This window comes from Epargyreus clarus, unplaced genomic scaffold (genome assembly GCF_041222505.1).
Source record: "Epargyreus clarus isolate Ecla_fem2 unplaced genomic scaffold, WU_Ecla_fem_2.2 ptg000032l, whole genome shotgun sequence".
NCBI lineage: Eukaryota > Metazoa > Arthropoda > Insecta > Lepidoptera > Hesperiidae > Epargyreus > Epargyreus clarus.
The window spans coordinates 5,965,694-6,254,051 of record NW_027332237.1 but is presented as its reverse complement, the minus strand read 5'-3'; the positions used below and the strand labels follow the sequence as shown (position 1 = coordinate 6,254,051).

The following is a 288,358-nucleotide window of genomic DNA, read 5'->3' as shown; positions in this document are numbered from 1 at the left end:
GCCGCCGCTACTACTTCTGTCTAATAATGCCTAATATAATCATATCTGGAATGGATTATGGACGCAACTTACCATCATTATCTACTTCAATATTAGAAAAAATCCATATATAGTAGGTACCTGAAGCTAATTACAGATTCGTTGTCTCTTTTGACGACCGAGATGGTTGCCTCAAGTAAGTTACCCGGCATCCACACCCACCGAAAAGCAAGAATTACTTCACGCTAGAAAGAGCTTAGGCGGTGGTACCTTCCCTTTGAACTGTACTGGTTCTACTTCCCTTGATACTACTCTTTACATATTTATATTTAATTGTGGTATCTATTAGATTTTTTTTATATAATATAAGAGGAGCAGACGAGCATGCAGGTGAGACAGTAATGGGTTGATGATGATGATGATGAGTCCAGCTGATGGTAAGTGGCTACTACCGCCCTGGAACTTAGAATGACACTGGTCTTAAACCCTAGTCCACCACTGGCCAAGTGTGTCTTCTTGGATTTTCTAATAAGTAAAGAACCTCGGACACCCATTTGAAGACGCTGAACATCATTCCAAAAGGCTATTTATCATTGTTCTTTCAATAATAATTATTATGGATTCGAATTTAATGAATAGAAATTGTATCTATGAGATATCAAAAGGAAAAGAAAATAATATATTTACAGGAAAGTCGTATTGAAGCTTCTGGTATATCCGGTTACTCAAACATGAGATATTTATTTACTGGTTCTGAGAATAAGGCTTTTCTTATCTTGATTTAGTTAAGAATATCAGTTTTCTTGTAATTTCCTATTTCTGTATCATAACAGCAACGTTAAGCGCTGCTGTGCTCTGGTTTGAAGGGTATGGTAAGTGAGACATACTTTTCCGAGGCGTTCCAGCTTAGTCCTCGGTAGCGGCGCATCTGTGGTTGACCTCAGGTAGGAATATCAAATCCTATCTGGGGTTGATTACAGATGTCCATTGGCGGCAGTAGTTACTTACCATCTGGTGGACTGACTGCTCGTCTGCTAACTTTATATCATAAATATACTAATGGTAGCATACAGGGTGAATCTCCATAAAGTGCACATATTGAAACAGGTAAAATTAAACCGCATTTTGTCGACAAAAAAAATATAAAAAAAACAAAAAAAAAAATTTTTTGGGTTTTACGACCTTTTGAATTTTTTTTTGGGAATTGTGCACCTGAAGTAAATAAATCGCTATAACTTTTAAACTAAGAGGGTTATCAGGTTCAAACAAAAATAACAATGATTGCCAATGATAGGCCGTACTGATCCTTGAAAAAAAAAAAACAAAAAAAAATCATCTTCCCAGGAAAAAAATGTCAGATTAGTGCAAAAAAGCACTTTTTTTAGGTAAAATTTTCAGTAATCATCAATTTCCTCAAAATAATCTAGGCATTTTATTTTTTTATTATTGTTTAATGCAATTCTACGTCGTATTAGCTTTCAAACACTAAAAAAACCACGCCTCTAACTCAAGTATAAAGTTTGCTACGAACGTTTCAAAAAAGATACTCATGACGCGACGCACGTGCGCCCTAATAAAACTGGTATAGTCCGACCCATAATTAGATGTCCAAAATATAAACAAAGAAAACTATCAAAAATATGTTTCAATGGTAAATTCATGGTAGTTTCTTATTTTTGACGATATTAAAGTGATAAAACTGTAATAAAATAAATCTTTAATAATTAAAAAAAAACACTAGTTTGTATTAAAAATGTTATTTATTACCAACACCCTTAAAAACTGCCTTTGTTTAAGCGCTCGTAGGAAACTTTATACTTAAGTTAGAGGCATGCTTTTTTTAGTGTTTGAAAGCTAATACGACGTAGAATTGCATTAAACAATAATAAAAAAATAAAATGCCTAGATTATTTTGAGGAAATTGATGATTACTGAAAATTTTACCTAAAAAAAGTGCTTTTTTGCACCTATCTGACATTTTTTTCCTGGGAAGATGATTTTTTTTTGTTTTTTTTTTCAAGGATCAGTACGGCCTATAATTGGCATTCATTGTAATTTTTGTTTCAACATGATAACTCTTTTAGTTCAAAAGTTATAGCGATTTATTTACTTTAGGTGCACAATTCCAAAAAAAAAACTTCAAAAGGTCGTAAAACCCAAAAAAAAATTTTTTTATTAAGTTTTTATTTTTTTTGTCGACAAAATGCGGTTTAATTTTACCTGTTTCAATATGTGCACTTTATGGAGATTCACCCTGTATATTTGGTCCAATATATTAAAATCCGTCACAAGCTAGTAAAAGTTCTAGACTTCTATATATTCATAGCAGTATTACGGATGTATCTGAATTTACTGTCCCGTAGGCTGTTAACCGGATGTACGTTATCCGGAATAAATTATCCCTTATTTTTATCCCTGATACTGTGTTCCGTATCGGTTTACGGTTTGGTGGCTCTCGATATCACCTTGCAAGAAAATGTTTATATTTATATCAAGTTTCCTTCCTTTTAGGTTTTTTTCCTCTTTAATTTTGCGGTATTCTTATGGAGTTGATTAACATTTTTTATAATATAGGAATAGCAGACGAGCACACAAAGGCACCGGTACCTGAGGACTAAGCTGGAATGCCTAACTCCCTCCGTCCCTTCACAATTGATCTTTCTAACCAGAAAACACCAAAGAACTTATTGTTAAGAAGAAGAAGAAAATAAGCGAAATTTTCAGAATAGATAACATAAATTATAAGATAGGTACATAACAATTTCAATTCACATCTATCAATTGGAATATCAATTGACATTTTATGAAGCTAATAAACAATAATTTAATATCAGTTCATATATTTAAATACTCGGAAATTGTAAAAACCTCGTCCCATTTTTCCGCGAATTCCATGCGATGTTTGCATCTGTCGGGGGAATAAAGTCGTCAAGAATAGAAACGGAATGGAAATTAAAAAAAAATCTGTACTTGCGATGTAAAATTTGCGGATTTTCTTATGGAATTTAATTACTTAGGACAGTTCATCTTAGGTGGTTCTTTCAAATGCCTCTGGTATGAGAATATTTGGATATTGTAGCAATAATGTCAGTATTTACGTCGTTGGATTATAAACATTTTATTAATACTTGACTTTTCATTTTTAATTTATTGTACAATATTACGTAAATATAGTTATTGATTCTTCGTGAACCCATAGCCCAGTGCCTGGGTGCAGCAATCATCTCACAGCGAAAGTTTTGACCAGAGTTCACTGCGATAGCCTAGTGCCAATTGATAGATTTCACACACCTTTGATATTTTTGTAAAATACTCTCATAAGCTTAGTGGTTAAAACCTTATCTCTTAATCCCGAGGTCTGTGGTTCGAATCCCAAATTACCAAATTTCAAAGTAAACGGTGAAGAAAAACATATCTGAAACTTTAAAAATCTCGGTGGAATAAACCCCTCTTACTCTGAAAATCCAGTAGTAATGTCATGTCCAGAAGTGAGACAATAATGAGTTGACCAAAAATAATCCAATTACTGTCGCATAATACATACTGATTAGTTGCAATTAGTTGCGGTCATTAAATTTATAAACACCTGCTAAATTCGTTATTCTTAGTAAAAGCTACTACGAAATATAAGCCAAAACAACAGACTCCAGAAAGATTAACCAAAAATAAACTTTACATTAAATTTTACTGCCTTACCAAGTGGTATACTTGCTAAAAGATGTATGAATAAAACATGAACAGTTTATCATTCCTAGGTTGGCTTATTATGTAGATTGAGTGCAAGTGAGGATTTCCATACTTTTCCTCTCCCTTGGTGAAATAAAACATAAGCTAACGCCCTTCCGGGAATTTTTTGAGGGAACGCACGAAATTATGTCGGGGAATAGTTTACAATCGCCATGGACGCTGGGTAAGGATTAGAAAAGACCTAAGTATCAAAACTTATAAAGTTTAACATCCATTGCGATTTACGAATGAACATTACCTGACATTGATGATGTTAAAGAAGTAATGTATGATGAACAAGAAGAATTCGCGCCTCGTAATTACAAAGAAGACACAGTGATAGCGGTTAAAAAAATGCCGAGATTCCGGCAGTTTGAGCTACATTTGGTTTATTTACGACGCTTCTGATTCAACAATTTGTATGAGAATTTTGAATAAATCTCGAGGTAGGAAATGATGATAATTTTCCTTAGCAAGACGTGCGAGAAATGGAATAGGTACTTTAAGGAAAATATGGAAAAAAGTAAGTTAAAGGAGGCATTAATAGTTAGGAGATCTCTATCTTGTCGAATATTTAAGGTGGTTGCTTGCACCCCTTGTGGTTCAGCTCCGGCGTAAGTATTAAATTTAATAGAAATAGGTGTGGCAGTGGTGCCACACCTATTTCTACCTCATGACAGCAGTGTTAAGTGCGGCTGTGTTCTAGTTTGAAGGGTGTGGTAAGGGAGACATTTTCCGAGATGTCTCAGCTTAGTCCTGACAGCGCTGCATCTGTGGTCGACCTCAGGTAGGAATATCTAATCCTATCTGGGGTTGATTACAGATGTCCATGGACATGGATAGTAATCGCTTACCACCAGGTAGACTGCATGCACCGTTCAAACTAGAAACACCCAGGTAAATCGAAAAATATCATATAACCTTTTCTTTATTCTAACGTCTAATCTACACAATCATATAGGTCCCACTGACGCTCGAGTTTCTACACATTTAGCATCATGGGCTCCCCTACCATAATAGACAATGCAAATCCATCCTTTCAATATTTAGTTAGCTGATATTTGATTCAAAGCACCTGTGAACATCATTCAATTGTTTCAAATGAGAGAACCTAAAATAACAACGAATACAAACATGACTTAATATATACATTTTAGTATCTATCTGTGTCGCCAATGTTTATCAAATTTGTAATCCTTTTCTCTTGATACCAAAATTATTATTTTATTACACTTTATTTTTTCTTTCTTTTATGATTACGTCGGTGTTTCTTCTTATCTAATCTTTCTTTTTGTAAGTCTTTTAAAGTAGGTAATATGAGCTACTTTAAACTGAGCATATTAAGTTATTCAAGCCTTTACATCAACAATGTGCTAAAGTTCTTTGCACGGTTTTGAATAGAGTAGAGTTGAATATAATAAATATATAATAAATAAAAACATACATCAGTAACACAAACTGGAATTTTCACAGATAAACCGTAGAGTATCTAAAACAAATAATAAAATTAATTTACTTATTTCTTTAAATAAACTTTTTCAAAATTTTAAATATACAAAAACAAAATGTTGTATAAAAAACAGAACAAATAAAAACATAATCCTAAAATAATGCTACAATTTCGAAACTAAATTATGTGGTTCGACTCCGGCGTCACAACCGCCACCTCTATTTTAGCCTAATAACAGCAGCGGAGACATACTTTTCCAAGGTATTCCAGCTTAGACCTCAGGATTGACGGCATCTGTGGCTGATTTCAGGCAGGAAGCTAATCTCTGGAGTTGATTACAGATGTCCATGGTTGGCAGTAGCCACTTACCATCAGGTGGACTGCATGCTCGTCTGCTACTCTCAGTGTATCCTGGACGAAGTCGGAAGCCATTGTGTTGTAGAAGAATTCCAAGTAACTTTTCCACATAAACTATATGTTTCTCAACGGCCGGCTAATTAAATCTTGGGATCGGGAGCCTGCGCTCATCCTGGACATCATAAAGTTTATAATTACGAACCCGCATTAGCACGTTCTTTGTAATTAGTTGGAATTCCCCTTTTGTGAAGAAGAAAGTCTATGTAGACATTTTAGTTCATGAAGAACAGCCGACGCTATCATCTCTGTTACAATGTATGTATATCTTCAGGAATCGAAAAATCTGTTTTGTCTATTATTTCAAGACAAAAATAAAGTAGACAAAATTTAAATAAAAAGCTTTCTACACTCACAGCTCCACACTAGGATTCCCTGTATCGTGGGTGATATGTACACACACAGAGACAAATACACAAATACCCAGATCCAGAAACAGAAACCGAAATTGATAATTCAGATATCTGTCTGGCCGGGGATCGAACCCGGGATTCTCAGCGCTAATCGTCATGAATGAATGATTTGCTCTTGTGCTTTATTTAAAGTCCATAGAATGTTTAAATATATTTTTGCTCCTTAAAGTCTAGACCTTAATCACTGGAAGTAAGTGTAGTCCACAAGGACTTTGTTATACCGTTCAGGTCATGTTCATGACAGTGATAGCCTAGTGGTTAAGAAACTCGGCCTCTCGGTCGAGGGGTCTGAGGTTAAAATTCCAGCCTCTGGCTTATGAAATTATGTGCGTATTAGAGTTAATTATTAGTTGCTTAAATGGTGAAGGAAAACATCGCGAGGGATTTATAAAAAAAATCTCAAAGGTATGTGAAGTCTACCAATACGCACTTGACCAGCGCGGTGGACGATTGTCTTATCCTTCTCATTCTGAGAGGAGACCCAGGCCCAGCAGTGGGACGATAATGAGTTGATGATGTTTATGATGATATTGATGATAAATAATACACGACTAACGTTGCAATAACGTGCCTTAGAGTATTGACAAATTGGAAAGTCTGGAGTGACAGAAATGTCAGTCCTAAATTTAAAGCCTTATTTGCCTTTGTGTATACATTCTTCAAACTTAAGCTTTGCATCTTATTTCGTATTGTCAATGTTACGTTATAAATATGTGAATTCATTATTAAGACAATGATTGTTATTTTTAGTGATACTCTTATTAATAGCACAAAATACAAAGCGTTTTACATTGACCTTCAAATTTGAACCTGTTGAATTATATCCGATAAATTTGCGTTTGAACTAAATAGCTTTCGATTAATGTTCATAAAATATGATTCATTATCAACATCACTAAATTCTTGATAGTTGTCATTGGACGTATTTCGATTTGTATCTAAGGCACTTGTTCTATTGTTTATTAAAGTAATGGCGAGGCACATCGGCCTCTAATTTAGTTTTGCTATCAAATATTAATATAGACAATAATTGTAAGGGCAAATATCGTTCATTATTTATTGGTTTAAAAGGGATTGAAAATCTCAATGTACATCTGTAATTTTTCGAAGTTAGAAGTGATAGAAAGTTGAGCTTAAAATATAAATAAAGGCTTTATAAAGGTTGTTACGTTCGATTCATTTTCAAGGTATCTCTGAGGTTTACAAAATACCTTTAACCTCTGTAGCCTATTTTCTCGACTTTCTCCAAGGCAAGGTTATATGGTTATTGTTCACAACAATACATTATTTCAAGGGTTGTGAAAGATCCATAGGTGAAGTATAAAACTTTTTAAAACTGTGCTTGCACTGATTTTTAAAAGGCAAATATCCCGTTTGTAACTTCGTTAATTTTTTCACACTAGATTTACCTGTATGGTGTCTTAAATAGAAAATTTTAAAAACATCCAAAATTTGAACATAAATCTGAATTAAAAATTTAGATGCCTAACTGAACAAAAATTAAATCCGAAACTTCGTAATAGCCGATCTACTATTGTAGGGACCGCTGCGCTATGTAAGATAACTATGCGATTTTTTATATGAAGTAGGTAAAACACGTAAAGCACTAGCGACTATTCATATCAGCGAATGTCAGCAGGCGGCGCCGGCTATCGTCAGCGTCAGTGAAATGTCGCTAGTGTATTAGCTACCTTAGCGAGAACTTGTATCGCCTATCGCTCACTCGCCAACACTACAACAGTGACGTAACACGTTAAAATTGTTAGTTATCCCGTGCCATTTGTCATGGCAATCCGCGCGTCCATTTGCAATTTGCAATCGGTTAGCCATCTCATTAGTGCTGTTAGATTTGTTGATGCTTTGATTTTCGATTTATCTAACATTTACATCCTGTTTAGTAGTTGATCTTTTGTTAGGATTTGACACCTGTATTTTACGTAATGTGAATTTAAATTAGATTGTACAAATCAATACCACGGTCTTTAATGGTTTATAACAGTGAAGTTCAGCTGCTATTTTCTGGTTTGAAGGTGTTAGGAGGGAAACCAATCTACGGTTGTTTTCGCTTTAAAAAGATTAAATTATTGCTACTTTTTTTCGATTTGGTGGTTTTCTAATTTACATTTTTAAGGTATGACGTCAGTCACTTTTCAACTAAAACACAAAATTGCTTCACGTTAGAAATAGAAAGGCAGTGATGCCTCCCCAGATGAATTATCGGTTTTAGCTTTCAAACAGTTTTCAGTACAAACAATACTATCGTAAGACAGAAATAGTTGAAGCTTTGAGCCTATCTTTCAACCACAAATATCTCTTATATGTATCACATCAATTACCTGACTATGGAGAGAATTGTTTTCAAGCGTATGTAGCCTAAATGCTTGACGGATTTAAACCTATGAGGTCTCGTCGAATTCGTCTAAATTATAGAATTAACATAGGCTATATCGTTTAGCAGTCGGAAGTTTTGTTTTTATAATAAATCTCTGTTAAAGTGTTATAAATAATTTTATCAACACTTTCATTTGTATGTTAAACAAATATACTTCTGAAATTTCATTTAATGTAATGTAGACATTTAAAGCAATAGATAGGTACATATACACAAATCTATCCGCACTGATGAGATAATCAACGAACGGTAATGGACGACACGGATTGTAATTACAAATGATGAACGCATGCTACGTAATAATGGATCAACGCAATATAGTCACATAATCCTTGTACCTGATTCTCTATAACAAATACTAAACACAGAAGTACGACAGGAGACTTCTTCATCACCGTCATCATCCCATTACTGTCCCACTGCTGGGCAGGGTCCTCTCAGAAAGAGAAGTATTAGGCCATAGGCCACCGCGCTGACCAAGTTCCTATTGGTAGGCTTCACATACTAGTAGTAGTAGCTATGTTTTGTTTTTGATTTCTCAGATACCAATCTAGGTTTCCTCACAATGTTTTTCTTCGCCTTTAAGCATGCGATAATTAATTTATTATACGTACAATACGTACATAATTTTGAAATTTCAGAGGCCTGGGATTTGAACCTCGGATTCCTCGATCAAGAGGCCGAGATTTTTAACTACTAGGCCATCACTGCTGCTAGAGATACGAGTGCCTTAGTACATTGAAAGACGGGTTCTCAATGGGGCATCACTTTAAATCCTAGACATACAACTCTGATTTTTCTAAGTATGTATGTATTAGAAATTAATTGGTAAGGAAAGGTAGTAGAACTTGTGGTGGTTCGACTCCGGTACCACCACCGCCACACCTCTTTCTACCTAATAACAGCAGTGTTAAGCGCTGCTGTGTTATGGGTTGACAGGTGTGGTAAGGGAGACATACTTTCCGAGGTCTTCTAGCTTAGTCCTCGGGGTAGCGGCGCTTTTGTGGCCGACCTCAGGCAGGAATCTAATTCTATCTGTATTGATTGCAGATGTACATGGAGAGCAGTAGCCGCTTACCATCAGATGGGCTGCTCGTCTGCTACTCCTATAATAAGTGTTAAAAAATTTATGCTTCTCCTAAAACATAAGTCGAAATACCTCACGTTGATATCTTAACAATTCCTTCAAACCTTAATACAGCAGCTCTTAACACTACTAATAAACTCTACTTATTTCTTAATTCCAAAAAATCCCGCTTCAAGAAAGTTTAATACAATATTAGCTTCATAACTTATCACTATACTGACCTTTGACAATTTTAAGTTTACCCTTGAAGCCTGAACTCAGTATATTTATAATACATGTCATCGTGTCTATGTATCTAACGATTCCACAAGGACTTAGTAAAAGTAAATATACTTAGTGCCTATTCACACGTAACCACAACTATACCATTTTTTTGTTAGCGACGGGAAAACCTTCAAAAGGTACCTGATGCCGTGGGAGCGACACGGGGTTATGTGGGATTCTTACCGCACTAAAACCCCCCCGGTGGCCGCCCTCGACACTGCATTGAGGACTCCGGGATCTCCAAAGGAACGCAACCGCAGTCCTCTAATCATCTTGCCCCGCCGGGCTCTACCCTGATGAGTATAAAACTCGCCAAACCATCTAATGTGTACGACGGTATGCGGCCACACATACCGCCGTCCTTCCCAGGGTCGCTAGCCGGGCGGTTCGAGCCCCCACTCTTGCTGTCCGCAACCCCGGAAGCCCCCTTTTAGTCGCCTCTTACGACAGGCAGAGGATACCGGACACAACTATAACTATACATAACTACATAACAACTACAACTACATAACAACCACACTATTACTGAACGGTGTGGGTGAGCGTAATTTGTGTGAAATTACATTGTTTTATTAACACGAACCACATTTTACCGTGCATATCAACATTGGCTTGTACTGACCATATCGCTAACACAACGCAACCTCAACGCAATTACATATTATGTAGTTAAGGTTAATATAACACCGCGGATAAGAGGCTAGCTACTCTACAGGAAAGATACTTATCACTTACTCATGGTAATAATTAGCAACCACAACGCAACCGTTGCTAGTGTCAACACCAAATTGTCAATTTTGTATTTTTTTACTTTTTCGTTTAATATCGCTACTATGTCGCCCATGGATATCTATACTAATATTATAAAGAGGAAAACTTTGTTTGTTTGTTTGATTGTAATGAATAGGCTCAAAAACTACTGCGCCGATTTTAAAAATTCTTTCACCATTCGGAAACTACATTATCCACGAGTAACATAGACTATATTTTATATGAAATATATTTGATAAATAGATTTTGAGGCGGTACAAAGTTGGCCGGGTCAGCTAGTCTATAATAAACCCACGATAAGATTAGACTCCTTAAGTTTGACAACATATATATCGCTACTCTTGAGTACTAAGAAACTTGTGTACCTTATTCCAGCAAATAAAGAAATATGAATAAGAATAAAGTTGAAAAGCCTCGGATAAGTATGTCCCCCTTACCACACCCTTCAAACCAGAACACAGCGGCGCTTAACGCGATCAACGCGCCTGTTATTAGGCAGAAATAGGTGTGGCTGTGGTAGAAGCAGTGATAACCTAGTGGTTAAGAAACTCGGCCTCTCGATCGAGGGGTCCGAGGTTCAAATCCCGGGCACGCACCGCTGATTTTTCAAAATTATGTGCGTATTATAAATTTATCATCACTTGCTTAAACGGTGACGGAAAACATCATGAGGAAACCAGCATACCTGAGAGATTTATAAAAAAAATCTCAAAGGTATGTGAAGTTCACTACTACGCACTTGGGCAGCGCGGTGGACTATGGCCTAATCCTTCATTCTGAGAGGAGACCCGTGCCCAGCAGTGGGACAATAATGGCTTATTGATGAGTAGGTGTGGCGGTGGTGCAATTGGAATCGAACTACAGAGGTTTCAAACCTGTGTTTGTTACATGTGAAAAGACGCTTAGTTCATCCAAACTAGGTCTTGCGTGATGTCATAATTATACATATGCTTCAACTTTGAGGCCTTGACTAACTTTCCACACTTCCCTAAGGAGCCATGTTTCAGAATAGGCTTTTAGGGCGAGTCTTTCTGGGATTAATCCCTTTAATATTATCTTAGGTAATAAAGTCTACTTACATTATTCGAGGTCTTACGACTTTGAACTTGTTTAATTTGAATGTGGATTTAATTTTGAAGAGGTTTTTAGACTCATATTTTTCATAATATCTGCCATATTTGGAATAGTAACAAAGATTTTATTAAATGACGAGCTTTTACCCGCGGCTTCGCTCGCGTTACGAAGTAATATTTTCATCCCCTATTTTCTCCCCTTGGGGGTAGAATTGATCAAAATCCTTTCTTAGCGCATGCCTACGTCATAACATCTACCTGCATGCCAAGTTTCAGCTCGATAGCACCTAGGTGTACTAGTTAATTATTACTTACTTTAAAGATGAAAGAAAACATCGCGATGAAATCTACCCGTCTACTACTACTACTGTTCTAATTCAGAAATGTATTTACATAGAACTTATATCGTTACATCAGCAGGTTCCACAAGATTAAAGGCTATTTCCGATGATTAATCGAGGTTTCGACAATCTCATTGAACACCTGACTCGTGGGAATTCAGATTTGATTGCTGTAATTAACTTGCAAGTATGTGCGTTAATGATAACCACTTAGTCAACGGTCTAATTTAGTGGGCGGCTGTAATATATGACCGTAATGATCAGTAACATATTGGTGTGCAGTTCTTAGTATAGAACAACTAAGTTTTTTAACAGACTTCCCAAAGGAAGAGAGGTTATCTATACGACACGTATATATATATATATATAAATGTATGTCCAGCGATGTTTTAGCGATGCCGCGACCAATCGACATGATTCAATGTATGTGACTAATTTCACATGTGGTCCCAGTTCGTGGAAATTTAAAAATGTTCGCTAGTTTTCACGGAAAATAGGAAAACCCTGATTTCTTATAAACTTGAATAACTCGGCGCTCCTAGTGGACACGCTGTTTACGCCGTTATTCAACGAAATGTATTGAGCGACTTCAGAAATGTACTAAACCAAGATTTATTTGAATTATTTTTTACTTTGTAGTGACATAGAAGTCGGATTTATTTTTTTGTTATTTTTTTTTTTAAATATAGGAGTAGCAAACGAACATGCAGTCGGACTGATCGTAAGTGGCTACTGCCGCTTATATAATTAGATTTCTACCTGAGGTTGCCGAGATGCGTTTCTGTCCCTGAGGACTTAGAATGCCTCGGATAAATATGTCTCCCTTACCACATCATTCAAAGCGGAACACAGCAGCGCTTCACATTGTTATTATTAGACAGAAATGGTATGGCGAAGAGGAGGCGATCCGGCTCAGGGATGACATGACGGCCATCTGCGATTCCGCGATGCCGCGGGTCAGACCTGGCTGGAGACGCCCTGTGTACTGGTGGACGGAGCGCATCGCACGGTTGCGCGCAGCCTGCCTGCAAGCTCGACGCCAGTACACTCGGGCTCGACGACGCCGAACGGCTAGCGCCGCGGAACGGCAGGAGAAGTACGTAGAGTACCGGGCCGCAACAACACTGCTTCAGGGCGCTATCGCCGACAGTAAGGCCCGGAACTGGAGCGCACTCGTGGAGGGGCTGGACCGAGACCCATGGGGGCGCCCTTATAAGATGGTGCTCGGTAGGCTACGTCCATGGGTGCCTCCACTGACGGAAACCCTCGACCCGATTTTCGTCGACACAGTGGTGGACAGCCTGTTCCCAGGAACCACTGACGAGTCGGGTTTCTCCGCGGCGCTGCCGGATCTCCCCGCCTGGTCTGAGGAGCTGGCGGTGACGGAGAGCGAGCTCGACGGTGCCGTTAAGCGCATGTCGAAGCGAAATACTGCGCCGGGGCCGGACGGAATCCCATGGCAGGCTTGGGTCTTAGCGCTGACAGTGCTGGAGGGGAGGCTGCGAAGACTGTTCACCGCCTGCTTCCAGTACGGAAGTTTTCCGTCAGAGTGGAGGCGGGCGAGGTTAGTACTATTGCACAAACGGGACAAGCCTCGAGACTCTCCATCAGCGTACAGACCCATTTGCCTGTTGGACGAGGCGGGCAAGCTATTCGAGCGGATCATCTCCGCCCGGATTAGCCAGCATCTTGTATGCCACGGCCCGGACCTGTCCGAAAACCAGTTCGGCTTCCGGCAGCAGCGCTCGACTGTCGACGCGATCCTCCGAGTCCGCACGCTCTCAGAGCAGGCCATCTCCCAGGGTAGAGTAGTCTTGGCGGTTAGCCTTGATATAGTCAACGCTTTTAACTCTCTACCCTGGAGTGCGATTATGGACGGGCTGTCTGTCCATCAGGTGCCTTCCTATTTGCGGAATGTCCTGAAGGCGTATCTGTCGGACAGACGCGTCAGCTTCCCAGGCCGCTATGGGAGCGTTCGCGGGAGGAGCGTCGTGCGCGGGGTACCGCAGGGTTCGGTACTGGGGCCATTGCTGTGGAATATCGCTTACGACGCGGTGCTGAGAACGGTGCTCCCGGATGGAGTGAGCATCGTCTGCTATGCCGACGACACCCTCGTCCTCACCGAAGGGGAGTGTTTCAGCAGGACGGCTCGGCTAGCAGAGCTCGGGGTGGCACGCGTCGTAGAGAACATCCACAGGTTGGGCCTCCAGATAGCGTCCCATAAAACCGAGGCGATGTGGTTCCACGGCCGCAGGCCGAGTATCGTACCAGCTGAGACCTCAGTGCGTGTCGGTGATACGGACGTCCGGATAGGCAGGTACATGAAGTACCTTGGCCTAACACTGGACGGCCGCTGGCGCTTCAACGAGCACTTTGACCGTCTCGTCCCCCGGATTCATAAGGTAGCGGGTGCTATGCACAGACTGCTGCCAAATCTCGGGGGACCAAGGGAAGAAGTCCGCCGCCTCTACGCGGGTGTGATACGCTCGATCGCCCTCTACGGGGCGCCGGTATGGTCGGACAGGTTGTCTGGCTGCCGGCGTCTTGCGCGGATACTTAACTCCGCGCAACGTACGATCGCGATCAGAGTCGCCCGGGGATATCGTACCATATCGTACGAGGCGGCGACAGTCCTGGGGCGGTTTCCGCCCCTAGACATTCTGGCGGATATGGATGCTCGGGTCTTTAATAAGATCCGCTTCCTCCGTCAGAGGACTGAACCCTTCACGGAAGAAACGGTCGAAGTGCTTCGGAGGAGAGCCAGGTGGCGCGCTCTGAGGTGCTGGCGAGATCGGCTATTGGAACCGCGTAACATACGCCAACGGGTGGTCGATGCTATCGTACCGAACTTTCGGGCTTGGCTCATTGCCAAAGGTCGTGTCACCTTCAGGTTGACCCAGATACTCACCGGACATGGCTGTTTCGGTGAGTATCTGAACAGGATACAGAGGGAGGAGACTGCCCAGTGCCATCATTGCGGGCACCACGAGGATTCCGCACAGCACACGCTGCAGTACTGCCCAGCGTGGGAGTCTCAGCGGCGGATCCTCGTGTCAAAAGTGGGACCGGACCTGTCTCCAGCCGCCATTGTTGGAGCGATGGTTCAGCGCAGCGAAGCCTGGGAAGGCATGATCACCTTCTGCGACATAGTCATGTCCGCGAAGGAAGACGCCGAGCGAGCTAGGGAGCGCGCTGAACCCGCTCGGAGGAGGAGTCGCCGCGGGCGTAGATAACGTCCACCGGCGTGGTGTCCCTGTAGTTCCGGGACCAGAATAGGGCTACGGTATCCCCTGCCTGTCGTAAGAGGCGACTAAAAGGGGCTTCCGGGGTTGCGGGCGGCAAGAGTGGGAGCTCGAACTGCCCGGCTAGTGACCCCGGGAAGGACGGCGGTATGTGTGGCCGCATACCGTCGTGCCCACCAGACGGTGTGGCGAGCGTCAAGCTCACCTGAGCAGAGCCCGATGGGGCAACGCGCTAAGAGGACTCCGGTTGCGTTCCTTTGGAGATCCCGGAGTTCTCTACGCAGCGCCGAGGACGGCCACCGGGGGGGTTTTAGTGCGGTAAGAATCCCACATAACCCCGTGCCGCTCCCACGGCATAGGGTACCTTTTGAAGGTTTCCCCCTCGTAACCAAAAAAAAAAAAAAAAAAAAAAAAAAGAAATGGTATGGCGGTTGTGTCGTTCAACCACAGAGGATCTACTACATCCAAGTTTCCGGCTGTCACTGTGTGTGTGTATGCTGTACCCTTACCATGAGTTTTTATGTTTCGACAAATATAACTGTTTTGGTATTTGTTTACGTATTTGCCCATACAATTTCCAAGTTCTGACATAATCCGCTAGGGGCGCTGGTTGGAAATCGTATGGGCAAATACGTAATCAAATACCAAAATAGTCATATTTGTCAAAACGTAAGAACTGGTGGTAAGGGTACTGTGATCAAACACTGTTTTATATGTAGATACAGATGTCCATAGGCGGCACTGACACCTATCAGTGCCCAGCTGCATGCTTTGCTACGTCGTTTGTAAAACATAATAATATAAATATAAAAGCGGCGCATTTTGTCTGATTACAGAGAAATACGCACAAAAATAGACCGAATGTAATTTGTGTTGTTACATAAATTAAGTCCAAATTTAATTAACATTTTGATGTTTAACCGTATTTTCATTTGTTCTCGCCACGTCGAATGCCAATTAACTATTTAATTTACCTATTAACTGACAAATATTATGAGCTTGACATTTTGTACTCGTTTGTTTTAATTGGATTGTCTGACATTTATGAAAGCAATTGTAAAAATATAGATGACATAACATTATTTTGTATTATTTGCGCAATAACTTGACATACTAAACTTTGTTTGATTAAATGTAAAACGCAATAAATTCGTATTTTCACGTATCACATGTAAAGATAAAGATAAATTAGTAGATTTGACTTTTTACTTTTTTTATTTTACCGGAAAAATGACCAGAAAAGTTTTAAAATTAGTCAGATTATTTATACAGAGCACGGTAAACATTCTGAAATAAATAAATGAAAAAATAAATTAAATAAAATTAAATTGAAAATTCTGTCAATAAAATACGCATAGGTTGTGTGAATTATCGGTCAAGATTCTTGAATGAAGTATGTTTTTATAAATCGATCCATATTCATTTCAATTTGATTCAAAGTAATTTACTTTAAAATTAATTTGAAATCAAATGAAATTTCTAAGAATGTTGTTTCAGAATTGAGATTTAAACACAAACAAACAACAGGCAATTCTACACGCCAATATAAATATTAAATACTCAACTCATATAATTTCAACAAACAAGGTAATAATATTTTACGGTAACACATCGTATTAAAACTTAATTGAACTACACTACTATTAGAATATTTACTTCAGAGACATCATAAAAGTATTAAATTATTGTACCTGAATCATATAATGTCAATAAAACGTATTTTTATGGATGGTAAACAAGTTCTACGGGTAGTTAGTAAGCAATACGCAAAATATTTAAATGGATATACAGGTTGTTCCAAAAAATAAAATGCTCTCTTAATTTTAATTAATATATTTTTTGTTTTTACAACATTTGCATTATCATATAATAGTATTTTACACGATTATAAGACGATAAGGATTTTATAAGGTTTTAGAGGAAACCAGTTGTCTTCAATGTTTAACACATTAACACGTTAGCTGCGGAACGCGGCTTAAAACACCTCGTCCATGTCTGGTCGTTATAGCGGTAAGAAAAAACTTTAACTTCTCTGTGGTGCGAGAGGCATAACTTCCGTCTGGTTCAGTGTAGGAGAGTGATAACTATATGGTTGTGATGTGCTACTGATTCCTAGTTCTATGGTACACCAACCTAATGTCGGGTTTGTTAGACCTCGTACCGCACTGAACAAATAATAATGCTAACACAGTGCGGAACGAGGTTGGGAACGCCACGTTTCCCCACGCACCTCGTACCGCACCCCACGCTAGCTTCACGTGGTTAGTGTTGTGCAACGCAGTCGAGGCTGCGTAGCGACGAAGTAGGACCGCTGTCTTTATGTTGAAAATTATCATGTCGAAACGTTTCCGAAAAAAGTTGATCATGGAGGAAGATGAAGAAAAACCGGTTGAAAAATCTGAGCCAGAATCAGAATACAGGAAGATATTTCAAAAACAGGTAAGTCACAAATATACTCGTAAGTAATTACATTATAGATAATTATGTTTCCTGTTATGGTTCAAACAAAAGTTAAGTAGCTACATTATTGATATAGGAAACGTAGGCAAAATCGTTACCGAGTATTCCGATTACTCTTTACCCTAATCTACTCGCTCCTACTTTTCAGAATCCACTGCAAAGAAAGCACATCATCTCGATAAGGGTCCAAAGAAGAAGAGATGTGTCGGATGCTACGAAAAACTCCGCACATTCTTGACATGTCGTGAGGCAGACAAAAAAACCAAAAAAAAAATCTCACGGAATGCACTGTTTGCAAAAAACCTTATTGTCTGAAATGTTTCAATGAAAAACATCCATAACTTTTCCCCTTTTTGTATTCATTCTGTCCATAACGTTGATAAATAAAAACAATAAAATAAAATCGATATTTATTTTCCCATCACTAAATTATATGGAAACCTGCCATTTTTCAGTGCGGTCCGAGGTGCATTAGACCCACATTTTATTTTACCCATAGAATCTAAAGTAACGAATTTAACCAAGGGCGGCGGCAGTTTTAGGTTAATCAACTCATTGTTAATAATAATCAAGACAAAAGCCGTCGATTTTGTCTTATTTGGCGCCAAAAAAAGGATTTTAGTCTCCTTCGGGCGGTGGGATTTAACACGCCTCGTGCCGCCACAATGTCGGATATAGGACGAGGTTTAAAACAACTCGTAACGCAGTAATGGAAAGTACAGAAAAAACTGTGCCGCAGGGAACGTGTTAACCTAATTTTTCCTAAGGTTACAAAATAATTTCGAAAATATAAAATAAAATCAAGTATTCTGTTTTTATTTATAACATTATTATATTTTAAACATTTTCATTTTGTAAAATAAAAGTCAACCTAAGTGATATCAAAAATCGTTTGATTTACAAAATAAATGAAAGTTTAAGTTACAGACATTAACCACTTTATAAGATAAACACACGTACATTTTAATTTTATCATACAAAGTGATTCCTGCTAAAACATTATTTGCCGCTTTATAATCCAGAATATTAAACAAATTTCCGAGAATTTCAATCAAGCGACATTATATTGAAAGAAAATTGACTTAACTAGACGAGATGATACCCAAATTTCATAGTAAAGTTATATACGGAGACGAACATACTTTGCTCATGCATAATCAATCAAAATCAAGTTTTAATAAAGAACACCCTGTACTTGAGCAACAAAGTTTATTTTCTGGTCTCATAATAAAATTGCTAACTTATTTTTTCGCTGTTCCTGGAAAAATATTGTACATTCTACTAAGCCGGTAAAAACTTTAGTATGCATAGAATAAGTAATATTTTCTAAATTGAAATAATATAACAAAATAAATAATGATACATGTTTTCTGGGGCTACTAAGCCTTTACATTACACCAAGTAACATTTTTAAATTTGTACACCTGTAATAGTATTTTTCAATTTTATAAAATTCAAAATATAAGAAAAAACAAAGCTATAGTGATGTTTTCTTTCAGCAATAATACTACAGTATTACGTTTTAATAAAATCATAACATTGGCGGAGGTTTCACATCTTCGTAACAACAGAAGTTATACTTCTCAAAGTTGAAGGTCAAGGAAGGTTGAACGTCTTAAGGTTGAAATGTGTTCCACATGTGTGTAAGGTGCACAGAGAAGTTACTGTTATTATTAAAGTGTCATAATATTAACCAGCATTTTACATAAGTTATTATAAAAGAAGTTGCACTTCTGAAACTTGAATAGAACTTAAATGGAACTAGTATTGGAGGTGGGGTCTACCCTTTGTGGTTCAATTCCGGCGCCACGTCCTTCTGCCTCATAGCAGTAGTGTTAAGCGCAGCTTTGTTCTGGTTCGAAGGGTATGATAAGGGAGACATACTTTTCCGAGGCGTTCCAGCTTAGTACATCCGTAGGGGTAACGGCACATCTATGGCTGACCTCAGGTAGGTATAACTAATCCTATCTGGGGTTGATTACAGATGTCCATGGGCGACAGTTGCCATTTACTATCAGGTGGATTGCATGCTCGTCTGCTACTCGCATATTATAAAAAAGTGTTCCATCTATTCGGGTACGTAACATCAATTCCTATTAACATTGTAGCTTCACGTAACTCCACACGTATAGTAGGTACATCATCCGTTGTCAGATAAACGTGACCGGCCTACCTACATCTAGTATAACAGCCGGAGAGATGAACACATCCGGGTCATAACACTCGGGTATATAACTATCGGGAATCGAGGTTTGAAATTTCTTGGTGTCAAATTGCAAGATAAATCAATTACTTAAACCATGCTTTCCAAGCAGTGATAGCCTAGTGGTTAAGAAACTTCGCCTCTCGATCGAGGGGTCCGAGGTTCAAATCCCAGGCACGCACCTCTGATTTTTCAAAGTTATGTGCGTATTAGAAACTAATTATCACTTGCTAAACGGTGAAGGAAAACATCGTGAGGAAACCTACATACCTGAGAGATTTATAAAAAAAAAATCTCAAAGGTATGTGAAGTCTACCAATACGCACTTGGCCAGCGCGGTGGACTATGGCCTAATCCTTCTCATTCTGAGAGGAGACCCGTGCCCAGCAGTGGGACAGTAATGGGTTGTTGATGATGCTTTCCTTTACCAAAGCAAGTGATAATTAATGTCTAACACGCACATAACTTTGATAAATCAAAGGTTCGTCCCTAGGATTCGAACCTCGGATCACTTGATCGGGCGGCTACAACCAGCTGGATGTCGCTATTCACATTATAGTTTAATACATATTTTATTTAAAAAAAAAATCATATGTCATTGCAGGACAAATATAATTTTGGGTATAAGTCCGGAACAGTTTTCTCGTATCTCATTTAAACCTGAACCGTATAACGAAATAACTTATCTATTTTAGTCACAACACGTAGCTTTATGTTATCCATTGTTATGTAGGCGTGAGAAGCATGCTTGTTAAATCTACAGAGAGGGATAACGACCCCTATCTATCCTTCATTTATTTTATTATTAAAGTTATACTTCTTACATGATAATAATTTTAAAGGTTACTTAACCCATTGGGGTGCGACTATGTCATTAACACGATAATGTCTATACTTTTTGTATAATATAGGAGTAGCAGATAAACATGCAGTTAGATGGTAAGTGGCTACTGTCATCCATGGACAAATTTAATCAACCCCAGATAGGATTGCTACTCTTTTTTTTATATAATGTAGGAATAGCAGATGAGCATGCAATCCACCTGATGGTAAGTGGCTACTGCCGCCCATGGACATCTGTAATCAACATCAAATACATTAGATAGAACAAATTAGATATTCCTACCTGAGGTCGGCCACAGATGCGCCGCTACCCCTGAGGACTAAGCTGTGCCGCCTCGGAGAAGTCTGTCTCCTTTACCACACCCTTCAAACCGGAACACTGCTGTTATTAGGTAGAAATAGGTGTGGCGGTGGTGCCGCCGGAGTCGAACCACAAAGAGTGCTTTTTTTTTTGTTGACGAGGGGGAAACCTTCAAAAGGTACCCGACGCCGTGGGAGCAACGACGGGTTATGTGGGACTTTTACCGCACTAAAACCCCCCCGGTGACCATCCTCAGCGCTGCGTAGAGGACTTCGGGATCTCCAAAGGAACGCAACCGGAGTCCTCTTGGCGCGTGGCCCCGTCTGGCTCCGTTCAGATGCTTATGAAGCTCGCCACTCCGTGTGGAGCGTACGACGGTATGAGGTCACACATACGATCGTTCTTCCCGGGGTCGCTAGCCAGGTGGTTAGAGCTCCCACTCTTGCCGTCCGCAACCCCGAGAGCCCCCTTTTAGTCGCCTCTTACGACAGGCAGAGGATACCGTAGCCCTATTCTGATCCCGGAACTACAGGGACAAAAGAGTGCTACCACCTTCAAACCTCTTACCTGAGGTCGGCCACAGATTCGCCGCTACCGCTGAACTAAGCTGTTGTTAGGCAGAAATAGGTGTTGCCGCGGTGTTGCCAGAATCTAACCACAAAGGGTTCTACCACCTTATATGTCATGTCTATATTAGCTTTATTACAGCGGTGTTATACGCCGTGTTTTAGTTTAAACGGTGTAGTTAGACAGGAAAACTTACACGAATAATATCAATTTAGTTTTAGTGTAGGGGGACATCTAGACTGACTTCAGGTAAGATTTTACAATCCTATTTGGAGCTCGATAATGTATGTGGAAGGCAGGCGGCACTAATCATTAATTAACTGCACTTATCATTAATTACTACTTCATTTTAATAAAAAATATGTTTGATACTATGCTTATCACATCAACCCTTGTCAAATAAACATGGCTACGTCACGAGTATTTTCTCAATTAAGGCTCATGTACAGTAAGTAGTTTGTAACTCAAATTATGATTCGAGCCATCATCCACATCCTTAGCTATGTGCTACGCCGTAGCAAGCAATCGATGACGTAGCCGATCTACCAAGCCCCATAACTAAATTTATGTATTTTCACACAGACGTACATACGGCCAGTGATATTTTTAACACGCTTTTATTAGCTTGGGTTGTATCTATGTATGTATGTATCTATGTAACGGACTAAAAATTTAAAATAAATAATAGTTAAAAAATACTAAACAAACACGTTTATTGCCAATCGAACTAAGAACTACAACATATTTTTAATGACAAAGAGTTTAATATTAAAGAAGGAGAAGATCGAACAATTAATCATAATGAATCGCCTCAAAGTAATATTATAATAAAATTTAAGTTGTTAAAATAATAATTCAGCTCATATAGCGTGGGGTGCATTCTACTGTGGTTCATAACTTCTTCTTTCATAGATAAATAATTGCTAATAGAATTATTGTAATATTTAAAATATTAAGCACCCACGCTTTTTACTCTTAATTGAATTATTATTGAATTTGAGCAAATTATTAACTTGAGTAACCTACGTTCGTAGCTATATGCCGTAGCACATATTTGATGACGTAACCGGCCTACAGCGGTTCAAACGAAGCTATTAAGATATTTTGATGACTATTACTAATGGACTTTTATGTGAAACTTGAAAACCAAATAGCGAAATAGTAACATTTTAGTATTTTAGCAGTATCGGTATTACTAGTAGTACTATTTCAAATTGTCTGCCACCTTCGTCTGACCCATAGACATAAACGACCGTTCTCAAACTATGACAAGAGAACTTCAGACTAACTTTAAGACACAGATACATTATGAAACCCTTTACTATCCTAATACTGGGCACAGACTTTCTCAGTATAAGGGTATAGATTAGTCCCACTTTGTGTCAGCTGGAAACTTAGTCCTTTGTACATTATGTGGGTTAGTAAACTATTTTTTATACATAATTGTAAATGATCACTGCAGTCTATGGGCAGTGATAGCCTAGTGGTTAAGAAACTCGGCCTCTCGAGCGAGGGGTCCGAGGCTCAAATCCCAGGCACCTATGATTTTTCAAAATTATGTGCGTATTAGAAATTAATTATCACTTGCTTAAACGGTGAAGGAAAACATCGTGAGAAAACCTGCATACCTAAGAGATCTATAGACAAAAAAAATACAAAGGTATGTGAAGTCTACCAATTCACACTTGGCCAGCGCGGGCTATGGCCTAATCCTTCTCATTCTGGGAGGAGACCCGTGCCCAGCAGTGGGACAGTAATGGGTTGATGATGATGACTGCAGTCCATGGGCACATAATCAATCTCAAACAGAATTAGCAGAAATCCATTTAGGTGAGATCTATCTGAATTTCACTATAGACGTGTTGGTAACCCTGAGGACTAAATCGAATTGCCTCCTGTCTTCCTCATTTCCACGTCTATTTCAAACAAGAACACAATAGCAGTTGCACTGCTGTTATTAAGCAGGTACAGCCGCAATTAAGTTGTAAAAGGTTTCTTAAAACTGTAATCTTTGGCGCTTATTGTCACCGACCCATTACTGTATCACTATTGGGCACCGGTCTCCTTTCAAAATGAAAAAAGATTAGGCCATAGTCTACCGCGCTGTCCAAATGCGTATTGGTAGACTTCACATACCTTTGAAAACTTTTTCTATAGATCTCTCAGGTTTGCATGATTCCTCATGAGGTTTTCCTTCACCGTTACTCTCTTGAATCGTTTCTTAATTTTATCGTTAAATATTTTCGGAGTAGCGCATTATCAAAATAAGTGCCTTAACGCGATAATCCGGTCAAAACCGGTTAAGCGGTTTCCAAGATAAAAATGCACAGACGGATAAAATGATTTATAAAGGATTTTATTTTCTTTTTGCAGAAAGTTATCAGCTTAAGTGTGGAAAATTTAAAAATATTTTTCTATTAAGATAGCGAAAGAAAGCCTTTTTTAATACAAAACAATTTTTTACGTATTCCCCATATATTTCCAATCAGTTCTGATAAAATCCGCTAGGGGCGCTGATTGGAAATGTATGGGGCAAATACGTAAAAAATATAAAATGTCATGTTAAAAACTTATACTAAGGGTACTGAATGATGAATTTGGATATATTTCTGGGTCTGGGTGTTAATGTGCTCTTCTTTGTGTGTGTCCATATCACCTCGGGCCTTACTCTGGGGAATTGCGTTACAATAATAATAATTTATTGTAGTCGATTTATAGATATGATACGATACGATAAATACAAAAAAAAATATAACATTTTTTGTTTGTAATAGTTTTATTACAATACTAACATAATATAAGTATAATTGTTACACACTAACGACATACGGATGTACCAACGTCTGAAATAAACGTGTTATTATTATTATTACCCGTAAATTGATATTAGAGCTATTTTTTATCAAACGAAACATTTCAATTAGCTAAAATTATTTTACCTTCCATACATTTTGTGAAACTGTAATAAAATAGCAAATAGCAGATAGCAGATAGGAGATAAGTTGTCCCGTTTTTTGTCCCGGAACCCTATTGTCCCGGCTTATCAGCCGTACGGGTCACTCAAACAGATTAACGTAACATAATTCATATTTCCTGGATTTTTCCGAATCGCTTATTTTCGGTGTTCAAACATTGACCGGCTTATTTCTGTTTAATCTCAGATTATAAAATACGGTACCTACTTGTTAATATGTTGATATTTATTTTTTAGTTTTATACCAACTTAAATGTGTTTATATGACCTATTCATATGCCTTGTGTTGAAGAAATCGCCTATACTTAACTTATAAGGTCTTGTTGGTATTATTTGTTGCTTAGATTGATTTTTTGCACTTATTTCATTTAAAGTCATGACAATTACTTTTTAAAAGTTTAAGTGGTAAGTTTTGACTAGCACTACATATTTAATGAACATACTGTCATATAAATTATCTTCTAAATAGTGGTACTAAGAATTCCATTTTTTTTATATATATAATATAGGAGTAGCAGACGAGCATACAGTCCACCTGATGGTAAGTGGCTACTGGCGCCCATCGACATATGTAATCAACCCCAGATAGGATTCCTACCTGAGGTCGGCCACAGATGTGCCGCTACCCCTGAGGACTAAGCTGGAACGCCTCTGAAAAATCTGTCTCCCTTACCACACCCTTCAAACCGGAACACATCAGCGCCTAACACTGCTGTTATTAGGTAGAAATAGGTGTGGCGGTGGTGCCGCCGAAGTCTAACCACAAAGGGTTCTACCACCTTCAACATTTCAACTATAAAAGAGCGCAGTAAAATTAATAATAAACAAGCGAGCATCACTTCCACTATACTGAACTGAAATATTTAGCCTTGGTACATAATTAAATTAAACAAGACCGTTCCTTGGAAAACTTAACGATGTTTACGAAAAAAGCCTGACAACTGACACAGCTATTAAGGTGGCTCGCAAAATTAAAAATATTAAAGTCGTGAGCTTATTATTCTTTGGGGACTGTAAGTGTTCGGAATTGTATAGAGCTGCGATACAAGCGTAATAAAAATGGGACTCCGATAATTTTGTCGTGTATTCAGCAATATTACGTAATCAAATACGAAATAAATAATAATAAGGTTAAAACGAAAAATACTGAAAAAGAAAAAAAGTAAAAGTAGCCGATTTATAAATAAAATTAGAAATAATAGTTTCTAAAATAAAAAAAAATAAGTATTTCACTACCCAGAACTCAAAAGACTCGATATCGAAAAAAACAGAACCTGTATTATTGCGCAAAAGTTTTCAAATCCACACCTGCCCACCGAAAAACAGAAAGGCTTCACGCTAGAAATGGGATTGATACCTTCCCTATCATACAATATTTACTCTGCCACCTTTCAAAAACACATCACATGTTAACTCTTATACCTACACCTGTAGAAATAGGTGTTTCAATTTTATCACGTAATTTATTTTAAATATTGCCCACAAATACAAGTTAGACCGACTTTATAGTAAATCCGTTACTACAAAGCCGATTTGAACTAATTCGATCAGATTACGAACATTGTCATCCCAAATTGCATTACACCATATTTAATTACTCGCTCACGTCAATCACAATGTTACGGCTATATTACGGGGTTCCGGGTATTAATTTGAGCCTGATAATATCGTATCTATCTATATAACAGACAGTATAATGACACTGTCTGTGCGGAGATGTATAGTTTGAACCATAACTTTATTATATCTGAGTATGTTATTATAACGATAATTGTACTATTACAGTTGTAGAAAATCAGATACTTTATCGAAATTTCATACTTTAATGGAGAATCTATAAAATTGACAGTTTTTACATTACTTACAGATATTTTTTTAAAAAAAGCAATTCTTTAGCGTATTGAAGTACCCGTGTCTTGGTGAGACGAAATGGTTTTCTTCATTAATAGTAAATATGAGAATATCTCGTGTCATACAATAATTAGTTTTTCCGAATAATGTATAACAACTCTTTATAGGACCATATAATTCAAAATTTGGACAAAATCGCTTAAAATAGCGGCATTAAATTTCAAAATCTTCTGATTCATCAGATCCTAATTAAAATAGAGAGCATAGGTTTTTTCCAAATAAAATACAAGTAACAAAAATACAAGTGACTAAACAAAAAATATTTTATTATATAAACAAATTAAAACACAAGTTTATAACAAAAAAAAATAGAAACAATTAACATTGCCAAATGGTATGTAATAACAGCTCTATATAATTACCAGTTCCGGCAGCATTCCTTCAAACAACGACGTTAGAGAATTCCCGAACGTCTCCCAAGCACCCACGTCTTAATTAGAGAATACTAAAGGTCTTTCTCAAATAAATTAGTAAGAGTTAAGCATAAGTACTTGATCTAAGACAAACGTTTTAACATGTACCTAAAATGGTTAAGTGTACGACAATAAATATGTTTATATGACAAAACATAGGTTAAAGTTATATAACTCCCCAAAACAAGAATTTTAAGCAGATAGATAGTGATTATGTACACAAAAACCTGTAGTCAAACTGAAAATATTTGGATTCGTAATACGATGTTGCTCGATTGGCAAATGAACGGGAAATCCTTTACAAAATCAATATATAGATAGATAGATCCTACTAAAATTGAATTTGACGCTACAAATTGACATATTACCAACTTTATTGAAAAAAAATTGGAAAGATTGATTATTAATAACGGGCATTAATCGATCAATCCTATTCTAAGAGGTTATCTAAGTCCAAAAGTAGGACAGTAATATAAACATGAAAAAATTAAGAGAAAATCACATCTAGTCCTAAATAAAATTGTAACATCGCTAGAATCCGATTTGCATAAAGCGCATTCTTATTTGCTTAACCATCAGACTAATTATAAAGAAAAAATAGCTCATGAAAATGCAGCGAATCCTTTTAAAACGGAACGTAAAGAGATTAAAAATGCATTAATGTGCCCTAATGTTTAGTTCCTTTTATTAATGTAGACAAACGCATCAACTTTTCAAAAAATTACGTAGCCAACTTAACTCGGAATAAGTAAATGTTGTTACATTTCAAATTACGCTTTGAAGTAGACAGAAATGAAATGTGAGGTAACTAGATTAGCGGGCTTACTTTTTCATGTTAATGTTACTTATTAAGCTCTTTTAGCAGATATTTAGTATTTTTATTTACTCCACGAAAAGTCGCTAGAGACTGCTATATGTAGTTAGGGAGCTGTTTCAATTTAATTTGTACAGGAAATATTACTTTTCTTGGCTAATATATTTATTCTAATGTTTGCTTATTTCATTTTAAAAATGTTTTTTTTTTTTGTATAAATATTAACGGTCTTATTCATAAAAAATGCTTATAGAAGGTTTTAAGCACTCATTAGTTAAAGTGTTCAATAAGCTTATAAAACGTTCTATAAAATTGCTTATTCATAAACGTTCCATAAACCTTCTATAACTAATGTGTCGCTAAAGTCAACTATAAATGAAAATGTTGCCATTATAGTGAAGTTCGGCGAACAAATTGACGAATATCCATAGATAAACATCATTAAATGACATTATTTCGTACTAAAAAATATTCTGTCTTGACATTCTTGTCAATGGGTTGTCGATAAAACCAAATCACATGTCAGTGTCATTGTATTTGTAAATACCGCGAATTTAAAAATATTTTATTTGTTAAAATGGGACGTGAAGCAAAAGTTATTAAAAGATAAAGGAGTGAAAAATGGTTGGATATTAATGTTTTATGTAATATTGATATAATTATATAAAGTTAAATTCAATTAAGTTTCGTTTTGTAAACATTCGCAATATCTTATGGCAGTAAACCCTGTATTTCAGAAGGTGTACCAGGACCTCTGCGATCTAATTTACGATCATTACGTACGAGATCAATTATAAAATTTGCTGTCGATTTATTAAAGCGATAACGCTTCCTATAGTCTAATGAAAACAGATCACTCTTTGGTGCAATGTTCTTCGAAGTGGACGGTTTTCTAGATTTTTAATAATCTAAGCTTTTTAAAATTTGCATTGTAATTTAAAATAGTGATATAATAATGTTATTTATCGGATATTAAAATAAATTATTTCAAGTTTGTATACAAAATGGACATTGACATAATTTATTAAAAACGTATTGTCAAATTAGGTTAGTAATCACGAATCAGCTGTTGAGAGTCGGCCATCTTTGCCTTATAGCACTGTTATAGTAGGGTTCTGGCCTCTATAAGTTATAGAAGGTTTATAGAACGGTTTAGTGCCTAAAATGCGTTTATGAATAACACTTTTTGACAATCGTACTATAGCAACGTTATAAGTGTGCTATAACTTTTTATGAATAAGACCGTAAATGTTTATTTCAATGTTATTGCAATTTGTTCTGTAAATACGAGTAATCTCGTATATTATATTACATTATAAGATATGACTGTTATTATTTTTGTCAGTCTTCTAATTAGATGTAATAAATGTTAAAATAACGTTAAAATAACAGAAAAAACGGTCTGTTATATTCCCACAGTTTTTGCTAAACGGTTACATCAAAAAGATAAAAAAATCAGCGCCATTAATCCAATCTACAGCCACAAAGACGACGCGACGTTCAAATCTTTAATAACCGAAATACAACAAAGAGGGGCTTTTAATTCAAGGGTCGTCCGAACAGCACGGGATGAGTGAAGAGCGAAAAAAATTTTAATATTGACAAAACATCTTTTTTGGCTCCACAATTTGTGGGAGTAATTTCGCCATCCAAAAACCCCATTGTGAGGTGAGCGTACCTGTCTATTGTGAGATTGGTCCTCGGAATTATTTCCACGGCATTGAATTGGATTCAAGTGGAAGTCAAATATTCGTCAGCGGAATTTTATTTGTTATACGGAATGAAGGCTGTAAGAGTAATATTAATTCTCGTTGAGTACGCATCGTTTCATGAAGTACTAATGATTTAAAAGATCAATAAGTTACTAAGCTAATGTTACTTTAAAATCTGAATGCATTGCAATGCAAAGTTTGCATAGACAAGGGACTAGGGAAATCTCCACACCTATTTGGATTACAGTAGCTAAGCTCGCGTGACTGTGTTCTATGAATTATGCATATTTTTCAAAATGATCTAAAGTTCTAATTTCGTTTGCAATCTCCCTTCTTAATTCAAATATGTATGAATTCTATTCAGGTAGCTTTGGAAAACCTAATATTATTTAAGTACTGCTGAATCTTGTAAAATAAATCACAATTTCCATATACTTTTAACCTTAAAATATTATCGTCCTACATCTACTTATACGTATACAAAAGGTAATTTAATCGAAACTGCCCAAACGACTCTCATCTAGGACGATAACAATTTACTTACAAAACACAACGAAACCACCAATTCTGATAAGCACGCTAGCCAACCTTCGAAGTCTATAACTGGACTAATTAAATACACAAAAATAGGTACACGATGTTGGCGACATGCCATTATTGTTGTTACTTATTATTTTGTCCGAGAATATGCAAATAACCGGAACAGGCCGAAGTTAATTTGGTCCTATTTTCAACGATACCAAAATTCGCTATTAAATCTAGATTTCCACTTCAATTAATATTTATGGTCACGCGAATGGGTAATCAGGGCTTATTATGGTATGTAATCTAAATAAAACTAAAGTCTTTGGGTTTATGTTACTATAACTTTTTGGTTATAAATATCATCATCATCAAGTATCATCAGGTACTACTCAGATATAAATCCATTTTCTTTTTCGCATTTTTTTCCGAATTTAATAACAAAATTCCTTTTAAATCTTTTTAAAAGTAATTTTATGAAGTCTATTTTTCAAGCTTTATTTAACTTACTATGTTACTTGGTATGTATATGAGGCTCAAACCTTGCTACCAAATTTTAAACCAATTAACCTTAAACCGATTAATTTGAAAACTTTTTTTATGACTATGCATGATTAGTTTAATGTCGATAATTTAAATCCAATATGGCGATCGCCTCAAGATGGTGAATCGATTATTTTACATTCATCACCATGGTATGAATATCAAATTACAGGACTTTCTGTTAATAAGAAAAGCAAAATGACGTTACTAAAGAAATATTAATAATTTGATTATTAAAAATGGTTCAGTCTATTAATAATAATTTTACCAAAGTAGTAAGTAAACATCAGGTGAATGTTATGTTAGTTTATTACTTCAATTTTATACAAAATCTTTTTATTGCCTAAAAGAGAAAACCAAAAATTCATAATATAATAGGTAACTAAATTACGTTGACAATCTCATGTACAGATTTCCAATTTCAGTTATGGCCGCTTTCCATGCATGTTATATTAGGTCAAACAGTTATGTTTTCGTTATTCCGCATAAAAACCGTTAAAAATAAATTTCGAATTCTTTCAAAAGCTTTGGAAACCCTATGGTATTTTATTTCTCGTTTTCGCTCCGTTATTGTTCATTTTGCAATGTTTTGAAATAAAACCGATTTTGTGTGAAGGATTTTGTATATTCAATTTTGTATTTTTGGAAAGGTTAGGTAATTGCTTTAATTGAAACGAATATTGTTACGATATTTGAGGTTATTTTTTAGCGCGGAAAAGCAATATTTTTACTCAATATCCCCAATTTGATTTTTTCTTCGCACTTGGCTAGCGCGGTAGACTATGGCCTTAACCCCATTCACTGTGAGAGGAGACACATGCCCAGCAGTGGGACGGATTGAAGACGAGTTCTTTCGTCCTTAATCTATAGATCATAGTGGGAATACGACTTTCTTTAGAAAAGGAAAACATAATATCAGTGCTGCCAAAATCATGGCCCGCTTGCCTCTTGCGGTACGAGACATAATATGCGTAATTTATTTTGAAAAATAATAAGTCTTTTACAATGATCACATGGCCCTAAAATCTTCCATCAAAATTATTAAATTCGGTGTCTGTAGGCAATTTGGATAATACGCTAATTAGTTCTATTACATTTATTTATACCCTTCAAGGTTAGTAAGTTTTAACAACCCGTCCATTCATGTAGAAATTTTTATGGACCTATGCACATCTGTCTTAGACAACCCTAATTTAGAACGTAACCTAAATCTAAACCTAATTATAAAACCTTTTGGCTTAATCCCTAAATTCTTAGCATATATAAATTCTTCATGTAAATTACCTTTCACATAAGATCGTTCATACGTTACGTATGTTACATATGTTGGCAACCGAAGTTAATTATGCATAGTCGTTGGCGTGTCTTGATCTAATGTAATGATCAAATTTGTGACAGCTAATATCATCTTGATGATAGACACAGATTCGAAGGTGGTAGAACCCTTAGTGGTTCGACTCCGTACCACTGCCACACCTATTTCTACCTCATAACAGCAGTGTTAAGCATTCTTGTGTTCTGGTTTGAAGGGTGTGGTAAGGAAAACATACTTACCCGAGGCGTTCCAGTTTTGTCCTCAGGAGTAGCGGCGCATCTGTGGCCGACCTCAAGTTATAATATCTAATCATATCTGGGGTTGATTACAGATATCCATGGGCGGCAGTAGTCACTTACCATCAGGTGGACTGCATGCTCATCTGCTTCTCCTATATTATAAAAACACGTTTTTATGAGCCTGACTTAGTAAACGAGCTTATAGATCTGATGATAAGACAATACTAGAAATCTTTTTCCAACTCTACCTAAAATACGGTACAGGCCACCTGATGGTAAGTGAATACTGCCCCCTGTAGACCAAATCCATGCACGCACCTCTGATTATTCTAAGTTAGGTGCGTATTAGAAATTCGTTAAAACATCTTAATCTTTAGAAAAGTCTACCTATTCGTACTTGGGCAGCGCGGTAGACTATCTCCTAATACTTCTCATTTTGAGAGGAACACTGTGCCCCGCAGTGGGACAATAATGGGTTGATGATGATGATGATAGTGATGACATATTTATTTTCAGTGAAGCGAAAGACAATCTATCATAATACTCATAATAATGCATAAGTCAAGTATCTGATACTAGTGATGTGCCAAAGTTAAAGTATAGATAAATTCGCGGTGTAAGAGTCAGATGAACGTATCTATATTTTGTCAATTTTACAGGAGAGCACAAATAGTGTAAAAATCGTAAGGTAAGAGCTTTTACCTTGAAATGGTTCATAATTATGATATTGTGAACAAACAATATTCTAGGATTAAAAACGTATTTTTTGCAAAAAAATCTTATAAGCCTAACAGGTAACATGATAATTAAAAGTAATTTAACTGTACTCATAATACGTTTTTCTGGTTCAATCGAAAGTGATTCTTAGGATTTTTTAGTTTTTTTGGAACCTGTGAAATGTTGAATATAGCGTTACGTAGTTTTGCAATTTCTTAAATGACTACATTGTGAACCGTTTTGTGAAAAAAAACTATTTTTGATTTTTTTGTAGATACGTTCATCTAACTCTTACACCGCGAATTAAATAAACATACATTACAAGTTACATAAATTATTCAGAGCCTGAAAAATTAAATTAGTTGTAGGTGACCTAAAATTCACAAGTAAACTAAAAAACGTAGACTTTTTCTTTAAACCTACGAGTTGAATACAAACTAATTTTGTTAGAAGTACTGTGGAATATTTAAGTTTACTTTTGTAGTAATATTTTGTCATTTAACAAGGTTGTTAAAATATCGTGAAATACTTTTAAATAATAAATCTTATTTTCTTAGCTCAGACACATCTTTATTTCTTTAAATATTTGACAAGAAATATAAATCAGGAAACATTACCAAAGAGTTTAGTAACCTATGACAATACTTTTTCGATAATCTAGATTACTACTTTTTTTTACTTAAATGAAGATTATAATATTTACTTATTTTCAACAAAGATAATAAAGCAAATATGTTTATTCATTTCAGAAACATACATACGATAATATAGACACTTTAAGGTAAAATTAAATTGCTTTAACGAGAGACAAAACGAGTTAAGGATTTATTATTCTGAAAGATGGTACCTCAATGGTTTCGAACGAAGTCATACTACTGTCAATATATTTCTAGTGTGAAACTCATTTTATTTATGGAGTTGATTACAGATGTCCATGGCCGGTATTAATCATTTACCATCAGGTGAACTATTTTTTTTTTTATAATATAGGAGTAGCTGACGAGCATGCAGTCCACCTTATGGTAAGTGGCTACTTCCGCCCATGGACATCTGTAATCAACCCCAGATGGGATTAGATATTCCTACCTCATGTCAGCCACAGATGCGCCGCTACCCCTAAGGACTAAGCTGGAACGCCTCTCAAAAAGGCTGTCTCCCTTACCACACCCTTCAAACCGGAACACAACAGCGCCTAACACTGCTGTTGTTAGGTAGAAATGGGTGTGGCGGTGGTGCCGCCGCAGTCGAATCACAAAGGGTTCTACCACCTTTAAATCTTACAAAACTAAGTATTTTGTTGTCATATCACGTCGCGACGTTTTATAGATCGAAACTAATATAATGATTATGATAACGTTTGTATTAGTGATGCGCAATGTAACACATATTAGTATTACATGCAACACGACACAAAACGTCAGACACAAACGTCAAATATATAAGTTCTTCTCCATAAGGCTTCACGGCGAAGTTAAATTGCTTTCAACGTGAAACGAAAAGCGTTAAGGTAGATTTATATTTCTCTGACGTGTCGTGTTGAGATACTTCTAAATGGTATTGGTACGTAACATATTAATAAGTATTATATTAAATATAGTGACGTTTATATAAGTAGTGTCCACTATTATGCATTGTAGTGCATATCAATACTTTAAACCATATCGATACGATATAATATGAGATCAAAACGATATTGTAATATATATTTTTATTGCTAATAAAATCATCACTAACTACCGACTGTTATTAATAATATATCTACCCAATGTTTTACCTATCAGATATTGACCATTTGCACTAGAAATGTCAAATTACGAAAAAAATAAATAAAATATATAAATTTATTTTTAACAAGCAGTCTAAATATATGAAATGCATACCATTCTGACGCATCCCGACACAATACGTCCGACACATAATAAATCCATCTTTAATATAATCAAAGCGTACATCACTGTTATGTGATGTTAGTTTTAATTTAGAAATTTCACATGAGCTCGGGCTTTTTAGATTAAAACGTGCCGTAAATTTGTGTAAGTTACGAAGAGGAATGAAAACATTTTCGCTCCCGTAATTCCAAGGCTATGAGGCCCGGATCCCGTTATTTGAAGCTTGGGAGATAAAGAAAGCGTTGAATCACAATACGTGAGGTATGAGGCTTCTTTAACTTATATAGACTTCTGAGGTATTCCCGGAGCGCTATGACATGGGGCTCTTCAAAAAGGTGTAAAAAGAGCTCTCCTCCAAAGCTGGCGATGCATTGGCGACTCGTCTGGTGTTGCAAATGTTCATAGGCGACGGTGACTGCTTTCCATCAGGTAGCCCGTCTGCCTCATCGTTTAGGTATAATTATAAAAAAATATATATAATATAGTTCACCTAATGATACGTGGCTGTTACACTCCGTGGACATTTGTAATCAATCCCAAATAAGAATTCTAGCTGAGATCGCCAACCGATGCGATCCTACCCCTTAGGACTAAGTCGGAACGCCTCAAATTACTTTGTCTCCCTTACCACATCCTCATCCCCAAATACAGTAACACTTAAAACTAATATTAGGAAGAAATAGGTGTGGCGGTGGTGCCGTTGGAGAAAAATCACAGTGTTACCTACCTTTGAAATAATAATTATTATAAAATAACTAAAGTTTCATACTTTACCATGTAGCAGACGGGACCATACATCATACCCAGAAACTTTTGGAATCAACCAATCGTTGATCAGATGTCTAAAAAGCTAAGGGTCTGGGTATTTGTGTATCCATGACACCCACACCACAAAGAATCCTAACATTTGATCTGAAATAATAAAAGGCTTGTTAAAAGAAAGCATCTATATTAATCTGTCCTTATTCGTTGTTTAAACATTTATTATACTGTTGTCAAACAAAATGTTATACAAATACAGACATAATAAGTAAATATCATAACATTGGATAAACGACTCTTAGTAATGTAAATAAAAAGAAAATAATATTTCCAATTTGTAACTTGTTACGAATCAATTTTTATAGATAAATACAGTACACATTCAAAGTACAGTGATGAACAGAATCTCAATTAGTTTTCTGTATAAATTTATTTTTAACACCAGTTATTATTCGCGAAAATATTAAAAATATAACGTTAATTGAAACAGATCAATGCATTAAAATGTATTTTTTATTATCGGACATAAAAAATCTAACATTTGTAATTTTTTTTAGTAAATAAAATAATAGATTTTGTATTATGTGACGACACGCGTAGCGAAGCGGTTACTATTCTAACATGACAAGCGAAGGGTTTTAGGTTCAGTCCCCGGTACGACAGATATCTAAATGATTAGTAGATTTCTATTCTGATTCTGAATGTCCTTGTAGTCGTTTTTTGTGTCTATGGCGCCCAAGACACAGAAAACCTTACTGTGGATTGGAGTGTGATTATAGAAAGTGTTATTATTGATAGTATATCTTATTTAATCTTGTTTTTATTTAAATTTTGGCCTACAGATTTTTAAAATTACCAAATGGTACTTAACTAAACATTACATTTAAAAATATTCGATCAAAACCAGACTACATTATAAAATAATTAAAACAAAAATATTTCGTAAAAACATTTCTGCACGACGATCCTTTAAACATTAAGGGCTCTCACTCGATGGAATCACATACGTGACTTCTTATCGAAAATCCGTAGTAAGCGCTCGTTTGCACGGACAAATTGTCGAAGTGATAAATCAGTACTCCCCTTATTATTTTGTCGATAGCTCCGTTGGAATCATGCGACCCTGGTACCGTCATAAGTAATAAAATACGATGTAAGGGTTGTTTTTTTGGTAATGGAAGAAAAAAATACCCTTTGATAAGATATTTTGTCACGTTACACTGATATTCCTTTTAGTTTGAAATATTTTTCGAAAAATATTTTGTTACAATCGGTATACAAAATCTACTATTTGCATTAATGTTGCAGTTATGTATATGTCAAAAGATTTTATTCATATTATAGGCGTAACAAACAAACATTCAGTCTAACTGATGTAACTGCTATACTCGTACATAAACATGTGTAACCAGTTTTGTTTTCATATAGAAGAAGCAAATGACTTTAAGGAGGAACATAGCAGCGCTTAACTCTGCTGTTTGAAGGCAGAAATAGGTGCGGAGGTGATACCTCTGGGGTTGAACCACAAGGGATTCTAGTTCCTTCAAAACTGTATAGGCGTTCTACCAGAGTTCGGTCACAAATAGGTTGTCATTCTTGGTCACGTGATAGTATACGAAGATTGCATTATTACTACGAGTACAGCTTTTTATTTTTTCACCTTATAAAAAACAGAGATTTCTTTACTGTAAAAGCTCAACCCCTTTCCTTGAGGCGTTCCTTAATTACATAATTATATTACGCTACAACTATGTTTCTTAAGAAAAGACTTAATATTTTTGTAAGTACTAAATAAATATACGTTTTACTTATGCTGTATTCAGTAGGTATTTATCATTTGCTTTATTTCTGTGTAGCGGTGTTCATACGAATTTACATATTTTCAATTTAAAACTGCAAGAACATTACAATTTTAATTGACCCCATTGACATGATCTCGGGAAAATGACAAAAATATTGTTGAAATATATACTACACTACTTTAGTGTACTTTGTAGACCCTCACAAACACATTTCATACACAGTACTTACATTCAAAGCAGCTGTTTGAAACTTTTGAACGTGGTAGATTTTGTGGTTCGACTCCGGCGGCACCACCGCCACACCTATTTCTGCCTCATAACACACACACACTCGGAACTCAGCCGTGTTAAGCACTGCTGTGTTCCGGTTTAAAGGATGTGATAAGGGAGATATACTTTTCCGAGGCGTATCACCTTAGTCCTCAAGAGTAGCAGCGCATCTGTGGCTGACTTCAGGAATATCCAATCCTATCTGAGGTTGATTACAGATATCCATGGGCGGCAGTAGCCACTTACCATCAGGTGGACTGCATGCTCGTTATAAAAAATATGATATAAAAAAGTAGGACAGTAACGGTAGCGACTTACATTTTCTGAGAAAGCTATATTAAACAAAAAATCGGAAGCGTACGGGCATTTTTTCACGTCACTCGATTCAATATAAACTTGTTTACGTCAGGTGGTCTGCCATAGACATTCCTATTACGTTTCTCGTCCAAAAAGGTCCGATGGCGTCATTTGGTCGAGAACCCTTCGAGAAAGTATAGGATCACAAGAGCGTAAACGACCCTAATATTGGGTCTGACAGTTTTGACAGATATTCCGGCAACCTTTAAACTCTTTGTTCGTTTTTTCGCTCCAAATGTTTGGACGAATGTTTGTGATGTAACCGGTTATCATTTAGCGATTAAGTGAAGGACGGATTTACAATCGTCTTTATAAGTATTAAATTTATGAGAAAGAAATGTAGGTACGGAGTTCTCCACCAAGCGCTGGATACGGCCACCGGGGGTTTTAATGCGGTAAAAATCCCACATAACCCGGTGTCGCTCTTACGGCGTCGGGTACCTTTTGAAAGTTTCCCGCTCGTGAGGTATGAGGTATAAAAAATGGGATGAGGTAGGTACCGAATGAGTAATAAGGTACTTTATAAATTTCAATCTACCTTAATACAAGACTAATGAGTAACTACGCACACTTAAACTGCTAAATAATCATGCATTGAAGATAAACGTCCTCTGACATTGCACTTTGTTCCAACAAATAAAGGAAAAAAACACGAATTTTTGTGGATATACAAGACATAAAAATGTAAAAGTTAAAGAAAATATTTAAGTATTACGAGTATTAACATTCTGCGTTATATATTATCGATATATTTTTGCTTGTGACAGTTCGAAATTTTGCAACCAATTTTATTTACTAAAGGGCACATTGAACCAAACATCTGCTTGTGTCCATTTAAATGTACCATTATAAATAATAGTAATAGACGCCCATATGTTGTGCAAAGTGCTCTCAAAATCATGTTAAGTACATTTTCAAATTCGTGTCCTTCAGTATAAGAATTTGTTCAACGTAAATTATGCCCTAAACCCTTTTCATTCTGAGGAGACCCCTGCCCAGCAATGGAATAGTAATAGGTTACGATGATTTGATGATTTGACTGCGGAGCGGTCTCCATACCGGTCTGGCGAGCAAAGGGTCCGGGGTTCGATCACGGACCAGACAGAATTCTAATGATAAAAATATATTTCTGTTCTGAGTTTAAGTGTTTATGTATTCATCTTTATGTGTGTCTATGGCACCCACGACATAGGGAAAATCCTACTATAGGGCTTTGGATAAATCTAGAAAGCATTAGCATTAGAAAGCATCCGCGTGGCTGAGTGGTCACTGTACCGGTCTGAAACGCAAAGGGTTCCGCGTTCAATCCCCGGCCAGGCATACATCTGAATCATGAATTTGGATATCTCTTCTGGGTCTGGGTGTCTTTGTAAATGTCTATAGGACGCATGACAGAAGAAAAATCCTAGTGTGCATCTATAATGATAGAAATATTTATTATTATTATTTTCATTTTCAACTAATCGTAGATTTTAAAAAGTTGAATGATCTGTTCACCTTGTCATACATTAAAAACATCATATATAAGCTTCAACATGCTCATGCCTGCAGCTCCATTAGTTTGTATCAACATAAGTCTAATCTGAAAAACGTTCAAGATTTAAACGTGATTAAATTCTTCAAACTTAGTCCAAGTTATAAATTGTGACGAAAAATATCTGAATTACGTATATTTGTATCTTTTTAGGGTACCGTACCTAAACGTTAAAAACGGGACTCTTTTAATAAGCCTTCGCTGAATGTCCGTCTGTCACAAGGTACTATTTATTGTACACTTGAATCATATGTAGAAAGTTGGTATTGTTACAGAATGTGTATTACGGTGACTCCTATAACAAAAATACAAAAAATAAAAGAGTTAAAAATAATGATAGGTACTTTTCACAAGAAATCAGTATTTTGGAAGTTTTTACGTTTATCTATAAAAGATTCCGTTACATACATACATACATACATTCCGTTACATACATACTTCGGAATAGTTAAACACTTTATTTTTTATATTTTTTGGACTTTTCTACCTATCATAACAAAACTAAATAATAAAAAGAAGTGGTATGGAACCCTGGAACTTTCAAAATGTTTAAATTAAATATTCAAATAATGTATCATTTGTCAAAAGCCTATACTATTTCTAGCGAAAGCAAATTCAATAGCAAACTTGAGCAATTACCCAAGTAACCTTCCTATCCCAAGTTCATGATATCACAATGATAGCGTTGTTTGTGACATTCCATTACGTAACCGAATCCTGTTTCCTCTACCCTGACATGCGTGATTATAATCAAATAGTTTGAACGATAGTTTGAATTGAATTGATATTGATATAGTTTCGCTCATTAGATTGATTATTAGATTGATCGCCCAATGATTGCTATCGCAAGAGCGATTGTTGTGTAAGCGTTGAGTAATCTTGTCGCTTAACATCCGTTAGTAATAATCCATCTGTCCATCTGTCCATTTTTTAACACGCTTTTATTAGCTTGGGTTGAATCTATGTATGTATGTATGTAACGGAATCTTTGAGTAGAATTTTTACCAACTTCCACAACTCTGATTAATTTGAAACTTTGCACACGTATCAAGGACCGATGACAATGCAATAATTTGATAAAAGTTTCCCATTATCCTTATTATATTCATTAATTATCCACTTTTTGTGCTTATCACAACCTTAAAACAAAAAAATAAATACTTAATAGTTCAAAAAACTAAACAGACACGCTTTTATTGCTAATCGAACTAAAAACTAGAAAATATTATTTAATGAAAAAGAGTTTAAGAGTTAAAGAGTTCAATTCAGAGTAAAAATCGCTATCTCTTATAAATTGCACAATTCTAAAATCTCCCAATCTTAGTAAAATTAAACTGTCTATATCGAGTGCCTTCAATCAGTACTGCGTACATATCGTTAATCCAAGATCAACATTTTCGTTGATTTTCAGAGCGAAAAATGTTTGGACAGACGATGTATTCAAAGTTACGTTCGTAATTTTTTTAAGATTTAGTAGTTCATTAAAAATACGATGCGAGTTCTGAGGACTAATACATACGCCTCATATGTATACACTTATCTCGAAAAATATCACGTCATCTGTTTAGGATAATAGTCTTTCATAGGTGCCTAAATCTCTGCCTACGTGGTACCCAAAGAGGATTTAGTATATAAAACTCTCACATTACTTGATAAAGGAGTTTCCAGAAAACAGGCAAGGTAACATTAGTACTTATTTATTAAAATACTAGGTAACCCGGCAGGTTCCCCCTCGTAAACAAAAAAAAAAAAAGGTAACCCGGCAAACGATAAATAAAAAAAATGTCAAGGGCGAACAAGCCTTATCACTTAGGAATAGGATTAGGGAAAAATAGATAGTAGCCGATTCTCAGACCTACTGAATATGCATATAAAATTTGGTGATAATCGGTAAAGCCGTTTCGGAGGAGTACGGTAACTAACATTGTGACATCAGAATGTTATATATAAGATAGAAAGCTTTATGTATAAAGTATCCAATCCAAAGTACTTATATATTGGTCACTATCTTTTGAGAAAGGCTCTGTATGTCCATTATCATTGCTTATATAAAATGTGCATTTCCATGTTACGCAATTATTTTCATGTTATTCGAAAACTATGAAACAAGATCCTTAACCGGGCAAATAGTTATTGAATTCCACAACAGATATTCTGTTCTGGTCCGGGGTGTATCGAGAATGTGGCAACATTTCTTCGTATACGTCATAAAAGGGAACAGAGGACGGAGGTTTCGAATTTCAATGAAATTCCCGAATGGAGGAAATAAGTCGGATCGTTGTCAATTGTGTCCAAATTATAATTTTCCTTGATACATTCTAATATTCTATCTAACATAATGTGCTTTTGACTTATTTTTCCGACAAAATTAGTCTCATTTTTACAAAGGATTTTTTTTATAATGCTAAAGTTACTTCAGCTAAAAAAGCTTGCAGACCACCTGATGGTATCTAAGAGTATGTGGCCCCTGGACATCTGTTACCAGCTCCATGTATAACAAATTCACGCAAACACGAAGAGTTGCCACTCCTGAAAATGGTATAAGATCCTTATATTAATGTGTCAATCGACTGTATCCACACTCTCCCAGAACGCAGAACTACTTCACGCTAAAAATGGGTGCGAAGGTAATACCTCTCTGGCTACTTACTGGATCCGCCTTCCAAAATATATTGTTGCGAGTATGTTGCAACAACATTTTTTAAAATATAGGAGTAGCAGACGAGCATGCAGTCCACCTGATGGTTATTGGCTACTGCCGCCCATGGACATTTGTAATGAACCACAGATAGGATTATATATGTATACCTATCTGACACACTGATACGCCGCTACCCCTGAGGACTAAGCTAAGACCGCACCCTTCAAACCAGAACATAGGCGGTCGTGCCGCGAGAGTAGAACCACAAAGGGTTCTACCACCTTCAAACTGTATAGCCACTACCAAGGTATTGTGATGGAATTCACATATCTTATATACAGGCATGATCGCAATAATTCCGGCTGACATTAATAAAAAATATATGAATTTCACTCGTATAGACCGTAGTCTGTCGACATGAAATAGTTTCCATTAGATATAAGTACGTATATTATACACTGATTCAGCAATTTTATCGAATGCACGAAATTTTCCGGATGAGATTGAAGCATAAATAAGTGTGGCAAAAAATACAACATCTGCCGTTTGCCGCAAGCTCGCACGAGGCTTGAGCATAATTGATGTTATAACGCCCGACGTGACTCGTTGCTCACGGCGTCTGGTTTAACATGATCATTCAATGTATGTCTGTTAATTTAATGGATAATAAATATTACATTTATATTTTACATGTGTGTGTAAGTGGTGAAGCGGACGAAATGGTCGTGTGCGTAGCAAAAAAGCATTTTACTGACGCGTTATGCCGTTGATCATAATATTCTGTTTTGTACAAAATAATGAACATAATTATATTGTTAAGGTTGTAATGGTAATCTAAAGAATGTTACTATTTGAAGTAGAAATTCAAGTTAAGTTAGTAGCTTTTGCGGCAAAATGTGGCAAAAATACAACATCTGCCGTTTGCCACAAGCTCTCACGAGGCTTGAGCATAATTGACGTTATAACGCCCGACGTGACTCGTTGCTCACGGCGTCTGGTTTAACCTGATTAAATGTTTATCTGTTAATTTAAGGGACAATAAATGTTACATTTATATTTTTGAATATGTGTGTGTAAGTGCGTTGATTTGATATGCTTGTGTGCATAGTAGGAACACATGCTGACGCGTTTTGCTGTATGCCCATAAAATTATATTTTATAAAAACTATTTAACATATTTTACAGTTTATATAGGTAATCTAAATAATTTAAAGTAGAAACTGACATTATATTGGAATATATATATATATATACAGTTTATATATATATATAAACTGTAAAATATGTAAAAACTATTTAACATATTTTACAGTTTATATAGGTAATCTAAATAATTTAAAGTAGAAACTGACATTATATTGGAATTTTTTTTAGGGCAAGATTGAAACACAAATAACTGCGGCAAAAAATACAACATCTGCCGTTTTCCGCAAGCTCTCACAAGCTTGAGCATAGTTGATGTCATAACGCCCTGCTTTAACATTATCATTCAATGTTTGTCTGTTAATTTAATGGATAATAAATATCATATTTATATTTTACATGTGTGTAAGTGGTGTAGCGGACGAAGTGATCGTGTGCGTAGGAGAAAATCATTTTACTAACGCGTTTTGCTGTTGACCATAATATTCTATTTTGTACAAAATAATGAACATAAAATATTGTTGGTTGTCATGGTAATCTAAAGAATGTTCTATTTGAAGTAGAAATTTAAGTTAAGTTAGCAGCTTTTGCGGCAAAATGTGGCAAAAATACAACATCTGCCGTTTGCCACAAACTCGCACGAGGTTTAAGCATAATTGATGTTATAACGCCCGACGTGACTCGTTGCTCACGGCGTCTGGTTTAACATGATCATTCAATGTATGTCTGTTAATTTAATGGACAATAAACGTTACATTTATATTTGTCTTTATAAATGTATCGGTTTGATGTGCTCACGTACGAATCAGAAATGCATTTTGCGTTTTTATTTAATATAAGAGTAGCAAACATGCATGCAGACCATCTAATGATGACTACTGCCGCCCGTGTACATCTGTTACCAACTCCTGATAAGATTAGATTCTTACTTGAGATCGGCTACAGATACCGCTACCACAGAGGACTAAGCTGGAATACCTCGGTAAAGTATGTCGCCCTCACCACAAATTTTAAAATGTCTACATTATTCGAATAATAACTAAAATTTATAGAGAGCACAATTTCTCCCACGATCTTATTAATTTACCTGACAATAACTTATAAGAACCATTAATTCCGATTCTCTTGTTATAAGGAGGGTCCATTTGTATTCATTAAAGGGCGCTGAATACATTTGTTTGTGTTTGTGCGACCTGCGGTAACAAAGAGAATCGCATTTAAAAATGACTTGGACGTTAATTTATGAAGCGAAATCGCGGCAATGGATGCGCATTGCAACATTTTTTATGTTTTCTTACAAGTTGAATTTACTTAAAAAAAATACAATACATAGTTACATAATAATTTAGTAGAGCCCTCTGTGGTTCAACTCCGGCGGCACTACCACCAAACCTATTTCTGCCTAATAACAGCAGTGGTCAGCGATACTGTGTTCCGATTTGAAGGGTGTGGTAGACATTATCCGAGACATTCCAACTTAGTCCTTAGGAGTAGCAATCATCAGTGGCCGACCTAACTCTGATCTACACACAAATATAGAGTAGTTTAGTGTTGCTCATTACAGCAGTGGCCATATACCATCGGATTGACTACGTGCTCGTATGCTACTTCTATCTTATATATCAAATTCGCGTGTCACAATGTTAGTTACCGTACTCCTCTGAAACGGCTTCACCGATTTTCACCAAATTTTATATGCATATTCAGTAGGTCTGAGAATCTTCTATCTATTTTTCATACCCCTAAGTGATAAAAGTTGACCTTAACATTTTTTATTCATAAAACACAACGTTTGCCAGGTCAGCTAGTAATTTATTAAAATAATATTAACTTTACCATATCCAATCTTCTCACATCTTTAGTGCTTGCTGGCAAGTGACATTCATCGTAATATTACTTATCATTACCACGAATTTCGAAACAAAGAAACCTCATCAATCACTGTCGACGTATGCGATGCTGCTTTTACAAGATTTTGCTGTTATTTTAAATGAATTCCAAAATATATTTCGCGTTAAACGCGTTATTTGTAAATCGCGCGAAAGAAAAAGATTCGCAGAAAAAAGTATTAGGTATCTTGTTACAAAAGATATGGAAATAATAGCATTTTAAGATTATATTTGGTGCTTTGAATAGATTTAGTAAATAGATTTTTGACGTTTATATTTTTATGTTGATGGTTTTACACGGCTTTGCTCAATTTTCTGTAATTGTATACTTAATGTACCTACTTTAGTTATTACCTGCCTTTCCTATGAAATAAACTGTAAAATGAAATACATCTTTTTGTAACTGATGAGGCGGAATTAGGAGCAATAATACGATTTTTTGGGTATTTTCGAGAATTTTCCTTATTGGAAAAAAGTCAATTTCGATGTGGCTATTAGGATCTCGAATAAATCAGTTCGCCTTCAAAACGGATTGAAATCAGGATACGAAGTGAAATAAAATTGAGTGTTTAGCTATCGGCTGAGGAATATCTTAGAAAATGTAGTTTTATCAGGATGTAGTGATTAATCAGATTGATAGAGTACTACATCACTTCGTCTTTACTCCAATTCATTCCATTTTATTTGAAAGATGAAGGTGGTAGAACCCTTTGTGGGTCGACTCCGGCGACACCAATGCGACACGGTAAGGAAGACATACTTTTTGGAGGCGTTTCAGCTTAGCCGTCTGCGGTAACGGCCCATCTGTGGCCGACCTCAGGTAGGAATCTAGTCCTATCTAGGGTTGACTACAGATGTTCATGGGCGGCAGTAGCCACTTACCATCAAATGGACTGCATGCTCGTCTGCTACTCCTATATTATAAAATGAAAGTGAGGACTAGTATGTTTCATCTGGGGAAGTACCACCGCTATACCTATACCAGGTACCTAGCGTAAAGCAGTAAATTACCACGACTTTTCAAAACATCCCACAATTTTACATTACGTTTACTGAATCCATTATTCTGTTCCGTTTACTTCAGTAGACTTAGTAAACTTAACAATAAATAAGTGCTCAAGTGACGATAAACTTTTTGTCTCCCTCACATGTTCGCAAAATAGAAAGACAAAACATAAAATGCCATTTTGTCAATTTAGACACTTAATGTTACGTTACTATAGTTCTGATACAATCCGCTAGGGGCGCTAATTGTAAATTGTATCGGTAAATACGTAAACAAATACCAAAACGGACATATTTGTCAAAACGTAAAAACTCGTTACGGTTCTTCGTTTCGGTAGATGGGTGCGCAACCTGGTTGACTGACATATGAAACTATCATCTTAGTCCACAGGAGTGGCAATGCATCTACGATAAGCTTCAGATAGAAGTCTCGTATGTATGTACGTAGTTGGTTACACATGTACAAAAGCCTATCCACTAAGCTTGCAAGCTCGCTCACTAAGTAGCAAGCGAATTTCTGTACTGTCTAAAGTAACTAAAATATTGTTAACTGTAAACATTGCTAAAAACATTACAATAAATGGTCCACGAACAAACTGGCGTTTCAAATCTAATATACTCGTATATAAATTTCATATAACCAATGATAGTTCACGCTCCCAGCGGTATACGAAACACGAGTCAAACCATCGCTCGTGCGTGTAATTCTGTAGAGAACATGTTACAGGCATGTTAAGAAATTGGGTAGAATTCATAACACATAACGACTATAATAACTAAAGGCCAAATAAAGCGACTATATGTTTAGGTAGACCGGTAGGTAGACAGGTAGGTAAGCGACATAAAAAAGTCTTAGCATTTTGCCCACAAATATCTAACTCAAGTAATGTTTTGTGGGCAGAAAACTAATATAAGTCTATGTTTTGTGATTTCAAAATTACTGTCTAATCCTAAGCCAAGAAATATACGTATTTCAATGATAGATTGAGTTCCCTGAGGTATCCAAACACTAGTTCAGCCATCACTCGTGCATGTAATTCGAACTCGTGAACATGTTACAGGCAAATTTAGAAATTAGACGCACATAGTAGATTACTTCCGATTATCTTACTTACTTTACGAGTATGGACAAATGATAGCAATAGCCAAGGCAGTGATAGCCTAGTGGTTAAGAAACTCGGCCTCTCGATCGAGGGGTCCGAGGTTAAAATCCCAGGCATGCACCTCTGATTTTTTCAAAGCTATGTGCGTATTAGAAATTAATTATCACTTGGGAAACGGTGAAGGAAAACAGGGTGGGGTTCCTGCATACCTGAGAGATTTATATAAAAAAAATCTCAAAAGTATGTGAAGTCTACCAATGCGCACTTGGTCAGCGCGGTGGACTATGGCCTAATCCTTCTCATTATGAGAGGAGACCCGTGCGCAGCAGTGGGACAGTAATGGGTTGATGATGATGGACAAATGTCAATTTATGGAAAAATATTTCACAATTGTGCTGATAAAAATTATATTTAGAGTTAAGTTATTTTTGTTCTTGAAAAGTACTACTTGTCTTTGATTTTTATATTTTAGGAAAACCAATCATCTAAGATCGTATTTGAATCCTTGTAGTTATGTCAACTTCGGAATGTTTTATAGGATTTTGTCAATATTTTTTATAATGAATTAACGTAAACATTTTAATGGCATTACTTTACCTTTAGGATTGCTAATTTAATGGTTACCTTTAGGCAATACGCCAATCTATTGGCAAGGTTTTGGGATCTTAAATATTGCCATCGATAGCCTAGACCAAAAGTAATTATCCATTTTAAACTGCTAATGCTCATAGATGAAACACCAATGATTGTCCAATGTCTGTATTACTGAGTACCGTAAAATCTTTAACCCAAACAGCATATACAAGTGACGTTACATTGCGGTTATTCACAAAAAATCCACAACGGCTGACTCATCGAATTTTATTGGCAAGCCGTTCAGAACACATTTTATTTGCTTTACACTACGTGAAATTTTATTGGCACCGACTATTTACAGATTGCCAGTTTTTACGATATCACTGTAACATGCACGGTTGGATTGTCTGTTGTTTATTTATGCCATTTACACATTTTGTATTGTTTACAGCTAAGCTGATATGTCTATTCAAAAAGTGAATATAAATGAAAGTAAATGGTATATATGCGTTAAAAAAAATGCAACAACTTTTATCATTTCTAACGTTCTGTATCCAAAGGGTTGAAACTAAACCCGATTACTAAGACTTCGCTGTCTGTTCGTCTGTCCGTCCGTCAGGGCTCTACCTCTTAAACCATAATAGATAGTCATAGTTGTATACCACAGACAAACTATAATGATATATTTTATACACATTCATGAAATAACGTCAACCTCGTATTATTAATTAATTCATGTTTAAATTTCTTGTAGCAAATAAATTTCAATTTTATCTTAACTTTGGTTTTCAACGTCGTACCCTAAAACAAGAAAAAATTATAAAAAACATCACATAGTACATTAATACTTACCCATATATCCATCTACCCGTGCATCGATCCTACATGGTTATACATCATATATCACTGGTGCTTTTAGTATAAAATTCGTATTGTGCTTTTTGTATTCAATAGCTCCTTAGATCTAGTTTAGCATTTGATTTTTAAAAGTTACATAATAAGAGAAATAGTAGTTAATAGATAAACAGTTCATCTCTTAACCTTACAGAAAAAGGCAGAAATCTTTTCCGCACCTGAAGTAATTTTTCCTCTATTTTTCAAAAGAGCTCAAAGAGCCATGAGAGTTGAGATAAATCCTTAGCGGTAACGTCTCGAGCAGTGTTTCAACCCTTAAGGGCAAGGGTTAGGTAAGAAGTAATTGAGACAAAGGGTGGACATCAGGTAAAATAAACAAGGTATGTAGTACCGCGTAAATCTCTAGATATATTATGTACTTCTTATGAACTATAGGAAAATTTGACGTAAATATACATTTTTTTAGGTTTCTTCGTTTGTACTTCGTTTCTTATTTCAATGCGGCAATAGTATTATTTTATACATCGGGTTGATTTGAACCATGATCGATGATGATCGATGGTCATTAAACGGTAGTAGTAGTGTGGTAATTGGTAGTGTGGTAAGGGTGACATACTTTTCCGAGGCGTTCCAGCTTAGTCCTCAGAGGTAGCAGCGCATCTGTGGCCAACCTCAGGTAGGAATATCTCTATCTGGGGTTGATTACAAATTTCCATGGGCGGCAGTAGCCACTTACCATCAGGTGGACTACTCTTATATTATAAAAGAAAAAAAAACTGTCCGTGATACAGTTGCGGTGGTAAAACACTAGTACCAAGCACCCCAACTTGGTACCTAGAAGCAAGATTCTTTTAAATTTCATTATTTTATGCCACATACGAAAATATTATGCATAGTACGTAAAATCTCTATCCGAGTAGACATGCAGTTGATTATTTTTTAAGCACCGAGCACAGAATACGAGATCTTGCTCTACTTTAATTAGCATAATTGAATCTTGCTTAAATAAACTTAACACGAACACAGACCAACTAAAATAGAATAAAAATACACAGCATTCACTTCATTGTAGTTCATTGTAAGACATTAACTTCAAGCCATAACTTAGTGTTTTTACAATAATGTTGTTTTCGTGTAATCATTAACATAAAATAATGATGGTCTTTTCAATATATTTTATGTTTATTTCATTAACAATTGCAATTAAATTATTCCAGACGCTGAAACTCTCGTTTTCGATACCGATATCAAATGCATTAACGCAATCACCAGAATTTATTTATTTAGGAATTTATTTATTTATTTTACTTAATTTTAACACAAAGGACTCCATTTTGGATTTAATTTTTTATTGAAATAAGTTATACCTCCCAAAATATTCATGAATACTTTACATATCTACTTTTAAACAATAATTTATGGATGGTGAAAATAAAAATAATGTATATTATATTCTTAAGTTTTCTCCCTTTGAAAATAATTTTATGTCTTAAAATGAAACAAATGTAAAGTTAACAATTGAGATGGATTACATTTTCATCTATAAATTGGTCGTAATAAAAAATCCCTGCACACGGTTTCCCATATACGAATCTATCTTGGTAATCTAAAAATACCGTAAATTTAAAAACCTGAATGGATCCAAATAAATAAAATAGGGAAACATAACTTTCCATTCAATTGAACGTTTTTCTAAAACCTATTCCAATATACACTGACAGAAGCCTTTTAAACGAATGATAGAATGAAAACATCAGTAAACATACCATACATCGTTATCGAACTATCCAATCACATAGGTCGTGTGAAGCATGAAATGTTTGAAACCTATCAATTGGATGAATCACCGCCACTCACGAATTCAATCTTCGTTTTGAAGCATGTGGGAACTGGTAACGTTTAGTGAACACGGCAATTTGACATTCGCTACGGTTATTTTATTTGTTTTTTTTTTTGGATATTGAAGTTGGAAACGACCAGTACTCTTACCATGAGTTTTTACGTTTTGACAAATATGACTATTTTGGTATTTGTTTACGTATTTGCCCATACTATTTCCAATAAGCGCCCCTAGCGGATTATATCAGAACTTGGAAATTGTATGGGCTAATACGTAAACAAATACCAAAACAGTCATATTTGTCGAAACGTAAAAACTCATGGTAAGGGTACGATCGTAAGTGGTCACGGGTATCTGTCATCGTCAATACCGTCTGACTGTTGAGCATGGTACTCCTTTTAACAGGGTTTTGGGGCATGTTCCACCGCGCTGGTCAAGTGCGGATTAGTGGACTGCACATAACCGTTACTATTTTTGGTTCTTAAAATAAGTAGCGGATATCAGCAGTCCACATAGTTTATTTCTTATACGCACATTACTGACTATGAAAAATATATCCCCTCGATTATAGGACAAATTTTAAACTATTATGCTCGTGCCGTAGAAGATCCTAAAATTTAACTATTTAAATGTCCCATTTAGGGATTTTTCTACATTTGACGCATTATCTATTTAATATCTTCGATTTAATCTATAGTCTATACTAATATTATAAAGAGAAAAACATTATTTGTTTGTTTGGTTGTAATGAATAGGCTCAAAAACTACTGGACCGATTTTAAAAACTCTTTCACCATTTGAAAGCTACATTATCTACGAGTAACATAGACTATATTTTATATGGTAAACATCTAATAAATAGATTTTGAGGCGGTACAAAGTTTGCCGGGACAGTTAGTATTTAATAATATTAAATTATTATAGAGTTGAAAACTAAATATATTACTGCATTTTAAAGTACAAAAATTTATCGCTTCCATGGTATAACATGGAATTGTAATGCTTATTATATAAGGTAAACAAAATCGAAGCAGTAAGAATTTATGATTAGTTACATCTACTAAAGTTGGATAACTTTACATAAATTCATATAATTCAAACTTTAGCATCTAATCCAAGCGCAAGTTGTCTCGCGGGAACGTCAACGAACGTCGGAACATGATAAGTGGTGTATCCGCATCCGTCGCGGATATCTGGTGTATCCGCCGAGACTTATCTCACTCGTAGAACTCGACTCTGATCTGTAATTGTGGCTAGAAATTTAGTAATTGTGTACATTTGTGTAAGGCCTGAAACATGTAGATGAGTAATAAATAATGTGACGTTTTGATTTTTTTTAAGAAAATAGTAAACAATCATGACGTCCAAGTGGCCCTTTATGATCGTTACCGCTATCATCAAGTTGACTTAGAGTTGGAAATCTATTTGAGATCGCCTAAAATGCGTTGATTTCCTGAGTAAAAAGTTAGAATGTCACCTACGAGTGAATCTCCCTAACCATATCCTTCAAAATCTTAATGCTGGTACAACTGAAATCAATTATAAGGTGGACATAGAAACGAGGACGTCAGCATTTATGCTTAGTTATAACCACTTAAATTAACTTTACATAAATTTATATTATTCAAACGCTAGCATCCAATCCAAAGCGCAAGTTGTCTCGCGGGAACGTCAACGAACGTCGGAACATGATAAGTGGTGTATCCGCATCCGTCGCGGATATCTGGTGTATCCGCCGAGACTTATCTCACTCGTAGAACTCGACTCTGATCTGTAATTGAGGTTAGTAGATTAATTTGTATATCTTGTAAGGTATATGCATAACTTCTCTCTAAGAATTATATTTGGATACTAGGTGACCCGGCAAACGTTGTGTTGCCATATAAATAAAAGAATGTTAAGGGTGAACAACAAGGAGTATGAAAAATAGATAGTAGCCGATTCTCAGACCTACTAACTACACATGTAAAATTTGGTGAAAATCGGTAAAGCCGTTTCTGAGGAGAACGGTAAGTAACATTGTGACACGAGAATTTTATATAAAAGATTTTATTGTAGTTTTTGTAAAAGAAGCATCATTTTAGTGTGCCACTTTGTTGTAAATGATAACAATCCTTGGGTTTTCAACCTAAAATAGAATGAAGTTCTGTATGAGATCGGCTATAAATATGTTGCTATCCCTGAAAACTAAAATGGCATACCCATCAAGCCAGAACAAAGCGGTACTTGACATTGTTGTTCATCATCATCATCATCAACCCATTACTGTCCCACTGCTGGGCACGGGTCTCCTCTCAGAATGAGAAGGATTAGGCCATAGTCCACCGCGCTGGCCAAGTGCGTATTGGTAGACTTCACATACCTTTAAGATTTTTTTTTATAAATCTCTCAGGTACGCAGGTTTCCTCACGATGTTTTCCTTCACCGTTTAAGCAAGTGATAATTAATTTCTAATACGCACATAAATTTGAAAATCAGTGGTGCTTGCCTGGGATTTGAACCTCGGACCCCTCGATAGAGACCGCGTTTCTTAACCACTAGGCTATCACTGCTTTTACATGTTGACATTGTTGTTATATAGAAGAAAAAGGTGTGTATAAATATAGGTGTGGAGGTCATGAACGACCTTTAAAGTATCAGAAGTGTGATCTGTGATCAAAGCCCTTTAAAAAACTTTGTTTTATTTTGAAATCATTCGGATAGAAAATTAAAAGTGCAATTAAAATAAAATGCAATTATTGTTGTAATGACGTTTTTCCCATCAGGATTTGAATATACAGCTATCTAGTAATTACGTTGTAAGATTATCTTATTTATCGGATAAACATACCTAATTTGTGCATTGAATACTGTTAATGTGGTAAGTTCAAGAACCTGAAGTTAATCTATATGAAATTACTTATATTTTTTAATGTTTACTTAACTTATTTATTCAACTTATCATCAGGGGTCCCCTTCATATTATTAGGTTCGCCAGTTCGACAGTTTTACCGTTCGCTGACCGAACTTGCTGTTCACATTTTAATGACAATCAAAGTGTTGGTCTGATTAATATAAATAAAATTAACTCGTCACATAGTGAGAACAATAAGATCTGTCAGTTGACCGGTAAAAATTTTGGGTTGCTAAGATGAACGGACCGAGAAGGTTGCTTGACCACCGGTTAAGAAGGTTTTCCCTCAAAAATAAAAAAATGGCTATTATCTCCCGGCCAATAATTGGTAGGCTTCATATGCCTTTGCAATCGGTATAAAATTTCTTCGTCATATTCATTTTTATTTGTATGTTTCATTTGCATACACAAACGGAACATCAATTTCAAACATTTCCAAAAAAAATCAGAGAATCTTTTTCCCACCCATCCGATTTCCCAACACATGCATAAAACGACAGAACACATGTAAAAAGGGTAGCTGCTAAACAATTTAAAGCGACTCGATCGTAAAACTGTTTATGTTAAGACATACACGATCAATTGTAGCCGGACAGTCGATACCGAGAATTATTTAGTGAGAAAAACCGTAAATGGAAGGATCTAGGAAGACCGATGAGGCAATTCTAATGCTTTAGTGTCCAATAGAATAACCTTTGAAATAAAGCGCTTCTTTCCCAGTCGGTGTTATACAATTGGAGTGGAACGAATGGAAACAATTTTTCTTTTTTTGTTTGACTGTCAGTGCCTTGTGTTGGTTTTGGGCTGGGCTAGATGCGAATTAATACTCAAAAGTAACAACGCATCTGGGATTGATGACAGATATCACACGTTCTTTTTTATATACAGTTCACTTGATGATAAGAGGCTACTGCAGCCCAAAGACACTTGTAATTAACTCCAAATGAGATAAGATTCCTACCTGAGGTCAACTACAGATGCGCCGCTACCATTGAGGACTAAACTAAAACGCATTAGTATGTACATTTGTTAAAATATCTCAAGGCTGGACTACAGCTCGTGCCAAATAAACACACACATACGCTCGATAAACATTTCCCTCCGCATCGGGTAAAGATAATATTAAAATCTGAAGCAAATTTAATATTTTCCTAGCGGCTTTCTTATGCCTCAGATACATATACTAAATATAATCCCTAATCTTGTTTCCTTCTCCTGCCTTTATAATGCCCTTATCAAACATCTGCAACGAATTAATTATTAAACAATGTTATTGATTTATTTTAGCAAAATGACATAAAGCTCCTATAAATTTTCTGCTTCATCATCAATGAGAAGGATTAGGCCATAGTCCACTGCACTGGCCAAGTGCGTATTGATAGATTTCACACACGTTTGAGATTTTTTTTATTAAATATCTCTTTTATGAAAGTTTCCTCGCGATGTTTTCTTTCACCGTTTAGCAAGTGATAATTAATTTCTAATACGCACATAAGTTAGAAAAACCAGAGAAACGTGCCTGGGATTTGAACCTCAGACCCCGCGATCAAGAGGCCGAGTTTCTTAACCACTAGGCTATCACTGCTATCAATTTTCTGCTTATGTTCAACAAATTCGCAGAATCAGAGCTTGATAGTAAATCTTGGAATAACATTTAAAAGACTTAAAGAGCGATTTGAGACCGCTCCAGCTTTAATTGCTTGAAACTCTATTTGAAAGACTTTAAAATATGCTTCTTCGGTCTCAAGCGTTTTCTTTTCGAATAACTTTTAGAGGTTTATTCTTAATTTAAATTGGTGTTTTTAAATTCCCAATTTGTCGTCTCAATACAGTCTGCAAGGTGGCAAGTGGCGCGCTTGTCCATATTGATATTTTATATATTTTATAATTCCATACATTTCTTGAAATATTTTATGACTGTTGTTTTTGTAACAACATTTTAAATTCATCTCAATTAAACCATGGAAGACAGGTTTCCTCTTGAACTCAGATAGGTCTAATGTGATTTAGTATGTTTTAGATACCTTTCAGAGCTTGGTAGAGAATTTATTAGGCATGAAATTTCTCACAGTATTTTCATTCACCAATAACTTTACATGAGATGTAATGAGATTAAATGAAATGAAATGTAATGAGATGTTGTAACTAGATACGTAAAATAAATTATTTATACTAATAATGTGCCTGACATTACACAAATTTATAGACGTTTCTTCAGTGTTATAAATATTATATGAGGATTGGCAGCCAACGCAGATTACCTCAAACGTTAATGTCTATTCAGTGGAATAAATTTCGCCTAGATAAAGACCCGGGCTGGCTTACAAAGGGTTTTTGCTCCAATCGAGCGAGACAAGCACTGAATCTCAGCGCAATAATTATCGGAAAAGAATCGGAACGGAGAAAATTTATGGCAGCAGAGGGTTACTAGGAGGTACATATGTCTTGATTACTTAGCGGGGTGTAAGTTGGGTTGGATTGGAACAAATCGATGCTGTTTTTAATTTCAAATTGGTTTATACGATACAATACGATCAATGTGGGGTTGGGGTGTACGTTTGGATGGGTAAACGTAATCGTTTTCGTTCTTATAGCTTTATTTTTGTAAATTTACCAGACGTTTTTGTATATAGGCATATTCAGATAGTAACAGATAAATTATTTTATATTTTAAATACGAGTAAGTGAATGGAATACAATGTTTTTGGGTATATTGCGGTTGAGTAAAATAATCACATTGTTTCCATGTTTCATGAGATTTAATCTTTAAAAAATATTTTATTATAATATTACTCGTATTATTTTTGTTTCGGATTGGAAAGTTTTTGTATTTTTAATTTTAAATCAGATCAGATTTCAAAACAATGATAAGAAGGAATACTACTTATTTAAATATAAATTACGAGGTATAGTTTAATAATACGAAATCAATATCAATATTATAGCAATTTATTATATTCAATCGTATATTGAAAAGTAATTTTAGACTATTATGAACGAATCTGATCAGTTTTAAATTAGCAATATAATTTTATTGTGTATTTCAAAGTATATTTAATACTATTGAATTTTAGAGAACAAAGAGTTAATTTTGAATAAGTTTATAAATATATCGCAAGAATAAATTATATTAGCATAGACTGTAACACAAAAATCGTTTAAATTTCTTTTTAATATTTTTATTTTATCGAAATGATACTCACATTTATAAAAATAAAATAATAAACACATCACATTTATAAAGATAAAATAATTATTTATTGCTGATTATAAAATCTGATAAATGATATAGAAGACGAAACAATGTTTACATATTGTGCTGTATAATTTATATTGGATTATAGGAAACAATTTAAGAGCAATTTATATTATGATTGTGTTGTATTGGTTACATACTAACAAGATTGTTGACAGTGTTGCATGCTGAGGAATATACAAACAGCGTCGATTAACCCTTCAACTGCCAAGATATCAGAAGCAGTCTCAATAGATCATAAGGGTCTCTTAACACTAATTTGTATTGCGCTTATATGAGTGTTTGTATAACAGTTCATATTTTATTATAAAGCATTAAAATTAATAATTCTTTAATTTGATCTGCAACAGGAGAAGGTACGTGAAGTGAATGACATCATGGCGGCGCACGAGTTTCCGAGACTCTGGCATTCTGGTTGGAGATTTAAGCAAGAGCAGTCTAATAACGGAGATAACGGATTTGAAGGTAGAACCAGCAGTTGCAGTTCGACTCCGGCAGCACTATCGCCACATTTATTTCTGCCTTATAACAGCATTGTTAAGCGCTGCTGTGTTCTGGTTTGAAGGGTATGGTAAGGGCGACATACTTTTCCAAAGCGTTCCAGCTTAGTCCTCAGGGGTAACGGCGCATATTTGGCCGAAATCAGGTAAGAATATCTAATCATATCTGGGGTTTACAGATGTCCATGGGCGGCAGTAGCCACTTACCATCAGGTGGACTGCATGCTCGTCCGCTACTCCCATATTATAACACATACTCCCATATTATATAATACCTTTAATCACTAGTATGTATTTACCTTTAATCGTAATATCGTCACTCTGCACCGTTTGTGTGACTATATTTGTGTGACATGACTACCTTCAGATGACTTTCATTTTACATTTTCTGGACTTTTCCAGAATTAATAAATTAAATAGAAACTGGTTAATGGAAAGCCTTAGTTAGATAACTTACTTAGTTATTTCCTTATTTTATAAAAGCAGTATTATTTTCCGTGTTCTAGTTTGTAGGATATATTTCAGCAGAAACCACTTACTTATATGAGATGTTGCAACTTAGTCCTCAGGGGAGGCTATGCAGATGTGATCAACAAGGTTACAGTGTTCAGGTAAGACTATTTCTAGAGATGATAATAGATATTATCGAGTTTGTTATAAGATTGGTGTAGCAAACTAACTTGCAGTCTACCTGCTGTAGCACTACCATGAGTTGGCATAGAAACGCCACTATAGAAATTGTAAATAGAAAACTATTGTCATTTTGCTAGTGAATAACATAACTACTATCGTTACGCTATTTCTTGACAACGTCTGTCAAATTAATGACTCATGGGACCGAATTTGTATGGCAATAGATCATAACGACATTCGCTAGCGATTTGATTTCGATAGGTATTTTACGTTACGAGTGGCTCACACTACGGAATTTAGTTCTACGAGTAACCACCAGAGGCGCTGTACAATTTTTCATACATTTATTTTACGCAGTCGCTAGCGAGTAATACTTTTGTAAACTCATGGTAGTGCTACTGATTAGTGGTTACTACCGTCCGTGATCATTTATGATCAACTTTATAGAGAACAAGAGTTCCTTCCTGAACCCGAAATAGTGGCTGTACTTGAAGCTGATCACAAATGCCTTGCCACTAAGCACTAAAACAGTTGCCTTAAATCAGCTGAAGTTACCATGGGTAGTCTATTCATAAGTGCGTATAATCATTAGAGTGCCTTATTTCGTGGGGAAAACCATCATGGGTTCTTCTTAGCCGCGGAGGTTCTACAGTGTTCCTCTGGACGCTTTTTATCGGGACCACGGGTACGCTCGTAGCACTCTTCCACGGTCGGATAGATAAATATCATATCATTAGAATACCTCCGTGTAAACAGTTTAAAAATATTTTATAATTATGAAGGTCAACGTTCCATATTTCTTACAATATCTTCTTGAAGTTTCTAGAAACATAATAAACAGCTAAAAGCGCATACACGATACTTCTTAGCAATGTACAAACAGAGATCGATTAACCCGTTACCGCCAAGTGCGCGGTGACCATTAGCGTTGGCAAACATTTGCGCTGCGCTGATCTGAGGATACTTAGACAACGCTTTGTATACAGAATATTCTTATAGATCAATTTTACACATTTTTGTGATCTTAGATCTCCTATTTCGCGTCTCATTTTGAAGTTCAAGTCTTAAGGATTACAGATTTTTTGAAGTCATGAGCATATCACAAAAGATTAACAGTTATTTTAACGGCGTAACCTTAACTGAGAGCTTAGAAAAATATGTATATTAAAGGTGTGTGAAGTCTACCATTTCTCGTTAGCTAGCGGGTTCATAGTACATCCTAAATCCTTTCCTCTCCGAGAGGAGTCCCAATTTACATTTACATTTTCTTCACAAAATACATTTTATATTCACAATAAAAATAAGCGAATGGATTATAACGAAATTATGACATCGGAAACGATCCCTTTTATACAATACAAAGTTACCTAAATATTACCTAAAATTCCCGTGAAATAATTGTCAAAGTGAGTATCCAAGCTGATTATAATAGATCTTGTTAGAAACGGAACCTGTCAAAGCAGAGACTTAAAGCGGTTGCTTCACGAATATTAACCCAATTAATTCCGAAATTTGCATTGTTTTAGCCACCAGCTCGCGACTTCGCTTAGCCATTCGAGCTACTGCCTACTAAAAACGATAAGTAGCGAGAAATTATAATTCAAAAAAGATGCTTAAAAAATATCAATATAAAAGAATAATCAATATGACAATATCTGCAAAATAACAATATAAGTAGCAGAATGTTAATACTTACTTGAAATGATTTTACAACAATATCTTACAAACAAAAACAGTAACTGAACAATTCTGTAATAATTTTCCCAAATAATATATATTTTTGTAAAAATATTTATTGCATTTTAATTCTCTTACATTTTATTAAATTATAGTTATTAATTGAACAAAAATACTGTATAGTATTTTAAAAATAAAACATATTTTTTTAAACCCGATTTTCCTTTTTTCTTCGTTTTATTTAATTTTATTGTTATGATTCTAAATTGAAATATAAATCACAATTTAATTATTCATTTTCAATTATTCAATTTCTTCTTTCTTTTATTTAAATTCATTATTCCATTCTCAATTTAAATATATTTTATTCACGTATACTTTCTAGCCGACTAGAAACACATACCTTATTGTATTCTGACTCCCAAATAATCACTTAAGTGTTATCCTTTTAGTGTTCTGAATATTTTATACGCTTCAACTTAGAATTATCATACTAATGCGATTAGATTACCCACTTTACCTCACGGAAACGAATTTAGTATAAACATCTTCTCAGTAATTAAATTCGGGAATAGAGAATAATGCAAAATTCTGATATTTGGAGCTGTTTTGGTAATGAGTATGCTATTTGCTAGCTTATTTAATATTCTGTGGCAGCACAGTTCTAATATTAATGTTCTAATATCGTTCTAGTTGTTTGGTATTAGTGTGGTATGTGAAATAGTAGCTTCAACTTCAAGCATGTTTACATTTTGAGGATAATTTTATATTACAATGCATTGAATTAATCAAACAATTTTTTACAATAGGAGATCTTTACCCATGTGACATGTACATGGGTCACGAAGAGACAGCAGCGGATTATTTCACGCGTGTGAGTGGGATACGTGTGCGGGCGGGTTACGTTTGCAAGTTGGATATTCCTGCAAGATATACGATATGGCAATACAGTCCACGGGGGCGCATAAGGCGGGGGCGCATAAGGCGGGGAAAATACTAATGGGATACGCGGGTGGATGGGATACGCGTGCGAATGGGATACGCGTGCAGGTGGGATACGCGTGTTGGTAGGATGCGTGTCTAGGTGGGAGACGCGAGTCGATGGGATACACGTGCGGGTGGGATACAAATGCAGGTGGGATACGCGTGTTGGTAGGATGCGTGTCTAGGTGGGAGATGCGAGTCGATGGGATACACGTGCGGGTGGGATACAAATGCAGGTGGGATACGCGTGTTAGTGGGATGCGCGTGCAGGTGGGATACACGAATGATTGGGACACGAGTGCGGTCGACTGCCTGCATCGAGGACAAGATAATAATATACATGTAAGTGTTTACGATTTACGCAAGCACGCAAGTATACACATACATTCATTATTTAAAAAAAAAAACAAATTAACACACTAAAACGTTAAAATTATATAAGTCAAACACCATCAGTATAGTTCAAACGTTCAACCGTAATACGCTGAGCATCCATTGAGATACCGGAGGTTCTATTAAGAGCTTAATCTTAATCTGAAGGATGTTTAACGCGAGTCCTTCACCCCACGCCTGTCTAGACTGTATTTTTAAAGACAGGAAAATGGCTGACATCATTTATCGATGTTCAATTGACAGCTGAATAAGGCAGCTTGCATACTGTACGTTTTTGTAGGCCTAGTGTTGTGTCTTACTTTTTATATGGTTTTGTTGATTGTATTATGTACGTGTGTGTACTTTTTGCTTGTTTGTTTGTTTGTGTGAATGTAGGTGGGCTCATATAAATTTCACAAATTCATCCATGAATATTTAATTTTTACGAGTGAACTCTACGATTTTTTGCATAAATGATAGCTTAAGTCACGGCTTTTAAATTCGTCTTTATTTTAAAAAATCTACCAAAATTTTGTAGCCCTTTTCCATTTAATAAATTTTATAAAATATGCGGTACTTTTCGGTAAAAATCGAAATCAAAAATATTTTATTCAAGGAGATTCTTAAAAAAAACTTTTTGAACTGACTTATTCCACCATAACTTTGCAAGGTTATGAAGAAGACAAAAGGACTCCAAAACCCATTTAAAAAAACTTTAACCCATAATGACAAACTTTACTTGACTATATGGCGAATATTTCAAACCCCGGATAATAACAAATTAAATTAATTTGTGTAATTGCTGAATTAATAATATTACAATTGGTAACCAAAATATTATAACGATGTTAATTATTTTATTTCAATAAAGCTACGCTTTACAATGCTTCAGTAAATACTAGGTCAAAATTTCTGGGTGATTGAGTCGATGTGTGTAACGTTAAATGTGGGTCATGTGTGACCTCCTACGGAACTAATGAGTGTATTCATTTGTCATTTATATCTTTTGACAAGATGCTCAAAATATTTTACGAATATATAAATTAATGGTGTAAAAAATAGAATCCAGTAACACGTTCAAATTACCCAAAATCGCAGCTACATATAGCGGGATTGTTGTTTTTAATGTTTTTTTTTTCGATTTTTTGATCCGCAGAATTTATAATTACACAAATTTACTTAAAACCACTCAATTACCGCTTATCTCTTATCAAACTCAGATAGGTTTGGTGGAGTTCTATCTAAATATGACCATAAGTGCGTTGGCCCAAGTGATGTAGATCTCGTACCGTAGTAGATATTTTCCCTGCCGTGACCTTCAAACCAAAACACAGCAGCTCTTAACACTGCTATTAGGCATAAATATGTGTGGAGGTGTGGTACCTCCAGTATGTCTAAATCGGGTAGGTACCACTATACCCGTTTATAAGAAGCATTAGCAGTAGCAGTAGCAGTAGCAGTAGCAGAGGTTTAGAAACATAGAACTATGTTTCGGTGGAAAGGTGTGGATTACGGCGACTAATAACGCATGTGTGATAAGCTTCAGGTAAAACACCTGTCCTGTATGGAGTTGAACACAGATGTCCAGTTACTATCGGAGTAGCAAACTCTTTTGTTACTCTGATCTTAAAAAAAAGAAAAAAATAACTTCGAGTGTCACTTCAGAAAATTTAGCTTCCGTACATGTTAGAAGGTCCAAGGTTTTCTACAAAACAATATAACTTTGCAGATTCTTCACGAATGATTAAACAAGGATTTATAGGTATTAAAGGGCAAAGCAATATATTTGACTGTCAAACACAATGTTGCCAAGGTTCCGAAAGCAAAACATGTGTAACTCAGCCATGAGAAGAAATTACTTGTTTCCTAAAGTTTTACATTATCTACGATAGTTTTGTAAACTTCATCTTTGGGTTCTAGGTAAAAAGTTAGTTTAAGGTGAAATATTACAATAATAACATTATTATCTGGAATTCTGGATTCGGACGAGAGCATCACTTAGCGATTAGCCGTCGTCGTATCGAACCAAATGAATAAACTTAAGCATATGAGAGAGAGCTTATATGAGAGGGAGGGTGGTGCATACTTCATGATTTAAAATATTTACCATAAACTTATAAATATATACTTGGTTTTAAATAAATATTATTATACTTGTTGATAGCGGATTGTAGTATTTATGTATGTTGTAGTATTTATCCTAACGTTTTATCATAAGATTTCGGCAAAGTAACTATGTAAAATATAACACGTTGACAGCTTAGTCATGGACGTCTTAGAGTTCAAAAAACTATTTGTCCTGGTACCTTGGTTACCCTTCTTCCATCATACCACTCACTTAAGCATGAAGTTCCATCCACACCAACAGTACTCGTCGCGGTCCTCCACGGTCCGATTTACACAATTGTTTTTGTCCCTAATATAAAAGATATGTAATTTAATCTAAGATTACAAAGCATTACATTACATTCATTACGTTCCGTTAAACTATTTTCGTTACAATCTATAAAATATATTTTAGCTGTAAAATTTATTTGGTAAGGGTACAATATATTTAGATTCAAAAGGGTAGCGATCTACACATATCACCGGCGACTATAAATCTTCCACTCAATATACCAACATGTTATGACATAGGATCAGGCGGGAATTTCGAACTTGCAAGTTCTTTACAAGAATATGATTTTTTTGTATTTTATTCCTTCAGTTTTCTTAATAAAATAATACGGGAACATTTTTTAAATATTTTTTTATTTTTAAGCAGTGCTTCCGAACTTTTTATATCACAGAAGTAGATTCATTACATTATTTAATGCAATGTAACGTTTTTATTATATTTTATACAATATTTATCTAATTATATTTTATACAATGTTTCAATTCTCTTCTTGTAAATTACAATTAAAAATCGATACTTTTTACAATAGACAAGTATAAAATAATAAGCTAACATAACGGAAAGTAATGTTACGTAATATACATTACATCACATCACATAAACTCTATTAAAACTGCATTACATTACACTAAATAAACTATAAGAAACCGCACTATTACTAAAATGTTTAAAATATTCCGAATGCTTCAATTTTGGCCAGCGTGTATATCTACACTTGTCAGCGATCATAAATCTCCCACTCGATACACCAACATGTTATGACATGGGATCAAGCGGGAATCACGAGAGTGGGAGGATATTGCAAGAATGGGTTTTAGAAATGTACTTCTTCTGCTTTTTTAGTATAGTACAGTAGCAGTATTTAGAAATTTTGTTATTGGTAAAGCGTGTAAATCTACACTTGTCGGTGATCATAAATCTCCCACTCGATACACCGACATGTTATGACATGGGCTCAAGTAGAATCACGACACTGGGAGGATATTGTGGGAATGAGTTTTTACAAATGTAATATTCTTCTTGTAGTTTCCTAGTATAATACAGTCGTGATGTTCAGCAATTTCGTTATTGGTAAGTCGTATTTTCATATTTTTTATGTCACTATATTACAATACCATTACATGGCGTACGCAACGTGACGTAATGTAACGTAATATGTATTACATTTTAATTTTTTTCAGAATCACGATACTGTGAAGGAATATTGCGGGGATGGGTTTTTAGAAAATAAATGTACTAAACTTCTTTAAGTAATCTTTAATGATTTCGTTAGTGTTGTCGTACTTTGTATGTCACTCAACTACAATATACTTTATGACGTACCCAACGTTACGTAATGTAACGTGATAAGTATTACATTGTATTATATTGCTTCAATACTATTGTTTAAGCTAAGTTAAAGTAAATACAACTGAACTGATGTTAGTGGAATGCCGACAAAATATTCCGATTGCTTCAATTTCGGCGAGCGTGTAAATCTACACTTGTCGGCGATCATAAATCTCCCACTCGATACACCGACATGTTATGACATGGGATCAGGCGGGAATCACGAGGATGCGAGATCGTTATAGGAATACGAATTTTTGGGATATACTTGTACTTTGCTTCTTCACATTTGTATAATAGAGTCAGAAATGTTTCTAAGACTTTCAGATGCAAAAATATTTTATATCTCATATCATTATGATGACTTCATGATCATTTATGGATGCAAATAATACACCGTTCCAATAACGTTATGTTGATTAGTCCACCTAAAGTTTGCAAGGTGATAGGGTCAGTGTGGTTTAACCAGGAAGGTACCATCGTCACATCGATTTCTAACAAAGTATTTCTTAAGCGTATTTCGGCGGAAGGATGGTGGTTTCGATTGTCAACCATCTTAGTTCACAAAAAAGATACGTTTCAGACGGAACCCGCATTCCACATAGTGTTATAATCACTGACCTTTTACCATTAAGTAGACTACATGGTCGTTATCTATTTAAATCTTATAAAAAAGTCATAATTTATTTATATCACAGATTTATATCACATATATGGACAGTCGCAGTGATAGCCTAGTGGTTAAGAAACGCGGCCTCTCGATCGAGGGGTCCGAGGTTCAAATCCCAGGCCCGCACTTCTGATTTTCAAATATATGTGCATATTAGAAATTAATTATCACTTGCTTAAACGGTGAAGGAAAACATCGTGAGGAAACCTGCATAACTGAGAGATTTATAAAAAAAAATCTCAAAGGTAGTATGTGAAGTCTACCAAAACGCACTTGGCCAGCGCGGTGGACTATGGCCTAATCCTTCTTATTCTGAGAGGAGACCCGTGCCCAGCAGAGGGTCAATAATGGGTTGATGATGACGATGATATGGACAGATGCCATCTTAATATAGTAAAACATTTAGGCTACAGTACATCAAGCTCGCAAAAATCTAAAAAGCTTTAAAAAACAGCGGTGCCTACTAGAGACTAAACCCACGCTAAAACTATCCTCCAAACCACTTCAATATCACAAATTATATTGCATGTCTGTACATAGACTAAGCACCAGTGGCTAGATTAAGTATTAAACCTATTTCACACTATGATCTCTATAAATCCTTCAAATAATTACGCTCATTCACCTCTGGGATTCATTCAGAAACGAGGCACGCAATTTATCAAAATGAAACACACTCCCACACAATCTAGGCATTAATCTTATCTGGAAATACCTATGCTCTAAACGCCTTATTTTTGTATAATCATCGCTAAATACAACGAAACTATACAATGTGTTCGTGACTAGTTGAGCCAGTGGTTCTCAACTTATTTCTCTTTTTGATTTATTTTTGTTTTTACACGCAATAGAAACAAAAAATAACATACCTAACCAATAAACTAATACTAATAATACTAAAATAATACTAAAATAACACAACATTAGACGTAAATAGGTCAAAGAAACTGCTTATTTGCAAGAACTTTCTACCAGATCTGTGAGTGGAAAGAGTATGTATGTATAAATGTATGTGTCATTATTACAATATCAGGAATAACATCCGAGGAGGTACCACAGCAACACCTATTCCTAATGTGAAGCAGTTTGGTGATATGAGAAATGCCAGTTAAGACACTTACGAGGCGATCGTCTTAATCCTAAGAAGTAACAACGCATCTACTATCGGCTTCTGACAGAACTCTTGTTCGGCCTGGAGTTGGTATCAGATGTCCATGGGTGACAATAGTGTCATCAGAAGTTATATGCTCCTTTGCTACTTCAATGTAATAAAAAAGAATATTACAGAAATATTATAAAGACAAAAACACGGCTGCTTAGAAAAATATGTTACGTTCACAATTTAGACGTATTTACACCGCGACACTTCATAAATGTTAAAATAACGGCATTATTTTGGACTGGTTTGCGCTTCTTGAAGAATGAGACATACATTCATACACAATGCATGCAAAAACAGACATACACACACAAACATACATATATACGCTCAATACACATTATCTCTCGCATGTAAAAACAAATCTTTACACACATGACTAGCGGGCCATTCATTGACAATAAGGGCTTTAAGCTATGTCCATAATGCCCTTAATTTAGCGTGAATGACGTTGCAATATTCTAGATTCTGCCTAATGCCTAAACTTGCTAAGGGTACGTAATTATGGCATATTGGTTAATGACTTGTACATGTTAAGCTTTAATGAAAGTCGGTTATTAACACATTACTTTGTGCTAACATGTTGAAGCGAAAAGTTACACATTATGGAGTTTATTTTTAAACCTACCCTAAATTTATACTTTTACGGAGACATACTTTACGGAGGCGTTCCAGCTTTGTTCTCAGAGGTAGCGGCGCATCTGTGGCCGATCTCAGGTAGGAATATTTAATCCAATCTGGGGTTGATTACAGAAGTCCATGGGAAGCAGTAGTCACTCACCAACAGGTGGATTGCATGCTTGTCTGCTACTGCAATATTATAAAAAACGTAGGTTATCCTCTGAATATCACTACGTATAAATATGTATTGAATTAAAATGTAATTTGTCTAATGTCGTGTCCTATTAAATATAAACAATTAATAATTTGCAGATAATCATGTCAACCAAGAATATTTTTGTTCCATACTTTTTAGAGCACTATTTTCACGTAGTCATGTTTTCGATTATACCTAACTCTAGGTGGTAGAACCCTTTGTGGTTTGACTCCGGCGGCACCACCGCCACAGCTATTTCTGCCTCATAACAGCAGCGTTAAACGCTGCTATGTTCTTGTTTGAAGAGTGTTGTAAGGGAGACATACTTTTCCGAGGCGTTCCAGCTTAGTCCTCAGGGGTATCGCATCTGTGGGATTGATGACAGATGACCATTACTAATGTCCATGGGCGGCAGTAGCCACTTCCCATTAGGTGCACTGCATGCTCGTCTGCTATTCCTATATTATAAAAAAAAACATGATAATTAATTTATCCCAAACACTCTAAAAATCTAGATCCAGTTTAAATTCATAAGTTTGCTAGATTCTTGACATCCCACTTCCAGTCAGACTATAACACTTTAACAAGATGTCGCATTTGAAGCGATGCCAAAATACAGACATTTTTCTTCTAGACTTTTATAATACTACTAGGTCATTTTGCTTGTCTTATGGGAGTAAAAACATACAAATTGTACTTTCAAAATCTAACAAGTACAGTCAGCTCCAAAAGTAGATGAACAGATTGAGGTTTTAACAATACCTATACTCCGAATCGTTCATAAGTTAAAGCTGAATACAACTAGCGCCATATTTTTTTTTATTATATAGGAGTAGCAGACGAGCATACAGTCCACGTGATGGGAAGTGGTTACTGCCGCCCATGGACATCTGTAATCAACCCCAGATAGGATAAGACATTCCCATCTATTCCCACCTGAGGTCGGCCACAGATGCGCCGCTACCCCTGATGACTAAGCTGGAACGCCTCGGAAGAGTCTGTCTCCCTTACCACACCCTTCAAACCGGATCACTGCATCGCCTGACACTGCTGTTATTAGGCAGAAATAGGTGTGGCGGTGGTGCCGCCGGAGTCGAACCACAAAGGGTTCTACCACCTTCAAATTAGTGACGTTAGCCATATAACATAGTTAAGGTGGTAGAACCCTTTGTAGTTCGACTCCGGCGGCACCACCGCCACACCTATTCCTACCTAATAACAGCAGTGTTAGGCGCTGCGGTGTTCCGGTTTGAAGGGTGTGGTAAGGGAGACAGACTTTTCCGAGGCGTTTCAGCTCAGTCCTCAGGGGTAGTATCCATCTAATTTTGACGATTTACGATGTTCATCCAATTATCCTAATTAGCTAGGGGTTTAGCTACTCCGGTTGCATTCCTTTGGAGATCCCAGAGTCCTCTACGCAGCGCTGAGGACGGTCACCGGGGGGTTTCAGGGCGGTAAAAGTCCCACAAAACCCGTCGTCGCTCCCACGATATTGCGTACCTTTTAAAGGTTTCCCCCTCGTCAAAACAGGAATTTAATCTGATCATCTTCTAATGAAGCAGACTGTATCCAAAGCTGACCACCAAGTATATTGCTTGGGCAACTGGTAACTGTAAGGATTTATGCCCTTTATCAATAATCTATCTATGCTATTTTTGTCTTCTACTAATTTGGTTCTACGGACGGTTCTGTATAAACAAATTTTCTTTGATTTTTTGTATCTGTTATAGAAGTGAATGCGTTATAAAAAAAATAAACTATCTACTACCTAAAAATCTACTACTAAAATATTAAATCTACCTATTAAAGGTAGATTGATTATTTTTTGTAGTTTAAGAGATAAAGCCCTGTGACAGATCAATGGACGGACTGACACTTGAGGCCATAGATTAGTAAAGATTACTCACTCCTAACAAGAAAACGTAACCAGTTTTGACAATTGTAATAGTTGCGTAAAAAAGTTTTGCCACGTCTCCGTGCTAAAATGTCCCTAAAATATTTGAAATATTTATTTATTTATTATATAAATTACGCAGTATTAGTTATTTATTCGTAAATTTACTCTAAAAATGTTTTTATTTGTCAAGAATTCAAAAAAGGACTTACAAATAAGCCGTTTGTGGCTTTATTCAATTTCAAGGCGGCGAAGTATCTTTACTAATCTATGGTTGAGGCGTAGTAATTGATTTTACCTTTTGGATACGGAAACAAATTTTAAAACGCAATTTCTATTACGTACACACACAAGAAGCTTCATAATACAGTCCACAGTAATATACCTTATTACAAGTACTAAGTCTCAGTTGCAGAGCGTCTGTAATCAACCTCACACAGAATTGTTGAGCAGTTGAACTACAGAGGTTCGTGTTTAGTGCAGTTTCTTGAAGCGGGCTTTAGCATTTCTGTTTGTGTGAGCTTGACTTTACCTTAAAATATAACTACAAACAACAGGCGAGGTATAGTCCGTAAAACTGCTTGTCCGCTCTGAATATAGGATGAATCGCGTCGTCATAAGCAAATTGTATGACTACACCTGCTCGCAACAACTTTATAGCGGACTAGCAGTTTGGCGCGGACTACACCACAGTCACATCTATTTCTAGCGTGAAGCTGTTCTATTTCTGCCTTATAATAGCAGTGTTAAACGCTGCTGTACTCTAGTTTGAAGGGTGTGGTGAGGTAAGCATACTTTCTCGAGGCATTCCAGCTTAGTCGTCAATGGTAACGGCGAATTTGTGACCGACCTCAGATAGGAATCTAATCATATCTGATGTTGATTACAGATCCATGGACGACAGTAGCCACTTACCATCCGGTGGCCTGCATCGTTAAAAAAAAGAAGTACTGCGTTTCATTGGGCTGAGTTCCTAGCTGATTTATGAGATACCATCTTAGTTCTTAATGATCACCTTCAGGCAGAACCTTTGGTCTTTATGGTGCTGTTCATAGATTAGTAAAGATTACTCACTCCTAACAAGAAAATGTACCCAGTTTTGAGAATTGAAATAGTTGCGTAAAAAAGGTTTGAAACGTCTCCGTGCTAAAATGTCCCTAAAGTATTTGAAATAATTATTTATTTATTATGTAAATTACGCAGTATTAGTTATTTATTCGTAAATTTTCTTAAAAATATTTTTATTTGTCAAGAATTCAAAAAAAGAACTTACTATAATAAGCCGTTTGTGGCTTCATTCAATTTCAAGGCGGCGAAGTATCTTTACTAATCTATGGTGCTGTTTAAAAATATCCATGTAACCATTTACCATCAGCTGGATTGTATGTTCGTTTGCTAATTCACTCTTTTATATAAAAAAAAAACAAGACATAATGTCAGTTACTTGGGTATTGGATAATTTTAAAGTTCATGAAGTGGTTCGACTTCGGTGGTTTTCCGCCAGAGAGATTTATTTCTATCTTATATTAATTGTGCAAGAAATGTTCTGTTCTCGTTTGAACGGCTGTTAGGGACAGAATAAAATGATGCGAAAATACGAGGAATTCCAACTTAGTCAAACCAATTGGCTGTTGTGGAATAAGGAATAAAATACAAAATTACTGACCATCAATAAATAACATGGAAGTTTTGGTCGTTTCTATGAAATCACAACGTTCAATCATTGGTTAAAATGAGTAAAATCTCATTTAGTTCAGTAGCCAGATACCACGAAGATTTAAAAATAAACGCATAAATGAATGTAAAAGGTCCCACAAGTGTAAACATTATGTGGAAAATAAAACAGATAAAATACTACGAAAACCTCATATTTTATTAGTAAGCGATTTAATTTTGTTGATGGCCAACACAGTAAATAGCCGCGCAAAATGTAAAAATTTCTTTAACATATTCACCATTTTGAAATTTTTACAGTTTCAAAAATGGAATAAGCTTGGAAAACGTAATAAAAAGCGCGCATTCCCCCACGGTTAATGCACCGCCGGCCAACGGAAAGTATACTAAAATTCTTTTTCGTATTTCCATTTCGCTCAGCATATGGAGATTTTAAAATTGGAATTTATACCCCTTTAGGAACAGTTAAATGTGACCAGCGGTAACATTTCCGTAATATAGCACACAAATTAATTTTGTTTTGCACGATTTATTCGACCTATTTATTTCTGTGAATTTACGCTCGCTTATTTCATAATGCAATTTATTAATTATGCGTTTGTGAATTTTACCGAATTGTGAATTCTTTCAATTAATAAATTATGACAAAATTGTACATGAATTATGCATTAAACGAATAATGTTTTATATCACGGCGTGCGTAAATTGACGTTTTACGCACGCTTCGCGTGCGCAAAACCCCCATTTCCGACCCCGTAATATAAAATTTTATACAACACGCGGACGAAAAATGTTTTTCTGACTCGTGTGATTGCAGTCCTCGCCTGCGGCTCGGCCTGCAAACTCACACTTGTCAGAAAAAAATTTTTCGTCCTCGTATCGTAATGTACTATTTGCGCATTTGTTTATTAAGCTTTGTATTTATACCGATTGTGAATTTGTAATTTTTTTAACCCACTTTCAATAGCTGTTGTGTTCAGGCCTGCTTCTCAAAGTGGGAGAGATTAAGGCCACGATCCACCGGTCAAGTACGAATTGGTAGACTTCGCATACTTTTGAGAACTTTTTTGATAACTCTCAGGTGCTTATTATGTTCCCTTGACCATTGAAGCAAGTGGTAATTATTTTCTAATAGGCACAGTACTCAAAAAATTGGTGCCTGTACCTTCTTCTTCAGTCTTCTATACCATTAGACTATAATTGAAAATCGTTTATATTATCATTGATATGCTCAAAAACTTTGCAAACTTATCTGGAGGCACGGCAGTGCCTCCGCCAAGTCGAGCCAAAAGAAGCGGCACGGCCGTACCATACTTTTCCCGAAGCAATTCGGCCCATTTTTGACCCCCTGTAACTTCGTTGCATATGAAGCTAGAAGCCTGAATTTTCAGGAGCCAAGCAAGCATTGTATAGACACGGTGTATTACCAATTTCGTTTAATTTGAACCAGTAGTTTAAGAATTACAAGTAGTCAAAGTTCGTAATTTTGTCACTCACTGACTGACCGATCATCAAAATGTTAAGGCACTTCTAGCAGACATAGAAGGTTAAGATTGAGAATACAATTAGTGTTTAGTATATAACTCACGGAAAAACTATAATATTTTGCAATTTCTTTCCGGTTATCTAGATACACCAACTACATAAAATAACTTTGTATTCTATATAAGTATATAGGATTACAAAGTTACATTTGCAGTTAATGAATCTGTGTTCCTGTCCGCGAAATGTACGAGTAGTAGGGGAGCCCATGATGCTTAATGGGAAGAAACTCGAGCGTCGTTTGGACCTATACGATTGTATAGATTACACTTTAGTGAGTGAAGAAAAGTTTGTATGATATTTTTCGATTCACGGTGGGAATAGCTTCTAGAGGATTCGAAAGATGTAAAAAAAATGAGTCAGACGGACATACTCAAGGCGCAGCAGAAATATGTTTATCTGCTGGTTTGCAGCCATACGAGAGGTAAAAATGGAGAAAAATAATTACACCAGTGCATTCGATTTTCAAAAGGGGATATTAAGTTACCCCAGATGAGTCGCCCATTCGAAAGACTGACGATTCGATTCGAAAGACTGTCAGTGTCACTCTTTGAAAATGCAAAAAAAAAATCGTTATCTTGACACACTCGAGGGCGTAAGATTATTATACAGGAAATTCCAGCTGATGTTTTACTTCTCATAACCCTTCATCTGACGATTTAGTGGAGGGGTCTTTTTATACCGACGATTTGAAAAAAAAATGTATTTTCCATAAAATTTGCCTTTTCCTTTAGCTTGTTATACACCATTACTTTCCAGGGATTCATGCTAATAAGTGACTCTATCAGATAGTGTATGTACATATTCTCTTTTTAAATGACTGTTTTTTCACTACATCAACGTGTGGTATAATTATGATGTTATCCGTTTTCTAGCATTATTTCCTTTATATTAAAAAAAATAATACCGCGCTCAAGTATGTCCAGGTAACGATTTTTTTGCAACCTTATTACTCCCTAACGCCACCCTCAAATCGTCAGATTGTTATAAATTTATTGTTTTCAGCATGTAATTAAGCTACTATAGATTTCACGATATTTTCCCCGTGCGAACCCCCCAAATAGATTGTTTAAGATACTCTATAGGATGTAAGGTATCTCCCATATCTTAATCTGCCGCGTTCGAGTCACTCTCGAAATCCCCTCTTGGGCTCCCCTACTATTATTGGCGACGTCAATTGTTTTTATTCTCAAGACAAAAGAAGTTTTCAATTCCAACTTCAATTTAACTTCAATACAAATAATGGGTGAAGTGCGAATCGAACTCGTACACTGAGGGTTCCGTACCAAAAAAACATGTGTTTTTTATATTAGGTTTTGAAGGTATAAGAAGGTATAAGGTTTTGAAGGTGGTAGAACCCTTTGTGGTTCGACTCCGGCGGCACCACCGCCACACCTATTTCTACCTAATAACAGCAGTGTTAGGCGCTGCTGTGTTCCGGTTTGAAGGGTGTGGTAAGGGAGACAGACTTTTCCGAGGCGTTCCAGCTTAGTCCTCAGGGATAGCAGCGCATCTGTGGGCGACCTCAGGTAGGAATACCTAATCCTATCTGGGGTTGATTAAAGATGTCCATGGGCGGCAGTAGCCACTTACCATCAGGTGGACTGCATGCTCGTCTGCTACTCTTATATTATAAAAAAAAAAAAAAAAAAAAAAAAAAAAATTAGTAATTGATATTATAGCAGCCATAGAATGCATTGTGAAAATGTCAACTGTAACATCTATTACGGTTCAATAGATAAAGTGAAAAACGCCAAAAAAAATAGCAGGTCCTTATATGTTTGTCCCTGTAGTTCCTGGACTAAAATAGGGCTACGATATCCCCTGCCTGTCGTAAGAGGCGACTAAAAGGGGCTTCCGGAGTTGGGAGTGGCACGAGTGGGAGCTCGAACCGTCCTATAAGTGTCCCCGGGAAGGACGGCGGTATGTGTGGTCGCATACCGTCGTGAACACCGGATAGTTTGGGAGGAGCGAAAACTGCTCCCCCAGGGCAGAGCTCGATCGAGGCATCGCGCTTGGAGGACTTCGGTTGCGTTTCGTCGGAGTTCCCGGAGCTCTCCAACAAACATTGAGGACGGCCACCGGGGGGTTTTAGTGCGGTAAAAGTCCCACATAACCCCGCGTCACTTCCACGTCATCGGGTACCTTTTGAAGATTTCCTCCTTATAAAGAAAAAAAAAACTCTCTTTATTTGAAAGTTTTTATTTTTATTTTTAGTACTTGTTGTTAAAGTGGCCATCATTATACATATTCCGTAAAAAAATTAAATTTCTATCTATTAAGGTTCCAGAAATAGAGCTCTATGTCAGACAGACAAACGGACAGCTTAGTAATAGGTTCCGTTTTTACCCTTTAGGTACGGAACCCTAAAAAGTAATATAATATCAAAAACATTCCGAATTTCTGACAAATGTCATGAGAATAAAACTATATGTTGCGGCTAATGTGCCTAATCAGTTAAAACGCAGATTAGATTGCCCATTACATTTGGATTAAAGTACAAAACGAAGATTGTATCAATTTTCACCCCTTGACGTCGTTTCGTGCATGCCATGATGCGTCGTCGTGTCATGAATTTACGACAAACATTGCATATTTTCAAGAAACAATATCGCTTTGCGGCATGGTGTCGTTATGTATCACGATACGTCGTTATGTCGTAAAAAGGCATATGTTTTAGCCCTAAGAACAAGTCTGAAAAGATGTTTCGAATTTTACTACATAGTTAATCTGCATATTATTATCTTCTAGCTAATCTTGAGACTAACTAGTTAATGTGTATGCTAACGTATTCTGCAATCTAACGGTAACATACACAAAATACAATAACTGTCGTGAGGTAAAGCAACTGTCACCGTATTATAAAATAATAATAAGTTTGTTTCCAAGGAAACAAATGTTTAGGCAAATTTCGCCCTTGTTGCGCTTAAATAAATGTCTGTATGAAAATAAGCATACATAATTAAAAAATTTTACAAAGTTCACAATGTAAAATCCTTAATAACTTTTAAACGGATTACCCTAATTACACAATTCCTTTTGCCCTATCCGTTTTAGACCTAAACCTACCAAATAGCATTAAAGACAAACCAATATCTACACAAACAAAAAATCATGTTTTCAACTTACGTAAATTATATTTTGTATTTCTATTAGGTTAATATTGTAAATAATTTACTACGAAAATAAATTATATTTTTATAAATAATTGTAATTCTAATATCATGATTATATTTTGTATTTCTATTAGGTTAATATTGTAAATAATTTACTACGAAAATAAATTATATTTTTATAAATAATTGTAATTCTAATATCATGATTAATAAATACTTACGTAATATTTGAAAAAAAAAATACACTCTCTATATTATTCCACTACCTCATAGTGTTGCTTATAAGGATAAAATTCTTGAAAGTAATGATAAATGACAAAGTAAAGGAAAAGCCTCATTTTTAAGAAAATTTAAATTTTTTCATAATAATTTGGCAGTTAAGTTACCGCCATTCATTAATTTAAACATTTCGCATATTAACAATTTTTTGGCCTTATGTTTCAAATCATTCGAAAGCGGACGTTTTGTTCTCCAAGAATTTATATTTTTATGTTCGACTTAGTTAAGGTTATTTTTAGGACCATTATATTAGATTTGTAAATTGCTAATGCGTTTGTAACTTGCTATGCGTATGCGGAGTTTACATACAGATGTAAAGTTGACAATTTGCGAGAATGACTTTTTCGAGTCAAATCCGAGTGATTACTTAACAAAGAGATATTGAAAATCATATTCAACGTTATTACGAAGTTGTAAACAACGAAAAATAAGAATTTTCCAATTAATCAGTTATCTATTTTTATTAAAAAATAAATCCTCGGCGGGAACTTAGTTGCCAACCTATTACTTTCTCATACTAAGCCGTAAGTCATGGCCATAACATCGAAGAATTAGTTGATTAACCAACAAATTCTTCAATTTTATGACTTATGTATAGTCCTAAAGAATTATACATAAGTCATATGATATGTATAATCCTTAAGGATTAGTATGCCAAGGTATGAAAATACTCGTATATGTATTTTCTTCAAAATTTTCCTTTTACTTTAATTTGTCACATAACATTACTTTCCAGAATTTTATCCTTATACGCGACACTATCATATAGTGGAATAATATAGAGGGTGTATTTTTTTAAAACTGAACTCGTTCGATTCCCGGCTAAGGAAAAAGATATTTTAAAAACTAATGATGCAGTTATAGTTTTTATCCAAATCGGCCTCGTAACCCCTTTCAGCACTTTTCGCTAATGCACTTTTCGATATTGTTCGGTGAAAAATATGGTCTAGCTGAAAATATGTATTATTAATATACTTTGCAAGTAATAATTTTAAAAATAACTACAGGTTGAATGCAGAAGACAAATACAGACTAATAATTTAAGTATGATTTCGTTATTGGTGAGTAAACTTACTGAAAAAGGATTTACTGTTAATTTCCGGAAAAACGGTTGCACTATTAGTAACTCTATAGATAATATCATCGCAACTGGCCACAACGTACATGGTATACATAAATTTAAACAATTTGTCAAATCACCGATATGTAATTTGACAATGTCAAATAAATATTGGCATAGAAGACTAGCCCGTACTAATCCGGAATATATGCGAATTTTAAAGAATATTGTGACTCGTCTTGATGATGTGAACATTACGACGGATATGTCGACTAGTAAGAAACCATTTCCAAAACTCTGAACGTGAGCGAACGATATACTGGAGATCGTACATACAGGTTTATGTGGTTCCATGGAAGCTACTTCATTAGGTACATGTTATTATTTATCGACGAATATACTCGAATGACACATGTTAATTTTCTCAAACATAAGAGTGAGACTTTACGAAATTTAAAAAATATAAAGTTCGCGTTGAAAAGGCAACTAGCAAGTCGAACAAGTGTATGAGATCAGATGGTGGAACGAAGTTTTGTAATAGAGCTTACGATATTTTTTGTCAACAAATGAAATTCTACATCAGAAGGCGATATATAGTATATACCACCAAACAGAATGGTATGGTTGAGAGAGCTAACAGAACTATTATCGAAAAATCGAGAAGTCTATTATAAATTGAAGCGAATTTGAGCAAGAGCGTTAAATACTGTGATTTATATCAAAAACCGGAGTCCGACGAAGGCAGTGAAAGACCGCGTGCCAATACAAAAATGGTCTGGGAAACGAGTAGATGTTACCCATTTATGCTTATTTGGATGTGCGGCGTATACTCTTATACCAAACAGAAAAGACGAAAATTGGATGCAAAGTCAAAACCAATGATTTTTGTCGGATATTCATAAGAAGATATCGATTATTTAATACGAAGACACGTGAAATCACAATCAGTCGAGTTGTTAAGTTTTTAGACGATGATTTTCCTGAGGATAACGGGAGTAATTCCAGTTGTCAAAATATTAACTTTTTCGAGTTAATTTATTGTCATGTTCGAATGAAAGTGATGATGAATGAAGAGAGTGCATGACTGATGCGGGTGTTACAGGTGATATAGGTGTACGTTTGTCTGCGGTTACAGATACAAGTGAAGTAAGTAATGTGACTAATGCTATGACGGATGTAAGCGAGTCTGAAGTAATGGAACGTGAATCTGTTGATATAAGTAATGATAGTAATAGGCGTTATCCAGTTAGAGAGAGGAAATAAACTGAATTTTACAACTTTTTAACATGTGATTTAATTTCAGAGAGTGGTCCTGTAATGGCCTGAGTGTAGGCCTGATCGTAATTTGTGCTAAAATAAAATCAAACTTGAATTCTTGTTGGACCTCCGCGTGATAGCATGCTTATAGATGACTGAGTGATTATTTGAGACCAAAAACAATGTATTTTAAAATTATTGCAAGCGTTTGGTATGTCCGTTTGTAAGTCCGTGTCAACTTCAATGGAGGTTGATTTGAAATAAACAAAAGGTAACTCAGATAGTAACAGTAGTCTACCGTGTCAGAGTTTAGAGATTCAACTATTTAGCCAGTTCCGCGAAACAGTTATGTTTGGTAGTATTTTTGTAGAGTTTTGTTATAGGTGGGTAATATAGATAAAGGGGGCGTATTGTAAGAACCTTTTTAAAATAAATTGTAATCTATATTACTGGTTGTGTATAAAATGATATTGTTCGGTGACTCAAGATTAAAATAGAACTTAATAAAAACGTGGTCTAGCGGAAAATATGTTTTATTAATATACTCTTCAAATAATAATTCTTACAATAACTACAAATATTGCCTACAAAAAAGAACGCTCATTCTCGTAAGACAGTGAGGGGGCTTTAAAAAAATCTGTTGTTGACATTCAAGTAATAGAAGATTCCGGAAAGGAAAAAAAGTAGGCATACCTACAAAAAGGAATGAGATGCCATCAAAAACACTGCTTGTAAAAAAATCCAAGCCTCGCCATTCAGCTCTTCCACCGTAAAAAGTCGTAAGATCCATGGAATCCAAGTCGGCTGATTCATACAGACAACAGAGAGTAACATTACTACGATTGCCAAATCCAATCTATTTATTTGAAACATAAAATATTTTTAATATTGATATGGTCCCATGAGATGTTGTTAGGTTAGATAGTGAGATAATACCTTAAGACGGAAGGTCTCTTAAGTAGAGTCTGTATGAATCAGCCGACTTGGATTCCATGGATCTTACGACTTTTTACGGTGGAAGAGCTGAATGGCGAGGCTTGGATTTTTTTACAAGCAGTGTTTTTGATGGCATTAAATTTTCAAAAAAGCATTACTACAATATTTAACCATTAACTTATCAATTTGAAAGCTGCAGAGTAATAAGCCAAATTAAGAAACTTTGAGATGTATTGTTTAAAAAATATTCGTATATTTCTTACAGACTCCGTACAAATTATATATTTACTTTTAAACTAAAATTCAGTAACATTCGACTACTCAGTTCTAGTAATTAATCAAAAAGTTTTCGAAATTAGTATTCTAGGTCTTAAATAGAGGTTATATTATTGCATTAAGGCTTCAATGTCTATGCTGTTCTTAATAATTATCCTATTTAAAAAACTAGTTCTGCCAATCCCAATACAACGTACAATGAAGAAATGTAATTGGTTCACAACTGGAGAAAATTAAAATATCGACGAATGAGACAAAATACCAAGCGCTGCTGTCCTTGAGATATGGAGGGTCAGTCACTTCTACAAGATCTTCTAAATTTCCTGCAGTCTTACGGTTGTATTATTGAGGTTGATATAGTCCGCGTAAAACTGCTAGTCCGCTCTGAATATAGAAATGAATCGCCATAGCAAATTGTATGACTAGGTGTAGTCATGTAGCTCGCAACAACTTCAGAGCGAGCTAGCAGTTCGGCGCAGACTGTAACAGGCTGGCTACTTACCATTAGATCCTATATTAAAAAGGTCAGTCACATTCTCGTAGCACTCAACTTCCATACAGTTTTATATGAAACTGGTAATATTGGGACTCCACCAACGACTTAACATTAGAAAATCTACATACATTTTACTTCCTTGGCAAATAAAACAGAATCAACATTCAGCTCTACGCACGCCTGTTCTGCATCATCTTTTATGCATGGACTACAGAAATACGTGGAGTATAAGGAAAAACAGCACAAAACTAGTGTTGACTCAGCGCGCATTAGAATCTCATTACGTCATCAGTTTTTGGGAGCATTCATCATGAATACTCGGAAGATCTCGGGTTCGGTTTCCATCTGCAATAAAACGATGCAAATTTAGTATTTCAACCCTGTTATTAATAAATTCATTGAAACGCGTCGCGATTTTTCCTATTCGTCCAGAGATGGCACCACTAGAATTCCTGAATCACGCTATTGAAGTTTTCTCAATATTTCGTATGTATACAAGCCCCGAACAGTAGCTGTCGGAGCATGACCGCTCCCTAAGCAGGATTTTCTGAGCTGACAAGATTATTTTCCCCAAAAAATGAAAAATAACGTATGGTAAAAATATTAAACGTGTTTGTGTCCATTATCTACTTGTGAGAAAACTATGAACACTTAGTTTAATTCGTTGGGTTGTTATCTTACTAGCTTCACTTCATTACTTATTCAGATTAATATCGCTCCAAGATATAAAATCTGGCAATAGAGTTACAATTTACAGACCTATCTCCTAGATTTGGTCTATATATGCCATAGTCTTTTAGTCTTCTACAATGTTTTAGACTAATAACACTGAAATGATATGTGCAGCGGACAAAAAAGTATAACCGGCCTACAAGGTGACTCGTATATTCAGCCTCAGCACACATTAGAATGCCATTAGACGCAATCGCGACCCGGTCACGCGTCTGTGTGCTGTTGGGTTTTTTACAATTGCATCACTAATGTTGGGGCCATGAAACAAGTGGGAATTCAAGCGACTTATTTTTTTTAAATAATATATGAGTAGCAGACGAGCAGTCCACCTGATGATAAGTGGCTACTGCCGCCCATGGAAATCTGTGACCAACCTAAAATATGATTAGATACTAAGTTGGAACGCCTCGGAAAAGTATGTCTCCCTTACCATACCCTTAAAACCAAAACACAGCAGCGCTTAGCACTGCTGTTATGAGATGTTGCGGTGGTGCCGCCTGAGTTAAACCACAATAGGTTCTACCACCTTCAAAGTTAGCTATTTACCTGACTCCAGAGGGCAATGTTTTTCGAGCGCTTGTATGACTCATTCTTTAGCATGCGCAAGAGCCTAAACAACTTAACGGATTGGTTACATACGTGTTGAAGTCAACTGTGGTTGGATTTCTAAATTGTGGGGGGGAAATAAGGCTGTTTTGTTATGTTTTAAGAACTCTGAATTTTTGATTTCATAATAATTGTCTAGTTTCATTGAAATGTTACTTTTAAAACCAAGTTGTTTTTTTTTTTATATTACATTGGTTTTTTTTTCAATTATTGCGTAAAAATAATAACAATAAAAACCTACACTCCTGAGCTTTTAAGCAAGTTCTCAAGGATGTATAAGGTCTATCAATCCGCAATTTACCAGTGCGATGGTATGTGACCAAGCCCCCTTCACTCTCATAGGAGACATTCCCATGGACAGCAGTTTGTAATGGGTTGACAACGAACCAAAAAGCATTTGAATTATACGTAATTTCTAAAACAAGTCCCTAATAATAATAAAGCAAATAAAAAAAAAAACATAAAATGAGCAAAATAATAAGGAAAATAAATATTTTCTTATTTCCTAGCCCCACCTGGACATCGGTATAGCGTGCGAGGGTTGAATGAAAAACACGCTCATTACCGCCGCTGTTATACTGAAATCTAACCGTTGTTTTGCCAACTAATACCGGCCCGACTTTCTGTTAAGGGGATATAAATTACCCCAATAACTATAGCTTGGGTTTATTTTGTACCAACACTTTTAATCTTTGGATTGGTTTGGAGCTAAAGTTTTATTGGTATATATTTAGTCTTCTATTTATAATATAGGAGAGCATGGGTGTAACAGATATCCAAGGGCGGCAATGACCACTTACCATCAGATGGACTATACGCTACTTTCCTACTTTTATAACATAAAACAATTTGAATTGAACAATTGAAGGTGGGAGAACCCTCTGTGGTTCGACTCCGGTGGCACCACCCCCACAACTATTTCTGCCTCGTTACAGCAGTGTTAAGCGCCGCTGTGTTTTGGTTTGAAGGGTGTGGTGTGGAGGTACAACAACATCACAACAACACAACAACAACAACAACAACAAACAACAACAACGTATGTTATATGTATGACAACAAAATATGTTGTCGGAAAAGTATTCCGGGGCGTTCCAGCTTAGTCCTCAAGGGTAGCGGCGCATCTATGGCCGACCTCAGGTATATTTAATCCTATCTAGGGTTGATTACAGATGTCCAAAGGCGGCAGTAGCCACTTACCATTATGTGGACTGCATGCTCGTGTGCTACTCCTATATTATAAAAAATCAGTTCCGGGTCTGGAAGCTTGTGTACTTCTATATCTTAGTGAAACACACACACACACACACACACATGCACGCACACACGCACACACACGCACGTATGCATGCACGCAAGCACACACACACATACACACAGCGAAACCTAGTATGAGCATCATGATAAAAGTACCAGGTCGACATAAGCTTAAACAGTTACTTAGCACTATCTAACAGTGCATATAAGTTGTAAACAACTTGGCTACTGAAGACTCCTGATAGACTAAGTTTGTTACTGAAATTACTTCGGCCACACGAGGTGTGACTGAGGGGAACTATGTTTAATTAGAGTTTGTGTACTATACTACTAGTACTACTACTAGAAGTTCGTAGATTCAAATCTTCGTAGTTCTGACGAAGAGACAAAAGAGATGATAATGAAATATATGACAAACCAGCTGAGTTATTTGCCGTATCTTTTAAGTTTGAAGTGAGTGTAATCCTTGTGAAGTACCGGTAGATGTATTGATATTCAAGAAGTTCTAAGTATAAAGAATCTATTTGATTTGTTTTCATTTGAGTTGAGGTCGTATTCCAATCTGTAACTACCAATTTCAAACTCAAGAACTTTCAAGAAAATCTTTTTTATAATTGTGGAGACACGGCCTATACACAGAAAATACATTAGACAATAATATATATATATATTTTTTTTTTATCACGCCTATCAGTATTGGATACAGGATTCCTCTTAGACTGAATAGTTAAACCATAGCCCACCACGCTGGCAAAGTGCAGATCGGTAGACTTCACCCGCCTTTCAGAATTTTTTCTTCATTTTCAAGACCATTCAGGCGTGTAGGTTCACTCACGAAAAGGGTTAGCTTCCTCATTTTATTTTCCATCACTGTTAAAGCAAGAAATTATTAAGTTTTGAGCGACATAAAAATAAATTTGTTACGTTAGCTTTAAAGTAAAGCTACACTTGTAACTTCTCACAAGCACAAATTTGTCAAATTTCAACTCATTTATTCCGGTAGTTTCGAAGCAAAGTACTTGTGACAGACAGACAGACAGACGCACGAGTGATCCTTAATGTACAGGTTTTTGATTTTTCGTACAGAACCCTAAAAAATAAAAGGGTACCATAGACACATAAATACGGTAAATTTATAATCCCACTCTTTTAGCGTCAGCAGTTAAAAATACAGAAAAGCTATCCAGAAAAAATCCCTGAACTGAAAGGAACTTGCTACCTATAATGCCTACCTGCCCACTTAAATCTGCACAGAGCATCAGTATGCACGATCGTATGCATTTCAAAGGGTCACAGTGCATAGGCAAATATGCGCTGCATACTAAATTTTTGAGCCTGTCTCGTTTGCCTGTGATCTTGATTCAACTTAGCATAGAAATCATATTGTCCTTACGAAGGTTTTTTGAACGTAGTCTGAAAGACAAACTGACTTACGTATGAGGAGAGCGTCATCAGTGGCAAGGAATTTGTGATCGGCTTCAGGTAAAACCCCTGTTCCATGTGGTTATTAAGAACTATAAGAATAAGAATAACTTTATTCATAACAAATTTCACTTACAAAACTTTGTAATACAAAAACTTAATTAAAACTAAGTACAAGTAAATAAAGTGTTTCAACTAGTGCCTACGCTAGGTTAGACCTGTGTTGTAGTCACCAGTACGCCACCCTTCGAATTAATAACATACAAATTAGTATAAGCATACATTATACTATCGATAACTTTTAAGTTATTAAGATTTATAGTATTGTTAGTACTTGAAATACGTGTGTGTGTGTATGTATGTGTGTGTGTGTGTGTTTGTGGTTTATAATATTATATATAAGGAGCTGATATATTTTTTTCTTTTTTTTCTATGTTATGGAGTTGGTTATAGAACCACAGGTTGTTTTAAAGGTGGTAGAGCCACCTGTGGTTCGACTCCACCACCACTGCACCTATTTTACCTAATAACAGCAGTGTTAAGCGCTGCTATGTTCTGGTTTGAAGAGTGTGGTAAGGGAGACATACTTATTCATGGCGTTCCAACGTAGCCCTTAGACATAGCAACGTACCTGTTGCCAACCTCAAGTAGGAATCTAATATTATCTGTAGTTGATTACAGATGCCCATGGGTGGCAGTAGCCAATTACCATTAGATAGACTGTACGCTCGTACACTACTTCAATATTATAAAAAAATGGGGTTAACTGCTATAAAATTCTGTTGCAAAATAAGACCTATTGGGTAAAAAAGTAAATTAAATAAAAACTTGTAAAATGATTAAAGATAAAACCAATCTCCAGAATAGTTAAAAGATATCTTTTTATAATAGAAAGTTATTATATCTTCGTGCAGTTCTTTGAAAGACAAAGAGTCATTGTTAACTTTTAAGCTAGTAGGTGCCCTTTGAGCTTTGTTTCAAATACCTTTGTTACAAAAATAGTTTCTGTAACCTTAAGATAAGTGGTAAGATATAATAGAAGTGTTTTAATACATACAAGCGGCAAATGACCATGCAGTATTTTATTATGGCTGCTTTCTTATCACGGTTCAATTTTATTTTAATTTATTTATTTATTTACTCTTTATTAACCATGTTAAAACAGTGTGGTGCAAAAGGCGGACTTAATGCTATATAGCATTTTCTCCCAGTCAACCTTAGGGATGTACAATAGTTAGATTCAATAGATAGTTTGAAGGTTGGTGGTTCGTTTCCAGCGGCACCACCGCCACACCTATTTCAGCCGCATAATAGTAGTGTTAAGCTGCTGTGTTCTGGTTAGAAGGGTGGGACAAGTGAGACATACTTTTCCGAGGCGTTCCACCTTGGTTCAGGGGTAGCGGCGCATGTGGCCGACCTCAGGTAGGAATATTTAATCCTATCTGGGGTTGATTACAGATGTCCATGGGCGGCAGTAGCCACTTACCATCAGGTGGACTGCATGCTTGTCTGCTACTCCTATATTATAAAAAAATAGTAATAAAATTGCAGAAAAAAGCCAGTGTTATGTAATGTACCTTCTTTTATTTTTAACTTTAGTATTTTTAGTATCGGTTCTTACAGTAGCCGTAGCGATACATTACCTGTGAAAACTTCAAGTGTCTATCTATTACTGTTCAACAGATGGAACCCAGTGACAGACGAACAGACAAACAAACAGATAGTGGACACTTAGAAATAAGGTCGATTTTACCCTCTTAGTACGGAACCTTAAAAATAAGTCTAGTAAATAAATAAGTATTTTCGGAGCTACAAAGATTAAATGTGATCCAAGTACAATATATTAAGACCTTACATAGTTGCTGATTCAATACCCAAGTTATTGGCAATTATGTTATCTACTTATGAGAAGTTTCGCTTGGGAAGTTCTTTTATTCCCATTAGAACGGTCGTGATTTCTCGGTAGGCGATAAAAACATCCTAGGAAAATAAAAGAGTAAGTAAATTATTATACAAATCGAATGCCTACTATCATTTGCTTAATAATATTGGACATCGGAAATTCAGTCAAAATCAGTAATCAGTTTAATTATATGTAGGGGAAAGGAGGTAACCCCGGCCATTTTTTTATTTTTGACCTTATGACCAATTTTATTGGAAGACTAGCTGACCTGGAAAACTTTCTACCGCCTCAAAATATATTTATGAAATATACATTATATAAAATATAGCTTATGATACTCGTGGATAATGTAGGTTTCGAATAGTGAAAGAATTTTTAAAGACGGTCCAGTAGTTTTTGAGCCTATTCATTACAACCAAACAAACAAACAAAGTTTTCTTCTTTATAATATTAGAGATAGATCAATTTTTAAATTAAGGAATTGTAATAGATAAAGTTCTCAAGGGCATGTCAAGTTCGTAGAAAACTTCTCAAGGGTATATGAAGTCTGTCAAACCGCACCAAACGTAGTCAGGGCGGATGGACTAAACTAATGGTGACGACAAAGACACTCCGACAAAGTAGTTAACTGCTATAAATTTCTCTAATATTAGACTCTTCATTCCGTGCGTGTAAGAAAATTTCTCTAACCTCTTATCCCCCGTTATAGCTGTATATTATCTATGACATGAGAGGTCGTTTACTTTTTGCAAAGTATGAATTGAGAGTCATGAGGCGCTGCTGAACTATTTGCTAACATCGTGTACTAATGCTGGGTTCCACGCCATTGTAAAGGACACATTGCTATGAAGAACGGTTAACAGAACTTATCTTTCAAACGAGATTGCTATTATAAACTAGATATATGTGTAGCTGTGATGCCTGCATAGCCAAATCGTAGGGAATTTTACCAATGCGCATGATTATCATTATAAATTGTGTTGAGAACGTTTGTTCTTGTCAAGAGTTTCTATTGTCTACATACATCTCTCCCTTTGGCGATTGTTAATTTTGACCTTTTGTGGTGCAACTCCGGAGGCATGAAGAAAGTGATGAGATAGTGGTAGTGTTTAAAACTCGGTCTTTCAATCGGCGGGTCTGACATTCAAATCCCAGGGGAGCACAGTAGTAGAAATCAGAAGATTTCATATAGTTATGAGTATATTAGAAATTATTACTTGCTATAACGGTAACGGAAAACATCGTGAGGTCACCTACGCACCTGAGAGTTATTACAAGACATTCTTAAAGGTACATGAAGTGTTACAATTCACATTTGGCCAGAAGGGTGAACAATGGATGGTGGGAATACCACTATAAAAGACCTTTGCCCAGATACAATAATAGCTTGTTACCTTTTTTTTTTCGAGGAGGAAACCTTCAAAAGGTACCCGACGTTATGGGAGTGACGCCGGGTTATGTGGGACTTTTACCGCACTAAAACCCCCCCGGTGGCCGTCTTCGGCGCTGCGTAGAGGACTCCGGGATCTCTTAAGGAACGCAACCGGAGTCCTCTTAGCGAATAGCCCCGTCGGGCTCCGCTCAGGTGAGCTTGTCGCTCGCCACACCGTCTGGTGTTCACAACGGAATGCGACCACACGTACCGCCGTCGTTCCCGGGGTCGCTGTCCGGGCGGTTCGAGCTCCCACTCTCATCACCCAAAACCCCGGAAGCCCCTTTTAGTCGCCTCTTACGACAGGCAGGGGACGTAGCCCTATTCTGGTCCCGGAACTACAGGGACAAATAGCTTGTTACCTATACTTAGCGCGTTCAGTTGGACTGTCAATATGCCTGTAAGTATCTCGTGTATTCACGCGGAATTCGTCGTTGACAATACTGCCATCTGGAACCTGCGCGTAGAATTGAATTAATTTATAAGTGAGAGAAGTTGAAATGCTTTTTGTATGCTAATTCTTTCACGAACTATAAAGTTTTAGTCTGCCGCGTTAGTTAAATGACTATACTTGCACACACGTTCCAATTTTGTATTTTGCTTGGTCTATGCGCTTCTTTGAATACATTATAAGAGAGAATAAACTTTCTTACGTGCCTCTCTACTTTGTTTTGTTAATATTGAAGTAGAAACGAGCATGCAATTCACCTGGTGGTTTGTGGCTACTGCTGCTTATAGATGCATCAAATCAATCCAATATAAGATACCTGAGATCGGCCACAGATGCGATGCTACCCGTAAGGACAAAGTTTGGAAGCCTCGGATGAGTAGGTATCTCTCAGCTAGGATTCTAATCTTATCGAAGGTCTATAACATATGTCCATGGGTGGCAATGACCACTTTTCATAAGGTGGACAGCATGCTTGTTTGCCTTCGTACGATAGAAAATAATAATAAAACAAATAGCAAATAATTTCCTTAATGTAACTTTGCCGACATTAGTCACAACAGGAGATCACCAATGGCTAAAGAATTCTAACAATAATATTTAACTTGTTTGTAACTTATTAACAAAGTAGTGACAAATAGATGGTGGCTAGACAAAATTATTATCTCCAAATAATATTTATATCTCATACGACTATTTATGGTAAAAATATGTGACCAATTTATTTTAAGCTCCAATTATAAGTACGTACGTGACGTCAACACCGGCAACCACTTCTACATACATATTGATGTCCTTAGAGAACCAATGGTTGGCATATTATTCTGAATTGCTAATATTGATCGTCTTTAAACCACGTATGTCGTGGGCTTTCTAGCTTTCTCTCTCTCTCTCTCCATCTCTTTCGCTCGCCCTTTCTCATGGCCCCTCTGTCTATATCTCTATCTCTCTCATTCTCTCTCACGACCTTCTTTCGGCCATTTCCCTCCTTGAAGCTCTCTTTTTCTGTCAGCCTATCTATGTCTATTTCTATTTCTCTCTGTTATCCTTTTTCCATCCCTCTCTGTCGCTCTCCCTCTCTCTCTCTCTCTCTTACAGCCCTTTTTCATCCATATCTTTATGAGAATCTATCTATAATAACTTTCTTTCTTAACCCTTCCATCGTTCTTTTTTTACCTTTTCCCTTTCTCTATCCTTCGTCTCCTTTCCTTTATTTTTCCCTATCTCTTGAACTATTCCCGTCTGTTAATATTACTGTCATTGTAAATTACCTCACCTCATATCGGAAACCAGTGATGTGCCCTATCGATAGTAAAATATCGATTCTATTAAACTTCGCTTAGAATCCAACTTTATCAATTTCGCTCCCACGTGCAAGCCCGTAAAATAAATTCACCCTAAGTGAAACTTATATCCGCTAAGTGCAAATTCGCTGTTCATTGATCGCTCGTGTCAGAATTAATTCTGATTTTGTGCTGATAAATACGTATTATGTTAAATTTATAACTCAATTCGAATAGCATTATAATTTTTGGATTATCGAATGCATTAAAATGCGAATAGTTCACGGTCAATGAATCAAGAATAATGTTATTATAATGAATACTACAGCATATTTTGATTGAAACTGAATACATTTTACAGTACTGTAATTATACGAATAAATTAATAAGCAAATAGATAGAATATTGTTCATTGTAGATAATTACACTATTGATTCAATTATAATAGCAACAATGAAAGAAGCTAATAATTATGTATATATTAATTTATTCAATGTTTATTCATTATAATAGTCTAAGTCTATACAGATATTCTTAGTAAGACTTTTTTTATAATATAGGAGTAGATATTCCTACCCGAGGTCGGCCAAACCTACGCTGCTACCCCTGAAGACTAAGTCAGAACGCCTCGGAAAAGTATGTCTCCCTTACCACACCCTTCAAACCAGAACACAGCAGCGTTTAATGCTGCTGTTATTAGGTAGAAATAGGTGTGGCGGTGGTGCCGCCGGAATCGAACCGCAAAGGGTTCTACCATCTTCAAATAAGATAAGAATATTGGAAAAAAAAAAAATACTGGACACGTTATGTACAAATACATTAGAAGTAAATAAAGTGAAATGGAATTAATTAAAGCATTTCACATTTATGTCTATTTTACGGAGAATGCGATTCGTATGCGCTTCGAAAACAATTAATTTCAGAGTCCTAATTCACAATAAAGTTTGTAATAAAAACCTCTATCCGAATTTAAACTTTATTAATACGCCGGGTGCAAGGCAGTGTGAAATAAATTCCGTCTAAGTGAAACTTATACCCGTTAAGTGCAAATTCGTGCGCAAATCCGCTCGTAAGTTGCCTGCTTATTGATCGGTCGTATCAGAATTTATTTCGTTCGAACTTTAGAAGAGTGAAATACATAGATTGATCAATCCTGACATGAAAATGTAAAGTTTTGAGAATTGAAATTTGCGCAAATAAATTATTGGCATGTCTCCGTTCTAAAATGTTCCTAAATGTTTGAATACTTATTTATTACGTTAATTACATAGGATTAGTTATTTATCCGTAAATTTTCTCTAAAAATGTTTCGTATTTGTCAAGAACTCATCAAATCATTCTTTTGTAGTTTCATTCAATTTCAAGGTGGTGAAGTATCTTTCTATTTTACTTATCAAAGGTTCGAACGATCAAACGGTGCACGTTTGAACGTACCTTTAAAGTAAAATCCGAGCTAAAAAATAACGGATATTAAAAAAATACGAGTTTCTAGATTTAATATTTCGTCCGATCCAGCTTCGAATGAATTTGAGGACGTTAACGTATTGTTTGGAATAGTAAACCGGTATAATTCGATTGGAGAAGTATAACTGCTGCACCTATTTTAGCGTGATACAGTTTTTGCGATAGAGTTAGTCCTCAGGAATGGCAACGCATATGAGATCGGTTTCAAAGAGAACCTTGTGTAGTAAGACTTTGATTACAGATGTTTTTTTTTTATAACATAGGTGTAACAAATTAACATGCTGTCCTGGGAAGTTTGAAGTCCTGAAGTGGATACAGCCGCCCATGAACATCAGTAATCAACCCCGGATAAGATTAAATTTCTGACAGAGGTCGCCCACGAAAGCGTCGCTACCCCTGAGGACTAAGTTGGAATGCCTCGCATGATTAAGTATTTCTTACCACACTAGTCAAATCAGAAAACAGCAGCGTATAACACTGCTGCTAGGCAGAAATGGGTGTGGCGGTGGTGCCGCTGGAGTCGAACCACAGAGGGTTCTACCACCTTCAAAACGCCACGCCACGCCACGCCAAAGTTTACCGTGGCCTACTACGAATTGGTAGCCTCAAATCTCCTCTTAATATTACAGGGTGGTGGAGAAATCTTTCCACACAAGGAGAACTTACCATCAATAACTTAAATTGGTCTTTCCAAACGTCTTCCTCAAAGCATAGTCACAGATTGAATGATATCAGGATGTTCCTCTAAAACATCCTTATTCGTCCTGTATGTAACAAATCTGTATTTTCCTCCCAGCGACCTCGTTATGGGAGATACGCGCCCTCATTGTTGAATTTTGTACCAATTTGTTCCCTATTTTTGCTGGAAAACATACTTATTTTCGAATGAAATCTTCCGACTCAAGCGAAAATTGAAATATTGTTCTATTAGCTCATTTACACGAATAAAAATGTATCTGATTACAAAATAATAAAACCAGGAGTTGTTAAAACTAGAGAATTGTAAAGAAATTTAAAAAAAAGCTGCTTAGAAATAAAGCCTATGTCATTCCCACAAATAAGACGCATGCAATGATACCTTATGACATGAAAATCCATCAATCAGTTTTGGCTGCATGGCGGTGTAGCCAAAACGGCTTACGGATTTTAACATAATTGGCTCGCGCGGTGGACGATTTAAAACTAGCAAATTGTAATGAAAATTAAAAAAAAAAACTGCTTAGAAATAAAGCCTATGTCATTCCCACAAATAAGACGCATGCAATGACACCTTATGACATGAAAATCCATCAAGCAGTTTTAGCTGCAGGGCGGTGTAGCCAAAACGGCTTACGGATTTTAACATAATTGTCCGGCGCGGGGGACTATGGCCTAATCCTTCTCATACTGAGAGGAGACCCGTGCCCAGCAGTGGGACAGTAATGGGTTGAGGTAAATGAGTAATGGGTTGCGTTAGCGCTCCCAACCGCGCGTCATTGCGTTGTTAGCGATTTAATTTGCTGACAGATGGTCTATTATTACGTTGTCAGCATGTCGTTTATTCGGATACGTATTAATATGTAAAATTACGATACAAACATTGTTTAAGTCGGTTTTCCTTTGAAGGGAATGATTTGATCGAAATAAATGCTGTCGTATTTTACATTAAACTTTGTCGTTTTATTGCAATTTAGTTGATCCTTATAATTCACTTGGTTTTAAAGAGTTCAATCTTTTCTTATATTTTTTTCTGAGAAGATAAATCCCATCTGACTTCGATTACAGACGCCCATGGGAGGCAAAGGCCACTTACAATCATGACTTGATATGACTTGATTCTCAGAAGAGTTGTCCAGTAAGGTCCTTACGGAAATTATTGGATAAGTTCCCCTGTTCTATATCAACCACAACAACAATAACCAACAGCATCACAGCATTGACGATCCGCGTGGCGGAGCGGTCACCATACCCGTCTGACGCGCAGAGGGTCCCGGGTTCGATTCCCGGCCAGACAGAAATGTAAATGATGAATTTAGGTTTCTGTTTCTGGGTCTGGTTGTTTGTATATTTGTCTCTGTGTGTCCATGGCACCCACGATAGAGGGAATCCAAGTGTGGGGCTGTGAGTGTAGAAAGCGTTTTTATATAAGAATTGAACCTTTTACGAGTATATAAGAATTGAATCACTATTCGAAATAAAGTTATAGGTATACCTCAAAATATGCATTTGAAGTCAAAAACCTAAAAATCACAAACTTGCATTTTTATTGTCTATAATATTAATTTTCCGTGCCCGTGAGAATATTACTTGGATATTTGACACCTGATGGAAAACGTGTCTGGCACCAAATGGCACTCCTGAGAAAAATGCAGCTGCGGTCGCCATCATATCGATATTAGACACAGAATCTCTCTCAGAGAATAAAGTTCTCGGAGATAAATTTATTTTTCAACGAAATTGTTCTTGGAAATAGTTTCTGAGGTTTTTGTAGCTAAGGTTACGGATTTTACGTTGTATAATTCTTTTTAAAAGCTATTTCATATCCAAAATCCTACATCATTAGGGTACTCATGGTTTGATTTTGGAAAAGTAACCACAGCAACCCGCCAACTCCGTTTTATTTCCTGAAAAAAGAACCCACACATTTTTATATTTTTTTAATTGGGTCTATGTGTCAAAGTTTGAGAAAATAGTCGAAGCAGTTCTTGTGTTTGGATTATTGGACAAGGGCGGATATTGACTCACTTACGTATATTATAAAATGGCCATCTTCCATCCAGTCCTCAGGAGAGGCAGCGAGTGTGTGATCAGCTTCAGGTACAACCTCTGATTATGGAGTTCGTTACAGCTGTCTATTAGTAGCCAGGTACCACTCCCTGGTCTTGTGGACTGGTTGTAACGAGCACATACACAGACAGACACAAAAACGCCCAAAATAAAATGGCAAATTAATATAATCTATCAATGATCAATCCCAGAAATTTAGGTATAAAAATACTTTCCGCTAGAAATGTACTATTTATATTGAACGAAAATCAATATTTTATTTATAAAATTATAAAAAGGTATTTTCTAAAAATAAAACTCATAGTTCTAATTTCTTGTCTCCTTGAAATAAAAATAGACGGACACTTCCTAGTATTATCCCCTGGAATCTTACGCTAGTGGGAGTAACGGGGCCGATAGCCTGTGACAACACAGCTGCAACTCCCGCTGGTGCCCACTCAGCCATGTTGGAATAAGGGCAGTAACATACTAGGAAAGCCTGCAAGTTTGCGCCAAAAAATATGGCAATTCTATTTTTTATCCTAACATTGAAGTAGAATACAAGCATGTGGTCCACCTGATAGGATGTAGTTACTGCCATGTATGGATGTAGTCAACGACATAAAGAACATGGGTGCTACTTGAAGACGATCACAGATTTTGCCATTCCTAAGAACTCAGATGGTCGCCACGAATGCAAGTCGATCAGCAACAAGCCTCAAGCCACGCTTCAAGTATTCCTCGTTGGGCCGCAAGGCTCAAGCCTCAGGCCTGAAGTAGTCCTCGTTTAAACTATGCTGATTCTACCACGTTTAACACCGTAGTACACTTCCTCGTATTATCTCCTGGAATCTTACGCTAGTGGGAGTAACGGGACCGAAAGCCTGTGACAACACAGCTGCAACTCCCGCTGGTGCCCACTAAGCCATGTTGGAATAAGGGCAATGATACAAGAGGTAAATCTGAAAACTTGCGGCAAAACGTTAAAGCAGTTTTTTTTGTCCTAAGATTTAGCAAACGTCCACCTAACGGGATGTAGTGTGACGGGTAGAACCCTTTGGGGATCGACTCCGGTGACACCACCGCCACACCTATTTCGGTCTAATAACAACAGTGTTAAACATTGCTGTGTTAGGGTTTAAGGTGTGGTAAGGATAACATACTTTTCCGAGGCGTTCCAGCTTAGTCCTCAGAGGTGGCGGCGCATCTGTGGCCTACCTCAGGTAGGAATATCTTATCCTATCTGGGGTTGATTACAGATGTCCATGAGCAGCGGTAGCCACTTACCATGAGGTGGACCATGCAGTCCACACTCGTCTGTTATTTCTATATTATTGTAAAAAAAATATATACATGATACTAAGTGGTAATCAACGTCGATGAATTCGAATTTAGAATTCGAATTGCATACCTTTCTTGTTTAATCTATCACAAACACAAGCTATCTCTATATCACACACTCCTAGCTACTATATATCTAAATCGCTTACCTTGCCCTTCCTATTTTTAATCCTACTTCACCCAGTGTACCACTATCCTAAGGAAGCGATAACCGATCTACCAACGGTAGCGGTCCATCCATCGGTGAAATAACTTGTAATACCTAATTTACTCCTGACTACATTTGCTAGAGATTCTAGGATTCAGTTTGCGCCTTATTGTAATTACGATGTTGATGTTCAATTTGGATTTGTTCAGGTAAATACGATTGAATTTTGTTTAGTGAAACATGACTATTATTACCTATGTAAAATTGTTGCTACAAAATGAAACATTCCAGTCATAATCGTAAGTTCTAACTTTATTTAAGATTGAAGTAATGAAGTAACGTAGGTTACAGTCCATCATGAGGTAAGTGACCACCGCCGGTAATAAAACTATTTGTGACTAACTCCATATAGAACTTCTACCTAAAGCCCATCGCAATTGACACTTCTAAGGACTGAGATGCTTGCCTCATATGTAAGTCAGTCAGCATCAGTACCATTTCACCGAAACGCAGGAAAACATGCTACAAATAAATATGACCTCTCAAAAGTTTAACTTAAACTCAAAAGTTTTCCTAAAAAAACGCTTTCTACTTTCATAGCCTCACACTAGCATTCTCTGCATCGTGGATGCTATGACACACACAGTGGCAAATACACGAACACCCAGACCCAGAATCAGAAACCTAAATTCATCATTTAGATATTTCTGGCCAGGGATCGAACCCGGGACCCTGTTCGCGACCGGTATGGTGACAGCTCCGCCACTCGGGTCGTCAAAGATAAAGTAAATTTATATAACTACAAAGCACAACAAAACACATAAAAATTCAACAAAAGCCAACATCACAAATCAAAGCTGCATTTGAGGAACGAAAACAAATTAAAGCGAACAATTATCAGAACAGATCTCCCTCACAATTACACTCGACACGTGTCTCGCCTCTCAAGCACTTCGCAGCCAACTCGAATGAGAATGGCTTCCGAACCCATTATGGATTTAATCAGAAGAAAACAGGCGGGAAGTTACAAGAACAATATCAACGTCACCATTCAGAAGCGTTGATTAAATACAGAGGTGAAGTATTTAAATGAAATTTGGCATTTAATTCTCAAAGGCTTCATAAAATTTGCAATATCAATTTAAATGTGGCGTAACACATATTAACAATATGAGAAATAACAATATGAACAATATTAATATGGATATTGTTATATGTATATTGCTAAAGATATTAAATAAGCAGTAGGAGGTGACATTTCATTTAAGTAGTGTGTCGCCTATCAAGCACTTCAGAGGCAACTCGAATGAGAATGGCTTCCGAACCCATTATAGATTTAATCAGAAGAAAACAGGCGGGAAGTTACAAGAACAATATCAACGTCACCGTTCAGAAGCGTTGATTATATAAAGAGGTGAGGTATTTAAATGAAATTTGGCATTAAATTTTCAATGGTTACAAACAATTTGCAATATATTTTTTTTATATGCGACGTAACACATAATAACAATATGAATAAAAATGACGCCTTGTACTTATATATTGTACTCAATATGCATATTGCTAAAGATATTAAATAAGCAGTAGGAGATGGCATTTCATTTAAGTAGTGTGTCGCCTATCAAGCACTTCAGGGGCAACTCGAATGAGAATGGTTTCCGAACCCATTGTGGATTTAATCAGAAAAAACAGGCGGGAAGTTACAAGAACAATATCAACGTCACCATTTAGAAGCTTTGATTAAATAAAGGTGTGAAAGTGTTTTAAGTGAAATTTGGCATTTATTTCGCAACCCTTACAAACGAAAGACTGCATAGCAATATAATAACAATATGAATAAAAATGACACCTTTTTATTGGATATTGCTATATGTATATTGCTAAAGATATTAAATAAGCAGTAGGAGGTGACATTTCATTTAAGCAGTGTGTCAATCAGTGTGTCCTATCAAGCACTTCAGAGGCAACTCGAATACGAATTGCTTCAGAACCCATTATGAATTTAATCAGAAGAAAACAGGCGGGAAGTTACAAGAACAATATCAACGTCACCATTCAGAAGCGTTTATTAAATACAGAGGTGAAGTATTTAAATGAAATTTGGCATTTAATTCTCAAAGGCTACATACAATTTGAAATATGAATTCAGATGCGACGTAACACATAATAACAATAACAATATGTATAAAAATCACACCTTGTAATTAGATATTGTAATATGCAATATGCATATTGCTAAAGTTATTAAATAACAAGTAGAAGGTGCCATTTTTCTTAAGTGTTATTTATACATTTTAACGTAAGACAATATTAATACTAATTTTGTAATACAGCATCGTTTTACGATAACATTTTTGTAATTTTTTTTAATTGGATAAACACAAATAATAAAATACAAGATAAAGAAAAGTATTTATTTATTATTAATACTCATTTATTTAAGTTAGTAAACATTATCTTTAAGCAAATATTAAACGTATTTAAGTCCATAATTTTCTTCTACTATAAAAACCTATTTGAATACGTTTCATACGAATCAAATAACAGTTATTTTTAACAACTACATAAACCAATATTTGTTCTCTAATGTTAAATTCTTCATTTTCTTCAACAAAAATATCTCATAATTATTAAGATTTTTCAACATTTTATCACTTGATCGCGGTGTCGTTCAAGAATTTCGTAATCAAGCCTTAAGTGCCCCAAAGTTCCAGTTTAGGCACTTTAAATTTATCGCTACACTTGGGCCCTTGACGTTGGCATTGACCTTAAAGAAATCTGACCTGTTCAAAGGACTCGAAAGATAAGCGTCTTGATTCCGAAGAATGGGATGAAAATCAATCCCTTAAGAACGTGAAGCGGCCCGTATCGGAGATTCCCGTTCGAAAACGGCACGTTTCAGCACATTCAGCGCTCTCAAGACCTTCCTCTTTGATATTCATCAACTGACAAATCGTTTCAATCAACGGCTCTTGAATTATCTTATTGTTATACAAGTGTTCAGTGTTTATGTTATAAAATATTAAATCTTTCTTTTAATATAGGAGTAGCAGGCGAACATGCAGTCCTCCTTGGGATAAGTGGCTACTGCCGTACAATAATAACTGTAATCAACCCCAGGTAAGATTAGATTTCTACCTGAGGTCGGCCACAAATTAGACGTTACCCCTGAGGACTAAGCTGGAATGCCTTGGAAAAGTGTGCCGGAATACATAACTATTTTACAATGAAAACGGAAGGAGCGATGGTATCACCATGGTCGAACCACATTATATGTATTTGAAATATTATAATGCGCTTAAAACTTGTAAATGAAAGGTATTATTATGCAAATTAAATGCAAAACAAAAGCTTTTCTATCTTTAACGTTGCATTACATGCAACTCTATTATAAAACAATGATATTCGAGGAATCAAGAACTTCTTCCTTTGTTTGAAGGCGTTAGTACAGAATATTTCAAATATTCTCTGTCATTTCTGCTCCATTGTGGTCCAGTGGACGAGTTAGTGCGACCACACAAGTTAGTCTGGATGAACGTGTGAGAAACGTTTAATAGAACCAACATTTTCATTTTTGTTCTCTTAGTTGTAGAACATTTTCATCATCAACCCATTACACTCCTACTGCTGGACACGGGTCTCCTCCCAGAATGAGAAAGATTAGGCCAATTGTGTATTGTTAGACTTCACATAACTTTGAAATCTTTCTCAGCTATGCAGGTTACTTCACAATATTTTCCTTCACCGTTTAAGCAAGTGATAATTAATGTCTAATAAGCAAATTTAAAAAAAAAACAATGGTGCGTATCTGATTTGAACCTCGGATCCTTCGATGAAGAGGCCGAGCATCTTAACCACTACGCTATAACTGCTTTTAAAAAAAGTACATCAAATTAGAAGTTCATCAATTAAAACGAAAGTTCACTTTAATTATGTGGAGTGAATAACGCTATAAACCTGAAAATCTTTTGTACGGGATTAAAATTAGGCACAAAATCAATCGAAATCAAGAGTTCTACATCTTCAACCTTTTCGTCGGAAAAGGTTCTTTTTAGCAAATTCAGATATCTGACGCTCCCTTGATTGCTGTAGGAATGCTGAGCTTTTAAAAGCTCATCGTTTTTGATACCTATCTTTTCATGCCTTTCTCTTACGTACAGAAATTTAACCTCAATTTTTGTTAACGTGTAATGTAGTAAAAATATGCAACTTATTGTCATCAACCCATTCCCAGTGTGTGTGTGTGTCTCTCTCTCTCTCTCTCTCTCTGTGTGTGTGTGTGTGTGTGTGTGTGTGTGTGTGTGTGGGTGTGTGTGTGCGAATGAAATTATGAATTTGTATCCATAGATCCATTGTACGAAGAATGCTCTTGATATGGTTGTAATGTAATGTATTGGTTACCTAAAAACTTGGTTTAATAGTCACAAAAAAATAGTACCAATATTCACATGACTTGTTTCAATAAAGGTTGTGTTCTAAATGGCGACGTTTATCTCTCATTCATTTACTACTTACCTCTTCTTTATAAAGTCTGAGTTTTTTTATATTCAACATGCAACTTATCTTATGGTAACTGGCCACTTTACATCATGAACATCTGTAATCAACCCCAGAAACAAATAGGAAATAGAACCATTTACATAGTTATTTACATACATTAAACAGCACATTTTCCTTAAAATCAAAAGATAGCACACAAAAAACATAAAAGAATGTGCTTCCTTTATTTATTTTATCTTTTATCATTATTTAAAGCTCTCGCTAGCAATTTGTTTAACGAGCTTGATTTGGACACAAAGAGAGCAGATAGCCCACTAAATGTTATTAGTACTCTACATGTAGGGTATATATCTTAACACTATGGCACCTAAATTTAATCAAGTTAAAAGTTGTGTTGTCCTGAGCTAAATTAATATTGTCTAGGATTTTTAATTGGAGCAATAATCCTTACTAATTAACCATTTTAGCAAGTCAACTTTGCAATTTGAAAAATCAGAAATATCTGGAACTAGTTTTTGCCCGCGGCTTCGCCCGCGTTTAAAAGAAAATAATATAACATACTAACGTACATAAAACTGAAAATTCGTACCTTCAACTTTGCTAAAGATCATCACTTGATCAAATGCATAGTTTACGATTCAATCCTTACTAATATTGATTAAAATAATCGATGCTTTGGGTCCAAAAGATCGATTCTCCGATTAATCGATCTTAGATCGCCATTCCTAGTTCCCGTGGGATTTTCGAGATAAAAACTATCCTATGTCCTTTCTCGGGTCTCAGACTATCTATGTGCAAGATTTCATTAAAATCGGTTCAGTGGTTTAGGCGTGAAGAAGAGACAACCAGACAGACAGACAGAGTTACTTTCAGATTTATAATATTAAAGTAAGGATTGGACCTCAGACTTCCCGATTGAGAGGCCGCGTTTGATCAAATAGACTAAGAACAAAGAGCCTTAAAAGTATATCCATTGCGAAAATTTTAATTATCTGCCTATTACGGTCCAACAACCGATAAAGGCTGAAAAATGTCATTTGTTATAGCGACCATAATAATGCACACTGTAAAAAAAAATAAGTATCCCTTTCCAAGATATAGAGCCTTGAGACAGACAGCGGAGGCTGTGTATATCGGTCTAGTTTTACCCTTTGAGTACAGAACCCTCAACAGTGCAACTACCCTTAATAATACTAAAACTCTTCATAATAGTACAAAGTTTCAAAGCAGCTTTTCTTTCATAGTTCGAAAATTTCCAAACGAAACCCATACAATGCTTTTAAATTCATTTTGAATAGACAACTATTATCTAATGAAATATTTTGTCCGCTGTTGAAAAGGTTGCTATCACTTCTATGTCTTTCAAAACTACTTAATACATTAAACTATGTTAATTAAATTAAGGATTTTCTTATAATAGAAATCCCATACTACTGATTCGCTGTTGCTACTCACTACTAGTAGTGTTTTGAAATTTAAAGGTGGTAGAACCCTTTATGGTTCAACTCCGGCGGAACCACCGCTACACTAACTTCTGTCTCATAACAGCAGCGTTAAGCGCTGCGTTGTTCTGATTTGAAGGGTGTGGTAAGAGAGACAAACTTATTACGAGGCGTTCCAGGTTAGTCCTCAGGGGTAACGGCGCATCTGTGGCTGGCCCCAGGAATATCTAATCCTATCTGGGGTTGATAACACATGTCCATGGACGGCAATACCTTACCATCAGGTGTACTACATGCTCGTCTGCTACTCCTACATTATAAAAAAATCGGAAGGTCCGATGTTTGAATCCCAAACACCTTCGGTTTTTTAAGCCCTTAAATCGGTACACAGCAGCAAAACTTTTTAACTGATTGCGGAAGGTAATGTTTTACGAACATATTTATGTATTATCAATTCTTTGACACGCCCTTCACCCTAAACGGTTTTTGGATTGCTATAAATTGTAAACGTAAGTTTTTAGTTTTTTTTTTTTTCATAATATAGGAGTAGCAGACGAGCATGCAGTCCACCTGATGGTAAGTGGCTACTGCCGCCCATGGACATCTGTAATCAACCCCAGATAGGATTAGATATTCCTACCTGAGGTCGGCCACAGATGCGCCGCTACCCCTGAGGACTAAGCTGGAACGCCTCGGAAAAGTATGTCTCCCTTACCACACCCTTCAAACCGGAACACAGCAACGCCTAACACTGCTGTTATTAGGTAGAAATAGGTGTGGCGGTGGTGCCGCCGGAGTCGAACCACAAACGGTTCTACCACCTTCGAAACCTTCGTTTTTATAACAAATCTACTTTTATAACACGAAAATAACGGTGTAACGACCTATAAGTAATTCTGCTCATAAAATATTTCGTACCTCACTTGCTACACTATTGTTATAAATTAAATGTACATTAATAAAATTAATTTACCACATCGCAGCCTTTAATAAAAGCCTCAATAATGCGTAGGTCCTTGAATAGAGAGGTGCTGAAATTGAATTTGCAACTTCAACAATTAATATTGTTCTCAAAACAGTCTTCGCTGAGACAGCGTAATTAAATTTACTGTGAATATATTTAAATTTGCAATATTATATTTTGGAGTATAAACATTAGTAGGCGCGTTACACACGGTTCTTTGGTTATGAATAAGGCGACTCGCGCAGTCGGCAGTAAAACGCTTAATATCCTCGTCATTTTAGTTTTGTTAGTAATTTTTAGGATTCATCAAATTTATTCAATATAATAAAAAAGTGTACGCGCGGGCTACCGATACCAAAAACATAAATTTCATAATTTTCATTCTTTTCTAAATTTTCTTTATACTACATTACAAAAAGCCCCATAAATAGTAAAATGATTGCAGTTCTTTAAAACAATCCAATCACATTATATAACTTTTATTTGCCGGCCACAGCTACGGGCAGTGCGGCGAGCGGCGCGGCGAGCGGCGCGGCAAGCGGCGCAGTGAGCGACGCGGCGAGCGGAGCGGCGAGCAGCGCGATTTGCAATGGCATGCCACAGCTTGCCGCGGCGGCGACGATGGTGGACGTATTTAGGACTATTTAAATAAAAAAAAATGTAACGTTAAGATAGAAAAAATGGATGAAAGACCGTCTTTTTTTCGGCGGGTATATGTTATTTTACAAAGATACCTTTCAGATATTTTTAAATTTTAAACATGCGTCACCGTTTTTCAAATATTCCTTTATGGACATAACGTCTCCATAAGACACATGTTTCCCAAGATATTTTAAAATGCCGACAAATAATTCCTTCTATCACCGTATACACATAACCACGAAACATTACTGATTAATTTCACCAAGTCGACATATTCAGACAAAACTCAGTACCTAAAATAAATTAATAATGCGTCCCAAATGAAGCACTCCGACTAATAAATCCTACTTAATTACCCATCGAAAGGAGAGACGTACTGAGAATTTGAAGCAGATTTCAATGTGTATAGAATTCAAGAGCTATAAATTTTAACGCGTGACGCTAATTAATTCAATTAATTGAGTCAATGACGTAAGTTTTCAGATAGTATTGAAGGTGGTAGATCTGTTCATGGTTGAGAAAGCACTACCGCCACACCTCTTTCTGCCTAATGACAGCAGTGTTAAGCGCTGCTGTTCTAGTTTGAAGGAAAGGGAAGGTAAGGAAGAGACCTGCAAGGCGGTCCGATTTAGTACTAAATGATTTTATAACCGACCTCCAAACTACCTATTCAGAACTGATTACAATTGTTCATAGAGGTCAGTTACCAATTACGATTTAGAAAGCCTAATTCTCCTATACGACTTAAATTTTACAAAGTATTTGTTTTCTATCAAACCATAAAATTAATACGATGAAGCAAAGTTATTTTAAACTCAGACGTTGCGAAAGAGGTCTTTAGCCATTAGTTAGTCATAACATTAGACGTAAACAAGTAGATATCGGCTGTAGAATCAATACTGCAATACGATACCGACGATATGATACGGTGTCAATACACTGTATCATTGTCAGGTCATTACTATTGTCTGGCGAAGAAACACAGTAAAGTTAAAAGAGAATAAATTTCCACGAACAATAAACAGACGAGTCTGGTATTCGCGAAAAATCACTTGTAATTAACAACACTAAAATATCGCCCTATTTCAGTCCCCTGTCTTCGGTCATTTCGCATTCAAAGCGTAACAAATTACCGGTTGTCATTCCCCTGCTTTGTTTACTAGCAGGTAGTGTTCGGTGATAAATGACAGCAGTATGTCATTTTCACTATTCCCGAATGTGCTTAAATTTTCTATGCGGAGCAAGGGAATGACGTACGAATGTGTATGTATTATGTAAATATGTGGACTTGTTTGCAAACAGTTGGACGGCAAATATTATGATAGTACGAGTCAAAGCAGGCAATGTTAACATAATGAGTAGTTAGTATTGACGGTGGTAGAACCCATTGTGGTTCAACTCCGGCGGCACCACCGCCACACTTATTTCTACCTAATAACAGCAGTGTTAGGCGCTGCTGTGTTCCGCTTTGAACGGTGTGGTAAGGGAGACAGACTTTTCAGAGGCGTTCCAGCTTAGTCCTCAGGGGTAGCGGCGCATCTGTGGCCAACCTGAGGTAGGAATATCTAATCCTATTTGGGGTTTATTACAGATATCCATGGGCGGCAGTAGCCACTTACCATCAGGTGGACTGCATGCTCGTCTGCTACTCTTATATTTAATCTATTTCATTATAACGCAGCAGCTACAGTACAGCCAAGTACAGACGAATAAGTGCGAGACCAAGTATGTAAATAGCTCTGTGTATATTCGGCAAACGTCACGATCATGGTCTGTTCTCCGTGGGCTGGGTCTGTCCTTATCTGTGTCTGTACTTGACTGCAGCATTACATTCTTGTCATATTTCGGCTAGTTATTGGGCAAATTCTTTGCGAGTTTTGATGCATTATAATACCAATTTCAAACTATTAAACTCCTGCTCAACGATTTTGCTTTTTTAAAATTCACTGCTTTTTTAAAATTGTTAAAAGCTGCTGTTAAAAATCAGTTAAACGCAAATTATTTGTAAACTTTTATTGTAATAATATTAAATTGCAAAAACCTATTTGCGTTTACCCACTGTTTACACATATTTGGAAAATTCGAAACATTAATTTTAATAGTATCTCAAATATTATAAATGTGGCAAATATGACAACCACAATTTATTTTATGAAATGTCTGTCTGTCACATCATGTCAATGTAATTGATCGTTTTAGTCCGTCGTAAAAACGACGTAAACAGAATCACAAATCATGAAAATTGTATAAAATGTAAAATTAGTGGACAAAGCGGATTTCAGAAATTTGGCGTTTTTAAAACTCTCGCTTACCGACGGATTATAAATATGCATACATGCGAGAGCTGCATACGTTTATATTATTTAGAATTAACGAAATAAGGAGAAATAATCTAAAATTTCACATAAAAGAAATAGTCTAGCCTAGTTATTGTAACGCTCTTCAATCAGGGAGTTTAAAGTTTTTAATTAAAAATTATTAAATATTAATAATTAATTACAAGCTTATTAGAGATTAATAATCACGTGAAAGTAAACATCGTGATGTATATTTATACACGCCCGAGAGGTTTTAAAAAAGATCTCAAATGTGTGTGATGACTATGGCCTTAGTGGGACAATAATGGGTCGACGACGAATATATCGATGTTAAATATTAAAGCGTATTTTAAAATATTATTACCCTTCTTGTCTTTGCCGTAGTCAATTAATAATTGGTTAGTGTAATGTTGACAAGCATTGTGTATCATTAGAGACTATCTCCGTGATTAAAAAAAATGTTTTATAATACATAAGATCTTGTAGAAATTTCCAAAAAGATTCTGTTATAAATATCGTAGAATGAGCATTAAAACTAGGTTTTATATACCAACTTACATTGAGAGTAAAATGGAGAGCATATGGCATTGAATCCTCCAATTTAGCTAGCGAGTGCTAGCGACAATTCTTCAGTATCAGTAGAATTGTGGCTCCGGGCGCTTTGGGAGCTTTCAAAAGGTGAACCATATTCTACTGATAGATTTAATGATATTGTAGCCTTTCTTGCAAATAGTTTTTATTTTATAATATGGATGTAGCAAACGGGCATGCAGTTCACCTGATGGTAAGGGGCTACGGCCGCCCATGGACATCTATAATCAATCCCAGATGAAATTAGATTCTTACCTAAGTTCACAGAGATGTGCTCCGCCCAGCTTAGTCCTTAGGCGCTACCCCTAAGGACTAAGCTGCAGTGTCTCGGAAAATATGTCTCCCTTACCACACTCTTCAAACCAGAACACAGCAGCGCTTAGCAATACTATTATTAATCTAAAATAAATGTGGCGGCCGGAGTCGAACTAAAGAACAGTAAAGTGTCTCATTATCAAAACTAAATTAAATCACTAAGAAATCGCTCAAAGCTACGACTTTAAACATCATCTTGATAGCCAAAGTCCTTTGGGACTTAATATTGGGACTTAGTATTGGGCCCAAAATATCGCTAGGTCGCAGCTCCCAGCGCGGCTCGCTTCATTAGTGTCAATTAATCACCTCGTCCGTCCTTTCAGTGGCCCTGAACCCGGTACAATTAAGATATGCTTCACACTGAGAGTGGTAGACACGCCACTTGTAATAAGGACCTCACAATAAACATAAATAAGACAAGTAGTAATATAAAGATGTGGTTGTCTATTACAAATCTGAATTAAAATCTAAACGGGAGCCAAATTCTGTAGATAATTTTGAAATTTATTATAAAACTTTTACAAAAAGTTTCATTTCTGTCGCTATTTAAAAGAACTTCTTAAATATTCATAGTAAATTATATACACGAAGCATATAATTTACTATGAATATTTTAAACTTACTATATAAACTGAAACCCGTGTTTTAACTCGGCCACTTTTTTAACAATCAACCATATTTTTTAAGTACCTTATAAGCGCAAGGCTTATAGAAATTAATTTGATTAACCATACATAATTTGATATATGCCGCCTATTGCATACAATTAAGTAATATAATTGTGTACTATTGTTATGTTCTATTGAAGTGTGCAATAAAGAATATCTATCTATCTATCTATCTATCTATCTATATGACAATATAATTATATTATGTAAAATACACATTACATATTACATAACAATTACATTTCGTATTGAATAAGACAGTTACACCCCTCAGGCTACGATTAATGCCCACCAGACACACAAAACCAAGAAATCCTCGCAAAAGCCTTAGACGCTTCTCGTCTGGCAAGGCCTTAACTCGAGCAAGCGTAAATTAGACGAATGTTGGAATGCTCAGTTAAGTACTTTCGTGGTGGCTTTGCTGCCGGTTTTAAAACGGTTAGTTAAGTTTGGTTAGTGTTCCTGATGAGGCACTTGAGGCTTAGTGGCGTGCATGTATGTAATGGGATGTGTCGGTAGTTACCGGGAATATCATGAACTCGTTTCTATATATAGAAGTAGCTAACGCATCCAGTCCTGATGGTAAGATTCTGCTGCCCATGGACTTTTGTAATTAAGCCCATATAAGATTAGACCTGAGTTCTGCCACGGATTCACCACTACAGACTAAGTTGGAACGACTAAATTGGTAGATTTGACATATTATTAGTAGTAGACGATTAGTAGTAGTATAAAGAAGATAATTTGATTAACCAAACACAGTTTTATATAGGACAAAATAAATATACAACATAAATACACAGTACATATTACATCACAATTATATTGTGTATTGAATAATAATAATAATAATAATAATAATTATTATTATTATATCTCATTATGAGAGGAATCTTTCTCATTATGAGAGGAGACCCGTGCCCAGCATTGGTACAGTAACGGGTTGATGATGAGAAGGAGCTAACGCATGCAGTCCTGATGGGAAGCTTCTGCCGCCCAAGGGCTTCTGTAATCAACTCCATATAAGATTAGACCTGAGTTCTGCCACGGATTCACCACTACGAACTAAGTTGGAACGACTAAATTCGTAGATTTAACATATTATGACATAAAGCAGATAAGTTGATTAACCAAACACAGTTTTATATAGGACTGGTCAATTTTTTACTGGTATACTTCTCAAGCATTTGAAAACTTTTTCTAATAACTCTTAGACGTACAGTTTCGCTCGTATGTTTTACTTTACTGTTAAATCAAGGTTATTAATACACATTACACATATCTTAAATAAATCAGATTACGCCTGGGATTTTAACACAGGAATCCCAGCCGAATTTCATATCACGAATAATTGCCATTTAATACAATGCGATAATTTATGAACTACAATATTTTTATATTGTAAGCAAATTGTTTAATTTAATTATTTGTAATTATATTAAATAAATTGCTTACATTTAATTAATTAAACTAAGCCAACAATTAGCTCTATATTTACACATCCCAAAATTATCGCAAATACATTAATTTGGTTTAACCAAAACCTTTTGAAAACCAATCGAAATAAACCGATTTGCGTGGAAAACGAAACCACTTGTGAATTTGGCAGTTTTCAGGTATATGGATTAATCATCAAATGATTTAAATGCTTTTCGGTGTAAATGCTTGGGTTACCGCGATTTTGCGGTTCGACTGGTTCACCAGTTATAAAAATATCATCATTTAACTGTTAACGCTTTATTAAACGTTTTTACGCGTTAAGGCTATATCTCTGTATCGGATGGATTTGGGACGAGTGTCATTTTATTATTATGCTATCAAAATGTTTAATTCTTTTTTAACTGTGTTTCTTTTTGTGTTATCGTTTGGCACGCACCGTAGCTCAAATGACTTAACGGCTTTTCTTTACATCTTAGGTTTGTGGTTTGTTACATTACAATCGTTTTATTTTACAATGATTCTATAGTTATTTATGTTGTTAATATTAAAGATGCGACGAGAAACATCTTGAATTCGCTACTCAACACTAGATAGACTTCTCACCATAACCCATTTACACTTGCCACAACAACAACAGTCGAAAATTTTTGGGGTGTATGAAACAACAAATTCACTCAACCATAAATCGTATTCATGCATCCTGGGTACGTCATAGGTCACTGAATGGAAAAAACAAACCAGATGCATTTTCCAGCTGTCATCTCCCAATCAGAACTGCAATGAAACAAGCTCGCACGACTCTCCGACATTGATTGACGGACAACAACGAAATTCTTTTATGTTTGGACTTTTGAATTTTTGTCACAATATATTTTTGTTTTTATAAGTTATCATAACCTATTTAGTCATATTATGTGACAAACATTGTTTTCTTATAAACTAATTTATGATAAGTAACACTATACATATACGTTCTTGTAATATGAAGCCTTCGAAAGTAGTCCTCAGGCATTGCAAGATTTACAATGCGACACTAACTCTAAAACATTTATAAATATTGTAAAAAATATTATAGTCTAATAATAAATACATATTTATAGTAAAATAAAACACCCAATTTGCTACTTCGATCGATTTTATTATGTTTAAAAATCTCTTCAAAACCATTCTACTATTCACCGTACCCGCTCATGGTGGCACAATCAAATGGGTCAGTAGCCGACAACCAAACCTAACACATTACCCAGCTGTCATCATCCAATCAGAGCTGCAATGAAACAAAGATGCACGACCACCTGGTGTTAATTGATAGACGACATCGATATAGGAACTTTGGTGCTAATATCAATATATCTAGGAATGCTAAAATATTTCCAATTATTTTTAGGGGAAAAAATATATGACAAATAAATAACTCCAATCAGGTATTCGTTGTGGATGACGAGTTGATGCAGTGACTACTTCAATCAGACGAAACAGCCCTTTTTCTACTACAACCAATCTATCATAAAAACGGAATGATTTTACAGAGTACAAAAATCTCCACAAAACCGTTCTATGCTTCACTGTATCCACAGATTTGGGCGCATTCAAATAGGTCACTCAGCGGCCGTAAAACAAACCGAACGCATTTTCCAGCTGTCATCGCCCAATCAGAACAACTGCAATCAAACAAGATTACACGACTTCGTGACTTTGATTGACGGACAACAACGGACAACGGACTTTTATATTTTGTGTTCGTAAAATGCTATTGTGGCTTATAACATTTTTATTTAATCTTTTCATTTAATGTTTGACGTTATTAGCCCTTTTTGATATGTCTTTATTGCAAAACTTTGTATTTAATACGAGTAATTATATCATCAAAATTGGTTAAACAGCAAAGAGAGTAAATACATAATTAACTACTAATTATGATACATTTAGACAATAGAATGTATTTGCTTAAAAGTAAACAGTCGTGTTTACAACGCAAGATTAACTTTAAAATATAACGTTACATTCCACGACATAATTAAACTAGTAATTTGTCGCCATCCACGCAAATGTACCACAAGATATACGAATATTATGTTCTCGTACAATTATGTGAAGGTATGTATGACTTTGGCTTTAAGGGCTCTAATATACGAGCGACCGCCTGAGCCGACGACTGCTACCTGCGACGACAGTCCACGGCTGTCGTCAGCGACCGACGACAAAATATCATCGCCGGCTACGACGACATTGGCAATCGCTAACGGCGACTTGCGAATGTCTGTTACCGATTGCGACTGTCGTCGGCTGTCACCAATGATCATACTGTTAGTCTGTCAATAGTAAATAATTTAAGAATATCTCCTTTTACTTCATTTACATATAAAAATTGACAGTATATTTTAGCTATCATTAATGATTGCACAATATTTATCTGGCATATTAAAAAATTGCACTGTTCAAAACACGCGCATACTTTTTGAATAAACCAACATGAATTTATCAATCTAGATAAATAGATAGACAGATAGGCAGATAAACACAAACCAAAAAGGAAGAGAAACAAACACATCTATATTAGTATTGTGGCGCTATAAAACACAGTTACAAAATAGACATAGAGTTCAGGTGCATTTCTCATCAGTGCAACACGGGCCATGAAAACTGTACGTCACGAACGACTGTAGTAAGTTACGTGCGACGTATATGGAACTGTGAATCGGGACATGTTTACAGTTGCGATGAATCATTGCGACACGGTCCGTTCTTCTCTTATAAGAGATATTGATTTAAAAGTGTGATAAAGCTTTTCAGATAAAAAGATAGATGGCCAGAAAGAGAGATAAAATATAGATTGGTACATAGATGTAGGGATATATAGGCAGATAAACACACAAATAGAAAGAAAGACAATCAAAACACATCTATACGAAGACCGGTTTTCTATTGCTGCCCTATAAAGTACACAGTTACAAAATAGACATAAAACTCAGGTGTATTTCTCATCAGTGCAACACGGGCCATGAAAACTGTACGTCACTAACGACTGTAGTAAGTTACGTGCGACGTATATGGAACTGTGAATCGGGAAATGTTTACAGTTGCGAGATATTGATTTTAAAGTGTGATAAATTTTCAATAATAATTGGTTGAAATTCTTGTATATTACACAATTTATCAAGACGAAATAGTTGCTATTACAATTCCCTGTAATATTGTTTAATTTTTTTTTTATAATTTCATAGGTGTCATTATTTTTTCCTACTAAATATTAAAATACTTTTACAACAGTATATTTATGATAAAAACACTTCTTTAACGTCTAGTTTTTTATTTCTTAATTATACGATTCTACTGATAAAACAAAAGAAAATGTATGTACTCATAATTTCTGTTGTGAAGTCTCCTCTAACAGAGTTATTTTCAGTCAACAAAAACAGCTTAGGGCTCCTGCACACTGGCAATTCTCCGACAATAAACGTAGGTTCAGCTCAATTTATAGTGTGTATACAAGACTAACGCAGGGTCAAATATAATTGTGCATACAGAAATGGCTTAAAAAAATTAAAAAATAATTATTGTTATTCTTTTATAATACCACAAAGTAACCACTTCCACCTGTCATTAGGTGTGCGCTGCGCTTACGTCCAACGAAGGACTACGCCAAAAATACGCTAGTGTGTAAGTACCCTTAATGTCAGCATCATTAATTTGATCCGCGGTGTAAATGAGTTCTGGAATAAATAATGCGTAATACTCATTTAGTTAACTCAAGCATTTCAATTATTCTCGTAAATTTCAAGACGCAATTTCTTTATGCTACGATCTATAACAAGTATGTAATAACATTTGTTTACAAATAGATTTCGTTTATTTAACAAGAGAATTATTATAAAATCAAACAACATGACTGCTTAAAAGTATTTTCTATGTCACTCCCTCAAACATACATACATACATACACACACATTACACACATACATACATACATACGCGCATAAACATTACCCTCCGCTGTCGGGTAAAAATATAGCAGATACATTTGTCACCGATTGCGTTGCCACTACTGAGGAATAATATGGTCGCATATATATACAGAACCCTGCCAACAAAAGGCAAGAACTGTTTTAGGCACACCTATTTCTACCTCATAACAGCAGTGTTAAGTGCTGCTGTGTTCTGGTTTGAAGGGTGTGGTAAGAGAGATATACCTATCCCAGGCGTTCCAGCTTAGTCCTCAGGCGTGACGGCGCATCTGTGGCCGACCTCAGGTAGGAATGTCTGGTCCTATCTGGGGTTGATTACGGATCCATGGGCGGCAGCCACTTACCATCAGGTGGACTGCATGCTCGTCTGCTACTCCTATATTCTAAAAAAAAGAACTGTTCACGCTAGAAATAGATGTAACGGTTGCACCTCTGATCGAATAGTTCCAGTTCTATCATCTTCCTATTTACGTATGCCTATGATTTATAAGAGCTGGTAGAAAAAATAATAACGAAAAACATAAGAGATGCTCATTTTGGAACATCGACGCATATCCAAATTTATTATTTTCGCCGTGCGTGCAAAGCAAATACATATTTCAGGTTTGAAATAAAATTCCCATCAACATATCTCTGTTTGGAAAGCTTTAACAAAAAGCTGAATGTCAGCCCGATCTCGAAATATTTGCTTGCGGAGTTTAATTGACGCCATTTTGAAGACTAGCGTTTTTACGCGGATTTACTTTTTTATAATATAGGAGTAGCAGACGAGCATGCAGTCCATCTGATGGTAAGTGGCTACTGCCGCCCATGGACATCTGTAATCAACCCCAGATAGGATTAGATATTCCTACCTGAGGTCGGCCACAGAAGCGCTGCTACACCCCTGAAGCTGGAACGCCTCGGAAAAGTATGTCTCCCTTACCACACCCTTCAAAACGGAACACAGCAGCGCCTACCACTGCTGTTATTAGCCAGAAATAGGTGTGACGGTGGTGCCACCGGAGTCGAACCACAAAGGGTTCTACCACCTTCAAACTTCATAATTTACTTGAGTATATTACTTTTGTGAAGTTTTAAGGTTTAGGATCTTTATTTCTCTTATGAATCGCAAACTTACAAGTAAAATAATATAAGGCGTACAGAAAAAACAGTCTTAAACTACATATATATTATTACTGATTAAATAAAGATTTTCATTCCATTTCATTCTCTAAAGAATAGGATTTCTTAAATATCTAGCCACAATTCGATATGGTCCTCAACAGATTTCAAAAAAGGAGAAAGAATAGTTTAAAAATCGATAAAATTATATATTCAATAACATAATCATTATTTTACTATCATTTTTTTTACTATTTCTTGCAGATGTATGTCATATGTATCATTCTCATTCTCATTCTCATTCTATGGCATGCCTACAGCTTAAATGACTTGACAAATTTTAAAATATGAGATATGGTTCCATTTATCTAAATTGTGTACATAGACATTTTTAAGCATTCAGGTTTTGTTGTTTTTTAATACTTCTGTATTTGGTCAGTGAAAATAAACAAAGAAAGCATACAACATCGTATATATGCCTATAAATCCCTAGTCTCTAAATGCGGAGTTGTAACCGAAATCGTAGATTCGCTTTGAAGATTTTTTGTATGTTTTTTGAGGAGCCGTGTCATATTGCTTCGGGCCTCAAAGAGCCTATTCCACATTTCCTAATTTCATGCTTGCATGTGTTGGTTTTGATGAGTTTTTTTATTAATAAACGTGTCTGTTCTGGTTCTTGATGTGTGTATATATGTATGTGTGCTATTTTTGTATTTGTTCGTGACACGTGGAATACCTTTAAGTACAGCCTATAAGTACAGATCACCTTTACTTTGCTTTATCATAACTATCATTTGAAAGGTGGTTAGCCAATGTTTTAACCAGGAAGGTACCATTGCCACGACTCTTTCTAACATTAAGCTATTTTAGCGTTTCCATGGTAGGGTATGGATGTCTGCTGACGTACGTGTGAGGCAACCATCTTACTCAGTGAGGATAGCAACGTATCTGTGATCGGCTTCAAATAGAACCTCCGTTCTATATCCAACTATATCAAGGATAGCAACGATTTTAATCTTATGGTGACGCGGGCAAACGCCATCAGGATCGCGGATGAGTGCATTAGCATACCTATTAAAAGCCATCCATCCATCAGCCTTTAAAAGTCCACTGCTGGACATAGGCCTTCCCTAATCTGCGCCACATCGACCTTTTTTGAACCGTCTGAATCTAGGTAACCGCCGTCCGCTATTAATGACAATCTAATATTATATTGGGTTAACACAGACATCCATGGGCAGCAGAAGCCATTTTCATTCAAAAGGACTATATACTCATTCGCTACCTTAATTCCATAAAAAGTCCTCATCCTTCTGCCCTAAATCCAAAGCCTGAATCTGTCAAGCCAGAAAGCAAAACTTCAGCAAAACTTGCCCGCATTACATTTTTATATAAAAACGCTTCTGCTTTCAAACAAAAGAGAAAAGTAATTACTTTCTAATTAAAAATGTCTTCAAGTTGTGCTTCTTCTAGTTGTAACGTTTTTTACAACTTCTTACTTCTAACCTGTAACTGCGCCTTTAATTTATCTAAGTGTTCTTAAAAGGTTAATTTCATAGTGGAAAACCTTTGAATTTATGTAAAATATTTTAAGTTGGACGTCTTGTTCTGGAATTTTATTTTAAGAAAATTTTAATGCCGTTTTCAGTAAAGTTGATACGAAATTCGCTAAAATAATAAAGTATTGTGTCATGCTCGTATTATATTAACAATTAAAAAATGCAGGGCTAAAATGTTTAAAAAAAAATGCAATAAAATTGGAACAAAACTACAAAAAAAAAAACAAAAAAGTTAAGTTAAGTTAATCTTTATATAAAATATTTCAATAGTTTCATATTTGGGCGACAATTTACTTTTCAAATTTAAAAACTTTTGCCGGACATAAATAAGTTAACTATATTTTAAAAAGTCATTCCAATAAACACACACACACTAGAGTATATATACAATAATACATCAAATGAATGTACCTTACAATTTTTCCATTTTCGAAATAATAAAATTCACAATACGCGTCCGCGTCGCCCGTCATTTCCATATTCAATAGCAACAATTTGAGCCAAAAATATTTTGAATTTTCAAGCTATCGGAGTATATCTTTAAAACTATCACGTAGTGCTTCATATTTTCATGTTTTCACAACTGGATAACCTAGAAGTAATATCCGGAAGGCACACGAAGTGTCAAATGCTTTTGTACTATAAAAGGTTTTGTACTTCTGCATAGCCGTTATAACATGACCCGCTCACCCTCTCTCGGTCTAAGCAAATCCGAAGACAGAGGGACAAATATATACTAAGCCTCGGATCTATTGAATCTGGTCGTTGTACACGCTTGTTTTATCCAACGCTACACCGTAGTTGGGTTAAGAAAAATGGTCTTTAAAGCTAAGTGAGAAAGTGCAAATGGGTTGCATAAGGAAGAGGTTTTCGGTACACGATGTCGACCGCATTCCGTCGGAACGGAGCTCAATTTTACGGAAGACATGCGCTCAAAGTGCTTAGATATATGTTCTACTAGAAGTGACTTTATATGACAGAAGCAGCAAACGAGCATGCAATCCATCTGATGGTAAGTGTCAATTGCCACTCCTAGACTTTGTCAGAGTGTCTAGAAATTAAACAGAGCTAAGATTAGGATCTTACTGGAGGTCGGGCGTCGTAACTCTGGGAACTAAGCTGGAATACCTTGGTTAAGTACGTCTCCCGTACCACATTCTTCAAACTAGAATTCAAAAGCTCTTAACACTATTGTTATTAGGCAGTAATACAAAACATAAAAAATGGTTGTGTTTTTCTATGGCAACAAAAATAACAGTTATTATAACTACTATACTAAATAGATAACACGAACAGAACAGTATTTTCATAGAGAAATGTATGACAAATAACATTTTACCGCCGTCATATCCATTATCTCTTATTCCGTTGCAATACTTTTTAGTATTTCAACAAATATTCCGAACGATAAAATTTTAAAGTATGATAGATACCAAAAATGTGCTTCTATCAAAAATGACTCCTGAAATAATAATTTTAGAGGAAATTGGAGGCGAATTTTGTAGGAAATCGATCATTCCTTTAAATTATTTTAATAGTCTACCCTATGGTGTGGACCCCATTGGTGGTAGTGTAGTAGGTTAGGTTAGGTTAGGTTAGACCACTAACCAATCTGTAGTTCCGGAACTAAAATAGGGCTACGGTAACTCCTGCCTGTTGTAAGAAGCGACTAAAAGGGGGCTTCCGGGGTTGCGGGCGGCAAGATTGGGAGCTAGAGCCGTCCAGTAAGCGATCCCGGGAAGGACGTTGGTATGTGTGGTCGCATATGGTCGTGAACACCAGATGATGCGGGAGGAGCGAAGACTCCAGGTAAGAGCCCGATCGGGGCATCGCGCTTGGAGGACTCCGGTTGCGTTCCGTCGGAGATCCCGGAGTTCTCCAACAAGCGTTGAGGATGGCCACCGGGGGGGTTTTAGTGCGGTAAGAATCCCACATAACCCGGGGTCGCTCCCACGTCGTCGGGTACCTTATGAAAGTTTCCCTCTCGTTAAGACAAAAAAAAAAGTTACAACCCAGGAATAACTGTGATCAATTCCATATTGAGCAGGTTCTACCTGAAGCCGTTGAAAGATGCATTGCCGTTCCTAAGGACTCAGATAGTTGCCTCAAATGTAAGTCATATAAGTAATGTAAGTATGCTGAAATGTTTATATACTTACACTGGAACAAAATTGCATTACTTTGGAAATAGAAGTGATGATGGGCAAGTACTATCTAGTATTTACCACCTATACAACTCACATACATACATATATATCATTCTATACAAAAATAAGAGGTATCTCCGCGGCATGTGGTGAAGCGATCCGATTATAGGACGGTTATCATAAAGCTTATGTGCTCTAATAATGTCACAGACGCGTGACTATCCCTGAAAACTATAATAAAACGCTTCGTGTGAGTACGTTCATCACTTCATCCTTCATGCCTTTGATACTATTAAGCAAAAACGGGGTAACAATGGTGTCAAAACAAAACACTAGCTTCAAAAGTTCTACACCCTTCTACCACAAAGTAACACTGTCTACAAAAGAACCATCAAATTTTCATTAACAAGGCAGTGATGACCAGTACTCATAAATTATGTATCATTAAGGAGCAGTACACACGTGGCGTTTTTCTTGCGCTAACATTAACAAAAATCCTATCCAGCCGTCAAATCTCCGGTTAAGCAATTCATGGGTGACACCATTTTAATAACGGTTAACATTACAACATAAGTGACACTTAACGTTAACTGGTCAATTTCGGTCAGTTAAAGTTATTGGTTTTGACAAATTCCGTATCTGTCAACGTCGACAGGTGACAGTGATATAAATAATATTAATGACTAATACCTCAGTGCAACACAGAATTTTTACATTCCAATGTTATTGTGAAAATTATTGTCATAGCTAACTGTCACGTAAAAACGCGTTCTCGTGAGTTTTGAAATAGAACGGCTATTCCACGCCTGCGGAGCCGGTAGAATAACGCTCGTGCATTCTCACCCTAAGAGTCTCGACGGACCGAAAATCTAAAAACTTGGACCAATTTACGCAGACTGTTATAAGTAAAAATATTTTAGTAATTACCAGTAAATTGGGCCTTTGGTACTTGACCCCAAACTTTATGCTCGTATTGTTACAATAGGAGCCTCATAGAAGTTTTATTATATAAGTTTTTTGAGTTATGAGGTCAAGAGACAATTAAGATTTTAAAAAATCGTACAAAATGTTCTGTTAATATGTATACTCATACCGATTATACTTCTTCGATCAACAATGTGGTATTGTTGATCGAAGTTATTCTTTCTATAAAGTTCAGTACATTGGATGTTATTGATATGCTTATGCTATTTAACAAGGGAAACACTATAATAATGTACTTTATACTTCCACTATCATATATTTTACGTAATAAATTCATAGTCCTGGAATAAAATTCGTACTTAAAAAGTTTGTGTATTTATTTACTAACAGGTTATGTTTCATAATAAGTAAATTATAGCCTAAAGATAAATAAAAAGTAGAAAGACATCACAACTTTAAATTAACTACAAGTAGGTGTTATAAAAATAATATCTAATAATAAACTGAAAACGGTGCCCACGCCACGTTTTAACTAACTAATTAAGAGAAAATTATTTTATGGATCCTTCAAACCATAACTTTGTGTTATATTTGGAACGCTATAAATAGTTGATTTTCACCATAGAGTTAAAATTTAATACAAATAATTATTTTTGAATTCCCTTACGAAATCGCAAATAACAGAGTTATTTGTCGCTAAATATAATTCATATCAACCTGTATTTTCGCTTCAATAACCCGTTCGGTTCGAATAATCAGATCGCTTCATGAGGGCAGCATCGAAGCGTATCTATATATTAGAATAGGTGTAGGTAGCTAGTATTTTAAATACTAGGTGATACTTAATCCAATTTGGTTACTCGTTATAAATACTAATTTCCTGGTATTTATACCTATTATGTGGACGGCGATTAAGTATCTATTACTTAGTATTTATTAATCGAATACTACGGATTAGAACGTATTGCGTAGATTGAACAGTGATTATATAGAAATTAATTATTTTTGACGATTTATAAATTATGTACTAGAATACATGTAGTATCGCCTGACAACTTGAAATCGTTAAATTACATTTAATTGCTTTAGCTTCTTATAAATGAATTGTTACCGTAATATATACTTAACAAAATATACTGACAGTAAATGATTATTACATAGGTGTAAAGACAATAAAATATTCGAAGGTCCTCGAAAAAGTATTTCATGTTTTCATTTATCTAATTAATTTTTCATTCGATATTATATGAGTACGTTAGGAACAGGTATTCGTACCAAGTATCCAACTACTAGTAACAGGAGTACCTAGTACCGAATACCGACCTCTATAGAAGGTCGTATTGGATTGGGGCCAAAACCTACGTTCGGTTGGCTGTTATCACTCGTCAGTCGTGCTGCTGATCTTACATTTACAGAATCAGCGTACCGACAAAACGTTTCGCGAATAGTTTAATGCGAATGTATAGATATTCTATGAAGATAACTTTTGGAGAACTTCCTTCATTGACCGATTTTAATGGTATAGTACATAAGCGATGCCGCGAAGTAAACTATTGTATAGACTTGAATAAATATTGTAGATAGTATTTTTACATGGATGAAGTAGCCAACGAGTACGTAGTCAATCTGATAGTAAGCAGTCTCTACGAGTACATCGCATATGAATATCTGTAATCACCTCCAAATAGAATAAATTATCTTCTTGAATATTTACTTTAGTGCCTGCACTTAAGGTCTTCCAAATTTCACGCATACTTTCCTGAGAATTCTAAAAAGATGTTCTCGTAGGTGAGTGAAGTCTGTCAATACCCACTAGACCAGCGTGAGAGACTAGGGCTTAAACTCCTCTTACTAATAATAATACTTGTAATACTGTAAAATTTCAAAACTACGTACCACGCTTGAAAAGACCCGTCTTATACCTATACAATACGAGGGAAAATAATAGGATTCTTAGTAACAGTTTTCTTTCTTTACGGAACCCAAAAAATATCTTTCTATCACTTGAATTCACACTAATGTTGTATTTTCCGAAAAACATCAACTTGAACTTATCATTCGCTTCAGAAAGCCGCGCGGTTCAATATAATCTGATCGCTTCAGGATAGACGGAGTTGGATGACAGCCAAAACCTATGTTTGGTTGCCTGTTATCGCCCGTCAGAATTGTGGTGCTGATCTTACGTTTATAAAATCTGTGCGTTTGCGGAACATTTCTATAAATGCTCGAGTGCAAATGCCTTCTTTGTTTATATGCTTCATAGCCGTCAAAATGTTTTTCGTAGACTTTATTCGTATTTAGAATTGTTATGCTGATCATAAGTATATCAAATCTGTGCGTTTGCGGATTATTTTTATAAATGCTCGAGTACAAATGCGTTCTTTGTTCATATGCTTCATAACCATAAAAATGTTTTTCGTAGACTTTATTCGCATTTAGAATTGTTATGCTGATCATAACTATATCAAATCTGTGCATTTGTGGAACATTTCTATAAATGCTCGAGTGCAAATGACTTCTTTGTTCATATGCTTCATAACCATCAAAATGTTATTCGCATATTGCTTTGATTGTTATCGTGCGTCAATATTGTGGTGCGGGTCTTAAATATATAAAATTGATGCGTTTGCTCGAGTGCAAGTGCTTCTTAACACGTTAGCTGCGGAACGCGGCATAAAACACCTCGTCCATGTCTGGTCGTTATAGCGGTAAGAAAAAACTTTAACTTCTCTGTGGTGCGAGAGGCATAACTTCCGTCTGGTTCAGTGTAGGAGAGTGATAACTATATGTTTGTGATGTGCTACTGATTCCTAGTTCTATGGTACACCAACCTAATGTCGGGTTTGTTAGACCTCGTACCGCACTGAACAAATAATAATGCTAACACAGTGCGGAACGAGGTTGGGAACGCCTCGTTTCCCCACGCACCTCGTACCGCACCCCACGCTAGCTTCACGTGGTTAGTGTTGTGCAACGCAGTCGAGGCTGCGTAGCGACGAAGTAGGACCGCTGTCTTTATGTTGAAAATTATCATGTCGAAACGTTGCCGAAAAAAGTTGATCATGGAGGAAGATGAAGAAAAACCGGTTGAAAAATCTGAGCCAGAATCAGAATACAGGAAGATATTTCAAAAACAGGTAAGTCACAAATATACTCTGTCTAAGTGAAAGTCCAGTAGTGAGACTTGGCAGGCTAGGCGTATATCCGTATAGTAAGAAATTACATTATAGATAATTACGTTTCCTGTTATGGTTCAAACAAAAGTTAAGCAGCTACATTATTGATATAGGAAACGTAGGCAAAATCGTTACCGAGTATTCCGATTACTCTTTACCCTAATCTACTCGCTCCTACTTTTCAGAATCCACTGCAAAGAAAGCACATCATCTCGATAAGGGTCCAAAGAAGAAGAGATGTGTCGGATGCTACGAAAAACTCCGCACATTCTTGACATGTCGTGAGGCAGACAAAAAAACCAAAAATAAATATCTCACGGAATGCACTGTTTGCAAAAAACCTTATTGTCTGAAATGTTTCAATGAAAAATATCCATAACTTTTCCCCTTTTTGTATTCATTCTGTCCATAACGTTGATAAATAAAAACAATAAAATAAAATCGATATTTATTTTCCCATCACTAAATTATATGGAAACCTGCCATTTTTCAGTGCGGTCCGAGGTGCATTAGACCCACATTTTATTTTACCCATAGAATCTAAAGTAACGAATTTAACCAAGGGCGGCGGCAGTTTTAGGTTAATCAACTCATTGTTAATAATAATCAAGGCAAAAGCCGTCGATTTTGTCTTATTTGGCGCCAAAAAAAGGATTTTAGTCTCCTTCGGGCGGTGGGATTTAACACGCCTCGTGCCGCCACAATGTCGGATATAGGACGAGGTTTAAAACAACTCGTAACGCAGTAATGGAAAGTACAGAAAAATCTGTGCCGCAGGGAACGTGTTAACGATGAAAACGTTAACATATTTGGTTGACTATTACTGCTTCTCAGTATTGTGGTACTGAGCTTATGTTTATAAAATCTGTGCGTTTGCGGAATATTTCTATAAAAGCTCGAGTGCGTTTCCTTTTTGGTGCAATGCTTTGTAGCCATTAAAATGTTATTCGAAAATAGTATTTGCATTTATCTGCTCGTCATAATTATGATGCTGATCTTACTCTTATAAATTCAATGCGTTTGCAGAAAATTTATACGAATGCTTAAGTGAGTGAAAATGCTTTTTACCTGACTGGAGAGTAATGTTCTTTTAGCGTTTGTACGTCTCCTTCTTTGCGCGGCTTGCAGCCCGAACCATTATATTCAGATGTCGTTGGATTCTTCTAAATTGTGGGGTTAAGCAGACGGGATTTTGTTCTTGTAAAAGAAAAATTTAAATAAAAGTAAATTTAAATAAAAACATGTTAAATACATTTTTTCCTTGTCCTAATCCTAATCCTAATCCTATCCTACATTCTAATGCTTCTTGAGAACTAAATATGAGTACACTCATATTCTGAGAAAAGACCAGTGCCCAGTAGTAAGACAATAAGATGTCAAGCATAAAAAATTAACCTGACGCACCTAATTATTATCATACAATCTATTATCATCGCATTCCACACTTTCTACATCACGCCTCTCTGATAACATAGTATTCCGCAGAAATTTCTACTGCACTAAAATTACTTGAAATGATAACAAATTCCCATTTTCTGTGCAAAATAAATCAACCGGAATACGACTCTCCCACTTATAAAATGATTTAATGCAAACTAATTCTAACTTACATTTCCGTATGGAGCTTAATTAATAGAGCTTTGACCTTCGAGAGCAGATTCGTTAAAGCTTTGCGTCTCTATATAAAAATGTATATCATAACTAGCTCACCCGGCAAACGTTGTGTTGCCATATAAATAAAAAAATGTTAAGGGTGAACAGCCCTTATCACTTAGGGGTATGAAAAATAGATAGTAGCTGATTCCCAGACCTACTGAATATGCATATAAAATTTGGTGAAAATCGGTAAAGCCGTTTCGGAGGAGTACGGTAACTAACATTGTGACACGAGAATTTTATATATAAGATTTTACATGAACGAACTAACAAAATCCCATCGACATTTTTTAACCCTTTATAGTTTCTGGAGGTACCGCCGGCACACAGTATCTAACAGTAGTGTTAAATTCTGCTATGTTCCGGCCCGAATAATGGTAAGGGAGACACACTTAACGAAGGCATTCCAACTTAGTCATCTGAAGGTGCAATACATCTGGTTCTCTTATTACCTCGCAGCATTCAGTAAAATTTTGAAAAAGAAAATTTAAATTTAAATCATTTGAATATTAAAAAGAAACCTAGTCATTTATTGGATTTGCATTGTATTTCAGGCATTTGTTAATTTTATTACATTATCTATATGTGTGCATGTGCATGGTATAAAATAAATCCGAAAAAAAAAATTATGCCATTTCGATTTACGAAAGTCAGAATATAAATCCAATTTTTGGCTCTAAGAGCTGCCTATTACGATCTTTACGAGTTCGTCGTCACCAACTATTTCGTGTCCGAAAAGGCTCTCAATTAATATAAAAGTAAAAAATATTCTCAGCTAAAAATATCGTCTCATGTTGCTCACGCAAGATTTAAATTAAAATCAAATTTCGTCGCAAAGCATGTCATACATATAACATTGCCTTTAATACGCTCTTTGAAAAGGCTACTAAAAGGTTATTTCTATAAAAAATGAGCGCTATGTGTTTGAAAATACTCATAAAATTTGGATCTACAAAAATATTTTGAAGCGTTATTAGTCCAAATGCTTCTAAATTTCCAAATAAAAAATCTGCGTGATTGTCGTTCACGCAAGATAGAAAATTAAAATCCAATTTCGCCATACAGCTGCGCAATAAACATGCAACTCATAAGCTCATAAGCTCTTTCTACTAGACAGCTAGCTAGCTCTTTCTACTAGAAATTGTTAGTAAACAATCTGAATTTGTATCAAAAATTCTGTCTCATTATGTCTTTTATACTGTCTATAGAACATTAAAATCCAATTTCGCCTATTACATATCTAACGCATTGCCTTGATTGAGCTCTTTGTAAGAGCTAATAATAGGCAATATTTTACAATCTATTTCATTAGAGTGAATAAGTTGTAAATTAAAACCCAAATTGGAATAAATCTGATTATTAGACACTTTACAAATACATTGTCACCAGACATGCATACTTATTCCGATTTATTAACCCCTTGTATTAGAAGCTCAGAAAAGGCAATCTCCGAAAAGAAATCACGAATTTACGTCCCCTTTAAAATGTAGAAACCTTTAATACATTTCAAGTAGACAAATAAAAGCTGAGCAAAGTTGGATTGATACTGTATTTACTTTTTAGTACAGTATTAAAGTTTTTTTATATTACAGATGTAACAAATGAGCATACAATCCACCCGATGGTAAGTGGCCACTACCTCAGATGGGCATCTATAATCAATCCCAGATAGGACTAGACTCCTTTCCAAGGTCAGCCACAGATGCGTTACTACCCGTGAAGACTAAATTAGAACGTCTCGTAAAGGACTAAGCAAGGTCGAACCGCTAAGTTTCACCACTTTTTTTCTTATATTATCTTTTAGTATTTTTCTCGTGTTTTAAGTATTATAAGTACTTTTTAGCCCCGGTTTTATGTTAAATCTGTTGTTTTATACACTATTTGAATAGCAGTAATGAGGGATTTTAATTATTCCCACAGGATTACTGTAATTGTTCTACAGTTGTAGTTTGACTGTTTGTTTTAATGTAATACTAACACATACATTTATATTGTGTTTACTTCATCATCAACCCATTATTGTTCCTATTACTGGGCACAGGTCTCCTATCAGAATGAGAAGAAAGGCCGTAGTCCACCGCGCTGGCCAAGTGCGTATTGGTGTAATTCACATACCTTTGAGATTTTTTTAATCTCTCCTTTCCCATTTAAGCAAGTGATAATTATTTTTTAATACGCACATGATTTTAAAAAATTAGAGGTGCGTGCCGGGGATTTCAACCTCGTATCCTTCGATAGAGAAGGTGAATTTCTTAACCACTACACTATCGCTATTATTGTGTTGAATAAAATATCTATCCTATCTATCTACATGAACGAAATATCTAATAACCTTGTAATATCTATCCTAAAACATATTTTTCATCTCTTTATTTCCAAATTAAACAATATTTTTCTCTGAAAACATAAATAAATAATTGTTTTCTTTGAAGCAAAACGTTTTTTATTTCATATATCTACTTCGGTTAAATTCAAACATACTGTTTATCTGTCTAAAGCACACAAGAATTTTACCAATTTTGTAACAGTATACTAAAAATACGAAAATTTTAATATATTAGAATTTGGAGCAAAGACGCTTCTTTATAGGGACGACTTTGTGACGGCACGGCAACGGCACGATGAGCATAATAATTACGTTAATAGACGACGCAAGTATCAGTGTATTTTGCGTACCAAAAGCTACTTCGCTTTTCAAAAAGGAACGAAAAGCTCTTGTAGAGTTTTATCACTTCACGCATATATTCATAGAAATGGTAGTACACGCGCTGTCTATTTGGATTTGTGTCTTTTACTGACAGAACTGACAACAGTACCCTTACCGTGAGTTTTTACGTTTTGACAAATATGCCTGTTTTGGTATTGGTTTACGTATTTGCCCATACAATTTCCAATCAGCGCCCCTAGCGAATTATATCATAACTTGGAAAAAGTATGGGCCAATACGTAAACAAATACCAAAACAGTCATATTTGTCAGAACGTAAAAACTCATGGTAAGGGTACAGTATCGGTCCCATGCCGTTGTCGTTCCTATGAAGAAGGGCCTAAAAGATAAAAAACACCGGCTCATTTGGAACTCGACGAAGCGATCTGGCAATAACACGGCTCGCGTTGGAACGTTTTAGGGCTTCGTCTGCCCTTCATGCGATATTTGCTGACTTATCGCTGTACTGGTATATGAGTCTTTTTACAGATATGTTCTACAGATATCTGTGAAAAATGGGATGTAAGAACGAATAAATAGCTGCAGTAACTTTTTTCGAGAGTTTCATCGCTAGAAATAACGAGTTTTGAAATAATGACAAAACAAGATGCGGCGCTAAAAATAATTAAGAGTTTTTTTTTAAATTCAAAATAGGTTATTTACAGGGCACTTTTGAATGTCAATACAACTACCACCACTTCGCAAGGTGTTTCATTATGGAGAAGAAGAAGAAGTTTTAATGACTGCTGAAGTACAAAAATTGTATACCTTTTTCTCATTGTTGGCTATTTTAACAAAATATTCGATAAATCAGATGAATCTTATTAAGCAAAATCTTAAGTCAATTTCACACTACTAAAGATACGAATAGAAGACTAACTTTTACTGTAAACTTCGATTAATTTGGTGCAATTCAAGCGTTCGTTTATTAAGTTAATTAAACATAGCACTAATCATAAATTTCTCAAAGTAAACAATTTTACAGCTCGTTTAACGGATAACCTTTTTGAAAGTTCTAGCATAGTTATGTGTATTAAATTGAACTTATAATATAAATGAATGTTGCAGTAATTTGCTTGTGAAAATATTGGACCTCAATTAAGAGTGGAGTCGATGAAAACCTGATGGTAAGTTATCAGTACCCTTACCATGAGATTTTACGTTTTGACAAATATGACTGTTTTGGTATTTGTTTACGTATTTCCCCATACAAATTTTAATTAGTGCCCCTAGCGGATTGTATCAGAACTATAGTGACAGTAACGTAACATTAAATGTCTAAATTGACAAAATGGCGCTTTATGTTTTGTCTCTCTTTTTTGCGAACATGTGAGGCAGACAAAAAGACTTGAGCACTTATTGTTATGTGTTCTCAGTCTACTGAAGCAAACGGAACAGAATAATGGATTGAGTAAACGTAACGTAAAATTGTGGGTTTTTTTGAAAACTCATAACTCGTAACCAACTCCATTAGAACAGGGGTTCTACCTGAAGCCGATCACTGACTCCTGAAGTCGTCTTCAGGAGTCAGTGATATATGGTCGCCTGATATGTGTCACCCGGCATCCACGCCCTTCTGCCGAAACTCAGAACTGCTTCACGATAGAATTAGGTGTGGTGGTGGTAACTCTCTGGTCGAACCATATTAGCTATACTTTCCACAATAAACAACTTCTGTGCAATATCCATAAATCTAACCGCGCTTCAGCTTTGAAAAACTATAAGAATCGTACTCATTCGATCATCATTTTGTCCCACGTCAAGGAATAAAGGACAAACGGACAATCATTATGTACATACAAACTTCTAGTCTTCTGTACCCTTACCATGAGTTTTCAAACATCCCAAAATTTTACTTTACGTTTACTCAATCCATTATTCTGTTCTGTTTGCTTCAGTAGATTGAGAAAACGTAACAATAAGTAAGTGCTCAAGTCTTTTTGTCTGCCTCACATGTTCGCAAAAAAAGAAAGACAAAACATAAAGCACCATTTTGTCAATTTAGACATTTAATGTTACGTTACTGACACTATAGTTCTGATACAATCCTCTAGGGGTGTTGATTGGAATTTGTATGGTCAAATACGTAACAAATAACAAAACAGTCATATTTGTCAAAACGAAAAAACTCATGGTAAGGGAACTGATACGAATAGGACGTATAACAGACAAATAGGAAGGTAAAATTAATTTCGAATTCAACAACATTTTCATAAAAAAAACATTTATTAATTTTAAAGGTACGGATCCAAAATTAAATTCTACTTTTGTTTATTGGAAATAAATACATTTATATTAAAATTAGCTTCTGTAATTGAAAATTTGCTTGTGTCTTATTTTCAGGGACACGCTATTGGTGCTTTTAATGATTCTCTTTTTAATATTGAACTTGAAAATTTAATTAATTTCATTATTTCCCGAAATAAATGAAATTCGAACTAGAGACAGCTTTGTGAGAATAAAATTGTTTTTGAACATGATTTGTAAATTAATTATGACGTTTTGCTTTTTTGTAGACGTTATATAAATAATTGTCTCTCTGTAATTTTAATTAATATGTAATAGAATCCAGTGATAGTGACGATAGATTGAAAGTCAACATCAATGCTTGTTATTAATAACCAATTTATCCATTTCTGCCTCCTAAAGATCGAAATTTACAATGTGTATGAAGAAATATCAAAAGTCAATCTTTGATATACAAAATATTGGATAGATTGATTATTAACAATGGGCATACACATTAAATATAAAAAGGGATGACAATAGCTCATTCATAGAACAATAGCCAACAAACTGTAGCGAAAACCGGAGATTCAACAGTTTCGCAAACGGCGACTTAGAACAGGCGGACAATTTTTTTGCAACAAAAATCTATGGGAACAAGCTATTGTCAAAGTATGTGTTATCCAGAAGGTTCGTATCCAGAACTACAAACCTTCAATAGAGACAGATTCAAGTTTATTTTTCCTATTACAGAAGTCATAATCTGAAGATTAAAGTTATTGAAGGTACTAGCATCCTTTGGTTCGGCGGCACCACCGCCACACATATTACTTATAACAGCAGAAACGCTATGCCATTTTCCGCTTTGGGGAGCGTCGGAGACAAACTTTTCTGTTCCAGCATAGTCCTCATGGGTAGTGGCGCATCTGTGGCTATCTCAGGTAGGAATCTTATCCTATCTGGGGTTCATTACAGTTGTCCATGGGCGGCAGTAGCCATCAGGTACCTTCTTTTCATGGGTAGCAACACATCTGTGGCCAACATCATCATCAAATTCTTCGTTAATAGGTAAAAAAGACATGAAATAATTTTGTAATTGCACATCTAATTTGATACCTTATCTATGTCATCGCACGCAAAGGGTGGACTAACAAAAAGGCGGATTGTTTTTGTCCCAGCCGTCATTTTCTGACATGGGTCCAAAATGTCCGTATCTGGAATAATCCGGTGCGTGTGCAACCCTATAATTATTCGCAGTTTTTGTACCGTGATACCGAATGGAAGGTACAACCCTACAAGGTATTTAACCGTTGTACTTTTTATGGCTTTTTGTACCACATTCAAGTAACAAATTTGTCTGACGTGGTGATATAGGGTTTAGGAATAGGACAAGAAAACATTTGGAGCAAAATTTGTCATTATAATTTTCTAATAATTTTAGGCTAATGTTGGGTGGGACAGCTTTTTATTAACTAGGCTGAAACGCTTTATAAAATTACTTTTTACAAAGAACGTTTGACTGAAACGTACAAAGGTACGACACAAAGGAATTACTAATTTGAGAATAAAGCTGATTCAAAGCTTAACAAAAAGAGAATATTTTTATCTGATCCTTCAAACCAGAAAAGTAGTATAAAATACTCCGGCTGCTTATAAAATATGGCTTATGGCACTCTCAAAGTTTAAATTCATCAAGCCTTTTGCTTCACGATCCTTTGCACAACCACCATACACTTTTAGAACAGTATTTTTTTATAGTTGTTATAAAGCAGAGGTGCTGGTGGGAAGTAGTCAACATCGCCGACGGACAATTGCAACAGCAAAGGAGTCCGTAAACCATCGCCGGTTTTAAAGGAGAGCTGTTTTTACACCTTTTTTTGAAGAGCCCATGGCATAGCGCTCCGGGAATAAAATTAATTTTCGTCAATCATTTTATTTTTATACTAACTGACCCGGCAAACTTTGTACCGCCTCAAAATCTATTTATCAATTTATCAAAATTTCATATAAAATATAGCCTATGTTACTCGTGGATAATGTAGCTTTCGAATGGTGAAAGAATTTTTAAAATGGGTCCAGTAGTTTTTAAGCCTATTCATTACAATCAAACACACAAAAAAAGGTTTCCTCTTTATAATATTAGTATAGATTAAGAATATCTTTTAATTTTTAAAATGATTAAGTAAAAGTCGTTGTAAAAATTGCATTGTAAAAATTATTATGAATTTATGTATGTATGTGTTCACATGATTTGAAGTATGAAATCATGTGTTTTGCCTATACAATAATCAACATACATAATTATACATCCAAGCAAATAATTCACTTCGTTACGTATAAACATCAGGTGTACAATACACCCGAGAGCTCACTAAAAGGTTTTCGATGTATATAGTTAACACTAATAATGCCGCGTTGCCTTTTCGAAGCTGCGGGTACGAATTACGGATTACGAAATACGAATTATGGTTGTAAACGTAAACAGAAAACAAAAATATATGCAAACGAGCTTGGCTCGCGTTACGAACTAATATTTGCATCCCCTATTTTATCCCCTTGGGGGTAGAATTGTACAAAATCCTTTCTTAGCGGATGCCTACGTCATAACATCTACCTGCCTGCCAAATTTCAGCCCGACCCGTCCAGTGGTTTGGGCTGTGCGTTGATAGATCACTATGTCAGTCAGTCACCTTTGAGTTATATATATTTAGATTATTTAACTGTTAAACTCTGCTGTTTTGGTAGGTGGTAAGTGAGGCATTCTACACATTATAATTTAATCCTCAGGATTAGAACTGAACTCAGGTAGGACAGAAATCCTTTTTTGGATTGATTATAAAATTCTATGGACGGCAGTGGTCACTTACCATCATGTAGATTGCATGTTCATTTACTCTCTATATATTACAAAAACGTTTGTTACGAAACAACTAAGAAATGAGGCCTAAGATGCATTTTTTAGATTATGTCTGACCGGAAATTGAACCTAAAACCTTTTATGTATCGCAACACTAAAGACCGCTACTTCATGCGTGTAACATAATCATGTATTTCAGAGAATAAATAACCAATAAAAAGTAACCCAGCAAATAAAAGGCTCGACTTCGTTAAATTTTCATGACATGCATAGACATTTTCCCTTTGATGTTTTCCCACATCGAAATTTTTAATTCCTACCCCAATAAAAAGGAGGATAAATTATACAGTCACTGTATTTTTGCAGAAAGTTCGTTGGGGCGGTATGAAAATAAACATAATTATTCCCTTTAATAAGTATGTGTGTAAATAAAATATGTATAAGGTTGACTACGTAAAACACATTCAAATTATGTTGTCACATGCGACTCGTATGTGTCATCGATCAAAGATTCATGTGCTGTTGAAAATTTGTCCATCTGTTTTTTTTTTTCTTAGTTGGTTTATTTGTCATAAAAAAGGAAACCAAGCTAGTCCAGTAATTTATAGTGTAATTATGAGGTTTTAAAAGTAAAAAAAAAAACATGAAATACAAAAAATTAATACTTTTGCTTATTTTCCGGTAAAGGAAAACATTATGATCTAAAACTGTCCACGGAAATTACGGTTATAAAATTCTTCGTGGTTCAACCAAAACCAAACCGACCCATACCAATATTTTCCTCGTTTACTTATGTAACTACTGTGTTTTGGTTTGAAAGATGCAACACATTTACAACAGCAACGCACCTGTCAACTATTTACCACAAACATTATTATTAGAGTCTGTTACAGATGTCCAAGAAAAATCCTTACAGGCGAAGAGAGCATTTCCTCCTTTTTAAACTTGTTAAAGATCCATTCATCAGTTTATTTCCCTGGGATATGGTTCAAATCACTCTCATTCTAAGAGAGACTTGCAAAGGGGCAGTAGTGTCCAATGATCGCAAGAACTATTGCAGTATTTCCAAATTACATACGGACAATAATTGTATTCATTTGGAACTGACATTTATTGAAGGTGGTAGAATCTTTTGTGGTTCCACTCCGACGGCACCACCGCCACACCTATTTCTACCTCATAACAGCGGTGTTAAGCGCTGCTGTGTTCCGGTTTGAAGGGTGTGGTAAGAGAGATATACTTTTCCGAAGCGTACCACCTTTGTCCTCAGGAGTAGCAGCGCATCTGTGGCTGACCTCAGGTGGGAATATCCAATCCAATAAAAGTGGGGTTAATTACAGATGTCCATGGGCGGCAGTAGCCACTTACCATCAGGTGGACTGCATGAAATCGTCAATCGTCTGATAACCCTATATTATAAAAAAAAAACTACAAAATAGAGAGCAGACTTACTTGCTGAGGGACAGTAGTGTCGGATGATGGCAGAAACTAGTATTTCCAAATAACATACGGACAATAATTGTATTCATTTTGTTAGTACAGATGTATCTTGTACAAAGTCGTATGCATCCCGTTAGTGCCGTTAAACCCTGTCTAGACTCAACGGTATTTTTATCTGAAACGTTACCGTATCGTGTCGCTAATGGTGTCTGATGCTTCGAACCTTATTTTGTAAAGGGTTCCTATTTCAAATGACAATGCAGTTAGGCATCCTGCCTTACAATCTACCCAGGACATATCTAAGGGTGAATTGCACCGTAGCTCCGTTCACGGTAAAGTTATTTTTTACATATAACTAGCTGACCCGGCAAACGTTGTGTTGTCATATAAATAAAAAAAATGTTAACGGTGAACAACCTTATCACTTACGGGTTTGAAAAATAGATAGAATATTTGAAACTGCGATGGTAGCGAAGTCTGTCGAATCCAATCTGAAACTTTCCAAAATCAACAACTACTTACGAATTAAAAAAACGTTTTCCCACGGACTAAGTTGTGAATCTAAACCATTCTCAAGTCCCCTTGAACACACACAACAAATTTCATCAAAATCAGTCCAGTCGTTTAGGAGGAGTTCAGTGTCATACACACGCACATAAGAAATATATATATAAAGATGTAGAAATAGCAGACCAGCATGCAGTCCACCTAACCTTAAGTACCTATTGCTGCCCATGGATATCTGCTATCAGCCCCAGACAACACCTGATTCCTACCTGAGATCTGTCACAGATGTACAGCTACTCCTAAGTCCTAAGCTGGAATGCTTTGGAACAGTATGTTTCCCTCACCACACAATTAAAACCAGAACACAGCAACGCTTAACTCTGCTTTCATCATCGTCATCATCAACCCATTACTTTCTTACTGCTGGGCACGGGTCTTCTTTCAGAATGAAAAGGATTAGGCCATAGTCCACCGCGCTAGCCAAGTGCGTGTTGGTAGACTTCACATACCTTTAAAACTTTTTTCTCAGGTATAAAGGTGTTCTCAAGATGTTCACTGTTTAAGCAAGTGATTATTAATTTGTAATACGCACGTAACTTTGAAAAGTCAGAGGCCTAGGATTTGAACCTCGAACCCCTCGATCACGAGGCCGAGTTTCTTAACCACTAGGCTATCACTGCTTTGTCCCTGTAGTTCCGGGACTAGAATAGGGCTACGGTATCCCCTGCATGTCGTAAGAGGCGACTAAAAGGGGGCTTCCGGGGTTTCGGGCGGCAAGAGTGGGAGCTCGACCCCCCGACCAGCGGCCCCGGGAAGGACGACGGTATGTGTGGTCGCATACCGTCGTACACACCAGATGGTGTGACGAGCGCCAAGCTCACCTGGGCGGAGCCCGACGGGGCAACGCGCTAAGAGGACTCCGGTTGCGTTCTTTTGGAGATCCCGGAGCCCTCTACGCAGCGCAGAGGAGGGCCACCGGGGGGTTTTAGTGCGGTAAAAATCCCACATAACCCGGCATCGCTCCCACGTTGTCGGGTACCTTTTGAAGGTTTCCCCCTCGATAACAAAAAAAAAGGCTGTCACTGCTTTCAACTAACACTGCTGTTATTACGCATAAATAGGTGTGGCGGTGGTGTCGCCGGAATGAAACTCACAGGGTTCTACCACCTTTAAATTACTTTAATAAAACCTTTGACTACAGCGATGAAATTCATAAGTCTGACGCATCCATACTAGCGTTACCAATTTCAAAAAACAATCTACAAGTATATTGTCGTCATGTATGGGTAATTTTTATCAAAATCTCATGAAAAAGATATCTACAAACTTATCTTGGATTGCTAATTATAACAATGATAATGAAACATTTGATAAATAAACATTATTTATCGCGATTCTTAATAAAAATCATGTAGCTTGATAGCCACAATCGATACAAAGATAAATTTTATTATATTTTATTAACATTACGGAACTACATAAAAATATATTTTTCGTTATTTTCTGTGTTTTATTCTATTTTATTAACATTACGGAACTACATATATATTTTTCGTTATTTTCTTAGTTAAGTTCACTTTGATGGAAACAAAATGAAAGTATTCCTTAACTAAAGTTTTTCTAAATATTATAAGAAAAACCGTAAAATTGTAATCAAACCATTAAAATTTCTTTATTACGCTTTTACTTATCAAAAACATTGAAACTTATTACAAAGAAAGTACTGCCATCTATGCTCTAGTGCACAAATGATCAGCTTCTTTAGTCAACTCTATGAGAAAGACAGGTCACCCTGTAGTAGTTACCAGAAACACTACTAGATGGGGCTGTAATGCTATGCTTTCATTATTCGATAATTAAAAGTTAAAGTAAGTAATTCATAACTAACGCCCGTTATTAATAATTAATCTACCCATATTTTGCCTAAATTGGATAGATTTTTACATAAGATAGATGGACGCCATAGATTAGTAAAGATTACTCACTCCTAACAAGAAAATGTACCCAGTTTTGAGAATTGAAATAATTGCGTAAAAAAGTTTTGCCACGTCTCCGTGCTAAAATGTCCCTAATTTTAGGGACATTTTTATTTGAAATAATTATTTATTTATTACGTAAATTACGCAGTATTACTTATTTATTCGTAAATTTTCTCTAAAAATGTTTTTATTTGTCAAGAATTCAAAAAAAGAACTTACTAAAATAAGCCGTTTGTGGCTTCATTCAATTTCAAGGCGGCGAAGTATCTTTACTAATCTATGATGGACGCAGCAATTTTCAAACTTCGATCAAAACTATTTTAAAATAATTGTCTTTCTCTTCCCAATTTTAAGTTTGTATTTTGGCACGAAGAAAGCAATTAAAAGTTATTTATTAATCCATTTGCATATTCATATTGTTTATATATACTAATAATATGTTAGAGTTATAGAAACGAAAACCGGCGTGCTTAAAAATAATAAATTCAAAAGGAAAATATTATAGCCCCTGTCGTTCCAACCATTTAGGCAAATTAAACAATAAGCATTTTTTTTATAATATAGGAGTTACAGACGAGCATGCAGTCCACCTGATGGTTAGTGGCTACTGCCGCCCATGGACATCTGTAACCAATCCCAGATAGGATTAGGTATTCCTACCTGAGGTCGGTCACAGATGCGCCGCTACCCCCGAGGACTAAGCTGGAACTCCTCGGAAAAATTCTCCTTTCCACACCCTTGAAACCGGAACACAGCAGCGCCTAACACTGCTGTTATTAGGTAGGTGCCGCCGGAGTCGAACCACAAAGTCTACCACCTTCAAAATATATGTTAAAATTCATCAAACCACTAGCAGGGCGTAACAATGAATGAGACATACATACGCTGGAAAAACATTACCCTCTGCAGTCGGGCGGCATAAGTTATGTAAGTAGGTAAAGGAAATAAAAATAACAATAGAATTAAATCATCACCGATATATCTACAATATGTAAGCTACGTCATAATAATTTCCGTATTAGCCTGATAATTAGGTATTAAGATGATAATTGATAACAGCACAATTTTTTTCCATAAAATAATAAACATAAAATAAAATAGTAGACTTTGATTCCTGGTGCTTGGAACTCAACCTTAAAATCGAGGGGTTCCAGGTTCAAACCCCAGGCACGCACTTCTAATTTTTCAAAGTTATTTTTGTAGCAATTCGTTTTCACTTGCTATAAACAGTAGTATAAGTATCTTGAAAAAACCTACACACCTGAAATTTATTTAACAAAAAAAGTTCTCTTCTCTAGGTAAGTGAACTCTCGAATAGGGCTACGGTATCTTCTGCCTGTCGTAAGAGGCGACTAAAAGGGGGCTTCCGGGGTTGCGGGGTTACGTACAAAATATGTTCCTTAGCAGTAGTTTCATTCTTTGAAAAACAGTTGATTTGCAATATCTAATAATAACATTTTCCGTATCAAACCATAATAATCGTGTCTAAAACAGTAATTATTCCGTAGCATCAAGAGATCAAGATTGATAACCGTCTATTACTTCGATTAAAGTTTAGCTGATAAACCCTTCCTTATAAATGTCGGCAGATATTGCGATGTAGTCTATAATTAAATGTAAAAGTATGAAGTGGTTCGTCTTTGTACTCTCTCTGTGCTCACTGGCGATAGCAAGGGAGTTTCAGTTAGCAGAAACATGTGATAAGGAGGCGTGCCAGTTGCCGGATTGCAGATGTTCCTCAACGGATATCCCTGGAGGACTATTGCCAAGAAATACTCCTCAGGTGAGGTTACTAGGGATAGACTTACTTCATATGATAGATTGAACAACGTTTTGGCATCGGTATATTCGCACCCAAAATCGGTATATGACACAACAATAATGTAATACAACATTAAATTTTGGCGACCTAACGTCGTCCTTTTTTCGCTAACTTGACTATCTATCGATTAAGCCTTCACCATAAAATTGTTCTAAATTATCAGGAACGTTTAAATTTGTTCACATTTTTTTTTTAATTCGCCACTCTGTATCAAAAATCGGTAAAAGATATGGATAATTTGCATCGCCTGAAATCGTGGAAAAATCAATGCATTCGGTAGGATAGGGCCAATATCGGTAGAAATACCGAAAAATCGGTAGGTTTGAGAATACTGGCAGTGGCATGCAGGGTATTGTAAGGGAGACATACTAATCCGAGACGCTACAATTTAGTTGTGAACGGTAGCAACGCATCTGTGGCGACCTTAGACACGAATCTAATCTAATCTGGAGTTAATTACCTATGTCACATGGACAGCATAATGTCTATTGACTGTATGTTCGTTCACCACGACTATTTTTAAAATAAAATAACAATGATCGTAGTGTTTCACGATCGTGTAACTATGGTAACGCCATAGTGCCTCTTCGATCCAGGCTTTAAGTACACATATCACTTTGATAGATATTGGCTCCGCATTTACTGTTCATCATATATCAACTTGTCATATTAAACGATTCCTTTCTTCCTCAGTTCGTCGTTATTACCTTTGACGATGCAATCACTGTCTCCAATATAAATACCTATAGAGATGTACTGTATAATCGAAGAAACAGCAATGGCTGCCCAGCTGGAGTTACCTTCTACGTCAACCACGAATACACTGACTACACACTCGTCAATGAGCTCTACAACCAGCGTTTTGAAATCGCTCTACACTCGATAAGTCACAAAACTTCACAAACGTATTGGTCAAGGGCTACATACGATGATATGATGCGAGAATTTGGGGATCAAAGAATTCAAATGGCTCACTTCGCGAATATTCCATTTGACACAATGAGAGGTTAGTTCAAATATATATATTTTCCATCCACCCATCAAACGTCGAAAATCCTCATAGACCACACCTACTCTGCAATACTCTGACCGGTCTTAAGCCGTCTAAATCCAGCGGTTTCCGACCGCCCTATTCAGGTCATTAGCCTACCTGGGAAATACGGATCATAGCTCTATCCATAGCTCACCCAACCACTTTAAGTCCCTGTATAAGGTTAACAATGAAATACTATGTCTCGGCTTGATTATATGATTCTTTATTTTTTTTAATTACAAACTATAATTGAGATTCAAATGTTTTAGGTGTTCGTATTCCATTTCTTCAAATGACTGGCAACATGAGTCACCAAGTTATGGCCGATGTTGGTCTATTATACGATGGAACGTGGCCGACCATCAAGTACGCAGACCCTGGTCTTTGGCCTTACACCCTGGACTACGCTTCCATTCAAGACTGCATGGTTCCTCCTTGCCCAACGGCATCCATTCCCAAATCCTGGATTAAGCCTATGATCTGTTGGTTCGATCTGAATAACGTTCCTTGCGCAATGGTCGACAGTTGTTTCCATGTGTAAGTATTGTTTTTTCAATACAAGTAATAAGTCTCTTCATCAGTATAAGGAAAGCCCCGTTAAAAAATCATTGATAGCAGTATCTACATAGATACTACTATCAATTATGCATATATTCTTAGATCTTTTCTTTACAATATTCTTATATATGATCCAAAACTATTAAAAGTATAGAACATACTATCGAAGATAATAATCCTTTAAAATAAGTATCCCTGATTGTCAATAAGTCTAACAAATAACTTTATCCTATGACCCAGAGAAGTAAAGTGATTTATAACAAAAATGTACATGTTTACAACAGCGTCTAAATATTACATTGACATTGTAAAATGCGGTGCGTAAGTGACAATAAAGTTATCATTATGTGCAATTAAGTGATCAATTAATATATACTTATCACATGCATATAGTTAAAATTGGAAAGATTACGAATAGTTGAAGGGATCAGAACCGATAAAAACAATGATTATAAGTAAATACGTCAATTCAATATCTACGACTTTATGTAAGGTTATTTGTTGATAATTTAGTACTTTTTCCCATTCACGATAATAAATCAGTCTGCCCAAAGTTTTGGTTACCTAAGATCAAAATTCGTCAATTTCTGCCAACTAGAAATAGTCGAATTTCGGTCTTTAGAAAGCAACAATTCTATTGATTGTTTCTTTTCTCTCATGGGTTCAAGCAGCCATTATTTTTTTGCTAAAAAAACAGAAAATTTACTTGTTCTGAAGGACAGCGCCGATGATATTGGAGAAACTTTTTTAAGATTATCAAGAACTGTCGATATATGTAATATATAGGACCATTACCGAGAAATACTTTCTTAAATCCTGCCGAATATATAATTGTTTGCGCATCAATGACTGTAACTAGTATAATTGTGTGCTGGGTAACATTTACGAGGAAATATTTTCAAGTCATGTGCGCTTTAGAAATTAATCATCACTTAAGGGTAAATGATGTACACGTCTGAGAGTTTTCCAAGTCCTCAAAGATGTGCGTATTCTTCTCTCACTTGGTCAGTATGAGATAGACCCCACTCATTATGAGAGGAGAAAAGTTTCAACATAATTCAGCCGCTAAAGTTTCATTGTAATTATTCCAGACCTGATGGCGAAGATGACGAAGGGTGGTTCCGTTTTATCTTGAAGAACTTTGAAAGACATTACCATGGCACTCGAGCTCCCTTCGGCTTCTACATCCACGAGTGGTACCTGAGAGCCAATTCTGGTGTGAAGAGAGCCTTAATCAGATTCTTAGATTTGGTCAACAGTCTAAATGATGTTTTCATGGTCAGTATTATTTTAGAATATAATCTGAAATGAATGTAAATATCCCATGACTACATTCATTCTAATTTAGTACTAGTACTTGATAATAGATTTCAATCTAAAATGCTGATGGTCATGGTTGTGGAATATCTGAGAATCCAAACTCCGGATTTAGCGATAAGCTACAATTAATTCAACTAAACTTATGCACTTCAAAGTCTTGAAAGTAATGTACTTAAATGAAGTTAAATGAAATATTGTATATTGCTTTGTTAATCTACAGTTTTCGAAGGGTGTATAAATCACTGTGTCCGATTCGCACTTAGCTATTGATTGATATTGATAGCTCACATTTTATTTCATTTTATGATCCCTTCTGATTGAAAAAGATGATCCACTTTCAGTTCCCATTTGTAGGTCAATAACCAATTTATTACTTCATTTCTGCGTTTCATTCAACTAACATGCTACTTTCTTTTAGGTGAACTCTGGTGAAGTAATCGACTGGGTACGGAATCCAGTTCCCGTGAACGAGTACATACGACAAGGTTGCAAACCTTTCAATCCTACAAGTTGCCCAATTTCTACATGTGGGCCTTTAAGAGCAACACATAATAATGTAAGTTTCAATTTATCTGTTCTTCATATTTTAAAAATATTTGGAATATATACGGAGTCCTTGGACGATGATAGAACTCTTTGAAGTTCATTAACAATGATTTGTGGTTGCCTTTGTAAGGAGATAACATTGCGAAAAAGTGAATTTATTTGCATATATGAGACGGTCTAACTTAATCTGCAGAAGTATATCTCATTTATCTTGCCTGGTCTCAATAAGTCCCTTCGATTAAACCAACCCCACAATTAAATCACTCCCACAATGAGTATAAATCCATCATTTCATATGTTAAATACGCTATATTTGGCCTTCAGTGCGTGCCAAAGAATGAGACATATGTTTTAAAAAGGAGAATCCTCTGCAGTGAGTTAGAAACAGTCAAAGAACTCAGGTCTAAGAACCATCTTAACACACTATTATTACAGGAAAACAGCATATTTACACCGCAGAAGGGAAGAAAGGCTAAGAAGATGTTGGTACTGTCCGAAGAAAACATGATGAAACATACTTTTACTTAAAAAATTAAAGATATCTTAAAGTATAAAACTGTATTAATGGCATTTTTATTTTCACAGATGAATTACTGGATGAACATATGCAACGTTTGTCCGCGAGTATACCCCTGGCTTGGAAATCCTCTCGGACAGTAAACTGGGTTGTAACACTGCATTGTAAATTGAAGATCTTGTTTAATTTATTAAATAAATGTATTTTAATAAAAATGTGTTTTCCTTCGTTTTATTATACTAGACTGTTATATTTTGCTTAAAGAAATTGTGTTTCTGATTTCCCATCAATTACAATCAGCTGATTATTTTTAAGATTTCATATGATTTTAAATAACATACTTATAGGTTTTAGAATCTACGTCTGTCTGTGTATAGTAAGAGTATGGACTCTAAGTCTGAACGGATTTTATACGAGATAATCAGAATAAATTTTCCTCATTTACTATCCACTTAAAAATAGTGACATTAGCTTTTCTAAATCCGAATATGAATTCCTTGTATTGGAATCTAGGAAGGTCAATTCCATTACATATATACTTTATATTTTTTATTTAATTGGACACAGTTTAAGTTTTTCGACGATAGGTATAATTTTCTGTTAATTGTGGAGAAAAACTAATATTTATAATAATTTGTACGAAAATACATACATACAAATAAAATACATACAATATACATAAACCAAAATAAAAGAAGATAGATATAATATAAATAGACAATGTAGCCAAAACTCATATTTAAATTATTGAAGTAGCACATGAACATGTAAGTAGTAACAGTGGTATAGTCCGCGTATAACTGCTAGTCCGCTCTGAATTTAAAAATAAATCGCGTCGCCATAGCAAATTGTATGACTACACCTGCTCGCAACAACTTCACAGCGGACTAGCAATTTGGCGATGGCGATAAATGGCACCTGCCGTCCACAGACATTTGTAATCAAGCACAGATAAGCTTAGACTTCCACCTCAAGTTGGCCACAAGTGCATTGCTATCCCTGAGGACTAAGTTGGAACATCTGAGATAAGTTTCACGCCCTTCAAAAACTTAGTACGAGGAGTAGAACCCTCTGAAGACATCGACTCCGGCGGCACCCTTATCTTTGCCTAATAACGGTTCTAGTTTGAAGGGAGTGGTGAGGGAGACATATTTTTCCGAGGCATTCCAGCTCAGTTCTCCGGGGTAGCGGCGCATCTGTGGCCGACCTCAGGTAGGGAATCAATCAAATGTGGGGTTGATCCATGGGCGACAGTAGCCACTTACCGTCAGGGGGATTGCATGCTCGTCTGTTACTTCTATATTATAAAAAAAAACAGATGGCGCTGTAGGTTAATATTATAGCAAACTAGAATGTTGATATCTTGTATGAAATAAAATTAAAAAATATATATTTTGTATAGACCTACAGAGGCATTTACAAAAATGTCAGTTACAATATTTTTTCCTAAACTACCTACTACCAGATCGAAACGCGACCTTAACTATCTATCTTGGATTTGTAAGAAATAGTAAATACATTTGAAGTCAACCTTCTACCTTTATTATAGAATAGTACGCGTAATGTAATATTAATTGTACAGGTATATCTTTTTAATACACATATAAAGTATCACATATGTACCTACTTAGGTATTATTGATATTCTCGTCCGTACCACAATCTTCGAACTAGAAGGAAGCAGCTCTTAGTTCTGATACAGAAATAGATGTAGCGATAGTGCCCTTAACTTCAAACAGGAATGGCCTCTCAATTTTAAAAGCCATAGATGACAAAAATATTAAAAAAATACTGTAACGTTGTTGTATTATCGATAGATTGCTGCTTTTTCTACGAATAAAATTTTCCTATAAATTTATTTTTTATAAACATGACGTATCTATTCCTTATGACGTTTCTTTAGCAAGTGATAATTAATTTCTAATATAGATAACTTGCTGCTTATTCTACGAATGCTATTATTGTATTATCGATAGTTTTTGCTTATTCTACGAATAAAATTTTCCTGTAATTCTATTTTTTATAAACATGACGTATCTATTCCTTAAGTCGGAAGTACTGATCTAATTAGTAACGATAAACTACTGAAATCACAGTTAGATAGATTAGGTTTTTGATTAAATTAGTTAAGCCCTAAACTCGATAAGAAAAAATAGATAAATAGACGCGATTAGGAGGATTTTCCATCAAAGTAAGCTTCAAAATGAAGTTGATCACATTGATTCTGGCAATCGCAGTGGCTTTTGTAGTAGCTGATGAAGAGGAACTGCCATTGGCAGAAGCATGTGACCCAGAAGTGTGCAAGTTACCAGATTGCAGGTGTTCTTTAACAGGTATTCCTGGAGATCTGCTGCCGAGAAATACTCCACAGGTAAGTTCGTTAAGACAACACTAAAGCTAAAGATGTAGCAAGGAAGAAATACTTTTCTGAAGAATCCAGCTTAGTCAGGCTAGCGACATATCTAGGGTTGATTACAGATGTCAGTGTAGCTTACCATTAGGTGGTCTGCTTGCTCGTCTATTACAATATAGGAGATAATAAAAAATGTATCACACAACGATAATACTTTCTATAAGGGATTTGATTTAAGCACTATTGGTATTTGCAGTAAAGAATGCGCTGTTGTCCGCTGACTTGGTAAAATAAAATATAACACGTGGAACTTTCGTATTGAGTCTCGATTAGCTAGCTTAGATACATTTTATAGTCCAGTCGTAGGTAGTGCAATATGTTGTTTCTAGATTGTACTAATATATTCTTCGGTATTCTTTCCAGTTTGTGCTTCTGACTTTTGATGATGGCGTCAACATCCAAAACATTGAAACTTACCGCGCAACGATATTCCATCGGAAGAACAAGAACGAATGCCCAATCGGCGTCACTTTCTTCGTCAGCCACGAGTACACTAACTACCAAATTGTGAATGAACTTTACAACCAAGGTTTTGAAATCGCTTTGCATTCAATCACTCATCAGATACCTCAAACATACTGGGCTGAAGCTGATTATGAGGTCATGATGAGGGAATTTGGTGATCAGAAAACTCAAATGTCACACTTCGCTAATATACCTTCTGATGCTCTCAAGGGTAAGGTTTCTATCAAATATGTAATACGCTGATATGATATGTGAATATCAGCACATGTGTTTTTTTATAATATGGGAGTAGCAGACGAGCATGCAGTCTACCTGATGGTAAGTGGCTACTGCCGCCCACGGACATCTGTAATCAACCCCAAATAGGATTGGATATTCCTACCTGAGGTCGGCCACAGATACGGCCACTACCCCTGAGGACTAAGTTGGAACGCCTTGGAAAAGTATGTCTCCCTTCAAAACGGAACACAGCAGCGCCTAACACTGCTGTTATTAGGTAGAAATAGGTGTGGCGGTGGTGTCGCCGGAGTCGAACTACAAAGGGCTCTACCACCTTCAAATTGTTGTTGTTTGTTATCAATATGCAAATAATTATCAACGTTATACGTATTTCCGTTTTACAACAGTGGTGTTAAGCGTTGCTGTGTTCTGGTTTGAACAATCATTCGAAAAATTCCAACTCAGTCCTTAGGAATAGGCATCTTTAGCTGAACTCATATACTATATGGGATTAATTATATTATATGTCAATGGGCATATAATATAGCTGCTCGTCAAATGCTCGTTTGCTACTTCTAAATGGTTTGGGTCATTTCCATGTCTAAATTACTAATCAGACAGGGAATTCAATATTTTGCGAAGCCAGTAAATGTAAATTTCAGCATAATTCATGTACAATGTAAATCCCAAAATTGGTAAACCATAATAAAATCGTCAGTAATTCTGATAGGCAGCATCTTAAGACATATTTTGTTATTTTTTTCAGGTGTCAGGATGCCCTTCCTCCAAATGTCGGGTAATGCTAGTTTCCAAATGATGGCATCCGCTGACCTTACTTATGATCTTACTTGGCCCACCACCAGATACCAGGACCCTGGTCTGTGGCCTTACACCTTGGATTACGCTTCCAGCCAAGATTGCATTACGCCTCCCTGTCCATCTGCCTCTATCCCTGGACCTTGGGTTCTCCCTATCATCACCTGGTCTGATTTGGAAGGCAGGGCGTGCTCCTTTGTGGATGCGTGCTTTTCACGGTGAGTATCTTATGATTTGATTTTTCTTCATTTACTTTTGACAAGATATTTTTTTATAAACTCTAGGAACTTTGCTGTTGCCAAACTTAAATTTTTATCTTACACACGTAAGCAGGTAGTTGATAATAAATAGTCAAGGCTGGGCTGGGCTATCTTCAAGCTGAACTTTAGCATTCTGAATAGAGCTTATATCCAGTAATAGATTAATAATAATAGTTTTTTTTGGAGATAATTTGATATGGTACTAAAATTGCTAAACAATATTTACTTTTCATATTTCTTTATTAACCGATAACATTTCCATAAATTCTGATTGCATACTTTTAACACTCCTATCAATAACGTTTACAGGCCAGACCTTAATGATGAAGAGGGATGGTTCAGATTCTTCGTCACTAATTTCGAAAGACACTACTTTGGCAACCGCTCTCCATTCGGCTTCTACGTCCATGAGTGGTTTATTAGCTGGAACCCAGCAGTTAGGAGAGCATTCGTCAGGTTTATGGATTTGTTAAACAATCTCCACGATGTCTTTATGGTTAGTATGAACCTTTATATTTAGGGATCATATTGTCTTTAACTCTTGAAAAATTAAATCGTACAAACAGTTTTATAATTATCGAGTACGGGGTTCTCATGACTGCACCTGATTTTCCCAAATTATATGATGATTATCGGAAAGTAACGATTACTTGATGTAGCAAGAACAAAGTTACGCGCCGGATAGTTATAAAGTGGTAACAACTCCAAATCAGGCAAACTATTTGCATATTTGCTAGTAACATAGTATAAATTCAACTTTTTTAGGTAAACGCCAACGAAGTGATTGACTGGGTGAAAGACCCTATCCCATTGGATGAATACAAGCGGAAACCTTGCAGACAGATACCAAGAGCCCAGTGCGCCGCAAGGAGTTGTGGTCCTTTGACATCATCTCATACTGAGGTAAGTAATATATTCGGAGTATAAACCTCTATTGTATTTGGAGTATATATCCGACTTCGACGGTACCCCCGCCATACCTATTTCTGCCTCATAACAGCAATGTTAGGCGCTGCTGTGTTCTGGTTTGAAGGGTGTGGTAAGGGAGACATACTTTTCCGAGGCGTTCCAGCTTAGTCCTCAGGGGTAGCAGCGCATCTGTTGCCAACTTCAGGTAGGAATATCTAATCCTATCTGAGGTTGATTACAGATGTCTATGGGAAGCAGTAGCCAATTACCATCAGGTGGACTGCATGCTCATCTGCTACTCCTATAATATAAACAAATTCCGATTGCTGGGAATACTTCCCAAAAACTTGACAAAGGCCTGAAACATATTACAGGTTAGTGATCAATTCTTTGTTTTTCAAGCCGCTGATAAAGTCTCCGAACAAAGTAGATAAGAATTCTAGATTTTAATACTTTAAGAGACTGAGATTTTTTCTACTGGTTTTTGGATTAACTACTTCTACTGTTTTGGATCTAAGGAAATAAGTTTGTTAAGTGAAACTGTTTTAAAAGCGAAGATACCTGAGACCTTAAGTACAATCAGTCAATGTTAATTCTCTTTACAGATGTCCTACTGGATGCAAATCTGTAACGTCTGTCCACGAGTATATCCTTGGCTTGGCAATCCCCTGGGACAATAAAAAAACTTCAGTAAATTAATAAATTTGTAAGTTTCCATTGATTTTTGTTCTTATTAAAGAATTTTGTGGACTTTTTGTTTCATTGTTATTAGCCTTTATGTGTATTATCGAATTAAAGCGAAAACTTAATATGGCTTCAATTTATTGAATCAAATTTATTGGTTCAAATCCCAGGAACCTCTGAATTTTCAAAGTTATGTGCGTATTACAAATTAATTATCACTTGAGCGAACAATTATCAATTGATTCATTATGCTTAAGCGGTGAAGAAAAACATCGCGAGGAAACCTGCATACCTGAGAAATCTTTAAAAAAATGTTTAGAAAGGTGTGTGAAGTCTACCAATTCTGGTCCTACGTTAAGTAAGTAAGTAAGTCTTATGTTAAGTGACCCATTATGGTCGCATTGCGGTCAATAAATAAAGATTTGATGATTGATCTGATTCAACAAGCGTCATGCAATGTCGGGTAGTAGGTATGTCGTATGGAATTCTATGGTTCCGCCTCTAAAGTGACTCATTTGACTAAAACGGTATGAACTATATAGAACATTTTTTACTAAGCGATGTAATAAATAGTTTCTGATTTTAATTTATGATTTAATTTCATGTATCGCTTCGAGGAGTAGATTTTTGATATTCCGTGTAATAGCAATGATTTTAACGATTGCTGTTATCTACTACTTAAAGGAAATGTGCACAATCATTAGACAAGTATACATCCGCCGGTTTATAAGAATTCAAAAGGTTGTGATAAGAGTAATTTAAATTACATGTTTCTACATTTAATTTTTAATCTTTAAGAGTAGCAACACAAGTATAATGTTGAGATTCTTCAAAGTTTGGGCAAATGTAGAGGTCAGATGACAATTGAACAAGAAGTTTGTGTACCTACAAGACGTTGAAACAACTTCGGTGGTAGATTAAGGTGTTGCCATCTTTTACCAAGTAGCGAAGTTTATTCTAAAAGGATACCTGAGACTTTCAGTACAGTTAGTGATAAATTATTGCTAAATACTGGATTTAACTCTGTAAGGGATATCCATGAAGCTATTTCCTAGGCTTGCCGATCCTCTGGGACCATAAACAAATGGCAAACTTAAAATATTTTTTTCTTAATACATTATTATTATAGATTGGTTGATTTGTAATATGTAAATATTTATAAAAATAATCCACTTTTAGCTTTGACAACCCAGTTACAATATAATCGCCTGTAAGATGTCTAACACACACTAGATGCTGACTGTTATCTATTACTTTGAAGGTGGTAGAACCCTTTGTGGTTCGACTCCGGCGGCACCACCGCCACACCTATTTCTACCTAATAACTGCAGTGTTAGGTGCTGCTGTGTTACGTTTTGGTGGATGTGGTAAGGGAGACATACTTTTCCGAGGCGTTCCAGCTTAGTCCTCAGGGGTAGCGGCGCAAATGTGGCCGACCTCAGGTAGGAATATCTCTATCTGGGGTTGATTACAGATGTCAATGGGCGGCAGTAGCCACTTGCCATCAGGTGGACTGTATGCTCGTCTGCTACTCCTATATTATAAAAATAAAAAAAAAATACGGACCCTGTGTGGTTCGACTCCGGCGACACCACCGCCACACCTATTCCTTCACAACAGAGATAAGCACACAATTCAAAGCTTATGCGCCGAAGAGATATTTAAACAACTTGGGTTAACATTTAGAATAGAGGTGGCGCCATCTAGTGTCAAGTAGCGTAAAGATACTTCTCTATAAATGTTTTGCCTACCAAATATCGACATTTGTCAATTTCCTTACATACTAGATATTGTCAAAATTCTAAAATTTGGAAAGATTGTTTATAAATAACGGGGGAAGTTTTCTTAATCTTTTAGATACTATAAATATTTACGATACGATGATATTTTTAAATATGTACTAGGCTTTTGACCAATTTTAAGTGGGATTTGAGTTCGTTTTGGTAACTTTATAGCTTGAGCTGTGCAATTTAAACTCCTTATTTTTATTATATTGTTTTTACAATGTTTATACAAAATTTATAAGATTATTATTATTGTTTTTATTATTTATTTATTATTGTTAATTCTTTCATTATACTGATGTACATTGTACAGTAAGCAGTGTATGGTGTATAGCGTAGTGGCCCGAACTCCACCTCTATCGAGGGTTCATAAAGTCATTATATGCATTTTAAAAATTAATTATTACTTGCTTTAACGGCGAAGGAAACATCGTGGAGCAACCTGCATACCTGAAAGATTAAAAAAATACAAATCTTCTCAAAGGTATGTGAAGTCTACCAATACGCACTTGGCCAGCGCAGTGGACTATGGCCTAATCCTTCTTATTCTGAGAGGAGACCAGGAGTGGGACAAGAATGACTTGACGACAACTAATATACAGTTATATAGAAACCATGATATCATATTTTACTTTGATATTATCTTCCCATTTAGTTTCTGGCTAATCGGTATATTTTAAAACAATTGATTTATCAGTTAATGCGTTGACTGATTATTTCTAAGAATAAGGGATAATTACCGATTTCTTGTAAGTGCAAAATGATGTTATTAAATATCAACAAGCCCACATTACACTTATGTAATCACTAACACTTATAAAGTGATTGTTTATTGTATGACGTCATAACCCAGTGATGCCACGTATAACTTAATTCTATAAGAACCCTTGAATTCATGGAAAAAAAATTATTTCTGCCAAATGTAAAAATATTTTCTATAATATCACGTGTTAATCTAAATTATATAAATTCAAAAACCTACCATTTGTTTACTCTTCTTCTTTTTACACGCAGACATCCTGTAATTGTAACGACAAATACCTGTTTTATCTATTTGTCTCATGTTTATTCAATCTATTTTGCGTACGTCACGTTGGTGATCAATAAAATAAATAAATAAATGTGTAGAATGTAGATGTTTTTTTTTAATAATTCTTATCAGTTCTATCATAATTGATGATTTATGATTCATGGTCATCCTAATATACCAAGATGACTTTGATTCCTCACAATTCATCATCAACTGGTTCTTTCCCCGCATACCAGCATATAACATGATAATAATTTAAACTATGTAAGAACTGAAAGGTATATTATGATAAATGCTAATTAAAACGATGTGATAATTAATATACCTACATGTAATTTGACTGATCGTCTATCAGATATTGAAATAAATCTAAATATATATAATTCAAAGGTGACTGACTGACATAGTGATCTATCAACGCACAGCCCAAACCACTGGACGGATCGGGCTGAAATTTGGCATGCAGGTAGATGTTATGACGTAGGCATCCGCTAAGAAAGGATTTTGATCAATTATACCCCCAAGGGGATGAAAATATTACTTCGAAACGCGAGCGAAGCCGCGGTCAAAAGCTCGTTATTAATAAAGTATTCATTGTTAATCCCCAAAACCAACATTTACCAAGCATTAGCTATTAACTAGTAGAGCCTGAAAAATCCTCTCATTTTTAAATCGTGCATTTACCAACTCACGTTGGTATCTACCAACGGGAGTTGGTAATCTAGAAGAATGATATCTAAAGAGATCTTTATATTTATCATTCGAGATTTCATGCAAAAGAAAAAATACACCACACCATCATACACCATTATCAGGATAAATTGACTTTTTTATAAAATTGAAGTAGCTTCTTTTCAAGCTTGCAGGCCACCTTAAGTGGTTATTGCCATCCCCATGCCAGCTCGATAGCTGGTCACAGATATTCCGGGATGGCAATCAGAACCTCTATTCTATATCGATAGAATAGAGGTTCTGACTAAAGTCGATGAGAGATGCGTTGCTGTATCGTTGTTGCATCCATGGAAAGGAAAGAATTGCTTCACGCCCTTGAATTATTTCAGGATTAGGATTAGATTAGGATTAGATTACACTAGATTAGATATGTCTTACTTCCCCTGTTTCAACCCTAATCACGAGAACATGACTCGAATAAGAAGCTTCAGAACTTACCAGTAAAAATTGGAATGCTACCCGACTTCATCTTCGATATAAAATGAACAGAAAATTAAATGAAATTAGTAGAAACACGCAAAATTTTACCAAAAATTAAATATTAACAATAAACGACCACTGTGCTTTGATGATAAAATAACCTAAATCATATTAACCTACATTATTATTCAACAAAAAAGTTTTGACTATCAGATGTACTTCCCACTGATAAGATTAAAACCGCATAAAAAAACGCATAGATCGTTTTGAGATTACCGCTAGCGATTACATCTAAATAAGTTGATACGATCATATTTAAAATTAAGATAATTTTCTTGTCATATAAATTAGGAAAACACGAAATATTGAATTACTCCTTGGTGGTACCGAAAATGAAGTGGGCGTTGGTGGCATTCACGCTACTTCTAGTAGCATCAGCTATTGCTGAAGAAGTAGGGAATGATTTGGAAATCGCGAAAGAATGTAATGAAGCAACTTGCATCCTTCCCAACTGCAGATGCTCGTCAACAGACATTCCTGGTGGATTGGACCCAAGAGACACGCCGCAGGTTGGTTCTAAATTTTTCTTTCTTAATTTCTGTAATTTGGAATTTTAACCTCTTAAAATTGTTTAATATATAAATGTAATACCCAATTTACTTTCTATGATTTCAAAATTTGATATTTTCTCATTAACACTTTAATTATAACAAAAAGATTATACTTGGTTAGAAAATATTATTTCGCATTAATCTTAAAATTTGAGGGAAATTTACGCTTAATATCCTTATCAGGAAAATTTACGGTTCTTATAATATATTTTATCATATAATGCCTTAAGCTTATCTATTAGTACAAACTTATTTCCAAAAGGGTCGCTAATTCGCTATGGAATCGATATGGAAAACTTATATATCTTCTTCGCAGAATAATAATTGTAAATACTTTTGCAGCTAGTTCTTCTGACTTTTGACGATGGTGTCAACGTTGTCAACGTTCAAAAATACCGGACATTGTACGGACGTAAAAACAAAAATGGCTGCCCAATCGGCGTGACCTACTTCGTCAACCACGAGTATACAAACTACAGACTGGTCAATGAGCTGTACAATATGGGCTTTGAAATTGCCCTCCATTCGATCAGTCATCAAACTCCTCAGACCTACTGGGCTGAAGCAACATACGAGACCATGATGCGCGAATTTGCTGATCAGAAGAGACAAATGGCGCACTTTGCGAACATTCCTATCAATGATATTCACGGTTTGTATATCATGTTTAATATAATTATATTTAGTTAATTGTATCAACGTTTAAGTAAATATATTTTTTTATTTAAGGAATGCGTATACCTTTCCTTCAAATGTCTGGCAACTCTAGCTTCCAAATGATGAACAGCGCTGGTCTCACTTATGACTCCAGCTGGCCCACGTCCAGATTCACTAACCCCGGTCTCTGGCCGTACACCTTGGACTACGCCTCGACTCAGGACTGTATGATACCGCCATGCCCAACAGCATCCATCCCCGGCCCATGGGTTCTGCCTCTTATAACATGGTTCGATTTGAACGGCTTCCCTTGCTCTTTTGTGGATGCTTGTATCTTTAGGTAAGTAATTATTATGTCAATTACAACACCATCTATAGTATAAAATTCCTTTTAATATTGCCTGTTACCATTTGTAGGCCTGACATAAATGATGAAGAGGCCTGGTTCCGTTTCATCATGGGCAACTTCGAGAGGCACTACAAAGGAAACCGCGCTCCATTTGGTTTCTACGTGCATGAGTGGTTTATCACCTCGACCCCAGCTATCAGAAGAGCCTTTACCAGATTTTTGGATTTGCTTAACAACCTTCATGATGTTTTCATGGTTAGTCCTAAGATTATCACACAATAACCTACAACTATATTCTTTGAAATCAACACAATTTAACTGCAATATTGCAGTTGTTTAAGCTGTCAATTACCATTGGCTTTCTTAGGGTAACACGTAACAGATCTCAACTAGAGTTGGTAGGTTGGTACTCAAACATGTTGACATAATCTTCTTTACAATTATAGCTCTCTGAATTGAATCTCGCTTAATTGAAAATATAGGAACAAAAAATGTGGAAACTCCCTTCAGAAGACCTTTACTAAAGTACTTTTCAGTGGAACTTTCATGGCAAATATTAATAGGATCTTTTAGAGAATTCTGATATTTTACAATAAACGCTTCATTTACAGGTGAATGCAAGTGAAGCTATTGAATTTGCTCGTAACCCGGTGAAGATTGACGAATACAAGAAGAAGGCTTGCAGGTCCAGACCTTTCGCTCCTTGTCCATTTAAGAGCTGCGGCCCTCTTACCGCAGAGCATACTCTTGTAAGTCATAATTTTATTATATGTACTTTGATATTATCTGATTTTGCTTCATTAGGTATTCTGTTTTTGATTCCTCCACCATTTTCCTTTGGTTGTGTTACCTTTGATTGGATATAGTAAAATAACAGTCCATCCGATGTTACGTAAAGTTTAGATGACATTTAATAAAGTTTAGAGATGTGTGGTTAGAAAAAAGAGAATTCTTATCCTAATTGCAGTGATTAACCATAAGAATATGACTAATAGGAATAGGACGAATGGGACAAGAATAGTACTAAATTCTTATGATACATCATATAAGTAATATTGTTACCTAAAATCACACTCTTCAAACCAGAACACAATAACAGAAGCAGTGCTTTAAGGCAAAAATGAGCGTAATGGTGTTGTCGCTGTAAGAAGCAATAGGTCAAATAAACTCGCTTCCACCAGTAAACTCATAAATTGAAGTTTTGGAATTACAATAAGGCATTCTCATAATAGAAATAGTTTTAACGACGCTTACTTCTGAACATTCAGCGCTTGTGGCAAACTAGAATACAATTCCATTGTTTTAATGGGTTTATGCTTATCAGATGACCTACTGGATGGAAGTATGCACCGCGTGCCCCAACGTGTACCCGTGGCTCGGAAACCCTCTTGGTAATTAGTAATTAACTTTAAATAATTATTCTTAAATGTTCATGTTTTATGAATAAATTTCTAAAGAATACCAATGTGTTTCGTTTTCGTTGACCTTAATATAAAACAAATAGCGAAGTATGTGTTTTATTTGACCTTAATTAGACGAATAGCGAATCGTTCACCACACCGAACGAACAGAGATAGTTAGGTCTAATCCCCAGCAGATGTCTAAATAGGACTAGGTAGTGGTTGAAGCTTAGCCTTTCAATCGGCGCGCATTAAAAAATAATTACCACGTTTGTTCCCAAATATCGCCAAATATTGTCACCAAATATCGCAAGGAATGTCACACGACTGAGTTCTTAAAAAAGTTCCAATGGTATCTGAATTTTACCAACGCACGTGGCCAGCGTGTAGAACTATGGCTTAATCCTTCACACTCAAAGAGGAGATTTGCACCCGTGAACAGTGGACTGACGAGAAATCAAAATTAGTGATTTCTTGCATAGAAAGAAAAGTAAGCAAGACAGATTATAATTTTAATATTAAAGTTAAGAGATGTCAAAAATGTCTCATTAGCTGATTGAACATTTTGTATGGACTTTGTATGGAAAATAACTTTTAGATAACTAGGCAGTAATTATAATTTGTACAATAAAGAAATAGATCCACACCCTTCCATCGAAATGAAAGAACTGCTTCACGCTTCTTGAAGGTGGTATAACCCTTTGTGGTTCGACTCCGGCGGCACCACCGCCACACCTATATCTTCCTCATAACAGCAGTGTTAGGCGCTGCTGTGTTCCGTTTTGAAGGCGTTCCAGCTTAGTCCTCAGGGGTAGCGGCGCATCTGTAGCCGACCTTAGATAGATATATCTAATCCTATCTGGGGTTGATTACAGATGTCCATGGGCGGCAGTAGCCACTTACCATAAGATGGACTGCATGCTCGACTGCTACTCCTATATTATTGCAAAAATGCTCTTAAATCACTTCAGAGTTATTTATGATAAAACCTCAACTACGACAGTATGTTTCCAATAAGAAACATTAGGAACTTCTTTAGAGTATGTCAGAAAAAATTGAAATGCTTCCCAACCTCACCTATTATCTTAAAAATTAAATTAAAAGCAAAATTAACGAACAACTAGAAACACGAATACAACGAAAAAATAAGATATGCTAATTAAGTAGTAGATAGCAATTTGATGATAAAATAACTTAAGGTAAATGCACCTAATTCGGACGTATTTTTTAAAACGATTTACAAATAATTTATGAGCTCCTTTTTAATGATCAATTGAAATCAAATTAAAATTGTAAGTATCTGATTTAATTAATAAAAATAATACACGATAACTATGACACCGTAATAATTATGTCAAATTTCAGTTTTATAGCTGTGTAACTAATGTACGAGTAATTTGCTATGCTAAATAAAAACACTGTATTTTCAGCTTTTCCGATCAAAATGTTATACGTTTATATGTATTTAAAAACTTAAGTACCTATAAATCCTCTCGTATATATAATAATCCTATTTAATTAATAAAAGATAATAATTTTATGTTTCAACAAATAAGATTATTATTGGTGTAGGATGGTTAATTATAGAATGAAGAATACAAAAAATAATCACCAAAATGCTATTGCTGCTATACCTTACCTAATCATAATTATAATATATGATTATAATAAGTTTGGGAATTTATTACGTAATTATTGCCAAGAATTAACAAGATACAAAAATTTGAAAAAAACGGTCGAGGGACTACATTTAGATGAAGAGGTTGATTCCAACAAATTTTCATTAATCATAGCCAAGAACACCCGCGGTCAAGCTACCGACACATAGATATCCCTCTCTTATATCCAACTTTATTTTGAACAAACGGAATGAACCATCGTCAACCTATAACCATCCCAACAAATGGGCACGTGTCTCCTATTAGAGTGAGAAGGACTTAGACAAAAGTCCACTGAGCTGACAAAGTGCGAAATTTTTTTTAGATGATCCACCTGATGGTACTTGAGATACTTTTGAGAATATTATTCTAAAATGTCCTTGATCGTTAAAACAATTCATAATTAATGTATAATGCGTACGTGACCTTGAAAAATCATAGATGCACAGCATCCCAGCAGCAGCATTTGACCCTCATACTCCTCAATTAAGAGACTGTATTGTAAGCATTAGGCTATTGCTACTTCATTAGGAATTTTCGTTACTAATCTTTGTGTAATGGTCAGGTATGCATTGGAAACAATATGCCATTGTAAGATGTTTAGTCTATTTCAAGACTAAAGATAATAACGCTTCCGATAAAATTATCCAGTCAATTAATAAGCTGTAGTACAAACCTACTTAACTTCTGACGCTCTTTCTAGTTTTGGCGAAAATCCCGCAGAAATAGGTACCTTTACCTTAAATCACATTAACCTAAATCTTAAATTATTCATCAAACAATTTTTTGACTATCAGATTTATTTTCCACCGATAAGATAAAACCGCATAAAAACGCATAGATCTGTTTGAGATTATCGGTAGCGATTTCATCGAAATGAGTCGATACTATCTTATTTAAGAATTTATGATAATTGTTTTGGCATATAAATTAGGGAAAGACAAAATACTGAATACTCCTTGACGGTAGCGAAAATGAAGTGGGCGGTAGTGATATTCACGCTACTAGTAGCATCAGCTATTGCTGAAGAAGCTAGAAGAAATCTGAATCTTGCTACAGAATGTGATGAAGCCAGATGCCAGCTTCCACGCTGCAGATGCTCGGGAACAGACATTCCTGGTGGTTTGAACCCAAGAGACACGCCGCAGGTTGGTTTTAAAACATTTTTTCTTTATTCTCACTTGAATAAAACAAAAACCTATAAGGTTTTCAAAACAGTGTTCAAAGTGTTCTAAACATTAATGTAACTTTTCGAAATGTGTGACTCTTAAATTATAATATAATAATAGTGCTTAAGGAGAAAATGTTATTTCTCATTAATCTTACATTTTCAAAGAGATTTAAACTTAAAACAATTTATATAATGTAATTCCTTAACCTTATTCAATAGTATCTTTGTATATATATTTCCAAAAAGGTTGCTGTGGCGCATAAAACTTGACTGAATGTAATATGTAATATTCTATACATACCTAATCCAGAAAATAATTATTATAAATTATTTTTCCAGCTAGTTCTTCTGACTTTCGATGATGGTGTTAACACTCTCAACATTGAAAAATACCGAAGTTTGTACGGCCGTAGAAACAGGGATGGCTGCCCAATAGGCATAACATACTTCGTCAACCACGAGTACACTAACTACAAATTGGTCAATGAGCTGTACAATAATGGCTTTGAAATTGCCCTCCATTCGATCACTCACCAAACTCCTCAGTCTTACTGGGCTGGTGCAACATATGAGACAATGATGCGCGAATTCGGTCATCAAAGATGGCAAATGTCGTACTTTGCGAACATTCCTATCAACACTATTCGTGGTATGTATGTCATGTTCATTGTACATATATCCATCTATTCAATAGATTCTATTGACGTTTAAGTAATTATGAATTTTCATTTAAGGAATGCGCATACCTTACCTTCAAATGTCTGGCAACTCTAGCTTCCAAGTGATGAACACTGCTGGTCTTACTTATGACTCCAGCTGGCCTACATCCCAATTCGTCAATCCTGGTCTCTGGCCTTACACCTTAGACTACGCCTCGACTCAAGACTGCATGATGCCTCCATGCCCAACAGCATCCATACCCGGCCCATGGGTTCTTCCTATGGTAACGTGGACCGATATGAGAGGCTTCCCGTGCTCTTATGTCGACGCTTGCATCTTTAGGTATGATAATATCATTTTTAATTTATTTCCACACAATGTTTAACATTGCCTTTAAAAGCCATATGACCTAACTTTAAATATTGTTACGATATGCAGACCTGACGACAACGATGAAGAGGGCTGGTTCCGTTTTATGATGAACAATTTCGAGAGGCAGTACAGAGGCAACCGAGCTCCGTTTGGCTTTTATGTCCACGAGTGGCTTATCTCCACCAACCCAGCTATCAGTAGAGCTTTTACGAGATTTTTAGATTTGCTCAACAGCCTTCATGATGTTTTCATGGTTAGTTCAATATCATTTTATAGTTAACTTGAGCTGTCTACTAAATCAGTTTCCAGTTTCCTCCTTCAACACTAGGTAATTCCTCTATTGCATGTACTTAAGATGAAGGTAAGTAAACTATGGGCGTGTTCACTGTTCGTGTAGACCGAGCTCTTTATAGATAATCTTATGTCCACTCAACTGTAATAGTGTTATTATTACAGTTATCCATTTTTGAATCGATAGCCCTAATTTTTAATTTTCCCTAATTTCTGATCCTATGACTGAATTTTACTTAATTTCAACTATCAGAAGCATTAAAAATACAAAACCAAATGCTATTACGAGTTTTTAGTAAACTTTTATATCCGACTTCGTATCTGGCTATAAGGTCAATTTAAATAAAAGTATGAAGCTTAGACATTGGTTTACTGCTGAATAGAAATAAAAAAATTTGACGCAACGGATTAACAGAATTCTACATAGTTTTACGACTTGTGTGCTTATTGTGTGACTAATTGTGTCATTACAGGTAAATGGAAGTGAAGCAATCGAATGGATGCGCAACCCGATGACAGTCGAGGAATTCGCGAGGAAACCTTGCAGGCAAAGAATCGTTGCTCCCTGCATACCAAGGACCTGTGGTCCCTTGAGCGCAGAGCATACTACTGTAAGTTGTACCTTCATTCGTCTAATATCCTTCCCTTTTTTTGAATATTCTGCTATTCTTTTTTCATTCTTCATTTCTTTTACAATTTTTGTAACGAAAGTGCCAATAGTGGCCAATACGTGTAATCAACCACAAAGGTGGACAAGAATCCTCTTAGTTTAGCACACAAGTGCGTTGATAACTATAATGAGTTTATCAATATGTAACATAATGCAAATAGTATTGTAACAAATTAAAATTCTGTAAACTAGAAAAAACACCTTGTTAAAGTAAAACTAGGTGTGACGATTATGCCACCGCAGATTAAAAGACTTGAAGAGTAGGTTGCACAATGTAACGTTAACTTTAGAATAAAAAGTCTAACCTGCCGTAAATCTACGGCTGAGTAAATCTCAGGATACACCATTTTAGTAACGGTTAACAGAACATAATACATAACCAACACAAGATTAACCAGTCGATTTCTTGCGGTAAAAGTTTTGTCAACTACCGTACCTGTCAGCGTCGACTAAAAATTGTGTTGACAGTAACACATGACAGTTACACATGACCTTTGAAACTAATACGAGAAATAACTTGATGCAACATAGAATTGTTACATTCCATAGCTATCGTCAGAGTTAGTGTTATAGTTAACTTTAAAGCAAACTTAACTGTCCTTAGGTGCAACCTACCCTAAACATTCTGCCAACATACAAAATTACGAGCAATAAATTGATATAATCGTAATAGAAATAGATTTAATAATGCTTTCTTCTAAACATTCGGCGCTCGTGGCAAACTTTATTTTTAATATGTTTCTGCTTTTTAGATAAGCTACTGGATGGAAGTATGCACCGAGTGCCCCAATGTGTACCCCTGGATTGATAATCCTTTTGGTAGATAGTTAAATATATAAACTTTAAAAACAAATCATATTTTATGAATAAACTTCTAAAATGTTTATATATGTTTGATTTTCTTCGAACCTAGTATGGAGATTAATGGGTGAGTGGTGACGTTGCCGATAGATATCTAAATAACAATAATAGTCTTGTGATTGTTATGTTCAGTATTTCGAAGTGATACTGAACTGGCTAAAATACTTAAAAAAAAGAGTAAATTCAAAATTTTAAATGTTGACATTTCTGACATTACATACATTATACAGACAGTCACAATTCGGAGTTCGTCACGGAACGAGATGTAAATATATTGTATTTATTACGGAGGTCCTGAGGACTTATTCGGAAGTCGCGTGTGTTGCATCAAAGACGACCAAAGAGAGCAGAGCACCATTCTTCGGTATATATATATTGGTTAATCTACGTTTATTCTTACTAGCGCATGAGGATTCTAAATTATAATTCGAATTAATACTAGCGACCTGAAATTCAAACATTTTGGTCCATCGATGATCTCTCGATGTGAGTTCCGAGATTTAAATCCCAAGCTCATTTGATTTTTCACAATTTTAAAACATACATCGCACAAATCATATTACAAATGTACATTAGGAATTTAGATTACTGTTCTTAAATCTGTACATTCATGCTCATCACATCCATATCCTTCGTATTATATTTAATTTAATTTCCATGCCGCCTTCAGCAATTTCTCTATTGCATTAACTAATTTAAATTTACAATTTCTCCAGCTAATAGATATAATTCATGAAAATAAATGAAAAAACAATAATAATTTTCTAATACATTTATTTTACGCAATTTACATCGAGTAGTAACTATTCCATATCCAAAAATGATTATACTAGAAGTCTTTGCCATGACTCTTCTTACAAGGAAGTAAAGGGTTCGAAAGATATTTTTCTAAAATCAAAGCTAAAATTTATGTAATGACTTCAAAGTGTTTAGCGTTAGATTTTTCGAATTATGTTGACGTTTTTTAATTTGATAATAAGGTATGAGTATGTAAAGGAAAGGATGATGATGCTAATGATGCTAGGAAAAATAACAAATAAAGATGAGGCATTAAAGAGAATGATAAAATATAAATGTTTGACGGTTACATAACAAGAACTGAATAAAAAGGTAGCCACTGTAATACGCATATTTTTCACGAAGATGACAGTAATATATTAAATTTCCGACTGAAACTGATTAAAAACAGTATAAAAAGAAAAGCATGGAATGATTATTAAAACTTATAATCGCCTTTACGTTATCAAAAACACCTCTTCGCTGTCTCTTTCAATATTATTTCATATTTTAAATTTACATTTGTATAAAATTTGGAAAAAGAAGTCATATCTTATTATATTAAAAGCTTAGGCAAATTTACTCAGCAAAAATTTACCAATACATTGCATTGAAAGAAAAGTAGGCAAGTAAGATCATAATTTTATTCTTAATAATGAGGAAATTAGTAAACATTGTCTCCTTACTTAATTTAACATTTGGTATGGACTTGTTCAAATTGAAAGGGAATAGTCTCTTAATTACTAGGCATTAATTACAATTTATCAAATTTGGAAAATTGTACAATATCAATTAAATATTTGACACATTTAAGAGAAATGGCAAGTCTAAGTAGATATAGGTAAAAGGTACCTTTATAAGATCGAGGACAAAAATAACTATGGATTATTTACAAATGCAAATAGCCACAATACAATAGTTAAAAATTTCATACACATCGAAGAACTACAAATTTCAGTTGGGTATGTCATCGCTAACGTTATAAAGCTATCACAATCTACTACAATAAGTTACTAACTTAATATTTATTTACAAAGATCTAGTCGTAGTATAACTATTACACTAAGAGTTCAAACATGATGCCATTAATAACGATGTAACAATGCTTGAAACTTTCCATCTGAGGTAGAACGCAAAAATAAATTACTTCTAATAAGTACATATAGTGCTAACATTATTTACAGTTGATGGTAAAAGTACAATAGAAACTAAAATAGATTCTGTTAGAGCCGTTCAAAATCTTAAAAATAATTCTGATCTAACAACTAAGGTAAGTTATCCGCCTATTCGTATATTAACAAAATACTTATTTACAACTTTGTACATGGTAAAACGTAAAATAAAATAAGTTAATATAATACTGTAAATAATTTTAAAGCTTATCATCAGAAGATTCATATATAAATACTATTAAGACTCTAATTAATTAAAACAAATCAGTCCGTTAATATTGTTTTAAGTTTGAAGAACATTTTGACAAGAACATAACAAATAGTCTTGAAGAAACTAACGTATATTCTACAACAACACATATATCTAGTTAAGGACGTAGTATTGATGATAGTAAAAATTCTTAAAGAGATTTCATAAAAGCATTACATACTAAATTCACTTGCATGAAATGTATATCTCAACAATTAGAACAACTCTACATGAAACCATTACTTTTCTTTTGATAGTTATTTCTACTTTTATATTTAGGTTAAAATTTACTTCTATCATATAAGATAGCAATATCAAGCATATTTTTAATAGATCTAATGGCAAGAGTATAAAAACAAAACTGTCTCAGTCCTAATGATCTCTCAATAACTTAAGCATTAGTATTAAAATGAATCAAAAATCTGTAATTATAGTAATGGCAGTAAGTATTATTAGGATTGATTTTTCAAACATTCGTAACCGTTCATAAAAACTGTTTCGTGCAAATATTTTATGAAACTCAACTATGTATTACGATATCCATTATTAGAATCAACTTTCAAAAATTCATTTGTGTTGGTAAAGTTAATTGCAAACGTGATGATCTTTTTTGTACCGGCAAATCTCACAATGAACCCGACAGCACCATACAAAGCGGCATCTGCATTTCTCCTCGTGGTCTCTTACACGGGTTTGGTAGCCTCTTCCACAGCATAGCAAGCGACAGCCGTCGAGACCAGCTGATGTGCGGTTACAGGTGCGCCCTCGAGTACCAAGGATACCAAGCCTGGAATGATAAAGTTATTTTTAATCTTTATAAAATGGGAAGATTGAAATGGTGAAATGTGATCTATAAGATGAAGGTTTTATTCAAATAGAGACGCCTCAAAGGCTAGTAATCATATTTACTAAATAGATAAACTTTTATCGTTATTTATATGCTACTACGAACCAGTAGGTACGTCTTATGAACGATATAATGATATCGATGATATTTTTCTATTGATTTAATCATATATTTATTGTTTATTTTTTGATTATTATCGACAAAGAGGCGAAGTCGGCAAATTCTTTACACGTATCTTAAACGATATTTATTAGAATTTTATGTTATTTCATGATGATAGTTGATATTAATTAATTAATGTTACAATTATATATATAAAGATAACTAATGATTAATGAAACCTTATAATCATTATGAACTACTAGTTTTCAAGAATCGAATTGATATGACGTGTATAAAAATCCAAATTTGATAAGATATCCACATTTTAAATGTGCCGCATGAATCACAATCGGGCACTGATATCGCAATAAATACTTATTACTGATTTTATTTTTCCAATTAAGATATGATATAATGAAAAATAAAAAGAGTAGGAGGGTTATAACTTCTTAAGCCGACGACGATAAATAAACTATAGATATACGTGTTTCCAACAACATATAATATCATATGTAAGGGGCAAGTACTGCCCGATAACCATCTTTCATCATTAATTTATAATCATCCCCAGATAGGATTATCAAGCTCTACCAGGAACCTGCCTTAAATGATACACGCTACGTATAAAATAATATACGCGGCGTTCCAACTTACTCCTCAGGAATAGCTTCGTAACTCAGTATATCCGTTACACACCTTTCAATCCACAGCGCGACACTTATCGTTCAAAGGAAATATGTGTGGCGATGGTACCCACTGAGTCAAATCAAGAAGACTTTTGTCGTATATTTCTTATTATTTTAAGAACTTTTAAAAATGTACTTACTCTTCATTTGGTTCACAGTAATCCGGCGAATCTTCCAGGTAAACTAGATCAGTTTTGTTTGGTTTCTTCATATCAGGATGTAAAGGGCGCAATTTCCGTATGTTTTTGCCTCTTTTCCTTTCGACCACCTGAAATTATTGATATCGTATACATTAGCTCAACACTCAACTTCAGCAACATTAAGCTTTGTTTTGTGAGTTTGATATAATAGTTGTTATTAATAATTCTATTCAACATTGTGTTTTTGTAGGCAGAATTTGTAAAATTTTGATCTTTGGTGGGCAAAAATTTGGAAATCAATTTGAAATGTATACCTTAAAAAATCAAGTTAAGAGGAATAATGGAAAATATGCAATTTTTATTATTATTTATTTCGTGTTATACTTCAAAATGTATTGTCTTTCATTAGCTGAATTAGTGCAATTGCCCAACCTTAACATGCGAAGCACCCTCATATCTGGTAGTGAGGGCATCACCAACAACCCTCAGCTGAGGCAGCCTGCGCCAGCACACCCTGACGGAGCAGGAGCCGGACATCCCGTGGCATTTGCACACGCGTTGCATCCGACCACGGACAGCCTGGAATTTGAAAAGGATTTTTGATGTAAAACATCTATAGCCGCACGTAAAACCGTCGTCACGCTATACGATGGTATATATAAACAGTCTATATGCAGTAGTGTGTACGGTATGGCGACACGTCGCCATGCGCAATCGAATTCAATAAATAGTCATCGTTATCTGGAAAAAAATCGTAATATTTTATTTTATCATTTTGACATATTTACTTCCTATCACAATATGTTCTTTTCTGCATATTACTTTTACAAAATAATGTCGATGTTTCACATCTGCCAGGCGTCCCGTGACGGCTCACATTTTTTTATTAAATAATGTTATTATATAGATGATTTAGTATAGTAAATAGTGTAGTAGTTAAAGTTTTTGTTTATTGTGGAGTTTGTTAAAGTTTTTGTTTCTTGTTAATTTGTTAAGGTTTACAATACCTGTAATCATATTTGGACAATGAAATCTCTTCGTTTTTTAAAAAAAGAAGAATATTTCAGTAATCTTAGTTAGATCCACGGAACAAAAAATACTTTTCTTATTCCGTCGTTAGATCAGTGAATGGATATGAAACAAAATATCCGTCGAGAAAAATCACTTTATGAATAAAATTATACAGTTTTGTCTTTTTCAAAATCGAACCCGCGGCTCCTTTCAGCCATTTTAGCTATCCCCTTATTTGGATCAAATCATCCATGCCTAAATAAATGATGTTTATTAAGAGATGGTGTTTATGTAATTACGTAGGTATATGAGAACGTTTTATTCAAAGATTGTTTGACCGGTCCCCATGAAAATCAAAGAAGATATGCCGCCTTAGTATCTTTTCATGGAGAAGTTTCTTGAGCTTACAACCTTGTCGCTACTCGCCGCTAGATGGCACTATGCACATTAACTTGTATATAACTTTACATGGATCGTCACAAAAATCGGTATACGAAGTCGTAGGTATTTGGACAATATTTTCATAGCTTCTTATCTTCTGCTAGTATTGAATAAGTTAATAATAAAGTTAATAATTAATCACTTAACAGTTATAGTAGAATTACAAATACAATTTTCGACAAGCCCTACCCTTCGTCCAGCCTCGTTGTTGTGCAGATTCATCAGCCCTTCGTCAGTGTTCTTGTCCTCTTTGGCATCCACGAAGTCTCGGCTGAACATTTCTCCGTACCTTATATCCTGGAAATATAATGAAATCAATCATAAATCACCTTCATGAATAATACTATTTTAGTCCGTATCATTTTAATGATAAGATTTAAAAGTGGCAAAACCCTTTCTGGTTCCATTCTGGCGGCACCACTGCCATACTGTTTATAGAATATGATAAGGCATATGTGAGCGACCTCGGGTAGAAATCTAATGATTACAGATGTCCATGGGTGGCAGAAGCCATTATACCTGAGGGTTACTAAGGTCGATTGTCCACCACACTGTCACTGAGCCGATTCCGAGAACGAGATTATTTTGGGGCCGATTTTAAAATGTCGTGACGGCGATAGTTTGTCCACCGCGACTGATATCGGCGGTTTAGTTTGTTGCAGCTGTCACGCGTATGACGGCAGTGTATGGACAAGTTCCAATGTGTTTTATATTGCCGGAACATCGGCCCGTCAAAATCTCGGTGCCGATCTAGCGGTCACGCCAATCTACTGTAAAATATCAAGACAAGCGACTATAGTAAATGTATGTACGCTACATCGGCGCCGTCATTAATTATCGGTATCGGCTCGGTAACGGTTGCGGTGGACAAACAGCGTAAGCTGAAAGGCTGAAAGTACCTATGTCTGTTTTATCATACCCTTCAAACCAAAACACAGCAACGCTTAAAATTGCTGTGATTAATTTAATATAGGTGAGGCTGTGTCGTTCGGAGTCTAAACGCAGAGGATTCTACCTTCAAAATAAATATTACAAAATCTTTGCCTCGTTGCTCGGGCAAGTGTAGCACTTTTATATTTTATAGCACTTATATTAGCCTTTCATTTAGTGTACCCACCTCAGAGCAGCCGCCCCATTGCCAATGTCTCGGCGTGCGTTTCCGAACCCGCGCGTCGCAGGAACACTCGTTGAGTTCCCCGCGGCTGCACGCGCGCGCCACCGCGTGCGCCAACGCCGCGGCGGACAGCGCGTGGACGAACGCTGCTTCGCGGGACTCTGAAATAGAGCAACAGCTTTTTATACCTGAGATTTTATGAGTATATATGAACGAATAACTTATGTAGTAGAACAATAGGTAGGTAAGTAATTTTACTGGCGGAACTCCGAACATTTTCTGCTTATCTGATATTTTTTAAATTTCTCCCTATCATATCGACGGGTCCTACGTATACTGGTGCAAGTGCGTTTTCACAACTTTACAGTAGAGCGAATTGAATGTTCTAATGCGTGTAACTTTAACATTATTCAACGTAGATAGTTAAAATTTTAAAATAGTATAATGGAATCCTTTTGAAAAACAACTGCATTATATGTGAATAATGTTAAAGTTACACGCATTAAAATATTCAAATCGCTCTACTGTAAAGTTGTGAAAACGCACTTGCACCAGTATACGTAGGACGGCTATGTGAACTTGGCACCCGACTTCGGAAAATTGAACTTTTTTTTTATGATTCCTATAGACTATGGTAAGTAGTTGTTTGTAGTAAAAAATATTTCGTTTGTAGTTGCCCCAAAAAAAAAATTGGTGACCTTGAAAAAAATCTCAGCACCCGACTTTGAAAAATCGAACTTTTTTTTTATGATTCCTATAGACTATAGGAAGTAGTTGTTTGTAGTAAAAAAAATTTCGTTTCTAGTTGGCCCAAAAAAAAATTGGTGACCTTGAAAAAAATTCGAATCCGATTTTGAAAAATCGAACGTTTTTTTATGATTCCTATAGACTATAGGAAGTAGTTGTTTGTAGTAAAAAAAATTTCGTTTCTAGTTGGCCCAAAAAAAATTGGTGACCTTGAAAAAAATTCGAATCCGATTTTGAAAAATCGAACGTTTTTTTATGATTCCTATAGACTATAGTGGGTAGTTCCTTAAAGTAACATTCTAATTCAGAAACACAACTAAAAGACTTTGAAAAGTAACCCATGAACCCTAGATTCGATCGAGATTCCAATAAAATTATTACAACTACAAACAAAATTATCGCCAATATTAACAAAAAACAAGTACTACAAACTAAACTTATATACTGCAAACAACATAGCGTTACTACAAACGTAATTATCGCTACTACAAACAAAAATATCGCTACTACAAACGAAATAGACTTACTACAAACAAAAATATCGCTACTTCAATCGAAAAAGAGCTACTACAAACGAATTATCTCCAATATGAACAGAATAAAGTTACTACAAACGGAATTATCCCTACTACAAATGAAATAGTGTTACTACAAACATAAATATAACTACTACAAACGAAATAGAGCTACTACAAACGAGTTATCGCCAATATGAACAGAATAGAGTTACTACAAACGAAATTATCGCTACTACAAACGAAATAGTGTTACTACAAACGAAAATATCACTACTACAAACGAAATAGAGCAACTACAAACGAGTTGTCGCCAATATGAACAGAATAGAGTTACTACAAACGGAATTATCGCTACTACAGACGAAATAGTGTTACTACAAACGAAAATATCACTACTACAAACGAAATAGAGCTACTACAAACGAGTTATCGCCAATATGAACAGAATAGAGTTACTACAAACGAAAATATCGCTACCACAAACGAAATAGTGTTACTACAAACGAAAATATCACTACTACAAACGAAATAGAGCTACTACAAACGAGTTATCGCCAATAAGAACAGAATAGAGTTACTACAAACGAAATTATCGCTACTACAAACGAAATAGTGTTACTACAAACGAAAATATTACAACTACAAACGAAATAGAGCTACTACAAACGAGTTATCGCCAATATGAACAGAATAGAGTTACTACAAACGGAATTATCGCTACTACAAACGAAATAGTGTTACTACAAACGAAAATATCACTACTACAAACGAAATAGAGCTACTACAAACGAGTTATCGCCAATATGAACAGAATAAAGTTACTACAAACGGAATTATCGCTACTACAAACGAAATAGTGTTACTACAACCGAAAATATCACTACTACAAACGAAATAGAGCTACTACAAACGAAATAGTGTTACTACAAACGAAAATATTACAACTACAAACGAAATAGAGCTACTACAAACGAGTTATCGCCAATATTAACAGAATAGAGTTACTACAAACGGAATTATCGCTACTACAAACGGAATTATCGCTACTACAAACGAAATAGTGTTACTACAAACGAAAATATCACTACTACAAACGAAATAGAGCTACTACAAACGAGTTATCGCCAATATGAACAGAATAAAGTTACTACAAACGGAATTATCGCTACTACAAACGAAATATGGGAACTACAAACGTAAATATCGCTACTGCAAACGAAATAGAGCTACTACAAACGAGTTATCGCCAATATGAACAAAGTAGAGTTACTACAAACGTAATTATCGCTACTACAAACGAAATAGGCTTACTACAAACGAAAATATCACTACTGCAAACGAATTATCGCCACTATATTAATCTGTTTATAAACAGAATAGAGTTTGTAAACGGAATTATCGCTATTACAAACGAAATAGAGGAACTACAAGCGAATTTATGTTTATTTTTGCTTCCTGGGTATTCTATTTCTAAGCCCCAAAAGTAATAAAAAATTTAATAACGCAAACAAATTGTTGTAAAATAAAAGAAATATAAAAACGCTACGAACTTATTTCTCAACCTAATATATAGTATTTACTTAACTTATATTAAAATAAATACCTTTATCGCCTTTGATATTTAAGTTTGTTTTTTACACTAAATAATTTGGACGGATAGCTTAAATGTAATTTATGTAATAATGTAAAATACCTTCATCGCCTTTGATATTTAACTTTGTTTTTTACACTTAATAATTTGGATGGATAGTTTAAATGTAATCACGATAAAAATGATTTGATCGGAGTGATATTAAAACATGTAAACATAGCATAGCATGTAACGGAATTTCGGGTAAATAGTGTAGGTACAAAGTAGTGATAGCCTAATGGTTAAGAAACCCGGCATTTTGATCGAGGGGTCCGAGGTTCAAATCCCAGGCACGCACGTCTATTTTTTATAGTTATATGCGCATTAGAAATTAATTAACACTTGATTAAGCAATGAAGAAAAACATCGTTAGGAAACCTGAGATTATATTTACAAATTTTACATACTCGTATCTACATAATAATAATCAATAACGATTTGTTTTTAGTTTTAATTTTAATAGATAATTATCAAAATCAGTCAATTATATATCTACACTAGATGGGCTAACACCAGTATACTATTTCGTTTGTAGTAGCGATAATTTCGTTTGTAGTAACACTATTTCGTTTGTAGTAGCAATAATTCCGTTTGTAGTAAGTCTATTCTGTTCATATTGGCGATAACTCGTTTGTAGTAGCTCTATTTCGTTTGTAGTAGTGATATTTTCGTTTGTAGTAACACTATTTCGTTTGTAGTAGCAATAATTCCGTTTGTAGTAAGTCTATTCTGTTCATATTGGCGATAACTCGTTTGTAGTAGCTCTATTTCGTTTGTAGTAGTGATATTTTTGTTTGTAGTAGCAATAGTTCCGTTTGTAGTAACTCTATTCGGTTCATATTGGCGATAACTTGTTTGTTGTAGCTCTATTTCGTTTGTAGTAGTAATATTTTTGTTTGTAGTTCCCCTATTTCGTTTGTAGTAGCAATAATTCCGTTTGTAGTAAGTCTATTCTGTTCATATTGGCGATAACTCGTTTGTGGTAGCTCTATTTCGTTTGTAGTAGTGATATTTTCGTTTGTAGTAACACTATTTCGATTGTGGTAGCGATATTTTCGTTTGTAGTAACTCTATTCTGTTCATATTGGCGATAACTCGTTTGTAGTAGCTCTATTTCGTTTGTAGTAGTGATATTTTCGTTTGTAGTAACACTATTTCGTCTGTAGTAGCGATAATTTCGTTTGTAGTAACTCTATTCTGTTCATATTGGCGATAACTCGTTTGTAGTAGCTCTATTTCGTTTGTAGTAGTTATATTTATGTTTGTAGTAACACTATTTCATTTGTAGTAGGGATAATTCCGTTTGTAGTAACTTTATTCTGTTCATATTGGAGATAATTCGTTTGTAGTAGCTCTTTTTCGATTGAAGTAGCGATATTTTTGTTTGTAGTAAGTCTATTTCGTTTGTAGTAGCGATATTTTTGTTTGTAGTAGCGATAATTACGTTTGTAGTAACGCTATGTTGTTTGCAGTATATAAGTTTAGTTTGTAGTACTTGTTTTTTGTTAATATTGGCGATAATTTTGTTTGTAGTTGTAATAATTTTATTGGAATCTCGATCGAATCTAGGGTTCATGGGTTACTTTTCAAAGTCTTTTAGTTGTGTTTCTGAATTAGTTTTATCAAAAGAATGTTACTTTAAGGAACTACCCACTATAGTCTATAGGAATCATAAAAAAACGTTCGATTTTTCAAAATCGGATTCGAATTTTTTTCAAGGTCACCAATTTTTTTTTGGGCCAACTACAAACGAAATTTTTTTTACTACAAACAACTACTTCCTATAGTCTATAGGAATCATAAAAAAAAAGTTCGATTTTTCAAAGTCGGGTGCTGAGATTTTTTTCAAGGTCACCAATTTTTTTTTTGGGGCAACTACAAACGAAATATTTTTTACTACAAACAACTACTTACCATAGTCTATAAGAATCATAAAAAAAAAGTTCAATTTTCCGAAGTCGGGTGCCAAGTTCACATAGCCTACGTAGGACCCGTCGATATTAAAACTCATAATTCATTCATTCAGATTTTTTCACTATCGTTTAAAAATATGGCACCATATATTTTTATCATATTCGTTTACTTTGAAGTGTCATTAATTACTTAACATTTTCGAAACTTTCAATGTATGTAGAAATTGTCAAATGTCGTTCTTTAATGGGCAAAACATTGAATATATTAATTAACTAAGTGACGGTTGCGAGTCCTTAAATGTTTAATGTGATGTTTTAAATATAAATTTACCTATTTAAACACAAATAGTCATAATCAGATGACATGGTTTGGTATTTTGGGTTTAATTTCCTTATTATTATTTAGTACATACTTATTGTAACGTGTCATAAAAATAACTATTAAAGGGCAGCTTGATATAATCATATGGACTCCCGTTTATTATCGAAGCTTATTGCACATTCCGTAGAGGAAACAATGATTCTGAATTAAACTGGCATGCTATTTTTCGAAAATCCATAAATAGGTTCACTGACCGCCTATTGTAACCAGATTAGCAAGACCCCTGCAACGGTGTACTAAACCAACAAACGCATAAAACTCTATTCCTTATACGAGATGCGAGGGGGCTAATTATATTGGTTATTTTGTCAGTATGGTAAACAAACTGAGGCGCTCAGTCAACAGGTCCACACGTGATTTCAGTAATCGACATCGGAAAATAAACATGAACCATGAAAGAACTTCCCTGAAAATTATCTTGAAGTGGACTGATACGAAGCATTGTTGGTTAAAAATAATCTGTTTTGTTTAAATTTTAATCGCTCGTTAGATGTAGAATGCTTTGGATCGTTAGATGAAGTGATCGAATGTAAGACAAAAATGAAGAATCTATCTAAACTTTGTCTAACATATTGAAAGATAATGGGTAGTATCTGAGATTAGTAAAGATTACTCACTCCTAACAAGAAATTGATCCCAGTTTTGAGAATTGAAATAGTTGCGTAAAAAAGTATTGCCACGTCTCCGTGCTAAAATGTGCCTAAAATATTTGAAATAATTATTTACTTATCATGTAAATTACGCAGTATTAGTTATTTATTCGTAAATTTTCTCTAAAAATGTTTTTATTTGTCAAGAATTAAAAAAAAAGAACTTACTAATAAGCCGTTTGTGGCTTCATTCAATTTCAAGGCAGCGAAGTATCTTTTCTAATCTATGGGTAGTATGAAGAAATTGTGAAATACAAGTCTTAGGTACGCAAATATTTTATAGATTGATGATCTACTGAATAATTTGAGAAATTGCCAAATTTCGATCTTAAGGTAAGAGCTCTGTGGTCCGTCTCCGAAGGAATCTCCACAAATATTTCCGCCTAATAACACTGTGCAGTGTTAAGCGCTGCTGTATTCCGTAATGAAGGGATAGCAATGCACCTGTGGCCGACCTCAGGTAGGAGTCTAATCTTATCAAGGGTTGATTACTGATGTCCATAGACGTAAGTACACACTTACAATCAGGACTGCGTGCTCATTTACTTCTATATTATAAACTCTTCTTATTTACTACTGCTGCTATAATATTCAAACCAATGTTTGTGTTAATTTTGTAGTGTTTAAATTCAAATCCCATTTATTGAAAATTGATTCATATAGAAAGTCAACTTTTTGAAAGTCAACAAACTACCACCGCTTCGCCAGGTGTTTCACTATGAGGAAGAAGCGGCGTAAAAAACTAAAAATACTAGTTTCTAACTGGCAATAGTTTCAAAACACAAACATTTCATTGTTCAAAAACAGTCCCTTAGTATGAGTTTCACGTTTTAACAAAAATGACTGTTTTTGTATTTGTTTACGTATTTGCCCATACATTTCCAATCAGCGCCCCTAGCGGACTGTATCAGAACTGATTGGAAATATATGAGAAATACGTAAATAAATACAAAAACAGTATTTTTTAAAAACGTAAAGACTCATACTAAGGGTACAGTTTAAGTTCTCAAGCCATGTAGGTAAGTAAAACAAAACAAGCTTATCACTTCCGTCAAACGGTCAGAGCGTTAAACCGTGGTTAAAATAAACCGTCACAAAACAGCTCAAATAACAGTCACTCATTCATGAACTGGGCACTTGTGGCTCTGTAAAATTTGTGCTGATTCCGACTATAGGGCGACTATACATGTTCGATTTATAGACTAACATTGCGATTGCTCGACTTAAATTTTTATGACATTTTTAAAGTTGCCCTTATAAAAAGACCTTTTATAAAATAATGGGAATGATTTATTTAATGACTATTAAAGAAAGTTTATTAGTATTTTACCCAACAGCCGAGGGTAATGTTTTTCAATCGTATGTATGTTGTATTCTTTGGCATACAATCCAAACGTCTTGATGAATTTCAACATAAGGAGTGTCGTGTGATTTGCCTTAATTGTGGGAGAAACATAGGGTATATTTCGAGCGGTTTGACTTTTTTATGTTTTAATAATAATTTTATATTTTATTAATACTTCTTAAATTGAAATTATAACATTCGCATTTCGCCCGTATCTCACTTAAACCATAAGATAAAAAAATATTATATACAATAAATAGCATACGAGAAAAACAAAGAGTGAAATAAAAACATCTTAAGCATCCTAAGCTCTTAAGCATCATCATACAAATACGAATGAAACGAGTGGAACTTTTAAGCATAATCGATATGTTAACGGAATGCAACATATCAATTTTGTATGACCTAATAAGCCATAACAAAATGTATATTATCAATTATTGTGCGAATAAACGTTTTTTACTTAATTAGCTAAGCTATTTTTTTTTATAATACAGGAGTAACAGACGAGCATGCAGTCCACCTGATGGTAAGTGGCTACTGCCACCCATGGACATCTGTAATCAACCTCAGATAGGATTAGATATTCCTATCTGAGGTCGGCCACAGATGCGCCGCTACCCCTGAGGACTAAGCTCGATCGCCTCGGAAAAGTCTGTCTCCCTTACAACCGGAACACCCTTCAAACCGGAACAAAGCAGCGCCTAACTCTGCTGTTATAAGGCAGAAATAGGTGTGGCGGTGGTGCCGCCGGAGTCGAACCACAAAGGGTTCTACCACCTTAACTTTTGTCATCATAAATATTGCGACTAAAATATGTCTCGTGTGTAACCCGCCTAACTCTCAGGTTGTTACACAAACAGTTGCGACGACAGACGCGCGCTCAAAGCGGCGGGCCCTTTGCTGGCCGACTTCAAAGAACATGTGGCATTCTGACTAGGTTTGTATACATGTTCGGTTATGATTTTATTATTAGAACTTCTGTACACTATATACGGGAGTTTTAAAATTAGTGCACAATTGAGACAGTGCATTGTACAGCTAAAATAACCAAGTGGTTTAAAATTTGGCCTTTTCTGAACACTCTAAATAAGTATGTTTCCCTTACCAAGCCCTTCAAAGCAGAACACGGCAGCGCTTAACACAGTTATTAGGCAGAAGGTGTGACTATAGTGTATCCGGAGTCGAAACATATACACAATACAGAAAACTAATATATTTGAATGTTCTACCATATTTTCGAGTCAAAGTACCAAAGTCGTCAAAAGTAATCAAAAGTAAAGTAAGTAAAAAGTAGTCAAAGTAGTAGGTATAGGCAACGGCATAGTCTACTAATCATTTTTAAACAAAGTATGTACAAATAGTACAATAAACCTTAAGGCGATTTAGGTCTCAGACACTCAGAGTATAAAGTCAAGATATCCAAAAGGACAATAGATATATTCTGGGTCTGAGTGTTTTGTCTGTGTGTGTGTCTAAAGTACCCACAACAAAGGAAATCTTAATGTATTCGAGTGAAATTCTGTCACCTTTTGATACCAAAGTACCAGGGCAACAGTAAACTGTAAGAGGTTTAACGATACTTACTGAACTTGAGGACGCCTCCGAAGATATCAGTGGAGTTCTCAACTGTACTGCAGTTCCACCGACTATGACGGAATTGGTGCTGGCACTCTTCCACGCCCTGCATCGCACCCGTTTGAAGGACCTGGAAGCCAGAATCATTCAAATGAAAAAAATGTAACACGGATCAAGTGATTTGAAAAAAACATGATCACATTTTCAAATTTTAACTTTTTAATGTCCTTGGTGACACCCGAAGAAAATGTACACAGTGATTTACTAACTTGGAGATATTCAATAATTGGCTTTGTGGCAAAGGCTTTCAACGTAATAGTTTAGAAATAGACCGGGCAAGAAAAGTGTCATCCACAAGTTTGCTACCCATTGGTAGTAAGTTGATTATACACTAGCCGCCAATAAATCCAAGATAGTGTAGTGAAAGTTTTTTTTTTTTTTTATAAAATTCTTAACAATGTGTATTGTGTAACCACTCTATAGCCTCATACATTTACGCCCAAAATCGCCATTTAACAATTTCTTCATACTTTTCTAGTATAAGTAGCGTCAGAACAGAAGGTAAAATTGGATAGATTGAGTATTAATAATGGGCGTTACACGTCAATCATCAATCAATCCAAGATAGTGCCAGTGGAAAGCAAAACGAAAGATTATCTGTGAAAGGCTTAACAATGTCTATTCTATAGCCCCATACATTTAATCTCCGTCGCAGTTACATTTCCTACTTTTCCACTACAAATCCCACTAAAATACAAAATTGAGTGCAGAACGCGAAAGCAGACGAAAGCATAAAAGTACTGAAAGGCAATAAAAATTCAAATCATGCCCTCTTTATCTTGTACGGCGGTATAAATTCGAAATCACACCCTAAATAGGTGCTTAGTCTTGTCTTCGATGGCCCAAAATATTCCGAACCGCATATAAAATGGATAAATAATGTGTAATTTGAAGAAATTCGGTTAAGGGGTCATGATGTGTGGTCGTTCACTGTCGGTTTTGTATCAAAACATATTTTTATTGAACAAAAATTTAAATTTGATGCCGTTTACGACATTTTGTATTGAATTATCGGGGTACAACAAAGACGGCAGAAGATATTTGTGGCGTAATAATATATTACACAATCATAAAGCGAAATGCATAATATTGAAATTAATAAAAATATAAATACTTTTAACTTTAGCCAATTTATATTTGCCCGCGGCTTCGCTCGCGTTACGAAGTAATATTTTCATCCCCTATTTTAACCTCTTGGGGGTAGAATTGATCAAAATCCTTTCTTAGCGGATGTCTACGTCATATCATCTACCTGCATGCCAAATTTCAGCCCGATCCGTCCGGTGGTTTGGGCTGTGCGTTGATAGATCACTATGTCAGTCAGTCACCCTTTCAGTCAACCTTTGATTCATATATATTTAGATATATCCTCACGATGTTTTTCTTCACCGTTTAAGCAAGTGATAATTAATTTCTAATGCACATAACTTTGAAAAATCAGAGGTGCGTGCTTGGGATTTGAACCTCGGACCCCTCAATCAAGAGGCCGAGTTTCTAAACCACTAGGTACTTCTGTTATTTAATGTGATTTCCTCATCATCATCATCAACCCATTACTGTCCCACTGCTGGGCACGGGTCTCCTCTCAGAATGAGAAGGATTAGGCCATAGTCCACCGCGCTGGCCAAGTGTGTATTGGTAGACTTCACATACCTTTAAGTTTTTTTTTTTTATAAATCTCTCAGGTATGCAGGATTCGTCACGATGTTATCCTTCACCGTTTAAGCAAGTGATAATTAATTTCTAATACGCACATAAATTTGAAAATCAGAGGTGCGTGCCTAGGATTTGAACCTCAGACCCCTCGATCGAGACGCCGCGTTTCTTAACCACTAGGCTATCACTGCTTTTTACTGACTTCCTCACTATTGGCTATATACTATGACTTTACACCGAAACATATGCTTTTTTAATTAAAACCTTCATTGAACCCATTAAATTGAAAAAAGATCGAACTAAACTTTAGTTAAACCTAACTACATAACTGTAATAAACTACAGTGTGTAACAACCTTAACTTTGCAACAAAGTAACTAATCCTGCTTTTTCTTTGCTAGTTAAGGAAGACATTTTCTTTGATATCAATATTCAATAGCTCGATTAACTAGAATTCCTTACTTAATTTGAAATTAATTAAGATTTGTCGTTCGATTCTACGGGACTTATCTTTAGAATCTCAGTTGAATGGCAAGCCTTTTAAGTCTGCTATACGATGGCATAATAGCCATTTAAAAGAAGTCAAAGAGTATGAAGTATATTTTTTATGACTGTATTTTTTTCATATTTTGAATATTACAACAATTTTACAGTTTCAAATTTTCTAAAGGTTAAGTACCTACATAGGAAAAATAAAAAAAGCATTTCGATTTCTAATACTTTTAACTCTAAGTAATAAAAAATAAGTAACAGTATTTTTTAGAATTCGTTTTGTCGTATTTTTTTAAATATGTACACAAACTCCATTTAAGTACAACATTTTAGTAAAAAAAAGTAGCAATAGAGAAATTTAGCAAAAGCGCGTTATTGTTTTTTTTATGTTATTTACTACGTATTTAAAAATAACACTTTATAATATACAATACTGAATTTATTTATACTATTTAATCCAAAAAATCAAAATAATATTATAATCGTAATAATGAATTGAACATTAAGTTAATTTAAAATAAGTAATAGTTTAAAAAACCAAAAAAAAATCACACTTTTATTGCTAATCGAACTAAACACTAGAAAATATTTTTACTAGTTTTTGCCCGCGGCTTCGCCCGCGTTTAAAATAAAATAATATAACATACTCACATACATAAAACTGTAAATTCGTACCTTCGACTTTGCTAAAGATCATCACTTGATCAAATGCATAGTTTACGATTCAATCCTTACTTATATCGATTAAAATAATCGATGTTTTAGGTCCAAAAGATCGATTCTCCGATTAATCGATCTTAGATCGCCATCCCTAGTTCCCGTGGGATTTCCGGGATAAAAACTATCCTATGTCCTTTCTCGGGTCTTAGACTCTCTTTGTACAAAATTTCATTAAAATCGGTTGAGTGGTTTAGGCGTGAAGAAGAGACAACCAGACAGAGAGACAGACAGACAGAGTTACTTTCGGATTTATAATATTAGTAAGGATAAGGATGATAGAGTTTAAGAGTAAAAAGTTTCAATTCAGTAAAAGCGGGTTGCTTGATACTCTTTACTCTTAAACTCTTTATCATTAAAATTATTTTATAGTTTTTAGTTCCATTAACAATAAAAACGTGTTTTTTTTTAGTTTTTTTGAACTATTATTTATTTTTCATTTTTTAGTCTGTGACAAATTCATAAATCCTTACTAATATTATAAATCCGAAAGTAACTCTGTCTGTCTGTCTGTCTGTCTGTCTGTCTGTCTGTCTGTCTGTCTGTCTGGTTGTCTCTTCTTCACGCCGAAACCACTGAACCGATTTTAATGAAATTTTGTACAAAGATAGTCTGAGACCCGAGAAAGGACATAGGATAGATTTTATCCCGGAAATCCCACGGGAACTAGGGATGGCGATCTAAGATCAATTAATCGGAGAATTGATCTTTTCGCCCAAAAAAATCGATATTAGGAAGGATTGAATCGTAAACTTTGCATTTGATCAAGTTATGATCTTTAGCAAAGTTGTTGTCCATGAGCCCACGAAGGTTTCAGAGTTGGTACGACCAATTTTCGCGAGATGGCGCCACTGGTATTCCAATGAAGGTACGAATTTTCAGTTCAATGTATGTTAGTATGTCATATTATTTTCTTTTAAACGCGGGCGAAGCCGCGGCCAAAAACTAGTGTATTCATAAAAATAGAAGCATAGTACGTACTTGCACCATTTTGTCGGAGAGTAAACATAACTGCTTTTGCCGTTCCACTAGAAACTCGAGCCTATGACAGTTTTCTTTGTGGGAAGGGGTGAAGATCTCTAGGGATGTGTTGCTTTGCGTAGTCGGCCGTGGTGCTGCAAGGTTCCTGAAAATAATGGAAAAAATATTTTTAAAACATGCTCGTATTACTTAAAATATCCAATTGAACATTTTCAGAAAATACAGTGGCATGAACTTCACGCGTATAAAATGTCCCAATATTATTTTAAATGTTAAAAACTTAAAAGGTATCTATAACTATTTGCTTTGTTATTTTTAAAATCACTATGTACCAAGGTATAGATAGACTCAATTATTTATTTTATTTAATTGCAAAAAATAGAAAATTTTTAGTCATTTGTTTTTTTTTGGTTCAAAGAGAAGCAATTATTTAGTCCTTTTAATACCCGTATAATACACAAATATTGAAATATGATGAATTTATTATTTAACGTCTTAATGATAATAAAAAGCTTATACAATCGTTGTCAAAGATAATAAAGTAAGTAAAGTAAGTAAAATACCCGAGAAAAGGATACATCTAACAAGCATTAACAAATATTTAACATTTCTTAAAAAGTTATATTTGACAAACACATTTGCGAAATTAACACTCATTCAGTATTAACTTTCGCTTGTTACAGTGAAAACCGGTGTTTGAGCTGAACGAACAAAACAGCTGGTCTATTTGTGTGTTCATACAATAATTCTTGAAATCGTCAGCACTTAACTGAAGAAGCAATTACGTAGGAACGAAGCACATCTCATTATACAAGTACAAAAGCAAACAAGACGCGAGGCGCGGTTCCGAACAAACAGTACTGTAGAGACAGGACGATTGTTAGAGTTGAAATAAACATCGTTAATTTGCTTGTTTTGCAATTCCTAGCTCGGGAACCGGCAAAGTTCCGAGCAATAAATAACAATGTTTAACATCATTGCCTGACAAATGAAATGAAGAGAGCTTAGTGAGAGCACCCTCACTAAAACAATGCATGTAAGGTAAGGTAATTAGAGTCGAGACGTCCGTTCCCCGCGAGCTCCGGCACTCGAATGTGAAATGCCACTCAAAGAAAACAAAACTCGCTATTACCTACCCTCCGCTTTTGTTCTTTGAAAAAATTCTCTATTCAAACCGGCCAATGCGGAGCAGGCGCGGCACAGTACGTTGATTGGCCGACGACCTCCCTTGACTGCAAGTGGAAATAAAAAGTGCTCGGGTAAATGAGACGTGTTGTTTCTTTCTGGCGCATTAGCTACGTGTAGCGCTGTCCCTGTCTGTTTTTCGTTTTAATTGCAAACATGAGAGGATGTGTAAAGGGTTGTGAGACCTTGAGTGGCGCACGTGTAGAGGCTATGGCATCGGGGAAGCGCATTCAACTTGTTTAACTGGGGGGAAGGGATCCTTGTTTATGTCATCCATGTTGTCAGATGGGGGTTACAGCGTAATATTCTTTATGGCTCGCGAAATGTCTGCTTCGCGGATATTAATTATGTGGGTCAATTAAAACATCGCTAGGGAATTCTAATAGCAAACGTAATCGTTGTGTGCGTGCGCTGATAGAAATACGTCGGGATGTGATTTCTATGGTTTTGTCAGTGTGTGAGTTATAATGAAATGTGATATTGGTGATTACTCAGAGGTATTCTGAACTATATTAATAATATGCATTCGTTGACGCTCCGTAATTTGAGTTTAACGAAAAATGTAAACCTCAGATTTTATATGAAATATACAGGCTTCCTTTTCCATTAATATAAGTATTTAAGTTGCATCCAAAAATATATGTGAAACATTATAATTTTGGTTAACATTTTGACTTTAAATGTCGCAAGAATTAGTGAGAAACTACCTCGAGTCCTGGGTTCGATCTTCGCCATCTAAATTGTAACAAAATAGACCCAAAAACTTTGATATTGGTAATACTCAAAGTTTTTGAGCATTACCAATAGCTCAAATAGACTCAAAAACTTTGAGTATTACCAATACCCAAAAACTTTGAGTATTGGTAATACTTAAAGTTTTTGAGTCTATCTATCTAGTTTGGTAAATATATAAAATGGTTATTATTTATTATTATGTAAAAATCGTATTTAATTAAATAATATGGCATCTTCTATTTTAACCATTTTATTAGCGTAGACTTCAAATACTTACAGTAATTGTCCTATGAAAATAATTACATAATGACTCCAAAATATACATGTATAACAGAAATATGACGTCAATTAATCAGTGTTGCAATTATAAAAATAAAATCGCGTGTTTCAAGCTATTTGAGTGGCAACACTGACTGATTGGGCCTACAGGTTGTTTTAAAGCGCTGTTTACTGAAAGCTTTGTAGCTTTTCAGCTTTTCAAGACGGACCTCTTCATGGTTTCAGTATGAAAAAATGTAACCATACTTCCTTTCATTACAAACGACTCTCCAAATGAATGCATTTCTTCGAATTCCTTTGTCAACTTTTTTATATAGGAGTAGCAAAAGGACATTCAATCCTAATAAGTAGATATTGTCGCCTATGGATATCTGTAATCAACCCCTGATAAGATAATAATATAATATATAAAATTCCCGTGTCACAGTTTTCGTTGCCATACTCCTCCGAAACGGCTTGACCGATTTTGATGAAATTTTTTGTGCTTATCCGGTATCTATGAGAATCGGCCAACATCTATTTTCCATCCCCCTAAGTGATAAGGGTTGTTCACCCTTAACATTTTTTTAATTATATGGCAACACAACGTTTGCAGGGTCAGCTAGTAAGATCATAAGATTTGATTTCTACCTGAGATCTACCATAAATGCGTACCTCTGAGGACTAAGTTGGAACGTTACAGCAAAATCTAAGGTGCTTTGAGATTCGAACCTCGGACCCCACGTCCGATCCATCAAGAGTCAACCAACCAAAACTTTCACTACTTCAAATATGGCGTATTCAGTTACATCTCAAAACAAAACATTAATAAACGGAGATTTCTTCAACTGTTATTTTTTATAGCTTTTGAGTTGCCACACACAATAACTAAACCATAAATATTCATTAAGCACTTTGTCCAAATTATTAGTTTTCTTCCATTTTCTATTACATTGTCATTTAGTTAGCACGGTTTTGTTAACCGCTTTTAACGGCCCAGTGAGAAATACTAAAGGTAACTTTAAATTTAAACTCTAGTATTGGGAAATATAGTTCAATTTTAATTGCTAAGTAAATGATAAGGAAAGAGACCAAGTGAGGTATTAATGTGACCTGAAAAGTTATGTTCAAGTTAGTTATTAAGTTTAAAAGAAACAGTTACTTGGTAAGATGGAAGTATCAATGAACTAAGTAGTAAAGTGTAGATATTTGTCTGGTTTTAGCCTATCACCGTCAGCCTATTACTATCCTACGAGTGAGCTATCATTTTAGAAAAAGAAGAATTAGGCCATATATCATCTCTAGTAAACTTTACAAAGGTACTTTTAACAACTTTTTTATATTTAGATTAAAACTACTTCGCAACAATCCGCTACAAATATGTATTATGGTACTCCTATATATTTTAAACCATGCGGTATGTAAAGGATGCGTGCAGATGCAAAATTTAATATACCACCATACATACCACCACCAACACGGGTTTCGCTCCAAAACGGAGCATCATCAGTAGGACTACCATGAGTTTACAAAAGTATTACTCGCTAGCGACTGCGTAAAATAAATGTATGAAAAATTGTACAGCGCCTTTGGTGGTTACTCGTAGAACTAAAATCCGTAGTGGCGTAACTCGATACGTAAAAAACCTATCGAAATCAAATCGCTAGCGAATGTCATTATGATCTATTGCCGTACAAATTCGGTCCCATGAGTCATTAATTTGACAGACGTTGTCAAGAAATACCGTAACGATAGTAGTTATGTTATTCACTAGCAAAATGACAATAGTTTTCTATTTACAATTTCTATAGTGGCGTTTCTATGCCAACTCATGGTAGTGCTACAGAGTAGGTTGACTCTACGACGGTTAATCGTTAAGTGACGCTGTCAACTTAATGCATGCCTTTTATAATGGTATCATACCATTGTACATACTGCATGGTTTAAAATATATACCATCATACATATTTGTAGCGGATTGTTGCGAAGTAGTTTTAATCTTAACTTAATAGCATGGATTTCCGCAAAGTAACGCCTGATACAATTATCTATATAACTTTTATAGACCTCTCGATCGAATAGATTTCCTCTCGTTGTCTTTCTTCACGGGTAATTCTGAGCTTCAAATAAAACACGCACGAAATTATTTTTACGTGCGTATTAGAAATGAATAATCACATTATCAGGAAACCTATACACCACAACAAAAAGGTTTTCAAAAATGTTGTAAAGTAAATTAATAATGAATTCGCATTTGGCCAGCATGGTAGATCATGGTCAAGTCTCGCTTACTTTGAGAGGAGACCCGTGTCTAGCAATGGGACTCTAAAATGTCAACTACGATACTGTTAGTTTTTATGCACGATTCTATGGAATAATAAAATATCAATTTCACAAGCCCGAGTATTTGACATAAGCCTATAATTTCAAGTTTTGTGATGTACTAAAACTGACAAGGTTACATAGAAACGTGTAACAGGCAATAAGGAACAGCACACTATCATTAAGGCAATTTCACACTTGCGTCGTAAACCGCCTGTCTAGCGCGTTCGACTTAGTCACACATTCTGAACGGGAACTTCTCACTCGCTACTAACTGTTCTCGAATGATTTGAAAAATTACACTTAGTTTCATTATAAAGAAGTACTGGTTTTAAAGTTGGAAAAAAATCATATTTTGCAATAACGCAAATTTGGCCGTCCTCAGATAGCACTATTCCCAAGACGCACATGCGGTCCACCTGATTACAGATATCATATGGGATGCATAGTTATTTGCTACTTATACAAATAAATCTGAATAAAAACAATCACATTTTAGTATTTAAATATAGTTCAACTGTTAATTATTATATTTATTATATTTATAACCTGTCCCGTTTCAGCCAATATATTTAAGTTCCTGTAGTTAAGGTGATTACTACAATTAACCTATTTTTTTTTTTGTAAATAAATGACAAAAGAAATATTCCGTTCACGGCTGTCACTTCTCACATTCAAGTTTAAAACTAATATTTTCCAAATTACGCATACAATACTTTTGTATGCTAAAATTTATAGTGACAGTAACACCTACCGCATACCTTTGACAGATGTCACCAGAATTATGGAGCGTGAAACTCCGATCTGCCGTTTCGAATCGAGTTCCTATAGTAAGGGACAATGATCCTGTAACCACAAAGGCATCTTATACCAACCAGAACAAATCGACAAAGTAAGAGAATCGTTCTCAAATATCCTTATAACCTATTGTTGGTGAAATCGGTTGAACTGGTTGTATGGATGAATTGTATGAATTTGAAATGTTCTGTCTTATAGAGCATTTTTATAGGACTTTTAGGTTTTTCTTGGTTTTGTTATGAATTTAAATATTACGGTTATTTGACTATGACATGAACGGAGCTGCCGTGCGTGGTTCCGAGTTTGGTCCTCGGCAAGGCAAGGTACCTAAATGATTACTAAAATTAAAAAGGGGGTCGGAGGTTTAAAATTTATGCTCCTCCGATTTTTCAAAATTTTGTGCGTCTTACAAATTAATAATCTGTTGCTTTATCGATGAAGGATAACATTGAAATTTTCACGCCTGAGAGTTACGAGTATTAAAAAAATCACATAACTTCACTCACTTTTGGGAACATTATATTTGTGTACAGCGCGGTAGACTATGGCCTAATCAGAGGAGACTCGTGCGTTATAGTGGAACAGTAATAGATCCACGACGTTCATTGCCAACAGGAACTTACTATTATATGTACAGCATGCTCATTTGCTTCTTCCAACTTATAATAATTGGTTAAGTGCGAGTCGAACTCGGACACGAAGGGTTCCGTACCACCATTTTTTTATTTTTAGTATTTGTTAATATAATAGCGGCCTTAGCTTACTTAGTTGTTAATTATTACATACTGATCATTCTGTTAAATTTTAAATGTCTATTACGGTTTAAGAGATAGAGCCCTGTGACAGATAGACAAACAGCGGAGGCTTAGTAATAGGGTTCCATTATTTTACCTTGAGTCCTGTGGCAGACGGACAGACAGACGGACAGCGGGGTCTTTGTAATAAGGTTCCGTTTTTACTTCTTGAGTACGGAACCCTAAAAATACTACATCGACACCACATACACCGCACCTAGCAAACTAGTGTCACGAGGGTTTCGTCACCAGAGGTTAGTGTCAACAATTGCCTTCCTGTTTTGATAACATATTTGGGTTAATTAAATGGCTTACTCGCCGTTTCGAATAAACTAATCCTGCCTGTGCAAGTTATCTACTTCTCAGAAGTTATTTCAGAATTAAATGATAAAAGATGATAAAATAACAGGAATACAAGTATATTTTTGCGAAATACTTTTATTCTATGATTCTAACTTTGAAGAAGTGATAGTTCCGGGTTTTTTGTGAACAGGGTGTCGTCTTATTTTTATTTATTAATTAATTTGTGTCTACTTATTTGTTTATTAACTTATTTTGTGTTTTTGGCATCAAACTACCTACTTATTCCCACGGAGAAACTGAATGGGAGCCATTTGAGATCTTTGCCAATATGAGAGACGCGATCAAGTTTGCTTAAGCCAAAGATGAATCTAATACACAGATCTTTGCATCTTAAATGTCCCACTGCTGGACTGGGGCTCTCTTCCCATGATTCCTTACGAAAGTCATTCTGCTGTATTGCTGGATACTTAGGACCTCGGACATATTTCACTACGCCCCTCTAATGTAGATTAGAGTTTAAAAATGCTCCGTAAATAGTGTACCATAAATAATATACTAAGCGATCAATATAATTGTATTATTTTACTTAATAGTACTCGTATTTTAATAGTTTTATCAATGGTGTATTTGAGCAAGTAATTATTGAAAATTACTTTTTATTAAAGCAACAAACCAGGCTATTTGCCGCTAAATGATCAACATACAATAAGATACATCTGTCAATAACTCCACATATAATAAAATAGCCACCTTAGGTTGATCACAGACTTTTTCCTACTGAGGATTAAGTGCCTTATATTGATATCTCTTACCACACCCTTCAACGCAATTTAATGTCACTTTTAAAAAACAGAAAGCCTACAACCTGTAATTTTGATGTTCGTCATTCCGTGAGTCACAGGGCTCCCCTGTTCACATAATTGGTCTGTATGGGTGAGTAATTTCAAAACCAAAAATAGTAATAAAAAACTAATTGTCCTTTTACCGCGAAATATATTTTCCCAGTACATTTTTTATTAAGGAAAATATTGTTCATACGAAGAGTTCCAATTTATCGTTAAGTGATATCATATCTTACTTATCATATAAATAAAGTTTAAGTTTATGTTTGTAATTTCAATATAACTGCTCCTTCTTAAGTTCATAATCATGGGTCTATGTAAAATACAAAAACATAGAAAGCTTTTAAGATTTTCATGTCAGTGTGTCTGACTATTGATCTTGAAGACTATTGAACAGGTACAAAATTTGATACTTCATAAAATTTTGGTATATACATTATTATACATATGTGTGTGTTTATGTTCGTACTTAATTATATGTTTATAGTATTTATACTTGTATTTATATATATTAATATCTATTTATATAACGCTTATTCATGCTGTTATAACGTTTTAGTGACGGTTGTCTTTTATACGTTTATTAATTAAAAAATTGTAAATCCGTAATTGGGTGTAAAAAATACTATATAAGAAATGTATTTGTATGATTTTAAGAGCTGTGGATTTTGCAATAATTAAATAAATGAAAATAAAATAAAATAAAAAATAGTAATTAATTAGTTAATAAGTTAGACGGACTACATTATGGAGCAGTCACCGTTATCCTTTAATACCAGATAAGTCAACCGTATCAACTTTGCACCTTTCTCAATAAATCTAAGAATAAAGAAAAATCACTATAAATATGTTGAATAGATGAATTATCTTTTGGATAATTGAATTATGAATTGAATTATATTAAAACGACTACTGCACTGGTTACCATTCCCAAGAATAATAAACACTAGTTAGTCACAGACACAAAACCGCAAACTAATCAGAAATATTATAACACCAATAAAAAACATAGTAGATATTTACTTTTAAGGCCAAAATAAAATATGTAGAACTCAATTACACAAAGTCAATAAAATCCGTTATATTTGCAATAAACAGAAAACCAATAAACGGTTTATTAGAAAAAGTAAAATCCTCGTCAAATGTGTTTACGATTAATAAAACTTGACTTTATTGACTAATTCGCTTTTAGTACCGCAATTCAACGATAGATGGCGGTAAACATTATTTTATAAATAGATTTTTTTCTATTTCTGTTATAAAAAAATATATCTGTTATTATCTGGTATCTGTTATAAATATATCTGTTATAAAAACATATATAAAGTAGAACGTTTTTCAGGGTTCCGTACCCAAAGGGTAAAAACATAACCCTATTACTAAAACTTCGCTGTCTGTCCGTCTGTCATATCTCTTACTGTAATGGATTTTTTACAGAATATCTTATACATGTTTGAATTTCTTAATATGCCTCTAAATTAAAATCTACATACATAGATAAGTAAAGATACTTCGCCGCCTTGAAATTGAATGAAGCCACAAACAGCTTCTGGTAAGTTCTTTTTTTGAATTCTTGACAAATAAAAACATTTTTAGAGAAAATTTACGAATAAATAACTAATGCTGCGTAATTTACATAATAAATATATAATTATATCAAATATTTTAGCGACATTTTAGTACGGAAACGTGGCAAAACTTTTTTCCGCAACTATTTCAATTATCAAAACTGGTTACATGTTCTTGTTAGGAGTGAGTAATCTTTACTAATCTATGTCTACATAACACATTAACAATAATCGTAACGATAATGACAATATAATAGCAATACATTATGTTTATTACACGAACTAAGTAAGGCAACAGTGTTACAATGCATCTGTTGCGTTATTTATTGAGACAGGTGTTCTATCTTGAGAACCACAAGAAGCTGGGAACTGTGCGGAAATAACGAGAATTCGTAATAGCATTTGAATTAATATATCTCGGAATTAGTAACGCACTCTGTGCTTCTTGATAAGTTCAAGTTAGAAGAAATTCGATTAAATAAATATGTATATTCATTTTTCTATTATCGTCGTTAGCCTTTTAAACAATATAAACAATATAAGCGTACTATAAACTAAGTGATTATTTGACTGACAAAACGGTCTGAAGTAGTTCCAGCTCCACATGTACCATTAGGTTAAGTTTAACATTGTAAATAACATTTTCTCCATAACGAAACACCTTGTGTAGTGGTGGTAGTTGTATTGACATTCAAAAAGTGCTGTGTAAAGAACCTATTTTGAACAAAAAAATGATTTGATTTGATATAAGTAATTCACCGAGTAGTCGATATTCGACTCATATCGCTCTATCTCTTACGGTAATAGATGGACATTTAAATTTTTTACAGAATATCTATAACGGTGGCTTTAACAACAAAAACTAAGAAACATAACAGCTTGAAACTGCATTTTGTGCGTTTTTCACGTTTACTATTGAACACGTAGACAGTAAAATTTTCACAATGCATGATAACTATGGTTGCTATGATAATAAATAACACTAAAAAAAATCGTGTTACGGAACCCTCTGTGTACGAATTCGACTAGCACTTGGCCAATTATTAAGCTTTTTACCAAATGTGACTAATTCACCCAGTTTTCGAAATTGAAACTTTGTCATAAATTTAATTTTTTCATTGATTATGTAACATTTACTTGCGTAGGAGGGTTACGCACTGGCGGTTAACCGTGGGGGCGGCTTACCGCGCGGCAAGCGTCTTCTCTTCATGTTGTGGTGGTTAAGTGCGTACATACAAGCGGTTGCATATTGAACTGCGCGGTTCGATATTGCATAGGAGGCTTACAACTCATTAAAATATGCTAATACGAAAAAATATTGGTTTTGAGCTTATTTTGGTATGTTTATAGACACAACTTTTTTCCATGCGTTACATTAAATTTTAGCAATTTTTCAAATTACAAATTTAATTTTTAAATTACTTTGTGCTACATAAACCCGTTGCTTTGTCCATCATTATTAAGCAGATGGAAATAAAAGATCATTATTGAATAGCCTCTAAGTAGAGTCACAATGACGTCACTATACTATCAAACAACAAGATTCCTATTATATTTTGATACAAAATACACGCAGTGCCGAAATAAATGTTCGCAAAAGCCCTAAATCATTTTAGTGTTGACTGGAACCTGTAATCTTGTTGTTATGTTCTCAAATTGATATTTATGAGGGACGCCAAAATTACAAGTTTCTTTCGTTCTCTCGATAAATTGAATGGACAAGCCAAAGACTTAAGTTCGAGCTGCGAAAGCTTTGTGTGTGGTATTGTCATGTAAATACATTTATTGAAGTTGTATTACGTTTGGAGAACTTTTTGAAGTTCGACGCCGGTGACACCACTGCCACACCTAGTTGTACCTAATAACAACTGTGTTAAGCGCTGCTGTGTTCTGGTTTGAAGGGTGTGGTAAGGAAGACATACTTTTCCGAGGCGTTCCAGCTTAGTCCTCAGAGATAGCGGCGCATCTGAGGCCGACCTCAGGTTGGAATCTAATCCTATCTGCGGTGGATTGCATATATCCATGGGCGGCAGTAGCCACGTAAGGTGCATACTATTAACCGCGAGGTAATAAAAAAATGTCGGCAAGAAATTAAATAAATTATTTTATTTTTATCTACGCTATTAGCTTTTAATAAAACAGAGATAGGACGACTTAAAAGCAATTTCAATAACATAGTTATAACATGACAGTACTCGAGATTTAACAGGATGTCCATCTTTTTCTAATACAAATAATAATAAAGGGCTTTTATTAGTACAAAAAATACCGAAAGAGTTCATTGCGCGAGTAGTTTGTTCAAAGGACTTTTTCTCATCTGTCAGAGATTTGATGGATCGCTTTGTGGACCACGGATCGGATTTCATAATTTGTTTAGCTACCATTCGGTTTGAGCTCGATTGTATTGCTTGATTAAATAGTTCAAATTTTAAAAATAACGTGTTTTTTGTGTTGTGGAGATTTTTTTAATACATTCCTTTTAAATTTTTGATTGTGTATCAAAAATATCATAATCATGTCTTGTTTTTTCTTCCCTATAAAATCGTTTCAATCTTATGGAATATGGGTTTTTTATGAGTTTTAATATTTTTATATTAATTTCTTCTATTTGCTGCCTAGTGAAGTGAACTTTATTACTAACCATACTTACCATATTTACATAATTACCATGAATACAAAGAAGAGGATATAAACCCAATAAAAAACCGTTAATGTTTGTCCGTATGTCCTTTATAGAATCGTAAACTATGCATTTGATAATGTGATGATCTTTAACAAAGTTGTTGAGCATAAGCTCACGAAGGTTTCTAAGTTGGTACGACCAATTTTTGAAAGATGGCGCCACCTTCAAATTAACTTTAGTGTGTGGCATAGCAACGCGTGCTAGTCTTATATATAAAATTCTCATGTCACAATGTTAGTTACCGCACTCCTCCGAAACGTCTTTACCGATTTTCACCAACTTTTATATGCATATTCAGTAGGTCTGAAAATCTGCTACTATCTATTTTTCATACTCCTAAGTGATAAGGGTTGTTCACTCTTAACATGTTTTTATTTATATGGCAACAACGTTTGCCGGGTCAGCTAGTAAAGATATATACAGTAGAACCCGCTTAATACGATCACGCTTAATACGATTTCTCGTATAATACGCCATTTTACGCCAGTCCCTACATTTTAAGACATGTTTTCATACATTTCTTAACGCTTAATACGCTTCGTCATCCCGTTTAATACGCCTAATTCGTAACTGGCCGAATGAACGCTCGAATGCCGAATGCAGCCCCCCAGCCAACTGCCGAATGCAGCCCCCCAGCCAACTGCCCGCGCATTCCAAATGCGACAAGAACATTACAACCCATGGATCAGGGAATCATAACGATCCTTAAACAAGGTTACAGGACAAGACTAATACATAAGTATCTTCAAGAAATGGAAGACTTATAGCAAACGACCCTACTGACCCCTGACCGTGCATGATGCGATTTTGAACATTGCAGCGGCATGGGTAGCAATTAAGCCTTAAACCATTCAAAATTGTTTCAAGAAAGCAGGTTTCAGGAATAACAGGGTTGACGTCGTGTTGGAAGAACAGGTGATATTGCAGGGTTTTCCTGGATATTCTTCCATTGATGGCACCCTACAAAATTCAATCCATTGAAGCTCTTACAGTTTTGTTTTATTTTCCTTATCCCGTTTAATACGCTTTCTCGCTTAAGACGCGTTTTTGGTTGGGTCCCAGTGAAATCGTCTTAAGCGGGTTTTATTGTATTTCATAAATCATAATAAAGCACTATGTTGCAAACGTGCCTACTTCTATCAATGACACTGATTTTCAAACCTATAGGTACTTAGAAAAGGAAATGATAATTACTAATAACCATGGGAAAATACCTATGCGTTATCATTATCTGACTCACGTAGTTTTAAGGGCAACTTTATAACGAAATTACAGCAGGATTCGTTTTAAGACCTCCATAAAATTAATAGCGCTTATTAAAGCTCGGTTTTTATTACAAAGTTCATGGCTCTAGGCAAATGTTCTACAGATTATGTATTTATTGGTATATACGGGAATATATCGTAACTTACTTTGTAATACTGGAACATAGGAAGGCTTTTAAAACGATTAAATAGCAATAATAACTTGAACTCCTATTGCATATAAATAAACAGTATGTCACTTAAACTGTTTAGGTAGTAGAACCCTTTGTGGTTCGACTCCGGTGGCACCACCACCACACCTATTTCTGCCTAATAACAGCAGTGTCAGGCGCTGCTGTGTTCCGTTTAGAAGGGTGTGGTAAGGGAGACAGAGTTTTCCGAGGCGTTCCAGCTTAGTCCTCAGGGGTCGCGGCGCATCTGTGGCCGACCTCAGGTAGGAATATCTAATCCTATCTGGGGTTGATTACAGATGTCCATGGGCGGCAGTAGCCACTTACCATCAGGTGGACTGCATGCTCGTCTGCTACTCCTATATTATAAAAAAAAGTTTGTCACTCTTCAATTTAGACGAAACCATCGAAATGTAATATGAAATAAGAAGCATATCTACATAAATACACTGTAAAAATGGTATGTAACTCTGTTTTTTTTAAAGAAAAGTAACAGAAGTACTACTTTTTAGCATTAAAAAATTTGGCCACTGATTTAATGGAAAATAACCGAAATCGCCAGGTTAAAGTGCCCTCCGAAGCACGGAATTCAGTCAGTGACAGTAACCCCACACAGCTGACAACACCCGACAATGTCCAATAAATCGAGGTTACTTTCTTTTCTTTTGTTTTTGCTCTAGTCTCCATTAAAAAGAGGTTAGAATCTCGATTTGTTAAGCGACTTCGTGATAGGGGAGAATAAACTAATATAATCACGGTTTTTGACATTTAAATATATATCGGGTACACGATACGCGGTTTTTTTTTTTTTCGCCGATATTTCAACTCAGTCAGAGGAGTCGCAATGGAGGAGTCACCAGAGGAGTCGCAATGCATTGCCGACTCCTCTAGTGTTGCAAACGTCCATAGGCGACGGTGACTGCTACCTACTAGGTAGCCCTTCTTATCGTTAAGTATAAATAAAAATATTTATAGTTTAAAAACTAAAAACCACGCTAAAATCGCACAAAGACAATCGGTAATGCTGATTTCTGACGATCCTGACGAGGAGAATGGGATAAAATTATTAAAATCGTGTATTGTCATCGGTTCCTGATAATTGTTTAAAATTTTGAATTAATCGGACCGTTCAAACTGGGTAAAAATCGAGTTCAACGATTCCGTTACATACATACATACATACAACCCAAGCTAATAAAAGCGTCGAAAAAAAGTTTTAATGTTAAAACACTTTTGTACGCGACTGTACAGTCGTGTGATCAATCTCCAAGTGTCATTAGATGTCCGTTTGGTTGTTATTCAAATATTGAATTCCGTTGAAAGCTGACGGCAGGTGGCAGGACATCAGGTTTTGTTCCTTTATTTGTACCCAATAAAGTTATGAATATTATCTGTGATGTATTGAGGGACTTAAATATTAAGACCCTTAATATTTATGTGACGGATATCGTCTAAATAAATATTAAAGAGTACCTATCTGTGTTTGTAAATGATTGCATTAGCTCTCAGTAATTCTCAGAAATTGCACCTCTTATATTTTGAGCATAATAGAAATTAATTATCACTTTAAAGGTGACAAGATCGTAAATGCATACATATGGTATACCTGACTTTGTAAAAAAGTTCTCAAAGTTATGTGAAGTCTACTAAACCGGACTTGGCCAGCGCGGTGTATTAAGATCTTCGCAATTTAATAGTTGACCCATGCCCAGCAGTGGGATAGTAATGTAAGTAAGAAACGGTACCTTGTGTACTTGCAGGCACATACTTAGTTTAACATAGATTTTTTTACTTATTTACTAGTAGTGCCCGCGGCTTCGCCCGCGTTTTACAAAAATGAAATGACATACATACGAGTATAACTGAATTTGTTTACCTTCATGACAGTGGCACCATCTGTCGAAAATTGGTCGCACCAACTCAGAAACCTTTGTGGGCTCATGCACAATAACTTTGCTAAAGATCATCACATGATCAAATGCATAGTTTATGATTATATAAAGGACATACAGACAAGCATTCATTTATATATATACTAGCTGACCCAGCAAACGTTGTGTTGCCATATAAATAAAAAAATGTTAAGGGTGAACACCCCTTATCACTTACGGTATGAAAAATAGATAGTAGCCGATTCTCAGACCTACTGAATTTGCATATAAAATTTGGTGAAAATCGGTAAAGCCGTTTCGGAGGAGTACGGTAACTAACATTGTGACACGAGAATTTTATATACAAGATTAAAATATCTGAAGGCAACATAAACTCAAGAACATTCCACTCTTAATTCGATACAAAAAAGCGGCGACTTATAAAATCTTCACCTCCATATAATTAAGGGCTGCACATTACGTATTGGTAGACGCATGGGCTCATAAAATGGACTATCAGAGGGCGAGGCTTCCAATTTATTTTTTCCCCACCGTTGCAGGGCGGCTGCAGTAAAGTTGAAATCGTAAAGTTACGACGTCTGGCCCCCGAGACACCCTTACCATTTGAACGAAGGGCCTTATAAACGTGTTTTTGATGACTTTGGTTACTTTTACCTTACGTTTTTTGGTTTTATGAGTGCTAAAGACTACTGACCGGAAATATTTTCGTATAAATAAAATTACAAGAACACTAACTTTAAGAACTACGAGTAGATCTGTAAGAATTACTTTATTTTGTACTTTTGTGTATGATCCTTTAAATAAATAAATATAATCAAATTCAATTTAAATGAAAAGAAATATATTTATTTTTGTTAAGGCCTGCGAAGGCTTACAATTTACAAGTCCAGTAGTTTTTGAGCCTATTCATTACAACCAAACAAACAAACAAAGTTTTCCTCTTTATAATATTATAGTGTAGATTAAGTCAACTCGATTTAGTCTAGCGGTGCCGGTGGGCCATTAATGGACAGATGATTGATTAGTGGGCGACTCAATTATCATCTATAAGTACTTGAGGTACACCAACATAAAGAAAATATAGAGAGAGTTCCGGCAAAAAAATAATTTAAGTGATTCATAACCGTACTTGGTTTAATTTTTGGTAAGGCAATATAACTGAATTTGATTTTTTCTGGTCCAGTTCTGAATTGTCGTAATCGTAGCTGTGTATATTCATAATGGAATAGACACGGAATCCTATTATAATAATGCTTAAAAATAAAGTCACTTTTCACTTTTCTTATCCCTTCCATAGTATAAACGAATCTAACGACACAGTTCATATGCTAAAAACTGTAGAGCCGTTTGGGCTGTGAAAAGAATGAGACTTACATACATGGACTTGAAAACATTATCCGCCCAATAAGGGATTTTTTATTCATTTATGTATTTATTTATTTATTTGGCAATCCAGCGTTACACCTATGTTCGATACAAATTAATAAAGAGGTCAGACAGAACAGTCAGACAGTTCTGTAAGAGACCATTCTCAGCGTAGAGACACTGTCAGAACGCGTTAAAGGCGAGTTGAAGAGACAAGCAGACCACCCTATAAAACTAGTCTATTAAAGTCCGATCAGTGATGTGGAATACGCAGACACGACACAGTCTGTACCAGTTACGTCACCGATGATATCTTGTACCGATATAATGAAGCTAGTTCGTCAGATAAAATGCAATCAAGATCTTGTCTGGCAGTACTTAAGTCGTGTAGAAACAGTAATTAACTGTATAGATTGGTTCAGGTTCATTCTCGATCAAAACAATTTCATTTGGAGTATAAATTTGGTTTACACTAGTGTTGTATTAATTCTTATCATTCAACTCATATGGTAACGTGGCCACGTGGCCTAATAGAAAATTCGCAAAAATCAAGACACGGTGTCAGCATAAAAAAAATACGCAGTGGATTTCAGTTTCATTTTTTATTTATTATATTTTATTATTCAGGTTAGATTTCAAAAGTTTTCACTTCTGCCGCCACTCCCGAAGTGCAACCCGTTGATTTTCTTTTAATTAGCTAAGCCTGCTACTCTTCCAAAGTATAATAATTTGGATGAATCCCTTATATTTAAATATTTAATATGCTGTATGACTTAATTTAAATAATTTAAATTGACCGCAGCGTTTTTATAACAAAAAATGACTTGCTTGTAAATTGTAATAAATAAAATAATCATTTCCGGTTTAATTAGTGACTAAATCTAAATGTACGCTTACTTAATAAACGCAACTCGAATTAAATTCTTAAACTCAAGCAAAGAAATCTCACGTTTAACTCACGCAACGTTTCACACGACAATAGTAGGGGCGGTCCTACAATAATTTAGTAAGGATAATAAAGGTTCATTTTTCACTAGTTCAAATTGGACACGGTGGCTTGGTTGGTTTTTTGTTGCATTACTACGCCTGAATGAGGGGTTCGCTCGCACAAATTACACCTCGGACAGGATAACATGCACAAGTGAATAGAATATCGAATGTTAGAAATGCTTTGAAAAGCGCGGTATGATACGAGCTGCATTTGTTTTTATGAAATGGTGTTGGAAATATTTTCTATGCTTCGAAATTCAAATGATGCGTTTTTTCTATGGAATAGAAATGACATAGTTTCTATTTCTTTTATATCATAGAAGTAGCTAACGAGCGTGCATTATCAGCGTGCATATGAATAGGTCACTTCTACCCATAGTAATTTGTAATGAGCCCCAAATAGGATTGAGGTCGACCATAGATGTGTTTCTGCTCCTAATGACACAGAATTTCTTGTCTCTCCTTTACCAGGAATATGCCGTTGCAAGTGGTATCTCCAGAGTCTAAAGATGATGAGTATTACAACTTTTATTCTTCTCGATGGATTTTAAGATCATGAAGTATGGTAAATGACGAGTGAGTGATAGTAAGTGGCTACTGCCGCCCATGGATATCTGTAATCAACCCCAGATAGGATTAGATATTTCTACCTGAGGTCGGCCACAGATGCGCCGCTTCCCCTGACGACTATGCTGGAACGCCTCTTAAAACTATGTCTCCCTTACCACACCCTTCAAAACAGAACACAGCAGCGCTTAATACTGCTGTTATGAGGCAGAAATAGGTGTGGCGGTGGTGGCCCTGGAGTCGAACGACAAAGGGTTCTACCACCTTCAAAATGGCTCTACCATTCGGATAATAGATTAATACGTTGGAATAATACGTTGGGGCATACCTAAAAAGGCTTAGTATTATTTCCTATATACTTGCATGATTATAAAGCTTAGATATATTGACTAGTACATACATACATACATGCATACATACATACATCAATATTTCGAACCGTTCTAGTTTGATTAATTCGCACCCCAGCTGCGGTGCTGTGGAATGAAATGGATCGTAAAACAACCCCAAGACATAATTCCTCCCCAAAGAACTTATGTCCGAAGCTGTGGCCATCAATGCTTTATTGAGGGGGTGGGAATGATGTAAGCTTGAGTATACAGATGTGGTTTAAGCTGTAAGTTATTTAAGTATATTCCGCATAAAACTGCTAGTCCGCTCTGAATATAGAAATGAATCGCGTCGCCATAGCAAATTGTATGACTACACCTGCTCGCAACTTCATAGCGGACTAGCAGTTTGACGCGGACTATAACGAGCTTATGGTTAGAATTTCGGTTCATGTAAAAAAAAGGACACAAAACTTTACGTAAACATAAAGTGGTGGAGCCCTATTACCACAAGTACAAAAAAATATAAGAACAAGGAAATATTCAATTTTACACAAGTAGCATAATTGGCATTCAGTTTTTAATGTTACAATTATTTTCATACTTAAGCCCGATATTAATAATTCCATTCCGTTTTCATCCTATATGATAACTAGCAATAAATATAGAAACAAAAACCGTCTGCCTGAAAATGCTTATGGTCACTTCCACTATTTAGAAGAATACAACGACACCGCATAAGACAAAATCTAGGAAAGTGATTTGGGCTATAGAGCATGCTAAAAAAGAGACGTACATAACTATGTTTTTTTTTATATAATATAGGAGTAGCAGACGAGCACGCAGTCCGCCTGATGGTAAGTGGCTACTGCCGCCCATGGACATCTGTAATAAACCCCAGATAGGATTAGATATTCCTACCTGAGGTCTGTCACAGATGCGCCGCTACCCCTGAAGACTAAGCTGGAACGCCTCGGAAAAGTGTCTCCCTAACCACACCCTTCAAAACGGAACACAGCAGCGCCGAACACTGCTGTTATTAGCTAGAAAAAGGTGTGGCGGTGGTGCAGCCGGAGTCGAACCACAAAGGGTACCATCATGTATCTATATACATACGCACAAACAATATTACTCTCTGCAGTCGAGTAAAAAAACAATTTACCAAAAACTTGGCTATCTTTACCTCATTATTCGAAACTGCAACATTGTAAACTCGCCAAAGAAATCTCGAACACCTATAATCTAAGCATTTTATTCTTTGAACACGCTAAAAGGCTTTAAAAAACGTTAAATTTGCTCTTAAAATTACCCACCGGAGGCTGTTTACTGTGCGAAAATAATTTGCATTAAGTACAGAGATTACACGAAACCGACAAAAAGGGAAAAAGGGCTTTGTGGAGGGTTCATTATCTTTAACATCTTATTTTGTATGATCTGACATTTAGCTTAATTTGCGCATTGAGCACTTGTTTGAACAGTAGTGAACGACGAATAATGAGTTACTATGATTAGATATCGAATACTCGTTATTTATGGTCAATTTATTCAATTTATTGCCAAAAAATGGACATTTGACAATTTCTGCCAAAAATCAGATAAATTTTATTGGTAACCGACGTAAGTTGATTCTTTCTCGGATTGTCAAAACATTACTGTCCCACTGCTGTGTACGAATTTCTTTTGATGTGAAACATCTATAGCCGCACGTAAAACCGATTTCTGGCGTGGCGACGCATGCAGTGGCGACGCGTCGCCATACAGTCTATATGCAGTAGTGTGTACGGTGTGGCGTAATATTTTATTTTATCATTATGACATATTTAGTTCCTATCACAATATGTTCTTTTCTGCATATTACTTTTACAAAATAATGTCGATGTTTCACATCTGCCAGGCGTCCCGGGACGGCTCACATTGTTTTTTTAGAATTAGGAGGGTTAGGTCCTTCGTGCTGGGCAAGTGGTAATTGGCAGACTTCACATACCTTTGAGATTTTTTGCACCAATCGGGTGCAACTTTAAAAAAAAAGCTTCTGTACAAAATTGTTCAAAATCAAATCATTTTAAAAAAATCTATTAAGAGATATCTATATCTCACCAGATCAACCCCATAAAGATTTTAAAATCTACCCTCATCTGCCAATAGACAGGAATAGCTAGGAAAAAAATCTTATTTAAAAATTTGTTCACAGACTTTATCTAAAGCTTTTGCTCACATTACGATTGTTTTAAATGCGAGGTCAAAATAAAATGTTACAAAACCAAAAACATCGCTTATAGCTTCTCACATCACCGTAGAACAAGTCAGTAAAGCCTGACATATTAAAGTCGAACAACTTACGGTAAACTGACAAATGAAGTTTCACTTCCTTGTGATTTTTAAACCTAATTAAGTATAATGGAGCTTTAAAGCTTTGTAGAGCGAATTCATTTTGGTAATTACTGGTTTAAAAATGTTTTTGCTATACTTAAAGTTATAACAGAAGGGGGGTTAATGAATCTTTGGTCAAAATAACAATTAATAATATTTTTAATATATTTTACAACGTCAGTAAATGTAATCTGCAATCCTGCAATCATTGATAAATTACAAGTGACAATTTAAAAGTTATAATAATTTTTTAAACACTGTAAAGTTGTGTTTCCCTTTCGAATCCTTGAAATTTATTGTTTATTATTAAAATTATTTACCTTAAATCGTGTTAATAAAACTTATTCTGCACTTATACTTGTACTTTAGACTGTACTTACGTACATTTTTCGATTTAATTAGACATAAAGTATTGAAACTGGCAAATTATATATGCTTTAAAATATAAAGAAAACATTTTCGAAGATATACAGGAATAGTTATTTCTTAAGTTATTTCTGCTATGAAGTAACTATTTAATTTTTTTTCGAAGTAATATATTAAAGCGTCGTTGTAGTCTGTAAATTTTGCAAAAAATCGTCGTAAAACGCGCCAGTCGAATATGCCACAGTTTCTAGTACTTACTAAATACGAAACGCACCTTAATAAATCAACTTTTTTTTAAATTAAATATATTTCAGAAACACATTTTCCTCATATCAAAACCACAGATTTCCTATAGGTATTCGAAAATGGTTTGAGTAGGTGTTGGTATATTTAACAAGGACCATTAACATACATATTTCCATACAAGTCCCATAATGAGAAGCTCATTAAGCTTGACACCAATCAAAAGGTTAAACGGATATTGTGTAAGTACTCGCATGTTATACATATAGATATAATTTTAGTTAGACGTGTCAGACAAGGGACGTGGCAAACAACATCATATTTTTCATACATATTTTGGTACCTAGGGCCCATATCTGCGAAGTCGTATTACAATAGAAGTAAATACGTTAATATAAATTATATAAAATAATACTAGTTTGTCTATCTGCACAAATCTGACGCACTCTATGTCTGTACGTATAAATGTAAATGAACCCGTAAATTTAACCATTCCAGCTTATCACTCATAGACTTTAACTCTTTTCATTATATTTACATTTTTACTAGACACTTAGCAAAATATCTCAATCATTATAATCATGACAGAAACTTTTCAACTTATAGGTAAAGTAAAAATCATTTGATCGTAACGTTAAAATACTTTAATGTACCTTAAATATAACCTTCTATCAAATAAAAACAAAATTTAGTATCGCATTATTCTATTTCAATAAATTGTTTAAAAAAATAGAGAGATGTCTCTTAATATTTTACAACAATAAGCCGCGAGCAAACAATAATATAAAGAACAGAGGGTCTTTCAGCCTCTAAGGGTCCGGATTTTGTTAAAAGCCTGTCCGGCCGATCGCTTTCCACTCGTCGGCTGAGGTCTTAGCTTTCTCTTGGAGATTTGCATTATTTATAAATATACTGTAACTATGAAAATAAGTTTTCATAAGAGTACAAGGTAAAGATTTGTGTCTCTTTTTTAAAGATAGGTAAGCTGGATTTTCAGGGAAGCGACAGATACCAGGGACTCAAGTGTCAAAGCAAATGATTTATCTGTTTTATGTACCTGAAAATGTTTGAGATAGGTATGCAAAAGAGTGGCTAACGGACATACCACAATGTCAGCAAATAAAGCATCCCCTTAGGGGTTGCGAAGATCATTAAACATAATTACGTTCCGACTATAAAATAAAAAAACTGACTAAAAATATAGTTTTATTAATTTAGTCAATGTCATAATTTAGATGAGTTCAACGATATCTCCTAAGTTAAAATCCGACACACCATTAGCGCTGTAGGACACCCTAAAAATTAGACATATACAGGGTGAATATTTCAAAGGGGCCTTCAGGACCAAATTTGAAACTGTAAGAAATAGCTAAAAACGCTAAAAGGAGTTACGAGGCTGATTTTGATAAAAACTCAAACTGCATCGTTACATTTTTTTTAAATATATAGCCCCAGCCGGGAATTGAACGTGTTCATTTCGTAGTACGCATACATAGGTATAGTCTGCGCCAAACTGCTAGTCCGCTCTGAAGTTGTTGCGAGCAGGTGTAGGCATAGATTTTGCTATGGCGACCCAATTCATTTCTATATTCATTCTATATATACATACATACATAGGTACACACATACATACGCTAAAATATTCCCCTTAGCAGTCTGATAATAAACTTCACACTATTTAATATACTGTTAAAAGACATCACTGTTATTATAAACACCGTTACCTTAATAAGTTTCATCAAAACGAATATATAATATATATAAATAACCATTTTGGGCCTTAGAATATAAAAATATACAAATTGTATTAACTTTGTATAACAATTCTTGTGCCATTTAAACGATGAAAAGTAAATTTTATTTCCTATTATTGACCTAGATAATTATAATGGTTATCGACCTACGACTATAACCGTTTTATTGCTCAAATTTCCCACCAAAGTAACGTGTTCCAACAAAACGCCTGAGACTCGAACCTCGGACCCCCGATCGAGAGGCCGAGAGCTCTAGAATATCTCTGCTGAATAATGTACAATATAATTTTATATTTTTTACAGGGATATAGTTTTACAGTGAAAAACAATCAAAATAAAAACCAATACACAACAATATTAATGTTCTCCAATATTTAACGATGTTTTATAGTTAATTATAACGAATTCATATACTCCTTCTATACCAATATTCTCTCTATTCTCAGTTTACATCAAGCAACTTTTCAACGATCATACAAATATGCAAATGTATAGATAATATTGTCTATAACTCGTAATCAACGCCATTTAGTGTTGATAACGTGCGGACATATGGATTTAATATCTCTAAATGTGATTTTAGATTGATATTCTGTCAAAGGTAGCTTACTTGTCAAAAATAATTTAAAACTTTGAGCGAGTATATTTTAGGAAAATTAAGTAGCGAAGACGCATATAATCTCAAGAGTGGCAATGCATCTCTGACCGGCATTAGGTAGACATCCTGTTCTTTAACGAGTCGGTTACTCATATCTACGGCAGCCAATAAGTTTGGAGGTCGTAGAACCCTTTGTGGTTCGACTCCGGCGGCACCACCGCCACACCTATTTCTGCCTAATGACAACATTGTTAAGCGCTGCTGTGTTCTGGTTTGAAGGGTGTGGTAAGGGAGACATACTTTTCTGAAGCATTCCAGCTTCGTCCTCAGGAGTAGCGGCACATCTGTAGCCGACCTCAGGTGGGAATATTTAATCCTATCTGGGGTTGATTACAGATGTCCATGGACGGCAGTAGCTACTTACCATCAGGTGGACTGTATCCTCGTCTGCTACTCCTATATTATAAAAAATAATAATAATAATCGCTTTGCTATTTTCAATCAAACATAGCAGCCCTCGACACTGTTGTCATAAGGCAAATCGTGACTGTGGTGCCATCGGTATAAACCCTCTAAGTTTAATACCACCTTTATATAATTTTGGATTCGCGGTGGAATGTACGAGTAAGTTACTGTACTGTTTAAAATATATAATAAAATGTATAAGAATGTCAAAGGGCGTCTATATATACTTTGATCTAGTCTACCTAGGAACATCAATTATCAACCCATTTTATGATCGAACTCAGGTAGGATTCCCATCCAATCTGAAGTTAGTTACAGAAGTCTACAAGTAGCACTGTCCACGTAAAATCAGCTGGACTAAATATTCTTTTGCTTCTACTATCACATGAAAACAATCTACATTTAAATGAATTCTAAGTAATTTACAAAATAATCTCATAAAGAGCACTACAGATTTACCAAGCCATTTATCACAATTGCCAATATATACAAAACCAGACTCAAACCCGTTTCAAATCCAATTAGTCCACATTATTATCAACAACTAATTATACGGGTATTGATTACAATTTGTCGGTTCAACTGTATTTATTAGTCGCAATTCTAGTAGATAACGGATCTATGATTAAGTGTCTAATTCTTAAGTTATAAGAGAATTAAGTATATTCAAGTTCTTAAGTATAAAGTACGAATGGCTCAAATATCTCGCTGCTCTACAAAGTTAAGGAACATCAGGCTCGGTCAAGAGTTGGATGGGTGACCATACCTCGAAGAAATCTCGTAATAGTGTTCTTTTTATAATGTCGAAGTAGCAAAGAAGCATGCAGTATATCTAATGGTAAGTGGCTATTGCCGCCCACGGACATCTGTAAATAACCCCAGATAAGATTATGAGTCTTACCTGAGGTCAATCACGGATTATTTGCTACCCCTAAGGACATCCAACTAGGATGGCGTTGGATAAGCATGTAAGCCTTACCACACCCTTCGCGCTGAAACACTGATGTTAGGCAGAAAAATGTGTGACGTTGCCTTCGAACTCGAACCTCTAATGGCTCCACCTTCGAACTGTTCTTTTTGGTCTCTTACCTCAGCAGCTTTTACCAACGATAACCACGATTACAACTATATCTAATAGGTATTATATAGGTATTACAAAAGTACATTATCGACGGATCCATTTCAGAAAACCATGAAGAGCAAAACACATTCTACTAAGCTATAACTAATTAAAAACACTAATTCCCGGTTTAACAAAAGTACTCAGTAGACGCTTTTTATAAATATACGAGTAAATACATATGTTGACATCATAATAGCGAAAATGCTAAAGACAAAAAGAACATACAAAAAGAAGGTAATTAGGGCATGCACCCATTTTTAGCCGTTTCTAGAAATTCAGGTATTTTTCGGTCACAATGAACCCGTTTATAAAAAAAAATATCCAGTTTCTTGGTTCTTTTTTGGTTAGTTTGGTGGTTTAGTTTCATACATTAAAAGTACAAGCTCATCATCATCATCAACCCTATTAATTGTAAGTTAACTTTAGTTCAATAGTTGCATGAAGATTTTTGTAAACTTAAGTATGTTATATGCAAAAATATTCTGCAATATGAATAATGTAACTTGGTAATAAATGTCGATTATACTATATTGCTTAGCTCTCGGACTATACTTCAATATGCAATCGTTCGGTGCACTTTGCAATCGCATTCGACACAGCGACCTTTGCTCAGTATGTCTTCGATGTAAAGCTAATAAACTAAATTACTACCTAAGATATAATGTCAACTAACTAATATTTCATCCCAAATCATGATTTTGATTTAGTATACGAGTACAATAGTAATCTACTATTTATCGGCTTTGACAATTTTTATGAAAAGTTTTTTTAGATAAAATATTTATTTCCAAGCTTATTTAGATAAGTATCATAAGGAAAGGTTTCCTTTCCCATAGGTCTACTTTCCCATAAATAATCATTCATATCAATATTTATTTGAAAAACGTGGTAAGGCAAGGAGGTAATGAAATGAAATGAAATGAAATGAAATATATTTATTTTGTATAGGCCAACGGCGGCACTTACAAATTGTCAGTTACAATATTTTCTTAAACTACTACCGGATCGGAACGCGACCTCTACTGAGAAGATCCGGTAAGAAACTCAGTGGGTTTGTCTTTTTTAATTTTAAAAATAATTATTCTCTTTTTAATTTTTTTTTAAATGCCATTATTTTTACATATAATTAATAAAGCATTAGCTCCAGTATCTTGCTTTACATTTATCTAAAAAAAAAGAAGTTTGTTCGTATTTGTTGTAATGCTCGATTTGTTGTAATGCTTTAGTTCCTATCCTCGCTTTAGTTCCTATCCTCGCGTATGACTTCAATTCTGTTAACTCTATCTAATCTAAACTCATTTTAAAATAGAACAATAAATAACTTACCTAACTTAAACTTCCAGGCATATGGCTATATTTCAGCACAAGACCTCTCCTAAAAATTAGCGTATTTATTGTGTCAATATCCACGCTTAAACAGGCGTGTTGGTGCAGTAAATGAAATTAATAGAATGAATCAGTAAGAAAACTCAATTGTTTAGTGCAAAGTCCACCAATACATTAGTATGAAACTATGTTATAGTAAAAAAACGGTAAGAGTCACCACTGTGAAGCAATAGAAAGTATCAACTAACATAAATTAGTACCAGCTCCTGGTCTATTTCAAAATGCTAGTTCTATGCACTTTGCAATCGCTGTACCCGTGACACGGGCGACCTTTGCTCAAACTGACTGTGTTAACATTAAGCCCATATCGCTTTAGGAATCACTGTTTATGTTTAGTTCCAATGGATATTCATAAATTCATTTTTCCCACCTTCAGTGTTGCCGTATTTATACAAGACGTAGTGTTTTAGGTTTTATTAGCTTGGGTTGTATGTATGTATCTATGTAATGGAATCTTTGAATCCACTTTGAACGTTCAGTTTAATTCAAAATTTTGTACCATTGTCTTTATCTACATCCTAAGGATTAGCGAATTTCGAGGCGAAATTGTTCGAGCGCCTTAGATAAAGTTCATCGCAAAGTTACTAGATTGCAACAATTATTGCTTTTTAGTTTCAATAACTGTTATAGCGTGTTTTTTAGTTTTTTAAACTATATTTATTTGTATTTTGATTAAATATTTGTTGTTTCAGAACTAAATCTAGTGCAATATACTTAGTACATATATTTAATTTGAATACGTATTAAAACGATTTATTTAATTTTATTTGAATGGAAACCAAGTGTCGCCAACTTTGCGGATAAGACAAAAATTGCCACGTATATTCTATATCAAGCAAAGCCCAAACTAGCAAGAAGTCCAAACTATTCTTACTTTTAATATTTTTACTTTGAATAAAGTTATACCTAAAGTTATTACAAATAAATACTTAGTAGATTTATTAACAAAAATCAATGTTATTTTTTTAGGAAAAATTCCATAACTTATATTCTTGTTATTATTTGGTCGGTCAAAAAACGCAATCTTTTTGAACTTGTCTAAAAAGAGTTATTTAGTTTAGTTATTTAAGAAAACAGGTTAAAACATTCTCTCCGAATAGAAATACTCTAATGTCCGTTTACCATTAGTATCGACAACTCAAATCTTGCAATGACCGTAAGTTGAGCAAATCGTGAGCACTCACGAACAAACCTGAAGTACCTGGCTTTCGACGGTCGATAAATGAATGGTAATGCTGGGATATTTAGACATTTCTTACGGTAAAGTGCAGTGTCGTGGAGAAAATGTACAGGTTGACATAGTGACTCTGATAGTGGTTGTATTATAGAGTAAGCTGTGTTTTCTATATTAAAGTGTGTATCTATACTGGGAAGAAATTGAAGAAAAGCTACTTATACTATGAATAAGATTGTTTATTTCTTAGAACGCGCTAGGCTTTGAAGGAACGAGTTGAAAATGTCTTTTTCATATTTTGTAATATGGAAATAGTTAACGAGCATGCAGTCCACCTGATGGTAAGTGGTTACTTATGCCCATGGACATCTGTAATCTACCCCAGATGAGATTAGATTCCTACCTGAGGTTGCATACAGATACTCTTAAAGACGCTTGAATGGAACACAGCAACGGCGGTAGTGCCATCGGAGTCGAACCACAGAGGATTCTACCACCTTACAAACAACCAAGTGGCTTACTACCATCTCTTAAAACAATATTATTTTAATCATGCATTGAAATTTCGTACAGCGACTCCATTAAAGTAAGATTGTTTTTATAATATTACAATAAGACGTTTTGTATGATGTCGGTCGAAATTATTCATCCTTTTTATTGCAGGAAATTTAAGTTTTTAAGAAAAATATGACAGTTTCAGTTAGTTGTATGCAATGTTATCCATGGAATTACAAAAAAAAATGAAAAAAATGAATAAGGTTTAGTTAAAGATTTAACTTAAAAGTTTGTTCTGACGGAACTAAATTAAGACCGTGGTGCGAAAGAGATGACGCTAGTTTAGATGTCCCGTTTCCTCTTGGATAATTAATAGACAAATTACTCATTATTTTAATGTTGATGCAATATTGAAATAAATCTTTCCTGAACTATGATGGTTTTAAAAGATGGTGGTAAGCCCCCAAGTATCCGCAACAAAGTATCACGCAATTCAAAATGATTTAACCATTTACCTAAGTTCTCAGTTTACGCTCTGTATATATTTTTCATCTAGATAAAACTGTGCCATTCTATTCTATTACAATATTCTAAGAGCATTTATATCAAATTGAAGAACGCTTGAAATAATTCAGTTGCAATATTCATTCAACAGAAGTGGTATTAAAAATGAAAAAAAACTGGTCAGAAATTCATTTTTATATAGTTTGTATTCTATTTATTTTTATATAGCATATTTCAATTTAATTTAAGTTAGAGGAACACTTCATGACTCAACTCTGAAGGCACCATCATACCTATTTCTGCCTTACAAAAAAGTGTTAGCGCTACTGTGTTCTGGTCATAGATGTATAACCTAGTATAAAATGTCATTGGTTTTGGTTCGAAAGGTAAAGTAAGGGAGACACACTTATACGACGCATCCAACTCCAATCCTATCTAAGATACGAGTAGATACTAGAGAGTTATTACAAGCACAAAAAAAAAATATTACAGCCTATGTTACTTACACAATTCAGAAGAATCCAATAAAACTTCATATGTTAAAATCCATCAAGAAGTTTGGGCTGTAAAGTTTGTCAAAGAATGAGACAAACATACATACATGGATACATACACACAAACATACACATTCATACATATGTTCGCAAAAAAATCCGCAATCGATTTCTTTTATAATATTAATATAGGAGTAGCAGACGAGCCTGCAGTCCACCTGATGGTAAATGGCTAATGCCGCCCATGGACATGTGTTATTAACCCCAGATAGATATTCCTACCTGAGGTCGGCCACAGATGCGCGGCTACCCCTGAGGACTAAGCTGGAACGCCTCGGAAAAGTCTGTCTCCCTTACCACACCCTTCAAAACGAAACACAGCAGCGCCTAACACTGCTTTTAGGCAGGAATAGGTGTGGCGGTGGCGCCGGAGTCGAACCACAAAAGGTTCTACCACCTTCAAAAAATGGTAAAAATGACCAAGGCAATTGCCGTTTACCATCAGGTAGACTGCATCATTTGCAATCTATACTGACTATACTGTTATAAAAAAATAATACCTGTCAACATTGGAATATATTTTTATTTATTGCATTTCCAAAACCATATTATTAACCGCTAATCGTAGTGCCGACATTTAAGAGCTTTTTCTCGAAAGTTCGGCCGGTGCTTTGTCGGCGAGACTTTACTTTTTGTCGTTTTGACGTGTTGACCACTAGGGCTATAGTTGGATCTAATGTAGTTGATACTTTTAAAATTACCATACGACTATAAAAAATTAAAAAATATATTAACGGGTTGCACTCCGGGAGTGGCGGCAAAAGTGAAAACTTTCGAAACCTAACCTGAATAATAAAATATAATAATAAAAGAACTAACGAAAGAAACTATCACCCATTAATATTTTTTTTTTGCAGTTTGTTTTTCCGTCTTACTAATTTTCGATCGGGACACGTGATCCAGACGTGACTGATTTTTAATCCATCACAAAAAGTTTAGTCTCCTACGCTGATTTCAGGGTCCGAACCACGCATAGTGCATAGTTTTTGGAAATAAATTTATTGCCTTGTATCACTGTGAGAAAAAATGAAGAGCTCAACATACTTGAAAAAAATCAAAATATTTACCAATCCACACATTGAAAGAGCCCGATCCCAGCAATAGTAAAATTAAGAGTCGATGTAGGCGAATTTATGAAGTTTATTTATGAATAACAAGAAATATTTAAAAAATCTGCATGAATGTTCAGAGATAAAAAAAAATTAAATAAAAAATATTTTATTTAATTTTATTTTGAGTACGCGTTATATATTAAATGTGTCAAGTACGCGATAATGTATGTCTATAATCTTATATAAAAATATTAATACCACAAGCATCAAGACATGAACGTTAATGCGGTATTTCGCAGCTACCTTTAGTAAACCTTTTTTTGTCTGTGGTCACATTTTAGGGCCCGATGGCCCATTGAGAAGGTTTCGACACTATATCATGCCCTTTCGAAGTAAATTTCGTTCATACTTATAATTATTATACTACTAACATGTAGGGTAGGTATGATATTCGTAACATTAAATTTAATTACACATTAATAAATATTTTTTTACATTCATGAGGTAGAAACATAGTTTTTTATAGTTTTATTTTAAAATTTATTGGTATTTACATCGTTTATTTCGGGGATAATAATATTTATTTTCTCTTGGGGTAGTAAACAAAATCTAAAGAAATATATTTAAAATATTTTTAATGATTTCCAAGTGAAATGTAAACTAGTTCATTTTGGAAAAATAACGTACAAACTATATTACAAGTATATACCTACTTAAGACACAAACCAAACTATTCTCAACTTACACTAACGCACGTAACAAGAAATAAAGTTCACCAACAAACAAATTAATTAACTGACGAGTTATCACGACAACGTTAAATAAATCCGAGCGCAACGCACGGAGCAACGTCACAACGCCACAACGTCAGTTTAACGCACCTCAAATTGTACTTTACGTTAAACCGATAAAGAACAGAATGGCGTATTGTCCATTGTTCTTTTGACAATTTGAACAAGGTTTTATGTTGAACAATATGAAGTGTTTATGGGAACGTTTTTAAGATATAATACTCGTATGTGAGGTGTCTCTTACGACGCACGTCAATAATGTATTGAGATTTAACGCGCGTGTGCTAATATTATTGAGCTTCAAACTTCAAAGAGACCGATGTTATAACAAGTACTTAATATAGAAATCAAAGATGGTATAACCCTTTGCGGCATTACAAACGATATTTGAAATCTAAAAATATATGCCTATCCGAATTTTAACAATGTAATTTAAAAGTAGTAGAATATTTTTGATTTTACTCTGGAGAAACCACCATCGTTTCAACATAATTATGTATGTATATCTGTCATTACCAGGTACGACAATAAGATGCGTTTAAGGCTTTAGAATTCTAGATAAAAAAGTATAGTACGAGATATATAAAAATTAGTTTCAACTTAATCCAACTATATGCGTTGCTACCCCAAGGAACTTAAATGCTTTAAAATTAAAAGAAAATAAAATATAAATAAGAATTCACGTTTTCTGCCTCAGATAGTTCAGAGTTCAAATCCAAGATACCTTTACGTTTTTAATTTACTTATAGGAATTTAGAATAAATATTATAATTCACTTGTAGTTTCACCCTTCAACTATAAGGGTGCGTAACTGGGATACGAACTCCGGACACCCAGGGAGATACCAAATTCAAAACACTACTACTTTATTTTGTGACATAGTGCATATCAAAGTTAATTACACCTCATTGAGTTAAACAGAGCGATAGTTACAAGCTTCCGTCATGATTAGATCGCGTCAGATAAAATACAATCAAGATCTATTAAGGATACTAACTTTGAGTTATTAATTATAAACTTGGTTACATGATTTAAGTGGTTTAGTCAAGTGTTTTAACCATAATTTACCGATGCATGCGGTTTCGAAATGAGCGATATTGTTAATATACTGATATTGATATTGATAGCTTAGTATCGATATGTCAGGATTATAAACCACAAATCGATATTTCAAATATTGACGGCTTTTTAAGATTATAGTAGAAAAATGAATAATCTCATTTCATCATCATCATCATCATTCATCATCAACCCATTACTGTCCCACTGCTGGGCACGGGTCTCCTCTCATAATGAGAAGGATTAGGCCATAGTCCACCGCGCTGGCTAAGTGCGTATTGGTAGACTTCACATACCTTTAAGATTTTTTATAAATCTCTCAGGTATGCAGGTTTCCTCACGATGTTTTCCTTCGCCGTTTAAGCAAGTGATAATTAATTTCACCAACCAAGCCATTACATTGTCATCTAACCAATCAACAATCTCATTCATTTATCTCATTTATTCTTATAATACTAAACATACCTATACTACTACTACTTACTGATAATACTATATGTATATGGCCAATGTATTTCTATATATTCAGTTCTGTTCTACTTCTGCGTTTTTACAGTCCTATTTAAAATCTAGTTTGTCCCTTTTCGTGGTCTTTGCAACACATATTATTGTAATAATTGAATGTACATTTTATTGTCCTTTTGTTGTTGTTTTATTTCTTTTTTCTTTTGTTTTATGTTATTTTAGTTTTTTTGTTTCTTTCTATTATAGTATATCATTTGTGTTGCAATTATCCGAATAAATGTGTCTTTCTTTCTTTCTTTCTATTCCTTAATATTTTTGTTAATAAAAAGCGACCCTAACTCCGACAAAGACTCATTTTTAGCTAAACTTTAATTTTCTATTTTATTAATAGCAGAACTGTTAGAGATACAGAGGGAGATAGAAGGTAGAGAGGTGCAGCCACTGTTTATGCATTTGACTACGGGACCCTAAATAGCAAACTTTCAGACGATACTCCGAGTTCAAACAGTAAGCACTCACCAAACACTGAGTTCACGGAACTGTTTCGAAGTCATTTGAAATTCAAGCAAAAAAGGTGCAAATGGGCCCTAAGCACTTAGCACAGTGTAGGGAGCCCAATTAACATCTTACACAATAACAATATTACAATAGAGCTTTTTATTATATTTCCACAACGATTATCATGTCCGTTTGGAATGCATTGAAAAATATTTTTGAAGGCATCTTGAAAGTCAATAATTGGGGAGTTTTTGTATGTTAGATGACAATGTAATGGCTCGGTTGAGTTTGGCGTGGAAGGAGCGATGAGCGTAGCGTGAAGCGAAATTGATCAGAAAAAGAATAATCCTGATACTTGAATTTCACAGCTCATCTTAAATGAAGTTTTTTGTATAATATAAAGGAGTAGCAGACGAGCATGTCCGTCTGATGATAAGTGGCTACTGCCGCCCATGGACATCTGTAATCAACCCCACATAGGATTAGATATTCCTACCAGAAGTCGGTCACAAATACGCCACTACCCCTGAGGACTAAGCTGGAACGTGTCGCAAAAGTCTTACCTTTCAAACCAGAACACAGCAGAGCTTAGCATTGCCGTTTTAGGCAAAAAAAGGTGTGGCTGTGGTGCCGCTGGAGTCGAAACACAAAGGGCTCTACCACCTTCTGTTCAGATGTTAAAATGTAATCATTGCCCATAAAAACTAGAAAGCCCCAAATAAAAATCCTGATGTTATTCATGGAAACGTTACTTCTGATGCCTAAATAGGAATTCTGTGAAATCTCTCGACTAATTCAAATACCAACCTTATGAACATAAAAACATTGTCTAATTATGTGAGGAATAAGTTAAAATATATTAAGAAACGCCTATCTTCAGCTTTTAAACTAGAGTAAAGGAACACTCCACTGCTAATACAGATAAGGAAGAAATAGACGTGATACGTAGAAATGACACAGTGATCCAACTTTAAAAAACATTAAAAATCATAATTTGGTAATTTATAATTCCTCTCGTCTGATATTTTGCATTAAAACAAATAGCAATTATAATAATAACTCAAACAATACAAAAACAAAAGACAATACTCCTCCTCCCTTCATAAGCCAACAAAATATTGAGCCATATCTTGATGAACAAATTATAAATGTAAATGAACAATGCACTTAAAATCGATACGAAACTTAATTGACTATGCGAACATAAGTAAGGGTTCCAAACCTGTCTCCTCTAATTAAGCAGACACAATATTTAATAGTCGATGATTATAAGAAAATAACAATCAAATCGCTGACATCACGAGCGCTGAGCAAGAAAGCCGTCAGACCTAATGTTTCATTGATGATCCCTTTAAATTCGGTACATAACAGAAATTCGCTTCGCAGAAATAGGATGGGTTGCCCATCAAAGTAAAGAAACGCATGGGTTTTTAATTACTGAAATCTAACTAGCTATCTGTGCAATACAGACATTAAGGAAAACAAAATAGAGGTTGATTTAGTATGGTTGTTAAAACCACGAAGTTGCATAAACGTTACCATATGGAGATGACGTTAAATATTTATGTCAGAAGCGGTGACACAAAGACGAAAAGTGCTAAATGGCAAAAGAAAGCATTTATAACTAACCGTAAAGTTTTATGAAATAGGCATTTATTTGATGATTTACGACTGTTATTGTAACCGCTCATTTAGGTCGAATTGTTCAGGCTGAAGCTTTCTTGATGACTGAATAATTTTGAAGGGAAACCTCTATGTACCATGAGATGGTGTAACGGTTTTTGTAACGGAAGTGATTACGCTGGTGCGTTACGATGATAATATTAATTTAATTATTGTTTTCTGTTACATAAAATCAGAATTTATGCAAAACATAGGTATTTATTTTAAAAAAAATATTTGAAATAATTATTTTTTCAAATACATTAAAAAGCATTCACCTGAATGTTACTAAGATCCTAGAGAATAATCTTAAAAAAAATAAAAAGGTACTTGTATTATTACTTTAATATAACAAGTACCTTTTACTTATACCTATAATGACTGTTCATAATAATTATTAACCATAATACCTATAATACGAACTGTTTAGCAATTACCATAAATAAATCAATGAGTTGATCTCTTAAGTCTAAAGACTCTACAGCTCTATACAATGCGGTGTGAGATAATAAAGATATTGTATTTGTACGTTGTTGGACAATTGATCGAAGTGAGGGGTCAGAGGCCCCTTAATATCTGTGGCGAGGTCGGGGAACGATGATGGTAATGCACAATTTCATGGGCTACCCTTGTTGTGGGGCCCAAGTTACAAGAATAGCGGACGGCAGGATTCTAAAAATGCTAACATTGTAGTTAGTAGTTCATACAAGCAAAAGCAATATATGAGTTAATATAGTAAAATGGTTTCTTAAATTTATTAATTCACTAAACTATTTTTTGTAAAGATTTTTCTGAATCAAATTTTGAATAATTTAAATTATATATGTTTTTAAATTTCATAAATTTCTGTCAGCTTAACTACAATATTTAGATGAGAAAATAGATTAGAATTTCACTGTTAATGTTAATCAAAAGCAACTAAATATAGCGTCTGCTTCGCACTATCGATATCTTATTAAAAATTTCATGGCGATAAAAATCATTATAAATCTATATCCACACTATATTTGTTAAAGGACTTCCGAAAAACCGGCATTCATATGTGTATAAATACTATTGTGTAGTACTTACAAAATAGAAATTAAAACACAACAACATACCACACCACACCTATTTCTACCTTATAACGGCAGTGTTAGGCGCTGCTGTGTTCCGGTTTGAAGGGTGTGGTAAGGGAGACAGACTTTTCTGAGGCGTTCCAGCTTAGTCCTTGGGAGTAGCGGCGCATCTGTGGCCGACCTCAGGTAGGAATATCTAATCTTATCTGGGGTTGATTACAAATGTCCATGGGCAGCAGTAGCCACTTACCATCAGGTGGACTGCATGCTCGTCAGCTACGCCTATATTATTAAAAAAAAACATAATACTCTAGAGCTCACAACTTATACCATACGCAAGTATGCACAGTCACGACCCGCTACCTCCAAGAGTCTGTATTTTAAATAGCCAACAAAACTATGCCAAGATAACGACATATTATGTGCGCACAGCTCGGACCTCGGGCACGTTAGCTTAAACTCACTTTGGGTAAAGAGGTTAAGTTTTACACACATTAAACTTAAGTTCTTTTCGCACGAAGTACCGACAGCAAAATGTACCTAAAAATAAAATATTTTTTAACTAGAGCAACGTTAAATGACATCTTAAGATTTTTAGAGGGAATCTTAATCTGAACTACTTATAATATGTTTAAATAATGTTTGAATGTTTAATATTATTTTGACAGGAAAATTCGTACAGCTAAATTGCTTACAATTGTATGTTGAGTTAAATTATGAGACATCTTAAACTTACTTTAGGTAAAGGGGTTACGTTTTACACACATTAAACTGAAGTTTTCGCACGAAGTAGTTACCAACAGAAAATATAAAAATACATATTTTTAGAGGAACGTTAAGTGTCATTTGTACATTTTTTAGAATTCCTAAATTTTATTCTTAACTCAAACTCTAAAGATGTTTGAATGTTTTGACACGAAAATTAGTACAAATGAACAGCTTACAATCACTATATATAAGACAAGTCTTGTCTTAAGTTTTGAGACATATTAATCTCAATTGGGTAAAGAGTTTTACACACATTAAACTTAACTTCTTTTCGTACGAAGTATCTAGTGAAAATGTAAAAATAAATATATTTTTAGAGCAACCTCAAGTTTATTTTGACTTCGGTTTCGGTTCCAACCGAAAGCAGGACGAAAACCGAAAATTCGTTATCGGTTTCGGTTTCAGCTGAACCAGTTTTGCTCACTACTCGAGACACAACCTGCATGTCATTACGCATAAGAAAAATAAACTAGCTGATACAGAAAAAAAAGCAAATCGATTTAAACAGCCATTATTCTAACTGCATTTACAAGAACAATACATAATAGTAGAAAAATAAAAGTGAAGCGTTCAAAACAAGCAAAATGGCAGACAAGCGGACTTGGTGCTGTATGGAATTTAGGGCATGTTTCATTCACGACTAGTAACGATAAAATCGCAGGCGAGGAAAGCAATCCGCACGAGGTAGTCTCTGTCGAATGTGCGCTCCTAAAGTGATGCCATACATTATGTTTAGGATGCTTGAACCTTTTTTTTTTTTGTTTACGAGGGGGAAACCTTCAAAAGGTACCCGACGACGTGGGAGCGACGCCGGGTTATTTGGGATTTTTACCCCACTAAAACCCCCCCGGTGGCCGTCCTCGGCGCTTGGTGGAGAACTCCGGGATCTCCAATGGAAGACAACCGGAGTCCTCCGAGCGCGATGCCCCAATCGGGCTCTTCCCTGGGGGAGCAATTTACGCTCCTCCCACACACCTAGTGTTTACAACGGCATGCGGCCACACACACCGTCATCCTTCCCGGGGTTACTTGCTGGACGGTTGGGGCTCCCACTCTTGCCGCCCGCAACCCCAGAAGCCCCCTTTTAGTCGCCTCATACGACAGGCAGGGGATACCGTAGACCTATTCTAGTCCCGAGACTACAGGGATAAGGATATTTCAACCGAAAAAGTACACCTATTCCTTCTTAATAAAAACAGTTTTAAGCGCGACTGTTCTGGTTCACCATCAGGTTGACTGCATGCTCGATAGCTACTTCTACATAATAAAAAAATAACCAAAAAAATATTAAACATTCGCCGACGAATATCCATATGATAGTGATAGTTCATCGCTTGTGGTAGTTGCAATCGGTTAAAACAATCAGAAAAAATGTCTAAATCAACCAGACTTCGAGATTACGTTATACCATTGTTTCGACAAGCCATATTGCATAATGAATATGGATTTATGTGATAATTACATCACTAAAGGCGATGTATGGACGAGATAGGAATATTAATTTCTGAAAGCGAATTATGAATTCTTTCGCATCTTACTCGAACCAAAATCGTAATGATTTATACTGTTCGAAAAAAGAAATTAACCAAGCGTCCATATTTTATTGCCTTTCTTAAGCCCGTTCCACATTCCGCTCGCGAGAATCCCGTGATAACGCGAGAGAAGCACGAGAAATGAGAATGTGGAGCCTATACGAATCGAGGTCTTCTCGCGTTCTCGCGAGATTCTCCCGAGATTCTCGCGAGAATGTGGAGTGGGCTTTGGAGATAATAATAAAGTAATGTTTTTTTACTTAACATACTAGGATTAGAAATACATTTTGAGACTACATATCACATATCACATATCATCATCATCATCATCAACGGATTACTGTCCCACTCCTGGGCACTGGTCTCCTCTCTACATGAGGAGGATTAGGCCATAGTCCACCGCGCTAGCCAAGTGCGAATCGGTAACCTTCACCTTTTGAAAACATTTGTTTTTAATTTCTCGGGTATGCCGGTTTCCTCACGATGTTTTCCTTTACCGGTTTAAGCAAGTGATAGTTGATTTGTAATAGGCAAATAACTGAAAAATCAGAGGTGCGTGCCTGGGATTTGAACCCCGTACCCCTCGATCAAGAGGCCGAGTTCTTAACCACTAGGCTATCACGGCTTTACATATAAAATACAATAATTGTAGTCGCGAGCTCGCCCTTTACGCTGTTTGTCCACCGCAACCGTCACCGAGCCGATACCGATAATTAATGACGGCGCCGAAGTAGCGTACATACATTTACTATAGCCACTTGTCCACCGCACGTCCGTGACCCGAGCACCGTCATCCCGGCCGCCGATATTTCGAGTAGATCGGCGTGACCGCTAGATCGGCACCAAGATTTTGACGGGCCGATGTGCCGGCAATATACACACAACACATTGGAACTTGTCATGTCGATATATGTCGCGGTGGACAAATTTTTGCCGTCACGCACGACTAATTAAAATCGGCCCCAAAATAATCTCGTTCTCGGTATCGGCTCGGTGACGGTGCGGTGGACAAACGACCTTACAAATTACTACCCGTCTACCCGCGAGGACTAAATTGAAACGTATTAAGTACTTCTCCCTTACTATACTTAGTTACTAAACTTCAAAATTATTATTTTTGCTTTCCAAATTGTTTTGTCAAGTTATTATTTTTTTAATTTTTGAAGTTATACTTAGTTAGGCGCATTTTGAAAAATGATGAGAGTGAAATTTCAAGATTCGTCACACGAAAGTTACAGTATGAAGTTGCAGCGGTTGCAGTCTCGAAACAAAAGCTACCAACAAAATAATGCCTCAGCCATCGCCTCTGTTCACGTTTCATATTCATAGTATTTATTTTATTTCATTTTCTTTTTAAAACCTTGAAGCTTTTTTGTTTTTAAGCGACGAAATGTCCAGAAACACTGTTAACAATAAATTTATATATATTTTTTTACATTCCATTAAGGAATGTATTTTATTGTCTGATTAAGAAGCGACTATAATTAAGAAAACAAAGGTATAATTAATAACAACGATAAACCTTACCAAAACAACGATACGAACCAAAATACTTTAAAATAGTCCCTACTTTTGTCACCTTCGAAATCCTTGCATATCTTGTCAACACCTAAAGAAAACTAACCGACCCATTTAAAAAGGTACCCTAAAACTATGCAACTTAAGTATGTTTGAATGTACACGACTCACGTCCGTCCAATACATCAAACAGTTCCATATGTTTGATTTGTTTGGAAGAGGTGTAGACATTTCAAAAACACCAGATTATATTGACCTCCGTGAGCTTGTGAATTGAATGGCAGGAAATGTCTTGATATTTTGGGTGGTTGGTGCATTGTGTACTTTGTCATTTGAACGACTAATGTCTAAACAGATAAAGAGCTCTTTTTCAAGTGAAAGTAAATCATACGAATGGAGCTTAAAACTTCCTCTGGGATGAAAGCTTTCGGGTGGGATTTTAATATATAGCTAAAGAGGGCAAGATGGCGCCTGGCACCCGGTTGTACAAAACCGGGTGATCATCCTAGAATCGCATAAAAAGTCGGTAAAAGATAATTTACATAGGGACTGCGTTTTTTGTGAATTCTGAATTCTATATATATAGTATATATACTAATATTATAAAGAGGAAAACTTTGTTTGATTGTAATGAATAGGCTCAAAAACTACTGGACCGATTTTAAAAATTCTTTCACCATTCGAAAGCTACATTATCCACGAGTAACATAGGCTATATTTTATATGAAATATATTTGATAAATATAATTTGAGGCGGTACAAAGTTTGCCGGGTCATCTAGTTTTTAATATACGAGTAATCATAATCACGATGTAAAAATTTACTAATTAGCAAAAAACCCGTCAAAATTGGTTCGCCTGTTTGCAAGCGCGCAAAACAGAGAAACAAAATGTATGTAGTCGACAGGCTCCCGTAAGTTAAATTCAAAATAAGTCAAATTTTCACATTATTTTTTGAGATGTATAACTTATAACCACGTCTGCACGTGTGCACAATGCACGTCTCACACACGCACACATACTCGCCTATCTGATGGACTTGAAGTACTTACTGTTATATGCCTGGGTAGTGTGGCATATCCAAAACTCGGAATCAGAGTAAAGTGTTAAACTGTAAACGAGTCTAGCAATAATTATATGATGTTAAGAAGATCGGCACGAAATTATTAAAATCGTGTATTGTCATCGGTTCTTGATAAGTGTTCAAAATTTTAAATTAATCGGACCGTTAAAAATGGGTAAAAATCGAGTTCAAAGATACAGGTCAAGCTAATAAACGCGTGGTAATAATATCAATGAGACTTACCGTAGGTACCCATTATTGTGGAATACGCTATTAAGCAATCATTACGTCATATGTTTGTCCTTTGAATGACATCTCATGTGTGTTGTGATTGCAATTACAGTAAGCATTGTTGAAGTGTTGATGTGCATATGTGATTATGTCATTCGTGCAAGCCATAGGTCACAGTTAATCAATATAACATATAAATTATTAATATAATAATAGGTAACCATTATAACTTTTATATAAGATTTTTATATTATACTAGCTGACCCGGCAAACGTTGTTTCCATACAAATAAATAAAAAAAATGTTAAGGGTGAACAACCCTTATCACTTAGGGGTATGAAAAATAGAAAGTAGCCGATTCTCAGACCTACTGAATATGCATATAAAATTTGGTGAAAATCGGTAAAGCAGTTTCGGAGGAGTACGGTAACTAACATTGTGACACGAGAATTTTATATAATAATATTTCCCGTTACGGTATGGCATTTTTGTTTTAATGATCTTCTGTTAAGAAATAACTTGAATCTACGCAGTAAAAATATACGTCACTGTTTAGGGTTGCTGATAAATTAAAAAAAAAAAAGTAATAAGAACTTTTTTCTATCAATATTTAGTTTTTATTAAAATTAGCAATATCTAAAATCAATAAAAATAATGTTTCTTTTTTTCTTGGATTGGTGGTAGATCTTTAGTATTTCACATCGGAGGAAATAGCGCCACACCTATTTTTGCAAAATAACAGAAATTTCTTCCTAACTGAAGGATGGCGTAAGGAACACGTATATAATACCTATATGACGCGTTCCAACTTAGTTCTTAAAGTTAGCAGCACACATCACATAGGACTCTGATTTTATCTGGAGTTTAATCTCCATTACATGGTTTGCATGCTCGTTTAGTACTTTATTATAAAAATACTGACAATATATTAATAACAAGTTTTTACTGGCGTCTAAGTTATCTGTCTAACCTTATTAAATTACTTTTTAATTTATAAATAATACAAAAAGCAATTTAGTAGCTAATCGATGTTTTATAATTAACTAAAAATTAGCACACGAGGAAAATGTTTGTTGCATAAAAAATATATGAGTTTTTAATAGCTTCGATATTATTACATCATCAGATATCAATATATTAATGTGTTATTCATAGAAGAATGTTTAATCATGACAACACCGTCATACCAATTCTTACCTAATAACAATGTTAAACGCTGTTGTGTTCTAGTTTGAAAGTTGTAAAAAGTTGAAATAAGGGGTACTTAATGAGGTATTCCAATTTAGTCTTCAGTCTTTAGACTTCAGGTGTAGCAACACATTTGTGGCTGACTTCAGTTAGGACTGTTATTGTCACTGCGATAAATTGTAGTTGACTTACCTTCAGGTAGAGCCCGCGCCAAACTGCTAGTCCGTTCCGAATGTAGAAACGTATGTGTATGCTAACTAACCCTGCGCGCAACAACTTCAAAGCGGACTAGAAGTTTAGCGCGGACTACACATTGCTTACATTGCATTAGTTTACTTATATAATATAAAAATACCAAACCAGTCATATTTGTCAAAACGTAAAAACTCATGGTAAGGGTAAATCAGCGATTTGAACCAGCTCAGTTACATATGGCCAAAGAAACTTATCAAATGGCCAAATTTACTACTAAGGTGAATCTAAAAAAAGCTTGTAAAAATTATTTCAATTTCGTCGAAAATGCGTTTGCATTTTGAAAGGAGTTTAGAACAATCAAAAACAGTTAACAAAAGATGCGTTTAAATAAAGTACAGGTTAATTCAACACAAAGACGTTAATCCTTCAGCGGCCGCTGACAGAGATTAGCGGGCGATCACTCGGTAGGGCTGTCTACCTGTTGAATATTAGAAGTCCAGTCACAGGACTTTTTACCTCGAGACCCAAATAATCCCTATCTAATGTATGTCCCTATCTATATAATCCTACTGCAAATGCAGACGCGGACTATGAGAGACCGGTGGGTATAAGGTCCCATCTTACGGGGCTTTTTTGCCGAAAAACTTCAACCTTTTTTTTCGACGAGCGGCGCTCGTACTAAGTGCTATTATTAGCCGTACACGGATTTCCTGTGTAATGGTGTCATGAAAACAGACAAAGATATTACACAAACCAATCCAGAATAATACTCTAAATTTATCGCTTTAACGTCCGTCTCGTCAAATCAAATCTAATCAAATCAAATCGAACTCAAAACTGTCAGCGTTTTAGACCAATATGATGAACACTCCGGCACGCAGGACATTCTAGATCATCTTCCATAGAATGGGGTGATCATGTTCCACGCAATTGACTAATATTTGAGACCGCAACAAGTTTGTAACAAGTTGACGATTTTTGCACTTAATTCCTCAAATGTCTTATCCGTGTATGATTTTAGATTAAAATAATTCATAACACATAGACATTTTAATATGTAATGGGTACTTACAATACGCGATTTTAATTTCTTTATGTCCATGTTTCGACTCAGTTGCAGATTAGTAGATAGATTATTGTACCACGAGTAGTTGTCAATATTTCTCCCCATCAGCGCAGTTTCGCCGTGACCACGATCCATGTAATGTGAAAAATATCGACAATTAATATTTTAAAACCGCGTATCCTGAGTACCCGTTAAGTATGAAATATATCCACGGTTATCGGCAATACTGTCTACCCTAAAAATATCGGCAAAAAATATTAAAACCACGTACCATGAGTACCTGTTAAATATTAAATATATAATTCGAGTATATCTACGTTATCGTGAGTACTGTCAGCCCTAAACACCGCAACAGACAGGCCTACAGCTAAACCACTGGCCTCTCCTCACCGTAAATCAGGCACTCTACAATCTCTCTTTACGATGGAAGCGCATATTGTCGTGTTTATTTAGAAACGGTACGATTAAAATATAAGGATATGTATAAAATTTGCAAATAAATGTAATTTATAGGTGGTAGAACCCTTTGTGGTTCGACTCCGGCGGCACTACCGCCACACCTGTTTCTACCTAATAACAGCAGTGTTAGACGCTGCTGTGTTCCAGTTTGAAAGGTGTGGTAAGGAAGACAGACTTTTCCGAGGCGTTCCAGCTTAGTCTTCAGGAGTAGTGGCGCATCTGTGGCCAACCTCAGGTAGGAATATCTTATCCTATCTGGGATTGATTACAGATATCCATGGGCGGCAGTAGCCACTTACCATCAGGTGGACTGCTTGCTTGTCTACTACTCCTATATTATAAAAAAAAATGTGAAATTTTGTTGCTAAAATCTATGACATTTAATATTATAAATTTGTTTAATAATCGAGAATTCAATTACAATTGTATTTGGAGTTGATTATTCGATCGGGGATGTGCCATACACATATTTTTCGCGTAATTCATATGGTGGCTGACTCACATGTGATGCAACCATTTTATTTCGCAATGTAACGAGGCATTTGGGATTGGTTCCAGGTGGCTTGTGACCACTTAACATCAGGTACTGCAAGCTCATCTGCTGCTTAGATGTTATTTATAATTAAAAAATATATAAATAAAATAATATTATTAAATTACAAAAACGTTGTTATTATCTTTCAATTTGAATATTGGGATGAAAGTAAAACATATTTTATTAATTACTAGCTGACCCGGCGAACGTTGTGTTGCCATATAAATAAAAAAAATGTTAAGGGTGAACAACCCTTATCACTTAGGGGTGTGGAAAATAGATAGTAGCCGGTTCTCAGACCTACTGCATATGCATATAAAATTTGGTGAAAATCGGTAAAGCCGTTTCGGAGGAGTACGGTCACTAACATTGTGACACGAGAATTTTATATATAAGATTACAACAATTGAACAAAGAGTCCATAAATGTAAAAAAATCCAGTTTAAAACTTCTAAATATAGAACAACAATTGCATCCGAATTGATATCCCAAGAATAAATTGAACAAAGTAAATTAAAGATCGTTACACTCCACTGCACAAAGAATTAGATAAAGGATCTGTTTATCACAAAAAATCTCTGAGGAGTTTTTAGCAACGGTACAGTTATGGGCATTGGACACTCCACAATACATTTCGGATTGCCGACTCCATCTATTTTTAGCCGGTAAAAAACTAAATGCAATCGGTTTGGTTAGGGATGCTTCGATTTACGTAAAAGCTTACCTCGTTAATACGAACTCAGTGTGGACCACGTTTCAAAAGTAAGGCCGTTGTCTGTAAGGTCCAGTCTATAGTTGTTGTTGGACCTAGCTTTACGAAGTGACTTGGAAAGGCCTGAAATAGAAAATTTTGTATGCAGCCCAGTCGATGATACCTAAGTGGCTACTGCCACCCATGCTGATCAATCTCAGATAGGATTAGATTCTTACTTGAGGTTGGCCACAGACGCGCCGCTACCCCTGAGAACTAAAATGAAACACCTCGGAAAAGTATGTCTTATGTTCTACTACACCCTTCAAAACAGAAAAGCACTTAACACTGCCGTTATTCGTTGAGTTGACACAAAGGGTTCCAACCAACTTCAGTTCCTCTCCTGCATTTGATGTGGAGATTTTAGACCCACATATCCTCGGATGGCCATCTCCTTTAATTCGGATTGCGGCTGACCCGACTTGAAATACTGATCCAAGCACTTTTTTAACAAACTCAAAGGTTATCTATTCGTTACGTATATTTTTATAGTTTATTTTACCTAGGTAAATATCATTTTTAGAGAATTCAGTTGAAAATCAATACATAAAAAAATAAAAATATTTTCTTTCTCTCATGTTACATTATTTTTCTCCATGACTAAAAAATATTTCAAAGTTTGCACAGAATATTCTCTACACAAACTTTAAACAGTAAATTTATAGAATTCCCAAAGGAATATTCTCACAGACATCAGTAATTATAATCAAGAATAATTTCAACATCCCTACTAGGTACTATCGCAATTCTTTTTGCATAACTTTTTTACCCCAACCAGCAATATAGTAGATATTCTGTTTCTTTTGTCCGTGTGCATTCTTAGGTCCGTTATCTCTTAAGTAATGAAAAAAGAGCAACTAGATTTTTTAAAGATATAAGGTTCGATTATAGATACGCTGGTTTCAACTGATTAACCCTGTAAGATGTTACAAATGATTCTACCACCTGCAGTAGAGCCTCAGCTGACTTTGATAATTCGAAATACACATTTAATCTTCAAAACAAATATCACATATCTATACTAATATTATAAAGAGGTAAAGTTTGTAACTTTGATTGTTTGTTTGTTTGTAAGAGCTAATCTTCGGAAATACTGAACCGATCATGAAAATTCTTTCATAATTAGAAAGCTAAGCACTTTCCAGGAGTGCTATAGGCTATATTCTATTATGATTGAACAAAAAGTTTAGAGAAAAAAAATGGCATATGTATATCAAGTCAGCGGCAATTGGGAAAGATGTGATGCTTTACCGGCGTGCGCTGACTAAACGGTTCGGTATAGACGAACATAATGTCTATTAGTTCTCACAACATGATTGCATCACAAAAATATAATTAAAGCTCAATTAAGTGGGCACGGGTCGGTTAGTCTTGTAACAGGAATGAGAAGCGGAAATTCACACCTTTACCCTTACCATGAGTTTTCAAAACATCACACAATTTTACGTTACGTTTACTCAATCCAGTATTCTGTTCCGTTTGTTTCAGTAGACTGAGTAAACGTAACAATAAGTAAGTGCTCAAGTATTTTTGTCTACCTCACATGTTCGTTAAAAAGAGGGACAAAACATAAAGCGCCATTTTCTCTAAGTTTTCTCAATTTAGACATTTAATGTAACATTACTGACACTATAGTTCTGATACAATCCGCTAGGGGCGCTGATTGGAAATTGTATAGGCAAATACGTAAACAAATACCAAAACAGTCATATTTGTCAAAACGTAAAAACTCATGGTAAGTGTACTTTCGCAAATCGGCTCAGTGCAACAAGCATCTCTATAAATTGACCTATACACGCGTGACTGAACTTTGAGATTAGTTAGCGTGATTTTTTATCTGTTCGCTTTCAATGTATCGCGCATTATAGTTAAGGTCGTTTTGTAGAAAAAGCAGATTGCATGAAACTCTATAAAATTGTCCAAAGGTTATCTTGTCTACGTCGCAGGTAAAAGTGTATATCTTAAGTTTAATAATGTTCTTTCATAGTTCTTGCATTTAATAATTAATTAAACCCACATCAGATGTAGATAAAGTATTTTTAATTTTTGTAAAGTCCTTTCATAAAAATTATTTAAATTCGTATAAAGATTAAGAAGTATCTTGAGATTATTTGGATATTATTGGTTGAAATAGAAATATACAAAATTGTATATAAAATGTATTGTATTTTAGGTCATCAGATCGCATATAATATACATAAGTCGTTACTATTAGAGACTAAGTTAGAACACCTCGTAAACATGACATGGGGCTCTTCAAAAAGGCGCAAAAAAACCGGTGCAAAAATCGCTAGCTTTGAAGAAGAGCTTTCTTCAAATCCGGCGATGCATTGGCGACTCCTCTGGTATTACAAATCAATAGGCGACGATAACCGCTTTCCATGAGGTACCCGTCTGCTTTATCATTAGGTTTAACGATAGCAAATAAGTGTTTTATCACCTTTTAAATCTAGAATATACCAGCGGTTAACACTGTTCAAAAGCATCAGGTATAGTCCGCATAAAACTACAAGTCCGCTCTGAATATAGAAATAATTATAGTTCAAAAAACTAAAAAACACGCTTTTATGATAAAATCAACTAAAAAGTAGAAAATAATTTTCAATCTAAGAATCAATTAAGGAACAGTAAATAGTATAATTGTGGAAAAAGTGTGGGGTGCTTTTCGAACCTGATAAATGGAGCACCCCACACTTATTCCACAATTATACTATTTACTGTTCCTTAATTGATTCTTAGATTGAAAATTATTTTCTACTTTTTAGTTGATTTTATCATAAAAGCGTGTTTTTTAGTTTTTTGAACTATAATTATTTATTATTTTTTAGTATTTCTCGTTATAGCGACCACCATTATTCATCGTTTGTAAAAAAATCAAGTGTCTATCTATTACGATTTAAGAGATAAAGCCCAACGACAGACGAACAGACCGCAAAGGGTTTCGTTTTAACCTTTGAGTACGGAATCCTAAAAATCATTCTAAAAGAGCGCATTATAGATATGTTTCAGAACATTTGAGTTATAGGGAAATAACATTATTATTTTCTAAACTAAAAATCACGATATAAAAGTTACGCCTATTGAAACTAAATAGCAATAATTATTATTTGCAATCTAAAGTTGCGATGAACTTTGCTGAAGGTGTTTGAAAAATCTCGCCTCGAAAATCGTTAATCCAGAGGATGTTGATAAGGACAATGGTACAAAACTATTAATGTTTAAAATATTGAATTGTCATCGGTCCTTAATAAGTATGCCAAATTTCGAGTTAATCCGACGTTTTGAAGGTGGTTAAAATCATGTTCAAAGATTCCGTTACATACTAACATACCAACATACCAACATACATACATCTGAAGCTAATAAAAGCGTGTTAATGAATCGCGTCGCCATAGTAAATTGTATGGCTCCGCCTGCTCGCTACAACTTCAGAGCGGACTAGCAGTTTAGCGGGGACTATACAGTTCTACCACCGCTGTATCTTATAAGGTATCTTTGTGTGGGTGGTAAACGGTCAATACCGTGCAGAGAAGCTCGTTAAACAAAATACACGAGTCATCGAAATTAAATCTACACCCGTTATATTACAGTAACGGTCTCTATTAAGTCTGGATTGATAAACTTGTTAAAATTGACAACGGAAACGACGATCAACAATGAATGTAGAGGATACTGGTCTCGCACGCGGTGTTCCAGGTTCGATTCCCGGCGAGACAAATGTTTAAATGATGATGATCAATGGTTCAGTTAACTATTCTGTGTCTGAGTAATTCTATCGTCTTTGTGCTTTTTTATAATATAGGAGTAGCAGACGTGCATGCAGTTCATCTAATGATAAGTGGCTACTGCCGCCCATGGAGATCTGTAATCAACCCCCGATAAGATTAGATTCCTACCTCAGGTCGACCACAGAGGCCGATACCCTTACTACACCTTTAAAAAATAACACATGAACGCTTAACACTGCTGTTATAAGGCAGAAATAAGTGTGGGGGTAATGCCGGAGTCGAACCACAAGGGGTTCTACCACCTACAAATCAGCTCACATGATGCAAACAATCCCATAGGGGATGAGTGACACTAAATCTCTTTTTTTCTCGTCTTATAAATGAATATTACCTACTGCGATTAAAGCAATATTCAAAGCTAAAGTGGTATAAAATAAACTTATGAATTTCCATCGGAAGTATGAACCATTAAAAACTAGTTTTATATTACCCTTTATAATGTCGACGAGTTTGTAGTCACGCAATTTACAATTTCTATAAACTAGTTGATAACCAGTAATTTTGAAAAGTTAATCATTTTCTCTTACATTCGTAATAGTTTTCACCTCAATAACTGTTTTCACGTTAATCGATAATTTGGTCCATTAGAGATGGGCCACGTCATGACATAATCTCCTAGATCTTAGGTAAGTAGTCGTAACCATGGACATATTTAAAAAAAAGAAACTAGTAAATAAAAGAAAGCAGTGGTAGCCTAGTGGTTCTCGGCCTCTTGATCGAGGTTCAAATCCCAGGTAAGCACGTTGATTTTTCAAAGTTATGTGCGTATTAGAAATTAATTATTTAAGTTGGCTAATCACTAGCTAAGGAAAACATCGCGAGGAAACCTTTTTTTTCTCGAGGGGGAAACCTTCAAAAGGTACCCGACGACGTGGGAGCGATGCCGGGTTATGTGGGATTTTTAAAGCACTAAAACCTCCCCGGTGGCCGTCCTCAACGCTTGTTGGAGAACTCCGGGATCTCCAACGGAACACAACCGGAGCCCTCCAAGCGCGATGACCAACGGGCTCTACCCTGGGGGAGCAGTTTTCGCCCCTCCCACACCATGTAGTGATTACGATGGTATGCCACCACACATACCGACGTCTTTCCCGGAGTCGCTTGCTGGACAGTTCGAGCTCCCACTCTTGCCGCCCGCAACCCCCGGAAGCCCCCTTTTAGTCGCCTCCTACAACAGGCAGGGGATACCGCAGAGGAAACCTGCATACCTGAGAAATCTTAAAAGAAAAAACACAGTTTTCAAAGGTATGTGAAGTCTATCAATTCGCACTTAGCCAGCGCGGTGGACTATGCCCTAATCCTTTACATTCCAGCAGTTCCAGTTCCAGCAGTTTTCATGCCCAGCAGTGGGATGACCTAAATAATAATTAATTAAAAAATGTAGCCTATGTCTCTTAAATTAGAAGAATCCAATAAAACATCATATGTTAAAATCAATGAAGCACTATGGGTTATAAGACGCGACAAAGAATAAGACATACTCGTACATAGCTACATACATACATGACATGCAAAAAAGATTTATAAAGTATAATTTTAACGATATCCATAAGGACGAGAGGATAATATTATGCATAAAACATACATGATAATTAGTCCACATAGCTTTTTTACTAGTTTAATAAGATCAAAATAAAACGAGACTATAACTCGATTATTCAAAATAGACAGACATTTTTTGCGCGCATACATTAAGCATGTGAGATGTGGGAGTAAGGGGGTTTTCACACGGTAATTTTATTTATGCGACATCGACTTTTATTATGGCTTTACAAACTTGAATTAATTATACGTATAATTACACACTACACCTGCTTCTGTCTAATAACAGCATTGTTAAGTGCTGCTGTGATTTCTTAAGGGTGTTAAGACATAATTTTTTAAGGCATTCATATTATATTTTTTCTATTTCAATGTCACCGCGAATACTTAGATGTAGGTACCTATATCAAAAATATGTAGGTAAATATATTTAACAAGTAAAGCCTTAAACATAAATAACTAAACATAACCTACACCTCAGGATAAATTAAGAACAAAATAACTTTTACAAAACCTCGATTTTCTCGAAACTTACTTAAACTGAGATATTGCTTTGCTTTGCTTCTGAGGGCAGAGTAGTACTCCATTCTTACGTAAATTGATTAGATGTAGCAACGCATCTCTGGGCAACTTCCATCCTGTTTGGGATAGATTACAAATAATTGTCACAGAAACCACATACCTATCATTCGCATGTTCATTTTCTTCATTTTCGTAGAAAAAATCGCAATGTCGCTTAAATCGCGCGCAAAACCGTGTACACAGACCCTAAGGTCAGTCACTACGCACAAAAACCGAAGCTAATTGACTGGCCGATTTCTTTAACGAATCACATTACTCCTCAGATTGTAGGCGTGGCCTATTGGGACTACATCGTACTTGTATTCATACATACATGTTTTAATTACATTACCCACGCCTTAAGTAGGTACAATATAATTCACTCAAAAAATCATGTACGGTGTACAGCACTCGCCTTCTTTGGTACGCAGAATGTCCAAAACTGGCGCGGACTTGTATGGCCATAATTTCTGTTTAATTTAAGACAACCCGTAATTAACATGAGAACGCCTGGAGAATCTCAAAATAGGGGCTTTAATTGTGGATAATTATAAAAAATATTAATGAATATTCAATAGGTTAATGCTAAATTACTTAAGTACAAGGACATTCCATATGGAACAGCTGTCTGGCTTCGCATGTGGTGTCTGACTTTAAAACAATTAACTTTATTTGCTTTCTAATAGTAATATCATAAAAAAAACTTTTCTCCCGTGAGATAGACTTATCAGAGAAATCTGATAGTGAATAGGCAGCATAATAAATGTTTACATTCTGTACAATAAAATATTTTTAGTGAAAATGGCAGTACTTAATGACTAAAAGGCAAAAAATTTGTTGTAACTACCACCTGTACGACCGGGTAAGTACAATCCACGCACACATTACTAACGTAAAACATTTATGTTCAAAGTATTTTCTTTTATTAGAATTAAAAAAAAAACTTGTATAAAAAATATTGTTTGCTTAAAAAAAATTGAGCTTATTCCTTTGAGACCGTATAAAAAAAATTGAAACGTATGACGTATCAAACTAAAAAAACTCGTTTTATATATTTCGCTTTTAATATTCATTGCATACATCGAACATCATACAATGTAATAACAATCTCATCAAGAAATAATTAATAGCAGGCAGGTCGTTAATAACATTTAATAATTGAACTTCCTCCTTCACAAGGCGTCCAAGATAATCTCGACTAATACAAGGCTTATATTTAAACTGTAATTAAACTTCGCCAGAGGTTCGATTCCAGCCTGCCAGTCGCTTTTGTTCTTAAAAGTATTCGCGCTGAAGTATTTAGGTAACTGTCGTATCGTATGCGATACGCTAGCTACACTATTAATTCCAAAAATGAAAATATTCGACACCACCTGCTTGCAAACACTTCACGCACTTAAACCATCATTAGAATGTTAAAAAAATATTCATGGATGTAACAATAAAATAATATTCATGTATGTATAATCAATTGCCAGAAAATAATAAATTGCTTGAATATAATAATATACATGTATAATAAATTAAATGTTTATTCAACAATAGATTGATTGGAGTCAAGTAAATTATCTAGTGATGTCGACAAGTGTTACACCAATCAATCATTATATTCAATTAATTTTATTATTACACCAATCAAAAAATCATTATTAATCTTAAATTAAATGTATATATTGATTTAATTTATCGTGTGCGTATAAATGCCTTTTTATTCGCATCTTTCATTGGTATTTAGTTTTTATTTAAAATATATGTAGGCGTTTGCTACTACATTACATTTTGTTACTTTATCAATTTTTCTATTTTGATCTTATGTACATTGCATAATCATAATAATTCAATTTCTAAATTATTTGAACAATATACATCAAATAAAAGTGACAAATGATTCAAAAATATTCACAATTTTTTGACAATCTTTTTATTTTGTTTATTAAAACATCAGTCGTTTGAGGTTTTATCGCGTATCGTTTAAGCGTTCATAGTAGAACGATAACCTTATGTTGACGATTCAATTTACTTAACCTCTGTAGGGTTACATCGTCAGTAAATTTTCAGAGCTCGTGCTAAATTGATAGGGATCTCATAATTAAATGTTCGAAGCACTGCCATTGAATGTTTAAATATGTATTTGTACAAAAGAATACAATTAAATTGTTTAAAATAAATACATTCCTTTCGAAGCTCATGTTTATCTTTTATTTATACGATACAGTCGACCGCCAAGTGTATATTCTTTATGTGTATGTGTTTTTCAGAACAGACCAATCTTAAAACCTATTAAATTGATTAAGTATGCCCTTTATTCAAGGAACCTTCCAAGTGTCTAATTTGAAGTTCGAAATTTACAGTAGGGAAAAAAAATCAAATCAAAAAAATATCAAAATGAATATTAAAATACATTGAACTAATAAAAAAGCATTCAAATTTCGTGTTCCATCCATATTTTGTACTTAACTTAAGAATTAAATCTAAATAGATGAAATAAAAATAAATTGAAGATATAACAACAATTTTATCTTCACAATAATAAAAAAACACAGAAGATTCACTCTCATTCTATGCAATAAATAATCCCGACCTAAGTATCCTTAACATCCATAGTAAACAGTTGTGTTGACTGTAATTTCGAATGAATGCAGCGATATCTTACTTGTGCAGAGAATAAGTTAAATGGGTATTTAGAGTATCGACATATCGAGACATAAAACTTCTGCGGAATTGGGCTGCATAGCTCGCATACCCGGTTATTCTCGTTAAAAGCAATGTCAGGGCATTAACGCCCCTCTTATTAGGCGTTGAACACTGTTTTACTAATACTAATACTGTTAAACTAATACTAATGCTGAAACTAATAGAAAGTGCATGAAAAAAATCTTAATAATCACGTATGGGTGTATAAATAACGTTAGATTGATTACAGAAAATGAATAAAAAACAATGATGCAATAAGCAAAGTTAAGAAAAAAACCAATCGTAATTATTTGCAAATTTCCTTTTATGTTTGATTCACACAGAACTTAATAATTACACTTAAACAGATTATAATAAAAATACATATTAATAAATTAGCAATTCTTTTCTATTCACTAAATAAAACACCTTATATATAAAATTCTCGTGTCACAATGTTAGTTACCGTACTCCTCCGAAACGGCTTTACCGTTTTTCACCAAATTTTATATGCATATTCAGTAGGTCTGAGAATCGGCTACTATCTATTTTTCATACCCCTAAGTGACTTAATATTTTTTTTATTTATATGGCAACGTTTGTCGGGTCAGCTAGTAGATAAATATAAATATAACTGCAATTTAATCAACAGATAAATATCGTTTTAAAGTCGAATAAACCCAGTTCTCCAACATATCTGAATAAGTTAAATGGGTATTTAAGGTATTGACATATCGATACATGAATCTTGTGCGGAATTGCCCGGCTATTCTCGTTAAAAGCTCAGTGTCAAGGCATTAACGCCCCTGTTAGTAAACGACATCCGTTGAACATTTTTACAACGATAATACTACTAATATTAATACTGTTAAACTAAAACTAATACTGTTTTACTAATGCGAAAGTAATGAGAAGTGTATTTGCATGCAAAATTGTACTTATTGCTAAATTAATGAGAAAATGTTACTTATTTATTAATAAGTATTATTACTAAGTATTTACATTTAAAAAATATTTAAATAATACATCCGTATAGTTATTATGTATTCTGTCTTATTGCTTGCAATTACAATCAAATATTATGGGAAATATTTAACTTTAGATAAATACGTACTTTTATATTAATGTCTCTTGAACTTATTGTAGACAATACATTTAACCAAAGTAACAACGGCGTTTTGATAAGTTTAATATTGGTGTCTCTACAATCGAATCACGAAAAGTTTTACACCCCATTTGCCTGGGACTCAAACCTGAGACTTCTATTTCCAAAGCACTTATCATCAGCTTTCTTATTCCTATTTATTATATCATCAATAATTATCATGTTATCTGTCAATAATATAAAATAATGTTTCTTGCAATACGGCGTAGGCGACATAACTTGCATTCTAATATCGATCAAAAAATCATTTTCACCAACATATTAGATTTTTGTAAAATAATGGAATCCGACGATAGATTGAGAAGGAAGTCGATATCAAAAACAAAAGAATTTGTTTAATTTTAAAATATTTATGAAACACTTATTTTCGTCACTACTTTTGGCTGGACTTAAAAATAGCTTTTTAAGTTTCCTGTTAAATATTTGTAATTTCGTATTATATCTGAGATGCTGTGATCTTTCAATGCATTAATCTCAAAGTAACATACTGGTAAGAATCATGAATCCACCCACTGTCTGTCAAACTCAGATTCATGTCTTAATATTTCTGACATGTTCAAATTTAGCTTTGCGAAATAATATGCAGCAGTATAAGTGCATATTATACCAGATATACGTTGATTTATTAATAATCGATCTACAGATTGTTTTTCCATAATAAAGATCGATATTTGATTTATAATATAGAAGTAGCAGACGAGCGTGCAGTCCACCTGATGGTAAGTGGCCACTGCCATCCATGGATATGTGTAATCAAGTACAGATAGGATTAGATATTCCTACTTGAGGTCGGCCACAGATGCGCCGCTGCCCCTGAGGACTAAGCTGGAACGCCTCGGAAAAGTATATCTCCCTTACAACACACTTCAAACCAGATGACAGCAGCTTAACGCTGCTGTTATAAGACAGAAATGGGTGAAACGTTGGTGCCGCCGGAGTCGGACCACAAAGGGTTCTACCACCTGCAAATTTCATAGTTTCTGACTTAGCAATGACGGCCCACTTGAAAAATTCACCATTTATTTTAAAGTCTCCTTATTCTCGTCAGCGCATATCTAGTTTTATATATTTATGTATTATACTTAACCTAACAATACGTATTGTAGTCTTCGACGTTGCGCGGCTGACTGTCGACGGGAGATAGGGGCTTACTTCGCCCTTCAGTTAGGGTTGTCACTACAGCAAATATTCCAGTATTTTAATACAAAATTTCATTAGCATAAAATACTGTTTTTAATATGCACAACATTAAAATTAAAAAATCAAAATGTCATGTAACTTACATTTTTGAAAATAGATAAGTAATTGATAGTTGTATCTTATTTTATTAACTCAATAATTTGAATACGTTTCAAATTTATCTGAAATTGAAATGAAACTATTTTAGTTTTGCTTTTGTGCTTTTTAGGTGGTTTTTAGTTTCGTTGTTTTTTTCGGACATAGATTATGAGGCATTTCTATTAATCTGCTGGAAGTAGAACTATAACCTATTTAAAATATTACAAGTAAATATCATATTATTTATTTTTCTCATACCAATGCATTTGAAATAATAAAAAAGATATTTTATTCAAACACAATATTTACTGGAGTAGTGATGGATTTTTGAACATTAAATACTAAGTGGCAACCCTATAGTTATCCAAAAGCTCGAACACTTGCATCGACTCTTAATAACTTTTGCTCTATGCATTTCAATTAAGGTGTAGTAGACACATTATAATTTTCGGATAAATTTGAGGAAAATTATTTTAAAAGTATTTTACTTTAAAAGGTAGATTTTGTAATTAAATAGGTAACCTAATCCGTCACTTACCATCATCATCATTACTGTCCCGCTGGGCAGAGGTCTTCTCTCAGAATGAGAAGGATTAGGCCAAAGTCCACCGCGCTGGCCAAGTGCGTAGATTTTACATACCATTGAAATTTGTTTTATATAAGCCTCTTAGGTATGCAGGTTTCCTTACAATGTTTTCGCCGTTTAAGCAAGTGATAATTAGTTTCTAATACGCACATAACTTTTTTTACACGTCCATTATATTTCTACATATTACGGTAGAACGCTTCATACCGATAATTTTAAACATATCTATCTTGTAACAGCAGCATTAACTGCTTTTTTTTTAATTTGAAGAGTGTGGTAAATAAGAGACGCTAACACGAGACATTAAAACTTAGTCACCAGAGGATGCAGCATATCTCAAATCAAGACTAAATTCAGTTGCATAATTGTACTATTGTTTTAAGATTATTTGTTTTCTAATTTCTTTATACTTTAAATTTTTTTTATATATTTTTATGTATTGTATATTTATTTTTCTTTTTGTTTAAAGAAATAAGAATACTTATTATTATTTTTTTAGGTGATATATAGTCTTTGGTTTGTTTTTTTTTTTATAATATAGTAGTAACAGACGAGCTTGCAGTCCACCTGATGGTAAGTGGCTACTGCCGCCCATGGACATCAGTCAACTCCAGATAGGATTAGATATTTCTACCGCAGGTCGGCCACAGATGCGCCGCTACACCTGAGAACTAAGCTGGAACGCCTCGGAAAAGTATGTCTCCCTTACCACACCCTTCAAAACGGAACACAGCAGCGCTTAACACTACTGTTATTAGGCAGAAATAGGTGTGGCGGTGGTGCCGCCGGAGTCGAACTATAAAGGGTTCTACCACCTTCGTGATTATGTTGTTTGTGGGTGTTTCTTAGTTTACCGCGAATAAATTATAATTCAATTCTATTCTATTCTATTCTAAATGTTCATCGACGATAGTAACCACTTAGCCTTATGTGGGCTGCATGCTTATGATCCTACAATTTTATAATAAAAATGCTAATATCAATATTACCGAGCTTAACCTAAGAATAATACCAAAAACATCTTGTTTTCCAATACCGCTTGTAATTTGAATGCAAAAGTAATGTAGATATTATCCCAGTGCGTCCCACCTGACTGAATTATAAATACGTGTGCATTCCAAACATACTTAAGAAATGAGGTACGGTCAAATCAACGCGGAAACAGAAGCGCTAGCGGATAGCGTGTCGATAGAATTTTGCATAGTATAAATTATCTACTGTATGATGCCTAATGTCAAAATTTTTGGATTTTTTATATCGCCAAAAATTCGATTTTACAAAAATATGTTGACACGTTTTCTTTTGTGAATAGTAAAAAAAATATTACAAATAGTTTTTTATCTATTTAAACACCGTATTTACTGAAATAAACAGGTTTAATGAACGTGACGTGAGCCTTAATTGTAATTGAAAATTATAACCTTATTTTTAATTATATATTATAATCTGAGTCCACAAAACGAAAATGCTCTACATAATTATTTTAAAATCGTGTATGTAGAGTACTTATAGGAAATATCAACTTTGAAAAGACAGCCTGACTATGCTATTTTATTCAAATATTCATATTACAAATATTATTTTAAACTAACTTATTTCGATAAAGCAGTTAAAAATAACGTTAAGGAAATATAAACGCCATTCTGATGCAAAATTTCGAGGAATTCAAAATATTTCCGCTGCTCATAAGCCATAAGCTATATATATAATGTATATTTATTATTATCTTCTTAAAGCCAGTTATCATTAAGTTGTTTGTTAAGTATATTAATTAGTATTCCATACATATTTAAGGGTCATTTATAGAGATGCTGATTTGTCGGCGCCGCCTTTGTCTATCAGTAGCCTACGCTATCGCTTTACTATCGCTTCCATTTTTTTTATTTTAATAGATTAAATACAACCAAGCCTTCCTTTTTGCTTATTTAAATATGAAACTAAAGATTTATGATATACATAAAAACATACAAGAAGATTTTTTATTATTATTTATGTATTATTTTTCGTTTGTTAATATTCCTAGTAATAATTACATAGTAATAAATAACATTATTATTATAATATATAAAAAGTAATGTACAGATAATTTAAGTGTGTCTTTATTTAAGTTATTTCCATCCAAAAGAGGACTTCAGTTACTAAAAAAACATATAAACCAAAAAAAGGTTTACTTCATATACTTTTATATTTTGCATGTCTTTCTCAAGTTATCATGTTTTTCAATCAAATGTCTTTATTAAGTTATTCCACAGTAACCTAAGCTTTAACATAACACTTATCTGCAAGTGGTATAGAGTTTCGCAAGCAGTAGTCGCTATAAAGTTTACAGCATGTTTAGGATCCCATGTCACATAATGAAGACCACACACTGCAATCGGTATATTGATATGTCAATTCTGTCAACCGGTCGGTTGCTATGTGTCAGTGGTTTTCAAAGTTTGATGACCCCCTAGTGTAGAGGGTCGTAGATTCAACAAGGGGAATTTTCCCTAAGAAGCGTCAGAAAAAACAAATAAACCATTTAAACAAATATTATAAATAAGAAATTGTGAAAATATAAATGACATTAATGGCTGACATGTCATAATTTAGCAAGTCAATAGAAATCGACAAACATAAAAAGTGAATTTACTAATACTAAAATGAAGTCATTATTAAAATATTTAACCGATATCCAAATATAGTAAACAATAAAAATGTTTTACGAATTTTAACATAATAAATAAACATTAAACAGCGGTAGGTAGGAGGGACGCGTTTTCACAACTAAGCGAGTCGTGTTATAAAAAAGATTGAGAAACGCTGCTTTTTATAAATAGTAATTTCTAAAGCAAGTATTATAACGTTGTAACTTTTATGTCAATGGTCAGATGCTAAAAGCTGTTAGAAATGCTAAGATATCTTGGCTAAGAAGTTCTTATGTTGGATTATAGTTTATTTAATGTATTTAAATAAAGATATAAGCCCTTTCACTATAATAAGATATATATTCACTATAATAATATATATATATTCAATAACCTTAGGTTGCTTATAGGTTGCCAATAAACGCTTGGTCCCTTTCATAAATAGTATGATAGAAAATAATAAAACATTGTTATTACTGTTGTTAAGGACTTTTAAAGTTTGTGGATCCCCATATCTTCTCCACAAAATTCTGCCGTTAAAACAATTTAAAATTTTTGTGTACGTGAATAATCGTTGTCATACTGTTCTGAGGTCTGAGGGTTATGGGTTCGAATTCCGGTGTGACGATAATAAAAATTATGCAATAATGTAATAATTACATACGTATTGTACGCATTGATATTTTAACGTTTTGCAATTTGGATGGGTATGCATTTTTGCAATGTTTTTACCTTTAGTTTCAAGGATGCTTAAACATTAAAACATTATATTTTATTGGGTCTGGGTGTTTTCATGCTTGTCTTTGTGTGTGCATTCGCAAAACAACCAATCCTAGGGAGTTTAATCAAGAAATTCCACATCATATTAATAGAAGTTATTAAAATATTACTCATAATATTTTACTACTTCGTAGATGATTATCATATAATTATTCAACTTCAGAAAGTTATTACAATAAGTCAGAGATTGGCAACAATTTTCTTATCGATCTATAAATTTTATAATAAATTATGGAATAGAACGCCTTGCAGATTATAGGATTGGACGTTCAAGATATAAGCGACTAGCGAGTATTTTATCTATACTAATATTACAAAGAGGAAAACTTTGTTTGTTTGTTTGATTGTAATGAATAGGCTCAAAAACTACTGGACCGATTTTAAAAATACTTTCACCATTCGAAAGCTATATTATCCACGAGTAACATAGGCTATATTTTATATGAAACATATTTGATAAATTTTGAGGCGGTACAAGGTTTGCCGGGTCAGCTAGTCTTATATATAAGATTCTCGTGTCACAATGTTAGTTACCGTACTCCTCCGAAACGGCTTTACAGATTTTCACCAAATTTTATTTTATTATCACATAAAAACATACATTACAATGTATAAGGAAAGTTACATGTACCTACTAAATATTTATAAACTCTTAACAAATTAACTTACAAATATTAAGCCTTAACCAGCATTACCACAGAAACAATTCCATCAACCCAAGGAAAGTACAATTTAATTTTACCTAAAACGCAAAATACCTCACCTCCAAGAATTTAGGCTCGATCAAGTTTTTGTTTCTTTTCGTTAAGACAGGGGCTACCAAAGAAGTTATTAAACTGATACCATCGTTCCCCACAATTTATTGTACATCCTTTATTAACGCAGGACTCTTGTGAATTTTAATACTTAATTTAAGTCTTAGGTTCACCATATTTCAACGAAAAATATCAGGACAAGGACAATTACTGACCACACACACAAAGCTCGAAAGAACTGTATAACGTCTCGATTGGGATAATTCGTAACCTAAAGCTTCGTAATGAATTTCCGAAAAATAAATCAATTATGCGAGCGTCAAACTCTTGAATTTTTCATGGGTTTGCGAATGTGGAGGTCTAACTAATGGTCCTTTTTACTGCGGCGGCATTTATTAACAATCAATGATCGATAATGTAAATTATAAATGGACTGTTTTTAGTTTCCAAGTCATGTATACCACTAAAAGGTCGTTACAAACCTTTGTTCCTTTATTAAACTTTGTCATTTTTTACTGGTAATGATAATCGAGTTAGCTGACCGCCCATAGGAAACGATATGTTTTTAACCAGCATCAATTTTAGCTGCATGAGAATTTTAATTTAAAATGTTGTTTTAATTAATTTGTAAGTTGCTTTTTGTTTGTTTGTCTTGAAGGAAAAAAAACGGATTTAAATAATGAATAAACATAAAATAATGTTGAAAGAGAAGTCTCTCTTTATTTATTTCAAATGAAGGCGTTTATATTTTTATATAATAAATTACAAAACATAGTTGTAGTATATTTATTATAATCTAAGAAATAGATTAAGCGAATATTGCAAAAGTCCTACATAATCCATACCGTGTGGTCACCGTACTCGCAGGTTTTCGCCCGAGCGCTGGGGTGGCACAAATCACAGCGCAGAACAGGACTGTTGAAATATGTTTTAGGACACGTCGCAACGATTAGCTGGCTACCTGCAGTTTAGCAGGTAATCATCTGTATTTTTTCTGGCCTTGTGATATTATGGGAAAGATGTAAAATATAATTTGTCCGTGGGAAAAGGTTTTTTTTAATTAATTTATCATTCGTAAGTAGTTATAGAATCGGAAACTATGCATCTGATCAAGTAATGATCTTTAGCAAAGTTGTTGTCCAAGAGCCCACGAGGGTTTGGGAGTTCGTAAAACCAATTTTCGCCAGATGGCAGGTACAAATTTTCCTTTTTATGTATGTCATATTATTTCTTTAAAATGCGGGCGAAGCCGCGGGCAACACTAGTATTTTATATGTATGAAGTGTGTTTATTTAATTGAATGCTTTACTTACCAAATTTTTACGGTTCGTAATTATATATTTCTTGTAACTAAAAGCTTCGTTGACAAAACTAAAACTGCTAAGGACTAAGTTGGTCTGTACTAAGAATGATCTTAGTATTGTCAGAATATACACGAAATACACAATACACATTACAGATATAACAAATTAATGATTAATAGCAGCAAAAACAAAAACAAAGCGATATATCATCGCTATTATATTACTAATCCAAAACATGGTTCCCAAACTCAATAATATTGGAAACACATAAATCGTCCCAAATTATTATCACCAAAAAAAGATATTCGACCCAAAACTGTTGACAAGCGCTGACATCGTTTAAAATTAATGGCGGTCGTACGTTATTGGGCTACCAGGGTTTGTTGGGTTATTCATTATTTATATATAAAGACACTAAACATTTTTATACTAAAGTAGTAGAGGATCTTACAGAATGAATAATAAATAACCCCAGATAAGATTAGATTCCAACCTAAGGTCGGTCAGAGATGCGCCACTACCGTTGAGGACTAAGCTGGAAGGCCTCGGAAAAGTATGTGTCCCTTACCCTTCAAACCAGAATATAGCAGCGCTTAACACTGATGTTATTAGGCAAACATAGGTGTGGCGATGGTGCCGCCGGAGTCGACCCACAGATCCTTTCTACCACCTTCGAAACTTACTGTACCTACCTACCTTCGAAACTACCTAAGTATTGATATATATATATATATATATTTTTTAACGTAATAGACGTAATAAACGCTTTCTACATTCACAGCCCCACACTAGGATTCCCTGTGTCGTGGGTGCCATGGACACACACATAGACAAATACACAAACACCCAGACCCAGAAACAGAAATCTAAATTCATCATTTAGATATCAGTCTGGCCGGGGATCGAATCCGGGAACCTTTGCGCGTCAGACCGGTATGGTGGCCGCTCCGCCACGTGGGTCGTCGTCGTATATGGTTATTACACGTTTAGAATGACCCTAATCAGTGGTGGTCCACCCTTTTACGCGTATTCGTTTATAAATAAAAAAGAAACAATAATAAAAAACGAATGTCCTCACTCATGATACGTCCTCTGAATATTTTACCGTGTGAAATATGCCAGCAATTAAAACTTGGAATTCACCTACGGGCACCTCCGGATGAGATTCGTGATAACCATAGATTAATCAAGAAATAGAAATGGTTGTATCATAATTCTATAACCACTTTAATGGTGGTAGAACCCTTTGTGGTTCGACTCCGGCGGCACCACCGTCACACCTATTTCTACCTAATAACAGCAGTGTTAAGCGCTGCTGTGTTCCGGTTTGAAGGGTATGGTAAGGGAGACAGACTTTTCCAAGGCGTTCCAGCTTAGTCCTCAGGGGTAGCGGCGCATTTGTGGCCGACCTCAGGTAGGAATATCTAATCCTATCTGGGGTTGATTACAGATGTTCATGGGCGGCAGTAGCCACTTACCATCAGGTTGGCTGCATGCTCGTCTGCTACTCTTATATTATAAAAAAAAAAAATAACCTCAGAACCATATGCTGCACGGCCACAACTACCACGTAACTCGCCGAATTTTTAGGGTTCCTTACGCAAAGAGTAAACCGCAGCCATATTACTAAGTCTCCCTGTCCATCTGGCCGTATCTCTGTCACAGGGCTCTGTCTCTTGAAACGTAATAGATAGACAATTGACTTATTATATAAGGTAACATTAATTCTTTATTTTCTAAAACCTTTTGTTCGAATAAAACGTCCATAACACCATTATTAAGCGCTTTTGTGGCGAGACAAAAACTCGTATGTAATGTTAAGCAGAAAAATGCATATGTGGTGAAGTATGACTAATTAGACTAGACCAAACTAGTTTACTAATGTGCATAGGGGCAGTGTCTGTTTCCTCGTTTGCTTCCTAAAATCGTATATCTTATGGTACTACTATACCTACTTTAAGAATTAAAATATGCTTATCAAAATCATTCTACGATTGTTTATTTCTGATAATATTGTAATGGCCGACTTAAGTCTCTTTCACATCAACAACCCATTACTGTCCCACTTCTGGGCACGGGTCTCCTCTCATAATGAGAAGAATTAGGCCATAGTCCACCGCGCTGGCCAAGTGCGTATTGGAAGACCTAGTCTTTATTCCGGTTAAGTAATTAAGAGGTAAGCTCTTTACGCCATATCTATTTAATATTTACTCTATGGCATGTGATACCTTTATAATGGATCCGTTTTGTTAAATTAACAATCTTAAAAGGATTGGGCAAGGGATATTATTTTATTTTACACTCCGCGCTCTGTTAATGTTGGTCGTTTTCTAAAATCTTTAACAAATTTGTAGAAACTAAATTAGCATTGCTTAGAAAGTGGGAAACTTAAACTGTAACGTAGCGGCTTACTAATGTTGAGTTTTGTTTTAGTAATTAAATGGTGGATGTTAATTTTGCCTACTAATTACTAGTTTCTGAGACTCATGTTCTTGTCCCTGTAGTTCCGGGACCAGAATAGGACTACGTATCCCCTGCCTGTCGCAAGCGACTGAAAGGGTGCTTCCGGAGTTGCGGGCAAGAGTAGGAGCTTTAGTTCTAGAATTTTAATGCGATAAGAATCCCACATACCCTGTGTCGCTCCTACATTACCGGATCCCTTTGAAGGATTCCCCCTAGTAAACAAAAAGAAACAACCATGCTTTGACATATTTCGCTTTTGAAATGAGTTGCCCATTTCAATTTAATTGCTGTCATTAGGCAGAAAGTATTCTTCCATCTTGAGTTATGTTTATTAAACATTTATGACAAACTATTTTTGCTTAATAATTCCTATAAAATCGTATGTATGGTTCCAAAAAGAATACATTTTAGTATGTATACGAAACGTTGGAGATTCGTTTAATTTTGTTATCAGTCAACGCCAATTTTTAATTCAAATGAGTAACCTGAAATCCTAAATGTCAACCAAAGCTCTAACATGAGATAAAATACCTCTTTTATCTCTACCTTCCCATAAGAAATAATTATATGAATAATTTATGCGTAAAAATTTGTTTACACTTATTGAAATTATATTAAGGAGATACATCGATACTATATTTATATATGAAACTCTCTAAAATAGTCCTTAGAGGTAGCGACACATCTGTGGCCAAGCGTAGATAGGAATCTAATCTTATCTGGGATTCATTACCATCCATGGGCGGCAGTAGCCACATACCATCTTGACTGCCTGTTATTTGTGTGATATTAAAATATATTATAATATCAATCCGTAGTCCCGGTTACTACAGATTAGTAGGTAATCAAAATGTCATCAACGTAAAATATCTTTTTGCAGCGATCTACTGTTACCTAAAGCACTTGTTACTTCGCCGGCTATAACCGATAGCGAGTCAATATTTTTAGTTTCTGAAAGTTTAATAATTTACCAAATTTTATTTAATTAAAATTATGGGTTAAAATGCAAATAGAGACCATTTGCATTTTAACCCATAATAGAAGGACATTTTTTATATTTTCAAGTTTCCATTTTTTCATCTTTAGAGGATAAAATTAATACTTTGATCCTGCCAACTTTTTTGTTTAAAGTGGATGAAATCTAGAAAAAAATCTTAGCACTGAAAATATGACATAAGATATAATGTCTTGTTACGATTTGTAACGTTAAATTTAACAACAAAAAAACAAAAAGTATTCTAAGGAAACCAAGGAAGATTTTACGTAATTTTTTGACGGTTCATTGTCATACTTTGGGTCGCACTCTCTTTCCTCGCTCGCTGTCAAACAAGTGGTTTCGTTTCTCATAAGTAACATACAACCAGGTGGTAAAGCCTCATGCAGAGAAACTGCCAAATTGGGACCAATATGGGTCCTTCAAAATCTTAGCGTTCCAATTTCATTAGCGTTGACGGCTTATCTTAGGAGATTATTAAATTTTTAAATTATTTAAAAAAAATCATTACTAAAAAAGAAAATTTTAAAGAGTAGTAATAAAAAAATCATTTCATTCTGATGAAACATTTACCGAGTAACAAGAGCTCTCCTCCAAAGCCGGCAATGCATTGACGGCTCCTCTCATATGCAAATGTCCATAGGCGACGGTGACTGCTTTCCATCAGGTAACCCGTTTACCTCATCGTTTAGATAAAAACATATATATTTACTTCAGTATATACATGATTTATATGCTCTATAGAATCATTTCACACACACACACACACACACACTGTGTAGTACTTTAAATAATACTTTAAATATTTGTTGTATCCAGTGTTTTTCTATGTGCAATGTTGGAAGAGCGGGAGCCCCGCTCTTCCAACATACCAACATACTTCCAACTAACCTAACCTAACACAAGTAAGTAACATTGCTTATCAGGTAGCCTCCAATAACTGTATATATAAGGAAAACATTGTAGAGAAGTTAATAAAATTTTTGAATTTGGATTTTGATTTTTTGATTTTTGATTTGTCTGTACCATGATAATCAATTCAGTTAAACATACTATTTTTAAGCGACTTCTAAAGGAAAAAGTTTATGTTTACGTCGCGGATCTTTTTGCTATAGGTAATAAGCGAACTCATAAGTAGGCCTATATTAGGTTGTTAATCGTTTACAAAGATCAAAATAAAAAAATACATTTTAATTAAAAAACACTTAAGCCTTCTGTGGCTAAATTGCGTGGCTAACGATCATTTGCCACTTAGTAGTCATAAAAAACAACAATTAAGCTTTGTTAAAATTCTGTTTAACATTCTTCGATGTTAAGTAGGCTTTATGCAATTCTAATTATGTAAATATATACACGTAACCAATACCTATATAGGGAGAGTAATATCTTATTTACAAAAAATATTAAATGCTTAACGAAATATGGTATGTCCATTACGTTTTATGTATGAATACATAATTGGAGATACATACATTATACCACGCCCAGGAGAGAAAAAGTAGGTATGAAGCTTAAAACAGAAACTTGGCTTAAACATGACACTTATATTATAATAGTCGTTTTTGCTATGGTCAATATATACAGAGCTTGTTTTATTAATACGCGTGATTAAAAATGTAAATGAGTAATAACAATTTACATTTACATTTTTTTTACATTAAATAAATAATTTCAAATTTTTGTTAAATAAATATTGTTTTTTTTTATAATATAGGAGTAGCAGACGAACATGCAGACCTGATGGTAAGTGGCTACTGCCGCCCAAGGACACCTGTAATCAATCCCAAATATGATTAGAATTTCCTACCTGAGGTCGGCCACAGATGCACCGCTACCCCTGAGGACTAAGCTGGAACGCCTCGGAAAAGTATGTCTCCCTTACCACACCCTTCAAAACGGAACACAGCAGCGCCTAACACTGCTGTTATTAGGCAGAAATAGGCGTGGCGGTGGTGCCGCCAGAGTCGAACCACAAAGGGTTCTACCACCTTAACCTACCTTAAGTATACCTACGTATACGCTAATAATTGTACATTTAATATTTTTATTTGATTTTTTTTACAGAATTAACTACTAAAATAATTACTAAATAAGAATTAAGTGTAATATATGTACAATTAATGAATAAATAAAAAATCTTCAACTCCTCATTATGTAAGCCTCAAACATCAAAAATCCGAACCCTTTCTTCGACACGTAAAAATTCGACCGCGCACCAACATAAGTGAAAAGTATACAATTAAAAATTTTAATTCTAAAAGTGGAGCATCCGATCGCAATGTGGAATTAATCAAGTTTGCGTTAGGGATTCATCCCGACAAATATCGATTTTGAAATCGATCCGAATTTAATCCATCCAGAAAAATCAAGGACTAAAGGATCAATTTTTTTAAATATTTTTCGAAAATTATATGTTTTATATTTATTTGACATTTGATTTTTTAGCGAAAAAGTGATCATCCAACGTTTATGCCTCCGAAAAATTATGTCGGAGAAAAACCATGAAACCAAAAAAGCCCGAAAAGGTAGTGAAGTTTTAACTTAATTTTAAGATACTTCTTTTAGAGTAGCTGAGGTTTGCTAGACTAGATCAATTCATAGTTTGGTATCGAATTAAACTGTCAATATTTTGGTTCGAAAAAATAGACTTCTGATTAATTTATAAACATAGTTATTTATTTACAATTTATATTTAATTATTTACAATACTACAATACAAATACAATACTAACGTATAAAAACATTTAAAAATTAAAATATTTATGATTAAAATGATTATTTTTTGATTTATCGACCTTAGACATCCCTATTCCGCTCAGCTCAAATGCGTTTAGAATCAATCACCAAATAAGAATGCGAATGATTTGAAAGCAATGTGACGGACCTGTAAAAATGACCGACTGAGTGGCCGCGACCGAAAGAATGGCAGACCTTTGTGATATGCGACCGAGAGTGACTCACGCATCATAATAATGAAGGGGGAGATAAATTAAACTTTAAACTTAGTGATTCGAATGTGATTTTACGTGTAACTTCGACATTATTAATAATGGTTACTTAATAATAAAAATGATTTTGTAATTAATTTTATTCATTGTTGTTTCTTGTTCCGATAGATCCGATAGAAATTGAATCTCAAATTATAAAATTAGAAACATCATGTTTTTGAACTATTTTTAAGTTTGGTGGATTACAGACACTTCGGATTATACGCCGACTGCAATCCTGTTATGACAGTAAGGTAAGGCATGGATGATAACCACATACCATAAAAATATGTCAATAAGCATAGGACCTTAAAAATTGGGGTATTTTTTATAATATTAAAGAAAATGTGCAGTGAAGTCCATCTGATGGTAATCTACTGCCGCTCATGGACTTTTGTTATAAATCCCAGATAAGATTCCAATCTGAGGTTGGACACTGATCCGTTGCTACCCCTGACGACCAAATTGGAACGCCTCAGATAAGTTCGTCTCCTTTACCACACCCTTCGAAGCAGAACACAGCAGCTTCACACTGCTGTTATTAGGCAGTAATAGGTGTGGCGGTTCCACCGGAGACGAACCACAAAGGTTCCTACCATCGTCAATGTAATTTGAAATAACGGACAGTCTTAAAATTTTAATTTAAACAAACAAGTTTTAACTACATGTATCTCTGAGCCGCAACAAACAAAAAACTTATATACCGTTCCCAGTTCTCATGTACAGACATACATAAGTTTGCGTTGGATCTGCAAATGTAATTAAAGAGCTCATTAATATTGAAACATTGAATAATTTAAGCACTTTTGAAGCGGAATAAATATCACACGATTCTTACCTTACTCGTACGTAGTAGGTACGTCTTTTTCATGTGCCCAGAATTCCTAAGTTTCTGAGAATGCCGTGTGAACGGGGGCCTGGTGTTGTATTACGGCAAATATTGCATCGTTAGCCACTGTTATCCCACGGATGGGCATCGAAGTGAGAAGGGTTAACGTTGGGACTAAAATTGGCGAACGCTTAACAAGATGGGAGCTTAATACTTCGATCACAAATAAGAACTAGATACACAATCCCATACAAAAATGAACTTCAAAAGTGGCGTCAAACGTGTTTATAAAATTCTAAGCGACAGAATCTAAAATTAATGCAAAATCAACCTTATCACTATTATTTAAAGGTGTTAAAAACTGCTTACCAAAAGCAATAAACTTTTACGACATAAGCTAGCAAGCTGTCATAAGCTATCACTTTGACAGGTTTGTGCACCCAAATGTCTATTTGGGTGCTCTTTTCGTCGCCCCGTTTTTTTGTCGCTGATTGTGTATCTAGTTCTTATTAGTGATCGAAGGCTTAATAACGTTGATTATTTTTCCGAGGAAAGAATAAAGAGTTCAAGTTTAGTCATCAGGTGTAATCTCCGATAGGAATCTAATGTTATCTAGGGTTGATTATAAATAACCTTGAACGGCAGTAGCCACTTACCATGAGGTGGACTGCATATTCGTCTGCTAGTTTTATATTTTTCCACTGTTGGGAAAATCTCAGAATTAGAAAGTTTAGAAAGTGAATTGATAGACTTTACAAACTTTTACCTATTTTATAAAGACTCACACATACAACACAACACATATGTGTGTATGGTCCTTCACCATGTTTTCAATATGTAACTAAAACCTCTTTTTATGCCCCACCACTGGACAAAAAATTCCCACACATTTAGCTGCATACCAAAAACTGTGTTAAAACTTGCCAGCGTTTTGAGAATAGGTCTTACTTTTGATACGGCGTGATATCCAAAATTCCAGCTAAGTTGCACAGTAGGAGTCATTCCACGAAATTTACGAATAAACAACCAAGAACACTTAGAAATAGATAATTTCTAACTAAAATATCAGGTTCGCTTGCTAGAAATTGCTTTTTAAATGACTTAGCAAATACTATCTTACTAAACTTACGTATGCTTTGAACTAGTTCTCCATAACGATATTTTCCACTACATTTTAAATTGGTAAAAATATTTAATAAATCACCGAAACGGGACATATACGGCGTAAATGGGTTTTCTTTAGTCTAAGGTTTGACAAAGCACACGCAATAGCTTCCCGGTTCAATCCCCGGTCAGGCAAAACCTAAAATTATGAATTCAAATTTCCGCTCAGCATCTAGTTAGACTTGTATTTATGTAAACTAATAATAATAATAAACGAATAATAATCTACTTGTTGCAATTATTGGATAAATTTCAACAAGTAGATTAATTCGATTATTATTGATGATAATTTGAGGGTGGTAGAACCCTTTGTGGTTCGACTCCAGAGACACCTCCACACCTATTTCTACCTAATAACAGCAGAGTTAGACGCTGCTGTGTTCCGTTTTGAAGGGTGTGGTAAGGAAGACAGATTTTTCCGAAGCGTTCCAGCTTAGTCCTCAAAGGTAACGGCGCATCTGTGGTCGACCTCGGGTAGGAATTTCTAATCCTATCTGGGGTTAATTACAGATGTCCATGGGCGGCAGTAGCCATTTACTATCAGGTGGACTGCATGCTCGTCTGCTACTCCTATATTATGAAATAGTGGTTAAAACACCATAGTTCGATTAGGAAATTATCAAAGCAGTTTTGCGTTTCGTTGGAAGGGTGTCCGGCTGACTTATATATGAGGCGACCGCCTTGCTCCTCATGATTGTAGCATCTATGATCAGCTTCAACTAAAACTACCTAAAAAGGAAGCTGGTTATAGCCTCGTAGTTAAGAAACTCGGCCTCTCGATCGAGGGGTCCGAGGTTCAAATCTCAGGCACACACCTCTGATTTTTCAATTATGTGCGTATTAGAAATTAATTATCACTTGCTTAAACCGTGAAGGAAAACGTCGTGAGGAAACCTGCTTACCTGAGAAGTTTTAAAAAAACAAGTATTCTAAGTTATGTGAAGTCTACCAATAGGCACTTGACCAGCGTGGTGGACTATGGCCTAATTCATCTCATTCTGCGAGGAGACCCGTGCCGAGCAGTGGGATAGTAATGGGTTAATGACGAAGGAGCTGGATTTAGATGTCCATGGGCGGCACTGACCACTCTACATTAAGTTCTGCATGCTTGTTTGTTACTCCAATCTTATAAAAAAACAATTATTTTCAAACGCCTCTAATGACATTACATTAGAGGGATGACAGAAATAACTTCAATGAACTTCACAAAGGACTGTAAAATCTGTTTATGTGGATTATTCTTTGAAGTTGAGTTGTAGCTTGGTTAAGTGTTTGATCCTTTAACTTAACTTGGTTATTTAAGGTACATCTTTGTTTCCGATCCTTACATTTGGATTATTTTTGGCTTTGTTAAAAGTACAGTAATTTAGTAGGTTTGAGCGCTTTTGAACAGAACTAGTATTCCCTATGTCATGAGTGAACCGAGTAATTAACATAATTATACAGAAATCCAAATCCTTCAAGATTTTGTTTGGCCGGAGGTTGGTCCCGGAACCGTCAGTCTGTAAAACGGTAAACGATACTCGAATAATCACAAAATAAAGCGAATTTCATAACGAGTCAATAATTAAAATTAAAGCTGAATTTATTATTTAGACCTCTACATTGCCGGGGATCGAGCCCAAAACCCTGTAAGACAGACTAGTACGGTAACTGACCTATGGAATTTATAACATAAAGTAAATTAATTAGGAACTGTTACTGTTAACTAATGTACTTTCTTACTCAAAATATAACATTGATTAATTATTTTTTTAAATAAAGCTAACTACAGAAGTGTACAAAAATATTTAATGAAACATTAAATTTACAGCAATGATTTATTGCAATACGCATAACAGATAACATCCCTTCAAATCAGCTTCACGCGTGCACTTACGCTAGATTTGTACTGATGCATATTCATTGCAGTTACCCCATCGACATCGGGCAATATGCAAATCCACCCCGGGCTATGAAATATACGGCCAATAAATAAACACAGTGCGAAGGGTGAAATTAAATATTCATTTCGTAGTGATGGGTGGTGTCGATTGTTTAGGGGTGGGAAGGTTGAAATATTGCGAACTTACGGACTTGTTTTACAAGTTAAAAGTTTACGAAGCTAAGAATTTATTTTACACTATAGAAGCAAGAGTAACGTTAATACTTGGCGATTATGCACTGAGTAGAGATATCAGCTGACTTTAAAATTCTTTAAATATGGCTAAAGGAAAAATAATTATAAGGTAATATGGGTGTCATATGTCTGTCAAATAACTAAGCTGTTACAAATTTATTCGAACGTTATAAACGAAGTCTTTTGTAAATTTCTAAATGTTTATTGACATAATTAAATGTGTCTGGAATATAATATTTTTTTGGCTCGACTTGGCGGAGGCTCTGCCGTGCCTCCAGATTAATAATGACGTCACGAGTTTAATAATTGTATTTAATGTTAAGAAATATGATGATATTTTTCAAATAAAAAAGGAACTCAATATAGCAATAATGAAACTTAAATTCAATACCTACATTTTTGTATACAAATTGTATTTATATTATTAATTTAAAAAAATAAAATATCGCTATCGATAAAAAAACAACACAAGACAACCCGATGACAGACCAATATCGTAATAGGCAGGGTAAAGAGTTGAGCGACTTGTACAACATCACCAAATTAGTTGCCCCGTGTGCGTCGGCCTTAGGCGTAGGGCTGTCGTCTAAATCAAATATTAATGTTATTGCAAATTGTATTACTAAGGCTGTTTGTGAAAGATAATAACGTTGTGATTACATTTGTATGATTACGTGTTACGGATTTAGTTTTTTTACGATTTAGTTTTTAGTTTTAGACGAAATTTGTTTGGAGGTGTTTATTATTTTTTGTTTAGTTTTTTCTTTTTTTGTAGATTTTAAGTATATAGGTACCTGTACTTTTACGTCCGAATTTCAATTTATATACCGAAGTTTAAATGCATAAATAAAATTCAATTTGAAAAAAAAAAAAATTATATAGGTACATCCGAAATTGTATATTAGCCATGATTAAATTTATTTCTCGAAAATGTTTTAATTACAATTACAATTGTATTTCCAACAGAACTCTACTATACGATTCTTTAGAAAAATGTCAAATGTTTGGTCTAGAATGTACCTATTAATTAAAGTGATTAAAATGTTATAGGTTTTAAACCATTTTTTCTGTGGTTTATTTGGTTGTCGGTTATTTCACAAACATGCCGTGATGACACATGTTTTATTAATTTGCGAACAGAACTAAATTATGACTATAAAAATTACACATTGCGATACGAACAAAAAAATATGTATTTGTTTAAAAATAATTGATATATTTTGAAAATAATTGAAAATTTACAATAAATTAAAACGTGCAAGCCCTTAGAAAATTAAATTGAAAGCAATCTTGGAGGCAATGTTTAACACATGTGCTTCAAAATCCTGGGTGTAATACGGTTATTATACAAATTGTATGGGGCGACGTTGGCCCAAACATTTGTTCAAACCTTTTGATGAGACGGGCCCTTTGTGTGATGACGGTTGATACACGCTTAATGTCATAGGGTTGTCTGTCAAAGGGCCTTGTTTGATACACATAAACGAAAATACGCGAATATTTTTTGGGTTTACACCTTGCCTTGCGCATTTGGGAAAAAAATATATGTTTTTTTGAATGACTAGTAAACCTCGCAAATTTTGAAATAAAGGCTCAGATTAAGTTATTTTTATTTTAATAGCAGACGAGCATACAGTTTACCAAGTGGCTACTGCTACCCATGGACATCTGTATTCAACGCCAGATAAGACAAAATTCCGACCAGAGTTCCTCGGCACGCCTCGGTAAATTGTATAATCGGTAGAACACAGCAGAATTTTATACTGCTATTATTAGACAGAAATATGTGTGGCGGTGGTGCCGCCATAGTGAAACCACAGAGGGCTTTACCTTTAAACTTTTATTCACATTACCTAACCTAGAATCGAACCTGCTTGCAGTATTGCAGTCTTCATTGCATCAAGAACTTCAAAGAATAACAATAAAAAGCCACTTTCAATTAGAAACTAGTTAAGCATTACTCCCGAACCATTAATCTGATGTTTATCCTAAGTGCATTTCAATTAGCGACGTCCCCTTTTAATTTGTTTTAGAACACAATAGGTTAATCTAATTAGGACCGTAACGTGATCGATGACTTCCGATGTTATTGAGCATAGTGATGGTCGAAGAGCGAGAGCGATTTATATTGGGTACTAAAATCGCTGCCGCTTATGGCTTTACTTCGGAATTGCTACAGGTACTTAATTTTAAATGCAAGATAAATAGATAGATAGATAGATAAAGGAATTAGGATAATTTGAATCTTTAATAGTGAATTATGATAATAAAGAGCGTTAAGAATGCAATTGGTAACATAAAAATACTGTTTGTAGTTCCAATAAAGTCCGTTGATATCCAAATCTATTAATATATTTATAAGATACACAATATTTAAAAAAAAATAAAAAGTATCCATATTGTTTCTTTACATGTAAAATGAAAGGTCTACTAAACATTGGTATTTTCGAACAAAATTCATTTTTATACAAGATTTTTTGTTCAAAATCGTTTAATAGAAACTTATCGAAATTATTTTAACCATGATTAACCACATTTCGGAAATAATTTACTTTTTAAAGTCACTGTAGTGATGTCCCAGTTCGTCAGTGATAGAGTCAGCCCTTAAAGGGTGGCATAACTGCACTAAATGTTATTTTTAGACACTCATTTCAATTTATATTTACTAAGAATGTCTTGCGAAAAGTTCCTGACATATTTATAGTATTTTTTCACTTAAATCGAATATTTATTATACAAACGTAAAGTTTAAATTTAACATTTATAAATGACATAACTTCGCACCCGCCCGCAATATGTTGAAACCTTTGTAAGCCACTTTCATTTGCGTAATTATCCTAAGAGTGCTTTATAACTGACCGCATTCGAGTCATAAATTACTAGTTAAAGCCACAAGTGATGTCTCAGTACCTCAGTGACAGAGTCGGTCCTTAGCAAGTGATATACCTGCACTAAATGCAGAGTTATTTGGAGAGACTTAAATAACTCGGCTAGTTTCCTAGTATTCAGTAGTTTTAGACGTTTTCTTCGCTGCTATATTATTTTAATAAAATTGGCCGGTAACCAGTGAAAATATTTTTTTATATGAAGATTGCTAAACTGGGCAGCAGTGGAACATGAATCCTTTATTGGACTCGGGCTCGTCACAGAGTGACAGTCATTATGCCCACAGCGATAGCCAAGTACGGATTGGTAGACATCATCTTTGTGAAGTTTTTAAAAGAATTTTAAGATGTTTTTCTCTTCGCCGTTTTAAAGTAATAGGTAAATTTAATAAGCACATAATTTTGAAAATCAGAGTTGCGTGCTTGCTCGAACCTCGGATCTCCAATTCAGAGAGCGAGTTTCAAAGCACTAGGCTACCACTGCTTTTGAAAACAATATCAATATTTTAATTCCATGTCACATTTCATATCATTTAATTCCATATCATTTAATTCTGAAGGAATAAAAGATGTTCGAATATCCTAAAATAATGGTGACAAGAACTCAACTCTACATAAGGACATAGAAAATTATGCTCAGTTTAATTAATTAATATTATCTTTGTTCGCCCTTGCTTTATTTTTATTAGAAATATTTCGTCCTTAGCGAACATCAAAGCTAAAATAATGTAGAACGAAACTCCCTAGAATCAGAACGGTACCAGTTTTTGGATTTCCAAGAAGCTTAATATCCAAAAGGACAACACAGATACAATAATAAAAGCCAATGAAATTCCTAGTAAAATGATACGGTATTGGCTACGCTCCGTTTGAAGTGAACGATGCGTTTATGCTAACATCTGTACCCCGTAACCAATGTTAGGTACGGGTGTTACTACAAGCTAGTAACGATAAGCGACGATAGGTAAATACGGCAATGTCCCTGTTATACCGGGATCAGAATACGAGCTACGGTGTCCCCGGCCTGTCGTAGGAGGCAACTAAAAAGAGGCTTCTGGGATTGCGGGGAGCTCGAACGGTCCAACAAGTGACCCTAGACCGGCGGTATGTGTGGTCGCATACCGTCGTAAATACAGAAGTGGAGAACGCCAAGTTCACCTGGGTAGAGCCTGATGGGACAACACGTTCAGAGGAAATAGATTGCGTTCCGTTGGAGATCCCGGAGTCCTCTTCGCAGAGCTCAGGATGACCACCAGGAGGATTTAGTGTGATAAAAATTCCACATAACCCCGTGTCGCTCCCACGACACTACTTGAGTATCTTTTGAAGGTTTCCTCCTCGTTAACAAAAAAGGTAAATACTGCAGATTACTTCTACAATACAATTTCAATCCCTACATGTTAAATTGTGTGATGTTGTTAACGCCTCTAAGGCCATCACCAACGACACCCTTTGAAAAGAAAAAAACAAAAAGTAATTATAAGTAGAAGATCGAGGTGCTCGCGCCTGACACAATCGATCTACATTCGTCGTCCAAAGACGAGTATGCAGACACTCACCGAGATCTGATATCCTAGCATATATGCCTGGCCGGGAATCAAACTCGCAACACTGCGTATCAGCTCAATATAACTAAACAACAATATTCCACATAAAAAATAATGTAAAAGATGAAATCCATTCACAACTTTAACACTAAAGAAATCATTTGACGACCCGCATGGCGGAGCGGCCACCATACCGATCTGACGCGCAAAGGGTTCCCGGGTTCGATCCTCGGCCAGACAGATGTCTAAATGATGAATTTAGATTTCTGTTTCTGGGTCTGGGTGTTTGTGTATTTGTCTATGTGTGTGTCCATGGAACCCACGTCACAGGGAATCCTAGTGTAGGGCTGTGAGTGTAGAAAGCGTTTATTTTCTATTTCTACTATAAAAGGTTCCGTCGTTTATCTCTTCCTGTCAGACAACTCACAATACCCGCTATTATTAGTATTAGCCTCATTGACAGTTTCTACAGGACTTGCCAACTTGGGGGATAACTAAGAAATAGGTATTGTAAGGTTCTCAGGAAAGAATAGTACTCAGTTCCAAAGCTGAGCTGTAAAGGGCTGAAATATTGTACTGTCTTGCCCTTGTAGGGCTGACAATAACCTAACTATGGAAACACTGTATTAGTGTTTCCACTCAGAATTAATAAAGGGTAAAGGAATTTTTACAAGTAAATTGTAATATTTGTCGTTCGAAAATGGCTAACTATTTAGAATTAAAATATAATACAAGTCAGTCAAATGTCATAATAATCAAATCAAATCAAATCAAATCAAATAGTAGAATTTTCATTATAATCATGCCGCTATTCATATTCAATTAATATATTAAGTATTATGTGAATGCATGACTAAAGTATTATTGTTATTATTATTATATCCCAATCAAGAAACATCCCTCCACACTAGGGTAAATAGCGTATCTTTTAAGGAGAATTCTATTCTGGGTCTGGGTGTTTGTCTGTTCGTCACGACACAAGAAAAAAATTAGCGTACAGTCCTACACCCATTGGGGTGTACGAGCCGCATACGTATTTTTTATATAGGAGTAGCAGACGAGCATGCAGTCCACCTGATGGTACGTGGTTACTGCCGCTCATGGACAACTATAACCAACCCCAGATAGGATTAGATATTCCCACCTGAGGTCCGCCACAGATGCGCCGCTACCCCTGAGCTGCTGGAAGCTGGAACGCCTCGGAAAAGTATGTCTCCCTTACCACATCCTTCAAACCAGAACACAACAGCGCTTAACACTGCTGTTATTAGGCAGAAATAGGTGTGGCGGTGGTGCCGCAGGGACGAACACAAAGGGTTATCCACCTTCGAAATATACGTATACCTACTCTTCAATTTCAGTAGCGATTTTGTTTTACAATCCAGTTAAAGTTCAAAGCACTCAACACACAACACAAGACAAAATATTTTGAAAAAAAATGTAAAAAATAGTAAATCCTTAAAATAGTTAGACTTAATCCGCGAGCCTCCCATAAACAATGATCATCAGTATCGTACGCCATCGTTTATTTTGCAACAAGCAAACTTTGTGACCGGATTATAGGGGTAGGGTTGCCACAAGCACTTTACAAATTTACCTATTTTTATTTTTAATTTAAAATATATTCCATAGTAGGTACAAAATATAATTATTACGATATATTTTTTTTATTTACGTGTACGTATTTGGAATAAAAATTATAAAAAAAAACTTATTTATTTTTTTACTAGTTAAATTTATTGCAATAAATAAAGAATTGTAATATTAGGTCAATAATAACAAAATACGTATTATGTTTTATTATATAATAGAAATATGTTAATAATCTTAATAAAAAAATACAATACAGTAACTTAATTTTTTTTTTTTAAACAAATTACAAAACATTAACTTACTTAACTTTATAAAAAAAAAAAAAAAGAAAAAAATAAAGAATTATTTTTTTATAAAGAATTGTCTTCGCGCTTGATTGAGACCTCTGGTGACCCAAGAGCTGGAGCTTACCTCGGTCAACAAATAAGTTTGGCAATACAACGAGGTAATGCTGCTAGTATCTTGGGTACACTACCGCGGGGCAGCGATCTGGCTCATTTATTTTATTTATTATAGTTTTAGTTATTTTTTTTTTGATTACTGTAAATATTTTTATTTCTATTTGTCTTAACTTTATTAAAAACAAAATTAAATTTGGTAAAAAATTAAAATAAGTACTGCAAAAAATATTACATATTCCAATTAGTGGCAGCCCTATTTTCCTTCAAGTAAATAGTATTAATTCGAACAAACAAACCCATATATTACTCTTAATAAGGTGATACGCAACATAGTGGTAATGCTTTGGACCGATAAAGTTGTCATTTTAATTATTCTAAGAAAAGACCAGATTATTGAAATTAAGTTTTGGACGGATATAGGTGGTTAGACGCAGGATATTCTGCCATAAAGTCAAATTAAACTCGTAATTTACTACTAATTAGACGTTTGAATAATTAATTTAAAAGTTAAGGCCAAATTATTTTGTAATGCAAGTTTAATGGGAATATTTCTGCCTAATAACAAAAGTTTACTGGTGATGTATACTGTTTTGAAAAGTACCTGTGGTAAGACACTTATAAGGCGTTTTATCTTAGTCCTCAGGGGTCCTCAGCAATCTGAAGGTGACCTCAGGTCGAGGTCTAATCTTATCTGTGGTTGATTATAGATGTCCAAGAGCAATCGTTGTCAATTATCATCAAGTAGACTTTCTCTCGCGTTTTCTATCAGTTTATATATTTTTTATCAATTTATCTGAAGTATAATACATATAACACACACATATATAAAGCATAATATATCACTTAACATAATATTTCACTTAACATTAAAGTAAGTTAACTTGCACCACCATTCGATAAATAACACACATTATACGTAGTTAAAAGGAACAATAACTTTAAAACTAATGCCAATTATATAAATAACAAGCTCAGAAAATTGGATCAAAAGGCAAGATGCCATATAAAAAAAAGAACTCCGCCAATATCACCATTTTACAAAATAGGGTAACACAAGACTGAAGTTATGCTAGCGAACAGAGTTATAAATAAATCGCTTTGTAACGTTCGGAAAGTACCGGATACAACATCAAAGTGTTTGACAAATATTTTGAAAAAGCGCGCGTACTTTAGACGTTTTTATTATATTAATTGATTTCATAATTGTGCGCAAAATTTCTTAAGAACAGTAAATTAAGCTTCGTTTCGACATATGGCATTTTAATATTAAATTGTACTTTAATGTTAGCATTTTTTAGAGATCAAAACAAGACGCCACACAAAAAATAAGTCAGCAAATATCACTATTTCACAAAATAGGGTAACACAAGGCTGAAGTTATGCTAGCGAACCGAGTTTTAAATAATCGCTTTGTAACGTTTTTATAATATTAATGATTTTTAAAATTGTGCGCGAAATTCATTAGAGATATAAAATTGAGTTTCATTTCGAAATATGGCATCTAAATTTTAAAATAAACTTCATAATTTTTCTATTAAAAAAGATGCCTGAATAATTGGAGTATGAATTGAACTAAAAAATTGCGAGCCGGGCAATTGCTCAAGGCGGCAAGTAAGGGGCGGCAAAGTTGCGGGCAGCTGAACGAAGTAAAAGTTAATATAGCACAGTTTTTGGCATAGCTCCTTTATTCGTGGACCTATTCAAGCAAATATCATATTTCATCTTAAAGAATATGTATTTGCCGACATATTCCAATGTAGGGCCGCAAAGTTCCTCCTTTTTCAGCATAAATAAACCCTCCAGCACTATCTTTTACTTATAACGTATCATTGTAAAGGGCGGCAAGAAATATTTTTGTCCATATTGTCTTAGTCAAATCTAAGGACTAAAGAGCAGAATGTGATCAAGTTACTAATAAATTAATTACATTCTGCTCTTTAGCTAACACACAGAAACAAGTGTTTTTTTATAATATAGGAGTAGCAGACGAGCATACAGTCCACCTGATGGTAAGTGGCTACTGCCGCCCATGGAACTCTGTAATCAACCCCAGATAGGATTAGATATTCCCACCTGAGGTCGGCCACAGATGCGCCGTTACCCCTGACGACTAAGCTGGAACGCCACGAAAAAGTCTGTCTCCCTTACCTTCAAACCGGAATACAGCAGGGCCTAACACTGCTGTTATTAGGTGTGGCGGTGGTGCCGCCGGAATCGAACCACAAAGGGTTCTACCACCTTCAAACAATGTAACAATGGTGCCTGTTGATATATCTGTTAGAAATATATTCAAATTATTTAATTATTTTAATTACTTTTGTAGGGTTTGTTATTAAATAATTTTGTCATTTTCATGATTTATAATAATAAGTGCCCATTTATATAGTCACTGACTGGTACGATTGTATGAGTTAGCATAAAAAAGAAAAAAGAATGCTCTTGACGTTTGAGTTGTACTTAGCGCGGGAACAATAAAATGTTGAAAATTACATCAATTAATAGTTTTATTCTATTATATCATTCTAGTGGAATAATGGTGGTGCCACACAAACGAAGACCTCTAGTTATTTACTATAGTGCAAATAAACAAGCCAAATTCCACGAAAACATTTCGTAGACTGTTTAAGATGAGTTATAAATATATTACTGCAAGATACGCACGGGAACTACCGGATACGGCGACATCAAAGATCGGTGACAAACTGACATCTCAACATGTTAGAACATGTGTTGCGTAGATCAAAAAAATATGTTGATGTTCTATAAATATACATAATCATATAGGATAAGCGATAGCGAGTTAAAAATTGGTTTCTCAATCTGGTGGTCCGAGGTTCAAATCACCATTTATTTTTAAAATTATGTACACATTAGAAATTATTTATCACTTGCTACATCGACAACGATTTTTAGAACTAAAAAAAATGTTATCTAAGATGAGTGAAGTCTATTAATCTGCGTTTGGCCGGCGCAGATAGAGTATAGCTTAAATCCCTCTGACTCTGAGAGGAGACCCGTGCTCAGTAGTGGGTCCAGCAAATAAGAGTCACAATCACTGCAATATTTAAAACGTAGAGTTCTTTGACTACGGTGGCTGCAGCGTAATGCTTCTTTCGGTAGGAGTCCGGGGTTCAAATCTGATTATTGAAAATTATGTGCGTGATGTTATTAATGCATAATGTATATGTAACAGTAAATGTTATTTTAAAACATAGACTCGTTCCTTAAACTTAAGTGTAGACATATAAACACAACAGATACGAGTATATCAATTCATCATAATATGTAAATGTATATCAAATAAAAAGTCGATCGTTCAAAACCACTATGGTGACCATAAAATGCGTTACCAAAAAAAAAATCTGAAACAGCTTATGATGAAATAAATATTATATAAATATTCGCATTAATTTTCTCGGTTTAAAAAACACCTAGATGTATGAAAGTTCTTTAAAAAATTGTCAAATGTTTGGCCAAAGTGTGCACTAACCTAAATCTTTCTCACTAAAGAGAAATATGTATAGTTACCGTACTCCTCCGAAATGGCTTTACCGATTTTCACCAAATTTTATATGCATATTCAGTAGGTCTGAGAATCGGCTACTAACTATTTTTCATACCCCTAAGTGATAAGGGTTAACATTTTTGACCCTTAACATTTTTTTATTTATATGACAATACAACGTTTGTCGGGTCAACTAGTAAAAGAATAATAATCAAAATATCTTTAACATCATCTCATTCAATACTAGCAAAAATCTATATTAAAACAAATTTATACATTCATATAAGTCACAGGTCACACCGATACGATCGACAAAGCTTTCGAAAGCTTTGGAAAGCTCAAAACAAAGGAAACTGCAACGTTCGTAAAATGTATGCATCGCAAACAGACGGACGTGAGTTTTATTATATTGAAATTTTATCTCGCTAAATATATTGACAAATAAGTCTTGGGCAGTTGGTGAGCTTAAACTTACTGACGACTTACTTACTTATACAGTTATACTTAAGAATACTCCACAGCAACTTCAAATAGTACATTATTTACCCACTTGTATAAATAGTATATTGTTTGTACACAATTTGCATTGTTTTATGCGTTTGCGCAGGATAGAGAAAGTAGTAAACCAATCGTATGAAAATAAGTTAGTTACAAATTAAATTTTCAAGAATACGCTAAAGATGTTTAGTCTTATTCAGATTAGCCATCCTGAGGAATTAAGAATAGTAGCCCATTTGTACTTCAATCTTCTTCATTTAAACAAATCCCGAATCAAGACCATATCGATCACTCAATCAATTTCAATGTAATTTTGTGAATTTGTACGACTGGTTTTGGCTTGAAGACAAGGTAAAGGTTTGAAGATAGTAGAACCCTTTGTGGTTCGACTCCGGCGGCACCACCGCCACACCTATTCCTGCTAATAATGGCAGTTTTAAGCGTTGCTGTGTTCTGGTTTGAAGGGTGTGGTAAGGGTGACATAATTTTGCGAGACGTTGCAGCGTAGTCCTCAGGGGTAGCGACGCATCTGTGACCGACCTCAGGTACGAATATTATGAGCGGCGGTCACCACTTATCATCAGGTGGACTGCATGCTCGTCCGCTACTTCTTTATTACAAAAAGATGCAAATCCCGCAATTATATGAATATAAATTGACAAATTGCCCTCCAGAAATCTCTCCGTGCAGGTGTTTAGTACCAATAATATATCTATCTATTATCTATCTAACTAAATATAGATATCTATCTAGTAGTAAATATGTAGATAGATGTATCTAATCAACTCAATGGAGATACATTTTCATAGATCGCCATGGCGCCTCATTTGTTACCTGTACATTAAAGTAACAATAATTTAGTTTACCTCCATAAATTAGAGACTAAATCCCGGACAGTTGGCAAGCGTGAACATTGCATGAAGTATGCGTAGGAGTTACCGTAAGACTAATTAACTACTTTCGGTACAGGTTCATTTAGTTAGACGTTTATTACTGCACAATGTGCTTCCGTCAGTTACGAGTAAATTAGGTGACGGGGTAGTTGACGGAATTCACAAAAATATTTAAGGTATTTCAAAGAATTTTTCTTTTGTTTTTTTTTGCTGATGTAAAGTTTTTGAAGTGAAATCTTCTTTAGCGGCATTCTGCACTATTACACGTGGCCTAATCAAAAATTCGTAAAACTGCAGAGCTAACTGCAAAAGTGAAGATGACAGACGGTGTCAGCAAAAAATGTCAACGGGTGTCAGTTACATTTTTTATTTATTATATTTTATTATTCAGGTTCAGTTTCGAAAATTTTCACTTATGCCAGCACTCCCGGAGTCACTGTTATAATACTAAAATAGGTATGGCGGTGGCGCCTCCCAAGTCTAACCACAAAGGGCATTACAACTCCAAAACCTATTTTACGAAAGTCTCGGAAAGCAACATTTACCATCTGGTGGACTACAACTTCTTTGCTGCCTATATATTACAAAGAACCTCTGTATCTAGTTTTCTGCCTCAAATCTATCGCAAACTATATTAAGAATATCTTCCATATGAATTGATCGCCTTCCCGACCGAATAGTAGAGTCTGTACCAAAATTAGCATATTAACTCTAATCATATTTCCTACGAATGCTCTTGTAATAAAAGTTTAACTAGGCCTACATAATCAGAGTATCTATCCTTTTGATTTTTTTTAGGATACAAAGTTAATGAAGTATCATATGAGTATTTCTCTATTTTAATCAGCAGATTCGGTGCTTTTTACAATGTAATATAAACTGATAGAATTGTTTGAACTACAAGATTACAAATTTTCTAAAATATTTTTCACTCCGAATATTTTGCAAATGTTTCACAGAGAAGCCTTGTAAGGATAGCATTTACACCGTCTAGATATTTTCACAATTTTTTGATTAAAATATGGTGGTAAGAGTGTATGTTCTTTTTTAAATGTATGTAAATAAAATATGATTTTTCAAATCAAATCAAATCAAATCTCTTTATTTGTGAATACAGGTATTAAAAACACAGGTATTAAAAAGTTACATATAAAGATTGGTACATATTGCTTCAGTCTCATCGTTTTTTTAAACTACCACTATCAGTCATAGATTAGTAAAGATTACTCACTCCTAACAAGAAGGTGAACCTAGTTTTGAGAATTGAAATAGTTACGTAAAAAAGTTTTGCCACGTCTCCGTGCTAAAATGTCCCTAAAATATTTGAAATAATTGTTTATTTATTATGTAAATTACGCAGTATAAGTTATTTATCCGTAAATTTTGTCTAAAAATGTTATTATTTGTCAAGAATTAAAAAAAAGAACTTACTATAATAAGCTGTTTGTGGCTTCATTCAATTTCAAGGCGGCAAAGTATCTTTACTAATCTATGCTATCAGTATTAATTAATAGAAATAGTTGAAGGTAAATACACCACAACAAGGCAATATCTTCTTCAAACGACCAGTCTATTACAATAAGTGGACATATTATATTTTTTAACAATTTTAGCAATCGTGTCTTAGACGCTCATGGTATTTTTTCATACTGATCAGATCATTGCATTATTTTCCTGTTTTGTCTTAGCTACTTTAAACCAAATATAATGTGGCCTACACTCCCATGCACGCACACACATATTTAGTGACTGCATCTATTACGTAAAATCCATTTTATCTGTGTATATTTATTATTTGTGTAGTATTTATAAATCGGAAGAATAAGTTAAATAACAAATATTTTGTGTACTAATTTTATTGTGTGTTGTGTTTATACTAATTCCATTCAGTTACAAAAGTAACTAACAGGCTTTGTCCTTTCAAACTTATCGCTGAGTTGCGATGGTGTCAAGGAACCGCTCGACATTCACAAAATGAAGAGAAGACACTAATGATTTTATATTTAAATTATATGTATTGTGAATTTTAATTACAAATTTAAGCTGACATATCCCTGTTTTGCAAGAATAATTTCACAACTCAAAATTCATTTTTCTGATACAATGTAATCCCAAATATTTCCTATATTAATGTGTCCTAACAGTACTGTGGTACATAACTACTTAAAATTGTATTTATCATTATTTTAATTCTCATATAAATAAAATATTTTCAGACAAACACATAAATTAATTTTAAACTGCCTCTCCTGGAAAATTACCTTTTTTACTTGTGCCGTTATTCTTGCAAAGCAGCTATATCTATTACTAGTTGCTATCTTTGATTTAAGCAAAGTATAATAATAATCATCTCTATTAAATTTATTAAAACGTTAGGTACAAACTCTGTGGCATTTTTTTAAATAGATCATTTCTGTTGAATTTATTTAAATTGATAAATGATGTATGATACCTATAATGAATTCTTGAAATTATAACTTTTATATATTTTCAAAAAGCGTAGTGTGGTATCAAGGGTAGTGTGGTATCGGGGTTCGGTCCCTAGTTAGATATTTCAAAGATTAATTAAGGTTTCTAGTCTGGGTCTAAGTAACTAGTAGCAAATGATAATACACTCCACCTAGTGGTATGTGGACATTGCCGCCCAGGACAACTGTAAACTTATAGAACATACGATTTTTTTTTTTATAATATAGCAGACGAGCATGCAGTCCACCTGATGGTAAGTGGCTACTGCCGCCCATGGACATCTGTAATCAACCCCAGATAGGAATAGATATTCCTACCTGAGGTCGGCCACAGATGCGCTGCTACCCCTGAGGACTAAGCTGGAACGCCTCGAAAAAGTATGTCTCCCTTACCACACCCTTCAAACCGGAACACAGCAGCGCCTAACACTGCTGTTATTAGGTAGAAATAGGTGTGGCGGTGGTGCCGCCGGAGTCGAACCACAAAGGGTTCTACCACCTTCCACGATTGTGAACATACGAACTCTACTCAATCTTGAGGACTAAGATAGTGATCTCATATGTCAGTCAGCAAACATCGACACCGTTTCACCGAAGTGTTTTACACTGGAAATAGAAGAATTTGATGGGTGTGGTACGAGAGATATACTTTTCCGCGGCATTCCAGCTTAGTCTTCAGGGGTGACGCATCTGTGGCCGACCTCAGGTAGAAAACTAACCTTAGCTTGAGTTGATTACAGGTCCATGGCATTAGCAACTTACCATCAGCTGGAATGCATGCTCCTCTGCTACTCCTACATTATAAAAAATATATTCTACCATTCTATTCGGTGTGGTAACTACAGAACGAACTTCAAAGGATTGTAATTGGCTGTTTTACGGTTAAACTCTCAAAGTTAACTTTTAAACCGTGACTTAACTTAGTTCATATTCACCTGCACTAGTTTGTAGTGCAACATAAATCGTGTTTTGTTTTAAAAGCCCGTGTCCGAAGTACAAAAGCGAATGTAAACAATTTATTATTTATGTTAAAACTATTTATAGATAACCCAAAAAGTTTCCAGATTATTTCTCTTAACACAATCCCTTGCATTGTAGTTTATTTTGATAAGTCAGGTAGCCGGTTTGTTGCTCACTATAGTTGATAATGATAAAAGTTTACTAGAGTAGCTACTTTTTAACCGACTTCTTTAAAAGAGTTTCTCAAGTCGACTTTATTTGAAATAAAATATTTTGTATTGAAAAAAAATACACATTATGTTTGATTATCATTTTTGTGTTTTTTTCAGAAAACAATGTTAATATTATCTTTAATGTGTTTAATAAGGGAATTTGGTTACCAGTTCATTCATTTCTGTGCTAAATATAGAGTTCATAATAATAAAAAGTTTTGATTTAAAAAATGCTACATTTTTCTAAGTACCCAGGAGATCATCGTAAATTAAATGTAACGGTTTTTATTTTTCGACTCTACCAAAGTAATAATGATAAAATAGTGCTTAAGTGTGTTAAAAAGTATCTATAAATGTTTATTTTGATAAGATAATCGAGAAACCGGTAGTTTATCCCCGACTCTACCAAAGTTAGGTGATAAAAAAGTAATTATATTTGTTGCGTACAAGAAGTAGCCACAAATCTCTCGACACATAATAAAAGTTGGGCAATCAATTAAAATTGTTTAACTAATTAATCACTTACCACCAGTTGCCCATAACAGCTTGGGCAAGCAGCACGCAGAAACACAGTACTTTCCAAAACAGCTTCATTTTCAAGTGTTTTCAAAACCACGAAAAATCTCCAAAAACACTCCAAAAAGTTATCCGAACACTTCACAAAATCACCGCATAATCAAAACATAAACATTACATTTCGCTCAAAAACTCAAAACAAACAATAACCACAACATAACTGCGTTAAACAAAACAAATTTTTCAAAAACGCAAACCGAAAAAAAAACGGGAAAAAAGCGCAAAACTTTCGAACAAACTTTCTGTGTATTTAAATCGCACAAAAAAAACTGGCTGTATAGAAAAATTGAAAGCGGGATTTATTAAAAAGGTTGTGTTCTTTTTATGAAATTCGAAAAAAGATTGTAATAGTCGGTTGCGGGCCGAGCGACGTGCTTGCGTTCCGCGCGCATGGAAACACAAAACCAGACTGGCTTGCTTTAAGTCTGTTGTAAGTATTCCATAGGATTCGCCGTAAGGGGAAGGGTCGTAATGGAGGGCGTGTAATGCAATACAACACTGCATGATTTCATCCTTTGTAGCCCTTACCACGTTGCGCCAAGCATTGGTTACAAGTTACAGTAAATGTCAAAGCGAAAGATTTCGCAACTGAGCCACAAAGATCGCTCGAGAACTTATAGTAAACTTGAGCAAAAAAATGCTAAGCTACTATCAATTTAAGGCTTAAGCCGTCGTTGTGGATAATACGCAAAAATATTACTGATGCTCAAAATGATTACTGATCGAAAGAGTTTACGGCTATAAATATTTGCATAATTTTATTTATAGAAACCAGCAAATAGTCACTTAAAGGGTTGAATGATATCGTATATTATAATTAAGTGAATAAATTTAAAGGGAAGATTCTAGTTGTGCGAATATTACAGATAAGCGTTAAGATTTATTTAAATCTGTAGATAAAAGGACATGAACAAGTTTCCGCCTTTAAGGCAGCATGTATTTTGATTTTTGATTCTATATGTTATCTATAATGGCTGCGACAGGTTAAAAGCTCAAACTTTGTTTATGGTCTCGCTTTATCCATAATTGTGATTAAAGTAATGTACTTACACTTACGTTGGTCTTAAGACCTTTTAGTTTAAGATACTTCACTATATGAAAGAAGTTGTGAAGGCACTTAATAATAATATTATGTTAACAAAAATGTCTTCGTAGTAGGTAGTTTAATAAAATAATGAAAATTAGAACATTTTTTCGGGTGTCTTCAAGCTGTAATTATTTATGCATCTATTTCCTAATTTATTATATTTTATAAGAAAAATACCTAATTTATACTATCTACGAGTAGCTTATAAATATACCCCAATATAATAAATTTATATTTCAACATTGCATGTGTATTTCAATGTAGTATAAAACTATTTACACAAATAACCAAAACATTTACACAGTGAATATAAACATGAGTCTGTACTTACAATAAATATTTAAACATTGTATGTAAATTTGCACTATGGGATTCAAAATACTATATGTAATAATCGTAAGCATAAGCTTATTTTATGTTTATGATATAAAATTCAAAGTAAACAAAAATAGCGTACATCGACCCCGTGTGGCATAAATGTTTTGAAAAAATAGAATTTTGTAATTCCATTAAAATTAAAAAGAACTTTAACTGAATGAATAACTTTTGGATATGCACTCTAAGGAAAAAACAGACAGAGAGAAATAAACAGATAATACAGACAGGCTCCCAGTCACTAGCATTATTAAATACATTTAATGAAGGCTTTGTGGAAAAAAGATGGAAATTAAACACCAATAGCTTAAACCGTACTAAAAACATCGTGAGGAATGAACAAGTGGTGAAGGAAAACATCGTGAATAAACTTCTTAAAAAGTACCTACTCAAAGATGTGTCTACCAATCCCAGTTGGCCAGCGCGTTAAAAGTGCAAAAAGAGCTCTGATCAAAGCCAGCGATCCATTGGCGACTCCTCTGGTGCAAATGTCCATAGGCGGCGTTGACTACTTTCCATCAGGTAGCACGTCTGCCTTATCGTTAGGTTAAACATTAAAGTCTCACTTTGAGATGAGACCCTTGCCTAGCAGTGACACAATAATGTCGTCGACGACGAAAAAAGTCGCATAGTCATAGGAGCGGACCTAAGCATAATCTAATATTAAAATCTTAAACCAATTACCAACCAATTAAATACATATATCACTTAACAAACTAACCCAACAAAAGCTTAGACATTTACCTCCGTACATTCTAAAAGCTTTTTCAAACATGTTTTCCGCCAAACGAAGACTTATCCGGCGAATCGTTTCACACATTATTATTAAGGTAGGGATGGCGATATAAGATAGATTAATCGATTTTTTGGGCCAAAAATATCGATTATTTTAATCGAATTCCAGTAATGGATCGATTCAGTGAATCGTTCGAAGTTGGTTGAATGTGTAGACATTTGCTGACGGATACGTATTTCAGTGCATTTTGGGCCTTCGCCCTTTTCAGCTAAAAAGATCGAAGATCTATTTTCGGGAATCGATTCTTTGGGCCTCAATTTTATTGTGAATCGATTTATTCCACTTCGATTCAAGAATCGATCTTATTCGGAAATAATCGCCATCCCTATAGGCATGACATGAGGTAGGCAATTTGGATAGTTGCAAAAAGCTGGGGTAAAAATTAACAATAGAGACTTACCTGTCCTGGGGTTGTTTACGGGCACATAAAACTGTAATTGGTTGAGATCAAACAAACCGACCGACAGGTAAAGGAGACTACAGACATGATGTTATGTGATTTATTGCTTGCGGTGTCTACTTAATGAAAAAAAAAAGAAATCTTTTTAACAAACACCGCCACTATACAACTGTTATTAGATAAATAATTATAATTATGTTAAAAATGTGGAAACAATTGTAATTACACGTTGCTTTGAAATATATCCCATGGACTAACTTTAAACTTATGTATATCTTACTTTTATTATATTGTTCAAACATCAAAAGAATTCGCCACAAATAGACAACAGTAACCTCTATCACAGATGCATAACTCCTAAAGTCTAAGCTGAAATTCCTCGTGTCATACCTTTCAAAGAAGAATATAGCATCGACCGGTGCATAAATTATATCTACAGATTTTTCATATAATATAGAAGTAGCAGACGAGCATGCAGTCCACCTGATGGTATGTGGCCCATGGACATCTGTAATCAACCCCAGATAGGATTAGATATTCCTACCTGAGGTCTGCCACAGATGCGCCGCTAAGCCTGAGGACTAAACTGGAACACGGGCCTTGCCTGTCAAAGTATTGTCTAGAAAAATAGTATTTTCTCTAACACAACTCTTTCGATGTCTGTATAAAAATGAGACCTAAGATCCTACACATGCACCGCTTATTTAAGATCGTAAATAAAACCAATCGGCAAGTGTGTAAACGTCTTAACCGAAGGCAGATGCAATTCTTTGTAATGTGAACTTAATTCGTTTTTCGTGATTGTGTGGCGAATACGCTCTTAACGAATACGAATACTTTTAAAGAAACAGTTTAGTGAAACTATTTATATTCTTTATTTTTTGTAGCGTGTTACTAATATTTAACAACCCTTAGAAATTCTATGCTAAATGTAGAACTTTCACTAAAAGGATGGGGAGAGAAATTGGAATATCTAAACATAATTTCTATGTAGGTACTTGCCTATTGGTCAAAACTTAAATAAAATAATTTTAGAAAATTTTAGGATTTTTAATAATAGTACTAAAGATCGACTCTACGAAATAAAGCCAAGTCAAAGAATATCGGCTGCCAGCCTGCCAAGTAAAGAAAAAAATGTTCTTAATGGTCACAAAGTGACTACTTAAACTTTCTTAATCTAATCAATACTCAATCTATCCAAATGTCTACCAAAGATCGAAATTTGATAATTTCTAATATGAAGTACTGGCCAAATGTTTATCTAAGGTAAGGACTGATCAATGGATAGACTGATTATCAATAACGAGCATACCAGTTGCTCAAGCGATAGCCAAAGGGCGATACTAAATCTGAAATAGATGTATCGTAATCCATCGCAAATCACAAGTACGTCTTTTAATACTCATAAGACTAAAGGAATGTCCATTAATTGTAAAACTAGAACGTTGAGTCAGTAAAGAGGCGTTTCAATTGTAGCGATTGTCTCCAATTCCACAGTTGAGCGTTAAAATAAGGATTTTAAATTGTTTGCTCATTATTTCATTAAGGTTACTGGCACGGTTGTCAACTACTAGATGTTTTTCTCCTTCTGAATAATGTAAATTCTTCATGGTGTTAGCGCGATTGTATAACCACTCACTAATCTTAAAGGTGGTAGAACTCTTTGTCGACTCCGGCGGCACCACCGCCACACCTATTTCTGCCTAATATCAGCAGTGTTAGGCGCTGCTGTATTCCGGTTTGAAGGGTGTGGTAAGGGAGACATACTTTTCGAGGCGTTCCAGCTTAGTCCTCAGGGATAGCGGCGCATTTGTGGCCGACCTCAGATAGGAATATCGAATCCTATCAGGGGTTGATTATAGATGTCCATGGGCGGCAGTAGCCACTTACCATCAGGCGGACTGCATGCACGTCTGCTGCTCCTATGTTATAAAAAAAAAGAAAAAAAAATCAGCTCTATAATTTTAGATGTGGTCGACAAAAGGTTTTGCAATATACATCGCACTTAACCTGTTCAGGAGATTGTACAGAAAGACGCTGCTGTTTTTTGATGGGAATGGAACCTTGAAAAGGTAACCAAGTTTCCTTGGGAGAGACCTAGAGAGAGTTATATCGAATTTTTACCGCACTAAAACCCCATCGATGGCCTTCCTCGGCGCAACGTAGAGGACTGGAATAACTTAAATTTGTCTTACCCGGGACTACTAGTTGAACGGTCCGAGCTCTTCTCTTACCGCCCGCAAAAGCATTTGCTTTTACTACAGGCAAGAGGTACCGAAGCTCTATTCTGGTTTCTAAGGTCGCTACTATTTCCTGAATTGAATTCCTTAATATTCTCTTACAAAGTTATCAATAGAACAAGAAGACTAAAATGCTATTTTTTCAGAATAGTAGAATAGATATGACAGGATCGACAAATAAGTTTGACTGCCTATTCTATGAATATACATGGTACCTACTGTCCAGCTATTCCTAATCTGAATTTATGAGACTTGAAAATGTGTATTTATTTCTTTTCATTATTATTTCAAAATTGGGAGCCCTGTGCATTCAAAGATTACAGAGATGTGTAGAAGTATCAAGTATTGCGTCATGTTACTTCATTTGATTGTAGAACTGGCATTGATTCTCATTCCTCCAATCTAAAAACAACTACATTTGCTCTAGAAAACCTATATCAACCTACATACCACTAATTGTCCGTTTATGACTTCAAACTAACATTTTTGACGTCCAAATTCTTGTAGGCGTACAGGCTTTTTTGCTACTTAAATTTAATAGAAATATTAAATCCTGAGATATTCCTAGAACGCTGTGAAATGGGCCCCTATAAATAGGTACAAAAGACATTAGGGCTCTTACCTAAAGTCGATGATGTGTTGGCGACTTACTGTGTTGATTAGTTAGCCTAGATATATGCACGTCATATACCGTTGCGAAGCATGGACACTAAAAGAAGATACTCGAAGACGCCTAGAGGCATTCGAGATGTGTTAATATCGTCGCGTGCTTTGCATCAGTTGGACACAGAAAGTCAGAAACGAGATCGTACTCCAGCAAATATTTTGTCAAAATAAATGTCAATTATCAATTAATCATAACGAGAAAGCATATTTCGGCTGTACCAATAGGTCATATCCGTACTGATAAAGCCGTATGCACTCTTCAGACGATTGCATCCGTGCCCGCATGTTCCTTACGCCAGGGTGACCATAAAACAGGATAGCGTTAGATAGTATTATGATACAATTAAAATCATTCCAAGCTCGCGAAACCTTTCTCATTTTGACCGATCCTGGTCATATCAAAGGCGCGCATTTCTAACAAATTAAAGTTTTGTGGATTTTAAAATTGTCTTTCGTTGGAACTGTGAAGAAAGAGATAACAAAATATACCTAACTGTAACAAAATCATGCTTGATACTTCTTCATAAAAAACTTAGGACTTCCTACAAATTCTCTGTAAATTTAGATTTTCCGCACAGGTGAGTAGTAATTTTAACGCCCTCTATATTTAAGCCGGTATGTATATTTTAATTAGCGATTGCCGCCTGCTGTCGCCGTCAGTCGCCATGTGTCGCGGCCTGTCGTTAGCAACAGCTAACAACAGCCACCGATCATCGTAGGTTGTCAGCTCCCCGCGCCGCAGCAACCGTGTATTCGCTTCCTGTCGCTTGTATGTTACGTCCCTTAAAGTCGAATAGCAACAGGACTTATTATAACGGGTACTCACGATATGCGTTGTTTATATTGCCACTAAGCACTAACCACTGGATTCCACGTTTGGGCTAACTTAAAACCATCTTCTCTGTTGAAGTTCCTAGGATGATTCTTGATCTCTATTGCTTCTCTTACTAAACGAGGAAAGTAATGACGCTCAGTGGAGATCACCCGAGGTTTGTGTAATTCAATCCAGTGGTTACAACCTGAACTGAGGATGTGTTCGGTTATCGCAGATTTCTTAGGGTCATTTAGGTCATTATAGGGGAAATATCGGCAATATAAAAAACGCATATCGTAAGTACCCGTTACATAATAATATGTCTCAATTCCGCGATAATTTTATTCTAAAATCATATAGCAACAGGACTGTCCCACTTCAAACTGTACATGTGGTTACACCACAATACCGTGGGGTCACGATACACGTCAATTAAACCGTCTCGGCGTGCATTCTTATGCAATAACAATAATTTAATTCGATACGGTGTTTGTCATTTTCTTTCATTCATAATTTTAGTGCAATTATATATTAAATTTATATTTAAATTACAGGATTATATATATATATAATTTCTGAATTATTTGTACAAGCAATACACGTAAAAACCAAATCAATAGATATATTCACAAAAATCTTAAAAAACACGCTCTTATGATAAAATCAACTAAAAAGTAGAAAATAATTTTGAATCTAGGAATCAATTAAGAAACAGTAAATAGTATAATTGTGAAAAAAGCGTGAGGTGCTGCACTTATCAGTTTTCGAAAAGCACCCCATATACCTCCATCCATCCATCAGCCTTTTGAGGTCCACTGCTGGACATAGGCCTCCCCTAATTGGCGCCACTCCAACCGGTCCCGTGCCCTTTGAAGCCAACGGTTTCCCGCGGTCTTCTTCAGGTCGTCGGTCCACCTGGTCGGGGGGCGGCCTGTACTCCTTTTACCTACGCGTGGTCGCCACTCGAGGACCTTCCTTCCCCACCGGTTATCGATCCTCCGAGCGATGTGGCCGGCCCATTGCCACTTCAGCCTGCTAATTTTTAGAGCTATGTCGGTAAGCTTAGTTCGTCTACGGATTTCATCATTGCGAATCATGTCTCGTAGCGAAATACCAAGCATAGCCCTCTCCATAGCACGCTGAGCGACTCTGAGCTTTCGAACTAGGCCTACAGTAAAGGACCACGTTTCGGCGCCGTAGGTCATCACTGGCAACACACATTGCTCGAATAATTTCGACTTCAGGCACTGAGGAATTTTGGACGAGAAGTAATTCGTAATCCGTAATTTCCCGAACGCAGTCCAGCCGAGTTGGATTCTTCGAGTATCTCATATACCTCACATCGACCATATCTAAACAACTCCATTAATAACTCCAGAGGTTCTACCTGAAGCCAATCACAGTTGCGTTGCCACTTTGAAGACTAAAATGGTCGCCTCGTACGTAAGTCAGTCGGCTACCACACTGCCACCGAAATGCAACAACTGAAAGGTGGTAGAACCCTTTGTAACTCGACTCCGGCGGCACCACCGCCACACCTATTTCTACCTAATAACAGCAGTGTTAGGCGCCGCTGTGTTCCGGTTTGAAGGGTGTGGTAAGGGAGACAGACTTTTCAGAGGCGTTTCAGCTTAGTCCTCAGGGGTAGCGGCGCATCTGTGGCTGACCTCAGGTAGGAATATCTAATCCTATCAGGGGTTAATTACAGATGTCCATGGGCGGCAGTAGCCACTTACCATCAGGTGGACTGCATGCTCGTCTGCTACTCCTGTACTATAAAAAAAACTGCTTACCCTAGAAATAAATGACGCTGTTCCACAATATTAGTATATATTTCAAATGTTTTTGATTAAGCTATAGCAGCAGATTTCACCACGACTACAAAGAAACATTTTTGACGACAGAAGTCGGAGACGAAAGACAGCGGGTCTACCCTAACTATGATAGTTTTTGATAAGAGGAGCATAAGACGATCAGTCTCACTTACCTTACTATTGTAAGATTTAAAGTCATTGGCTCAACATACGATCAAATAACATTTTATGAGTGAAAGGGTTACTCATAACTATAATTCTTAACTTCCATTACCTTCCAGTGCCTATTTTATTTATCTAATGTCATAATTAATAACAATGGCAGTAAAAATCAAATTCGCATAAAACACACAGCCATTACAAACTTCATAGAATGAGCGAAAGCTTACGAAAACAAATTTTATGAACCTTTTGATACGCTGAAATGAACTTTATGGCATTATGTTTAAGATTGTATGTTCTGCAAACAAAAGTTGGTAATTCGTCGATGCCAATTACGTTTCATATCCCTGGACTAGACGAAACGACATCCAAACAATAACATTAAGGAATCGATACTCCGAGATACAAATGAATAATCTATAAATGCCTTAAAGACATTGATCTGAAGAGTTAAGAATTTGTAGAGCGGTCAGGTTGCTTTCGAGGTACTTATAATACACTTTGTGTTGTTATACTTTATGACTTATTAGTAATTGACTTTTATTAGTGTCTTTCTTTGGGAATGAACTTTCTAAATTATTGTATTCTTAGTCTTATTTATGTTATCCAAATACTTTTTTTCATACTTCTTAGCTCAACGGTCTAAGCTCTGGGTTAATTATTTGTTATATCAGTCATTCTCTACTTCAAAAGCAAAATGCCTAAAAGACATATATTTTTTAAAGGGACAGTAATTAGTAGTTTCACAATTCAACAATAATAAAATCGTATCATCAACGATAAAAATGGTTTAGTTCTAAAGTAATTCTATGGCGACTCTTCTGGTGTTGCAAATATCGTTATCACCTGCCGCCATATTCACAAGAATCGATTAAGCGATGCCACTTACTATTATGAATATCTATCTTATATATCTTTCAGTTTACTATCTTTTATTACATACAATAACTTACAGTAAGTGCACGTTAAAAGATATTTAATTTCTCTATACTTACCATGCAAATGTACTCATAATAGTATTTATATTTCCTACACGACACTCATTAAACCAGCAATTATAATATCGTTTACATGTTTACGTTCCATTAAAATTATTTTTAAAATACATTTTGCATATAGTCATTAAAATGCTACCGTATGTATCCATTTACGAAATAAATATATGAAACTTGTCGATAGCTATTGAAATGTGTGGTCAGTGACTTGCTAATTATAACTGGTAAACTAGAGAGTTACTTCGCAAAAGAGCCGCTTAAGGTTTCTAGGGTTAATATAAATGTAAACTAATGAGCCCGTTATGTAGTACCTAACCCAGATTACATTGAGCTCAGCGATATTCAACATTTTGCCTCTTTTATTTTTAAAAACACCTGGGTAGTCTATTCAGATAGATTGCACGTAAAATATACTCTTATTTCGTTTTCTATAGAATTCCGTGAATAGTATTTCATGGGCGTTTAAAAACTTGAATTTTTTCAAAAATTGTTATTTCTATAAAATAAATTATTTTCTACAAAAAATGGATTATAAAAATGTTGTTTTTTTTTAATCAGTAATATTTTTAATTCTTGGAGTGACCATGAGTTTTAGAAAAATAATTCGTACTTTTCTAGTGGTCTAAGAAGATTGTTTTTTAACATAATTTAAAATCAAAATTAAGTACCTTTTATAGACAAGCTTATTAATCCCAATATGTAATCAATGACTGATCCAATACAAAGGCATTTAAAATAAATTGAGAAAAATGTTTCAATCTCCACTTTTCCGTAAAAGCAATGTTCTAACTATGTTAACTCCGTTGCTTTGGGCCACGTTGAGTAGCAACCCTTAGCATGTTGCTATAGGCAAGTGCAGCCCTTAGACTCGTAAGGCATAAGCACTCTCACAACTAATTAGTTCCAAGTTAGTACTTATGGTTTCTTGGCTAAGCACACTTTTCTAACAGAGCACTATTTGTTTTGTTTGCGACTGACGTTTTAACAGAAAAATATTTTGAAATTTTTGTTCATACGTTGATGACGTAAATGTTTTGAGTTTTGACTTGTTTGGTAGTATTTTCATCTTTAATTGTGAAAAAGTTCTTGCTTTATCACGCTAAGCTTTCGACATGAACTATTATTTTTTGTAAGAACTACTTCTTATCAAGTTATTTTCAATAAATCTATGAATTATTATGTAACCTTATTTAAAAAAAAATCATAGGTACAAACAATCTTAGAAGTAAAATAATGATGGATGTAGGATGAGGAAGATAGTAAACTTCTTTATTCTAACATTATTCAGCTTAAACTAACAGCTATGTGGCCTATGTGCTCTTGAAACCAAAAAATATTAATGCGTGGTTATTGCTACAAGATCAACAGTGTATCAACAGTAACATTATATTGTTATCTATATATTCACTGTAGGAACTGTAGGAAAAAAATGGCGATAAAAATCAGAGCAAACCCTAAATATATTTCTAAAATCCTTAAAAATATTTTTTATTTTAATTGTCCTTTCTACCCGTCACTAATTCTACGCACAGAGTTAATACGATCTTGTCATGTTATTAGGAGTAGGTATAATAAGTCGACATAGTCCATACTCAGCCGTTTCCACGATATCATCTCAGGCTATTTTTATTTTATTCATAGAGCACGAATCTTTATTCTTTTGTTTACTCCGAGCCTGAACTCGCCACTGCAAGATGATGTTGTCATAAATATTCCATTTTTTTTCTTTGCAACCGAAAGACAATATGGCGGACTAGGATATTTTGCTTTATTTCAGATGACATGTAAGTATTGTACTACTGTTTTATTGTAGTTAATATTACTTTTAGCATTGATTGATTTTGACATATTATAATATTTAAGGGACTAAAGATTCATGCGAAAATAAATGTTTACCAACATAGACAAGTATAGATATCTCACGCCTTGTAATTGAAGGAAGCCATTAAATGGCTAACAATGGTGGTCAGCCATTTAATGGCTGTCATGGTGTAATTTACGCGGAACAACGCCGACATGTGTAGTTTAGTGGTGCAAAAACACTAAATCGAAGAAAAAGTGCGGAGAAATATCGTTTCATTCGTAAATGCTCTAAAAACTACATTTTTTTAATATTTTTCAAACACGAAAATAGATGACAGTGACAATTTCAATTGTCAAAACTGGTTAAATTTTCTTGTGAGGAGTGAGTAATCTTTACTAATCTGTGTTTACCAACTAATCTGTAGTTTATGTCCGAATAGTGGCATATTGTGTTATAGTTAACACTAGTGGGTTAGAGGGGTAATTTTAAGTTTATTTTCACATTCGTCCTGAGCTACGAAAATAAATGTAAAAGTAAAAGTTTTAATAGGTATGTTATTTATAGGTAATATAAAAAAATCGATTTATAATTTATTATCTATGGTTGCGACGTTAACTCACCAGCATCTTACAGAAAAATTTGACTCTATGTTATATTTGTCTTGTTTCATACACCCATGTTTGTTCCCAAATAATAGTAATAGTTTATAAACTAAAAACCACGCTAAAATCACACAAGGAAAATCGTAATCCTGTTTCCTGACGATCGTGATGAGGAGAATCGGATAAAATTATTAAAGTCATGTATTGTCATCGGTTCTTGATATTTGTTTAAAATTTAAAATTAATCGGACCGTTCAAAGTGGATAATAATCGAGTTCAAAGATTCCGTTACATAGTTACATGCATACATACATACATACATACATACAACCCAAGCTAATAAAAACGTGGTAAAAATGGTTATATCAACGACAAACCCAAATCCAAAAGTGACATTAACTGCAAAATTTTACCGTAAGAATAGCCATAAAGTAAGCTTACAACGCCATGGGATTTCGGTCCGATGATGAGGTCACAGCAAACCATAAATTATTTTATTTCTCTTGCAATATTTTGTTGATTCGATGAACGTGTATTTACTGTAATTTATTATAGCATTGTTATTAATATCGCTGTTTAAATGTGAAGGTTTCAATCTACAGATATGAACTTAGTAGGAAATTTTGTGTTTATTCGCATTCATTTACACTATTTTCTCAATCAAAGAAAAGAGTTTTCTTTCCACATTTCAGCGTTCGATAGATGACGCCACATGCATTTCTAAATATCGTGTGTAATGTCGTAGAAATTTGTCATATTTCTAGGATACTTCTATTTCTACCTAACATATTTCTAGGATATTTTTAGGAGATTATTCTCCTGGTGAGGAATGAAATAATAAATCTTGAGCCAAGTGGATTCTTTTTATTTTTTTTGTTTATTTTTTGTCTTATATATTTTCGAAACTCGAAATAATGGTTTATATTAGGTATATTTAAAGTGTTTGTTGGAGTTATTCACATACAAATCAGTTTAAAATCGCTTACACTTAACAGAAACGAATTAAAATTGATATTGTGATATAAGCATATGACTAAGATCGCAAATAGGTACATTAAAACTCCACGAATTTCAATTTAATTTATTTATTTACGAAAATCTCTCTCTCCCTCTAAATACATTTTTAAAGTTAGATCCCAGTAATATTATGTTTCTTGTTTATTGAAAGCTTTTCAAATAAACGCATCCGTAATGCACTTTGCAAATGAAACGCATCCTCGTATAATATCGCTTAACGATACTGTCTTGACATTGTTATTCTGTGCATTTGGACTGAAAAATTCAAGAGTGAAAAGTTTTTCTACTTTGGGATATTTTATTCACAAAACCTTTCCAAATGCATAAATGAAAGAAATAGTTTTATTTTTATTTAATAAACCCCAGATAGGATTAGATATTTCTACCTGAGGTGACCCACAAATGCGCTGCTCCCTCTGAGGACTAAGCTGAATCGCCTCGGAAAAGTATGTCTCCCTTACCCAAACCTTCAAACCAGAACACGAAGGAGATATAGGTGTGATGGTGGTGCCGCCGGAGTCGTACCGGAAAGGGTTCTAGCACCATCAAGTTTCTTGTTATTAAGCAAATATAATATTATTTATTGCTAGCTTTTGCTCACGTGGGCACTCTAACCACATGGACACCCGAATACTACGGCAGAGATAATCCCATATGGTAATCCATAGCATACACCTTCTGTGTGCTGAATTTCATCTAAATCAAATCAATAAATTCTGTGTGAAAGAGTAACAAACATCCGACCATCCTCACAAACTTTCGTTTATTACATGAGAAATTGAGTAAGGCAAAGAACCCTTCGCCGTTCAACTATGAATGCACCACACCTATTGCGGCCTTCAAATGTTACCTTATACTTCAATTTTATATACGGCAGTTGATCTTCGCAGTTCGACTGCTGCCAAGCAGTCGAACTGCTTGGGAAGCAATGGGGTAGGGAAGAAATTCTTCTTTGTCGTTGCACTCTTGGCAGAGCGGTCGTGGTCATCATGTTTCTTGTTTTTCCTAGGGGCCCGATGCACTACGTTCGATAGACGCTGTGTGATGCCGAGTTCCTGGACTATAGAGTTGTTGGTACGGAACTCTTTCCATGAGACTCCAAGCATCCTCCTCTAGCACCACACATTTCCACCACAGGGAGGAAATAGTAAATTTATTTGCAACGAGAATTACATATTAATGACATTATAGCATCAATATATATAGCTTTAATAAAAGAATAAATTTATACAAACATTCTTACTAATACCGTTTCTTTGATTGATTTTATTTTGGTGTAGAGTTCAGCCATCTGCAATCAGTCGCACTGCAGCACGTACACAATCCCGCGAACCACGCAAAAATCCAGAATCCATTTCCTTGAAATACTATAATAATAATCAGTTTAAACTATCTGCAATCCATCTATTATATATACCGTGTAAAATCTGCGAATACACCGAGCTATTAAAAATAAACTAAAGTATCGATAAACGTCAAAAGCGTCAAAGTTTTGAATGGAACGGAACGCGGCCGGCGGAAACGACGCCATTACGAGTTTTATACTTTTTAAATTGATCTTTGCGGTGGCCTGGCGCGAACGTCAGCGCCCGTAGAGCCATGCTGAATAAAAACACTGGCTTAGGTAAACGCACAACGTTTACTCTGAACTGATTTCCTATGACAGCTAGTGATGTGCCGATAACAATAATTAAATAAATTCAGTAATTTAAAAATCTACTACGTATACATATACAAACAACGATGTTTATCAAACTGTTAAGTGGCATTTTAATAATTCACAGTCGTCCAACACAAAATAATTATATGAACGTTTAATGTCTAGCGTACAAATTCAACGAACTCTATAGTATATTAGGTTATCATTTTATTATTAATCTTTAAAAGTAAAAACTTTTCAGTCCAAAACTTTTACTTTTGTCTTGTCAAAAAAAAGGTATTTATTATTCAAGTAAAAAAAACGTTAAAACAATGAGATCGGAACATAAATCTTAATTTAATATACGTACGTTTTTCGCTAAATCATCATTTATATAAATATTACGACCAAATATTTTCTCTCGACATCGACCAAGAAACCCACACATCACTAAACTTTATTTATTTATCAAAATACTGGCTTGTATCAGCTCTCAATCATCACAGTGTTTTCAAATCACTCACCGCTTCCAACCAGACCCATCCGTCTTTATAAAACTCAGTGTAAACTTGAACGTCTATATTGTAAGTTTTAACTGCATATTAATCTGTTTATCTCTATTAACCCCTTCTAATTTACGATCGTAATAAAATCGCCGAGTTTCTGGGGTATTTTCGCTGTTCTATTTTTCGGTGACGGAATACTCTTTTTAAATTGGTTATGCTGTTCTCACATAAATTGTCACAGATTTTTATAGTTTTTCTATCACTGTTATCTATTGATATGTTTAAGTGACATGTTTCTGTCTTATTGGTAGTACTGTTGGTTTATTTTAATGGCCTTGTAAGTCACAATATAGAGAACATAAGTCGTTTCAACTTACACCTCATATTTAGCAATGCTAATCTGTAATTGATATTACAGATATGTAAAAAAACTAAAGTAGTTTTAAGTCGTTTAATGTCTACATAAATTTTCTTATTCCGTTTAACTTTACGATTGGGTACACTTTAATAGCATAATTAAAAATATGTCATAGAATCCAAATTCTTTTGATCTCCCAAATATTTTTAAGTCAATCAAAAATAAGTAAAATCCCTAAACAAACACTCATTTTTAAAATTAACGATTATTTTAAGTCCAAATCAAAAAATATTCTCACAGCACAATATTTCGCGTCCTTCGAAGTTCATCTTTCCCCTGCCTACATTCCCAACTAATCACTCATTATTCAGGGCAATAACAATCAATATGCTCTTCGGATATCCATTTACATCCATTGTATGGAAACTGGAGCTCCTTTGTTCTGTCTGATGTTCGAAGCGCAACTCGATGCAATATGGCGGTAACGTCATCGAAAACAACATGGCCGCTTGGCGGTTATTGTTCGAAACATCGAGAAATTGTGTTGTATATTTCGCATTTGGCATTGAAATATATATTGATTATTGAATATTTTTCATATTTCAGTTTATTTTGATAATGTTTAAAATAATATTAAATTATTATTAAAAAAAATACGAATCGTTCATTTTTTTTTCATTAAAAGTTACGGTATTTTTTTTGCAAATTTGATACTTATATTGTATACAATAAAAATTATGCGCAGATATGAATTATAGATACTAATTTTATTGCTTATAGTCGTTATAAGACGTTATAATTACTTACAAAAAAGTAAGTAGGTTGATAGCACAAAAAATACCAATAGTAAATTAAGATAAAATTTATATTATTTCAAACAAAAAACGCTTATCAACTTATACCATCTTGAATGTTGATTCTACAAAACAAGTTAAGAGCTAAACGCCAAAGTTCAATAGAGAAAATAGTTTCATCTCTTAATAACGTAAGCAGCAAAGTTCAAAGTTTACAGACGTTTGAATACTAAACCGTGTATTATATTGGAGGAGCAAATAAACGGACATGCTATCTGCGTCGTCCGGTCCAAAATATCCATTTGTTCCGTGCTTTTATTATGTCAATATCGGACGATAGCCGAATATGGGCACAGACGAGCACGTACAATGACGCTTGTGTATTGTTAGTGAAAATCGCGTCTTGTTTGTGGGCAGCAATGTATACAACGTTATGAATGTTGTGCTGTCGCAGCCGTCGGTTAGCATAAAATAATAGAGGCAGCTGCGATCCGCCGGTGGACGATCCGGGTACCGTACGGTGCGGTAATAAGAAGTCAATATTAGCGTGCTAGGCGGGCGGATTTGAGGCGCTCGGTTTATGTGGAGACTACTTTATTTGCAAGAACTTAAAAATCTTCAACGCTCTTTTGTTTTCAGTTTTAATTATAAAATTAAAATAGGTAGGTATTTACCAAACGTTTCCATTATAAAATAGGCCAAAATTTATAACAAAAAATTCCAGGGCGGATTTGCCCCTGGAAATTTTGACGAGAATTCCAGAATCTCTCGGCCAAGAAGACGTCACTATAGCAAAAATAAGAGATTGGGTCAAGTGCATGCCGTTCTATGGCATAAACAATGATACACGCTTTCCACTCATCATCACCTTCAATGGCATCCACGATACAAAGGTTTCTACACGATTCATAACACGAGTAATACTATGAATCAACTAACTGATTAGAACTTAATAAAATGTTTACAACAAATTCTATTTAATCTATGTCTACTTCGTTTAATTTCTATTTAGACTTTATTTAACATATCCTAAGTACCAGCGTAAATAGATGCTGTTTTAATTTTTTTTAACTCATTATTTATAATTTATCATAAAAAGTAAATATATAAAGCCGTCTCCACACCACCGTTACCGCTCGGGGCGCCCCGATAACAGGGTAAGTTTACACAACGCCAATTAGAGGCAGCCCGCGGCAACCGTTGTTTCCACATGCTAATTGTATCTGCGATAGTTTGCTATCGGCTTTATGCACGAAATATAAAAAATAACACCCCATCCCTAACTTTTAACTATCTTTAACCATAAACAAGTAGACAAAAGACAATAAGAAAAACAAAATGATTACATTGCGATTGTAAGGATGGTTGCTTTTTCACATTTAAAAGCGTGTTACTTGCGCCCGTTATTAATTAAGTAGTATTTAATCTATCCGTAAATTATGGACATTAGCGAATACAGAAAGTGGCAGACTAGAAGTATAAATTATGTTCAAATACATTTCACAGGTTTTTTTACATATTAGAGCATACCAGCATACGAGAAATTAGTTACACAAATATCTAATATACCTACTGCCCTCAGAAGAACCACAGCGGTATTTATTTATTTTTATGCCATCGGATACCTTATAAAGTTACGTATCTAATGAAATAAGCCACCTGACGATATCTTAATTCAAACATACAAAAAACCAAGTCCTATTATCATAGACCGATACATTACCCTGAGGACTAACGTGGAATGTCACATATCATTGTTTCTGCTTTACACATTAAAGCAGAAGGCAACGCTACTTATTTAGTTAACATTTAAAACAGCGATACAGTTCAATTCATCATGCTACTTTTAAAATTATTTACTGTTAGAAGTATTCAGGCCTTAATCACGCTACTCAAATGCGGATTAATACTCATAATCACTATCACTAATAACCATTAATAGCACCAATTTACCAGAGTTACCTTACAAAATTAGCTCGGTATTGTTACCGTATACCCTAATAGCCAGGATATGTTTACACAGCACCAATTAGAAACGGCCTGAGGCATTTCACCTCGAACAATGCTCTACCAAGCCACATACTACGGCAGTACCTACTGCTAGTTTTCCATTTTCTTCTATTATATGTAATATATTTTTTCTTCTATACCTCCTTATGGTTAAGAAATACTTTATTAAAAGAAAAAAGTCACACATATTGTTTTTAAGTTATTTGCGTATTAGAATTTTTCTTTTCACTTGTTTAAACGGCGAAGGAAAGTATTATGAGAAAATATACACATATGAAAATTTTAAAAATGTTTTCATATGTGAAGTCTACCAATTCGCACTTGGCCAGCGCGGTGAACTAATATTAAACCCGCCTCACTCTGACTGACGAGAGAGAAAAAAATAAAGCAAAAATTAATTTGAAAATACAAGGGAATTAATGCATATTTTATTTTATTACTAGTTTTTGCCCGCGGCTTCGCCCGCGTTTAAAAGAAAATAATATAACATACTAACATACATAAAATGTAAATTCGTACCCTCAACTTTGCTAAAGATCATCACTTGATCAAATGCATAGTTTACGATTCAATCCTTACTAATATCGATTAAAATAATAGATGTTTTGGGCCCAAAAGATCGATTCTCCGATTAATCGATCTTCGATCGCCATCCCTAGTTCCCGTGGGATATCCGGGATATAAACTATCCTATATCCTTTCTCGGGTCTCAGACTATCTTTTTAAACAAAATTTCATTAAAATCGGTTCAGTGGTTTAGACGTGAAGAAGAGACAACCAGACAGACAGACAGACAGACAGAGTTACTTTCGCTTAGCTTTAGATAGATACCTACTTACTTAGGTACTAATTTAGTAAGAACTTTTTGCAACAACCGATTAATTAGTATCTCTCTTATGAGCACAGGAATCCTCATAGACGAAGACCATACTCAAGACCACAGTCGTATAAAAATAAGTATAATTTTAAAATTTACTTCAAGCTTCTATTTTCTCAAATATAAACAAACACTTACGCTTACTTACAAAGATAATAAATTGGAACCCCAAATAAAGTCAGTTGAAAATATCGTTCAGAAACTCAATACCAATTTCAGCTTAGATAGAAAACGAAACAATTTTCGGACATCCTTTCAGTCTAGTCAAAATAGGAATGAGCCCGTAAAGACACTATTGGCTTTTAAAATACAGATTTTACAACCAATTCTCTCGACAAGAACTGCGGGCCATTCCATTGTCTGCTTCGATACTTTAAATAACAGAAAATGCTTTTGTTTTCGTTCGAAGTTTTGTATTACGCGAAACTTTTAAAGGTACATATTCGTACACACTGTAAATAGAATCTGCCTTTATTATCTAATGTAGAAATATTTATTTATTTATAGCCCTTTTCAAGCCCCACTGCTGGACATGGCTTGTTTATCACAAGCGGGAAATGCCTAAAACATATGTTTTTTTGATGATTTTGTTTTTATAATATTGGAGTAGCTGACGAGCATGCAGTCCACCTGATGGTAAGTGGCTACTGCCGCTCATGGACATCTGTAATGAACCCCAGATAGGATTAGATATTCCTGCCTGATGTCGGGTCCTACCCCTGAGGACTAAGCTGGAACGCCTCGGAAAAGTATGTCTTACCACATCCTTCAAAACGAAACACAACAGCGCCTAACACTGCTGTTATTAGGTAGAAATACGTGTGGTGGTGGTGCCGCCGGAGTCGAACCACAAAGGGTTCTACCACCTTCATGTGGAAATGAATGACTGACACTATCGAAAATCACACCGTCCAGAAGACTTTTGAAATGACTTTTACCTAACTTTACAAATCTTAGCTTAGCAAGAAACGTAATTGGGTTCTCCGAAGCACGCAAGTGTGCCTGTGTGGCTACTAGTCACCCACCCAACTCGTGACCGCGCTTAACGTTGATTAACTTTGTACATCACATGATTTATACAAGCCGCTGACTTGACGCTCTTCAATTTAAGATATCCTAATTAATTCATTTCTAATTGGATTAATTCCTAATTGGAATCGGTTACGGATGTCCATGTTGACTTGCTTACTCGTACATTAGGTTCATAAAATAAAAATATTACCTATAGGACTATGTTATTTGCCAAACTGAGTGAATCGTCGCCTATTTCCTGATTGCTTTTACATACCTACCAAAAACCTTATTTTCTTCTTACAAAAACAAGCATTGACGGTCAATTACATTTCATATGAGCAAAGGTAATCTTGTTCTTAGACATAATAACAAACAGACTCCTAAAAGATGAAATGTATCGTAGCAATGTTTTTAAAGTAGCATTAAAAATGATCAAAGATCAAGGCTGACGAATAATACACTAAGCGTCTGTAAATAAGATCGATTTGACTGAAATAACTAATTGTCTTCCTTTTGGAGTCTGTTTCGTTAGTTAGTCTATGGGCAAAGGTAACAAATGCGAAAATACCTTCAGGGTTTATTACATTACGAGGCATGTCCTACATGTTTTTGTTTTTCTTCTTCCCTTATTATTTTCGTAACATAAAATAAGTTACACATAAATCGCTAATGGAGCTTACGCAGTGTATGAAATCTTGTTCCTTAACCTTAGCAAACAGGAACATATCCCCGGTTTATGTACGTTTATCCTTAATTAAGATCTAATAAGTCAAAATGTTATATTATAGTACGTTCCTTCCCCAGTTCTAAGAGACATGTGTCTAATATGTATTGAAGTAGGTAGCTCATAAAAAATACAAACAATTTTTGAAAATAATAGAACTATTTGTGGTTCGACTCGTGCGGCATCACCGCCACACCTATTTCTACCTAATAACAGCAGTGTTAAGCGCTGTGTTCTGGTTTCAAGGGTGTGGTAACGAAGACATACTTTTCTGAGATATTTCAGCTTAGTCCTCAGGAGTAGCGACGCATGTGTGGCCGATCTCAGAATCTAATCTTATTTGGCAGTAGCTACTTATCATCAGGTGGATCGTATGCTTGTCTGCTACTCCTATATTCTAACAAAATACTATAAATCTTGTGTCGAAAATTTGTTTTTTTTTTTATAATATAGGAGTAGCAGACGAGCATGCAGTCCACCTGATGGTAAGTGGCTACTACCGTCCATGGACATGCGTAATCAACCCCAGATAGGATTAGATATTCCTACCTGAGGTCGGCCACAGATGCGCAGCTACCCCTGAGGACTAAGCTGGAACGCCTCAGAAAAGTATGTCTCCCCCATACCACACCCTTCAAACCAGAACACAGTAGCGCTCAACACTGCTGTTATGAGGCAGAAATAGGTGTGGCAGTGGTGCCGCTGGAGTCGAACCTCAGAGAGTTCTACTACCTTTAAATGAAATATATTTTTTCTTGTCTTATTATTTTACTACTAATAACTATGTTATTCACCTTGTCATTCAAGCAAATAGAAAGTTTTCCTTGAAATATCCTTATAGATAAAGTTGTACTTATGGTAAAAGGAATTTACCGGTTCGATCTGAACCATGCCGCTACATTATCAGTAGAGTAGAGCAAACACACAAACCAGTCAAACTTCGATTAGATGATTACATGCATAAGGTGACAGCTATCGTGGTAGGATCAATCACTCTTTACACAACTGCGAAGGGTATAAAGGTATGTTTTTAGGAATAGGTATTTTTAGAGCGTATGTAGGTATGTATGTCTCGTCCCTGTAGTTCCAGGACTAGAATAGGGCAACGGTATCCCCTGCCTGTCGTAAGAGGCGACTAAAAGGAGGCTCCCAGGGTTACGGGCGGCAAAAGTGGGAGCTCGAACCGTCCAGTAAGCGGCCCCGGGAAGGACGGCGGTATGTGTGGTCGCATACCGTCGTAAACACCAAATGTTGTGAGAGGAGCGAACGCGCCCCAGGGCATCGCGCTTGGAGGACTCCGGTTGTTTTCCGTCGGAGATCCCGGAGTTCTCCAACAAGCGTAGAAGACGGCTACCGAGGGAGTTTTAGTGCGGTAAAAATCCCACATAACCCAGCGTCGCTCCCACGTCGTCGGATACCTTTTGAAGGTTTCCCCCTCTAGAAAAAAAAAGAAAAAAGGATCATTCTAATTCGATGGTATGGGAAAATTCTAAGTCTGTGGTCTCGATAGTAAGTTTGGATGACACTGTTGTTATTTGGTAGAAAATACGTAAGGTTTTGGTCACCCAGACTCGAACCAGAAAGGGTTCCGCCACTTCATCTACATTACATACAAATTGTGGGTTTTTAAAATGATTAAACATTGAAACACCAACGATTTTTTTTGTTAGTCATATCCTCTAATAGTCGAATAAGGTCGAACTAACAGTAATGCATTTGTTTCTACAATTCCAAGTGTTGAAAAGTTCATTGAATCAACGCCTAGTCTTTAAACGTTTTATCGAATTATCTGGATTGTTTTAAGCCGACAATTTCTAAATAAACTACTTGTCTCAGACGAATTATCTAATAATAAACTGAAAAATAAACCTCTGTCTATTGATATGCGAACCATCTTTTTTCTTTCGAATTGTATTTACCTCCCAGACTAGATTTTAATTACTTAGATCATCTACTCTTTCTATCAAATATCTAAACAATGTCTTAATTCAGGCTTGTTCAGCAGGAATATCAGAATTTTTCTTTTACTCTTCTATGTCCTGTTATATAGGTACATACAAGACCACAAGCGAAATTACATACATTTGTCGAAAAACGTAAAGAGAATAAAAACATTTTGACTTTAAATATCTTAATTAGATATTAGATCCTATAAATCGGAGAGAAAGGAATCCACATAATTGTAAATACGATAATATTTATATTAATGTCAGCGATTTAGCTTTTATTAAAAAAAATGCTATTGACATTAAGTGATATTGAGCTTTTTTATATAATATATGTAGGTGTAGCAGACGAGCATGCAGTCCACCTGATGGTAAGTGGCTACTGCCGCCCATGGACAAGTGTAATCAACCCCAGATAGGATTAGATATTTCTACCCGAGGTCGACCACAGATGCGCCGCTACACCTGAAGATTAAGCTGGAATGAAAAGGAAGAAGCAGGTGTGCCGGTGGTGCCGCCGGAGTCGAACCACAAAGAGTTTTACCACCTTCAAAATATCAATATCTTCAATGTCAGCGTTGTGGCTTTTTCTTTACAATAATAACTGCCGTTTAGCTGTTATGACGGGAAAAACTGTTTTACCAAACTATTAGACCAGAGTAAGAAAT

At 35.1% G+C, this 288,358-nt stretch overlaps 5 protein-coding genes across 5 annotated transcripts; 4 read left to right on the top strand and 1 right to left on the bottom strand.

The window, feature by feature from the left end:
* Positions 1-135,098: 135,098 nt before the first annotated feature.
* Positions 135,099-139,471, top strand: LOC140755143 (chitin deacetylase 8-like). Its single transcript, XM_073090351.1, has 6 exons — positions 135,099-135,257; positions 135,990-136,302; positions 136,599-136,866; positions 137,979-138,165; positions 138,626-138,763; positions 139,339-139,471. The coding sequence occupies exons 1-6, from the start codon at positions 135,099-135,101 to the stop codon at positions 139,411-139,413; spliced, it is 1,140 nt and encodes a 379-aa protein (XP_072946452.1). The 3' UTR covers positions 139,414-139,471.
* A 2,001-nt stretch (positions 139,472-141,472) lies between these two features.
* LOC140755150 (chitin deacetylase 8-like) lies at positions 141,473-145,085 on the top strand. The gene is made up of 6 exons (XM_073090361.1): positions 141,473-141,640; positions 142,046-142,358; positions 143,133-143,400; positions 143,752-143,938; positions 144,208-144,345; positions 144,957-145,085. The coding sequence occupies exons 1-6, from the start codon at positions 141,473-141,475 to the stop codon at positions 145,029-145,031; spliced, it is 1,149 nt and encodes a 382-aa protein (XP_072946462.1). The 3' UTR covers positions 145,032-145,085.
* A 4,308-nt stretch (positions 145,086-149,393) lies between these two features.
* Positions 149,394-152,064, top strand: LOC140755141 (chitin deacetylase 8-like). The gene is made up of 6 exons (XM_073090350.1): positions 149,394-149,570; positions 149,955-150,264; positions 150,342-150,609; positions 150,687-150,873; positions 151,230-151,367; positions 151,943-152,064. Exons 1-6 carry the CDS (start codon positions 149,394-149,396, stop codon positions 152,015-152,017), a joined length of 1,155 nt encoding a protein of 384 aa, XP_072946451.1. The 3' UTR covers positions 152,018-152,064.
* Positions 152,065-154,643: 2,579 nt separating this feature from the next.
* LOC140755156 (chitin deacetylase 8-like) lies at positions 154,644-157,667 on the top strand. The gene is made up of 6 exons (XM_073090365.1): positions 154,644-154,824; positions 155,187-155,496; positions 155,582-155,849; positions 155,946-156,132; positions 156,644-156,781; positions 157,593-157,667. Exons 1-6 carry the CDS (start codon positions 154,651-154,653, stop codon positions 157,665-157,667), a joined length of 1,152 nt encoding a protein of 383 aa, XP_072946466.1. The 5' UTR covers positions 154,644-154,650.
* A 791-nt stretch (positions 157,668-158,458) lies between these two features.
* Positions 158,459-265,470, bottom strand: LOC140755181 (protein Wnt-4). The gene is made up of 8 exons (XM_073090400.1): positions 265,001-265,470; positions 176,910-177,054; positions 173,014-173,134; positions 164,245-164,402; positions 163,317-163,424; positions 162,108-162,254; positions 161,676-161,803; positions 158,459-160,687 (listed from the first exon to the last, which is right to left on the bottom strand). The coding sequence occupies exons 1-8, from the start codon at positions 265,066-265,068 to the stop codon at positions 160,486-160,488; spliced, it is 1,077 nt and encodes a 358-aa protein (XP_072946501.1). The 5' UTR covers positions 265,069-265,470; the 3' UTR covers positions 158,459-160,485.
* Between the last annotated feature and the right edge of the window lie 22,888 nt (positions 265,471-288,358).

Excerpts from the sequence above, each read along its gene's own strand:
- LOC140755143 (XM_073090351.1), top strand. The coding sequence starts at position 135,099 with ATGAAGTGGTTCGTCTTTGTACTCTCTCTGTGCTCACTGGCGATAGCA. Across the intron at positions 135,258-135,989 it reads TGCCAAGAAATACTCCTCAG|TTCGTCGTTATTACCTTTGA; the intron begins GTGAGGTTACTA and ends TTTCTTCCTCAG. Across the intron at positions 136,303-136,598 it reads TCCATTTGACACAATGAGAG|GTGTTCGTATTCCATTTCTT; the intron begins GTTAGTTCAAAT and ends CAAATGTTTTAG.
- LOC140755141 (XM_073090350.1), top strand. The coding sequence starts at position 149,394 with ATGAAGTGGGCGTTGGTGGCATTCACGCTACTTCTAGTAGCATCAGCT. Across the intron at positions 149,571-149,954 it reads ACCCAAGAGACACGCCGCAG|CTAGTTCTTCTGACTTTTGA; the intron begins GTTGGTTCTAAA and ends ATACTTTTGCAG. Across the intron at positions 150,265-150,341 it reads TCCTATCAATGATATTCACG|GAATGCGTATACCTTTCCTT; the intron begins GTTTGTATATCA and ends TTTTTATTTAAG.
- LOC140755156 (XM_073090365.1), top strand. The coding sequence starts at position 154,651 with ATGAAGTGGGCGGTAGTGATATTCACGCTACTAGTAGCATCAGCTATT. Across the intron at positions 156,133-156,643 it reads GCCTTCATGATGTTTTCATG|GTAAATGGAAGTGAAGCAAT; the intron begins GTTAGTTCAATA and ends GTGTCATTACAG. Across the intron at positions 156,782-157,592 it reads TGAGCGCAGAGCATACTACT|ATAAGCTACTGGATGGAAGT; the intron begins GTAAGTTGTACC and ends TCTGCTTTTTAG.
- LOC140755181 (XM_073090400.1), bottom strand. The coding sequence starts at position 265,068 with ATGAAGCTGTTTTGGAAAGTACTGTGTTTCTGCGTGCTGCTTGCCCAA. Across the intron at positions 177,055-265,000 it reads GCTGTTATGGGCAACTGGTG|GAACCTTGCAGCACCACGGC; the intron begins GTAAGTGATTAA and ends CATTATTTTCAG. Across the intron at positions 162,255-163,316 it reads ACAACGAGGCTGGACGAAGG|GCTGTCCGTGGTCGGATGCA; the intron begins GTAGGGCTTGTC and ends TTCAAATTCCAG.
- LOC140755150 (XM_073090361.1), top strand. The coding sequence starts at position 141,473 with ATGAAGTTGATCACATTGATTCTGGCAATCGCAGTGGCTTTTGTAGTA. Across the intron at positions 141,641-142,045 it reads TGCCGAGAAATACTCCACAG|TTTGTGCTTCTGACTTTTGA; the intron begins GTAAGTTCGTTA and ends TATTCTTTCCAG. Across the intron at positions 143,939-144,207 it reads ATCTCCACGATGTCTTTATG|GTAAACGCCAACGAAGTGAT; the intron begins GTTAGTATGAAC and ends CAACTTTTTTAG.